We start from the raw sequence: 237,756 nt of genomic DNA on the forward strand, positions 1-237,756 counted from the left end.
GATCCTGTGACCTATAGCACACATTTTCTTGGCCGAAAATAGGTTTAGAGGTCATTTTCACGTTTTTGGTCCATCCCCACGTTTTCAACCCCGGCGGCCAGTGTGGATGTTTTTAGGCTCCCATGACTTATAGCACACGTTTTCTTGGACGAAAACGGGTCTGGAGGCCATTTTCACGTCATCAGTCCATCCCACACGTTTTGTTGGTCGAAAACTTGTCAGAAGGCCATTTTCACGTCTTCCGTCCATCCCCTATGTTTTCGACCCTGGTGGCAGGTATTGTTGTTTTTGGGCTCCCGTGACCTATAGCACACGTTTTCATGGCCGAAAACGGGTCTGGAGGCTGTTTTCACGTCTTCGGACCATCCCCATATTTTCGATCCCGGTGGCTGGTGTGATCGGTTTCGAGATCCCCTGACTTATAGCACACGTTTTTATGGCCGAAAACGGGTCTGGAGGCCATTTTCACGTCTTCGGACCATCCCCACGTTTTCGACCCCGGTGGCCGATGTGGACGTTCTCGGGCTCCCGTGTCCTATAGCACACGTTTTCATGGCTGAAAACGAGTCGGGAGGCTATTTTCATGTCTTCGGACCATCCCCCACGTTTTCAACCCCAGTGGCCGGTGTGACAGTTTTCAGGATCCCATGACCTATAGCACACATTTTCTTGTCCGAAAACGGGTCCGGAGGCCATTTTCACGTCTTCGGTCCATCCCTCACATTTTCAACCCCGGTGGCCGGTGTGGCCGTTTTCGAGCTCCCGTGACCTATAGCACAAGTTTTCTTGGCCGAAAATGGGTCCGGAGGCCATTTTCACGACTTGGGACCATCCCCACATTTTCGACCCCGGTGGCCAGTGTGGCTATTTTCAGGCTCCCGTGACCTATAACACACGTTTTCATGGCCATAAACGGGTCCAGAGGCCATTTTCACGACTTTGTACAATGCCCCACGTTTTCGACCCCGGTGGTCGGTGTGGCCGTTTTCGGGCTCCTATGCACACGTTTTCATCGTCGAAAACGCGTCCGAAAGCCATTTTCACGTATTCGGACCATCCCCACGTTTTCAACCTGGGCGGCCGGTGTGGGCGTTTTCGGGCTCCAATGACCTATAGCACACGTTTTCATGGCCGAAAACGGTTCTGGAGGCCATTTTCACGGCTTCAGACCATCCCCACGTTTTCGACCCCAGTGGCCGGTGTGACCATTTTAGGGCTCCAATAACCTACACACGTTTTTATGGCGGAAAACGGGTCCGGTGACCATTTTCACATTTTCGGACCATCCCCCACGTTTTCAACCCTGGTGGCCGGTATTGTTGTTTTCAGAGTCCCGTGACCTATAGCACACGTTTTCATGGCCGAAAACTGGTCCGAAGGCCATTTTCACATCTTCAGACCATCCCCACATTTTTGACCCCGGTGGCCGATGTGGACATTTTCGGGCTCCCGTGACCTATAGCACACGTTTTCTTGGCCGAAAACGGGTCCGAAAGCCATTTTCACGGCTTCGGACCATCCCCACGTTTTCGACCCTGGTGGCCGGTGTGGCCGTTTTCGTGCTCCCGTGACGTTTTCATGGCCGAAAACGGATCCAGAGGCCATTTTCACATCGTCGGATCATCCCCCACGTTTTTCACTCCCGCGGCCGGTGTGGCCGTTTTCGAGTTCACGTGACTTATAGCACACGTTTTATTGGCTGAAAATGAGTCAGGAGGCCGTTTTCACGGTTTCGAACCATCCCCACGTTTTCAACTCCAGTGGCCGGTGTGACCATTTTCGGGATCCCGTGACCTATAGCACACGTTTTCGTGGCTGAAAACGGGTCCGGTGGCCATTTTCACATTTTCGGACCATCCCTCACGTTTTCGACCCTGGTAGCCGGTATCCCTATTTTCGGAGTTCCGTGACCTATAGCACACGTTTTCATGGCTGAAAACGGGTCCGAAGGCCATTTTCATGTCTTCGAACCATCACCACATTTTCGACCCCGGTGGCCGATGTGGACATTTTCGGGCTCCCGTGACCTATAGCATATGTTTTCATGGCCGAAAACGTGTTCGGAGGCCATTTTCACGGCTTCGGACCATCCCCCACGTTTTCGACCCCGGTGGCCGGCGTGGTCATTTTTGGGCTCCCGTGACCTATAGCACATGTTTTCTTGGCCGAAAACAGGTCCGGAAGCCATTTTCACGTCTTCGGTCCATCCCCACGTTTTCGATCCCGGTGGTCGGTGTGACTGTTTTCGGGCTCCCGTGACCTATAGCACACGTTTTCATGGCCGAAAACATGTCGGGAGGCCATTTTCACGTCTTCGGACCATACCCATGTTTTCGACCCCGATGGCCGGTGTGGCCTTTTTCGGGCTCCCATGACTTATAGCACACGTTTTCTCGGACGAAAACGGGTCTGGAGGTCATTTTCACGTCATCGGTCCATCCCCACGTTTTCGACCTCGGTAGCCGGTGTGGCCGTTTTCGGGTTCCCGTGACCTATAGCACACGTTTCCATGGCCGAAAACACGTCAGGGGCCATTTTCACGTGTTCGGTCCATCCCACACGTTTTTGACCCCGGTGGTCGGTATCGCTCTTTTTCAGGCTCCCGTGACCTATAGCACACATTTTCTTGGCCGAAAACTTGTCCGGAGGCCATTTTCACGGCTTCGGACCATCCTCACGTTTTCGACCCCGATGGCTGTTGTGATCGTTTCCGGGCTCCCGTGACTTATAGCACACGTTTTGATGATCGAAAACTCATCAGAAGGCCATTTTCACATCTTCGGTCCATCCTCACGTTTTCGACCCTGATTGCCGGTATCGCTGTTTTCGGGCTCCCATGACTATAGCATACGTTTTCTTAGCCAAAAATGGGTTCGGAGGCCATTTTCACGTCTTCAATTCGTCCCCCATGTTTTCGACCCCGGTGACCGGTGTGGCCGTTTTCTGGCTCCCGTGAATTATAGCACACGTTTTCATCGTCGAAAACACGTCCGGAGGCCATATTCACGTCTTCGGACTATCCCCACGCTTTCGACCCCGGTGGCCGGTGTCGATGTTTTCGGACTCCTGTGATCTATAGCACACGTTTTCATGGTCGAAAACTCGTCCGAAGGCCATTTTCACATCTTCGGCCCATCCCCACGTTTTCGACCCTAGTGGCCGGTATTGTTGTTTTCGGGCTCCCGTGACCTTTAGCCATTTTCACGGAACCCATTCACCACCATCACCAACAACAACAACGCCAAAGTCCCAAGCAAGCTGGTTAGGCTATCGTTGAACCATGCAAATCCATGATATTATACATGTCCACAACGAAAGTTTTGGTGGAGCAAAAGAGTGAATAGAAAATCACTTACCTTCTTGTCGAGTTCAAGCTTTTTCTTGGCTATATTCTTCTCGCACAATGTCATTTTCTTCAGAAAACCACTTTGCTCCTTTTTTGCAGTTAGTTCATTTTCAGCAGCTTGATTCTCTTCCTGCACTTGCTGAAGGGACTCTCTGCCTCTGCAAGCTCAGCCTCCATTTTCTGTCTTTTTCGATGGTATAGAGTTGCCACAGGGAATGCTCTGCCTTCAACAGTTTCTGGGGGAAGGAATCAAGGAGTGAGCATAATTAATTATATAAACTGCAGGCAAAGCTCGCGCAAAGACTAACAAACCAGGTCCTGGTGGAGGCGTAGATGCTTCTCTGCCTCTTCTTTTTGCGCCTTCTTCTGCTTCCGCTCCATGACAATGGTCCTTTTCTCTTGATATGCAAGCGCAGAGTTCTCTTCGGCCCTTGCTTTCTGCTCCTCGAGCTCGTCGTACTCCCTCCTAAGCTCATCGGAGCCTGAGATCTGCTCCAGAAGCACGGTGAGCTCCTTGGGGTTCTTGGAGGCGATGGATTCCACATCACCCTGCAGTGCCCATCGTCAGTGGCCACAAATAAACCCTAGGTTAAAAACCGCAAATTATCAGGGAGATACAATGACGAAGGGAATAAATGGAGAGACCTGGAAGACAAGGAACTTGCGGGCCTTTACGAGAGGATGCCGAGGGATCTGAGCTTGGCGTTGTAGTCGTCCCAGGAGACAAGGCGGCCGTCGATGCGGTACTCACTGCCGCCGGCGCCGGTGATGGTGCGGGTGAAGTGGAGCTCCTCCTGGTTGGGTTGGCGGTAGACGTCCTGGCGGTAGACGAGGCGGACGGAAGCCCTGCGACCCTTGGCCTCCTTGTCGCGGTCATCGAGGGCGTAGATGAGGTCCTTGAGCTGCGCGCCGCGGAGGTGCGCTGAGCGCACGCCGAGCATGAAGCTGATGGCATCCATCAGGTTCGACTTGCCGGTGCAATTGGGGCCGATGATGGCCGTGAAATCGAAGAAGGGCCCAATCGTCTGCGTACCCTTGTACGACTTGAAGTTCTCCACCTCCAGCCGGTGGATCCGACCGCCGCCACCGTCGGGATGTCGCTGGTGCGCCCATTCTCCTCCTCCGCCGCCGCCTCCGCCGTCTTCTTCCCTCCACCTTCAAGCTAGGATTTCGGTCGGACCGGAGGCATTCGAAAACAGACAGACGGGAGGAAGGGGATGAAGACGGGTTCACCCTGGCCCCCCGGGTGCCTCCCTTGGATGCAGAAGCAACGGTCCAGATGCACCGTATTTTTGGACGGCGCAACATAAACGGTTGATGCAAATATAGCTTAGCAAAATAGGCCCGCCCGGCCCGATGCTCATTTAGGGCCGGGCATAGCGCTGATTTTCCCGGTGCGTGGGCCCAAGCTCAGCGTAAATAATTAAATGAATTACATTTTAAAAAGGATGGAAGGCTCAGTCCAAGCCCGGTCCAAATTAGACCTGATTTTGTTAGCCCGGTGGAGTTAGTGGCTTGGCAGAGATTTTTGAGCCTGAAAGAAACTAAGGGCATGTTCGCTTCAGCTTATAAGCCGACTGAAAAGCTGAAACGGCTGATTTGTTATGAGAGAAAAACACTGTTTGGTGGCTAATAAGCCGACTGAATAAGCTGAAGTGAACAGGCCGCAAGCTTTTTGCCGATTCAGCCCTAGTTTTCCTCAAGCCTAGACGCAGCATACGCAGTTCAAATGGATGCAAAACTTATCACACACGGGGCAACGTGTGTGAGGTAGGGGAGGTCAAAGTAATACCTGCTCTCCATGCAACGTCGAACTATTGAACTGAGGAGTCTTATTCATATGATGTCTGCCTGCAATCCCTTTCCAACTATTGAACTGAGGAGTCTGATTATCCTTTTTATTAATTACTTACACAAGGTTTTGACATAAATTCTTTACACGACTAAAGTTTATTGCAGCGTAGTTGCCAAATTGGCACAAAACAACCACAATCATTTGATTTCAGAGATCCAGACCTAAGACACTTATCCAAATATATAAAATGGCTATGCACAAAATCTGATTAGCAAACAGCTAGAGCTCCACCGGAGATGGCTTCCAGGTGCCACTGGACATGGATAAGAGCTGGCGAACGTCGAGTTGCCGAGGTACATCAAATTCAAATAGCCTGGACAAATTGGCACATATCATGAACAAAAACATACATATTTCAACTTTACCATGCCTGATTTATTCCTGGTGAGCATTACAAAACAAGAGACAACCCTAACATTTGTAGTCCAAAAATCGCCTCGTGCAGGAGAAGTCCAAGTCTACCAAGCTCACTCAAACCTTACATTACCATCCCTCCGTCAATGGTAAGCACCTGCGTGTAACATGGGTTAGTTGAAATGCTACGAAATAGAACTCTGAAAGTTTGAGGGCAAATGTAGTCACAGTGTCATGCACCTGTCCGGTGATGTAGCTAGCTGCAGGATTAAGGGCCAAAAACTCGACTAAACCCGCAACTTCCTCAGGTTGGCCGTATCTCCCTGGGAGTTGTATGACAACATGTATAGTTAGTGGTGACAGCTGTCGTTTGAATGCAGAGGAAAAACAAGAACCAAGCAATATGAAATATCTCAATATGATGTGTTTTCATATTCTACTAAAACTATAATGGGTTATGGTTCTATAAAATCCAGCCCGTGCCACTCTGCATCAATGAGCAACTGTAAAAGAATATGCTTGGGTTTTATAGAAGATAGAGTAAATACAGCTTTTAGTTTACTGTTTTCCTTTCTAGCCTCTACAAATTAGTACTCTGCTCTTGCAGTCTATCTAAATATCAAAGGCTGTTTTAACTCTAGCTGTCCCACGCTGCTATCTATAGTAATAAATACCAGAATGATCTTCCTCTTACAAACATTAAATGGTGCATCACTAATGAATACCAGCTAGTAACTTTCGTTTGGAGCATCACTAAAGAACCATAAAACAAAGCAAGTTAACAATGCTACTTGTCCAATGGTGCAGCTTAAGATGCTAATACAAAGGTGTTGTACACAGGAACAGCTAAGCTGCATACAGCTTACCTAATGGAATGGTTGACAAAATTTTCTTCTCAAGCTCTTCCCCAAGCTCGGCAGTCATATCAGATGCAATGAACCCTGGTGCAATAGCATTCACCTGCATGTATATTCAGAACAGTTTCAGAATGCTTAGCCTAACCTCACAGGTGAGTTAATAGTGAAAGATAAAGATCATACATTGATATTTCTGCTTGCATATTCCCTGGCAACTGTTTTTGTGAAGCCAATAACCCCAGCTTTGGCTGCACTATAATTAGCTTGGCCAACATTACCAGTAAGCCCAACAACAGATGCTATGTTGATAATTCTCCCCTGCATTTTGCAATAAAAATACACACATTACTAACCATGAAAAAATAGCAAACAAGGCAACTTTTGACAGCAACTTCTTGAAAGTCAGAGACTCGAAGAGTACAAGACAAATACAAATATAAGTAGTGGTAACAAACTATCAGTCCATGACCTTCTGTGTGTATTTGCCTACCTTCTAAGGCACAACACAATAATAATGTATTATCAATGTGGGGTATGGATTAATATTAGTTCTTTTGCTTCACACCACCTCAAAGAGAACAAAACATATACAAGTAATATAAAAAACTATCAGCCCATGACCTTCCATGTGTATTTGCCTAACTACTGAGGCACAACACAACAATAATGAATTATGAATGTGGGTTATGCTTTAATATTTCTTTTGCTTCACACCACTTTCAGTTATATAATATTTTACAAACACAAAGTAAGAAAATCATGCAAGGAGGCACTCATTTTGTTGTGCTTCTCCAAGTAAATTAAGTGTAATATGAAGAGCAGAGAAATATAACCTTTTTCTTCTTCATCATTACTTTAGTAGCAGCCTGCAAAGAATATGTTGCTGTAAGATGCATCTAACAATTCAAGTAATTTCAAAATAAAGAAATATTATAAACTCACCTGTGTGCACAGGAAGACACCAGTAAGATTCAGATCAATTACATCTTGCCACTGAGATTTCTTCATCCTCATCAATAATGTGTCTCGTGTAATCCCTAATAAAAAATGTTTTATTTGACTAAACAAATCAACTGAATAGGTAGCAGAAAGAAGTGCAATGTGCCACGGGAACATACCTGCATTGTTTACCAGCACATCTATTGTTCCCCATTTATCCATAGCCTAATTGATTTAAGAACTAATCATAACCATGTCCAAATAAAGATTGATGTAAAAGTGAAAAGGAACATTTTCTTTCTGTAAACAAACTACACTTACTGCTTTCATCATAGATTCTACATCAGCTTCTTTTGAAACATCTCCTCCGAAGGTGATAGCCTCACCACCAGACGCTTCAATCTGCAATAATAGCACTCTTCAAGTAGGAAAGGGGACAAAGAAAGTAAAATGAAAAGTATAGCCAAATGTTGGTCTCTGCATATTTGTAGGCAGAAAACTATCGCAGAATTGATAGTGGTGAATTTTAATCAACCACATTCAAGAATCACCATTCTATTTCTGTATAGTTCTTGCACTATTGTTACTATCTACTGATCTCTATATTTGCCATTACAATGGTTGAAACCATGAAACATAATTCAAGGTGATTGTTTAACTGTTTTGCAATTGCAGTGTCTCTATAGTGGCAGTGAAAATTAGGAATAACGACACTGTCACTTCTCCAGATAGATGAATAAAACATGATAATAGTTCTATGTACTCCTTTGTAAGGCCAAACATGAAAGAAGAATTCAGAATGAGATAAATAACTTTGCAACACTGAGAATCAAGGAGAGGGATAGCAATAATAATGTTCTGCAAGGAATAAATCTGATCACTTTTAGTGAAGTCCAAATCAATTAATCAGTAACTATTGAAGATTCTTTGTGTTAGCCGAGCCCTCTAATATAAACTGACAGATAAACAAATAATAGACAACAAAGTAATTTGTGAATCCACATGCTCACCTCTTTGGAGACATCTTCAGCTTCTTTTGATGAGCGGGCATAGTTCACCAGAACCTAAAAGTCAAGCCAGATCAAGACCCTAAGGTTAGTGCTAACTTGCTATTCCACGGGAAAGAAGACATTTACATTTGCAAGAGGTGAGTACAATCATACAGATACAGCCACATGTTTATTTTTCTAGCAATGCCAACTGCCATTAGATTAAAGGAATGTAAATGCTAGAACTTTTCATTTATAGAACAGAAGTAAAATATAAAATAAACAGCATGCAGCCGCAGATGTATTGTGTACTAGTACTTGCATTAACACAAAAGTAAAAAATAAAATAAACAGCATGCAGCCGCATATGTATTGTGTACAAGTACTTGCATTAACACAAGAGTCCCACTGACTGTTGAATAAATTGTTGACCCTCTCTGTGTTTATAAAACATCCTCCCAATCTAGAATGACTCTTTTAAACAGCCAAGCAGCTAACCTTGCACCCCGCTTTTCCAAGGGCCAAAGCAGTGGCTTTTCCAATCCCTCTGGAGGCACCTGTAATGATAACAACTGGTGCTTCCAGCTTGGTAGCATCTTTTGCAACTGCTTGTTCAACAGCTGCAACATGGGTTCGCACACCTGCAGGTAGAAGTTTGCTTAGTACTGAATGCAAATAAGTTGTTTCCATTAGAGACGTTTTAAAAGATACTACATTCCTTCGAAACGTGGATCCTAGGCAGCACAGGCCGCCAAGCAAGCGTTCCGCCACACGAATCTTCGAAACGCGTCACCACGCTAACCGACGAGCTAGATCTCAGAACTCTAGCCCAGCAGGGGGACGCTGAACCTTTACCACCTCACTAACACGCAGAGATCAGACTAGGGAAAGGGGCCCTTACCGGAGAGTCCGCGGCCGGACCGCAGCGCGGGCGAGGAGCGGGCGGCGCCTCCGCCGAACGTGACGAACCCCCGGCGGGAGGTGGCCGCAGCAGCCCCGGCGACCGGGGCGGCCGGGGAGGAGACTGCTGCTGCAGCGGCTGCGGTGGCCATGAGGGAGCGGCGGGACGCGGAGCAGGCGAGGAGGCGGGAAGCCAGAGGGAGCAGCGTGCTTTGGGAATGGGGGCGGAGTATTTGAAGCCGCGACGGAGCACGGGAGAGGGGGGGTGGGGGGGCTTTGGAAGCTCAGCGGGGACGATGCGCCGGGCGGAGCGCACGAGGCGAGCGAGGAAGAGGACGGAAGCGGGACCGGAAGCCGCGTTTAGACGGACGCATTGTGGTTGAGCTGGGCCATTTTTGGGTTTGGGCCCACGAAGCAGCCCGGCCCAAGACGGCGGCTTCTTCCTCGCGACGCCGCCGGCTTCATCCTTTCCTTGCAACGCTTCCTCGTGCTCGCACCCAAGGCCGGTGGCGGCGGCGGGCAGCGTCGCACGAAGCTCTGGTCCGTGAAGATTCGGCTCCTGTAGGGCGGCGGAAACGCTGGGGCGCCGGAGCTGGGGGCGTGGGAAGGCATGACGCTGGTCCAAAGGCAGTGCCCAGGACCAAGTGGCGGCGAGCAGGCGTTGGTGGTTGGGTTCTCGACTGGTGCTGTGGGGAAGTCCTGGAATTTTTAACAATTAGAAACTTCTGCCTTAAGGTATTTCTCTTTGCTACCTGTTCCTCTTTGCAATTAGAATTTTTTTTTCCCGTCCAGACTACTGAATCAGTTTGAGTTGGACAATGCGTACCCATATTAACGTTTGATGGTTTGATTGTATATACGTAAGTAGAAGAGAAGACTTATGGTGTCATTTCCAGTCTCAACTTTTCAGGAAAGGAAAACATGCAAATATGTTAGTAGATTTGCGAAAGAAGATAGAGAAGGTGGAACTTCGGAGATCAACTATACTACTCACGTCCATTTCACTCATTTGGTAGGATACTGTTTCTAATATTCATGCCAAGTCAGATACATATTGGATCAGTTGGGTGTTATCCACACCTGTTAAACTACCTCATGAATATTGTGCCTTGGCACCCAAATCATACCTGAACGCTGATGGTGCTGATACTATGCTTCATCGCTGTTTAAGTGTTGGCAGATGGTACCCTTGATAGCACTTCTAGAGGTCAGGTCATTGTGCGTCTCAAAAGAAAAGGGGGAATCACGATACTTCTGGCACATGCTCAAAGAGGCAGTAGTAGCAAGAGGGCACATGCTTACAGCTTCTTGTTGGTGGTTAGGAATCTGGGAAACAAGGGAAAGCTCAAACTGTTTGTGTCTTCGATGTATTTGTGCCCAATTATTGGTTAAAATTGACATGATCCACGGAAGTTATGCTAATGTATATTTTAAAATATGTGTTCTTATCAATGGCAAAAACATGTAGCTTTCTCTAACCAACCGGAGGAAATAATCGTATTAGTCAACGTTTGGTCTCACATTTACTCCGTGTTCTATGTATACCTCTCTTCATCTACAACTATAATGATTGGGTTGTTTCCTAGCCTTTTGTAATTTCTGACATCCTAGTTTCATCTCTTCAATTGCCTCTATTTAATTTTCCTTGCTATCAAATACAAAATTACAAAGTACATATGGTCATAAGAAAAAAAAATACAAAAAACTACACAGTAATATCTATAGTAGAGTGAGCACTACAGAACATCAAAGAAAACTTGTAAAATTCACATATTAGGAGCTTCTGCTGGTCTGGACACGTGCCGTGCATAGGATGAGGCTTGGGATTCAAATGGGAAGAATGCTGGTTCTTATGCTACATTGATGTTTGCTTTCTTTCTTTCTTTATTTTTTTCAAATTGTGTGGCAATCCTTAATACTAGTGGTCACTTTGTTTGGGTTTTTATGGGGTACAGCCATACCCTCAGGCCTTGGTACACCTATATTGTAGGGCTGTAAAGCTGTTATCTTTCTACTAAATTGGTAAGTATACATGGGCATACCATATCAACTACTTATTCTCTTAACCACTTAATTGTTCAACTATAGGCGTGGTTGCTTTTAAAATTCGATTGTTAGTTTATTTTTGAAAATTAAAACTGAATATTCATCTGTATTCAATTATGTTTTGTTTTGCACGGCATGTGTGCAGAACTGAGATATGGAGGGCGAAGAAAACGTTGAGGATGAACTGTTTCTTGTGGGGTCACAACTCCAGGACATTCAAGGTATGATCACACTAAACACTTCCCAGTTGATAGACAATTAGACATGAATTATTAATATATGCATCCTTTTCCCTGACTATTCATCTGTACCAGGTACTTATTGAATTGTTAATACGTGTTTAAGTTTTAATGATAATGGACATGAAAGTTCCTTCACTTTTATCTCCCCTTTCTTTGGTCCTGAAGTCAATAAACACTCTTATCTCCCTTTATCTCCTCCTTGATTGCTGGAGACTCCCAGGCTTCCGAGTACTGCTGTTGTTGTTCTTTTTAAAAAAAATCTTGATCACATGGGGAGACTCCTCCCCCTGAGCTAAGGTGCCATGCTTCAAACCCAGGTTCAAAGAGGAGTTTCAACGACTCCTAGAGTTCAATGCTCTAACCGGTCCACACACGAGAAGCTTGGCAGTAGTTTTGTAGGGTTAGTTATTGTGTTCATAACAGGTTTTCTCAATTCAGAATCACGATAAGAAAAGAGATACGGAAATAGCCTTAGTCAACAGCAAAGCAGTGAATCCACAAGCGATGGGCTACTATACATACAGAGAAACAAACAGATAGATAAACGAATAAAAGACACATAAGAGCACACATCTCTCCAAACATACATGTGCATGATAATATGATATAGGCACGACTCGCCATGCTTGATGAACTTCTCAGCAATTTAACCTTTACAAGGTACAAAGCTCAGAATGAGTCAATGTCTCGAGCAGCCCCTTCTAAAACGTTTTTCTAAATAGCTTTAATAAAACGGCAGACATCAGGCCACATTAAATGAAACCGAATTGAACCACATAGGCAGCTAACAGATTCCAGCAAGTTAGCATGAGGGGTAGGGCTAGTGAACTTGTACTGTACTTCGATACAGAATCATCACCATTCTGTGTTGTATGAAGAACCTACTCTCAGAGCTGTTGCTGCTATCTCCTCTCACAGGTGCTGAATCCACTGCAGGCTTCTTGAGCAGGTTCAGCTGTTACCACCTTGTCGCTAAGCTGCTAGCTCGTTTGACACCTCTGCCTACAACCCCGAGGTCAGTTACAGTACTTCTGGTTGTTGCTGCCGTAGACATGACTGAGCCAGAGACATTGCTCAAAGTGGCCATCTGAGAAGAAGTAAAAGATGCAGCTCTTTGCCCATCAGCAACTTTCTACCCAACAGCTGCCCTGGATGCAATCATCTTCATGATCTCATCTATTGCAGGGCTGGCAAATCCAGGAACCCCGGCCAGCTCGGTTATTCCTCCTTTCGACATTGCTTGCTCCAGTTCTTCAAGCTGAGCACAGAACCATTCAGAGATGGCATTATTCCTCAGAAGCAAGACAAATCATCTTCATTGCTGATACAGTATAAGGCTCATGAAGCAAAACAAAACGCAACTCTAATTGTTTTACCTTCTTCTCAAGTTCAGTCAATATGACGTACAGTAGGCTGTTCTATGTCAGCTTCAGGAGCAGATTTTTCTGAGTCTCCTTCAGCAGCAAGTGCATAACCAGTTCACCGTACCACTTTTACCTGCAAACAAAGCATTCTTGGAATTTCAACAAGTTGAAGCAAATTAGTACTGGAGTAAAATTGCAGCATTTTAAATTTCATATGCATACTTTTATAAGGAATCAATATCAGTATCATGCTATGATTGCAAACTCTATTTAGAGCTAAAAGAGACTAGTAACTAGTACTCCTGACACCAACGATCCATAAAGCATATCCTTATGCACACCACACAACCAAATGGCAGGTTTGTTCTCGTTCCACACGCCAATCTCCGACGAGTAGATGTGGACGAGCATACCCTTGCTTCGGTGTCCACTACCACCATCAGGGCCATGTTTAGTTTCCCTCAAATTCCAAATTTTGACACTATGCAAAAAGAAGATTCCCCATCACATCAAACTTACGGTACATGCATGGAGTACTAAATGTAGATAAAATTAAAAACTAATTGTACAGTTTTGTTGTACTTTGCGAGACGAATCTTTTGAGCCTAATTAGTCAATGTTTGGACAATAATTCACAAATACAAACAAAATGCTACAGTTGCGTATTTATGACAAACTCCCAACTTTGATACTCCCAAATTGGAAACTAAACAAGGCGCAGGAAGGGTCCAGCTGCCTGTCTAGGAACAGGTACCATCCGCTCCTCGCCCGTCATGGGGTCCCAGACGGCGAGCTCATCATTCACGAGATCGTCCTCATCCCAGACCATACCATACCGCGCACAAGGACGCGGCAGTGGTGGTAGAAAGGCGGGGGAACGAGGCGGTAGGGACGAAGCGGAAGACGTTCGCCTTCTCGTCGTAGAGGTGCTCGAGGAGGCCCAGCACGGGGGCCCTGCGGCGGAAGCCCTCGCCGGAGAATGTGGAACCACAGCTTGCAGACGAGCGCTAGCGGGAAGCGGAAGAGAATCAGCTCGCCCATCAGCGGCGGCGGCCGGCGATCTCGCTGCTGGGTGGGGTTGGGCGATGTGCGGGGAATTGGGACGACGCGGCGTTAGGAACGGGGAGGCTGAGAGGTGGGCCAGATATCTTCTTTGAGAGGAGAGGCCTCTTTCTCTTTGGGCTTGCCTGTCTCAACTTTCTTGTCCGTCTCTGGAGCTGGGGTTAACTGGGTTTTCTTTTCTGGTCAATGGGCTGTACAGGTCTTTGACTCCGGCCCAGTCAAACGAAGGCTTCTGTAGCTCTAGGAACACACGATTCTACTCCTATGAAATAAGGGGGTGTTTGGGAGCACGCCACTCCACAAAAAATTGCTCCACTCCACCAACTCCGAAAATTTCGCAGCCAAACGCGTCTAGCTCCAGCAACTCCGGCTCCAAGAAAAAGGTGGAGCAGGGGGGTAGATCCACGTTTTTTTGGAGTACCTCAAGAGGTGCTCCAAAAACCCCCTGTACAAACCTCCTCGTGGAGTTGGTGGGTATTTACCCACCATTGCCACTCGTTACACAGTACCGGTTCGCGAAACATAAAACTCCCGTCGCCCGTTCCACCCACGCGCCGGCCGCCGCCCGACGCGCCGCCCCACCCTCGCGCCGCCCGCGCGCCGCCCGCCGCCCGCCGCGCCCCGACGCGCCGCCCCGTCCCGCTCGCGCGCCGCCTGGACTGCTGGAGCTGCTGCTCCCCTCACGCACCGGCGCGCAGGTGGCCAGAGCTTCTGGGACCTCAATCGATTCTGTAGTTCACGCGAGGCGGAACGGATGCCGGAGCTGCTGCTTGCCTCCCTTGGTAATGTGTAACGGGCGACGGGAGTTTTCTGGTAGGTGCCCGTAGAAGAGAAGAGGAGAGGAGAGAGAGGAAGAAGAGAGGAGAAAATAGAAGAGTATGACATGTGGGTCCGTTAACAAAGGGTAAAATAGACCATTCACAACAAGTGTTCACGTTTTTGGAGCTGGAGCACTGCCATCAGCCAAACACGTGCAGGAGCTCCATATTTTTTTTGGAGTCGGTGGAGTGGAGCTAGGAAAATGTGGAGCTGGTGGAGTGGAGCTGGTTTTTCTGAAGTGGAGTGCTCCCAAACAGGCCCTAAATAAGAACACGACGACTGCGCCGGCGACATCTCCCTCCCAGCTTCCGCGCCCTCCGTCGATCGCTTTCGCCCATGGCGGGCAGGGGCAGCGCTCCGGATCGAAAGCCGAATTGCTAGAGGCGGCGGCAGCGAGCCAGAACAGGTTTCTGCCTCGGCAACCCTCTTCTTCAGTTTCCCTTACCATTCGCATCTGGCTGGCCTGTTGGCATCCTCGAAACGCGATTCTCTCCCAGTTAGTACTGTTTGGCGTTAAACTTGGGGTCCTGATTTTGGGTATCTGTCCTCTTCGAATGATGTTGTGGTGCAGACCGCCATGGAACGGAAGTTTCATCACGCATGCAAGGGGTTTCACGAATTGCGTTTTAAAACTGGCGCATTGGATTGTAACTGTAGCAGTTTGTTAGCAAACTAATATCTACTCATAAAAAAATTTATCCACTACTCAACTAATAATGAGTACTTAATTGGTGTGAACTCAACCACATTACTGCTCTGATTTTTGCTTTACACCTCCTGCAATTACCTCAAGCAGTTAACTCCTAAAGTACATCTTTCACTTTTGGCAGCATCGGATTTTACAAGGGTTGATTGCTTAGAGCTAGTAATAGGTCCAGAGTAAACAAAAGGGAATCCGCCAATGGCATTTTAAGTCCAAGTGCTTGCTTTCTTCATCTGTTGCACATTATCATCCAGTGCAAAGTCCATGTGCTAAGAATAGCATTATCGTCTATTGTTTGATGTTTGATCAGTCTGAAGTTGGCTTTTACTTTTAAAATAGCAATGTCCAACTTTTTAACCATTGTTGTTGCAGGATATATCGTGACATATACTTTCCCTTCTGCCACTACCAGATGCTGCCCATGCTGCCTGTGTCTCATAGATGTCTACGCTCTTGGAGATGCTTCCCTAATCTCACATTTAATCGGAAAACTTTTGGCTTGAAATTGAATGAGGGTACATCATATGCAAGGGCGAAGAAACTAGTTGACAGAATTGACCACATTATTCAAAACCACTCTGGCATTGGGATGAAGACACTTAAGCTTGACGTTCGCTGTTGCGCCGAAGTCATCACGGCTGGCCATCTTGACATTTGGCTCCAAGCTACCATTAGATCTGGAATTTTAGATATTTTTGTGGAGCTTCCTCAACATCTCATGCTAAACTACAACCTCCCATGTTCACTTTTATCTTGTGCTGGAAGCTCACTTCAGTCTATCTCTCTCTTCTCTTGTGCTTTTCACCCGATATTAAGAATTGGTTGTTTGAAAAGCTTGAAAAGCGTGTGTCTGAACCTTGTCCACACTACTGGGGAGGAAATAGGATGCCTTTTCTCCAGTACAATTTCATTGGAATATATTGAACTTTCCAATTGCAATGAGACCACTTTCTTGATCATACCTTCTCATCTGCAGGAGCTTAGTACTCTAAAGGTGTATATGTGCACAAGGCTACAAACTATAGAAATTTATGCTCCAAATCTTACCACTTTCTTGTTCAGTGGCCCACCCATGGAAATATTAATCAGCAACTCATCACAACTGAAATACATGACTATGCATGGTGTATATTACTCTGGCATGATCCAATATGCTCGGACCAAACTCCAGTCCATTGCGGTGAAACTTCAAACCCTTACCTTATCATCATCAGAAGAGGTCTCTAAATCTAAATTGTTAACTTATTCCATGTATACAATACAACTTGGAATATTTATTGTTTTCTTGAACAACTTGGAACATTTATTAACCTTGGCATATCTTTCTTCAGACTTTCAATACACCAGTGTTGCCTGGCAAATTCCTCCACCTCAAGCGCTTGAAGATTTATTTTTGTGGCACTAGATTCAAAAGCTACGATTATTTTTCTCTGGTTTCTTTTCTTGAAGCTTGTCCAGCCTTGGAAACTTTCTTCTTATCGGTAAGTACGTTAATTTCTCAGATATGTACATGCTAAAAAATTAACTTTGAGTATCTCAGTACATCTTCTACATAATCATTTGGCTAAGTTTGTCTTTCATATGATACTTACTTGGCCATGACATAGGCTTATATTTCTCATGAGTTGAGAACTACTCATGCTTAGTATTCTGTAGACATTATTATTTATTAGGCGCCACGGATGATATTCATTACCATGCCAAACACACAACCTTTTACTTGTTCTGTGCAGGGCAACTTGTTGGTGACATTTTCATTCTGTAATTCTTTTATTCTGCTAGCTAACAGATCTGCAATGAATATTTATCGTAATGTCCGTGTACTTTAAAGCATTTGGTCATTGGAGGATAGTGGCATCAACATTGATTTTGTGCAGACAGGAGCATATGATTTTGCAAGGCAGGACACAATACCTCAAGATTTCAATGCAGATTCATTACATATTAGGCGGATTCCAGAATTCCACCATGCCAACCTCAAGAAAGTATCAATCAATCAATTCTTCTCCTCAAAGAGCTTGATTGAGCTAACATGTCAAATTGTTGAGAATACATCATCACTACGATACCTTGTGCTTGATACAACCAGCGGTTTTTACCCTAGATGCACATTTAAAGGATTGTATATGCATGCTATCAGAAAAGCCCGCTGTGCTGTTGAGGCTGTCGAAAGATATATTGTGGGGAAAGTTCCCTCAAGTGTTCAATTTAAGGTTTTGGAGCCCTGCAGCCAGTGCCATGTTGCCGATCTTTAGGTTCTTCTAGCTACGTTGTGCATGCTGTGTTCGATGTTAAATTTTGAGGGATTGTTTGTGGACCCTATCTATTCGATTTGTTTGAATTTATTAGTTTGATGTATTTTTTTTTCTACACCAGCTTGTCAATCTACTGCTATCTGTGGTGTTATAAAATTATAATCTGGTCTCCCTCATGATTCTGTCATCTGTCATTTTTAAATTTGAAATTGGTGGAACTGAACTCTGCAAACAGAAGCTAGACATCCTTAATACAATCTGAAATTTAATGACAGAATAAGGATGTCTTAAATTAACTTGAGTCATCTTGCAATTAACTTAGGCTGCTACGTACTTAATGAATAAAATGTGGTTAAGTCTGCTAGTATATTAGTACTACTTGTCATTTTGGATAGCTTAACATTTCGTTTTGGATAGCTGATACTGTGTATACCTTGGTTGGTCATCCGGAGGCGTTAAGTGGTGTCAGATCGGACGGCTGAGCTGGGCGGCGGCCTCCACCGACCTACCTGTATCAACGCTGCACTCATTTCACTGATCTCTCTCCCCACACAGCCAAGTCACGTGTCGGTCACAAAGTCACTGATGTCTCTCCCTACACAACCAACGCTGCACAGTGCTAGAGCCCACATGTCGGTCACAAAGTCACTGTTGCCTTGCTTGACTGAAAAGGATCTCAGTCCAGGCCCAGCTGCACAGGTACTGTAGCAACTAGCAACGGGCTCTCTTCGCACAAACTATCTGGACAAGATGTAGTCGTAAACTCGTACCCTTCATTTTCTGGTCTGATGATGAGTTCCATTTAGTTCTGAGCCCCCAGTTGGCGCATGGGCTTAGCCTTTGTAAGAAAACAAGCAAAAAAACAAAAAATAACATGCCAACCTTGCTGAACAGAAACAGAAATGTGCATTCGGCTTTTCGGTCGCATGCATGAACACTACTCTACTACGTAGTTGGTAGTACTCTAACCATCCCAAATTATAAGTTATTTGGTTTTTCTAAGTTTATAAATAGGTATTTGTATGCATCTAGACATACATTATATTTAGATGCATACAAACACCTATAAACCTAGAAAAGCCTAAACGACCTGTAATTTGAAATGGAGAAAGTAGTAAATAAAGAGGGGGGATGGGAAGGAAATGAGTGAATGATTGGTTGGATATCTTAAACTCCTTGTAAAAACAAAATTACTCTATCTCACCATACCCAACAAAACAAATTGAGGAAGCTCGCTCAAGCTCGGCTACATTGACAGCCCTACTAGCAAATCATGCTTCTATATAACACTCTTTAGAAAATAAAACGCGCCCATGAGGCAGAGCGCGAGGCCCAATCCATATGTCGCTAGTGCATGGCGCCACCATCACCGAATGAGTGTGTGCATGCGTTGCTCTACCAACAACAAGATGTAACAAATTTGTTTGTGCAGCACGCCCTTTGACCTAGTTATGTGTAGTTGCCTATGAGAGCACAATGCAAATTAGGAGGCTCAGCATGGCCTGCTTCAGGTGAGCTTGTGATGGTTAGCCTCACATTTTATTTTTCTCAAAGAGAGCGCTAGCAGAGAGCGTAACAAACTTTAGATCTTACATTTTCCAACTTGTTACTTGGGTGTAGTGGAATGACATAATATGGGGTCTTGCGGTAACAAAGCACTAGCTAGATAGCTATACTTGCCACTGAATCTAAAAAACCCCAAATGCTAGCGTTAACCAATTCCAACCCAATCGAAAAAAACCACATGCGGTAAATCCCTAGAATCGGGGTTAATTGGTTGACAACAAATACACCGCAAAGACGAGTGATATGTTGTCGTGCCCAGTAGTGCCATGGACTATGCCATTTGGGCCAGGGGCTGTGGAGTCCATCTAGCGAGCTTAAGCCCAACAAGCAAGCAAGGTTTAGAGTACAAAGAGAGAGTAATACCATTGGATACATACACAAAAGAAAAGAAAAGAAGAAACAAAAGAGGAACGGAAGGTTCTTCCTTCAATCCTCCTCCAGATCGAGATCTTTATCCTCCGATTAGCTTGTGATTGCTCACATTGTCGGGCATGGTATCAGAAACACGGATCCTCAGCATGGGTCTAGTCAAGTTTAAGTTCGAGGCGGCCAACACCACGATGGCGCAGTCCAATAGGTAGAGGTGGTGGTTACACAAAGGCTGGGATCAACAACAACAATGGGAAGAGGCGCATACCATTTGGACAAAGTAAGCACGGATCAATGATATGCTCAAAAATTCCACGCGATTCACACACTCTTTAGCCCAAAGGGGCATATGCCCCCTTCCTCTCTCATAATAATTTGGAAAAAAGAGTTGATGCACAAATATTACCAGATATATCTCCTTTTAAGCATAACGCAGTAGTTCCTGCTTGATGATAAACACATGCTGAATTGACATTCTACTCTTACAATGGGAGTATGATTAATAAAAATCTCTCGCGACCTGATTCAAAAAAAAGTAGAAAAATACCTCAATTATCTTGTTCATTTCTTTTTTGTCAACAGTCAACACTATGGCCTATATTTTGAAATGTACAGTTTACCCAACCCAGTGAATCTAATGTACAAATGCACGGTACACTCACAACCCTGTACAAGGCAGTAACCCGTAGTTAGCACTTAGCAGCTGCATGATCTCGCCATCCAAACTGCACACGTGATCAAGTCCAAAAGTCTAAATCAAACTGCACACGAAACATTTCCACGAGCGCGGCCGCGCAGACGGACATCATTGATTCAATTCCCTTCGGCGTCGCGCCGCAGGAGCCCGAGCACCTCGTCGGGCGGCACGTCGCGCCACACCCGCGGCCGCGCCGCGCCGTGCCCGAGCTTGGCGAAGCCGTGCGCCACCCGGTTGCCCTGCCGGCGCACGTGCGAGACGCTCACGTCATCGATCATCGGCAGCAGCGCCTCGATCTCCCCGCACAGCCGCCGGTCCTCCTCGGCGCGCACCCGCGCGCGGCTCCGCACGGCGTCGACCACCGTCTTGGCGTCTCCCTCGATCCAGACGCTGCGCCAGCCGTTGGCCACGGCCAGCTCGAGCCCGCGCCGGAGCGCCGCGAGCTCGGCCACGGAGCTCGTCGCCGTCCCGATCCGCTCAGCGTAGCCCAGCACGAAGCCGCCCTCGTGGTCGCGGTACACGCCGCCGATGCTCGCCCGCCGGGACGCGTGCTTCGACGACCCGTCGAAGTTGAGCTTCAGACGCCCCGTCTCCGGCTTCCTCCACGCGCTCGCCGACGACGGCTCGCCCGGCACTATGACACCGCCGTGCAGGCCCCGCCGCACGCCGTCGACGAGGCAGGCCGAGAAAGGGTTGCAGAGCAGCATTCTGCCGAGAAGCGGACGGTGCACACGCAGCATTGTCTTCGTTCACCGGAGAATGGCGAGGCGTGCGGAAGAGATCGATCGATCGATCGAGGGAGAGAGATGATGGCACGGGACGGAGGAAGCAACCGATATGATCGAGACTCGAGAGGCTTGTGCTTGAAATGGCTGGAGGCGCGGGCAAAGCATCTGCCGCCGGGCCCGGGCGGAAGGGAGGTTGCCGTCTTGCCGAGGGTTTGAAATGTGCTCGCCTTGCCGTTCCCCAGCCGAATTGTTGCCAGCGCGGGAAGCAACCGTCCGTTGCTTGCTGCCTCGGAATTGGAGAGCGGTTGCTTTGGGGCTCCTGAAAACCGAAGCTGACCCCTCATGATCCATGCTCGGGGCGTGGTTGAATTTGGAATTTCAGGACGCGCACGTGGCTTGTGTTAACTGTTAACCGCCTGGGGAATATTCCGCGGCCCAAATAAGAGTTCTTGCCGTGACGGCACGTGCCAATGTGCCTTTGTGCCATGAGCCCATGAGCATGTTTGGTATTCAATTTGTTTCGTGTGGAGGGAGAGCAGCTCTTCTATGTTACGGCAATAGGCATGGATAGAAACCACCATTTTTGTAGCCAATCTACACTTCTGCAGAAGTAAGAAAAGATTAAGAAAACAAAAGGGGAAAAGGAAAAGAAAATAAAAGAGCAGTAAACTGCAGAAACACGCCCTGAAGCGAGAATGGGCCAGCTCACTTTGAGCCCGTCTGATCATCGGCAGAACATTGCAGATTTTGAAGGCTATTGCATCTGGTCCAGCCCAACTAAAATCCGGATCCAGGCCGCGCTCGGGATCATGAGGCCCACAGCGCCGGTTCTTCTTCTTCTTGACTCTGCAGCATTACCGCCATAATTATGCGAAATTTCTAATTATGCGCATAGGGCGAGGTAAAAAAGTACTGCCTCCATATTAAAATATTTATCACTGCGTTTGACCATCATAGGTATTTTAAGCATAACTTATATTTTCGTACATTTGCAATAAATTTTTGAATAAAACGAATGGTCAAATGTTGCAAGAAAAAGTCAACAATGACAAATATTTTGATATGGAGAGAGTACAAATTACTCCCTCCGTCCCAAATTGTCGTTTTAGCTAGGTGCATAATTTTTGCTATGCACTTAGATATAATATATGTCTAAATGCATAATAATATATATAAATTTAGAAAAAATAAAATAACCTACAATTTAAAATGGAGGAAGTATAGCTGTAGACATGCGTGGATCGTACGTTATGTTTTTCTAAAGCCAGCATGAGCTAGGAAAAAGGAAATAATAGATCCTAATCAACAGAGTGCTAGACGAGAGCACTAGAAGCTGGAAAGATGTGTGAACTAGGCTTTTTCATGCTCATGACCATGGTGTTGAAGGAAATCTGAGAATCAAATCTCCATGGAAATCACAGCCTCGCAGGTGACCTTGTGGCCTGCAGCTACATGATTCCGAGAAAGGCACGTTGGCATCAAGCAAGAAACATGCAATGCAAGAAGATCTCGAACGAGTTTTGGTCACTGCCGGTGGTGCCGGTGTGGGAAAAGGTGAGGGTTTTTGACGGGAAGCTGATTCACGACGGACTTAGGCCCCGTTTCGTAGGGCTTCTCAAAGTGCTTCTCCATCGGTTTTTGGTGAAGCCCTACCAAATGATCAATTTCAAAATGGCTTCACCACCAAAGCCGAGAAGAAGCCGCAAAACGGCTTACACTAGAGAGGAGAATCCGAAAAAAGTGGCTTCACCGGCTTCTCCTCTCTCTCCAAGCATTAAGTGATCATAAAATTACATATATTGTCATTGAGAAGCCGTTTTACCAAACGTTTTGCAAAACGGCTTCAGCTTCACTAAAAAAGCCACTCCACCGAAGAAGCCGAAGCCGAAACCATTTTATGAGAAGCCGAAGCTCTACCAAACGGAACCTTACTATAGTCCAGGGAAAACGTATGCCATCATGCACCATTCCGTTTTCTATATTTATGCCACTCTTCTTTTTTGTATTTTTGGGAACTATGAAAATGGGACGAAAATGGAACTCTGTGAGTAGGTTTCAGACTATGAACTACCAAATTGTGTCTATGTTGTGTGTTTAACTATTTCGGACTTGCTTTGTGAGTCATGAGCGGTGGTCGTCATTACTTGACCAATTGGGTTGTCACCTGCTGTCGGGTCAGTGTTTCCCTTTTGTAAATCGGTTCATATTAGTTTGTTTATAACATCACAGGAACTCGTGTTAGTTCCCATTTCTAGTCTTCATTCCTGTTTTGAATTTCGTTCCCTTGACAAAATGAAAATAAGAGATGTCTTTTCTTGTCCGTTCCGGTTCTTTCCATCCCTAGACCCTAGCTACGAGAGCCAATAAACCAAGCCCATGCGGCGCCAATGTAGTCAAGTCCAGTATTCTAGTGGAGGAAGCACTTGCTAGCACCGGGACCTTTTTAGGTTACCGAATGCTATCATGGACGATTCGTGGACCGTCAAATGCTCCAACATGTTCCAGTAGATGTGATTGATGGTCATGCCGTTCAGACTTCGTAGCCATCGACGCGTTGATAACGATTCACAAACCATTATTTCTCTAGTTGCGATTTGTTAGTAACGCATCACTTCCCGATCAATTTACTTCCCGCGCTCCGCTCCATCATTTTTCACCAATGGCTCCGACGACAGCGCTACTGCTTCTCATGGCCGTGGGCGTGGCCATCCACGGCGGCGGTGCCCGGTGCTTCGCATCGGACACCATCTCCGCTAACTCCGGCATCTCTGGCAGCCGGACCGTCGTGTCCAAAGGCGGCAACTTCGAGCTGGGCTTCTTCAGCCCGGCAGGTGACGGCAGCACGACGAGATCCTCCCCTCGCAGCTACTACGTGGGCATCTGGTACAAGAAGGCCGTGTCGCAGCGCACGCCCGTGTGGGTCGCCAATAGAGCCGTGCCGGTCTCCGACCCCGCGTCCTCCCAGCTCGCCGTAGCGGCGGACGGCAACCTCGTGCTCATCAACGAAGCCGGCAAGCTCGTCTGGTCCTCGAACGTCAGCTCCGCCGCCGGCAGCTCGAACGGCACCGTCGAGGCGGTCATCTTGGACACCGGGAATCTCGTCCTCCGGCGCGAGAAAGGCGAGGTCCTGTGGCAGAGCATAGAGCACCCCACCGACACGTGGCTCCCGGGCGTCCATCTCGGCTTGAACAAGATCACCGGCGACGTGCGGGCTCTGGTCTCCTGGAAGAGCTCCGGCGACCCGGCTCCCGGCATGTTCACCTTGGGGATCGACCCGAACGGGAGCAGCCAGTTCTTCCTCAGCTGGAACAGGACCGTGAGTTTCTGGAGCAGTGGGGAGTGGAACGGCGACATATTTGCCGGGATCCCGGAGATGACGTCGCACGACAAGTACGACTTCGAGTTCGTGTCCGACGCCAACGCCAGCTACTTCACCTACTCCCTGCAGGACCCCACGGTGATCTCCAGGCTCGTCCTGGACGTTTCCGGCCAGGCGAGGCAGATCATGTGGGTGCCGTCCGCCGGCGAGTGGATGGTCATCTGGATGGAGCCGCACCAGCTCTGCGACGTCTACGCTGTCTGCGGCGCGTTCGGCGTCTGCAGCGAGAAGAGCGAGCCCTTCTGCACCTGCCCCGCCGGCTTCCGCCCCGCCTCCGTGGGGGACTGGGAGCTAGGAGATCACTCGCATGGCTGCCGCCGGAACCATCCCTTGCAGTGTGATCGTCGTAACGCGAACAGCTCGGTGCACGGCGAGGACGACGGTGACGCCTTCTTGCTGGCGCCAGGCATTTCTCTGCCGAGAAATCCATCGCCTGCACAGGCATCAAGCGCTCAAGACTGCAGGTTGGCGTGCTTGAGGAGCTGCGATTGCACCGCTTACTCTTACGGCAGCCGCTGCGCTCTGTGGTACGGTGGCTTGCTAAACCTGCAGCGGCGCGTCGACGACACGGCCGGCGTGGATGACCTTTACCTCCGGTTGTCCGCCATGGACGTGCCATCGGAAGGTCGAAAGAGAAGGATCGTCTTTGCTCGAGTTGCCACAGTTGTGACCTTGGTCCTTGGCTTGTCTGTCATCGTGTTCGTGGCGGTTAGGACGTTTAGGAGAAAGCAGAGGAGCATAACATTCATGCAGGCAGCATCGGAAGGTGGCAACCTCGTGGCGTTCAAGTACAGCGACGTGAGGAGGGCGACCAGGAACTTCTCGGAGAAGCTCGGCGGCGGCGGCTTCGGGTCGGTGTACAAGGGGACGCTGCCCGGCGGCGGCCGGGCAGCCATCGCGGTGAAGAAGCTCGAAGGCCGCCTCTGCGTGGGGGAGAAGCAGTTCTGGAACGAGGTGCGCACCATCGGCGTTATCCAGCACGTCAACCTCGTCCGCCTCCGCGGCTTCTGCTCCCACGGCGGCGAGCGGCTGCTCGTCTACGACCACATGCCCAACGGCTCCCTGGACAAGGCGCTCTTCGGGGGAGCGGCGCCGGCGTTGAGCTGGCCGGCGAGGTTCCGGATCGCGCTCGGCACGGCGCGGGGCCTTCTGTACCTCCACGAGGGTTGCCGGGACCGCATCATCCACTGCGACGTCAAGCCGGAGAACATCCTCCTCGACGGGGTCCTCGTTCCCAAGGTCGCCGACTTCGGCATGGCGAAGCTGGTGGGGAGGGAGTTCAGCCGCGTCCTGACCACGGCGCGGGGCACCGTCGGGTACCTCGCGCCGGAGTGGATCTCCGGCGTGCCGGTTACCGCCAAGGCCGACGTGTACAGCTACGGGATGGTCCTGCTGGAGATCGTCTCCGGGCGGCGGAACGCGTGGGGCTCGGAGGACACGGAGCAGGGCCCGTCGTTCTCGGGGTACTTCCCGCTGGTGGCGGCGAGGATGGTGAGCGGAGGGGAGGTGCTCGCCGGGCTGCTGGACGAGCGCCTGCGCGGCGACGCGGACGTAGACGCCGGGGAGGTGGAGCGCGTGTGCAGGGTGGCCTGCTGGTGCGTGCAGGACGACGAGGCGCACCGGCCGTCGATGGAGCTGGTGGTACAGGCGCTGGAGGGGGTCGTCGCCGTGGACGTGCCGCCGGTTCCGAGGTCGCTGCAAGCCTTGGTCGAGGGTTCCGGCTCTGTTATGAGTGCGCTTACCGGTGCGTGCTTTGATGGAATCTCACGATCCCATCTAGGAAACAGTTTGGATGTCATCGCGATTGGTGGCAGCTATTAAAGCAAGCGCTGATTATTGAGTTGCATAAACCTAACCTATAAAAGCTTAAGCTAGAGCAAGCGCATGAGTGAGCTAAACGATCCAGGAAAGCTTTTCTTCTAAGATTGTTGGCTGAACAGCTGTGGAATTTAGCTGAGCATTGATATTTGATAAGGTGTCAACTATTGAACGGTGCACGAACTGAGCATAGCTGGTAAAGGTTTATCTGGGTTTGAGTTTTCAACTCATCTGTGCTCTTATTTTCCTAGATTTATTTTAGGATTTAATCAGCATTATTCTTTTCGATGGTAGGCAGTGTGCCTGTCGATAACGATGTGTCAATGGTGACTTCATCAATCTCTAGGATCTATCGGCTCAGTCTCATAGATGCGCTAATAGGGGTAGATTTGCGTGCGCATATTTATAGGAGTGAGTGTGCGTGCTTGTACGTGAGCATGTAAGTCCGTGTTAAAAAAAAATTGAACGGTGCTTTTCTCTGGCATTTTTAAAAGGATTCAAGTTTTTTCTCGGGGAAGGAGGAGGATTCAAATTACGAAGAAGCAGGCTGCCACCACAACTATATTTTGTTTTTGTTGGCACACGGCCTGTGGATCAAGATGTTGGTTGGGCCAAGCCAACGCAATATGTTTCCAGTAACTGAACGGAGGAGAAAATGATGCAGCCCGCGACAAAACTTACAAGGAAATCATGAGGCCCATAGTAAATGGGTTAACAGGTATATTCAGGCCCAATCAGTAAAACTCCACCCAGTCAGGCAGGGCCGGCACGGCCGTTCTATCCGAAGCGAATCGGTCCGCTTCTTCTTCCGCGGAAACTAGCGCGGTCGTCCGAGTCAGAAACCGATCGGGCCGCACGGGACGAGGACGAGGCCACCGGCCACTGGCGTCTAGCGTCTTCAACCCGGCAGCGCTCTCCGTCCCCTCTGCGCACAGCTCCCGACTGCGCAGACATGGAGGGAAGCCTCCGGGTCTCCCGTCGCCCAAAGGGAAGGCTCTGTTTGTTTCGTCCGTCTTCTTTCCTGAAATAAATGGAACCGCCCTGTGATCGGTAGCTTGCCTGCGAGCAAGTGTGTAACAGAGCAGATCATCAGGTCGTCGATTATCGCCTTGAGGATAAGAGCACTGAACACGTACTACGCAGATCCCCACCGGATTCCGTTTCTCCAGGCACGCAACGCGCGCTGCTGACCTTGCTAATCTCGAAGCGAATGCACGCCGCTGTCTACTGTCTTTCCCCGCCGCTACAAAGCATCTGCACGGCACTGAGCCACTGACAGCAGCGTCATCGGTCAGGAACGACACGCAGAGCAAGCTGCGCAGCATCAGCTGCTACTGTTCAGGAGACATTTTGACAGAGACTGAGACGTCACCCGTTCCCAAAGTCTCAACTGGGCGTTTTGCTGTTTGATGCGCATGCATGCCTCGACAGCAGCAGTCTCGGTACTGGGCACGTTCTGAGCTAGTGATCCGGATTCAGAGGCACAACACCAAGAACACCAAGAACATGGAGAGGTCATAAGTGATCCAGTTGTTGTGACATATAGCACGCGCGCAGTTGAAACTTGAAGCCCTGTGACCGTGACGCTCGCGATCCAGATGAATTAAGCAGTACAGGCAGCTCGATTAAACAACGGCAGCAAGGCCACACCACCACCACACATGGTGACGACGGACGGCACGCCGAGGAAGAAGAAGAATCCGAGAAGCCGGCGCGCATCCAGAATAATTGCTGCCGCCGCTTGCACAGCTGTGCCCGTGCCCCCCCCCCCCCCCCCCCCCCCCCCCCCGGGCACCCGCACGGTGGGTGTGGCCGTGTGGGAGGTGGACAGCTCAGCAGCTCATCGCGATCTAGAACTGTCGCGGACTCGCGGTCATACCACCGGCTCCCGATCTAACTCTCGCTGCCAATTTGCAGCAAAAACTGTTAAGGTCAGATCGGGGAGGGTATCAGGCAGCGGAGCCATCGAGCCTCACGTGTGGTCGTGTGGGTCGCGTGGATAGAGCTCGAGATCGGCAGGGCAGCGATCGAGAAAGACCGGCGTGCGATCGATTTGACCGGCCGGGTTTTATTCAGGCCGTGTGTCAGAGCGACACCCCCTCCTCAACGCACAGGGGAATCATCCGGTTCGGTGACGGTGAGAAGAGATGCGTGCCCCTGCGCCCCGTTGCGGGGCCTCCGCCGAAGCCGGCGGGATGCCGCTGCGGCGGCCGGCAGGGGAACAGCATGTCGAGAATCCCTGGCGCAGCACGGGGCACCGCGCGGTTTCGTTTTCGCGGGAAGCTGGCTGCGCTGCGCGGCCTGCGGGTGGGTTGCCTTGCCGTTGCCGATCAGAGATTTGGTAGGCGCGGGCAGACTTCCTTGTGCGTGTTTGGGTGTACAGCTCGCTGGGTGCCAATCACCCGATTTGTTAATTCTGCTCCATCGTCTGGTGGTGGCATGGGCAGCCGGAGGCGTGGCAGGGGCAGATCAACGTGTTGCAAATGGCAGCGCATAAAAGAAGCTAGAGAAGCTACGAGAGGCAGGCGGAGAAGGTTACAGCTCAGCTCGGTCCGTGACCTGGCTACAGTTCACGCCCTGCGCATCTACTAGCATAGCAGAAGCATCTACGCAAGAATCTTAAACTTTTTTTTCTCTCTCCGGAAACCAAGAATCTCACGTTCGATGTACCAGCAATTAGGAGAGATCAATCATGCGTTGGAGTTGACAGATCCGAGGAGGGACCCCAAAAATCCCCAATGATATGTTTTATGGGGGCCAAGGCCAAGCAACCAACGCGCTGCGCCCATCGCGCGTGCATTGAACAGGGAAAGAGAAATGGCGGAACCGATCGCTCGCCGGTTCATCAATTCATGCATGCACGCGTCTCTGTCATGGCGCCTTCCCCCCCCCCCCCCCCCCCCCCCCCCCCCCCCCCCCCGCCTGACCTGATGACCCCGCGGCCGGCCGGTCCCCCGTCGGCGTCAGGCCGTGACGTGCCCTCCCATCAGCCGGGACAGAGAACCCGTACGGCGAGGAGGAGGAGAGGAGAGACGGTAGGAGTCAACCGGGAAATTGGGCGGGAAGCTCCGGAGCGGCGCCAGGCAAGTTGGATAGGATAAGCAATCGCCCAATCGGGCACGGCAGTGGACCATCGCTCGCGCCGACGCCGACGCCGGCGGCGGCGCCACGTTCCAGACGGAGCAAGGCGGTGTGTGTCGAACTGTGGATCGGGTGGATCGCGGTGTGATGTGAAGGGTTCAGAGCCTGACACCGGCCTGTACGCGTTCTGGAATCGGAGAGGCGAACGGAGCCGTCAGCGGTTGAGCAGCAGCAGCCAGAAGCTGAGAAACGCCTCCCGTGTTTTATTTTTTGGTTTTTTTTCCTTCCGTTCGCTATTTGCTTCATTTATTCGGTGTGTTTTCTTTCATTCTTTTTTCTTTTCATAATTTTTTTTTCATATTTTCTTTCCTTTCCCTTTTCTCTCACGGGGGATTTTCTTTTTTACTTGTTTCTTTTCTTTGCACGGCAACCTAGCAGGCTAATTTATATTACAATCTGTTTCACGAGCTCACACAACTCTATTATGACCAATTTTTTCTTCTTTTTCTACATTTATTTCCTTTACCTTTTCAATTCATTTCACTTCATTTTTATTTTTCTACTATCTTTAACCCTCCTTTCTCTGATTTGTACTTGTATGTATTATTCATTCATACATTCCTTTCCACGCAGGACTAAGATCTTTTTCTATTTTTTCGTTTTCTAAACTAGACTAGAAAACGTATGCATATTTTTTTTATTTTATTTCCCTTCTTCTTCCTTTAATCATCCATTTCGCTTGCATTTCCTTACTATCAAACACTTCTTTTCAATTTTCATTCTATTTTTTATTCCATTATTTATTTATTTTATTATTTATCTGCTTATTTCATCTTTTGTGTAGTTTCCGATCTACCCTTTCTTCCTTTATTAAAACTAATATTTTACTTTCTCATGTATTATAATAACATGTCGCTTATACTATTTTTAATCTTGATAAGTGGTTTCTTTTGAGTTTCTACTATAGCATACACCAACTTATTTGGAACAAAAAGGTTTTGAGGTTGCACATGTGCATGATGTATATTTTTCAAGTACAAATTTTTTTGTTACATGAGTTAATTTTTGTTGTGCGAGTCCGTACAATTTCTCGCTGTGTATAAATTTTATATTTGTAAGTTCGTATAATTTATTCCAGGTATAATATTTTGTTCCATAAATTTATGCCACTTGTTCCAGTTTTATTCAAATTTATATCGTTTGTTCGATGCATACAATTATTTTGTTCAATGACTCGTATAATTTATTCTGTACATACATATATTTATTGTTTCAGGAGTATATGTTTTTGTTCTGTGAATTTATATAATTTGTTCGATATGTACAATTATTTTTTTTCCGTGGGTTTAGTTAGTTTGTTCGATGCATACAATTGTTTTGTTCGATGACTCGTATAATTTATTCTGTATATACATATATTTGTTCTGTGAGTTTGCATAACTTGTTCTAGGAGTATATGTTTTGGTTCTGTGAATTTATATAATTTGTTCTAGGTGTATAAATACTTGTTCCGTGGGTTCTGCAATTTTTTCGAGGTACATCAAGGAGGGTTCGAACTCAAGACCTGTCACGAGTTGAACCACCACAACACCACTCAATGAGTTGTGATTAGCGTGATTTAGAAAAATATTTAAATACTTTCTCCCTGTCGATAATACTAACTCCTTTTTATATTTTTTTAATTTTCCTCCTCTATCCCTCCTACGCTTTACTACGTAATTATTCTTTTTTATTTCTCTCTCCCCTTAAGTTTTCTTGTTTTTATCCTTTATTTATTCTTTTCCTAGACAATCAAATGTTCTATTCGTGATACTCAATCTTTTTTTCGCATTATACTATTTTTTGTCTGTCATGTTTAATTTTTTATTCGTAGAAAATAGTCATTTATCCGCATAGTCAGAACTAATTATTCTGCCACCAATAATAATTATTTTATCCTGTGAGTTTATAAAATTTGTTCTAGATATATATATTTGAGAAAAATTTCCAACTTGCTAAAAAGTTAATAAAAATATTTATCCAAATATACTAAGTGGGTCTTGTTTTGAAAATCTTATTGTAAGAAACTTATTGGTAGAATCGGAATTTAATTTAGATGTAGGATTCTATAGATTTTTTAATTCAAACTTTCTTTGCACATGGGGTGATGTCACAATTTCGTCCTCTATTGCATTCCAAGCATGCATCGGTTATATTTGTTTTTGAGTTTGTATAATTTCTTTTAAGGGTATACGTTTTTATTTTTTAAGTTCATATATTTTGTTCAATGTGTATGATTGTTTTGTTCCGTGAGTTTGTAGAATTTGTTCTACGTGTATATGTCTCACATAAAATAACAACCTTGATTAAAAAATATGAATAAAAAAGTTAGTCCAATTATAGTCAAGTGGGATCTTGTTGTGAAGTTTTTATTGTCAGAAATTCAATGATACAATCATAATTTAATTTTGTTGCTTGTGCAAGACTTATATTTTTTTAAGTTTCAAACGGTTCTGCATGTGGAATGACATGAGTAGTTTTGGGCCCGTTTGGTTCATTTGCTTATTTTTAAGCAAGTGTCACATCAATGTTTAGATACTAATTAGGAGTATTAAACGTAGACTATTTACAAAACTTATTACATAAGTGGAGGCTAAACAACGAGACGAATCTATTAAGCCTAATTAATCCATCATTAGTAAATGTTTACTGTAGCAACACATTGTCAAATCATGAACTAATTAGGCTTAATAGATTCGTCTCGCTGTTTAGCCTCCACTTATATAATGGATTTTGTAAATAGTCTACGTTTAATACTCCTAATTAGTATCTAAACATTGATGTGACACTTGCTTAAATTTAAGCAAATGGAACCAAACCAGGCCATGTCTTTTATGACACCTGCTCAGCGACAATCAACCGTACTGAAAACAGGATGGGGAAGCACCAAACTGCATTGAAGCAACCTAATTAATTAAGCCGACACGCAGGACACTTATTGGTGATGGTACGTTTATTGAGGTGACGGTTGCAGATTTGTCACCTTAGCGACAGGTAGCGGCGCCCGTTGAGCAGAGCAGCGTGCTGCTGAGAAACGCCTCGAGATGGCGTCGCTTTCGGGCGGCTGCTTTTCTCGGGGGCCCGTGCCCGTACGACACCCCCTTCGCCGCTTTTGAAGCTTCCGGCCACCTTTCCGGAAGCTCCCGCTCCAGCTTACTCGCCTCGTCAGCCCAAGAAGAACACAGACCAAAAGAAAAAAAAATAAACAAAGGGAAAAAAAAAGGCAGACGAAAAGCGCCTCCGACGCGGGGAAGTTTCTGTCAAACGAAACGAAAGGGGTGAGTGATCCAGCCATCCAGGCCGGCTTTTCAATTCGTTTCCGTAGCCTGGACGTTCAGACCGAGTAAACTCCATAGACGAGCTCGGCGTCCGTCCCCTGCTTTTGCCGTGTTGAATTGGGAATTGGGCTGCTTCTCCGTCGCTATGGCTGCTGACCCCCTGTGCGCACTCGGCTGCTTTGCTTTGCTTTTCGCTCGCTGACGGCTGACTAACCTCCGGCAGCTCAGGCTGCTAACGCTTGACTAATGCACCTTCCTTTCACTCTCTCGTCTCGATTTTCTTTCTTACGATCCTGTGCATCAGGACATCATCAGGTCAACCGAAACTTGGGGGTAATACTGTTGAAGATGACCTCGGAGTCGCATCTGCCAAATGCCCAAATCACACTGATGATCTCGGTCCAATCCAACACTTTATCTTGGAGTAATTCGTAAAGGAAAACTGCATTTTATTTTCCTCTTCTTCTTTTTTTTTTTGGCTGAGTGGCGTTGCCAGAAGGTGGGAAGAGTTCCCCTCTTTACTTCAAAAAAGAAAAGAAAAGAATTCCCTCTTTCGCGAGTAGCAGAGCTCCAAGAGAAGCAGCAGAGGAGGCAATGTAAGTTTGGTGGTCAAAAGAGGAAGAAGCATGTTGATTAATTCAGACTCCACTGATCGGAAAGGAACAGGAGAGTACACCATCGACAAACCAGCTGCAGTCCCTTCCTGATTCATTCATTCAGCTATGAACAGACAACGAAAAAGAAAAGCTCAACAATTCCTATGCATCCCGAAACAATCTAGGCTCCTCCTCCTCCGTGTCTCTAGCTGGTGAAGAGGAACTGGGACGCCTGCGCGACGGCGTCGTCGAGCCACCTTCGCGGCTCGTCCATGAGCTCCGGGCTGAGCCGCACCATGAGGACGCAGAACTCCATCTCGCTGAGCGCGCCGTCGCCGTCGAAGTCGCCCTCGGCGAGCATCCCGCGGAGGTCGTCGTCGGACATGGGTCCCAGGCCCAGCAGCGGCGCGTTGCGGCGGAGGCTGTCGAAGGTGATGAGCCCCCGGGACGGGTCCATGAGCAGGCGGAACCCGCTCGCCAGCTCCCGCATCAGGCCGTCCTCCCCCAGCCGCTCCGCCATCACCGGCAGGTAGTCCTCGAACCCCACCGCCGGCGCCGACGCCGCCTGCTGCTGCTGATGCATCTGCCTCTGCTGAGACGCCATTGCGTACTTGCGGTTGCGGCTGTAGAAGAAGATGGAGGATCGGGAGTCGGTGGTCTCTGTGCTAGTGCCGCTGATTGGGAGCTCCGGTGGATGGCTGGATGCTGGTTGGAGAGGAAGATGACGAGGGGAAGCGATGGATGGTGGAGCAGGATGGGGAGGGGGAGGAATAAATAGGCGGGGAGACGGGACGGGAAGGGGAAGGAGACTGGGGTTTCAGGGAAGGTGCGGAGGCCACGCGGGAAGGCAGCTGGATGGGGGTTCACGTGTGCGCTGCGGATCGAGCGATTGATTCGGGATCGAGTTGGGTCGGGTTGGCTTGGCTGACGAGAGGGAGGGGCAGACACCGACCGACCGGGACAGGTTGGCTGGTGGTTGGCGCGGGGCTGGATGGGGCGCCTTCCTGCGCGCTTCGGCTCCGCGGGGGAGGGAGGGTGGCCGGCGCGGGTCGCCTCGCCTCGCCGTGTGATGGATGGATGGATGCACGGTGCGTGTCATGGCGTGCGTAGCCACAGACGGTGACCGGCCGGTGGGGACGGTTTCCTTGGGGCCCGCAGGAAAGCTCTGTTCGTGACATCGCGCAGAGGAAAATATTCGACATGTTGGTTTGATGGCTCCAAGAAGAAGCTGGATCAGATCGACTGGTAAGTGAACAGGAAGCTCGCTAACCCCGATCCCCAACGACGTGTTATCCTAACATCTCGTGAACCGTACCTGCAGTCCTGCTTATACTATCCATAAGAAGTTTCCTGCCCGACTTTTGCTGGCGCGCGCGTGGCAGTCGTGTGTCGACTGTCGAGGAGTAAGCAAGCAGCACTGCAGCAGCATCTGATCTACCGCTCGCCGACTTTCAGACACAAATTTCCATCGAAGCTTCAGTCAGAACTCCGAACCTGTGGGAAACCCGCCCCGGCCGGCAGCAGCAGCGTCTGAAACTGTGAGCCGCTTTGTTCCAGTCAGCCCAGCTCGCTACCCTTTCGGCCTTCCTCCCCGCACGAGGATCTCGTACGGTTCCGTCCCCCCAAAATGGCTTTGGAGCTTCGAAGCTTGGGCGCCCCTTTTTGGGTGTTTCCACCTGTTTTGCTCACACACAGGCACACAGCAATACAGCATGGTCCATGGGGACGGAGAGTCAGCTTCCATCGTCCGCGGCTGCCTTTTTCCCCGTCTGCTCTGCTCGGTCTCCACATTTTCCATGCCGTCTTCCTGTGCAGTTGCCTCTTCTGCCGGGTGATTGGCCGGGAGATCAGCGCGGAGGCATGGCGAAATGGTCATCCTGGTAGCGACGTCAACGTCCACCCATTTGGCTTGCAGGCAAGCGTGTGGTGTGTGACTGTGTGAGCAGACTGGCGCTGGAAAAGCAGAGGAGACGCAATGCCATACTGCCATGCTGGGGAAAAAAAAAGGGGGTGTTCGGCAACGGCGAGTCATGTCTCGCAGTCCTGGAGTGAAATTGCAGCGGATCTTACGTCGCCTCGAGCCGCCCCGGCATTTTACTTGCGCGCACAAAGACGGTTGTCACATGTTACCATAGTTGGTGCAGGGAATTTCAGGGGAGGACGGAAGGGGACCATTTCTGTCCGCCTGGAAACTGCAAGCCCAACCCTGCGCCAGGCTTGGTGCCCTGAAAACCAAGCTGTTCAACTGAAGGGTCTTATTACAGAATTTCGCTGTAGTCTCAGCATTTGCACAGAGAGAATGGAGAAATGGTAGCACTAGCAGGCTGCATGAACATAGAGGATGCAGTGTTTGGGCACTGCAATTCACATTCTTGTTGATCTGTGTAGTACATATCAATGCAGAACAAGCAGAGCGGTACATTCAACAGCGTTCGTTGAAGGTCGCGCAAATGGTAGTTACATACATCGAGAAATAATCACAACCTACACCTAAGGCATGTATGTACGCATGTACAAATGGCAGTTGTGCTATGTACACCTAACTAATGGCAATCGTAGAATCTCACTGTTAGTCAGGCTTCAGCTTACTCCAGATTATCTAAATTATAGCCGTCTCCTGGGCTAAGAACCGGCTGAACCACTCGACAGATGCCTTGGGAATCCTCGTCAGGTTGTTGTTGTAGTCGATGTAGTAGAGACCAAACCTCACCGTGTACCCAGAGTTCCACTCCCAGTTATCGAGCAGCGACCATACGAAGTAGCCATGGACGTTGCAGCCTTCCTTCCTGCAGCGATTCAGATCCAGCAGTTGTTGAGTGCCGATGGTCATGTAGACAGGACAGTGTGCTGGCTGTTACAGTCAGATGTAAGCGCATAGAAGTGGAACTTCACCTTATAGCATCTAGGAGGTTAGACATGTAGTCGTTGTGGTACCGTATCCTTTTATCATCCTGCAGAACATCCTCTAATCTCGAAAATGGGAGGTTTGCGTCATCCATGCCTGACATATAAACACCTGTTATGTTAGGGAATTTCTCCGAGGCAGAAACTCTTATCAGCTGTTGGTATAATCTTTTCAGCTACTTACCGTTTTCAGTGACGATCACAGGTGGATTTCCATACTTTTCTTTGATGTGCTTCATCAGTTTGAACATACCCCAGGGAACTATGTGCAGCCATCTTGATGCTGCCTGGAAGTTGATAAACACAGTTGCCAATCAAACATTTGATGATTAGAAGATGAAAACTAGAAGCATAACAAGTCTGAAGAAACTGCTGAGGAAATCCTACCGTTTCTCCTATTCTCTTTCCATGCCTGTACGCTGTCATAGTGAACACAAAGATGAATTCAGTAGTACTGAAAATAGGCAAAAAAAAAAGGTATCGAATCACTTCGTTTAACAGACTAACCAGTTGGTATGGTCGCAGAATCAGTTGAAGCATCATTCATTACAAGTTTTCTGATTTGCATTCTGTCGTTCCTAACATACAATGTGGTATAGTGGTTTATGCCCACAAAATCTAGCGAACCCGATACTAACTTCGAAGCCTGAGTTGAAAACTGAGGCAGCCTATCGCCTGCAAGTTTCTGCATAGAAGGAGGATAGTGGCCAAACATTAAGGGATCCAGGAACCTGTATTCACACTTGCAAAAAATCATAATTAATATTATGAACAACAACTATGTACTGCAATTACATAGGAATTGAATGGATGTGGTTATATCAAGATGGTGGTAGATCAGATGTATCACCATCCAAGCTCAAAGTCCATTGCTCGTGCTGCTGCCTGTGTGTCCTCATCGACATCTGTCCATGGTTCATACCATTTTGAATCAAGCGCGATTCCAATGAGACCTCCTTGTTCATTCTGCAATACATACGAAGTCATCCATGTTTTTTTACTACTAGATACATCTCTTGGATATGTGTTATACTGTTATAGTAAATTACCTTGAAATGCTGCTTGTAAGTATGAAAAGCACCAGCATGTGCTAAGAGGATGTTGTGAGCTACAACGTATGGTTCAGTTGATGATTTACCATCCCTACAGAACATGTGAGACAGAATGGAACATCTCCCAGGCGCTTGAATACCAAGGTCATAGCCTTCAATCGCAAAATTATGGGGCTCGTTAAAAGTGATCCAGTGTTTCACTCTATCTCCAAATTCCTTGAAGCAAGTAGAGGCATAGTGAACAAAATCATCCCTGCATAATTTAGCTGCCGAACATCAACAAGGCCACTTTTCCTGAATTTAGTTTGACGCTATATATATGGTGTAAGCAATGGTTTCCTTAAAAAGAAGATATAATAGTATTGCTTACACGATTTGGGAGTTTAACCATCCACCATATCTGTCTTCTAGTGCTTGCGGAAGGTCCCAGTGAAAGAGTGTTACATATGGTTGCATACCTGATCCACAAATATAGAGAAAGCCAAAGAAGTACAGTCACAAACTGATGGTTGGCACCGATTCACATTTAACGTACTGGAATTTAGAAGAATTATTACCTTTGTCTAATACAGCATCTATGAGGCCGTTATAGTAATTCAATCCTTCTTCATTAGGTTCACCAGTCCCATCTAGCGAGAAAAAACTACTTAGTACTTGGTGGAAACAGAAAAATAACATGTTTTCAAAGAACTTACTTATTACATACTTGGAAAGATACGTGACCATGAGATAGAGAACCGGTACGCATCCATGCCAATGTCCTTCATCAAGTCCACATCTTCCTGCCAGTCAGTGTTAGGTTTGTCATTTCTGGATATTTTTTCAATGTAACCGATATTCTTGTTCAGTTAACAACCTAGCCATAGAAGTTAACCTAATTTGAGAAAAAATAGTAAAAATCTTGATCTCTGAAAACATTCTTGTTGATACAAATGGCACCTCATATTCAGGAAAACATCTTCTCACTATTCTATTTTTGGCAGCAGCATGCCAGAGAAGTGGACTAGCAGTTATTATATTTTGTGTGTTTGGTAAACTAATGCCAACACACTAGAAAGAGGAGCAATTACTGGAGGAAGATGAAGCAAGGATAATTATGTCAAATAATTCTTAAATAGAATGATTCTTACAGACACGAAAGGAACAAGAAAATGCATACACGATTTCGATTTTTCCAAATTAAAATTGCCAGAAGATGGCCAGATGAAAGGCAGGCAAGTTTTCATACAAATGCCAAGAATCATGTATGAAGGGATTTGTTATGCTTTGAAAAACAGAAATTTCCAGCTTTCATGGAACAATTGAATGAATTAAACTAAACAGAATCAAATAACAAAGAAATATCCCAATCATTGCCACCTTACCTTGTAACGATGGTAGTGATCAACAGCAACATCTGCATTGCTGAAATCTATCACCCGTCCTGCAAAAAATATGCTCTGGAGTCACAACACTGGACAGAGTTAGCACCTCATTACTGCACTTTTTGTAACAAATCCTCATTATCACACCAGGTCGTCTTGTGAGAGTATCCCATATTGTAGGTCCACGTTGACCCTCGTTGACAGCGCCTTCATACTGGTAACATATTGACCAGAATCAGACATCAAACTAAGAGTACATCGGTTGAAACCAAAGAGATCGCAGCTATGAACCTGGTAAGCTGAAGAAGCAGTGCCAAAGACAAAACCTGGAGGGAAGTCTGCTCTCCGTAGAGCTTCAGCACAAGTAGTGAAGCTGATAAGGATATGAACCAGTGTCAGAACACCCATGGCGTTTCCCCCAGTTTGTTGCACTAACTAATAGTGTCCTTACTCTAAGAGAGGTACTAGATATATATATATAAACCTTGTTCAGTTGGTGAAGCGTGGGAAGCAACTGAAGGCTGAGCTTCACTTGTCTTGGAAGCCCTTTCAAGTTTCAACGTGCGTCTCTACTAAGTAACTCTTGTGGAGGACACAGGGTGCAAAATCTCTATCACATTGGAAATTTAATCAACAAGTGAAGGGATGACATGTCCAGCTCCGAAAACCTGCAAAAAGGGTCCACATCTGAAGTGCCGCAAGCAGGTAGAGCTTTGCTTGGGTGCAAGAATTTCAGACAGATTGGGGATTGCACAGCACTCCAGCATTCATGGTCATGCATAATATCTGTACCCGTAGTATCTTAAAAAGTTACAGTTAGAGAGGATAACTAAGCCCTTATCATTCAGTCAAATGAATTGAAGGCCTTATTATCAGATGGACATTTTCTTTTCTTACAAAAAGATCATCACAGGGCAAAGTATCAATCATAATTCTTATTATGGGCATGAGGAACAGATATCTACGACAATGAAACTATGGCAATTATCCTGAAAATATACCCCTTTCCTTATCCATTTCGTTTGGTAGTGCCACATAAAAACAAAACCCTGTGTCATGATTTGCATCGTGACCTCAACATGTGTGGTGAATAGAAAAGGAGAAAGAGAAAAGAAATACAAGATTCTTAACCAGATAAGCGACAATCTGTGCCGAGAGATTTGCATAGTCACACGCTTTATCCCATGGGGGAACACTAATGGTTTGCTTGCACGGCAGGACCATTTCTGGACTCAATTTAATATCCCGATGGTAGTTAGATGAAAGGGATAGGACTATAGGAGCGATTTGGTGATAGTGATCCAGAAGGCAGCTTGGACAGGCCCAACTGCCCAGATATGTATATTGCACGTGTTGTCTAAGCGATCTGTCACGGATATACTATGATTCAATCATTTAGGACAAGCACATATCTCGGAGAAATGAGAAGTCAAAGGAACAGGTAATTGACCTTGAGTGGTCAAACCTAGGTTAGTTTGCAAAATATACCCAATAATGTCTCCAACGTTGGATAAAGCATCCAACTTGCACCATGAATCGCACTAGAGAAATCCGACTGACATCATCTCAAAAAGAAGGAATTCGATTGACATCATCTCAAAAAGAAGGAATTCCATTGACATTTCACCCTCCCCTCGGTGTCGAATGGGTCCTGGAGCTGCAAAAAGTGCAAAGCATTGATGTCACCGCCATCCACCCACAGTCCCACACCCACCCTACCCTCCACCGCCCAAAACTATCGCTGTAACTAGAACGCCCTTCCTATTTTTTACACAGCAAAAATGTGAAAAATCATGCGGGATTGCAACGTCCCCATCTTCCCCACCCGGCGCCTCATGCTTAGGCGCAGCAGCGGCATCGGCAGCTCATCAGTTTCAAAGATTCAGGTGGAGTGGAGTAGACACTAGACAATAGAGTGGAGTAGGGGGTTCGCTTGCCTCGGCAACCGTCGCGTGGTTTGCGCGCCTCGGCGCTCGCATGGAGGATCTGGAGGCGGACACGCCTCTCCTGGGTAAGCATCTTGCGTGGGCTCGCGTGGCGTGCGAGGAGAGGAGACCGCCGCCGACCCCGTCCTATGCAGTGATGCTGACGGCTGACGCGGATGCGTGTGCGGCGTGGCGGAGTGCGTAGCTCGATGGAGACGACGACTTCTCTCACGCCGAGGGGAGATGGTGGCGACCCTTCCGGAACATGTTTAAGCAGATGAACTATAAAGCCCAATACGAGTACAGTAAGCCCACGTATGTATGCTGAGCGCCTGCTTTAGCCATATAATTATATTCCGTTCCATTACATTGCGGGATGTTAGACTGCATCGCGAGAAGAGGGAAGGACGAAGGATGTCTTTATACCCATCAACCTACCAAAGGCTATCCGAAACTAGTGGATTGGTTGGTGGGGATCGTCGAACATGAAACTTGATGGTAAAAGTGAGGACACAAGACATGGATTTATACAGGTTCGGGCCACCAGAGTAGTGTAATACCTTACATCCTATTTGGGGTTTGTATATCGTGCCCTGCGCTTGGTGTTGTGTAGCTTGTTGGCTATTGATGATGATTCTTCCGATCTAGATATCCTTGCCCTACTTTATATACTTCAGGGGTGGAATTAATAGTAGGTTACAAGGTAGAAGTTCTAGTATGATTACAGGATATGAGTTCTAGTAAGATTACAGTAGAATCTTAGTAGAAGTTTGGCTTCTTCCTTCCTTGCGAGTATTAGGGATCTATCCCCGATGAGCCCCCGAGCGCTTCATAGTCGAATGTGCAGCCTTCGAGTACTTTTCAGATCCTCGCCGAGTAGTTTGGTGCTCCTTGAGTACTTTGTCTAGCTGAATCTTCGAAGTTCCTCAAAACTGCCATGAGGCTATAGTGTGATCGAGTCCTGGATTGTATTGATTTTGTAATATTCATCTTTGAAATGTGATATGGAGGACAGCGAAAGTCGCACTCCATATAGAGTAGCCCTGAACCTTAGGTTGAATCGAAGAATCAGGCTGAGGGTATCTTGAATCATCTTTCTTCGTCTTAAAAAAAATAACTGTTGGGTGTAGCTTATCAACCCCCGAGCCTTGGAATGATTAAATAATCAATCCAAGGGTCTTAGCGAGCTTGGTCTTCACGCAAGTCATCATCCGAGTAGTTTTGCGGCGTAGAGCTCCTGAGCTTATAAGCCAGGTGAGCCGTAGGAGCCTCATCGAGTAGTTATTTGGCGCTTAGTCCCCCCTTCCCCCCAGCTTGGAAGCTAGCTGAGCCATTGGAGATATATTCCGAGTAGTAATTGACGCTTAGCCCTCGAGACTGGGAGCTAGCAGAGCCATTGGAGGTACGCGGAGCGTCCTGGTGAGTCGTCGCCGAAACTTGACCTGCAAAAAGATATGCATACATTATGTATCATATTGGGAGAATTTTAAAGATACTACCAAAATTTATTCAGTGATGAATGTAAATGTTGTGCGTCATGCTCTTGTTTCGACCATATTTCTCCCGAGTAGTTAGCCTGTTACGTTTAGACTCTCAGTCCTTGTTTAGCTATTTCCACTGCGTGTGAGATCTTTATCTTGTGTACGCGTATTGGCACTGCTGCTATGCGTCTGAGATCTTTGTCTCGTCTACGCGTCCTAGCGTTTAGGCATGACAGAAAATTCGAGACTTTCACGGATTAAGGCGTGTTCTGCTCAAAGATATTAGCAACCATTAAGAGAAAGACATTAAAAATAAGTAGTCGATATTGCGACAAAAAGAGAGCACGATTGCACTTAAACTAGTCATTGAGACTTTTCTGCCTTTTGGCAAGAAGAGCGTGTGTTACCGCCCAAAGAATTGGTGCGTCCATAGGTTGTAGCCACTGTGAGCCTCCAGCACTCAGTGCATCAAACCTATGGTCATAGCCTCCGTAATTCGATGTACCAAGCCCGTAGCGGAGTCTCCGAAACTCAGTGCGCCAAACCCGTGGCTATAGCCTCTGTAATTCATTGTGCCAAGCTCGTGGCTGTCGGTCAACATACCCCAGGAGTAGTCGGCGATGTGTAGCTCTGGAGGGTAATTCCATTGAGAGGCGTACACAAATAAGTAGTCGGCGCATTGGCCAACCATGCTGAAAACAAGCCAAAGAAAAAATTAATTATTAAAAAAGTGACTTAGCTTGATTCGTGTATAATTATCAATGAAGCTGTGGCGGTCGTCGATGAAGCCGCGATGGTTGTTGATGAAGCTAACTAGTCGGAGTTGATTCCGACTAGTTGTCGATGGTGTGAGGTCCGCCCCCGACTAGTTTTATAGTTGAGATGAGTAGTTGAGGTAGTTGTCGGGGGGTCGCCGAGCGCCCTTGCGAAGTTGAAGTAGTCGTCGGCGAGTTGTTGCGATCGGACATTGGTGCAGTAAAGCTCATGTACATCTTTTGTGTATGTTGAGTGAATATCTTGGAATCTTGCGGTGGTCTTCCATGTGCGTGTAGCACAAACCAAATTGAATTTTGTACGTCTTCCATGTGCGTGTAGCACAAACCAAATTGAATTTTGTGCCATACGAACAGGAGCACCAGCTGGATGCTCTATTCCATCTCGGTGTACATGCTGACACTCAATTCCGCTTCCTGTATTTGGACGTTAGCAGTGTGCGGTGCCGCAACTTTTGAAGATGGATGGATTCGTTGCGAAGTGCTGCTATTCTGCGATGGACTTCGATTCGGAATCAACGAGTCCCGGATTGCCTCGTTGCCGTGCCTCAGCCTTAATCTGGAACAACACGTAGAGACTTCTTTTCGAATTCGATGAGTCCCGGTGATACCAATGACGTGTGCCAACTTGCTCTCGCACTCGACGACTTCCGGAGGCAACAACGACTTTTGGCTTTGATGATGAGGTCGTTCAAGCTCGTTCGATGATCACAATGATCACCCCTACCTGACACGCCAAATGTCAGTGTTTCATACCCGGCAATCTACCAAGTGGTATCTCGAGGTAGTAGATTGGTTGGTGGGGATTGTCGGACCTGAAACTTGATGGTAAAAGCGAGGACACAAGACACGAATTTATACAGGTTCGGGCTGCTAGAGTAGCGTAATACCCTACGTCCTGTTTGGGGTTTGTATATTGCGCCCTGCGCTTGGATGTTGTGTAGCCTGATTGTTAGCTATTGATGATGGTTCTTCCGATCTAGATACCCCTGTCCTCCTTTATATACCCCAGGGGCGGGATTACTAGTCGGTTACAAGGTAGAAGTTCTAGTAGGATTACAGGGTATGAGTCCTAATAGGATTATAGTGGAATCCTAGTAGGAGTCCGATTTCTTCCTTGCGGGTACTGGGGGTCTATCCCCGATAAAGGGCTAAGTGACTTTGACTTTTTTTTTTCCAGCAACACAGATAGTTCGGAAGTTTAATATTAACCGGAAAACAATATATTCTAATATTTACTTTTTATTTATCATTCGTATGATTCATATGGATGACAATAACTGGGAAATAATATTTGGTAGGAGTAAGGAAAAAAACGAAAAAGGTAGAAGAAGGGGAAGGGTGTCCGGAAGTATGATTTGCACAACCTAGAAAATGTGAATCTAAATTGTTGGTGAGTAAGAAATGTTGGACAAAAAAGTTGATTTAATTTTAAAATTGTTGGCGAGCCAAGAAATGTTGATTTATGTTAACAATGGTTTGCAAATATCAAAAAGTGCTGATGAGTGTCTAAAATAAATTAAAGAAAAATGTTTGGAAAAATGTTGGTCACTCCTAAGAAAAATGTTGGTTAGTCGTCATCCTCCGGAAAAAATGTTGGTGATACTGTAAAAATAGTTTGAAAACATGTTGGTGTTTGGAGAAAAATGTTGGACGAACATCAATAAATGTTGTATGCTTGTCAAAAAAAATGTTGGTCATCATTGGGAAAATGTTGGAGAGTGTGAAAAATGTTGGCCAAACATTTTAAGAATATATTGGTATATGTTAAAAGATGTTGGCAACCATCAATAAATGTTGAACTATGTAAATGAAATGTTAGTCTATCAAGAAAAAAATGTTGGTTAAGGTAAATAAATTGTTGGTCAATACCATGAAATGGTACTATATGTCCGCAATAAGTTAGTCTATGTCAATGAAATGAAACAATGGTGAATATCTAAAAATTAAGTTAAAAAACTTTTGCAACTTTTTTACACGCACCAAATTTTTTTACATTCACCAATATTTTTTAGCTCAATTTTTTTTTGACATTCACCAACATTTTTAAGTAAAAAAAATATTGAGACAGTTCATCTAAAATGTTGATTTTTAAAAATACAACAAAATATGGTGATATTGGATCTCATTTTGTAGTATTAATTCTAACAAATACCATGGTTCAAATGGATTTTAAATTGGAGGCACGGCCCACCCACCTCCTCCTCCCACGTAGTGACGTATAGCTGGCCACCTGCTGGCGCACATGCAGCTACGCATACGCTCCGTCTCCTCCTCGGTTCCAAATTAATCTGAGTCATCCAAATAACGTTGCACGAATTTCAAGTAGTAGAAGATACGTAGACTAAATTCTTCAGGAAGATGGATAGGATTCCCGGGAGATGGCGAGAAAATTCATGGGCCTTACTGGATGGATAAAAAGGCTTCTTTTAGGCCCATCTTCGCCTTATCTAAGGCCTAGCCCGTTTAGTGTCGAGGCCCATGTATAAAGCAACCCACCAGCAGCGTCGGAAGATAGAACAGCGTGTGTTATCCTGTCCGGGGGAACTCGAAGAAGGCGTTCGTTATCCTCTGCGGTTTGGGGGTGGGCGAGTCCAGTGAGAGAGGAGGACGGCGAGGATGGCTGGGATGGCGGCGCTGCAGGGCGCCATGGCGTCGCTCTCCGTCTCCGCGCCCGGCGCGGCGAGCACCAGCAGCTTCTGGGGCAACCGGCTCGCCACCCATTCCGCACCGCAGCCTGGGGTTTGTTGCTGCCTCCTAATTCCGTTCCGTTCTTCTGCCCTAGCGTTTTGTTAAATCCGTAGCCGTGTAGCAATGCAAAGCGCAATTGGAGAAATTTGTTCTTGGGATGTTCCAAGCATACAGTGTGATTTGGAGGTTTAGAGCTCGTCTATTGCATTGAAATGTAAAGTTAGCAGTATTTATTTTGTTCATTGTGCATTTCAAGGTTGGCAAACCAAGCTTACCACTTTACCAGTATATTTAAATTTAGACCACGGGCCTTATTGAATTTTACTTTTGCTTCCTTTTTTATGTATGTATATGCTGAAATGGTAAAGTTTGAATAGACCAAACAGATTAAACGATTGAGATTAATTTAAATAAGAAAAAAATTTCCTTTGTTGCTGGTACTCAGGCACTGTCCTTCTTTTTTCATATACAACTGTATGTGCGTTTTTACTGCTAATATAGAGTATGCTATGTTGGATGGGGTAAAGATTATTTGAACACCCTGGATTTAGCATGTCAACTGTGGAAATTATTATTTTTAAACACCTCAACTGAGGAAACTATATTGTCTTCGATGGGCCATTGTTTCAGTTGATATATTTATTGCCTGAATTGTTTTGTTGTGCTGAAATATACTTAGGATTGAGGGCAGTACTTTTCATGTTTGCTTCTTGTATTTTCTTGTAAGCGATGTGACATTGATTGGCTTTCTTTCTCACATCATGCCCCGCATCACATATGACTGACCAGAAACTAATTGGGCACCAAACAGTGTGTGATGAGCATAGTGCTGATTGAGTGATTGTATTTGTGCCTTCTTTTCTAAATTATCTTCAGTATGTCTTACCTATTGAAATCTGCTTGCACCCGGGAAATTCCCAACTGATAAAAAATGGACGAGGATAAACCTTTCTCTTTACTAGGAAAAGCAAACGAAGATTAATTATATAATGATGCTAGGTAATCACTGTTGAAGGAAGTGATAGAACTACTGTATTTTAAGTGGTAGCTCATACTGAAATTTACTCAAAGAAATATGCATAAAGAGCAGCCCAGAATCATGAAGCACGACCACTATGTTTGATTCATGCCATGTCTGAAAAGCATCTGATCAGTATCTCCTTTATTTGAAATGAAATATTATGTTATTTTACTCTGAAGTTCTGACAAGCTGTTTAATATGTTCAATATGCAGATAAGGTTTATGGTCAAGATATGCCCGATTGAAATGAGAGTGAGTAAAAAAAATAGTCCAAGTATCTGATGTTTTTTGTCCATTGTTAAATGCCTAAAATTTTGCTTTCGGCTGCAGCTTAAGAGATGGGAGCGAAAGAAATGTAAACCGAACAGCCTTCCTGTGCTGCACAAGATGCATGTTAGGATTGGGGATACAGTACAAGTCATTGCAGGCCGTGAGAAAGGTAAGGTTGGAGAAGTTACACGCCTTTTCAAGCACAACAGCACTGTGATAGTGAAGGACCTGAACTTGAAGTCAAAGCACAAGAAAGGCACAGAGGATGAACCGGGTGAAATCGTCATGGTCAGCAAATATTTCTATCGAGCGTCTTTTGGGCCTCCTGTTATGTGTTGCATAGTTGCATATGTTTATTTCAAGACTATAGTTTTAGGTGCCTGATAGCTATCTCCTGATTAGACTTAAATTTCTTTTGACCAGATTGAGGGCCCCATTCATAGCTCAAATGTGATGCTCTACTCGAAGGAGAAGAATGTGACAAGCAGGGTTGGCCACAAATTCCTCGAGGACGGGACCAAGGTCCGGTACCTGGTCAAGACTGGGGAAGTAATCGATAGCGTCGAAAAATGGGTAAAGGTGTTTAAGGAAGGAAATTCGGAGTAACCATGTTGGCATGAAAAGCCTGCACATGCTCTGAACCTTGCATGCCGAAATGAGTCTACTTATTCCTCTGTGTTGTTGCTCCCATCCTTTAGCTCCAGGTTGTTTTGTTTGTAAATTATACAGTTGTCACAAATTTTTGTAACACAATACATGCTCACCTTGTTTCACCAGCCAGAACTGCTCTCTCTCGTGTACCATCATTTTCTTGTGCGTAAGATATTATAATGCAATTGTTCGAAGTTCAGTGTTGTCAGTTGCCATCATCAGTAGCAGCGACACAAACACTAGCAATCAAGATCACATTTTCTGACGATGAGTATACAGAGCTTCTCCGGAGGAGATCGTCAATGAGAATATGAGATACCAGGAAGAGCCACTACTGTAAACTGGTAGGCGTCACCGCATTGTACAACAACATAGTTGATTAAATCGATCTGAACACATACTTTCGAGAAGTTTTGCTGAAATGTCGAACATTGAAAAAAAATAGAAGTTTTCCCAAACGAGTTGAACAACAAAAAGAAGCTTACTTGTACAAGCTGTCCGTAAAAGTTATCTAAAAAACTGTCCGTAAAAGCTTATAGAAATAGAAGTTTGCGTCCGCATGCCCATTCATAAAGAATTGCTTATATCAATTGAGTCGCCCGTCCAAGATGTTTCCATCGTTCTTGAAGGCTCGATGCCTTCGTTCTAAAAGTCTGGTGAAATCGACGACGCGGCGTCGCGGGCAGAGTAGTGGGCCGCCGAGTAAGCCCGCAAACTTGTTTTCACGGGCTTTAACCCCGCCGTGTCCGTTTACAGGCCTAATCTGGGTCCAACACTCCCCATCTCCTCTTCTTCCACGAATACTCCCCCGCTTTTCCCGTCGTTGCAGGCCTGTAGACTTGTGGTTCGTAAGAGCATCTCTTGCGGTTTGTGGACTCTTTGGTTCGTTTGAGCGTTCCCTAATTCTCAATCCAACTATCGTATATCGTATTGATTGGTTAAAAACTAGTACTCCAGTAGAATCCTTTTATTTTTATTTTTTCCAATAATTATTGGAGATAATCCAACAATTTACTCCAACCCTCCCTGAATAAAGGAGGAGTTGTGACTCTCCCAATACAGAAGTGGATGAGATAAGAATTGGGAGACTGCAAAAATAACTCTCCAATCCCTCGCACACATGGTTGCACTCTCTCTTCCGAGTCTGACCTTGTCCACAGTGGCAGAATCTGCCCCATTTGCAATCTCTGGTTCTTGAATAGTTTCATCTTTCTTGTACGAGTAAATCATCATTCTCTGATAAAATTCCGCTCAATTTGCTATATCTTGTTCTTTTGAGGCTTTTTCACCATTTATTAACCGCGTCATCTTTATTCAGATATGCAGGCATTTTGCTATATATCCAGATGGTATAGATATAAATAGGATGATCCTCCAACATCCAATTCCTTGAGATCAAGGAAGCCATGTCCTTGATTGAACAAACAAGTTTATAGTGGATTAGTTCATGTGCTTTCATTGTCATCAAATATGTAAAAATTCATAAAATCATGGCTACTTCGTTTTTACATGCATCTGGAGTAGACAGTAACGCTTCCAGTCTCCAACCCTGACTGAAGAAAAAATGGTTTCAGTCTCCAATCCGTGATTCAACCAAGGCAACATGGTTTTTGCGTGTATCTGAAATCAGCACATGGTTTCATTGTCACTAAAGATAATTCATTTTCTTTCCTTTTGCCCTCCAGAAAGTTTTCAGTTTGCAAATACCCATCCTAATGTGAAATTTGTTGCATTGGCGGGATGCATTCTTTGAGTAGGTTCAGGCACAAAGCATTTAACTAAGTGTTTGTTGTTGATGTAATGCTGAATGCGGATTCTTCTTCAAAGGCTAGCGACTGAATGGAACTTACAACTTAGCAAATATTGTTTTGGTTCTGGAACACTAGGTGAATGGAACTGCAACTTAGCAAAGATTCCAACGAAAAGGAAGCAAGCAGAACTCCAATTCTAGTAGTCCTGAACTTAACAGAGCTCCTTTTCAGAATCGGAATTCCTTAACTCTTGTTTAAAAGTGCAATTCAGTAAATATTTCAATTAAATTGGAAACCAGCACAGTGCAGTGATGTACATACAGTGCAACTTACAAGATCCAGTAGGTACCTGTCAGTTAGCGACTGAAGTGGGCCAAATAATGTGGTTGGGATCAAGATGCCGTCCTGATAGCTAGCAAGTGAGGCCCATTTGCACAGCATGCTGAAAGGAAGAAATACATACAGTAAGTAAAAAAACAAGCTAATTGCTGGTAAGGTAATCTTCTACTCTTCATGATGAGCAATTTAAACATGGGTTATTAGCAAACCGGCCTGACTCAGCAGCATCAGAAAATGAAATGGATATCAGGAAATGTCACCTTCACGAAAAGGCCTTTCTGTCTCCTCTTTGCTTAGTCCACCTTCCTCTTTTTTGATGCATTAGATGGAAGAGACTCGCCGCTTCAGCAAAGTGTACGAACACCAACTGGGCCGTTATTGGGCGCAAAATTCAGCTAAGAGACGCACAAATCGATCCAGAACAGCCCAAACGTGCCTAGAAACGTTGTCGTCTCGTTTTTCCCCGGAGACACGCCGGCGACCGTGGAATCCAAGCAGACGTAAAAGCGTATCTGCGCGCCGCGGCGCCGGCTCACCCGGTCTCGTGCATCGCAAACGCGTCGTCGCCTCGCTCGGGCATATACCCTCTGGGCGCAGCGTCTGCCCATGCCGTGCCGGGCCGAGCGGCACTGTGCCGTGGCGTACGCACCATGGCGTTGGGTCTCGGACAGACGACGGCCACAACGAGGCCGCACGCGGACACGTACGGCGACGTCTCTGGTGCGCGCCGAGAGACTTCGCGTCCGGCCGCGCCTCTCCGGCGAGGTTGGTGCGGTTGCGGTCGCGGTCGGCGTGCTCGTGAGTGGGAGAGGGCAACATCGACAGAGGCTGATCGATCCGGCCACCCGCAAGTGAGGCGGAAGGCGGTCGCCGACGAGTCCTGCCTGAGGGGGGCCCTCGACACCTGATCACGCGCACCTAGCCTTCTTCTTCAGAAAGAGGCACCACTGACACCTGTAGGCATCAGTGCATCACTCTCCCGCCCAGCGCCGCGGACTCCGGGCAGTGTTCCGCCGGCTGCAGTGTACAAACGAGTGCGCGCGTGCCGAGAAACGTCGTTTTCTCCCGGAGACACGCCGGCGACCGCCGAATCCAAGCACACACAAAGCGTATAGTACCCGCGCCGCGCGGCGCCACCAGGTCTCGTGCAGTGCGAACGCCTCGTCGCCTCGCGCGCCGGCGCCCCCACCCCCCCACCCCCCCCCCAGGACACACGAGTCTGTTCTAGCGCGTCAGCCCGGCCGTACCGGGCGCGGGCGGCAGGCACTGTGCCGTGCCGTAGCGCACGCACCATGCTGGTTGGGTTGGCGGAGACCACACCACCACAGCGAGACGGCCACGTCCCGGCCGGGAGCGCTCTCGGGAGGCTTCGCGTCGGCCTCGCCAGGCGCCGGCCACTCGCGCGGCTCCCGGCTTGCCCTGCCGGCGAGGGTTGGTTGGTTGGTTGTTGCTGCGTGCGTGGTGTCACTGCTGGTGTGCGGTCGCCGCCGTGCCCGTGAGTGGGGAGGGCAATATCGTGAGCGGCGGATCCGGCCGCCGGGCACGTGGATTTGCACTCAAATCCAGGTGCCATCTATCGACCTGCGCCTGTTGGACTCACGTTAGAAAAAAAAACAGAGAGAGGCTGTGCCTGTCGTCTTCGATGCGTGTGTGAAGATAAACTCTTGTTGCAGTGATCGACTCATCAAATTAAAGGCAGTTTAATCCTTTCTTATCCAGGTTATTCTCCAGGATGTAGCTGGCATCGTGTGTCTCTGGACTCGTGTTACTGATCGATCCATCTGGTTGTGCTTCTCAGCTAGCAGAGCCCGGAGTGATGAACTGGAGTGGAGATTACCAGTGACGGCTGATGTCCACATACATGACCCCCTGAAAGAACATATATAGAATGGTCACAGACGATCAGCCGTGTGCCCCACTCATACTCGTAAACCTTTGCACAAACAAAAGCTTTATGAAACTTCGAGGGGCATCAGTGCCATCGACCATCGTTAGTTCACCGCTCAGCACAGCCCACAAGAGCCAGCAGCCGAGAGAGAGAGAGAGAGAGAGAGAGAGAGAGAGAGAGAGAGAGAGAGAGAGAGAGAGAGAGAGAGAGAGAGAGAGGATCCGATGGGCAGCGTCGGCGGCGGCTCGCCGGAGGAGCAGCAGGCCGCCGGCGCCGGGGGTGATGGTCCTCCGGCGGTGTGCGTGACGGGGTCCACCGGCTACGTCGGCTCCTGGCTCGTCCGCACGCTGCTGCGCCGAGGCTACCGCGTCCACGCCACCGCTAGGGACACAGGTACGCGCGCCGCGTGAGGTTGGTTGCTATCTCTCTCTACCGGCCTTGTGTTGAGAGCTGACCATGGCCGAGGTGCCTCGCCGGCCGGTGTTCGTTTCATCAGGCAAGGCGTGGCGGGTGTTCGCCGCCGTGGAAGGGGGTGACCGGCTCAGGGTGTTCCGGGCGGACATGGGCGAGGACGGGAGCTTCGACGCCGCCGTCACGGGATGCGTGGCGCTCTTCCATGTCGCCGCTTCCATGGAGCTCCACGTTTCACCGGGCCACGACAATGTTGGTGAGTTGTGATGTAAACGCTGACTCCTTTCCGTCCTGCGTGATCCTGGATACCGTGCGATATTTATAAATGAAAAAAACATTTTACTTCCCTCGCCAACCATTTTGTCCACTTAAATTAAATGTTTAATCCACGAATAAAATTTAGGTTCAATTATTGAACTTGATCCAATATAACTACTTAATAGTTGCTAATTGGTGGTTAAATTGCATTAGTAGTAATATTGGTCCATAATCGCACTTAGGACTAAACTTTAGTCCATTTCTAGATCCAAACATGGCCTTAAGCACCTTTTTCATAGCACGGTTAAAATAGAAATGCACCGAGTATGAAATTACTTTTCCTTAGCACGCACTTCTTTGATTTTAACTGGCATCCTGGCACTCACACCTCTACCATCCCTGACGCTGAAGATAAGTGCGTGAGGTCAAATGTGCTGGAGCCGGCGACGAGGGGCACCATCAACGTGCTGCAGTCCTGCGTCCACGCGGGGACCGTGCGCCGTGTCGTCTTCACTTCCTCCATCAGCACGCTGACGGCGGTGGACACGGAGGGCCGGCGGAAGGCGGCCGTCGACGAGTCCTGCCTGAGGGACCTCGGCGACGTTTGGCGCACCAAGCCCGTCGGCTGGGTGAGTGCATAAACTTCAGTTCAGCTCTTGCAGCTTGCAGCACATGTGTTTGTTAACACAGTTCTCTGAAGTATAGCTTCTGAGTTCTGACCTGTCCGGTTTCTAGCAGATCTACATCCTGTCCAAGCGACTGACTGAGGAGGCGGCGTTCAGGTTTGCACGGGAGAACGGCGTCCATCTCGTGTCAGTCATCCTACCGACGGTCGCAGGCCCGTTCCTGACACCAAGTGTTCCGACGAGCATCCAGCTTCTGCTGTCACCCATTACAGGCAATCACAAACATCTCGTTGACAAGTTCATCGATCTCTCAAGAATGGCAATTTTTCTTTTCTGAAAATTCGATCTGCCTGCCACTACGTTGTTGCAGGTGACCCGAAGCTCTACTCGCTGCTGGCCTCCGTGCACTCGAGGTTCGGGTGCGTCCCGCTGGCGCACGTCCAGGACGCGTGCGACGCGCACGTCTTCCTCATGGAGTCGCCGCGCGCCGAGGGGCGCTACCTGTGCGCCGCCGGCGGCCACCGGATGGCCGAGGTCGCGCGGCTCCTCGCCTCGCGCTACCCTCCTTTCAAACCCTCGGAGAGGCACGTCGTCCGCGAACCGTCTCAGCCTCGATCGCTGGATTTCTTCAGGTTTCTGATCGGGATGCTGCGTCGCGTGATCTGATCTTTGGCAACTTGTGATGATCGATGCAGGTTGAGCAGAGATTTCGACGCCTCGTCCTCGTCCGTGGTCTCGTCCAAGAGGCTGACGGACCTGGGTTTCAGGTTCGAGCATGGCGTCGCGGACATCGTGAAGGACTGTGTTGCGCAGTGTCTTGACCATGGATTCCTGGAGCATCCTGATACCTGAAGGAGAACTGCAGGTTGGTTGGTTTTACTATTTTAGCAGATAGGAATACTGTGTCGCTTGGAGAAGCCAGAGCCAGGATGGATGGTTGGGCTGGGGCATGGGGTGCTACTTGGGCCTAAAGGCACTTCTTTTGTGAGTGCGGGCTTGTTATAGCCCAAGTAACATGTCAAATATGTTTGAAGAGCGTGAATTTCGCGGGGGGAAATATCATTTGATCTTAGGGTTTTTTTTTGTGCCTTTCAATTTATGGGAACTTCCTGTGTTTAAAACGGTTAAAGCAATAGCTACAAAAAATAAAGAGAACATGTCCTTTTGTTTTCGTGTGTGTCGAAGAGCGTGAATTTCGCTTGAAAGCGTTCGTCTAATGATGGGGTTCTTTTGCGCTTTTCAATTCATGGGAACTTCCCACGTATTAAACCGTTAAAAATAGCTAAAAGAACAAACAGAACGTTGTTTGTGCGTGTGGACTCGTTATAGGTCAAACTAAGAACTCATCAAATTTGCCTGAAAGCGCATAAGTTTTGCGAGAAAACATTCATCCGACATCCGTTTGTTGACGGGTTGAAGTTTTCTGGTGGATGCCTTTGATGGGAAAATAGCTGGCTACAGTCTTAGAGATATCACTGATCTAGCACACAAGCATGACATTTAGGTGGGGTTATTCGGAGCATTAATTTGTTGCGTCAAAGACCCTCTTCTTTCAAGCAATACTAGAGGTATATCGGTCTTACAGTTTTGTAAATTTAAACAATTTACACGATCATGAGTATTCCATTCCGGGATCGTATAATCGACCTGAATGCTGGATCTATGAAACTCCCTCAAGAAGCTCTGCTGACACTAGTCTGCTTCATTCATCAAGAGCAGTTGTTTGAGGGCAAAGCCACTGTTTTTATTGAAGCTTGACCAAGTCTTCTATCATATTAAATGATGTTCGCATGAAGCCACAACTCTTAAAGCCAGCCTGTTTGGTAGAGCTCCACTTGCTCCTAATTCTCTGTGGGAGTTGATTCTTGGATAGAAGTGATTCTCATATGATTAATTTTAGGGAGAAAGGTTTTGTGTAGGAGAAGCTACTTTTTTCCAGCTTCCAACCTCTTAGTTCATTTCAAAGAATCACTTCATAGAATATTGTTTGGCAGAGCTCCCAGAGCAACTTGCTGAATATAGGAGGAGCTCTCAGAGCAACTTGTTGAATATAGGAGGAGCTCTGCCAAACAAGAACTGGTCAGCTAGGTGATTCTTTTAACTCATCGCTTATGATTCATTTTTTCATTCAACATGGATCTAGCTAGCTAATTCCCTTATGCTTTATGTCTTTGTATTTGGCAACCACCTTAATTCGTTCCTAGGCGTGCTTCACGGGGTAGGACGCATCCATGAGGATGCCGCAGAGCCCCTCCCTAGCGGTTACATCACGCTTCATGCGGATGAACCCGTTCTCGCCCCAGCTATCACCCCACGAGTTCTTGACAATCCAATAGTTTTCGCCGGAGTCGGTGGTTCCATACCCCACCAATGTCATCGCGTGTCCTAGGTTCGTCCCGCATGGGCCCCAGAAGACACCACCTCCGTAGCGCTTGAAGGGTACCTCGTCGGCCTGGACTGTCACGACCACGGGCTGGCCCGCCACCGCCTTCATCAGCGCGATCACGTCGTACGACGGCACCTGCTCGTAACCGTCGATGGTTACGACGGGGGACGTAGTAACCTTGGCACAGGAGCTCTGCTTGCCTTTGTACGGGTAGGCTCTCTCGGACGCGATGCCGCCGTTCTTGATGATGTAGTCGAAGGCCTTGGTCGCCAGGCCACCATTGCAACCGTTGTTGCTGGTGTCGCAGTCGACCACCTGTTGCTCCGACAGCGACACCAGGTTCTTCGTCCTGATGGCGTTGATGCTCTCCACCGCCGCGGTCGCCGCGAAGGCCCAGCAGCACCCGCAATCCTGCCCTTGGTCCTTGGCGTCCGTCACGTACACCGGACGGCGGCCATGTCCCTTCTCGCTCCAGTCCACTGCCGCCGGGAGGTCATCATGCCCGGTGACGGCGGCGGCACCGTGCGCGAACCCGCCCAGGCAGCGCCTCCCGCTACCCAACGTGCTGCGGTGGGGCGCCATGATTCTGGAGCACGCGTAGGCGCTGCGGGTCTCGTCGTCGGTCATGTCGCCGAAGCGGTTGAGGCTCAGCTTGTAGGGCTTGTCGTCGCCTTGGTTGAACTGGTGGATGACGCGCGCGTTCTCTTTGAACACGTTAAACCGCCAGGTCTTCTCACCGACGACGTCCCGCGCCACATTGTAGTGCGCGCACCAGCGCTCGTACAACGCCCACATGGACGCCTCTGACGCTAGGTCATCCTCGGTGAAGTGCACGGCACGCGTTGCAATAAGCGTAGTGGCTAGCACAATGGCCACGACTAACGCGGCCATGGTCGTTGCATGCACAAGCAGTGTGGCTCTCAACATTGTGAGTTTGTAGCCTTGCAATGGTAGTTGTTTTGAGTGTCCTAGGAATATTATTGACTTGAGGTGTGGTAGCTATGGTCTTTATTATATAGGCTGCAACTGGAAAGGTCACCAGACCGTGAAGATGGGAGTCGAATCTATCCTTAAGATCAATAGTAATTGTAGTCCTCTAAAAACTCAGTGGGAAAAAATATAAAGAAAATATTTCTAGATATGCTATTATAAAACTGCTAAAAGATATAGTGCGATAAAATAAGGAGAAATGATATGCATTATAAATTCGTATGTTTAAAGGAGAAAACCCATAAATGAGTTTACCAACATGTTTCTTTGGTACTACGTATGCTCTTAAATACTCCATGGCCCAGGAAGAGTATATTTCTAGCATTTAAAATTTGTCCCATAAAAAAATACAATTGTACCCTTTGGATTAGCTAGATTTAATTGCATACACATTTAATTGCCAAAAACATTCCTTTACCAAGGTCCATGCACAATTTTTTTCCATTTCAAAGTTACATATACTTTTAATTGTTTGCCTTTCCCCCATCTCAAGGTTTGGTTCATCAAGATTTAGTCGATTAATTATTTTAATTGGGGGCATTCATGTCATTTCTCATGACTACTAATTGATTAAAAAAAATCCTAGAAATCCACTCCTTTTAGGATGGATGGGTACATGACATTTAGGACAAGCAAAAGAGGGAATATTTCCTTTTAAAAGGTCTTACTACCTGAATTTAATATTTCCTCTTTGATAGTCACTTAGGCCATTCTAAATGGCAGGATTTATGGAACGGTTTCCAAAACTACTACATCATCTAATTTGGTTTTTGTTGATGAATGAAACTATACCTCTAATGCATAGTTCCATATCACAATTTCATAGATAAGGTATTGACTTTAATTGCGTGCACCGCATTGGCCAAAATTAGTTGAAATGAAACTTTGTAGCCATCAATGGCAGTTCCAATATATTTCATAGTCTTGAAAAAAGTATACACCCAGTTTTATCCCATGAAACCAATCTCTTCCTCATTAATAATACCCTGGATGCCATCGTTTTTGGTGATGTGTATCATTTATTGAGGATGAATCCCCACTGAGAATGGTCTTAAGCTATTCTTAGTGGTCAGTTTCATGTCACCGTTTCCAAAACTGCCACGTCATTTTCAGTAGGATGAAATAATGAATGAAACAACCCGTACACTATAAGGTTTCATTTCACCGTTTCCAACGCTAGCCATAGCATTAAATCATGAATGATGTGGAAACTTTTAATTGGATGAAGGATGGGATGAAATGAAACTCTAGCTCTCAATGGACATGTGGAAGAGTTTCATCAGTTGGTAACTGTGTAAATAGAGTTTCATCATCATGAAACTCATTTCTTCTCTCTCTTCATAACTCTAATGCCATGTCACCACAATTGCTTATGTCGCACATCATTTATGGAGAATGAAACTCCCACTAAGAATGACTTTATTTATACATTTATCATCTATCCGCGGTTTCTAACAGATCTACACCCTGTCCAAGCGACTGATAGAGGAGGCCGTGTTCAGGTTTGCACGGGAGAATCCTACCGAAAGTCGTAGTCGTTTGAGGGCAAAGCCACTGTTTTCAGTGAAGTTTGACAGTTATGATATTCCTGCATCTGGTGATATATAGGGCATTTTTGCCACCGTTGTAGTTTGTACATTGTCACTGTTCACTGACATGCACGCTATCCTATGCCTGTATGTATTTTCTTTTACAGCACGGGTGTTCTAGCTAAACCCCTTACATATGCTTATCTACTTAATTGGCAACCACCTTTCTTCCCTAGGCGTGCTTCACGGGGTAGGACGCATGCATGAGGATGCCACAGAGCCCCTCTCGGGCGGCGACGTCGCGCCGCATGCGGATGAACCCGTGCTCGCCCCAGTCATGGCCCCACGAGTTCTTGACGATCCAATAGTTTTCACCGGACTCGGTAGTGCCGTACCCCACCAACGTCATCGCATGCCCCACCCTCATCCCACACGGCCCCTGAAAGATGCCACCCCCATAGCGCTTGAAGGGTTCCTGATCGGCCTGCACCATCACGACCACGGGCTGCACTGCCACCGCCTTCATCAACGCGACCACATCGTTCGGCGGTACGACCTGCTCGTACCCGTCGATGGTGACGACGGGGGACGCAACCCTAGCGCACCAGCTCTGCCTGCCCCTGTACGGGTAGGCGCTCTCGTGCGCGATGCCGCCGTTCCTGGCGATGTAGTCGAAGGCCTTGACCGTCACGCCGCCATTGCAGCCGTTGTTGCTCGTGTCGCAGTCGACCACCTGCTGCGCCGACAGCGGCACCATGTTCCTCGTCCTGATGGCGTTGATGCCCTCCACCGCCGCCGTCACCGCGAAGGCCCAGCAGGACCCGCAATCCACGCCCTGGTCCTTGGCGCTCGTCACCGCCGCCGGGCGGCCACCGTACCCCATCTCGCGCCAGTCCACTGCTGGTGGGAGGTCGCGCGCTGGAACGACGGCGCCGCCGTGCGTGGACCCGCCCTCGCCGTCGAACGTGCGGTGGTGCGGCGTGACCCCGGCCGACGAGCACCTGTAGGCGCGGCGTGTCTCGTTGCCGGTCATGTCGCCGAAGCGGTTGGGGCTGAGCTTGTAGGGCGCGTCGCCTTGGTTGAACTGGTGGATGAGGCGCGCGTTCTCCTTGAACACGTCGAACCGTCGGTCCTTCTCGCCGAGGTCGTGCACCACCTTGTAGTGCACGGACCAGCGCTCATACAGCGCCCACATGGACTCCTCCGACGCCAGGTCGTCCTCGGTGAAGTCCATGGCGCTCGCTACCGCCGCAGTGGCCAGCGCGATTGCCAGGACTAGCGCGGCCATGGTTGTTGAATGCACAGGTGCGGGTGTCGCCATTGTAACCTTGCAAATAGCAGTTGCTTCGAGTGTCCTAGGAATATTTGCGTGATGCTGTTAGAGATAAACGTGTTTCCAGGTTGTTACAATTGGGACTCTTACGGATAGAATAGATTCAGTTCAGGTTCAATGTAATATCTACACAGGAGTCCTAGTTTAAACAACCTATATCTGTAACTATTGTTTCTATATAAACATGCACCCTATGATGAGCCAAGATAGGCAACCATAGTTACCATCCAATCTATTATGATAATCAGAGCCGCCTCTTCCTAACACATAAAAAAACCCCGAGAGATAGAAGCCTCGCGGCAGGATCTCGACGCCCCGACATTCGGCCTGTGCGAAGAAGAAGCCTCGATGTTCCCATGGCGTCCTCCTCCTCTGCGCCCCTCTCGACACCACTAGGACCGCCGGTTTCTGACAAGCTTATGCGGGACAATTTCATCCTGTGGAAAGCTCAGTTTCTCCCAGCAGTCCGCGGCGCCAAAGTACTTGTCATCTTGGATGGATCAATCCCTGAGCCGCCACAAGTACTAGAAGTCGAAGTCGACGGCAAGAAGAAAGAAGTCCCTAACCTAGAGCATGACTCATGGGTAGGCAAAGATCAACAGCTTCTCAGCTACCTGGTGAACTCAGTCTCCAAGGAGGTTCTCACCGGGATCGCGACTGCAACGACCTCCACTCAAGCATGGAAGGCACTAGCGGTCATGTTTGCAGCACAATCAAGAGTGCATGTCACAAACCTGCACATGCAACTAGCCACTGCCAAGAAGGGAAGTCTCTCAACGGTGGCCTATTTCAACAAGATGCAAAATATCAAGGATGAACTCGCTTCAGCTGGCGTCATCGTCAATGACGATGAGGTTGTTGCTCATATACTCAATGGTCTAGATTTTGATTATCACCCCTTTGTCTCTTCCATGATGGGCCGATCAGGAGATCTTTCGCTCTCTGAATTATATTCACTTCTCATGGAATATGACCTCCGGCTTGAGATGTTTCAAGGAGTTGGACAGTACCAATCAGCAAATATAGCATCCCGAGGCCGTGGAAATCGCGGACGCCCTGGTGGTTGTCGTGGTGGTGGCCGATCTGGTGGTGGCCGATTAAATCCAGGGTGTATGGGACAAAGCAACAACAATCAGAACTACACCAGCAATCAAGGCAATAGCTCACAAGGAAACAAGATGACGCCATGTCAAATCTGCAAGAAGACCAATCATGAAGCGAAACAGTGTTACTTCCGCTATGACGAAGATGATCAGTACCGTGGAAGATCCACAGAAGCCTACGGCGTCGACACCAACTGGTATGCTGATAGTGGCGCCACAAATCATGTCACCGGCGAACTTGAGAAGCTGACTGTTCATGACAAGTATAGAGGACATGAGCAAGTTCACATCGCCAATGGCACAGGTATGCACATCAATAATATTGGACATGCAACTTTTCATACCCCTTCTAGTAAACTTCTTCTTAAGAATATCCTTCATGTGTCTACTGCTTCCAAAAGTCTTGCTTCCGTTCACAAACTCGCCAAAGACAACAATGCCTTTCTTGAATTTTATCCTGATTTCTTCTTTATTAAGGATCAGGACACAAAGAAGATTTTACACCGCGGTAGATGCAAGGGAGGCTTGTACCCTCTCGTTCCAAGATCAACAGGAGGAGAGAGAGGGCCGAAACATGAAGTGTTTGGGGTCCATGTGCTGTCTACTTCCTTATGGCATAATCGTCTAGGTCATCCAGCTATTCCTAGAGTTCTCAGTTCCAATAAATTACTGTGTGATAGCACTAAGAGTGTGGAGTCAGTTTGTGATTCATGTCAAAGGGCCAAGAGTCATCAACTTCCGTATTCTTGATCAAATAAAATTTCGAGTGCTCCTCTTGATTTGATCTATTCTGATATCTGGGGACCTACTCCTATCTTTGTTGGGCGCTACAGCTACTATGTTAGCTTTATTGACGACTATAGCAAATATACATGGATCTACCTCTTGAAACATAAATCCGATGTTTTCTAGGTTTTCCAAGATTTTCAAAACCTCGTTGAAAGAAAATTCTCAAAGAAAATTCTTTGTGTCCAGTCAGATTGAGGAGGCGAGTACGAGAAATTGAATTCCTTCTTTCAGCACGTTGGGATCACACATCGTGTGTCTTGTCCCCATGCTCATCAGCAAAACGGTGCTGCTGAACGCAAACATAGGCATATTGTTGAGGTAGGCCTGGCGCTCCTTGCTCACGCTTCCATGCCCCTAAAATTTTGGGATCAAGCTTTCCTCACCGCCACCTACCTGATTAATATTCTCCCCAGCAAGGTTATCAATTTTGACGTCCCTAGCACTCGCCTCTTGCATGAAACACCTGAATATAGCAATCTTCGCACCTTTAGTTGTGCATGTTGGCCCAATTTGAGACCTTACAACTCTAGAAAATTATCTTTTCGATCCACCCAGTGTGCATTTCTTGGCTATAGTTCCATGCATAAAGGGGTCAAATGTCTCGACATATCCACTGGTCGCATCTATATCTCCCGCGATGTTGTGTTTGATGAAGCTATGTTTCCGTTCTCTAAACTTCATCCTAATGCCGGTGCATCTCTTAGGAAAGAAATTTAAATGCTTCCTTCCTCCCTTCGTAATCCTGGGGATGATCATTGCACTGTTCCTGATATTACTGATAATACTTATGTGCCTGGTGCTTGTGCTGGCTCTCAGGAACAATCTGCAGGGAATTCTAACGAATATGCAGCCGACATGCCCATCCTTTCTCCCGCTTCGGCACGTTCTGGTGCAGAAGATCATGACACCGGACGATCATGACACCGGACCCATGCGGATCCGCTGTCGCCTCTCGGCGCGGCTCCTGCGGCCAATTCGCCTGGCTCACCTGCCCCGGTACGCGCAGTCTCTCCGGCACCTGCGGCTGTGTTGGACGGTGCAGCTTTGCCTGCGCCACCTGTTAACAGCCCGATGCATGCGACGACATCTCCCTCGACGAGCACACCGTGACCTTCTACAACGTCCAATCCATTGCCAGCAGCACCTGATCCTCCACGTCGACAAACACGCCTGCAGAGCGGCATTACAAAGCCAAAGAAGATGTACGATGGTATGATCCGGTACAGTTTGTTCATTGCAGCTGGTGAACCTAATTCTGTTGAAGAAGCACTCGCAGATCCAAAGTGGCGTCAGGCGATGGAAGTGGAATTTCAGGCTCTCGCCAAGAACTGCACGTGGCATCTTGTTCCAGGAAAATCAGGACAGAATATAATAGATTGCAAATAGGTATTTAAAATCAAGCGGAAAGCTGATAGAAGCATTGACAAATACAAAGCTCGATTGGTAGCAAAGGGGTTTAAACAGCAATATGGCATTGATTACGAAGACACTTTCAGTCCGGTTGTTAAGATAGCTACAGTTAGGCTTGTACTTTTTGTTGCAGTTTCCAAAGGATGGTGCCTTAAACAACTTGATGTGCAGAATGCGTTCTTGCATGGCGTTCTGGAAGAGGAAGTTCATATGAAACAGCCACCAGGTTTTCAAAATGCTGAGACTCCGGGATATATATGTAAACTGGACAAGGAGATTTATGGTCTGAAGCAGGCGCCTAGAGCATGGTACTCCAGGTTAAGCTCCAAGTTAATTGCATTAGGCTTTGTGCCGTCCAAGTCAGACATGTCTTTGTTTATTTACAATAAGCATGATATAGTTATTTATATGCTCATCTATGTGGATGGTATCATTATTACAAGCTCATCAGCTAAAGCAGTCACGGCGCTTCTTGATGATTTGAAAGAAGACTTTGCGCTTAAAGATCTTGGCAAGTTGCACTATTTTTTGGGCATAGAAGTCAAAGAAGAATCAGATGGTATAACTCTTTCTCAAGGTAAATATGCACAAGACCTATTGACACGAGCAGGCATGCTTGGGTGTAAGCCATGCACGACTCCGTTACCTGTGTCAGAAAAATTGTCAAGGTACGAAGGTGATCTGCTCAGCTCTGAAGATAGTACTCGCTACAGGAGTGTTGTTGGTGCTCTCCAATATCTAACAATTACACGCCCTGATCTGTCCTTTGCGGTAAATAAAGTTCGCTAATTCTTGCATGCGCCCACTTCAGCTCATTGGACTGCAGTCAAAAGGATACTGAGATATATACAACATACAATTGGGCTAGGACTGCATATTGAGAAAGTTGTGTCCCCGTTTATCATGCTTTCTCTGATGCAGATTGGGCTGGTGATGTAGATGACAGGAGATCCACAGGTGGTTTTGCGGTGTTCTTTGGAAGTAATCTTATATCGTGGAGTGCTCGAAAACAGCCCACTGTTTCAAGATCTAGTAATGAGGTAGAGTACAAAGCTATGGCAAATGCCACGGCAGAAATAATCTGGCTAGAGCAGCTACTAGCCAAGCTTGGTGTTAAGGTATGTCGCACTTCAATTCTTTGGTGTGATAACCTTGATGCAACATACTTGTCAGCAAATCCTATGTTTCATGTCAGAGCAAAACATATAGAAATCGATTTTCATTTTGTTCGTGAGAGAGTCATGAAAAAGCAGTTGCAAGTTCGGTTTATATCGTCTGGAGATCAGTTGGCAGATGGATTCACAAAAGCTTTACCGGTTGCAAAGATGAATGACTTTGTTCACAATCTAAATCTTCAAGGTGGCTAGGATGTTTAGATTGAGTAGGGGTGTTAGAGATAAACATGTTTCCAGGTTGTTACAATTGGGACTCTTATAGATAAAATAGATTCAGTTCAGGTTCCATGTAATATCTACACAAGAGTCCTATATAAACACCCCTATATCTGTAACTGTTGTTTCTATATAAACATGCACCCCATAGGCAACCATAGTTACCATCCAATCTATCAGACGCTTGTGGTGTGCTAGCTGCTAATAGCTTAGGGGTGAGCTTGTCCTTGTATAAACTGCAACGGCAAGATCGCCGGCCGGTCTTTGAAGATGTAGTGGAACAGCATACGAGATAATAGAATGGGCTCTCGATCTAGCCTTCAGATCAATATAATAATGATTGTGATAGAATGGAAATCTAGCCTTGAGATCAATAGTGATTGTGATAGAATGGCTTTCGAATCTAGCCTTGAGATTAATAGTGACTTAGTGATTGTAGTCCTCCAAAAATCCATGGGAAAACATCTAGAAAAAATATGTCCAGATATGTTATTATATTACTTCTAAAAGAAATGGTATGAAAAACAACGAGAAATGAAACACATATTATGGATAATTTATTGCATTGTAAATTCATATGAGAAAACATTTATAGGGAAAAAAATCATATGTTAGTTTTTAGAACTGTCTTTTGTGTTTCCCTTAAAAACACCTCATGAGGGAAAATAGGAAAAATATGACAAATACATATATTTAATATTACCTCATTGAGAAACATTTATGATATATAATAAAACCCCATTAAAAGGACAAAGGTATAGAATGAAGCTAAAGCAGGTCATGATTTAGGGGAATCTCATCTAGATCCTTGCAAATCTCAAAGTCGTTGCATACCAATACCATAATCACATTTTTGGAACCTAGTTTAATTAGGTAAGGTCTTTGTAAATAAATTCAGATATTACAAAAATGATATGTTTTGCCAAATGTTTATTTCCCCACTTTGTTGTAATTTTATGGGGGCCAAAACAATTTAGGAAAATGTGAGTGGTTATATGTTGCTCTTTATGTAACTAGCGTGGATCTGTGTTGCACAAACAACATTATCTTCGTATATAATTGTTGGTGATGCTATGGAACCAATACCGATTTACGTGTGTGATTGATCATTCTGAAGCCACATGGATTCTCTTATGCTTCATATATTAGTCTATTTAGAAGACTTCCATGAGATGGTTGTCTCTCCACGTCAAACACAAAACATGTTGGAGCTCATTATGCACACCCTTTTAGCCCCCATACTCTTTTAATATCATCACATATTTTTTAAAGGAAAAGTAGGGGTAGGACTGGTAGAGGTGGGCCTAGGATGGATGGTTGGCCTGAAGCCCTCAAGCATGGTGTGCTACCTGGGCCTACAACCCTATTTGGTGTGTTTGAGTTTGTTATATATAGTCGAAATTAAGAACATGTTTGAGGTCGTTATCCGCACATAAAATTCACTAGAACCATTTATTTAATATTTGGATTTTCTCGTGCTTCCAATTTAACTTACTTCCCATGTTCTAGACCGTTAGAGGGTGGCGGGGGCGGGGGGGAGGGCAGCGGCCGGGCAAGGAGCGGCGGTGGGGGCCGGGCGGGAGGGGGTGGCGGGTGGCAGGGCCGGGCGGGAGGGCAGCGGGGGCCGGGCTCGAGCGGGTGATTTCTTTATTTATTTATTTTTTAATACCCCTTTAGTACCGTTTATTTCACCCGGTACTAAAGGACCTCCCTACCGAAGTAGCAATACTGGTTGCACAACCGGTACTAAAGGGGGGTTAGAAACCGGTACTGAACGGACTTTCCCCAGTAGTGGATGTTACCTGGGCTTAACAGACCTATTTCGTGTATGTGGGCTTGTTATAGTCAAATTTAAGAAGAGTTCATTCGAAGCGCATGAAATTTGCAGGAAATGTTCATTTAATGTTGGGTGTCTGTCGTGCTTTTCAATTTATGAGAACTCGTGTTTCAAACCATTAGAAAAATAGCCACAAAATAAAAAGACCACGTCTTCACGGAAACCGTCCATATAATGTTAGGGTTCTTTTAGAAAAGAAACTAGATGGACCCCCCCTCCCGGCCTGTCTTTGATTAAAGAAGAGGAGATCCTCGATTAGGGTTCTTTGTGCTTTTCAATTTATGGGTACTTCCCACGTTCTAAACCGTTAAAGAGCAAAGAAAACATATCTCTTGTTTGTACATGCAGGCTCAACATATCCAAATTAAAAACTCATCACATTTTTTTTGAAGCGCATAAATTTCGCGGGAAACGTTCATCCGATTTAATTCAAGGGAAATTCCCGCATTTCAAACTGAGAAAGAAAGAGCGGGGACAAGAAAATTATATAAGGAGAATATGCTTAATAGTGATCTCCAACTTCAGAAACTGGCCTGGTGCTACCACTGGTTCACTGCTGGAAGGTACAAACAAGAATGTACACTAGATGGAACGATGAACTAATGAACTAAACTTGTGAGGAAAACATGGTGCCTAGTGTTCTCCATCAAGTGATGAACTAAACTATAACTTTAATCGACGATGAAATTAAAATATAGGATGGAGCTAAATCTTATGCGATGCTTCTATACGATGGCGACACACAGCCGCAAGAATAAGATCTAAGCTTTACATATGACCACAAAGCACGGGAGCAGAGCGCTCGGGTTGAGCAGGTAGAGCTCCTCAATGCTGGAGTCGGCGCCGACCTGGCCGGCAACCGAGTCGAACCCCGGCTGCCCGGCGACGTCCCGCAGGTTCTCCAGCGGGCGGTGGATCCTCCCCGCGATCGCCCTGCACACGATCAGCGCGTGCCTCGCGCCGCCCGTTCCGGTTCCGGCCTCTTCGCCGCCGCCCGTTATTCCTCCGATGCACTCCAGCGCACGCTTGCTCATGGACGTGGTGAACACGCCGACGCCGTCCTTGTTGGACTCCCTCGTCGCCGAGAAGCCGTGGCGGATGATGCGGCAGACGTTGCAGGTCCCCGACGCGCAGATGCTGTGCGAGCCGCCGGCGCCGAGGGAGCAGGAGACGGTGGTGCCGTGGAACTGGAGCAGCTCGTTGCCGTCGGCGATGCAGCGGGGGTGCTTGTTGGGCAGCCTCGCCGCCCTGGCCTTCACCTCCTCCATGTACGCCTTGAACCTGTCCACCGACTTGTCCATGCTGTGGACCTTGACGACCCTCTCGATCCGATCCAGCGCCGCCTCGGGATCGGGCCACCCCACCCTATATATGAGCTCCACCACCTTGCTCGCCGTGTCGCCGTCCACCAGCTCGGTGACTGCAAGAACGGGAGCCATGAAATGTAGCACAGCTTCGCTTGATTATTCCTGGTGCGTGGATCAGAGAAATATGGAGCACGCGGCGGCGCTTACCGGCGTGGTAGGCGAGGTGATGCGATTCCAGGGCGTCGTCGCTGGAGAAGCGGCCGCCGCAGCGGTCGCACCGGACGCCGACGCCGGAGGAGACCCAGGCGGGAGCGGCGCCTGCTGAGCGGCGGAGCGGCGACACCTCGCGCTGGGAGAGACGGGCGGTGCTGCACCGCGTCAGTAGCGGGCTCAGCGCCGCCGCGCCGCCGATGGACCAAGCGGCGAGCCCCGGGGCGAAGCCGGCGCCGGCCCGGAGGTCGACGCGCCCGGAGGCGGCCGGCGGGCCCCCGGCGGCGGCGAGCAGCACGTCGTGCGTCGCCGCGTTGAGGACGTCGCTGCTCTCGATCGACCTCGGGCTGTCGCAGTGCCGGGGACGCCGGCCGCCGCCGTACTGGCTGTGGATCACGTCACGCAGGTTGGAGATGGAGCGCGAGCACCCGGACCTCGGCAGCATCGACGGCGGCGGCAGGAACGACTTCTTGAGGCCCCTGGCGCTGGCGCCGCGGGAGTCCTCCCGCTTGATCACGTCGTCGCAGGAGTCCCGCGACTTGCAGCTCAGGGACTTCTTCAGCGCCGTCCACCACAACATGGCCATCTTCTTCTCCAACCTCCTCCTCCTCCGCTTCCACTCCCTTCTCGCCGGTGGATGACCAGATCCGAGAGCGCCGTGACCTCGGTGGATGGCCGGATTGCTGCCGAGAGGCCTCGCTATTTAATGACCAAAACATAGCATGCATTCAATGCAAATCAAATCTGAGGCTCCCAGAACAATTAATGGTTTTGCGTCCGCCAAAGATTCACCAGCAAAGATCAAGAGAGGAGATCGACGGACCTGAGGAAGAAGCCAACCATGAGTTCAAACAGAGAGGGTCGTCACACCTGCACATGCAGATGCAGCCAGAGGCAATGGTAACTGACTGGAGTAATGGAGTGAGGAGGGAGCGTCGCCGGCGCCGGAGATTTCCTTCGCTGCCAAGCATGGAGCGTGTTCTTGCCAGGGACCAGAAGGCAGAAGCGGCCGAACTACACAGATCACCAACAAACGGGCTGCAGCAGACAAGAATCTTTGGCGCTCGGTACAATGCACAGTGGTTAGTCTTTGAACAGAAAATTTTTTAAAAAATATATCACACTGGTCAGTCCTGTAACGGCTGATCTATAAAAATTTAGGAGTATACTCTAGACTGCAGGGTAGAAGAATGCAGAGATGTGAACTGTCAAGATGATATCCTGCGCTGTCGCCGACCGAAGCATATCCCTAGGATACCGATGAAGGAGTGAGTGACGTGATGCTTCCGCTGTGGTCTGTCTCCAGGTTCATGCTTCCTTGGCATACTAGCAAGGCCATGTGAGCATGACAGGGGATGGCTTCATCAGCCTATATTGTTCTAGCTACACTCTTCTTGGGCAAATTTAGGGTGAAAACTGCAGTGGGACTAAGGGTGAGTTAAGTTTGTTACCAACACAAAACATCCAAAAATGGTGGCCTAGCTAATGAAAGTCGGCTCTTGTTATTTGTTGCCAATACACGCCGTAATGGAAAATCGGTTCCTATGTTGTCTACTTTTAATTTTTGTCGTAATGTATGTCGGTTCGGTTCCTATTGTCCCTTGCCGACACATGTCGCGACAAAAGTCGGATTCTATATTACCCATTTTCAATATTCATCAAGGCTATTTTTATCTATTTATGACGTTGTCATGACGGAAGTCGGTTCCTATGTTGTCGTATCTCCATTACTAACTGAGGGCGGTTCCTATTTTTGTATATTTATAATATCTATCATAATAGAATCTGTGCCACCACCTATTTCCGGTGCATGTCGTAATTCCAATTTGCAATTTCAATATCTATTACAATTTACAACCCTTATTAGAGGAATCTTCTGCCACGAGCAAGCAATCAGAGCAATGTACAAAATAGCGGGCTACGAGATTTAGCGTAGAGCTGTGCTCAACCGCTATAGCTCCATTATAGCCCGCTAATTAGTACAATATTGTTGTAGCGGCAGTTAGCATCAAACGCTATAGCGCCGCTATAGCCTCGCTATAGTCCGCTATTTCGTACATTGAATCAGAGTATTATGAGGCGTCTAAAACAAAAAAAGCATGTTCTTGTGTTCCAATTAGAACGGTTTGGGCGTATGGCTTATATAGGACACAAAAATGGATACATGCTTGAAGGTTGAACCAATAAAAGTTCAACCTGAAACAAGGCAGAAATGCAAGAAGGTGCAATGCTTGGTGCTTGTGTTCTAGCCGGATAGGTGCTCAATTACTCAAATGTACTAGGCTTCATATCTGTTCTTGGTCACAATGCAAACATGGAGTTTGCTTGAGGAGGTTTGGCAGTGTTGTTGTTGCAGCCTTTCGCCCCAGAATTGAAGCAAGGTGATTCCATTCCCATCTAGCTTTCCTCTTGTGTCACTACACCCCTTCTGAGGGAGAGGGCCGAGGGACCATGTGGTGTCCTCAATAATGCGACTAGTAGTTTCACCATTTATTTCTCGGAAGGGGACTTTACCCAATTGGTGATTGCGACCATTCCTCCATTTTAATCTCTCCATTGAGTACCTAACCAAGAGACATTGCAATAATAACATAATTGCCAACGATTATGGAAGCGTGAAGTGTGGCTTTCAGTGATCCAGCATTGAACTTGCAAAAGGGATGGAGCAACGCTATAGAATGTTCTAACATTTGACGCCACGTCAACAACATGAAGAGTGTTTGTGCCTGGGCCTGTGATAATGGTTCTGGCCTAATAAAGCCCAGTTTATCCCATCGAAACAGGCCTGTGATAATGATTCTGGCCCAATAAAGCCCAGTCAGACTGGATAAAAAGAGTCTCGACACTTGTCGGTCTCGGTGGTCCCCACTCACAGGCCACACGTCATCGCCGTGGCCCAGCGGCCAGCGCTCGTTTCCAGAAGCAGCCGCGAGCTTCCACCGCCTTCCTCCCTTGCTTTTTCTCGAGGGATCAGACCATCACAGCGAGATAGCGAGCGAGCGAGAGGTGACGGCGAGAGACGATGAGGGGGTGGCGAGAGGAGGTGGTGGCGCTGTCGCTGCGCGGGTACGGCTACGGCAATGAGGAGGACGACCGGCCGGAGAAGCCGCGCCGGTACGGGGTGACGGAGATGCGGAGCCCCTTCTACTCCTTGCGCCCCGCCAACCAGGCGCTCCAGGTGCGCAGCCTATTCACGCTAACACCTCGTTTCGCGGCGATCTGAGCACCGCTCTATTCGTCGCGCCGGCCTGTGTGTTTAGTTTGAAATGCGATTCGGTTTCGGCCGTACTGCCGGATGCGAATACGCGCGACATGTGCGAGTTTGCTTTCGTTTGAAACCCCGTTTGGTGATTAATTCGTCAGGGGATTCTATTCCTAGTGTTTAGATGAAGCCGTACGAGTAATTTCAGGTTTTCAGTATGTGAGCATCGTGGGTGTTAAGAAAATTTCGAACTGAATTAGCCAATTCATGCTGATTGGTAAACTGAAATTATCTAGGCTCTAGGACATCTATGTTTTCGTTGTGTGATGAAGGTACAATAAAGGGTGTTTAGTCCTTGGGATTTTAGCAAGGCAGAATTTAGTCCCCAGCCGTTAACTTCAAGATAAAGGGGAAAAAATCAGGCAGGGGACTGAAGTGGATAAGAAACTTGAAAAAGGTCATTAATCATTCTTGGAAAGAAGATCCCTCATCCTGGCCTCCTGGGTTCTTGCTTGCACTGAGAGGTTCTGTTGCTTGAATAACTGGTGATGTGCTTTACTTTTGTTTTCACCGTTCTAACTAACCATTTCTGACAGCACATTTTCAAGCCTAACTTGTTTCTAATTTCAGGAAATATTGGATTCTCTTGGTCCTTTTGTTGATGGTCTGAAGTTCTCTGGTGGATGCCATAGTTTGATGGGGAAAGAATTGGTTAGAGAGATCACTGATTTAGCACACAAGCATGACATATACGTGAGCACAGGTGATTGGGCAGAGCATCTACTGCGTCAAGGCCCCTCTTCTTTCAAGCAATATGTAGAGGTATGTGGATCTGTTATGCTGTTACATTTTTTAAATTCGTATAAACAATGTGCACGAGCATGCCTGAAACCACATGGAGCAGCACATGACATGAGGTATTCCATTTCAGGAATGCAAGGCCTTAGGATTTGACACAATTGAGCTGAATGCTGGATCTCTCAAGCTCCCCGAAGAAGCTCTCCTGAGATTGGTCCGCCTCATAAAGAGTAGCGGTCTGAGGGCAAAGCCCCTGTTCTCAGTGAATTTTGACAGTTCTGATATTCCTGCATCCGGTGATAGGGCGTTTGGGGCGTATATAGCTCCAGTCAAGGAGCAGAGCTCAGGTAAATTACAGTACTAGTTTCCTATCATGATGGAATACCGAACGATGTTTGCGCAGAGCTACAATTCTGTCAAGAGCCATTTTCTTGCTAACTGCTTTGCATTGGTCACTGAATACTGGTCATTTGTAACTTGTAACTGAGACATTTGCCATTGCTGTATTTTGTTATCACCGCCCTGCACGCTATGCCTGCATTTTCTTCACTAGCATGTCTAAATCACACTCCTATATTGACAAAACCGGTGTTTGTGGCCCCCGTTTTGCAGAAAGAGTTGAAGATGTTGACCTGCTGATTAGGAGGGCGGAGAGATGCTTGGAAGCAGGCGCAGATATGATCATGATCGACGCCGATGACATTTGCCAGCGTGCCGACTCCCTGAGAGCAGACATCGTTGCAAAGATTGTGGGCCGGCTTGGGCTCGAGAAGACCATGTTCGAAGCTTCCAACGCCAGCACCTCCGAGTGGTTCGTCAAACGATACGGCCCAAGGGTATAATGACTGAATCTCTCCCCCCTAAAAACCTGAATCTCTGAATCTGCGCAATGCTGATGAGACCATGGCTTGTCATTTGTCAATGCTCTTTGTTCAATTGCTCATTCACCACTTGATTCCAAATGCAGGTGAATCTCTTCGTAGATCACTCCGACGTGATGAATCTGGAGCGCCTGCGGGGGTTCAACATGCGCAGAAGCAACCCGGCCTCCCGTTTAACCTCACCGTTCTTCCTGATGTAAGGAACTTTTCCTGAACCCGGAGTTGAGACGGTTTCCAGTGCCCATGGAGATCTAGCTCTGCTTCTTCAGTCGCCAGCTTGTTATGGCCTCAATATAACTACCAGCGAGGTTTATCAAAAAAAAAAAAAACTACCGGCGAGCAATGCGACAGTATCTGTTGCGTTATCAACAACTGCTGTAATAATAGGTTCTGTCATTCTGTGTAGACTGTAGAGTGCTGTATGGATGTTTGTGTCTATACCGTCGTTGCACCAGATTTGTGTTCGGCTTTGCCATGCTAGTCTGTGCGTGTCAGTGTGTGCAGTTGCACGCGTGCGAGACACCGGAATTTTTGAGGATCTGAACGGTTCTCTGGGAGCGGAGATTCTGCGTCTTCTGTAATTTCCACAAAAGCTTTGGAAAATTCATGGTTTCAGGTGTCACGGTGACAGGGGGATAATAATTGGTAAAATTCTCTAGAGCAGTTGGTCAGCGTCACGAGTCTAGTTCACCTTGGTATCACCCATCTAGACAATTCTCATGCTCTTCATGAGTTCATGTTCTTAGTTTGTCTGTTTACTTAATAAGATCCACAAGCCCTCAAATGCGGCATCTTTGTGTAACTCACTATTCAAGAGGTTGTCTCTTCTTTACTTGCCCCAACACAACAAAGTTTTCTAGGCATATTATAATGCGACGTACTAGTGAGCCCTCTAATTGTTGATTTCCTTTTAGTTTACCTGATCTCCTTTTAGTTTACCAGCAGATCCGAAACTTTGTCTCTACTGGGAACTGGAAAAAAAAATGACGAACGTAGATCAATTGGAGATCAATTGGTAAGGTTCCCATCAGGATGGAGTTCTCACTGAGTCCTCAGCTCGGCACTGGTACTCGTATTTTTCAGGATTTATTAAAGGATTTAACCGACGCTATTCTCTCAGTGATAGATAACGTGACCTTCCACAGTGAGGCACCAGTGGTGACTTCGTGGCTAAATTTTTCGGAGGTGCTCATAGGAGGTTGCGTGCATGTTCGTAGAGGTGAATGTGTGTGTATGTGAGCATATGTACTGTCTGATTCGCAAAAAGAAAAAAAAAGAATCTAAAGCATATGTACTCAGATTCTTCCGCATCAATCAAAAATCAAAAAAAAAGAAAAAAAAAAGAAGGGGAAAAAACAGATTTTGTAAGAATCTCCTCAGTTCAGGTCTCCAAATTGTTCTTCCACATTGTAACTTCAGAAGAACGAAAGTATTTTTACATCATCGGAGAACTGTCTATCCACCATAGCAAGCAAATCCAAAACCAAGCCAATGCTGAACAAAGAGACATAACATGATAAAAAAAAAGTTGTCTGTAGCAGAATGAAATAGCCTGAATTTTGTCTTATGGGGATGGTAGGCCAATAAGATGCATAGTTTAGGAGAAACATTACAATCTAAAGCAACAAAGGGGTGTGAAAAACGTGAGACCAATACCAACTTTATCTGGTACGAATTCTCAGAAGCAAAACTGCATTTTAAGCTGAAAGGTCGTATCATCACTGCCAACTCAATCACACAGAAGCCAACCTGGCTAGTTGCTTGATTAGCATCCAAGATTGCTGAACGTGAAAAGAGAGAAACAGCAAAGAAAAAAGGGGGATGGAGACCCCTGGTTGCTCAGTGATGGCAATAAGGTTAATTGGTTCGATTCTGCCAGCAAGCATCCTCAAATGTCTTCAGAAGAGGGAGCTTGTTTGTCCTCATGGCAACAACACCATCCAATGTAAAAACAAATGTAAACAAAAGAAACAAAAAAAAAACATTTGAAGAGAGTGACCAAGATTGAAAGAGAATTCAGAATTCATATGGCTCAGTCCAGTAATCAGGAGGATAGCCGGCATATGGATCAATCTCAATATTTAGAGAGAGATGACTATGACTATAGCCCTTGGTAAATTTACCGAGTTGTCTGAGTCAAATCTGATCCAATTGGCCATCATGAACATGCAAATGGGCAGCAAAAAGTTAAGTTGTGATGGGCCTCCTATTCCACAACCATGGTGATATCAAATGCCATGATCCAACAACACCACAGGAATATAATAATCTGTAAATGTTGCTCCTACAAAAAGAAAATGGACTAGAAAAACAATCATTTACATTGAACATGCATGTGTGTCAGATTAAAGTATTATCAGCACCCTTATGAAGGAGTCAGACAGGGATAACTGTATTTTACTTGTGTTATCATCATCCACATCAACAGATCAATGGCATAAAAAGTGCAAGTTCATGGACTATATCAGATCTTCCTATTCAATATGAAAGAACTATCATGGTAAACCGTAATAATCAAGATTGGGCACTTTCACCTTAAAAGTTTCACATCATTTAGATCCCACAAAACACATGGGGATATGATCAATTTTACATGAGAATGTACGTAGCCTTTCCAGGATTGGATTGGCACCAACAACACCACCAATCAGGATATAACCACACATCAGGAGAATTGCATGTTGCGTTCAAGCCATTATACCGAGAGGAACGAAATCATCCTCCAGAATTGGTAATGGACGCATCTTACAAAAGGAATAAATACAAACCTTACTAAAGATGATAAAGTTATAAAGGCATTAGTGGACTCTGAGATTTGAGTTCAGACAGCCAAGGGTTTGGTCTTCAACTACTACCACAAAGTAGCCGTATCAGAAACTATCCAAAACACAATTGTTCATCACCACTCAAAATATCAGGTCAACTATTGCATCAGGAAGTAAAAAACGACATAAATTAAATAAACTAAAGGTTGAGTTGAGATTTCAGAGCTCAGACAGCCAAGGATTTGGTCGTCAAATACTAAAAGGCAGTATCAGAAACTCTAGTCCACAAAGTGCTCATCACTGCTCCAATCTCAAATCAACAAATGTAACCACAGAATTAAAAAAATATGAATATAATTCGTGATGCAACTCAGAGAGAATAACACAAGGGCTAGTAGCCTCAGGTTTTCAGAGACACATTATGGATGGGGCATGTATTTTGCACTGAAACCTGGAAACCTAGGGAATTTAGTCCAACAAATAGCACAGGCTAACTTGGTGAATAAGCCTGTGCTATTTGTTGGACTAAATTCCCTAGGTTTCCAGGTTTCAGAAAGCCGAAATGTTGATTTTTGTTGCAAAGAAAACTAGGTCCACAGTTTTCACTGAAGTAGACAATATCATGCTGTTATTTAACTCCCATCTCACAGTAAAAAAGAGACGAAGCTGATGACAACACACACTTTCCGAGTTTTTCAGCCTCTGCGCAAATCAGAAATCACTTGCGCGAGGATAGTTAAACTCGGCACAAAACTCAGCATCATTGTTGCAACAGAAGATCAATGAAACTATGAAATTATACTAACAAATGCATTTAGACATAGAAAGATGAAACTAAACTATAGTAGCGTACAGGTGAAGATTCTTTTGCCACCGTATATTCCGGATCAATTTCCAGCTTGTCCCAAAAGGTCATGCTGGTCGGCGTGCCGCTCTACAAATGCGGCTAAAAGAAATCAAAATCATCAATGCCATTGTAGGCTCCTGCACCATCAGCATCGTAGTTGTAACCATGATCGAATGTTTCGCCATCCGCATTGTCCTGCTCATACTGTGCGTCGAAGTCCATCTCGTCTTTCTTATTTGCATCGCCATCTTCATATTTAGTCTGCTTGCAAAATCGATCACCATCGAGTCACAAAAATGTAGCATAATATGCAAGACAGTATGAGCAGTTAAGTTAGATTCTCAAAATAAAAGCAGCAGCACAGCCAAGAATTATAATTCATTCAACTCGCAAATACTTTATTAATTCTACATGACAATAGTATCTTATAATATAATATAAATATGAATAAACAGAAATACCTTGTATAGTTCGCCAACAGCTCCCTCACTAACCTTTGAACCAAGTCCCTGTGGAAGGGACATTAAATATTAAATTTCAGCTGGTTTACAAACGAAGTTCAAAAAGCAATTACAGTGCCCATAGGACAATTATTTCAGGTGTATGTGACAGCACAAGTAATCTACCTTTCGTTTCAGCATGTTGAATGTTGCTTCTGCTGGTGTTTCAGCAGGTGTTGAGCTCTTGATGTCCTCATTACGCTTTCGTTTCTATGTTTGAAACATCCACGAATAATCATACCACCCAACATAAAATGGTAAACAAATGTGTAATGAACACATGAAGTTTGATTGCACAAAATCATTTCTTACTTTCTTCTTCCCCTCTTCCACAACAACACCTCTAGCTGCCAATTCAGCTGCCAAAGCTTCCTTTGCTGCTTGTTCCTGTAAAACCAAACGGCAGGCAGTAGCATCCTCAGTCAAGATGAGATACTGTGTTACATTGATGGGGTCATCGCTACCTCAAGGTACTCTTTGTTCATTTCCTCCCAGATAATCTTTTTATATTGCGTTTCTTCCTCATTGTGAAGGTACCAATCAACCTACAAAACTCGTAGCATTACAGCAAATTACAAAAGCTTGCTTGGTCATCACCCCACATCTAACTACTGGTGCCATAGAATAAATCCTCAAAAAAAATATGATAAAATTCACTGTGAAAGTACCTCTACATCGTCAATATCAGAAAGGCTTTCCGGATCAGCATCGCCTTCACAATTTTCACCTAAGTATGCAAGATAGCATTCAGCTTTCCGAAACAATCAACATAACATGGAACTGAAACAGGAAAACTGAAAGTATCGATAAGTATGATGGTTCAGGAAGTAAAAAAACCTCCCCCTTCAGGATCCTTGGACACCTCGGAGTCATTTGTGAGTTCCCCGGATGCAACTGTTGAAGATTTATCTTCTCTTACACCCTGTTCGAAGTGAGCTCCCAGAGCACAGAAAAAGGGGGGGAAATAAGGACACGAGTTCCAACACAAAAAATGTGATGGAAGAAATAGCATGTAACAATTACCTTTCTTGGGTTCTCAACATCAGAATTCTGTGTGTCACAAAGAGATTCTTCCAATGCTGCCTCCTTAACTGCAACAGCTTCTTCAGCCCTTTTAGCAGCTTCAAGTCTTTGCTTTTCAGCTCGTTGGAATGCTGGAGGGTTAGCACCACCTTCTAGTCCACCCGACAGTTTAGTGAACTGGGAAATAATACGAAATGTCAAAAGCAAATGAAATCTGCAAGTCAATGAGCTATGCGCATAGTAGATGTGATTTACCTTATTGTAGCATTTTTCACAAAGTCCATGAGCAAAATGCTCAAAACCTTCTTTACCCTTGTGCTTGCAAAGAATTTCTCCAGACTTGAGTGAACGTTTTGAAACAGGCTCTTGATTATATTCATCAGCTGTTGCCAGAAATTCTTCAATCTAACAAAGGGGCATGAAGATATAGGCATACTCACATCTTAAGAGAACTGTTTAAGAACATGTTGCTTAACATGCATTAAGAATGACAAAATCAAGCAATGTATTTTGATAGGGGATGTCTTAATATTGCTTGCTAAGGTTCATACTTGTTTATTACACCATGATGCGGGTTGCAAATCAATAAGTGAACAGTTTTCTCTAGAAGGTAGCAGGACAACGAATACCGATCCAAGAGCATTGCAATGCAATTGCATTTGTTTTAGTTCAAACTGATAAAAAGTGTTTCTGAAAGTGAACTAGCTAGGTACTGCTAACTTTGTGCGAACAGGACTAGAATCGCCAAACTAAAGTTATGAATTAACCTTTCTTAAAATATAAATTTATACGAACAAACTAAAACCACATGACAAATTTAGGTTGCTTGCAGTTACTGGCATAGAAAGGACTGGTATCACCTTTTTCTGGGTCCGAGCTTTTTTTCCAAAAATGGAATTTTAAACCATTATCATGAGCTGACAGTTCCTTATGCTATAGAAAAGCAGCTTACAAACAAATGACTCTTTTTATATGAGAACATCACCACATGAGTTACTGTCAGCCATTCACATGCGCACTGTGCCAATAATAAATTGTATAACCAAAAAGGAATTTCAACTGAATGTTATAAACTATTGGTTCATCAAATTTGGAAATTTCATGGAAGAAAGAAGCATACCGTTAAGCTGCCAGAATCTGTACTTTCGAACTCTATCAATCGCTTAGTTAGAGTGGCTTCACAGACATGCACAACAGCAACCTGAGAAACATACAATAGAATTGACACCGTCACTACAATGTTCAGCCATATGCCTATGTCCTACACACAGAAATATGCACAGGCATACATAAAAAAAACAAATGTAAGTTGGCAAAGGATAACACTAGTATAAATTATCAAATAAGTTCAAGATATTTCATGAGCATCAGGACATACAACATCTGCCTTGGTGTAATTGTACCCATGAGACAGTGCAGCAATGTATAATGCTGCACCACATAATCCACTTGGCTTCCTCCCAGTCTGCAAGAGAGGGTAAAGGTGGTAAGCTTATTCAGCCTTGTGAAAGAAGATAAGAGAAACATAGGAAGGAACGCCTGCCTGCATCCAGTCTCGCTTCATGCTAGCTACAATGCGTAAAGCTGTGTCTGAGACAGCATTATCCCTCCTCCCCAACAAACCTAAAATAAACCAATATATTGTAACAAAACCTGAATAATCAGACCCAAGAACATAAATAAAGGAACTAATTCTGGTCAATCCTAGAAGCAAGACCCACAAGGACCTCGTCAATTGCAGCATACATGTCGAATACCATAGACATAACCCATATGGCATGTAATTTGCAACATTTGCACAAAAAACAAAACCACTCTACAAATTTTTCCATGGCGCAATTTTCGGTTAGCCATGAGGTGAGGTTAGTTCAGTCTCAAATTGCACTGAATGGATTAGCCAAACAAATAGAGGCAATATTTTAATTTGCATACAACCTCTCCAGTGCCAATTTGATAGTCCACCGGGTGATCCAACAGTTCACTTTAAAAAAAAGTGTGAACCCACAAAGCAATGATTTCTTTTTTATTTTGGTACCAATAGCGTTCTACTATTATTTAGTATAAAAATAGACCCAGGTTGGAATCTTGACGGGTTACTTGCACTAAATAACCAAATAAAGCCTAGAACGCACAAGAAAGATTATCAACATTGAGTAATATTATATACATATTAATGGCAAATGTAGCTTTTGTGAGTATTGGAGCTGAAATACATGCTATGTGACAATCTTCTGCAGAGTTTCAAGATTAAAATACTTTAATGGGAAAGCCATGATTGACCAGGCAAAATGAGGCTGCTCCCAAGTCCCAACCATCAACAAACCTGGACACTGACAGTATCTTAGAATATTTGTGCATACCTCAACCCTTTGAACAATTGCTCATACTACATACACAAGAGCAAATGAACGAAATATACAATGCAACAGAATATGTCATCAGCTTACGTTCTGTAAAACGATGGATGAAAAGGCTGGGATCTATAAGCTTTTGAACAACTGGATGATCTGCAAGTAGCAAAACTTGGCAGAGCTGGAGAAAAACAGCACCTAGGACATAACTGAAACAAACAAAATACAGGTGAGCCCCTTCATTGATTCATACTAGATAAAGGATCAAATAGTTGGGATACTAACACACTGATTTGCAGATAGTCAGAGAAATCGATAAGAAGATAAGCTTTCTTACTTTGCCTGGCAAGAAAAGTAGGTAAACTGAACATTAGTACTATAATAGAGCTTGCTGAAACAAAAATAAAAGGAACCAGAATATACTTTGCAAAACATACCACTAAAAGCATGATTAATCATGAGCGCGGTATTTTCATATTTTGATGATTAAGAAAGAAATATATACCTATTATTAAAGTAAGCAACACTTCTGCCCACTTCTTTGGTTTGGTCCAACTTAATCTCATTGATAGGTGGGCCTAATGCTTAATTTGTTACTATAATCGTCATTGACAGGTGGGGTCCAAAATTTACTCCGTTTACTTCATGAGCGAACCGTCCGCACGGGACTCCACCTGTCAATGAGATCCGCGAGACTAAACGCCACCCTCGCCAGCCGGACAGGGGCGCGACGGTGTTGCCCGGCCAGATCTGCTCGGGCGGCAGAGGCGCCGACACTATGGCCGCATGCCGCCGCTGCAGCAGCCACAGGGGGCGAGCCGCCTCCAGCGTGGCCTTGGCGGCGGCGGCGGGGGCTGCGGGGCAGAGGTCCGTGCCCACCTCGGAAACTTCTAGAAGCCAAGCCAAGCCACCACCTTTCTTCCTTCCGTTGTTTCTCTCAATCCTTCTCTCCCTCCGTGCCAGCCGGACAGGGGCGCGACGGTGGCGGACCCCGCTGCTGCCTACCCGCCATAGCCCCAACTACTTCTCCTTTGCCGCCTCCCCCATCTTTCTCACCCTATCCCCGCCGCAATCCGGCTACCCCGGCCGTTGCCGCCCACTCGGCATCCGGCGTGCAACCCACCCCCGCAGCTGCCTACCCGCCAGAGCCGCATCTCTTTCTCCTTTGCCGCCTCCTCCATCTTTCTCACCCTATCCCCGCCGCACTCCGGCTGCCCCCGCCGACCGAAAGAACTACGGTTTGAAAAATTTGGGTGAACTAGCGGCTGTTTTGGTTCTGCAGCTGCTCTGTTCAACACAAGGCGCAAGTAGCGGACTGCGGCTCTGAATAGTATCTTCTGGTGCCACATATTTTTCTGTCAGCAAAAGCTCCCTCATCGAATTTCTCGCTTTCCACTATTTAGATTTCTAGTTCTGCTCTTGGAGCTTGATCTGGCAGCTCTGCTCTGTGCCTTTGCTCGATAGCTCTTGAAGCTTCACTTCTGAACGCAGGCCATCAGCAGTGCGACGGCTTTAGTGTTGTTTCTGTCAGTTGGCACTAGCTGCAGCTCGGCTTGGTTTTGCTAGAGCTCTATTTCTCTGCCCAACAGGTAATACGGTGCAGTGACAGGAGGAGCATCAGCGCCTGCAGTTTTTGCTCTTGGGCACAGGTATTGTTTTGGTGCAGTGCAGGCACGCAGCAGCAGCTCAAGCCTCTGTTTCTTCTCTCAGGTGAACAGCGACAGCAGCATTTCAATCAGGTTTGCACTATGCTTTTGGTGGGTTTCATTGCTTTCAGTGGGTTTCAGTGTTAAAGTCACGTGCTTTCTTAGGTCTATTTACATTTTTTACTAACTCATTGCTTTAGTTCAGTAACATGAAGTTTCATTTCAAGTTACTTCATGTGTTCAATTCAGGTCTACAGAAATTAGCTCATCTCAACCTGGAGGGCTATGCAGTCACTGCAGTTTGTTTGGAGGTTATATCAGGTTTTGTGTCTTCTGGGCCTACTGTGCCATCAATTGTCACTTCTGCAAAAAAATATCTTATATTTAATCTCTTTGCCCGTGGAAATAGTGCCCATTGCCACTAATTATCTACAATTGTCGTAACATATGTTATGATAAGAGAATGATTTAGGATCTGATTAAGAGTTCTTGTTTTAATACACAACACGAATGTTCCCAAGTGTCAGACAAAGATAACCTGATAATACTTTTCAGCTACTATATAGTATATACAGCATGAAAGGAACAAAAAAAATTTATTTCTTTTGTTGCTGAGGTGTGGTGAACACAATATCATTCTATTCTTAATTTCAAAAGAAAATAGTTGACTGGAGGCAGCATTTTTTTGACCAAGTTTTACTTCTTTATGAATTTATTTAGTCCCGTTTCTCTTCCCTATGTGTACACATCTAGCTATGGACTCTACAGTAGTATTCATTTAGATTGTTGCATGAACCACTTCAAGTCAACCACTTGGATACTAAAACTTCACTAACAGACTAAAAAATCATTCTATTGCAGGACTGGCCTTTATTGGTCTTGCTGAATTTAAGTCGGTGTGGCACATGCAACAACAGCTGTGAGAACTTGGAAGGTAAACACGATGCAGATTACAAAACTTTTGGCAAACTCAATTATCTGTTTTGTTTTTCTTGACCGTATTCATAATTAAAATTGTAACGAGCTAGACTACTAAGCACGCCCATAGATGATGATATTACTCATGCTTCATGGAGCCTTTATTAGGCAATAGAAACAAAAAAGTAAAAAAGGTCTAACAAATCCTGGCTGCTAAGAACTCAGCAGTAGAAAATTTAGTAAATCGTAACCTTAGGTTCCAATGATAGGGCATTCTTTAAAAACTGTACAATAAATATGCAGGGAACATGTACATTTTGCTTACTTGGAGGAATGCATCACATATTAACAAAGCCTCTTGAATGGGTTTGAGATGCATTTATGTGGCCTGGAAAAGCTTACTTTGTGTTATAATTTGGGCATTTAAAATGTTGTAATCCTTATGGACCGCTGAGATGAAGCTTCTGAAGGTTAAGTGTTTATTTTTCTAATGGATATAATTGAAGTAAAACCTGTATTAGCTTTTTGAAAAACAGAAGGGGAGATAATATAACATTAACTACTAGTAGTCCCATCAAAAGTAGCCAGGGTGGAAACAAATTGCAGAACAAATGGCCATATTTGATCAGAAGTTAGCAGACTACACAAAAATATTTCTGAAGTTTCATTAAGTAACTGGCCAGTGGTAGCATACCGGCAGGCAATGTAAAGGCAAGCAGCTGCAACATGGGTTGTTCTACGCCCCCTTGTAAAATTACGGTCAATAGCTAGCTGCACTTCAAAAAGAAGCAGCATCAAAATCATGATGGTGCATTCCATTTAAACAACATGACTATTGACTTATAATAGAAATATAGACCAATATAGACCTTATAGAAGCAATAAGCCTTGCTAATGATAGTTTCTCCACCGCTGACATGTAAGTTATTGACGATCTGACTAATCTCATCCTTCCCTGTAAAATAAAGTATAAAAATTAGTTCACAGAGTAGAAAGAAAAGTAAAATAAATAAAAGCCCAAAGATTAATACCTTTCTCTAAGGTTCTTTCACGGGACATTGAATAGTGAGAACCAATGCTTGCCAGAATACTTCCAGCCAAGCGGCTCTGTATAGCCCCCAAAACATTTTAATCTGAGCAATGGGTAAATGGAAAAGAAAAGCCCAAATATTACAAAGCATGGAGGCAAAACCCACCGTCCCTGAGGGATCTTTAACAAAAGTAGGCTCGTCAGTGTATATTTCCTCATCAAGAACCTTTCCACATGTACCGCAGCATCTGATCATCAAACATGTCAGTTAACGTATCAACAAACAAGCACAAGAGCACCAATTGCTTTGTGAAAATCTAATGGTTAACCATTAACAGAGCAGTAAATAAGGCCATGTTCATAAGAATCATACTGACTGGTTTTGCATCACATCCCACTAGAATAATATAGAAAGAACAGGGAGATCTCACATGTATCCTTTGTCGGGGTCCTTTATTGAGGGGCAGTAATCAGCACAGTGAGTACAATAAACCATTGCTGAAGGAACTAGCCTTGGATGATCAGGTCATATCAACCTGTGAAATTTTGAACGAAATTCCCGTTCAGTTCCAAGCCTAAATGAAAACTCCTTCATATTCATTCTAAATATATGCAGGTTGGAAAAAATGTTGTTGGAGAAGAAACGGTCATAGCAAAATGTTTTATTTTTACAGTTTACTCATTGCATTTCTTCCTTCCTAATAGAAAGACCCTTGTGCGCTCAAATTCTCGACAGCACTCACAAATCAAACGCCGCAAGAAGCACTTACAGAAGCACATCTTACCTTGATGACCAAACTGGGGAGCAGAGCAGGCGCAGGAGACGCGGCCTGGCCCCTCCTCTCTGCGCCTTTGTGCAGACCACAATCCTCGCGGATAGCGCACGAGGAGCGCCGTCCGCCTGTCGAAGCGGATTAGCCGCAAGCGAGCAACCGGGAGAGGAGACAAGCACCGGCGTCGACTTCAAGGAGGAAGAGGGTGGCGGCTGGTGGTGATTACGGTAACCGCCGGGAGGTCGCGCGGCCGCGACGCATCACGCCGTCGAACGTCGCCGCGGCGGACCGGCACTCGGGTGTTGTGCCGGCGCGCCTGGAGGCTGGAGCTGTAGCTGTCGAGTTGGAGGACGGCTGCGGCGCGGCTGGAGCCTGGAGGGCGTCGGGAGGATGCGGAGGTTTTGGATCTTTTCCCCCCAAAACCTAGTAGTCCCGCACGCGATTTGAAGAGGGGGAGATCCCAATGGTGTTGAACGCGTGAGTCCCGTAGAGAGGGATCCAAGAAGAGAGAGGAGGATATGCAATGCGGCGATGGGGATAGGGCGACTCACCGAAGCGCGGTGGCGCCGCCTGTGCTGTGTGTTGGAGGCGGGTCGAGTAGGGTGGCCAGCAGTGGACGGAGAAGGCCGGCAAAGAGTCGCCAGAGGCTGGCGGCGGCGTGCGAGCGATCGGTGAAGGCAGTGGGCAGTGAAGACGGCTAAAACCGTTCACTACCCACTGCCTTCACCGATCGCTCGCACGCCGTCGCCGCCAGCCTCCGACGACTCTTTGTCGGCCTTCTCCATCCACTGTTGGCCACCCCACTCGACCCGCCTCCAACACAGCACAGGCAGCGCCATCGCTCTTTGGTGAGTCGCCCTATCCCGACCTCGTCGCCGCATTGCATATCCTCCTTTCTTCTCGGATCTCTCTCTACGAGACTCGCGCGCTCAACACCATTGGGTTCTCCCCCTCTTCAAATCGCGTGCAGGACAACTAGGTTTTGGGGGAAAAAGGTCCAAAACCTCCGCATCCTCCCGACCCCGACCGTCCCGACGCCCTCCAGGCTCCAGCCGCGCTGCAGCCGTCCTCCAGCTTGAGCTCTAGCCTCCAGACGTGCCGGCACAGCACCTGAGTGCCGGTCCGCCACCGCTCGACCTGGACGCGGCGAGCCGGCGACGTCCGACGCCGTGACGCGTCACGGCCGTGCGACCCCCCGGCGGTTACCGTAACGGGATCACCACCAGCCACCACCCTCTTCCTCCATGAAATCGTCACCGTCGCCAGTGCTTGTCTCCTCTCCCAGTTGCCCGCTTGCGGCTAATCCGCTTCAACAGGCGGACGGCGCTCCTCGTCCGCTACCCACGAGGATTGTGGTCCGCACGAAGGCGCAGAGGTAAGATGTGCTTCAGTAAGTGCAGCGTCTGATTTGTGAGTGCTGCCGAGAATTTGAGCGCACAAGGATCTTTCTACTAGGAAGGAAAAAATGCAATGAGTAAACTGAAAAAAAAAACAATTTGCTATGACCGTTTCTTCTCCAACGATATATTTTTCCAACCTGCATATATTTAGCATGAATATGAAGGATTTTCATTTAGGCTTTGGAACGGAAAATTCATTCAGAAGTTTACCTTAGCACCAGATCGGGAAGGGGAAAGTGGCCGGCGTGCAGAGGAGGTGGAGGAGGGGCGCCGCCGGCTTGATTTCGTGGCCGCCGGCTCGAGGGGAGGCGGAGGAGGGGTGTCGCCGCCGGCTTCAGGGGCGCCGCAGCCAGCTTCAGGGGAGGTGGACGAGGGGCGCCGCTGCTCGATTCGGTGGGTGGAGCGCCGCCGCCGGCTTGAGGGAGGCAGAGGAGGGGCGCCGCCGCCGGAGGACGGGTGCGGCGGAACCCTAGCGGCAGGCGTCGGCCGGGGAGCGAGACGAGGCGTCGGGCGGGAAGCGAGAGGAGGCGGGCGGAAGAAAAGAACAACCGGCACGCGCATAAGCGGTGGCAACGCGGGTAACAGGGCCTGATTGGTAGAGCACCAATCTTACCCTAGTGGTGCTTACCCTACCAAAATTAGGGTAGGCAAAACATGGGCATGCCAAAACCTGGGCAAATTTTTTTTTATCCAAAATGTGACAGCAAAAATTTTGACCCCCAATTGGTTTGATGCCAAAATACAAATGTCAATGTCCATAATTCATACCACATATATTTTTAGAACATGCAACTTGCATAACAAAAGTTCACTGATGATAATATATCTACATATGATGTAAAATGATAATATATCTACATATGATGTAAAGGAGTTCATCAAATCGAGGCATCTTCATCTAAGATCAACACAAAATAATGAACCTTGTGCTACAGTACTAGTGTACTATTCTAACACTATTTCCCTAACTACCTAAAACAGTTCTACGTAGCACAGGTTACAGCAGCATGCTCATGACAATCTACTACACTTCCAAAATAGCACAAGCAAGTGCATCAATATGTGTCCACCTAGAGGAAAGAGCACATCCAAAATACCATAAGCTTCAGCATCCAAATTTACACAGGGCTGCCATACTGCTAAAATTCCACAAGCTTCAGCATCCGTATTCACATAGCTGAGTCCAAAATACCATAACCTTCAGTATCCTTATTCACACGGAGCTACCATGCAGTCCAAATTACCACAAGCTTCGGCATCCAGATTCACACAGAGCTACCATATTCACCTTCATACACCACTGGTACTATACTTGGCACCTAAGTAATCAGTGACCCAAGTTCCAAATGACTGATCAGATGCAGCATTCAAGTAGTTGCGCAAGTACACCTGCTTCGGCTTGGAAAGGAAGGATGCAATATCAACCTTATCACGTGGTGGGAAAGGTATATCCTTAGTACGCTTCCAAAGATTGGCATAAGGATCTGAAGGTGCAGCAATGGATTTGGCAAGCATGACAATACTTCCTGCAATTGGATCATTCTCTAAAGCTTTAGCATGTTTTGGTTTGTCCTTTCGATGCTTCTTCATAGGCGATTTCATGTTTTTGCGCTTCATACCAGAACTGAAGCCTACAGCTTCTGGACTGCTGTGGGCAATAGTGTCTTCGACCGGTGGACTGCTATGAGCAATAGTTTCTACGACTACTGGACTACTACGAGCAATAGTGTCAGAATCATTCTCAATATGTTCAGCACCTGATTCAGACTTATCATCTTCGACATCCAAAGTGTTCTGGTCAACAGCTAAGGATCCATTAGCTTGTGCAGATTCTCCAAACAGCTCTTCCATGTGATGGAAGAGTTTGATAGGCTGAGTAAGATAGTTGTATTTTCCTGTTTGCAACAAATGTTAAGTAGTGAGTCCAACAGTGCCTTCAAGAACTATATTAATCATGTACATAGTTTTTCACTGAAGATAATATATACTAACATCTAACTAATTAGTGCACAAGCTAGAGACTTATGTACATGATATAGTGCTTATTCGTCAGCATAAGGTATGCAATGGATAAACTTACCCCAAGCTTAGAAGGTGATTTCTCTGAGTAGGGAAGATTGAACTTTCTTGATGCTGCATCAAAACCATTGCCACTGTTAGCCATAGCATGGCTTATCCAATTCCATTTCTCCTTGAATGCCCTGAAGTGACGATAAACTTGGTGTCTGGTAGCTCCGATTTCAAATCTAACATTTAACGCTTCTGCACACAGACGGTGGTGGTGTTGCTTCCACCTAAAGGTAGCAGGTTTGTCCTTTTGGTAGTCAACATACCACTGAAGCATGAACTCAGTGGTGTCATCAGTCCATGTTATGTACTTCTCACAATATATAACGTCAGTACTCCCAATTTTGTTTTGCTTACCCATGCTATAAACGAAGGATAACAATAAGTAACCATTATTTAAATATAAAACATACGATATACTAGTTGCAGAGAAAGAAAGTTACTGCATTTAGCAAAGTAATCATATTGTTTACTTACAGAAGCACAAGTGCATTACTACAGTACACAAAATGAGTACACAGCTACAAAAGTACACATACAGACCCAATATTAATAGTCCAAACCAACCCAAAAGACACCAGCTGCACCTAGCACTAACATTGTCAACGGTAATATTACTATTAAGTCTATCACTCCACATCTGCTGGGAAATTGAATCACACTTGGCAGCCCACTCACGTACATCAGCCTCTTGATCAGAGATACAATTCTCACTCCTCGGTAGATGGTCATACCAAGTTGGCTCATCATATATGAACTCATCAGTGTCGTCATCCAGCATCCAATTATGAAGGGCGCAACAGGCAATGACCACCTTGGGCTGTGACTTTAGGGGTATGAATGGCTTGTTACTAAGAATCTTGAAGCGATTCTTGAGAGCGCCAAATGCCTGCTCAACTGTTGTCCTAAGTTGGGAATGGCGATGATTGAAAAGCTCTTTTGGACATTTCGAGTCATGGGCTATACGAATTTTAAAAATCCATTAATACCTTCAGGGATTTTGATTCCATTTGGACGAGATAGGGCATCATGCAACACGAGAGAGTCATGAGCAAACCCCTCCCACCCTGCTAGGACATAAGTGAAGTGCAGATCAAAGTCGACAACTGCTAGGACATTTTGTGTGGGATATGACTTGCGGCCCCTAAACCTATCCACAAATTTAGCAGGCACACATGCCCTGATGTGAGTGCCATCTAGTGCCCCTATACATCCCTATGTGAAAAGACAAAAACATATGTCAAGCATTTTTATATATAAGTGCTTAAAAATATGTCAATGCACTACTGACAGTTACCTCAAAATATGGATAAAATCTGTTCGGGCTGTTGGTGATCTTAGGATGTGTGGATGTTGATCTAACATAAATTAGTTCAGGAGCTAACTTCACCAAGGCACGCAAGACGACATTAAAGTACCTACTCACTGTCCATCCAGATCTCCACAATGCAATTGCAGTAGAGGAGTGTGTGTGATATTGCCCAACAATCTTCAAAAACATTGCCACTTGCTCCTCTACTGAAACATGAAATGTATCAAGTAATAGGCCCCTCTCCCTTAGCCGAAAATAAAGGTTGTAGAACATAGGGCGGGACATCCTCAGTTCACGTATACATATTCTGTCAGAGGTGTCAATCAACCTAATTAGTTCACTACTACGCCAGATATCCCTTTGCACAAGCGGAGCATACTTCACACTCTTGGCTCTACTCCTCTTATCATTTTGGTTCCTCCACCACAAGAACAACAGTAGAACAAGAAAAGCTAGGGCCTTTTGCCTCCGCATACAGTTATTAAAGAATTGATGCTGATTATTGTCCATCTATGTGTAGGCCTATATCCAACATGCACAAGCAAGAAGAAAAAAAAAGATGCAAATCATATATCAATAGCCAAATAAAACAATGTTGATATGATAAATGACACATAAAGAACTACTGCACTGCATAGCGTAAATCAACAGCCAATAATTAATCATGTTTGGTAAAATAAATAACTGAAATACTATAAAGTACATCTCGCTATGTTAACCAAAGGCTTTGGGTGGTGAATTTGTTACCTAGAATGCTATGTCAAGTGGTCAGATTTTAGATAAGTAAATCAGAACTAAAATCTTGCAAAAATTGGAAATTAACTCTAGATAAAGGGCTCAAGAAGTGCTATCAATACACAGATTCAGACTGCATGACGGAATTCGTGGAGCAACAAAAAGAAACGAGTAGGTCTGAGAAAAATTAACAAATCATCAGTTGAGGCCGAAACTGCAGGCCACCGAGTTGCTCAAGTTGACGACAAACAAAAGCCCCACCCACGGCACTCCCGCCGGCGGCGGCGACGCATGACGCATAGCGCAGCGGCGCCATGTCTATTTGACCAAGGACCAATTACGAGGTTGCAGAACAGCAGAATCAAGCAATTTTCCTTTTGTTTCGATCTGAAGTTTGAACGATGCAAGTATCCAAACAAATGCCGAATGCCCATGTTTAGAAAACGTACAGATTGGTGGAGGTATGCACAAAGAGATCAAAGGAGCAGGATTTCATGATTAAAATATCTTAATTTTTTGTGACCAACGCATCTAGGAGATGGCTACTATGCTCTCACACGCTTTGCGTCAGCACGTCGATACAACAGATCTATAAACAAAAGATAAATTAGAAATTTATACCTACAAAATTGATGGAGGTTTGTAGTGGAGGAACACATGCTAGTTGGAATAGATGGATTGATTGGAGAGGATCAGAGAACCCACCAAATCAACGCGGCAATCGATGAAAGGAGTCTCCTACCCCATGTGTAATTGAGGTACGGCCCCTTTAATCTGCAACAGGAACGGGTGAATGGGTGATGGTGGAACTCCGGTGTTGATGATGGTCGAGAACATGGGAACTCGGAGAGTAGCTGATGGCGGGCTGGCCGGTGGTTGCGTGAAGAGAGAAGACGGAGAGGCGGAGTCGCGAAGAGGACGAGAGCTCAAATTAGGAAGGGGAATAGGGAGCGTGGCAGGAACAGTCAAAACGCGGGTCAGTTGAATGCTGCCGATGTGCCTAGAAATATCAGCACGCCGATTTTTTGGATTTGAACCAATCAAGTGTCAAAAAAATTTAGCCCTGCCCTGGCAGACTTTGGTGCCCAACCAATCAGGCCCAAAATTTCCTATTATTGTGTCCCAACAGACAAATCAAGAGCTGTTAGACAATTTGGCACACTTCACGTCCGCAATTACTCCCTCCATCCTAAAAACAAGTCATTTTATAATTCAAAATTTATCAAAAAATAAGTCATTATACTCAATTTGGCATGTGTGCATGTGCGTGCGGCAGTCAATTAGCACCAAATATAGCTAATAAATAGGGGCAATCAAGGTCATTTTATTTCCTTGTTAATCTATTCTAGAATTCCTTGGGTGACTTGTTTTTCCAGGACGGAGGGAGTTGTAACAACCCTAGTTTTAATTAACCTTGCTGAGAGTTTAGAAGTTAATCTAGCACTTAAATGGACTAAAATGCCCTTTAAAAGCTTAATTTGGAGGTAATTCATAAAATTCAAATTTTATATAACAACTTTAATTTTTGCCAATATAAGAGTTGTAAAATTTTAAAGACAAACAACTTTTATTATTTGAACTTTTTCTAACTTGAAGAGGAAGATGTTCAAAAATAGGGTTGAAATTCAATAGTAATTCAAGTCCCTATCAAAATCAGGGCCTGTTTGGCTTCATAGTGTTAAAGTTTAACACCCGTCACATCGGATATTTGGATGCTAATTAGGAGTATTAAATATAGACTAATTATAAAACTAATTGCACAGATGGAGTGTAATTCGTGAGACGAATCTATTAAGCCTAATTAGTCCATGATTTGACAATGTGGTGCTACAGTAACCATTTGCTAATGATGGATTAATTAGGCTTAATAGATTCGTCACGCGAATTAGCACAGGGTTCTGCAATTAGTTTTATAATTAGCTCATATTTAGTTCTTCTAATTAGCATCCGAACATCCGATGTGACACTGTTAAAGTTTAGCACCTCGTATCCAAACACCCCCTCAGAGTCATGAAAGGCATAGCTGATAGAGAAGATTGAGTTCTGCTGTCAAATTCTAGACCTGGTTTAAAGTTGAAGATTTTATAAAAGTTGTAGAATAAACCTTAGAGAGAAACTTTGTTAATTTGAGCTTGGACCAGTTCAAATTGGAACCTTTTCAAATTTGAGACCAAAAACAGCACCAGCTTAAATTTCAGCACAAAGCTCTAAGTCCAAGAACAGTGAATGTCGTCCATTTTGGCATGTAAATTACTACCAAATCCAAAACTAACCTGGACCTGAGCCTTTTCTAAGAGTTAGAGTGTGAAGTGTGTACTACAATACTGTCCATTTTACCTTGGTATAAATCAGAGTAGAACCATTTTAAAACTTGAGCCAAAGTTCAGCTAAACTCTCAAATACAGCTTCAATTCAAAATCTGCCAAGTCCCAGTAAACAGCGTTCCACCAAAGTTCACGTTTCTTTTTCTCTAAATCCAGCCAAGTTTTGATCCTAAAGTCTTTCTAGGAGTTGTAGGGTATAGTTCAAACTAAAATTTTTGTATTGGAAATTTTCAAAGTTTGAATTTAAACCTTGGCGCAAAATCAACCCGAATCTGCACATGTGCACATGTGCTCCCTCGCGCTGCACATGTGCCCGATCTGGCGATCACGCCTGGCGCGTCGCGCCGCCGCACCGGCGCAGTGCCGCCGGCCAACCGCCGCCGCGACATGACCAGACGAGCGCTGCAACTGCCCAATCGCGCCGCAAGCTCGTATCCGCCCTCCGCTCCGCATCTCGCCCACCCTATCGCGCGTCGTTCCTTCGCCGCCTCCGCCTACCGGCTCCCGCGCTCCACCCAACTGCCGGCGAGACAAGACGAGTCGGGCTCCCTCCGCTGGCCTATGCGCGCGCGAGGCAAAACGATCCTTCACGCTCCCAATCTCGCCCGGCCATGGCCTCGCCCGCAGCTCCACATCGCCACTCGTTAATCCGCGCAGCCGGCCAAAGGCGTTCCGCCCTGCTTTCCTACCCCACTCGCTGCCCGGCTACGTCTCTACGCCCAGCAGCTTCGCCCCACCTCCCTCCAGCTTCCTGCGGCTTTAAAAGCCTTCATTGCCCCGCCGGAGAGCCCCTCCCCTAGCTTCCCCCTTCCGCCGCCACTGAGCAGAGCCGCCTCACCGTGGAGACCCCACTCTCGCGCAGCGCCGCTGCCTCTCGAGCCGCCAGTGATTCACCCACATCCCACTGCTGCTCCCCGAGCCCTCGCCGCGGCCTTCCCACCGACGAGTTCGCCGGAACGCGCAAGCCCGCCGCTGGTCTTCGTCCTCACCACCGGCAGACCGCTCCGCCGCTCCTTTCTTCACCAAATCCGCTCGAGGTGAGCTACCAGTCACGCCCAGCCCCTTATCTTTCACCGCCGCACCGCCGTTTCGCCGGAATTGGCCGGACCCGCCGCCAGCCACCGCGAGGGCCACATTGCGAGACTTGAGTTTCTTCCAGGGGCCTTCGTGTTAGATTCCAGGGGCCTATTCGTGAATGTTTGAAAACATGTAGGGTCCCTTCGTAAAACTACTTCGACTTTTCTGATTTTAATTTGAAATAAATGGTCTGAACTTTGAAAATGCATAATTAAATTTAGAAAAACTATAAAAATGCCAAACCACTTTTTTTAGAATCAGTGAGTTGTTTAGTTTCACATAAAAATACTTTTGTACATGTCACTGATGTATTTATTTTTCTAGATTTTATTTAGTGTCTAGACCTTTAAATGCTTGGTAAATCACACAAAAATGTTAAAATAGTAAAACCACCTCTGTTAGCTTTTTTACATTGAGCTTGTGCTTGTAAAAGTGTTTCTGACCCTAGTTTAGATGTTTTGTACACTATTTTAGATGGTGAAATCTTACTTTTTGCATAATAAATAGAATATGTCACTGAAAAATGTGAAACCACTTTTTTTCATCACATATGGAACATTCTCACTAGGAAAAATAAGGGTCGCTATATGAAACTAGGTGAAACATGCTTGTATTTTTTACAAGACTAAATCATAAAAAAATATGGAAAATAGATGTGCTTCACCAAAAATCATGGAAACGATAACGAAAGACAAGCATAAGAAAATACAAAGCTTAAAGATGAGGTTAGAGGCAGTAAAAACTTCTCTGGTCTTTTAAGTTCAATTTTCCATTAGGCTAGTATTAATATGTGTGCTTTCATAGGCAGACCAGAAGAAGATGATCAATGAGCTAAGGCTAGTCCCAGTGTAAGGTTTCATTGCACTGTTTCCAAGGATGCCACATCATCCCGTGAGGTGTATTCTCATGAATAAAACAGGGAGTCCCAGTGCACAGTTTCATTTCACGATTTCATAGGATGCTCATGACATTTAATTGTGAGGCATGTGATTAGATATGGTTAGATGAAATGAAACTATATAGCCCACAATGCAAGTTTCAATAGGTTTCATAGTCTTGGAAATAGTGTATACACAGTTTCATCCTGATGAAACTCCTTCCCTCTCTCACTTCATAAGGCTAGTCCCAGTGCAAGGTTTCATTGCATTATTTCCAAAGATGCTACATCATCCCATGAGGTGTATTCTCATGAATAAAACAGGGAGTCCAAGTGCACAGTTTCATTTCACGATTTTATAGGATGCCCATGACATTTAATTGTGAGGCATGTGATTGGATATGGTTAGATGAAATGAAACTCTATAGCCCCCAATGCAAGTTTCACTAGGTTTCATAGTCTTGGAAACAGTGTATATACAGTTTCATCCTGATGAAACTCCTTCCCTCTCTCACTTCATAACTACCATGCCATGTCATCATATATGCTGATATGTCACTGTATTTAATGTGCATGAAACCTCTATGAAACTTCCACTGGGATTAGCCTAACTACCATACCATGTCATCACATATGCTGATGTGTCACCGTATTTAATGTGCATGAAACCTCTATGAAACTCCTACTGGGATTAGCCTAAGGAAGCGAGTCAACCCAGTGGTCTTTGGTTCAAAAATGCGCAGAGGTAAACCGCCTCAAAGAAGAGGCTGCAGGGCTCATGAAAGACAACGAAGAGCTGCAATCATTCGTCGAACTTGTCGAGTCCATGATGACTTGATGAGTGCTTTGTGCCAGGGAAAGGGTGGGTGCCCCTCCTGACTTTGTGCCAGCGTTTGGAGGTAGATAAGGTTGGACTCTTGGAACGTTTGAATAGCATCAAGTGTATGGGGGAACTTTGTGGTAGATCTGTAACTCCTGGGTGCTGTTTGGTTCACCCGCTTTAGGCTGTAATCGGTTCACAGGGCTATCTGTTACCGTTGTTTCTAGTTTGGTTGGACTGCTCCGCAACTAATTGCAGCGTGAATGGAAACAGGCCCGTAGAAACTTGATACCGCTCCGCACCCGGTGTTATCCGATCCCATTATTTTTCTCGCCTTCGCTCGACTGCTCTCCCGCGAGACGCGTCCCACTCGCTCGAACGTGTCTTTGATTCAGTAACAGGCGGTCTGCGACCGTGTGACGACTCAGCGGATAATTTCGCACGTAATCCTAAGACGACTCAGCAGATAACCCGTATAATGGGTTTATTGTCATCTAATAGGCAGTCTGACACATAATCTTGAGAATTGTTGTTATCTAATCGACGGTCTGACATGTAATCTTGAGACGACTCAACATAACCCGTACAATGAGTTGTCATCTAATAGGCGATCTGACATGTAATCTTGATACAACTTAATGGATTTAAATGACTCAACAAATAACCTGTACAATAGGTTGTCTTATAAGTTGTCTGGTCAAGCTATATAATTCCTTAATTTGTGCATATGAAAAAAGAAAAATTATGAGTTACATGGTAACAACAACTCGTACAATTATTGTTGAGTTGTCTCATAGTTCTAAAATTTAGTTCATGAGATGGTTGTTTAACCCTTTTCTCTCTCCTCGCTCTGTCTCCTCCACATCGTCGAAAATTCTACGAGGCATTGCATGAGACGGCCCATAAAATTGTTGACGTGTAGCAACATACTCGCAAAGAGCGTAACCCTCGTGTTTAGTTGCCACTATGAGTTTGAAACCCTGGACAGACCGCCGGTGTTAAGCTGGAGGAAGGAGAGGATGAGGCCAAGTCATGGAAGGAGAGGATGAGGCCAAATCATCATGCCCTTATGCCCTGGGCGACACACGTGCTACAATAGGCGGGATAAAGGGTCACGATCTCGCGAGGGTGAGCTAACTCAAAAAAAACCGTCCTCAGTTCGGATTGCAGTCTCTGCATGAAGCAGGAATCGCTGGATAGGGACCAGATTCAACGCGCTACGACTCCGGATTTACGAGCAATCAGGCGTCAACCGCCCAACTTTTTTTTGTTATAGACAGAGCAACCAACCGTCCCTCGCCGCAACGCAAATGGCAGCGCTCAAGCTCCTCGCCGTCTCCGCCGTCGTGGCTGCTCAGTCCACCGCAGGTGTGCTGAGGAGGGCAGTGAAGGCACCGCCATCGCCGCGACCGAACACGCAGGGGAGCCCGCGCGTGTCATGGCCCCCGCCGATACACCGACGTCTTCTCGCCGTACTGTCGCCGCGGGCGCCGGCCACCGTGTCCTCAGCGCGACGTCCGTCGTGCTTTGAGCCTCCGTCCGACGCAGCCGCTGCCGGCACGACGGCGTCGTCGTCACCGGCACAGCGAGCGGACACCACGTCGGACGCCGCCATCGTGGTATCGTCGGCGTGGCGGGCAGCCATTGCGTCCTCCGGCACCGTCAGCGCCAGACCACAACCACGTCTCTAACGTTACATACTTGGCAGTTCATCCCGCTCCAAGTCGCTAGTGTGCACTTGTCTTCACGCACAATGCTGTTGCCACGTTCATTAGTTCCAATTTCTTTTGTTAGCCCAGAATGTAAACAATGCACCGGACTTATCGTTGTTCAAATAAATCTTTTTTTTCATTTGCTGTTAACTGTGAAGATTTGGCTAGAGAAAAAAAAACAAACACAGGCGTTCATGTTCTTCTCGTCGTAAGGTTTTTTTATCTGGTTTCTCCTAAGAACATGGACCAACGGTTTGTTTTTGTTTTCTTCTAATAAAACTCGCAGAAAAGATTTTACCGTCCTTAAAATAGTACAGATGTTCTTAAGACTACTACACCAGCATCAGGGAACTTGTAGTTCTACGGCTCTACGGATTCAATATAGGCCAATATTTGTGAATCAATTTTTGCTAGCTGAATCGTCAGTAGATCTTTACTCCTTGATCCAAATGGACAAAACTAACACATCATATGATTGTGTATCAGCAAAATGAACTAGGACCTGTCTCAGTCTGAGGACATGTACCATCAGGCATCAGCAGCAACTTCTGCCAATACACCTTACCTGCTTACCATCTCTCTGCCATTCCATTATTCTATCATGCCATCATGTGGTCGCTCGGATCTCAAGAGGCCCCTCCATGCCATCACCTGAGTCAGACGCTCAAGTTCAGTATAAAATTTAGCTCAGCAGATCACCGGGAGTAAACCTAAAGCCACGATGAGACTGCTGGAGCTCCTCGCCGGCCTCACCATACTGGCTGCTCTGTTCACCGGGAGGGCATGGCCGGTTGCTGTGCTGGGGAGGACGGCGAGGGCACCGCCAGCGCCGAAAGCTGGCCCGATAAGGCACCGTCGTCGACCACCGCAGACGCCGCCGCCGCCCCCACCCCCACTGTCACATCGGCATGTCGTCCGGCCGCGGCCACCATCCAATCATTAGATCTTGCTGTTACCAAAAATTCTCACAGTTATATTCGATTGTAAAATCGGATATTATTTCTGTACTGCGTTCACAATTTCAGTTTTTGATTTGCTTCGGTGTACCATGCAGGGCATCTCTCTCGCTCTGATGTTCAAAGAAACTTTTGCACTTCTTTTCTTACTTTCTTTGCACTTCTACTGAATCAGATTCAGAGTTATTTGCACTTAATTTTTCCAAATCATTTCAAAAGGCAAACAAACGAAGAGATGTTCTTATGACTTACTAGACCAGCCTCAACGAGAGAAGGTGACCTCCCCTCTCAGCTGATCTGAAGATCAGAAGATTTATTCTCCGAGAAACGCAACACCTCCATTGCCGTTGAGTTTGGACAAAGGGGCTGCCTGAATCATTTCTCGTTGATGTTGTAATTTGACGACGCCATTTCCACCGTGATCCAGAAAGAATGTTCAATCTTTTTATCCAGTTACCGAGCGTTCACAATTTATATTTGGACAAGAACGAAACTGACATGTTAATCAAAAGGTTCTCGTTTGAATTCTTTACTGAGGTGAACCTGTGAAACTTTCCTGAAGAGCAAATGAATTAAATTTAAACCGCAAATAGAAAGAAAATAATTGAAGAGGGAAAAAAAGGATCAAGAGGCAGAGAAACAGATGGTTCTTAAGACTACTAGACCAGCCTCAATGAGGGGAAACGAACTCCCCCCTCAGCCGATCTGAAGAGCAGAAGATTTGTTCTCCGAGCAACGCAACACCTCCATTGCCATTTTAATCGGACAAAGGGGCTGCCTGAATCATTGCTCGTTGCCGTTCTCAGCTCCTTCCGAGATGAGATCGATTTGACACAACTACGAGAGGTAAGGAGTGGGGGGTTGCGGAAAACGCGAATAAACGAATTTCATCGTCGTCGACGAAGAACTTCACGATCGGACAGACTACGGTTGACGCGACGAGCTGCGGGGACGCTCCGATTCCGGGCTGCCTGACGGCGGCGCGGTGTCCTACAGATTTTACAAGGAGAGGAACGGAAGGGAGGAACCCTAGTTAGGTGTTAACTCTGTACAGAGAGAAACTACGTGAGCACCCTTGATTATACCTCGCAGGCTCGCGCACTCTCTAACCCAACAGAATAGCCCATTTTGAACCCAGCAGAGGACCGCTAGAAAGTTTGCATGCAAGAATGCTAGGCCCAACAAGACGATCCTTCTGTTAGTTACGAAACCTGGGTGCCTCAACCTCAAATCTACGCCCTTGGTAGTGCTTTTCTCAGAGAGGAAGCGCCGGCAGACATGGTTGTGATGTGGATTTCAGAGCCCTCATACATCCATGACCATTTTGCCTTCCCAAGTACATCTAACTCTTGGCAATGAGAGCAAAACCTTGTACACTAGCAAGCCACAGTCACCAAAATCACCATCATCAAAATAATTAGGACATAAAAATTACCTACGGAGTTACTTTTGCATTGAGCATGGACATATTTTACAATATCATAAAAGCTTTGGAATTAAATCATGATCATTATCAGCCCAGACGTTAGGTCAATGCGAAAAGCTCTGTTAGCTCATATCTAAGCTATTATTCTGCATAATTCAGATCTACCGTGAGTTAGCATTCAATTGGTAAAATCATTTTTTACGTTTTGGGTTGTGCCAGGAGACAGGTAACACGGATGCAGAGAAGGAAGCATCGTGCTGTTTAATTCTGGCTTCTTGTTCAATCTATGCTTCCCTCTACAGAGTGACCAGACAATAGAAAACCAGGCCATTCTTCCAGTGGTGAAGCAACAAAGCAAAAAACAGAAAAATTGTTAAGCTAAGCTTACTTATTGTCTAAAACTCAAGATGCAATAGTAAGCTTACTTCTTCAGTTCAGGTCTAAAGAATTCCACATCGCACCATGAGAAAAGCACTTCAGAAAAAGTATGCATTTTGATAAACACCAGAGACTAAATCCAATTGACAGATTAATATAAATTATCATCATATTAATCAATGTAGGAAAGCAACAATGAGAACCCTCAGACATGGATATGAAGAGTATCAACAGATGATTAGTTTTTCAGACAAGGCTAAAACTTAAAACATGTTCATTCAACTGGTGCATAAGGAAGAAAGAAGAATTTTTAAAAAAAATTGAAAAATAAAACTGCCGTGGAGCAAGATGTGGAAGGCCATTCAGATCCCTCTGTGATAATAATATGGCTCATCAACGATGTAAATCAGGCCACTACTTCATCACAAATCTTCACAGGGACCTCCAAGAACTCAGATTCTTCCACATCAATCAAAAATCAAAAAAAAAGAAAAAAAAGAAGGGAAAAAACAGATTGAGTAAGAGTCTCCTCAGTTCAGGTCTCCAAATTGTTCTTCCACATTGCAACTTCAGAAGAACGAAAGTATTTTTTATCATCATCGGAGAACTGTCTATCTATCAAAGCAAGCAAATCCAAAACCAAGCCAATGCTGAACAAAGAGACATAACATGATAAAAAAAAGTTGTCTGTAGCAGAATGAAATAGCCTGAATTGTCTTATGGGGATGGTAGGCCAATAAGATGCATAGTTTAGGAGAAACATTACAATCTAAAGCAACCAAGGGGTGCGAAAAACATGAGACCAATACCAGCTTTATCTGGTACGAATTCTCAGAAGCAAAACTGCATTTTAAGCTGAAAGGTTGGATCATCACTACCAACTCAATCACATAGAAGAAGCCAACCTGGCTAGTTGCTTGATTAGCATCCAAGATTGCTGAACGTGAAAAGAGAGAAACAGCAAAGAAAAAGGGGGGATGGAGACCCTTGGTTGCTCAGTGATGGCAATAAGGTTAATTGGTTCGATTCTGCCAGCAAGCATCCTCAAATGTCTTCAGAAGAGGGAGCGTGTTTGTCCTCATGGCAACAACACCATCCAATGTAAAAATAAATGTAAACAAAAGAAACAAAAAAACACAGTTGAAGAGAGTGACCAGAATTGAAAGAGAATTCAGAATTCATATGGCTCAGTCCAGTAATCAGGAGGATAGTCAACATATGGATCATTCGGAATTCATATGGCTCAGTCCAGTAATCAGGAGGATAGTCAACATATGGATCAATCTCAATATTTAGTATTTAGAGAGAGATGTAGATTGGTCCGTTGAGCTTGAAATTTACCGAGTTGTCTGAGTCAAATCTGATCAAATTGGCCATCATGTACATGCAAATGGGCAGCAAAAAGTTAAGGTGTGATGGGCCTCCTATTCCACAACCATGGTGATATCAAATGCCATGATCCAACAACACCACAGTAATATAATAATCTGTAAATGTTGCTCCTACAAAAAGAAAATGGACTAGAAAAACAATCATTTACATTGAACATGCATGTGTGTCAGATTAAAGTATTATCAGCACCCTTATGAAGGAGTCAGACAGGGATAACTGTATTTTACTTGTGTTATCATCATCCACATCAACAGATCAATGGCACAAAAAGTGCAAGTTCATGGACTATATCAGATCTTCCTATTCAATATGAAAGAACTATCATGGTAAACCGTAATAATCAAGATTGGGCACTTTCACCTTCAAAGTTTCACATCATTTAGATCCCACAAAACACATGGGGATATGATCAATCTTACATGAGAATGTACGTAGCCTTTCCAGGATTGGATTGGCACCAACAACACCACCAATCAGGATATAACCACACATCAGGAGAATTGCATGTTGCGTTCAAGCCATTATACCGAGAGGAACGAAATCATCCTCCAGAATTGGTAATGGACGCATCTTACAAAAGGAATAAATAGAAACCTTACTAAAGATGATAAAGTTATAAAGGCATTAGTGGACTGTGAGATTTGAGTTCAGACAGCCAAGGGTTTGGTCTTCAACGACTACCACAAAGAAGCCGTATCAGAAACTATCCAAAACACAATTGTTCATCACCACTCAAAATATCAGGTCAACTATTGCATCAGGAAGTAAAAAACGACATAAATTAAATAAACTAAAGGTTGAGTTGAGATTTCAGAGCTCAGACAGCCAAGGGTTTGGTCGTCAAATACTAAAAGGCAGTATCAGAAACTCTAGTCCACAAGAAGTGCTCATCACTGCTCCAATCTCAAATCAACAAATGTAACCACAGAATTAAAAAAAATACAAATCTAGTCCGTGATGCAACTCAGAGAGAATAACACAAGGGCTAGTAGCCTCAGGCTTTCAGAGACACATTATGGATGGGGCATGTATTTTGCACTTTGGCTAACTTGGTGAATAGACCTGTGCTATTTGTAGGACTAAATTCCCTAGGTTTCCAGGTTTCAGAAAGCTGAAATGTTGATTTTTGTTGCAAAGAAAACTAGGTCCACAGTTTTCACTGAAGTAGACTATGTCGTGCTGTTATTTAACTCCCATCTCACAGTAACAAAGAGACGAAGCTGATGACAACACACACTTTCCGAGTTTTTCAGCCTCTGCGCAAATCAGAAATAACTTGCGCGAGGATAGTTAAACTCGGCACAAAACTCAGCATCATTGTTGCAACAGAAGATCAATGAAACTATGCGATTACACTAACAAATGCATTTAGACATAGCATCAAAGACCTCAGGATCGCCCAGTGTTGTCATGCGAGTGCACCAGCCCCAAGTAGGTTCTTCCTGACAAGCAGGAACTTGGGGCCAATTGCAGCCTCCAAACATTGGGCGATTTCATCAATGGCCAATGGTATGCAAGGTATGGCTAAAGCATAAATGAGTCCTAAAGCAGAGTATGAATGTGCACAAACATGCAAGAGATCAAGGCTCAGATATGAATCAGCTTTATCTATCATGAATTCTCAGAAGCAGAACTGGCGTTGTAAGCTGAAGGTTTGTATCATCACTGCCAAATCAATCACATGAGCAAAATGATGACGATGCAGAAATAACTAATACAATGGGATGATTTCTAGATGGCTCATATTAAGAAATTCAACCATTATTTTTCCCTTTGCTTCACGTATTGCATCAGAAGCGCGGGTAGTGTCAAATCACTGCCATCAAACATAAGAAACAGTGAATAAAAATCATAAAGATCTGAACATGAACTGTATGGACAACTGTATCCATTGCTTTGACACAGACCAATCACAAGATTTGTCATAGCCTGCAACACTGAATGGCATAGTGGATCTAGCACAGGCATTGGGGCTTCCTTCTTCAAGAAGTATTAATCCGACAAGCCCGGGGTTAGCACCGTGCAGAAACAGATCTAGGACCTTAAATCGCAAGCGAGATTAAAACAAATAACAGAGGCGAACTAAATGAGGACAAAACTGTGGTCAAGCAACAATCATATTGCCTACTGGAGTCATGGCAACTGAAACGATTTCTTGACGCGTTGATCTATCCCCTCCTCGCGTGGGCAGCGCGCACGAAGAGTTCGTGCCGCCGCCGGAATGAACGAGAGAGGACCACAGCGAGTAACAAATCGAGACGATGCTAAACAACTGCGAGAAAGATAAAAAAGGCAGACTGCGGGGCGGACAATGAGTGCGAGCTTCAACGAAGCGGCGATGATGATGGAGGCGGGCAGGCGGCGGTGGCTGCGGCAGCGGTGGCTGCGGCGGCGGCGGCGGCGGCGGCGGCCTGGTTCTGGGAACCCTAGGAGGGCTGGCTGGAGGGGAAAGAGTGGATGGGTTGGGTGTTTATAGCCTCCGCATCGGCGAAGGGAGTAGTGCGAGCCGAGCTCGAACGGAGCCTGTCACCTCAAGCTCGAGCTGAGCCAGATATTCGGCCGACGGGCCGAGCCGACAGCCAGGCTCGAGCTCAGTTCTGCAGAAGCTCGCCAAGGCTGCAGCTCGTATTGGATGGGCTCGTTTACTAGAGATGCTTTTAGATGACTCGGGTACTTTTTTTGGAACATCACGAGTTGAATACTTCAATTCCAGCAAACAAATATGACGCGAAATTCAATTTACACAAAGAAAGGAAGGCTTTGAGAGAATGAGAGGTGAGTAAAACGTGTTATCCTTGTTAACTCTAATGAAACAGTAGTAGAGAATTGGCTTTCGATCCGCCCCCTTTTGTCCCGGTTTAAAGTTGGTCCGGGACAAAAGGGGGTGCGTCACGGTAGGCAAAAATGGAGGGGAGATTTACTCCCGGTTGATAATTGCAACCGGGACTAAAGGTGTTCTAGTGGGGTGGTGTCGGTGGCGGCACCCTTTTATCCCGGTTGGAGGCACCAACCGGGATAAAAAGTTTAGTCCCGGTTGGAGGCTCCAACCGGGATAAAAGGGACACGAAATATGACGCGAAATTCAATCTACACAAAGAAAGGAAGGCTTTGAGAGAATGAGAGGTGAGTAAAACGTGTTATCCTTGTTAACTCCAATGAAACAATAGTAGAGAATTGGCTTTCGATCCGCCCCCTTTTGTCCTGGTTTAAAGTTGGCCCGGGACAAAAGGGGGTGTGCCACGGTAGGCAAAAATGGAGGGAAGATTTACTCCCGGTTGGTAATTGCAACCGGGACTAAAGGTGTTCTAGTGGGGTGGTGTCGGTGGCGACACCCTTTTATCCCGGTTGGAGCCTTCAACCGGGACTAAACTTTCAACCGGGACAAAAGGTGTTCCTTTTTGTCTCGATTGGAGTTTTTAACCGGGATAAAAACTCATCCCCATTATATACGGCCAAGACAGAGGACTTTCTTCCTCCTCCAGCCCGAGCCAGTCCAGCACATTGACAGAGAGAGCTGAGCTTCACCTACTCTCCGGTGGTGCCGAAGCAAGCAAGGGAGGTGCTGCCCGAAGTTTTTTCCCTCATTTTCATGGAAATTTCACTCGGCCAATACAAGTATTGCGAAGGTTTGCTACTTCATCCTCGTGTTATGCTTTGATTTATGCTTTGGAGATGGAAATATTATTTGCTAGAATGTGATGATGAAGTAGAAAAATGGAGAGGTATTTTGAGCTAGAATGTGAGGAGATTGATGTGTCATATATAGTATGCATTATTGCAGTGGTTTAAAAATGATGCTACCTTGTCTAGACGGTTTATCTTATCAAATTCAATATGGTTTTTTAAATCCATACTTGTTGAACTTGCATACCGTGTTCATTTCTGCTACGATGTTCTCCGCCGAGCAGCAACGTATGTCAAGAAGGAGGTTCGATTCTACGAGAAAGAGTGGATACGGACATCGTGACCGTGTCCCCTTTTCCGTAGCATCTAACCTCTTTCATGACGAAGTGCGGTGCCGCCCAGTTGAGGACATCCTCGCGAAATGATCACGGTCTTCAAGTTCAACAACTTCTGTAGTGGTAAGGAAACAATTTTTGTACATAGATGACTTCTGCTACTTGTTGAACTTATCAAATTCAATAAGGTTTTTCAAATCCATACTTGTTGAACTTGCATACCGTGGTCATCTCGCGAAGGATGTTCTCCGCCGAGCAGCAACGTATGTCACGAAGGAGGGTCGATTCTACGAGAAAGAGTGGATACGGACATCGTGACCGTGTCCCCTTTTCCGTAGCATCTAACCTCTTTCATGACGAAGTGCGGTGCCGCCCAGTTGAGGACATCCTCGCAAGATGATCACGGTCTTCAAGTTCAACAACTTATGCAGTGTTAAGGTAATAATTTTTGTACATAGATAGCTTCTGCTACTGGAGGAAGTGGCGATGGTGGGGGCGATCGTGGTTCCTATTTCGGCAAGGTTCCAATCATAGTTGGCCCTCAACATAAGCCGAAGAAAAAGAGCGCGCTGGAAAAAGCAATGCTTCGTTATTTGCAGCAACATCATGAAGAAGCTGTTGCCGCGGGTCAGGAACCTCCTTTTGGTGGTCGTTATGCTCCACCCTGAGTCCCGGGTGTTTCACATCCACTTAGTACTACCGTTTCAGGCGGCACAAATAAACCTAAGGATGAGGTTGGGTCAGCGGAACCTTCGTCTTCACCGTCCAAGGATGCTTAAAGTCCTCCTTGATAATAACCAGTCGATGGCTTGTTGTATTGTATCATGTTATTTGAGACTTTAATTTAAATATGTGTATTTGGATCTTCATGTTGTTGTATTGTACCATGTTGTTTGTATCTTTAATCGATTTTCACGCGTAATCCATTATCAAGTGTAATCCATTTTCATGCGTAATACGATGCAGATGGACCGGCAATGGATGTATAATGCAGACAGGCGGAGCAAGATGTTTATTGATGGCTTGCATTAATTTCTCGAAGTGGCAAAAACGAACAAGCCAGAGAATGGGTTCGTATGTTGTCCATGCTTCCAATGCAATAATAAGAAGGAGTATTCAAAGGATTCCTGGGGTACTATTCACAGCCACTTGTTTAAATACGGTTTCATGCATAACTATTTGGTTTGGACCAAGCACGATGAACTAGGGGTTGTAATGGAAGATGGCGAGTAGGAGGAGGAAGATGACACCATTCCGGACTAGGTTGCAGGCCAAGCTTTTGCAGGTACTACAATGGGCGAGGCTGATGAAGATGAGTTTGCAGAAAATGGCCCTACTGATGACCTTGGTCAGGTGATACGAGATGCATACAGAGATTGTGAAACTGAGAAGGAAGCAGCAAAGTTGCAGCGCATGATAGATGATCGCCAAAAATTGTTGTACCCAGGTTGCCAGCAGGGCCATAAAAAACTAGGTACGACACTAGAATGTGTGCAATGGAAGGCAAAAAATGGTGTGTCCGATAAGACATTTCAGGGGATGTTGAACATTGTTAAGAAGATTCTCCCCGAGAATAATGAATTACCGTCCACAACATATGAAGCTAAACAGATTATTTGCCCTCTCGGATTGGATGTTCAGAAGATACACGCATGCCCTAATGACTGTATCCTCTATCGTGGTGATGAATACGAGAAATTGGATGCTTGTCCCGTCTGCGAAGCCCTGCGGTATAAGATCAGGCGAGATGATCCTGGTGATGTCGAGGGGCAGTCTCCCAAGAAGAGAGGTCCTGCGAAGGTGATGTGGTATTTCGCTATAATACCACGCTTGAAGCGCTTGTTCAGGAACAAGGCGAATGCTAAGTTGATGCGATGGCACAAAGAAGACCGTAAGGAAGATGAGATGCTGAGACACCCCGCAGATGGGGCACAGTGGAGATCAATTGATAGAACATTCCCAGACTTTGAAAGTGAAGCAAGGAACATAAGGTTTGGGTTAAGCACTGATGGATTCAATCCATTCGGTGAGTTGAGTAGTGGTCATAGTACTTGGCCTGTGACCCTTTATATGTTTAACCTTCCTCCTTAACTGTGCATGAAGCGGAAGTTCATTATGATGCCGGCGCTTATCCAAGGCCCAAAACAACCCGGCAACAACATTGACGTGTAACTAAGGCCGTTGGTTGATAACCTTTTACAGCTCTGGAAGGAAGAAGGTGTACGTGTGTGGGATGAGGATAGACAAGAGATCTTTAATCTACAAGCATTGTTGTTCGTAACCATCAACGATTGGCCTGCATTGAGTAACCTTTCAGGATAGACAAATAAGGAATATCGGGCATGCACCCACTGTTTAGACGACACGGACAGCATGTACTTGAAGCACTGTAAGAAGGTCGTCTATATGGGTCATCGTCGATTTCTCCCTGCTCACCACCAGCTGAGAAAGAGCGGGATACATTTCAAAGGGGTGCTAGACAATCGTAAAAACCTGCACACCGTAATGGAAAGCGTGTGTTCGAGATGATGAAGGATGTAAATTTAGTCTTTGGAAAGGGACTTGGTAGCCAACCTGTTCCGAACGACGATAACCGACATGCACCCATGTGGAAGAAAAAGTCAATATTTTGGGAGCTACCTTATTGGGAAATCCTAGAGGTTCGCAACACAATAGACGTGATGCACCTGACGAAGAATCTTTGCGTGAACATGCTAGGCTTCATGGGTGTTTATGGAACCTCAAAAGATACATTGGAAGCACGACAGGACCTGAAAGCCATGGGGCAACGAGATGACCTACATCCAGAAAAGAGAGATAATGGACAGCACTACTCACGTCCTGCCAGTTACACTCTCAGCAAGGAAGAGAAGGATAGCATGTTTGAATGCTTGAATAGTATGAAGGTCCCGTCTGGATACTCCTCGAATATAAAGGGAATAATAAATATGAAACAAAATAAGTTTACAAATCTCAAGGCTCGTGACTGCCACATGTTGATGACCCAGTTGCTTCCGGTTGCACTGAGGGGTGTTCTACCAGAAAATGTCCGGTTGCCGCTCGTAAAGCTATGCGCGTTTCTCAATGCGATTTTGCAGAAGGCAATCGATCCATCCAAGCTATCAAAGCTATAGAACGATATGGTGCAATTTCTTGTCAGTTTTGAGTTGTTATTTCCACCATCCTTCTTCAATATTATGACACACTTACTGGTTCACCTAGTAAAAGAGATTGGTATTCTCGGACCTGTATACCTGCACAATATGTGGCCTTTCGAGAGGTTCATGGCAATCCTAAAAAACTATGTTTTTAATCGTGCCCATCCAGAAGGAAGCATCGCCAAGGGATATGGAACAGAGGAGGTGATCGAGTTTTGTGTTGATTTTATTGATTCAATTGACTCGATTGGGGTTCCAACATGACGCCACGAGGGGAGGCTCCGAGGATTGGGCACCCTTGGAAGGAAATTAAGTTTGAGCAATGATACTGATTTGTTCGACAAGGCACACTACACTGTTCTACAACAGTCATCCTTTGTGTCTCCGTATATCGAGCAGCACAGGCAGATGGTAGCTTCCAAAACCCGACCAAATCCGATGCTTGGCTTACCCGTCATCACATGTAAACTTTTCCCTCCTGGTTGCGCCAACAACTTATGGGTAACTCTGAGATTCACCCACAGCTTGCCTGGTTAGCTAGGGCACCTACTAGCACAATCGTCAAATTCCAAGGCTATGAGATAAATGGTTACACATTTTACACGAGAGCCCAGGACCAGAAAAGCACGAACCAGAATAGTGGTGTCCGCATAGATGCCATGGACAGAAATAATAGCAAGGAGTCGTATTATGGTTTCATACAGGAGATATGGGAACTCGAATACGGACCGCTGTACATCCCTCTATTTGTTTGCAATTGGGTGAAGCTAACTGCCGTCACCAAAGATCAGTACGGAATGACAATAGTAGATCTGAGCAAGACTGGATACAGTGATGATCCATTCGTACTTGCCAATGATGTGCATCAGGTGTTCTATGTGAAGGACATGTGTAGCAAACCCAAGAGGAATCCAGAAGAGACATTGGAGCCAAAGTGCCACATAGTTATTCCAGGTAAAAAAAAATCGTGGGAGTCGAGGATAAAACAGACCAATCAGATGATTATGATCAGTTTGATGACATGCCTCCATTCGCCGTTGAAGTTGATCCAAGCATCCTGCTATCCAAAGAAGAGGCTCCGTACTTACGCCGCGATCATGATCAAGGAACTTTTGTGAAGAAGAAATTTTACAACGTTGTATTGTAATGCGTTAAATGTACATGACCTTTGTGTATTAATTGATACAATTTGTAATTTACCCTATGTATGATTTCATATGTTCTTAAATTTGTTAGGTGAAGATTTTTTAGATAAACATGAACAATGTTAACCACATACAAACATGGATTTTTCTGCGCATTGAAATTATTTAATTGAATAATTTTCTTGATCACAGCAATGCAGTAAAATAAATATTTTAGAGGCTAAATGAACTGGTATTGAATTAATGATTAATTCATAGTTATTGTAAATTTACTCGTTAATTAAATATATTTTTGCATATACAAAATCTGTGAAGGTTTTGTTTTTCATCCTGAAATGCAGTGAAAAGATAAAATAAAATCAATTTCCCAAAAACAGGCGGGAGAAGAAAAATAGGAAAAAAGACCTTTTGTCTCGGGTGCTAACAGCAACCAGGACAAAAGGCCCCCCTTTTATCCCGGTTGCAAACGGCAACCGGGATAAAAGGGTACGTTTCGTCTCCCGCCCGAACGTACCCTTTTATCCCGGTTGCAACGGACGCACCCTTTTGTTCCGGGTCCCGTCACCAACCGGGATAAAAGGGGGGGTTAAAAGGCACTGTACTCCCCTTCTACCCCCGCCAGTTACACTTAGCAAAATTTTCGCCAAGTCCCGCGCGTTCTGCTCCGCGCCCATTGCGCCGGTTGTCGTCATCCCGCCGCCGACCGCGCCCAGACATCGTCGTCCTCCATCGCCCCGACCAGCCCGCCTCGATCCTCCTCGTCCGTCGCGCCCGGCCCCCACCTCGTCGCCTCCGGCCACCGGCTCCATTCTCGTCGCCGTCTCGTCGCCGCCTCGTCGCTGTCCCGCCTACGCCGTCCCGCGCTCCTTGGTGGCTCGTCGTCGTCGCCTCGGCCGCCGTCCTCGCCGCACCGGCCGCCGCCGTCCCGCCGACCCGGCCACCTTGTCGCCCCGGCCACCGTCGACGACCGCGCGCGAGAGGTCCGCCGCCGCGCCGGCCGGCACTGGCACCGGGAGGGCCTTTTTTTTTAAGTTAGAAAATTAAGTTATATTTTTATGATAGATTTTTAAGTATGATTGTTAAGTTAGAAAATTAAGTTATATTTTTAAGTTAGATTTTTTAGTTAGATTGTTAAGTTAGATTTTTAAGTTATATTTTTAAGTTAGATTTTTTTAAAGTTAGATTTTTGTATATGTGTCCCCTCCGCCGTCCCGCCGCCGTGACCGCCACCGTCACAACCTAGTAGGCACCGCCTGTGGTTCCGGGGAACCGTCCCCGCCTACGCCGTACCGCCGCCCTGACCGCCACCGTCACAACCTAGGCACCGCCCGTGGTTCCAGGGAACCGTCCCCGCCTCCGCCGCCCTCACCGCCGCCGTCACAACCTAGGCACCGCATGTGGTTATTGCTAGAAATTCGTAGAAATTCGTATAAATTCGTAGAAATTTGTATAAATATTCCGGACTTTGTAGGATTCATGTTATTTTATGATTTCATTATATACATGTATGACTATCATGTATGATTCCATGTATGTTTCAATCAATAGTTGAAATGGCAGACGATGAGACCGCAAGGTATATCATGGAGCAGATAATCGCTGGTGATGGTAGTGGCGACAACGTTCCACTATCATACACCGATGGGAATGAAGAGCAACAACCGCAGCAACAACTTGCCGTGGCGGAAGGTTCCGGCGAGGTATATATAACCATTCTTGTATTGTTTCATGCCACCGTTACTACTACGTACTAATTAACAAATCTTGAACTGTTAGCCCTCCGGATCGACGCAAGGGCAGAAGACCCGAGGTCGTACAAAGGTGATGGAAGGGAGGCTTGTCATCACGGAAGTGACAGAAGAGGGCAGGCCGGTTGCTTCCAAGAAAGTAGCAAAGAAGTACATGAGTCAGATCGGGGCAATCGTCCGGGACAACGTGCCTATCAGCATCAGAGAATGGAAGGGCAGAAGCACTAATCCGTACGCCCTCCCGGAGACAGAAAAGAATATGCTGTGGGAAGACGTGAAGAGACATTTCACATTCCCCGAAGGATATAGTGAGAAGGATGTCAAAGCGTGGACGCTTAAGAAGATGGCTACTAAATTCCAGACATTCGAAAATATGCTGGATACCCACTACATTAAGAAGGGTCGAACTCCAGACTTCAACGCGTGGTCAAAGTTGAGGGACCACTGGGATGCATTTGTTGAATATAAGAGGAGTGAAGACAGTGTGAAAAAGATCACGACCAACACAACAAATGCTAGTCAGAAGGGCTACCACCATCATTTGGGCGAGGTGGGTATGGCTCAGCAATTCCCAAGTGGAGGAAGATGGAACAAGATCTGATCGAACGGGGAATCGTACCTGCAACTATTAAATGGCCCGAACGATCAAAAAATTGGTACTACGCTCATGGAGGCTCCCTAAGCCAAGAGGATGGGATGTTGATTTTTAATGACACAATACGTGAGAAGGCCGAACATCTTGTGAAGAACATTGAAGATTCTAAGGCTGGGAGGTTGAAGGTGGACTGAGAAAATGATGAGCTCACATTGGCCTCGGTAATCCAGAGCACCTAGGACGTTGCCGAGGGTTCGGGGTGGTTCCGTGGAAGTTTGCTTTCCGAGGCGACAGCGCCTCGTACAGAAGCCGGAAGCGAAGAAAGGAACAGATCGAGGAGAGCTGGCAGCAGATGCTAGAATCTAAAGTGCAGACACAAGAACAAAGAATGATGGATGAAATCAATCGGCGGGTGGCCCACGCAGTTGCGGAGTTGACCCAATCTGGAGCATTGCCGGTTACTAACACCGCCAGCCCTTCTCAACGCCTCTTGAGCAGTTGTGCTTCTACAGGGGTCCTCGATGCGCAGACGCCCAGGTTACCCGTGGAGGAGCAACGGTTCCCCGTGGATGCCATCACACAACGGACCTCATGTGAGCTGCATGCACTGGTCGGCAACCTCACTATTAAGGTATACTTATACATAATATTTATGCAATCTTGTCAATTGATCCAGGCCTCGAGATCGGAGTTCAACTTGTTTACTTTTTCTATATGTACAGGTAGCGTACGGGAGTGCGTTAGCAACCCTGGCGGGGCAGAGCAGTCATGGCATGGAAATTCCACCAGGCTACGCCAGCGTCTGCGTAGAGCAAATAGTTGATAGCCAGTATGAAGGTCTAGAGCTCGACTTCCCAGGAGGCGACGGGGAAAAGACATTGGCAGATGCGTTTCATGGGATCATTCTATGGCGAAAACGCTACATCATTATTCCCGGCACGGAGCCATCTCCTCAGAGCTCAAGACCGCTCCCCGTAGATCCCCAGCAGCGACCTTCTCCTCATACCTCGAGACCGTCATCTCCTGCTCCAGGACCGTCCCTTCCATCTATATCAAAGTCTCCATCTCCACCACATCCTGGTGCTGGGAGCGACGACGACAATAACAACACCCCTCCCCGATCACCGTCGCCGGCACCAAGAGCGGCCCCCTTGAAGGAACCTGCACCACCACTAAAGAAGCCACGAGCACCGCCTCCCAAGCAAAGACAGAGAAAGAAGAAAATAAAGGAGCCTGAAGTGACTCGTAAGGAACGCTGGGAGGCAATGTCTCATGCGAAACAGTGGGCAGAAATCCAACGAGAGGCCAGTGAGTGGTTCAAGAAACAAGCCGAAGAAAAAAAAGCAAGGGAGATGGAGCCACCGCCAGTAAGTCGGCGAGATTTAAATTTTTTTATCAGGATGGAAGAAGGAGCCAAGAAAAGGATACCACTCTTGTCAAACTATGAACGTGCTTTAGTAAAGGCTGATGAAAAGGATAAAAGGAAAGAAAAGTAATCTTCCAGCGGTCCTGTCCCCTACCTCAGCCATTTATCAAAAAAAGATGTTCAACGGGTAAAAGCAATGCCCTTGGATGAACAAGCAAATGTATTGAAGTTCATGGAAGAAACAGGTCTAGGACTACTAAAGCCTTCATTGGTACGGAAGCTATCAACAAAGATGTACGCATTCCATCAATGGTACATGATGGCATCCGCCGACTCGAGGGAGATGATCGGCATGAAGGTAAAATCGATAGATTTTCACGGTGAAGGAGAGAAAGTGCTGTGGCTAGACTTCAAGGATATATACGAAGTGTACCATCATGATGCTCTGGATGTCTCTCTGATCAGCGCTTGGGTTCTGTAAGTGTTCGTTTATCTCTACATGTAAATTTTGGCGTGCGTCACCGTACTAACTTCATCTTCCATTTCATGTAGGATGCTAATTCAGGCATGCCGCCGAGAGGCGTACCTACATGTAGGCTTCATGGATCCATCTGTAGTTAACCAACAACGGATACAATTAGCGCCGAAAAAAACCTTTGCGGAAGTATACAATTTCCTAGACAAACAAACATTCAAGGATTTCATACTACTTCCATACAACTTCAAGTAAGTGTGTGTATACCGTCTACTTTCGATGTCTTTTTCCTTATCTCTATATGTTAGTTAGCTCTAATATGCATGAACATTTTACGCACGCAGCTTCCACTGGATCCTTATTATAATTGAGCCTGAAAGAAGCCACGTCACTGTCTTCGTTTCGTTAAGTAAAGATCCGGTGGACTACCAAGAAGTGCAAGACATGCTAGGCTTGTAATAATTCTGGACCTTTATCTCTATGCAAAAGTTTATTTCCTAAATTTTATCCCCGTTACACTATATCATTCATTATTCTAATCCGCAGCGCATGGAAATAATTCATAAGGACACACAAAGGTCTATTCAAAGAAAAACTTACATGGAACACAGACTTCCCGGTACGTATGAAGTCTGCACATTTATTACATTGTATAACACGAATATTTCATAACTTATTTTTTTCGCACTGAAGTGCTTAAGACAGGAACCCGAGAATAATCTATGTGGCTACTACATCTGTGAGCACATGCACAGTTTTATGGGACCCAAGGGACCGAAGATGACGCCGCACAACTTTAAAGTACGTAAAATAAAACTATTACTAGTTAATTATTTTCTAGCTCCTTATATGTATTTGTTCGTGTAACATTCACAAATTTCCAAATTATAGAAGTTAAATATTCAACAAGGACTCTTGAAGGAAGAAAGAGTAGCGGCAATATGTGAAGGTCTAATTGGATTCATAATGGACGAGGTGGTAAATCCAAAAGGAGAATTTTATTACGATGGACGACAATTAGACACTCCGATCAGCAACACCACGACGGGAAGATTGTAGACAGATACTTTAATTTATTTGTATATATAATACGCGCTAATTATGATCGATTTGTACTAAGCTAGTTGAATTGTGTATATGAATTGTGTATAAGGATTGTGTATATATATAGTAATTGTATAATTACAAATCCCATTCGTTTAAATACTAGTTGATTTCGTTCTAAAAAAATCTCAACTACTAAAGGTTAACAAATTAAAAGGGCCGCGGTACTACGTATACGTGATGCATGCATGAAAAATTCAGGTGCCACAGTGCCATGCAGGCGCCATTTAGTCCCGATTGGAATCCAGCCGGGACTAAAGGGTAACCCTTTAGTCCCGGTTGGGATTTCCCAACCGGGACTAAAGACCCCCCTTTTGTCCCGGTTGGTTTATCCTGGATGGATATCCGAGAGATATGCACCCTACCAACCGGGACTAAAGGCCAATTCTCTACCAGTGAAATCTAATGTAGTGTCACTGCTATCGTCTGCCTAACGAAGGGACGGTGAGGAGAGGCATGGTCATGGGTAGTAGGAATGATCGACAATGTGGAGGCACGGTGAAGTTGACGGTGACAAAGGCATTGACATGGTGTTTGGCGGCGGAGGGGGTGGTGACAGCGACACGAGGAAGCAAAATGAAACAATGAAATGTTTGAGTTATGGTCCCATAAGGAGAGAAAACATTCACTGAAACGCTCTCATCGACGACAGGTAGTATCTGGTAGGGATGTGCGTATGACTATGAAGATTCCACAACCGATTTGTACTATAAATAAAGCGGTCATTTCATGAACCCAACGAAGCCACCTTCTTCTGCACACTAAGTGGGTTCCAATGTCGGCAACTAGTGGTGCCATACCACTTTCTAATGGGATCAATGGCTAAAACTCATCCAAAAGTTTAACATTTGATGGGAGCTCTCAAGAAGGTAGTGACAAATGAGAAGACAATGCACCACAATAAGGGAAGAACTTAAGAAGGATGACTTACACCGGGCTGTTAGTTTTAAACTAGCACGAATCTCTGCAGCTACCGATATTGTGCTACGATACGAGTCAAACGACCTACGAGTATCTTGGTATAGACATATTTGAAAAGATTATAGTGAGAAAACCAACCCTCATTATTTGTTTTTAAAAAATCCAACCTAATGGTACTTAAGGCTCTTTCCGTGGGATCCTGAATTGCCCTGTGATACGAGACTATTTTGCAATGCTCAGATGGATCACCATTTGATACACGCCTTGACATATGATGCGAACATTGATGAGTATTTCTGACACGAGGATTGCAAGAGCGTCTATTTGCTTCCGCGTTAGCAGAAGCAACCTTTCCTTTTTCCTCTTGTCTTGCCTCAAGCCCTCAACTGTCTTCCTCACGTAGCGACATTTTCATGAATAGTCGAGGCAGGGTGCATATCATGTGAAAAAAGACAAAAGTTGTCCAAAACAATGTACTTTCAAGTATTGAAAGAGACTGAAACTTTGGCACATACATAGTTCATGTCATAATAGACATGTACGCCATCATAAGAGTTGAGATTCAATTTCCTTTTTTTGAGAAATTTAACGAAAATAACAAATCTTGGGCGCATATGCACATGACACATGTGCTTGACGTTAGTTTGTCACAATATTCAAACATGACGGATTAAACTCTATTGAATTACTGAGAATCAAGAATAGAGAAAATGATTAGGCTACATGCAAGTTTGTCACAATATGCAAGCAAAGAAGATGTGCCTGTGCACCTGCCAATCGGAAGCCAAAGCCAGCTATCGTGGAGAACGTGGCTTCCCACGGCCCTGCCGGGACATCCCAAGACCTGAGACTACTCCACCTCGACGACCAAGCTACCACGGCACCGATCAGTCCAGCTACACGCGACCATGCATCCTCGACCAACTACTACCACGACTACACTGCCGTTCATGATCGACGAGGCCGGACGGCCCGAGCAGGCTCCAGCTGCGCTACACCGTCTCATGGACACCGACAAGGTCATGGATGACGCCGACGTTCACATCTACACCAACACTACACATGCATGGAGAACGTGAAGCGAAGATTGAAGACGACGACCACAACAGTGGAATCAGAGATGCTCTGCAAGCTAGACTTGCAGAGGTAATTAACTGGGAGCCTTTCGAGGCTTCGGGAACCAGAAGATCACATCGTCCAAGTCGGATTTGCCCAACAACATGCTATGGAGCGCACATATGTATTAGGGAACCAGTGTTTGTATTTTATTAAATATGAATAAAGTTTTTGTTCCCTAACCTTTGCCTATTTATTTTGTGTACTCAGTACACTGCCACGCCTGCACTATTCCCAAGGTTAGAAAAATCTTTGTGTGATTTTTTTCCTCAAACAATATGCACGGAAAGTTTGAATCTCAAATTTTATGACAGAAGCATATCTCTGGATGAACCAGGTAAGTTTCAAAAATTTTCAAGTCAAGATTTTAAAGTACTTTTTTGGATGAGTTTTCAACCTTTGTTAGTTTTTTCACATGATAAGCACTCTCAGTTATATGTTCATGTTCATTGATGTCGCCATTTTTTTTGTTCTATGCTTGTTTTGTTCATTTTTGTGCATTTGGATGCGTAAGTAATGCCCATTTGGTTCTGCATGCTTGTTTTGTTCATTTTTTGCATTTGGACGCGTAAGTAATGCCCACTTGGGACGTACTCTACCCGTTTCAAATTGTAGGTTATTTTAACTTTTCAAGGGTTTATAGATATTATTATAAATGTAGACATACACTATATCGAGATGCATAATTAATTATGCACCTAAAAAATATTCATAGATATTATTATAAATCTAGACATACACTGGTGCATAGTAAAAATTATGCACCTAGAAAGTCAAAACGATCTATAATTTGAGATGGAGGGAGTGGTTTTTTTCAGATCTTGAATAGCGTCTTGTACTACCCTGGTTTCAAACAAAGTCGATATGGGGTGCATATAGCCATGTAGTAGGCCAATGGGCTGATTAGAGATGAGATGACCCTTAGCGTCTTTCTTGTTGGGAATATTCTCTCGTTGGGCTCAGCTGGGCCGTTTCCTGTCCCAGGTCCCATCATGGGCCTAGGCCTATATGGCTCCCCTCCTCGTCGTCGTCCTCGTCGTCCTCGCCCTCCCCTTTCTCTCTTCTTCGCATTCGTCTTCGGTTCGTCTCCTCGGCCGCCGTCTCGCCGTCTCGCGGGGTTGCAGGTTGCTGTCCGCGGCGGGGAACCATGCGGGAGGGGATGAGGGAGAGGGATAGAGGTGGGGGCGCGGATGCGCTGGACGCTCCTCCCTTCCGCGGCCCGGCGTACAAGACGAAGCTGTGCGCGCTGTGGAGGGGCAGGGGCGGCTGCTCCCGCCCCAACTGCGGCTTCGCCCACGGCGAGGCTGAGCTCCGGAGGCCGCCTCCCCGTGCCTCGTTCCAGCCTCGCCCTCGGCCTGGTATACACCACGCGCTCCTCCCTCCCTACCAGACTACCACTCCCTTATTCTCGATCCGTGCTTAGTTGGTCGTTTTAAGGCTTTGCAGCGCCTTATTGTCTGCCTAGTGATTTCGCCATAGCCAAAATATTGTGGATTTCCTGCGAATCTGTGGTATCTAGGTTTATATGGATGTGGATGGCTTCAATCCAAGAGAGATTAGTGTGCTCTTCTTGAAAGATGCGCCTTCTGCTCTTCTTGAAAGATGCGCCTTCTGCATGTTCATTGAATCGAGTTACGTATTGGGATGATTGGTTGTTGACTGGAAACATAGCCCATTGTTTGAATGCTGGTTGCGCCGCAATGAATGACAAATAGAAATGGAATCTGAATCATATGGTCTCACGAGCAGAGCTGTTGGAAGAATTGTATAATTGTAAACAACTTGCAAGAGCATCTGTGGAGGATGCACAAATGGGTGGAAAATGTTAGTAGCTGATTGTACTCGGAGAGTTCGTAGTTTCTTCTTGTGGCCAAGAGACTCTGCACTTCAATTGCGTAATATTATGATGGTTTGGCACCCGAATCTTTTTTCACTTCGTCTTGTATCTTCTTGTCTTATGGTGCATGTATACTATTTTTTCTAAGTAGTATTTGAACTGAATGCTGGCTGTTTCAGAACGCAAAAATCTTCAGCAAGCCTGATTTCATTGCAGAAAAACTTGGCATTCTTGCTGGTTATTATTTTGGTTACTACCGTTCAAGATAGCTGTCTCTTTGGCAGATTTGTTGAGATTGACTGCTTCTAGAGGATGTCAGTCCTATTTTCTTGCTGGCCTGTTTTTCAGTTGGCAATCAGTCATTTATGACCCCTCGAATGCTTATACTGTCTCAGAAGAACTTAATATGGAAGATATCACACACTTTATCTTCAGTGAGATTCATGTTATGGTCAATGTGCTTTAACAATGTTTTTAGAAGCTTTTACAGCTCATTGAAACACGCCCTTTGAATATGCTGTGTCAAGTTATATTGTGTGGCTCTGTTCTTGCCTGTCCTTCAGTATTATCTCAGAACAAGGCAGTCATATGGACAATGTATGAACAGTGAAATTAAATTTATTTGGTGATATTGAAGTTATGGAAGATTTTTCGACATGATGATCAGAACATGATATCAAATTTTAAGTGGTGTATTGGTATTGCAAGTGCTAATTTGGCGATTGGTATTCTAAGTGCTAATCAGGCGATTGGTATTACAAGTGCTAATCAGGTGATTGGTATTACAAGTACTGGTTCTATTCCAATGGAGAATGATGATTCATAATCATGTATTGCTATATCCTCTTTCATTAGTTGTCTTGGCTCTTCTGTTTTTTATGGCATACATGGCTATCCTCCATATGGCTCATTGAATATCCTCTGATACTTATAATAGCTCATTGAATAATCATATGGCTCAAGGTTGTGGTAAGCTCAATGGGCTTCTGTGTTGCCTTGTGTCTATGTAGCTCCATCCAACTTTTGTTCTTTGGTAGCATAATCTTTCTCTCCATAAATCTTCTTGCCTACCAACTTGTAGGGAGGCGAGATTACAGAGACCAAGACTTTGGAGTCAGGCCTGAGAGAAGACACTCACCTCGTGGGAGGTATTCCCCTGAAAGAGATAACAGGGGTCGTTCAGTTCGTGATAGGAAACCAAGTTCTCAAGATAGGGGTAATCACTTTCTCTGTGCACAGCCAATAAAAATAATCATTCACCACAGTCCGTTGTGTCTTCTAACTCTTCCCTAATTTTACTTGCAGAATCTAGCCGTTCAAGATCACCTATCAGGAAGAGGTATATAGGAATAATCCTCAGAGATTTGTTTCAGCATATCCCTTTGTTCAATTTATTGTGCATTCAGTAAACACTGTATATTGCATAAATTTATTCATTACATTGGGCTAGTCTGTCTGACATCATTATGTAATTCCTGCTAATTTTCTGTTCTGTCTCCGTATGACATCATGATTTTGTTCCTGCTAATTTTCTGATTTCCTTTAGTTTTCATCTGTGCGAACTGCAATGTACATTTGTGGTTTCCATCAGTTAATTCTATCGTTTAACCACAACCTACCATGGAGGGTCCAATCTATTACCCATTTGAAACTGTGATGGGGAAGAAGGTGTGGGTGGGTTGGGGGGGGGGGTGTTATTACCAAGGAGGTCTTGCTGCTATGTTACACATACTAGTTCTGCAATTCAGTACCTTGTGAAATTGCTTGTTTTTATGTTTCTGACCTGTGGACCTTGCAGCGAGAGAAAGCATAGCAAAAGTCCTGATGGTGGAAAAACCAATTCTTCCGAAAGTTTCAGAACTTCTGATAATGAAGACAGAGAAAAGGATGAAAAATACTTTACAAGTGATGAGAAAAATGGTTGTGAAGCACAGGTAAGTTTAAACTATGCAGTCCATTTCATTGGCACAACGTGCAAGTGGATCTATCTCACCCATTTTATATATTTACATACACCCTGCAGCTGAAGCAAATGCATCTCGATATGGAAGTGTTACGTGAAGATAAATCTAAGCTGGAGGTCAGTTATGATTTTTGGCGCATGTGGTACATATTAAATACATATAAGCTTCTGAGTTTTCACTATGTTCAGAGGAATTGAAATGCTGATGCATAGATTTCATCAGTTCAATTTCCTTTTCATTTTGGTGATCTGTTCTGGCTTAACTGTAATGATTGTATTGAAACTTTACTGTTGGGGAATTTCAAAAGTTTCTAATTTACAAGACATTTGAATTAATCCATTAAGACAAATGCATTTCTGTGGATGAGGACTAAGCAATGACGCTAATCATCAAGTTGCAATTTTTAACTGGTTCATTGTATCACAGACGATATTGGAGAAGAAGACTGATGAAGAGCGCAAACTTTGTACCAGAGTAGAAGATCTTGAATTGCAATTGAACAAAGAGAAAGAAGATTGCCAAAGGTCTTCTATTTCTACAAAATACTTTTTATTTTTCACATCAGTTGGTGTGCATCTTTAGCAGAAGAGAGGATCCCAAGTATTGGTTTCTTCATAATGCTTCCTTTTTAATTTAGGATGACCTCCAAAACAAAGAAGCTCATCAAAGCACATGGGCGTTATATAAAAGCAAAGGAGGATTTAAAGAGGCAAGTTTCTGTTAATCATATGTCAAATCTACCTTAACTTGTGTTTTGTCTGAAAGATTACTGCAATGCTGTTTACTAATTTGAGGTCTGCAGGTCTCAAGCTCGCTTTGAGAGGTTTGCAGATTTGCTTGCTTCAGATATTTTGAAGCCTTCTACCAAGGAACAAGGTTCAACTGGTATTACTGCCAATGAAGATCCATATGAAATGAGCCCACCAAGTGATCAAAGACAAAATCATGTTTCAGCATCGAGGAAAAGACCTATTGCCCTATCAGCAAGTGAAGAAGCAAAAACTGGTAAAACCTAATGAAATCTTTGGAGACATTAGTTTGATGCTGGAATAAAATTATTTATCCATATCTATCTTAACCCTGTCACATAGTTATTAATTACTGTCTATTTTCCCTTCTTATTGGTAAAATGTTTGGCATCATTGTAGTTGTTTATGTCTGCATGGAAGCTATTAGGGCCTATATCAAACAACATGACATATCTCCTGTTCGTGCCCACAGGCATTGCTATCTCATATATGTGCACAGGTTTTGTTAGGACCCTATGCCTTTTCATGCTCAAACTGCTTTTATTTTCAGGGAAGCGACAGAGAGACAATGATGATGATATGATCCCAGCATCAGAGAACTATAGACCAGAGGATGCTCTAGAACATGTCCAAGATAGCAAGGGAACTGATATACCAAAACCATTTACAGCGAAGAAGAAATTAGGGGAGGGTGACTACCGCGAGGAAGGAAACATTGTTTCTTCAACCAATATTTTTGCAGACAGGGTGAGATATCTTTTCATATTACAATATTGTTTATAAAACATTTGTTCAGTATGTTATGAACTGTTGTTTCATTATGTTGTTATACGATTCTCTTTAATGCCCTGTATTATCCTACAGTTACTGTAGTCTTTAAAGGTGGCTGCTCTTGGTTAAACCTTGATAAAAGTTGGGCAGCACGGGATTCAAAATTTATTTTCCATTTATTCATGAAGTTGGGTAGCTCATCTTTGTTTAGTTATCATGGTTACTCTGGTGAGAATAATCAACTCTGATTCCAAATTGCTTCACACTTCAATAGAAGTAATCTTTTACCCTCCTTAAATACACAGCAATTAATTTAGCACACATGCCAACAACCAATCTACCATAACTGATACTAGGGTTAATGGGCAACAGGGCAAGTGCTTCTACCACCCACTTTAATCCTTGTGCACAGGTCTGGTCCTATATTTGGAATTGGAGGGAATACACATCAGCAGGGACATTGAACAACCTTGTCATTTGGCAGGCCACTAGTATAGCTGCTCATCCTCAGGGTGATTTTTGCCCCTTGAACATGGTGGAGAACTGCTTGCCATCCTTTCAGTGATCTTACTTTGCTGTTGAATAATTGTGAAGGAGCAGATGTCTATTTTGTTCAAGATGATGTAATTGTAGGACTTAATCTTCGTACAGGTGGCTGGGTGTTTTAGGATTTGTTTGAAAGTTGTCACTGCTCCTATTTCTGTTTCTAATATGTCAATCCGTTATGAAAGTTAACTAATTTATTATCCTTCACCAGTTCTTGAAACATAATCTTGACATTATCTGCCTTCTATTTTAACTTCAGTACAAGGGCGATGATGAGGAAGTTGATGTTGATTAACAAGCTGGTGATGTTAGTGGTTCACAAAGATTTATCCATATGGAGCAATTTCAACCGTTGACATTGATGTCCAACAGCTTCGGAAACTTCTGCGCAGTTTGCTTCAGGCAATAGGCGCCCAGCATATCAGTAGCTATTCTTGTGAAAAGACCGAATTGTGATGCTTCTAAACATTAGTACATGGTGGTAGAATTTGTGTAAGCATGATGGTAGAATTTGTGTTTTTATGTTCCCTGAGACCTCAAGAGGCTACTATCCTACTCAAATACCATGTCTTCAATTTAAAAGAAAAGAAAAATCTGATGTTGTCTTAACCAGTTTCAGCCTCTGGTTACAAAGCATGCATCCATGATTCCTCTATAAAAAACAAAAATAAAAACGCTGCATGGATGCTGGTTACATATAATCATATAATAGTCCATATTGTGCACAGTGGTTTAACTTAGCATGGTGAACACGTTCAGAAGAGATTATATTCCTTCAAGATTTCAAATAAAATATAAATTTACTATGTCTGAATGTTTCATGCATCATTTCATCCCTGTCCCAAGTTTCCAAGAAAAGAAAACTATCAAGAACAGTGTTCCTCAGTGGGCCTGGAGGATCGCATCTTTGGTCTTTTAACGGGCCTGGCGTATCGTTATCCAATTCCTTCCTTTTGCGGCGCAATGCAGTTTTTTAATGGGCCGAATGAGTCTGGGTCGGGACCGCCAGGTCCATCATCGGCCTTCACGAGTCCACAAGCTGCTCGGCTTCGGCTCGGCATCTCGCGAACTCTCTCGGGCCTCTTCTCCTCTCCTCCCGTCTCCCCCGCCGCCATCACCGGCTCTCCGAGCCCTACCCGTCTCCTCGCCGGAGCCCCCACATGGACCGGCAACCCCAGGACTACGCGGCGGCGGCGGCCATGGCGTACGCGCAGGCGCAGCAGCCACCGCCGCCGCAGTACGGCGGCTACCATCCGCAGGCGCCGCCGCCGCAGTACCCACCCCACCCTTACGGCGCTCCGCTCCCGCAGTACCCGCCTGCGCCCTACGCGCGTCCCATGCCGCCGGCCTACTCGCACCTAGCGCCGCACCAGCAGCCGCCTCCCCCTTACGGGGGGCACCCGCCGCCGCACGTCATGTCGACGCACTCCCCGCCGCCGCACCACCACTACATGCACCCGCCGCCGTTCGAATCCGCTCCTCCGCCGCCGGCCGCTCCCCCTGCTGATCCGGAGCTCCAGAAGCGCATCGACAAGCTCGTCGAGTACATCGGCAAGAACGGGCCGGAATTCGAGGCCATGATCCGCGACAAGCAGCACGACAACCCTGACTACGCCTTCGTCTTCGGCGGGGAAGGCCACGCCTACTACAGGTACATGCTCTGGCTCTTGCCGCGCCCACCGGCACCGGGGCCGTACCCGCCGGGGTCAATGCATATGATGCCGCCCATGGGTCCTATGATGAGGGGGCCGCCGATTCACCAGCCGGGCTACCCGACATTCTACGACCAGCACCAGCAGTTTGCTGCTGCTCACGGCCATGGGGATTATGAGGCTGCGGCGCAACCGTTCAAGGGACTACCCGGGCCACTGCCCACTGATGTTGCTGCTGAGCTGCAAGATGTGCTTAACAGTCTTAATGGCACCAAGGAATCAATAAAGGGAGCAAAAACATGGTTTATGCAAAGGTTACCATTTGTCCCTGCCCTGGCTGAAGCTCTTAGGGAGAGAGTATTTGCCTTGGAGGATTCGGAGCGCCAGCTGCACATAATTTTCCTGGTGAACGATATTCTTTTTGAAAGGTATGGCTCGATTTGACCTCTACTTTTTAAATACAACTGCTTATGCTATGCCTTGTCTTTTAAGTGTAGCACTTTAATTCATTGATTGTCCTTGTATTAATTTTGATGAGTATGAGCGATACAGTCCTTGCGGTTATGTGACTGACAAAGTGCATGAAGTGTTTGCTAATTAACAGAAATTTTTTTGATATCCTGTCAACAGTAGTACAGCAACATAGAGAATGGCTTTTTCATATTTCTAGCATTTACTATATTTGTCATCTTAATCATTCACCAAATTAGGGGTCTTTGGTGCTACATAGTTCACCTTAATTCATTTCAAAGACTTGTACTTTGCAAAACAGCTATTCATGTGCCTGAACCCTGATTTGTGGCTCTTGTTGGGTTTCAACTCTAGCCTACCCCAACTTGCTTGGGACCGAAAGGCTATGTTGTTGTTGTACTTTGCAAAGACAAGCATTTGAACAATGGAGGCATTGTTTCTTGGCAAATACTTTTTTTTTTGCCTTTTGACTGATTACAGATTCATTGTGAATAAAAAAAAAGTCACGTGCTCTGTACATAGAGGTAAGAAAGATCATATGCCTATTTATTTGGGATATTTTTCTCATAGAAAAAATTGGCTCTACGGTACTGAAATAACATCGTCTTAGCCCACCCGGTACACTTTAATACCATCAAAAGATTGGGCCATCTGGAAATTTACCACTCTGTTACCCTTTCCATCCATATCCTGTCTTATCTCCTTCATCCTACCTTCATCGGTGAGTCGCAGCATCACAGGCGTGGAGGCACCCCTTCCTCATTTGGATTTCCTTCCCTTTTCCTAAATCATGAATTCGTTTTGGATGGGAGTTCAATTCCACGCAGATCCGTGACAAGACAAGTTGATTTGGGCAAGTTAGAGCTCGATTTGGGGTAGTTGATTTAAGGCGGCACAATTTGAGCAAGAGGAACGGAAATATCTGGTGGAGGCGAGCAGGTGCGCAGCGGCTTGCGCTAGAGACGGAGGTGTCTGCAAGGGAGAAGATGGACGAGCACGGCATCGAAGGCTCGAAACTTCTCCCAGACGGTGCCCCGCTGAAGCCCTGCCTGTCGTAGCAGCTAGCGCAACTGCTGCTGACCATCCACCAGAATCCAAATGCAAAAGACGATGCATAATAAATCAATTGATTTATTCTAAGTAATTCTTCTCCTTACCGTTGTATGCTGATATGAGTATTGGACGAATAAGTTGAGAGCAAGCCAACCACACCAGCAGCAAGCTTCATGGAGTGAGCTGAGGAGGTGGCAAACAAATCAGGTCCACGGCTTGGAGCAAAGGGCCGGAGGGGGAAGTCCATGATGAGGGGCAAAGAGTGAGGGAGACGTGTTGCAGTGGAGGGGAAGGCAGCAGATCTGCAGCTATGAGGATGAGTGCTGCACGGAGAGCATGTTCCATAGATGGAAAACGTTTTTTGTGGATGCAACATGTCATGATGTAGTAAATTTCCAAAGACCATGATCTTCCCATGTTATTAAAGTGTACTACCTGGGTTTGATGGCATATTTCTAAAACGGTATTCTTTTGGTCATAGACCAATTTTTCCTTTTGCATATGAAGATGAAAGGATACTGCAGTTCTTTACGCAATGTTATAAACTGTGCAGTGTTATAAACATGACAAATAGCATCTTGTGATAGTGCTTTTCTAAACGGTAATCTGTTTGATCTTTCGAATACATCTATTTGTTAGGAGTAATCAGATCTAAGTCTCGTAATAACATGAGGAAACACTGAAGGGTCCATATGGGGAAATAAGAAAAATCATGGATATATAAATATGAACTTATGCTATATAAGTCCACTAATGTATCATGATATTGAATATGGATCAAACTAAGTAGATTGGAAATCACTTGAGATTCTTTTTGGTTAGGATTTTTTAACACTTGCTCTGGAGAACTTGCTGATGCATGATCCTTGAGAGGTCTAATCTAGCTTCTGAGAATTCCATAGTGCACGGCATTATTTAATGTATTTCTCTACATGCTACAGCTTACAGAGACGAACTAATATTCGGGACCTTGACAACGAGGCTGTTGCTTTTAAATCTGTGCTGGGTTCCATGCTTGCAAGGATTTACAATAATCCACAGAGCAAAGATGACAGCCAGACTCGTGTTGAGAAAATCCTTCAGTTTTGGGATTCAAAGGAAGTTTACGACCAGGAAACCATCGCTAACTTTGAAAGAGAGATGAAAGGTGGTTTGGCATATCCTTCGGCACCACGGCATGTTTCACCAGACCCCTCGACCTTTGCAGGTAACTCCTCTCTGCCTCCTCAACTACCTCTATTTTTTCCATTCTATCTAGGCACTTAACCTTTTTTTTTTTTTGGGGGGGGGGGGGGGGGGGTTGTATCTGAGGGTTGTAGCTTTGATATAAGGATTTTTTTTTTGTATTCTTTTTACCAGTGAGTTTCCAACTGAGTACCATTTTTCTTGTTTTGATTCAGTAACTCCTAGCTTTTGATCATGATATGTTGATTACAGAAAGTTTTTGGGCAAGTTCTGAACTTTACTAGCTGCTATATGTTGTGGCCACTACTTAGAGGATTTGTAATTTTCTGGATTTCATTCCCTGAAAATATTCGGGCCACCATCATTTCTATGTTCAATCCAACTAGAAAACTTTCTTGAGTTGATTATTTATCTTCTCAGTTAAATCATTTTATTGGTTAATTCTATGCCGTTACATCTCTTTGCAATATCTTTTATGATGTAATTGCGTGGACATTTTGCTCGTTTGCAGCAATCCTAAATGATTGTAGATGTTTTTGCAGGATCAGCAGTGGTGCCCTCAAAATGGTCATCGGAACCTCCAGAGAAGGAAAAAACAATCCATCCTATTTCTGGTCCACCCCAATCTGCGCCTTCTGCACAATTTTCAGCCGGTGTTTATCCTCCCGTAGGTCAAACCACTTTTACAGGATCTTTGCCAGTGCAACCATCTTTGATTCCATCTATGATTCCTCAAAGCACCGCTGCTCCAACAAGTGATTCCAATCCACCTCCTTATCCACTCTTCCCACCTGGCCTCATTCCCGGAATGGTTCGGAAGATGCAGATAGGTAGTGGAGTACCATACTCTCCCTTGAGCCCGCTTGACATCCCCACAGTCATCCCTCCGTCGACCGTCCCAGAGTCTGAGATCCTTGAGCGTGTATCAAAGTTCTTCAGCGAGATTGGGGAGGTAAACCCATCAGAAGGTCCGATGAGGCAGATCGAGCGTGACGATTATGATGACTATGAGAGGGAACTTCCTGCTCGAAAGGGAGGGGCGTGCATTCCTCCCCCGCCTAACCTGCTTGTAAACCCTGAGACAGGGATGCGTGCTGATGGTAGCATTGAAAGCAAACCAGGGTCCAGCAGCCGCTTGGGTCTGGGAGCTTCTGCCGATCCGAATGAGGTGAGCCAGTACGATGATGTCTATTCCTCCTACCGCAAGCAGAGGAGCACCACATACCATTCTTCCATCACTGCTCGCTCAACATCAAGGTGAAAGGGGCAACCTTTCCCGACGTTTTCTTTTGCCTCGCAATGTAGTTGACGATGTGATGCTGTATGGCTATCTTATTATGTGAACTTTGTGCTATCACTGCAAATGTGTACTACAGCCCCATATAAATCAAAACGTAGTTTGCCAGTTGCAAATTATGCATGTTCCAGAGATCAGCAGTTTTCCTTTCCTGCTGTTGGACGTTGTTTTTCGAGAAATCGGCTCCATGGTTGACGAAGAGTTATGATATTTTACGTTGGTTATTACTGTTTCTAGTTTTCACAGTTTGTTTGGAACAAAATACTCTTCGCCAGCAGACCCAATCTCACGGGCGACTGGAGTCAGATCCATACTAGCAGAATGTGCCTTTGATTGTGGCCTTGTATAGAAAGATTGACAAGACCCACAATTTAGCGAAGGAGGCAAGCACAATGCTGCTAATATTACTAATTCGGTTCTAATCATCTAGGCCCTGTACGGGGTTTAAAGAATAAAATCTTCTGCCTATAAAAACAATTAAGAAAAACATGAGTGAACAGTAATATTTTAGAAACATTTAGCAAGCAGTAACACGAAAAAACTGAAGGGAAAAAGAAGTCCCACGACAAAACTCTCCTTCCGTCCTCGTAGGATATGCATGGTTTCAACTCCAAAACCTGCCTCAAACTACCCACGTTTCAAAGAGACATTCCGTCCTCGTAGGATAAGCATGGTTTCAAAATCTCAATTTCATTTGATACAAAAAAATTTATTACATTTTCTACAATTTGATAGTCATAACCTTAGTCAAGCCTTGCGACGTCGTTAAGAAAACTGCCAGAAGTAAAAATAAGAGACAATTTGACAAATGCTTGTTTCAAGTTGCTAATACATTTCAACAAATTACATCAATATAAACTCGTGAAACATACATACTGGATCCATGAACAGGATAAAACCACCCAACAATATATACTAGCCATCAAACTTGATCTATCTTTTCCATTGTCCAGCCCTTCTGCTCTCCGGTTCCCAGCTTTGCATAATCTTATGATATCTTCAGCAGTAGATACGCTACATTGGACTAATTATTAGTTATATGATAATTATTAGTTGCTAAAAAAGAACAAAGAGAAGGAAAACTAACAGATACAGCATATTCAACAATGAGTGTATTATGCCCTCAGACATCCAAGGAAGGATTTAGCAGCATTAGCTCTCAAGCCTGGCAGGGCGAAAGCTCTTAGGCGGCAACTGCGAATGTAGAGAAACAAGCCTTGATTCGATCATCATAGGGCACAGATTACTCACAAAACAATAAGAAATGAAACAATTGTAGGAAATTATTTTGACTACATGAGACAGTATTGAATTTGTATGATTGCATCAGACATCCAAGGAAGGATTTAGCAGCACTAGCTCTCAAGCCTGGCAAGGCGAAAGCTCTTAGGCGGCAACTGCGAATGTAGAGAAACAAGCCTTGATTCTTTCATCATTTGCAATGCTCAAATACCAAATATAAACTGATTTAAATACAAAATTTAGAGCATATTTTAAAGAATGAAGGTGGACAAAAAAACTAAGTGTATATTTGTAAGAGTAGATGTAATCACAGAAACCGGCTCTGTGGACAGATAGAGGTGCAGTCCCCAGGTTCCTATCAACATGTGAAACGTTGAAACGACTCTTTTTTGGCCTAATCATAGCATCTCCGGTCAATGCTCATAGCTACCGGAGACGTGGCATCAGGCCCAAAAGAATGGCAAACAATGCAGAAAGTACAATATATAACATCATAGTAGAAAATTAATACAATCAAGCAATGGCAGATGGGAGCCCCACCCCCAGACCAAACCACAAAGGTTATGGTCTAAGGATGAACACCTGCAGCTGAGAGAAGCAGCTGCTGCTAACAGTGTCAAACGGCACTTCCTATCGGTAGGTCTTGAGATCTTCACTGGGACTAGAACTGTACAGATATAGCAAAAATCACTAGAACTAGAGCAGGATTGACAGGTACAGTTATCTGGGAAAAATAGAATGTATAGTCTCAGTTGAGCCTCAGGAAGCCAGGCAATTGTCGTCACAAGTAAATCTGACGGTAATTCCAGATATATAGCTAATCTTCATAGGCTTCTGTTGGAGTATTGCCATCTAATATGTAAAGGTTAAAAGCATAACAGACCGGAGTCTAAACTTGCAAAATGATGAAACATGTTGAAAAGAGAACTCTGAAAGAAATTTCTAGAAGATACATCAAATTAAACATTTAGTATCATCAGAATATAATTGCCTTCTCATTCACAGTGCAAGCACTGTGTCAGAAGGTGTCCTAAGATTGTTTCAAGGTTTCATCCTTTGATACAAGATACGAGACACAAACATCACCAATCGAACAGCAGAGTGCGCCTCAGATCAAGAGTTAGGCTATCCTAATCCTCACTACCTAAAATTTATGAAATAGAGAAACTGCAAACAATAAACTATTGGAAACAATAAGTAGCTCAGTGGTGGCAATAGGTTTATTGGTTCGATTCTGCCAGCAAGCGTCCTCAATGTCTTCAGAAGAGGGAGCTTATTTGTCCTCATTGCATACAGATCTCCAATAATAATTAAAAAAATCTGGCAAAAGATCTCAGATGGCTCAGTTCAGCGGGATAATCGGCATACAGATTAATCTCAATTTTGAGATAAACATGTGATTTGGTCTGTTGAGCTTGAATATTACTGAGTCGTCACAGCCATCTCATTCAAATCTGTTAATCAAACAACAGAAGCAACTATATAGATATCAACAAGCTATTACTTAAGTTCATGTGGAATCGACCTCAGACCGTCCTAGTTCATGAGAAATATCAACAGATATCAGGCAAATATTCACCTGTTCTGCAATCATAAGGTCATCAAAGGCCAATATCCAACAAAAAGAACTTTATAATAACTAGCAGAATGAACGGAAAAACACAATGTGTCAGTTTAAAAGTATTCTCAGCACCCTTGTGAAGGAATCAGACAGGGATAACTGTATTTTACTTTTATTATCATCATCCACATCTTTGATCAGACAATAGAAACAGAAAAACAAAGAAACAAGATAAATGTTTGAGGGATCTATCAGATCTTCCTATTCAATATGAAAGAATTGTCATGGTACGCCACAATCAAACTGATAAGGCGCTGTCCCTTTCAAAGTTTCACATCATATAGATCCCTCGATCTCAAGAAGACATAAAAAATCAAATACACATGTAATTGAATTTATGTGGCCTTTCCAGGATTGGATTGGCACAAAAAAGCCACCAATCAGGATATAACCACAAGAATAGCATGTCGCGTCCGAGCCATTATACCGAGAGAAACGAAATAATCCTCCAGAATTGGTAATGGACGCATCTAAGAAAAAGTATTAGAAAGACGAACCTAATCTCAACTCTAAATACGACAAAGCTATTGCTGATTTGCGAGATTTGAGTTCAGACAGCCAAGGGTTTGGTCTTCAACTACCACGAATTAGCAGTATCAGAAACTCTAGTCCAAAACACAGTTGTTCATCACAACTCGAAATCTCGTACAAACCTCTGCAACAGGAAGTAAAACTACCTAAACAAAACAATAAAACGATAGATGTAAGAGATTTGGGAGCTCAGACAGCCAAGGGTTTGGTCGTCAAATACTACCGAGGTAATATCAGAAACTCTAGTCCACGAAAATTGCTCATCACCGCTCCAACCTCAAATCAACCGTTGCGGCCACAAAAAATGGGGAAAAAATCTAACCCACGATACGCTTGAACCGAAGAAGAGGCATATTGCGGATCTGACGCAAAGCGGTAGCTGCGACGAGGCGGCGGCGGCGGCGGCGGCGGCTCGTGCTGGCAACCCTAGGGTGAGGTATGGAGGTTGTGCTTGCGATAATTTATAGCCAGCATGGCGGCGACGGGACCTGGGAGTGTGGAAAGGAGGAAAACCTAGAAACCGTGGGCTTTCTGGGCCTTATTTTGGACATGGGCTTCGTTTGGTGGATAAGGACCTGGGCTAGCGAACTTTTTTAGACTTGGGCTTTGCTTGGTGGATGAGGACCTGGGCTAGCGAACTTTTCTCTACATTCAAATCCTAAGGCTTGTGTAAAAATTCTAACTGCACAAGGCATATGTTTAGTTTGTTGCAAGGAATAAAGTAAATATATGATGTAAATTAAAACCTAGAGAACAAAATAGTTTATTTTTCAGTTGACATTGCCGTAACAAATAACATCACTTCACCATGTGCAGCAGATCTTACAGAGGGGTTTTATGTCCCCGTGTGAGACCCAATTCGACAGATGTAAAGAATTACAGATAAATACAAAGCGCAAAACACTTTTCGCTCAAGGTTCAATCCGAACAAACTAGGTAGGCTACTCTTCTGTTCTGGTGTCACGGCTCAAAGGGGGGAAATTATAGGCATTGCTTGATAATTACAGCATCCTAAGAACTATGAATAAACCAGCCAGGAAGCTACTATGAGATAGCATCAGTAGCATTCCTACTGGTGGGCAAATGAAGCGGGTCATCAACCATGCTAGCAATTGGAGTTTCCTGCTCTTGCTGAGCAGCCTGTGGAGACTCTCCAACTGGGATGTTGATCCCAGCAAAACCAACCAGTACAGCAGCAGCTCCGACGTAGTTCAGCAGATGCGGAGCATGACCAGTGAGCGTGTCGACAACTGCAGCAATTGGGACTTGAATTGTGAGGCCAGCTGTAGCGACTGTAGTTGTTGTGAGAAGGACCGCTTTCGCCCACAGGTAGTCGCTCAAAACATTGTCTAACAAGCCTGCAAAGAATGCCACAGATCATAAGTTAGCAGCAATTCATTTCACAATCTACAGATCACTTTCCTTTAGCCATTCCCATATATTGTTGAAACAGCATGCCAACATGATGCACTATTGTTACTCATGTTATCATTGAGCAACTGATGCATCTGACAGGGAAAAAGAAAGTACGTGAATAAAGGGCAAACCTACCTTTTCCAACAATAAGACCAACTTGCTCCCATGTCAGCCTGTGGAATGGCTCCAGCTTGGCAAAATTCAACACCAATGCAACAGGAAGAAAAAACAACAGATTAAACAGTCCAAGGAATCCCAGGAACTGAGCCATACTCACTTGGCCTTCACCTTCCTTTTCATCAGGCAACTTTTTCCGTATCAAGGTGATATATATTGCATAACAACCAGCAGAAACAATAGAAAGGAAATCTCCGAGAAGAGGATTTGTGGCAATAGCATTAACTGAGCTACTTGAATCTGCCAGGCTAACAATTATTGTTCCTCCCATGCAGAGAAGCACACTGACTAGCTTCAGCCATGTGAATGTTTCTCCAAGAAATACTAATGCAACCAAGAAAGTGAAGAGGCTTGACGTGCTGCTCAGGATCGTGTTTGACTGCAAATTCAGAGAAATAGGATCATATTATAGACCTACAAGTGACAGGACAAAAGTAGGGGTATGACTTGGAGCCACTAAGGGTATCCACCAACCCTCTATAGTTGAACTATAGAGGGTCGGTGGATACACTTAGCCCTTAAGGGCACCAATTAGCACCCTAGACTCAAAGTAAATGTCAATATGGAACTATGGAAGTAGCATGCAATTATTCCCAGAAGCACTTACCGTAACAGTGGTGTATCTTAGGGACAGGTTGAACGTTAGCTGGGCAAGGAACCAAAAAGGGCAGACTATCATGCTGACTTTGGCTACACGAGCACGTGTCCAGCGCCCTTTTGCATCCAATCCTTTGCTGCAATCTGCAACGTTAAGCTCTGTCTGGGCAGGGAACCTTGCATCTGGAGTCAAAGTGCCTTCAGGCGACCTTGTTGGCGATTGATCCAAGGCAGCATTGATCTCATGTCCACCACTTTGGAGAAGATTCACACTCTCCAGATCAGCAGACTGCTGCAGGCTTTCAGCATCCTTGCATTTCAACTTTGTCCAAAAGTTGCTGACAGAACCCTCAAAGTACCGGGCAACCTCGATTATGGGAATGTAGACAACAAACAGAGAATTGCATATGTAGGTGATCAAGAACGGGGAAACACCACCATCAACAACAGACTGCACAACGTAGCTAGCGGCAATCCATATACTCGCAACAGCAACAATGTAAATCAACCCAAGGCACCATCTCCATGAGTCTGTGCTGGTCATTTTTGTCCACTTGTTGATGCTGCTTCTGCTTCCATCAACACCCTCCAAACTTCCTGTTAACATGAGGAACGATAAGTTTAACACTAAGAGTATGTACAATGCAAGAATGCTTAGATAGGCACTTAAAGGAAGAGCTATTGTCTCTTAACCATTAACCCACAATGGGATTCACTAATTTTACACGCTAATCTTCAGTTATCCAGAATCAAACAATCAATTTTCATGCCAAATGGCCTCTAGGCTTTAGGCATCAGCCGCTTAAGCAGGCAGCGACACGGATGTCATGGCAAGCACTTCTGCAGCCTTCCACCGTGGCACAAAAAACCTAGAACCTCCCGCAAACGACCAGCCAACCATCCGGGTCATGGCCTTAGGCAAGTGACTGCAAAAACTAATCTGATAAGAGCTTAGGACTTCTGTCGTATAGAGTATACCGACACTTGGAGGAAGAATGAACATATATTTTTTTATCGTAAAATTAAGCACGAACAAACGATAATTGGTCCACAGCCTGCGCATTCCCGCTTATGTCCCACTACCAGTAACAGTTGGCTTTTTTTCTTAAATAACTTTTGAGGGTAGTAACAGTTTGCTTGGTTTGCGCAAGTGGGGTGCCCAATTCACCCATTGCAAACCAAGGAACGGTTCCTAACTAGGAAACCCAACCTTTAGTCTCTAGAACCCCACGAGCTTAGCACGATTGTCATCCGAGACGAGAGAAGCACGCAACACCCCATTCTGGCATGGCAAATCAGCAGATTCCTTGGACATAATCCACCACACCCTTTATGACGAACCCGCTGGGAATAAAAGGAACGCGAAATTTGCCAGAAAACAGAAAAGGGTATGACGAGAGCCGAGTCACCTGGCGCAGAGGTTGAATCATGCTGGGAGGAGTCCATGGATCCCATCTCTATGGACACCGCCACCTCGCCCACCACTCCGGATCCAGGCTTCTCCCGCCCGCCCTCTTGGTCGCCTCAGCTAGCCACGCGCCGCGACATCCGCGTGACAACGACGGGGGGCGCACGCACGCGCCAAACAACTGCCCCCCTGCGGTCGGGCGCACAACGCCGGCGTGGCGACGGGGGGCCTTAGCTAGCCGCTGGCCGACGGGGCGCGCGCGTGAAGGAGGGACGACCCCACGCGCGCTTCCACGGGGACGGCGCAGTGCGCCGGGGAGGCTGGGGGTCCTGTCGTTGACGGGGAGGAGCCGGGAGCGGCGGCGGTGGCCGGCGAGTTCGGGGATACTCGCGCTCCGGCACTCGCACGCGGATTCGGAGCTGCGGAGGGGTGCGGCCGTGCTGGTGGCCGTGGGCGTCCGCCCCCGGTCGGTTGGTGGTGCTGGCTCGGTCGCTTCTTCTTCGTGATGTGGGTCCCGGTGTCAGCTCAGCCAAATGGCCTAACTAGTACTTTTTTTTCGTTTTTGAAAATCTTTTAATTGCCGGATACTTGGACTCTCGTGGAACACGTGACAGCGAACCTTCCCTCTTGTGCTGCATGATGGCGACGGGAAATACACTTGGGTGTTTGGGAGGCATGTGCTAAATTTTAGCACCTGTCACATCGGATGTTTGGACATTAATTAGGAGTATTAAATATAGTCTAATTACAAAACTAATTGCACAACCCCTAGGCTAAATCGCGAGACGAATCTATTAAGCCTAATTAGTCCATGATTTGACAATGTGGTGCTACAGTAACCATTCGCTAATGATGGATTAATTAGGCTTAATAGATTCGTCTCGCATTAGCCTAGGGGTTGTGCAATTAGTTTTGTAATTAGGCTATGTTTAATACTCCTAATTAGTGTCCAAACATCCGATGTGACAGGTGCTAAAATTTAGCACCTGCTATCCAAACACCCAGTTGCGTCAAGATTAGTGCCCCTAAAAGATAGAAAATGTCAGAGATATAAAGTATGAAGCTGCTAGCGCCGGAACGTCCAATCCAGATGCTAGCCATTGGACGATGCATCCATACTAATTAATACCCTGTAGCTACCTACCCACCTAAACGTCCCATATTGTTTCTGCACTGCAAGGCTCCGCGTTACTACCGTGCTTGCTGGAGTGCCAATCTACAACCATACTCCCACTGCCTGCACAAGAGAGAAAAAAAGATATATTATCGGTCAAAAGGGATAATATGAACAATAAACTATACAATACAAAAATATTACATATATAACATGGAAAACAATATATACAATATTAGAATAAAAAATCAACTTTTGCAGATTCGAACAAGCTCGTTGATGCAACATCAAGGATATCGCAACAACAACAAAAAAATCTCTCAACATCAATACAAGACCACGACAGCTTTAAAACTGACACCTCCTTCTTTGCCTATCCAACTGACTTGAACAGGGGAACAAAACCAAATCCACTTCAGAAAATCACCAATCATGATAAATGGAAAATATTTTGCTACAACATTCAGAACAAGTAATCGGAAACATTTCAAATCACCAAGTGCAACCAAAAAACTACAGCTGCACCTGCGACATTTAAAACAAGCTGCCTGAAAAATTATTGCTGCAAAATTTAGAACAAGTAGTCTGAAACATTTCAAATCACCAATCGCAACAAACAAAAATTACTGATGCGACATTTAGACCAAGCGGCCTGAAAAATTATTGCTGCAACATTAAGAATAAGTAGTCTGAAACATTTCAAATCACCAATCGCAACAAACAAAAATTACTGTTGTGATATTTGTAACAAGTGACCTGAAAAATTCAAATTGCCAAATCAATGCTTCAACATTCAGAAAAAAAATATCCCAACATCACAAATCACCAGTTGTAACAAACAAAACCTACTGCATCAACATTCAAAGCAAAGTAGCCTATTGTAACATTGAAATCAAGTAGTACTAAGATTTCGAGTCACCATCCGAAATAAGTAGCCCCAACATTGCAAATAAGAAATTGCAACAAATATAGTACTGCAACCAACACCAATTTATCCTAACCATGATCGAGAAGATAAGAGAGGCAGTGCAGGTTGATGAAGGCATGAAGCTATCTCCATCTTAGCAGGGTTGGATGGGAGATCCTCCAGAAGGGCGGCACAAGGCGACGGCGGCGGTGTGAGGATTAGTGTGTTGCAGTTCCCGAGGCTGGTGGACGGAGATCCTCAAGATGGGGGGGGGGGGGGCAAGGCGACGGCACGAGGACCTGCAACTTTCAGGGCCGTGGCTAGAGATCCTCCAGATGGGCAACGCAAGGCCCCTTTATGTGGAGAGAAAGAGACGTGGGTAGGGGATATTAGGACTCGTTTGGCAGGGCTGCGGCTGTGGCTTGTTCGGTGAAGCAGTTTTTTTTGCTTCAGCTTATTTGGATAGAAAAATGTTTGGCAAGCTTCTCGTAGCTGTGTAACATGGATAAAAATGAGAAATGTCTATAATACCCTTATCCTTTTTATTTTTATTTTTCAGTTTTCTCTTTTCTTCCTATTTTTTCTCCTCTCTTTATTTCCCCTTCTCTCCCTTTTCTCTTTTTTTCTCCTCTCTTCCCCACCCACGCCGACCGCCGGCCACCTCTCCTCTCCGTCCCCGCCTCCCTACAACAGGGTCAAGCTTGGAATTTTGTCTTCGCGGACTGGGTGGAGCTGCGGGGAGCCGCATTTTTAGGCTCCGGCTTCGTCCATAAGCACCAGACAACAGGAAATCCGGAGCTTCTTCGGCGGAGCCATTTTTGCTCGATGGAGAAGCCGCAGCCAAAGCCTTGCTAAAGGGGACCTTAGTCAGTCAAATGAGGATAGGAACCGGAGCTCCCCTAGCACATGTCCTCAACCTGCCCCATGGCTGTAGATCTTGATTGCGCCATGGATCTGTAACCAAGCCTACATCAAGCATGGGGGCGTGCACAAGGGGCTAGCGGGGGTGGGGGTGGGGGCGGCCGTCGGGGCGCAAACGCTCGGTGGTGGAAGGCTGCGAGGCGCTCCGTGCGGAGATGAGAGAGATATTTTTCCTTTTTAACTTTTAGTGAGGAACACAACTCTTCAACAATAATATATGGATAGGAATGTGGTCGTGGTCGTCCGGAAAGAGTATGCGCGTCCGGACATCCGCGTTGTAGCATTATCGTATAAAGTTTCCTCTAAGGCATTCAGCACAGAGACCACATTTGGTCTGGAAATCATGAGCCCCTTTAAAGGTGAAGTTCTTCGTATGGTTGGCTTTCCGCTGTCGCCTCTGGACTGTAGATCCTCATTCATGGTTGATCTGTTATCTTTGTAATAGCCTCTCATACATATTGGATTCCTGAGATCCTCGTTCATGGTCTGATATATTATCTTTGTAATAGCCTCTCATACATATTGGATGGTCATTCAGCGAGCCCACCAGTGGTTCATATTGTGTGCTTAAACCTTTTTTCCTTTTTAATACAGAGATACGTATTTCGATAAAAAAATATAAACGCTTCTCGTTTTTGGTGTTTATTCCATCACTAAAGTATAGTGGATGCGGAATAAGAAAAAGGACTACATGCTTCATCAAACCTATAGTCGTACAAACTTATTTCCATGATGTCAAATTAGAAACTAAGAATGGTTTCTTATGCACTTTATTGAGACTAAGGGTCAGTGGTTGAGCTCCCACCAGTTCCGGCCGGTGGAGCCACAAATTGTGGCTCCTTTGGTTCCGGCTCCTCTGATGCAACAGTGCGCGTGTCAGGAGGAGCCGGAGCCAGCTAGAGCTACTCCAAACGCGCCCTAAAAGCAGCCACAATGTAGTGTAAAAAACGATGCTTGGATAGATTCTGATAAGCAAATTACAACATTTGATTGAAGTCTGGGTACGAACAAGCGACGATATTCTGAAGTTTGAGTGAAGGCTGTGGAGTTTTAGATTTTGTCAAGGTCGGTCAATCCTGTCCTAGAAGTGTGGGAAATTATCAAAAGACGAAACGGAATAACAGAACGTTTCCCCTTCTTTATTCTCACCTCCATGGGTACCAATCACTGAAATAACTTACAGTTGCAGGAATAACAAGAACAAAAAGGCGTACATGACATAGTTACAGCTCAAACAGAAACTGCAAAAAACACCTCAATGAACATCACAAAGGAAACAAAAGAATGAACACCCCATAATCAACTGAACATTCAAACAGCACGATCCATGCACCACCACCGAATGCGCCTGCAAATGCAGACCATGCATGTAGCCATGTATCCACCGGTATCCCAATGAGATGGATTCCCGCCTAGTGCTTGTTGACGACGGCGCAGTGCTTCCTGATCTCGCCCTCGGACCCGGTCTTGACCTCGATGGCGCCCATCTTCACCATGGAGCGCGCGAACACCTGGGAGAAAAACTCGGGCGGCGAGTTCACCGCGGTGAGGATGTCGGCCTTGGCCGCCGCGTCGGTGATGAGCGCGGCGTCGGACTGGAACAGGCCCCGGCGCTTGAGCACGCCACGGTAGTAGCTGAGGTCGAAGGTCCGGAAGCTCCCCGGGTCCATCTCGACGATGGTGGTGTTGTCCGTCGGCGTCTTGCACTTGGTCCGGCGGAGGTTCGCCGCGTACAGCGGGTCCAGCGACGGGTCCGCGTCGCCGGGGCCACCGCGCCCGGTGAAGTTGTAGAGCCGCTCCGTGAAGGAGTTGCAGTGCGCGATGCCGATGGTGTGAGCCCCTGCATGAACAGCATAGGTGATCGGTCATCAGCAGACAGCAGGTGAGTTGCAGCCACAATGTTCAGCTAGCAAATTACCACGGATTAGCACATAACAGTAGTCAGTAGTAATTCAGTGACTGTTGCAGGATGGCTAAGAATTTGGAGGAAATTATTCAGCTTAGAGTTTTCGAAACCATTCGGTGCACTGATACAAATACGATAGGTTCATAACTCTATCTGCAGTTGTCACCTAGCTTGGAATGTCGTGTGCACATGATGGTATCAATGCAGCATCAACCTACTTCTCGTTCAGGAGTTTCTGTCCATAATGTGGTAGAGAAGTAGTTATTCCATTCGGCCTCCTAGTATTATTGTGCAAGTAGTCCATATGAAAAGAATAAAAAAAGTCACCCATAGTACGATAGGGTATGGACTGCCCATATTATACTTGTATGCGGCAGAGATGGATATAGATGATTTTTTACTACTCTGATAGTAATATTGTAGTACTCGTTCAGGACCTCACTCATATGGACTGCTTTGCCCAAAAAATATTGTGGTTGCCCTTAGAAGTTAGAATAATCAGAACAGACTGATTTTATGGCAGTTAGCAGCAGCGTGCATGTCGGCATCAGGATAGGTTGTCCACGTATAAAAGATGCGATGCCCGTCAGTGACACAACAAACCAGTCAAGTGACTGCAGTCCAAGACGTCCTTATCACATTATGACGTGCATACAAGTACTCAGATTCCAACTTTCACTCAAGTCATCGATCCTGTTCTAGCAAGATAACATGCTCTGGACAATGCTACTACATCCAAGGTGGTTAGTTACATCTCTTCCCGTTACTACCCCAATGCTAACTTTTTAGACATTGTTCTCCTTGTAGTTTAGTACTAGCAAGCTAGTATCACAGAGCTTTCAGTCTGGGGAGTTGTCTGTATGCGTTCCATGCCCTATTGTGATATGGAATCATTTTCCAGCTACCAAACTCTGGCTACATAGACAGGACAAAACCATCATTTAGATGTTAACTACCATACTGCGTCTCTTCCCAAGGACTAAGTGCATATGTGCTATACACGGCACTGATCCGAAGACTGGGGATGAACAGACTGGTAGTTGTCCAATTTAAAAGCCTCCTTTGTTGTTGGCTAGATTCATTCTAGAATGACAAGGTTAAGTAAGTTCCCTAACATTTGGTTTGCCCATGATGCAACGCCACTAAACGCCACTCATGCATCATGCTGAACTCTGGCCTTTTATGTGCAGATTTGACTGACAGAACTTTGGTCTTTTTTGGGTACATAGATCTGGCTGATGATAAATGTGCCATTCAGTAATGTAATACTAATACTAGTAGTCGGTAATCAAGACACGCTGTCTGTGGCTCTCTGCATGTTCAGGTCTGTCCAATCTGGCCATGACATGGAGTGGAACTCACTGCTGCTAAAATGTTCTAGGCTCCTACTGTTTTGTTCTGCTGTACAATGCACATGGCAAGCTAAAGAAGTTTACCTTGGAGCCATCTAGCTCAGGGACATTCTTCGCAAAAGAAAAAGAAAATCTAGCTCAGGGACATTTAGACTGGTCCTGCTGAGAGAGAGTGGGTGGGTAGGAGCGTGTCTACGTGTGCTGACTGCCGGCTCAACACATAAACAATTTGCCAAAGCTACTACCAGTACTGTTTCTAGTGACCAAGTACAATCTCACAGCTTATGCCAGCCAGCCTGAGCAAACGTATTCTCCGAACAAATGATGGATGATTCACTCAGCAAACGTAACATCACTCTGTGTCGGTGCCGTGTTAGGATCACCACGTTTAAACAGATAGCTAAAACCATTCTAATCCGAGGACTAGTAACTAATAACCATCCCTGTCACTGTTGATTTGTTTCCTTGTGTAAAATTAGCTAGGTTGATTGGCATGTGGAAAGAATCTTCTTGTTTGCTTGCTTGTTTTTTTTTACCAAAGATTTGTTGAAGTTGTCGTCAGGTGAAAGCAGTGAAGTAGTAACTGATGAGCTCTGAATGGCGGTGGCAATGGAGGGAGGAGGGAGAGAGGTTTTGAGTTACCTGAGAGCCAGACGAGGTCGGCGAGGTCGAGGCTCTTGTTCTGGAACGACTGGAGGAGCTCGGTGAAGTTCATGGTGGGCGCGGGGATCTGGTCCAGCGCCTCCTGCTTGATGGACACCGTGCCGTCGCGCCGCCCCGTCGGCACGCTCCAGGACGGCCCGCCCTGCACTCACTCTCAGCGTGTCAGCGACGACGAGCTAGCTGCCGCGCGTCGGCGCGGCAATGTCGCCGGCGGTGCTTCGGCGGGGGGAGCGGGTGGAAGGGTGCTCACGGTGGCGACGACGGAGTCGCGGGCGGTGAGGGCGAGGATGTCGGCGCAGGAGACGACGCCGGGGCACTCCTTCTCGACGAGCGCCTTGACGCGGTCGATGAAGCCGTTGCCGCGCAGCGTCTGGTTGGGCGCCGCGTCCCTCTCCGCCTCGTTCCCGCCCGTCGCGTTCAGCAGCACCGACGCGTCGCAGCCCTGCAGGGAAGAAGGAGGCGGCATTGGCCGCCGTCAGCGTCCGTCGCCACGTACCCTGCCGCGCCGGCAGGAAGAAGAAGAAGAAGAACAGAGCACGCCGGCACACACTAGACACTGGCACGTACCCTGACGAAGCAGTCGTGGAAGTGCGTGCGGAGGAGGGTGGCGGCGATGGATGGCACGTGGGGGATGTGCTCCATCACGTAGTCCTTGATGATCTTCTCCGCCTGCGGGCAGCTGTGCTCGTAGAACCCCTCCCTCAGCTGCGCCCGCGCGCCGCCGGCGAGCACGGCTGCCACCACCACCACCACCGCCACCACCGCCATTCTCGCCATCTCGCTCCGATCACTCGCCGGCGCTACCTGTCCTCTGCTCCCGAGTCTCTACTAGTTAGCTCGTGTGTGTCTGCCGAGTGGTACCGGTACAAGATTCCGAGCCGGGCTCCGGGCTATATATACACACGGTAACAGCAAGGCACGCTGCGGGCGGCGGCACAAGACCACGAGTGGTTAGTGGGGTTTGGTTGCCGCGCGCATTTGATATCCCCGGCGAGTCGGTAGCGAGGAGGACGACGACGCGGTCGCCGGACAGCGCCGGGTCCAACTACCGGCGTGCTGGCCGGTAGAGCCCCGGCCGGGTGTACTTGTACGCAGTCGGCGTGTACGTGCTCGCGTACGTGGCGGCTACCGGTGGTCGAGGCGGAGCGCACGCTGCTGCACAAATGGAGGACCGGGGGCACGTCAGCGTCATCGCCAGCGCGGCGGCGGTCTCCGTCTCCGGGGGTGGCGCGCTCCAACTCCATGTGTCACCCGTCAAGCGTCGTAGGTGATGTACGCGTCGTCAGACTACCGACCATAGTGGATGGTTTTCGCTTGCCGCGGCTGCCGTCCCCTATTCCCCAACGGCTGCCTACGTGGTACTCTACGGTCTACGCCAACTCTGTACTCGTCGTCAGGAAAATTCAGACATTCAGTGGACTGTTGTCGGAGTTTTGTCTGAATTCAGAACAGCGAAGGTTTGAGATACATTTTGCTTTTAGTGTAGGCTGGCTGGCTGATTGATTGGTCAAGAGAATCACGCGGCGGCAGCTGGTAGAGGCGTAGAGCCCATCGTCACAAGCTGATCAGTTCCTTTATGCTTTCGAGCTCCTCCTCTCTCTGCATCCAAAGATTCCAAACAGTGCGAGGAGACAGTGCGGGGGGGGGGGGGGGGGGGGGGGGGGGGGGGGCGGCAGTACACGCACACAGACGCCCCCACATGAACGCGCGACAAATAAAGCTGTGTCAGGCTATCAGCATAGCCCAGCCGTGCGGGAAATCTGTGAGCAACTTCAACTGAACATCCCCTGCTGCTCTGCATCTTCTGGTGCCCTATCCACATACCTTCAGACGGCCGCATCACGTACTACGGCGTGCCCGCTGATGCTACAACACGTTCTTCGTCAGATGTAGGAGGAACATCAGGTTCGCAGAGGACGAGAAAATGTCACAAAGATGGTAGTAGCAGCCTAGTAGCAGTAGGGCGTGCGTGGCTACTGAAACGAATGGGATCGATAAGATTGCTGTTCCTGTCCAAGAAGCTTCCTTTAGCTTTTGTTTTTCTGTTATTACTGACGGCACTGTTCGTGCCCATGCTACCGAACTACTGATCGAACCATCCCCATCGGCGGCAAAAGGTGCAGGGTGGTTAGTGCGTGTCACCGCTCACCCAACCCCCATGTTTCTAGCGCTTGTGTCTTGGCGCCCCCCCCTTCAGCTCCTGATCCTTGGCTCTCTCTTCGCGTTCGTGGTCACCGACAGCACCGGCTGATGGCCGGTGCCAGTCGTCCTGATCATTAGCCGGGTGCCGGCCAGTTCTTATCAGAATGGCTGGCTCACCAACATCATGTCATGTCATATGCTGCATCAACTATTTTGACTGATATTTCTGGCGACAAAATGGATAAATGCAGAGAAGCACACTACTCTGATTATGTCTGATCTCTCGATTTGTTTTTTTTTTTCCTTTTGAAAATCCCTCTCCATTTTTTTCCATCCAAAATTCGGCATCACATTGCAGGTTTTCACGGGCTCCTTGGCTGCTGGTAAGAGGAGGTTGGTGAACTGAGGCTTTATACGGAGGGGAAAAAAGAGTGAATCCCATCAAAAGCATGCAATGGTCTCTCCCTGCAAGCAAGCATTCCTCTTGCTCCCCCACTTCATGTCTTTTGCTACCTCCCTGCTAGCACCTAGCCTACGGATTTACTTCTTTCAGCCTTGCTCGATCGTATGAAGATCTTTTGGAATAACTTGCGACCAGGATCATCAAATCGGGTCACTGTTGTGGGAGACAAGCAATGCCAACCTAGGAAATACTTTGTTTTCCCCTGATGAGTAGCCCACAAGCTGCAAATTGTATTTTGCAATGGCTGTCAGCAGCTCTGATCATGTAGTTCAGGACCAGTCTAGAAATTACTGGTTGCTCTCAAGATCGAACAGAACCAGCTGATTAGTACTCCAGATGGACCATGATGTGGAATAACGTGGATGCATGCTCATCACTCATACTAGCTAGCGCAACACTTTTTTAGGCAGTGGCTGATCATACAATGATACAACCATGAGGCCATGACAGTCTGTCATGACTCATGAGAGAGTCATAATCAGGACTAACAATGCAGTATTTTTGCTCAGAGAGCAGAGAATTCTTCGTGTTACCAGATTCCAGCTCAAGTAGTTGGCAGACAATGGTCCTGAAGGAGAGAATTAGTGAGGAGCATAGGATACACCAATCATGCCTAGAAATGTGCGCTAATCGATCTGTTTTCTTTCTTCGTTCTTACATTTATCATGCTTACGTTTTTTTCCCCATCCAGTTGCAGTTGACATGTATATACATGCCTGTACTTTGTGGCGAATAAAATGGCAGTGTCTCTTCAGAAACATCTTAGGGCCTGTTTGGCTCCGAAATGTTAAAGTTTAACACCCGTCATATCAGATATTTGGATGCTAATTAGGAGTATTAAATATAGGCTAATTACAAAACTAATTGCACAGATGGAGTGTAATTCGCGAGACGAATCTATTAAGCCTAATTAGTCCATGATTTGACAATATGGTGCTACAGTAACCATTTGCTAATGATGGATTAATTAGGCTTAATAGATTCATCACGCGAATTAACACAAGATTATGTAATTAGTTTTATAATTAGCTCATGTTTAGTTCTCCTAATTAGCGTCCAAACATCCGATGTGACACTATTAAAGTTTAGCACCTCGTATCCAAACGCATCCTTAGTCTTCCTTTACTTGGACCAACACGCCAATGCTTGCTTGCCGGACACCAGTTAAATAATGTGATCATCCACGAACAACTCCTAAAAGAATTGGAACTTGCTTGGAAGTACAAAGCGAGTTGGGGTTTTGAATGCAGAAATTGCAGTGTCCGTCTCGGTCATGCTTCCCCAACTCCCGTGAAAGCACCACACTCCATTCAATGCATTCAGCACACACACAGTTCATACATACTGAACATTGTCATGTATTGGGTATCTTCTACAGATCCAACTGACTTCATACCGTAAGTTCGTTGCGCCGTCTAGTCGGAGAGGTTAAGCACAAGTTCAATTTGGCTCTGTCAGCCACATCATTTTAATTGTAAAAAGTATCTTGGCTTATGATATGAGCACATGACTAGAACCAGTTACCTAACTGACCTCATCAGCACAATGCATCTCCCAGCTCTTAGTGACAGCTAATCGACAAGCTCAAGACACTTTTCAGGCTGTGAACCTCTTAAACATTTTGTAGATGCAATCACCGTCTCTTGCTTGACCAGTACTTGATTCCACCGAGGATCACTTGCAAGGGCAAACAAGCTCAGGCTCAAGGGAGGTCAAGGACAGGCACATCTAGCAGCTTCAGAGTGACTGTTCTGCAAAGATGGCCAGGAAGGGTTAGCATACAAGACACATGCCCTTTTCATGGGCAAATCATGTCCTCGGAAATGACCTAGACCTTTGCATCTCTGTCAGTGGTAGGTTGTCAACTACACCTCTCGCTTTCAGGTTGTGTGGGGGGCCCAACCGTAATGATAGGTGGTAATAGAGCCATGTTCAGCAAATCAGCATTCAGCAGTTTGTTAATCTCGTAGTAGCTGTGGATACTCAGTTTTTTTTTTCAAATTTAGCCTCCCAATTGATTCAGAGATCCTCTTTGCTTTTTTTGTTTTACGAGTTCAGTGATTCTTTGTGAAGGTAAAGCGATTGGTGAAGAGATTTTCTACTCTCCATCTGTAACAACTAGCTTCACCGAGAAACTGAAATGAAGAAGCGAACAAAAACGGATAAAAAGCAAGCGATAATTCCATTCAAAGTGGCTGATGATGACAGCCAAGCCAAGCCAAGCCTTTGTAGTGCTTGCCAGCCGTTAGACGATGATGGATGGGTGTTCTTGAACTCTAGCACATGCAGCTCTAGCCATTGTCGCCCCCCGATCCACCATCCCTTCCTGAAGATGATTCCTTCGCTGATAGCGTCGCTACAGTAGCTGCCGTCACACACATTGTTATAATCTTTGTCATCACATGGGGGGTAAGTGGTGGATTGGTTACACATGTGACGACGCCCATGAACTGCTACTCTGCTAGCACTGTTTAGTTTTGCTGCGAGGTGTGGCGTACGTCTGAGCAGTAGACGACAGTGACGATGCATGCGCTGATGGCGGGCAGGGCCGGGGCAGCCTGAGGTTTTTTCGAGACACGCTTCGCCGATCAGTCGGTTGCGGCGTCGCTGTCCGTCGCCGCCGTCACTGTCGTGGAGCCACCGTGCATGCCGTGCGTGCGCGCAGGGCAGCGGGCAGGAGGCAGCTGGCTGTTGGATGCAAACATGGCATTGGAGAGGAAAGATGCTGCAAGAAAGTCGCCGGAGGCAGGCGTGTGGTTCGCTTCCGGGTTGGCGCGCATTCAAGGCGGGCGTACGCATGGGCAAGGCGCCGGCGGCCGGCCTCGGCTACGTACTTCAGGTCTGCAACCGACGAGATTGTCCGGCCACTCGTGGTCATGTGTGCACCTTCGCTACAGGAATATGCATCGGCCATCGGCCATTGCAAGTGCTGCAATTGCGCACGTGTCTGTGGGATTTTCTGTGCAGGAACAACTGTCTCTGCGATGTTGCGGGGAAATGTAAATTCCACGTGTACTCGTGGACGCATGAGTTATCTCATGCCGTCCATTCCTCTCGCAAGATATCCATTCAATCGTTGAATTTACACTCTGTAACAGGGTAGAGCTTCAGATCCTCGGTCGAGTGAAGATGAGAGGCAACACGAGCGCACGCACCGGGTGCTGAGATGAGATCGTGTGCCGGCGGCGATGGACTGACGCGGCGCCGGCGCGTCGGCACCAGTCACGCCTGACTTTACACGGCCACGCAAACTAAAAGGTACTGGGCTCAGCCTTTGACACCGTTTTAAATGGACCCAGCCCAATAGCTACCAAAACTCGACTGCACGGCCCAAGGAAGAGCTCAGCTGGGCGGCCCACCGGTGTGCAGCGGTTTGTTCGACGTCGCCGAAACAGAGAGATTTTGCCTGCGATCCAGTAAGTCTCCAGCCGCGCGCGCGCGCTGACCGCCACGCGGCCACGCCTGGCGCCCCGCTGGATCGGCGGGCGCCTCGCCCGTCGCGACCGTTTCGCTCGTGCGCCCTCGCCCACCGCCGCCGCCGCGATCTCGTCCGCGCGCACAGCTCACCGCCACCCCATCCCTCGCTGCCTCGCTCGGGGGCGGCCGTCAAGACCCCCCCAACCCTCTCCCGCATTGCGGCTGCGCGCGCGCCCCCGCCGCCCCGTGGGGACCGCCACGACACGAGACGCCACGATCGGCGGAAGGCGCCGCGGTGCTGGGAGGAAATGGACGTGACGTTCGCGACGCCGCGGGGCCGGGAGTTCACCCTCGAGGTGTGGTACTTCGCGACGGTGCGGGAGGTGAAGGAGGCGGTGCGCGCGCGCGAGGGCGTCCCGGCGGCCTCCCAGCGCCTCTTCCTCGGCGGCCGGGAGCTCGACGACGACGCGCGCGACGCCGCGCACTACGGCGTCCTCCAGGGATCCCGCATCCTCCTCCTCCTCCCCGACGACGACGACGCGCCCACCTCCTCCCCCTCCCCCGCCTCCGCCAACCCCGCGGCCGACGTCGTCCGCGTCGCCGTCTCGGCCCCCGCGATCGGCCACACCGTCGCGCTCGACGTCCGCGCGGCCGACACCGTGGCGCGCGTCAAGGAACTCCTCCAGGACCGCACGGAGGGCGCGCTGCCCGCGTCGAGGTCGGCACTTTTCGTCGGCAAGGCGGAGATGGACGACGGCAGGGCGCTGGCGGACTACGACCCTCCGGCGGACGGTGTGATGGAGCTGTGCGTCGTCGTGCGCCAGCCGCCCACCTCGGATGCGGCGGCGGCGGCGGCGGCGGGCGGCGGCAACGGGGTCGGGGCCAGGAACCAGCAGAGGATCGCGGTGAAGGTGATGTTCGGCGCGAGGGCGGTGGCGCTGGAGGTGGGCGCTATGGACGTGGTCCGCGACCTGCGCAAGGAGGTGGAGAGGCTGCACCTCCCCGTGCACGACGGCAGCGGCGGCTACTTCTTCGTGTACAAGCAGAACGTCATGGACGAGGACCGCACCCTGCGGTGGCACGAGGTCAAGAACGGCGACACCATCGAGATCTTCAACGGCACCGTCACCGGCGGCGCCTGACAGGATACGATCAGATCAGATCGTGGGGTTTAGCAAAGGGTTTAGGGTTTTTTTCATCTTCAATCTTTGCATTGAGATTTCAGAGTTGCATTGCTTCAAAGTAATCAGCATACAGTCGTATTGTGGTCTGTATCATGGGGGTTTATGATAATTAATAACAATAAAAAGGTTTTTTTTGGTGTTCGATCTGCAATCCAGCATTGGAATTTCTGGAGTTATGTCCTTGAGTTTCGTTTTGGCTAGTATTCAGGCCTTCAGGGCATGCCTGCCTGACAGTGATGGAACGATGGTACTTATGATACAGTGGTGTTGTCTCAGAGACGAATGTAGGCAGTTGACTGCGTAGCCATGCAGTTGTACGTTCTATGCCACCAAATGCAAAGAAATTGGAATTTTTTGGCAAACCACAATCCCCATCTCTCACTGATAATGCGCATATCAGAGGGTTTTGACATTCTGTCAACAAGTTTGTCAGGTCCAGTGGTTCTGATCATCCCTCGAGAAATGCACCATTGCTTACCAATTTGGAATTTTCCGGCCTGTTAACGCTGCAATTTCCTGAGCATCAGTAGTAGTAGTGTAGTGGTTGCAGTAACGTACTATTGCGCCACCACTTCGATTTTGATGCAGTGCACTCTACATCTGCAAATTGGTCACAGAATTTGGAGCACATATCGTTTTGGGAACCATAGCTGGAATGGATTCATAGCTGCAACCAATCTACTCTCTTCCATATAATCTGAGATAGTAACGATCAAAAGGGGAAAAATCCGTAGGCGCCTATCAGTCAGCACAACTGCACAAATAGCTTGGCATCGGGTGCTTGGCAACCGCCGGCGACGCCACTAACGAGCGTCCTGATCCCTACCGCCGCCGAGCGCGTCGAGCGTCCTCGAATCCTCCTCGTCTCGCCCTGCTCCACGGCAGGAGCTTACGGCTGCCGGCTGTGACTGTACGATCCTGGTTGACTATGCCCTTCGCGCCATCTCGGTGCGCCGCCGCTGCATGGCCCCGCGAGCGGCGGCGGAGGCGTGAGCGGGGCCGGAAGCAGCTCTAGTCCGCGTGAATTTGACGGAGGCTGGCGCGGGAGGTACGGCGACGGAGATAGGGGAGCTCGCCGGCCGCCATGGCGCCCGCCCGAAATCGATCCAGAATCTTGCAAAGAGCCCCCTCATTTTGGATTAGTAATTTACATAAACCCCCCTAATTTGGATCGCGACTGTTGATCGCGATCCAATATTGTTTCACAAAACCTCCTGGTTTGTATCGCGATTATTAATCGAGATCCAATTATTTTCAGAAAGAACCCTGGTTTGGGCCACCGGCTCTCTTCCCATCTCTCGTCGGCTCCACCGCCCGCCCGTTCGCCTTGACGCCGTCCTTCTCGCCCTCGTCCCTGCTGGCTCCTGGAAGCGCCGTTCATTTAGGGCAGCGCTCTAGTGCAGCAGCAGCAAGGATCGTATGTGATTCGATTCGGCGTCACTGACTCATCCGAGCGGAGCGAGCAGCCGCGCAGTTGATGAGATCGCACCGGCAGCAATGGCGGCCTGACCCGCAGCTCAGTCGCCTTCGCGTCATCCCCAAGAAGCGGGGAGGTCTCTGCGCCTGCAGTCTGGGCTGTGGACCGGCGGCTCTTGACGGGATGCGATCAGACCATGGGGACAAAAAGGATTTAGGTTTTTTTTTTCTTCTGCAGTCCTGCACTCCTGCATTGAGGTTTCAGAGTTGCATTACTTCATAGCAATCAGCATGCAATCGTTTTGTGTTCTGTATCATGGGGGTTTATAACAAACAAAAAGGGTTTTTTGGTGTTCGATCTGTAAAGAATTCAGGATTTCAGGAGTTCTGCGTTTTGGCTAGTATTCACTATTCAGGGCATGCCTGCCTGACAAGTGACAATGATGGAACGATTGCATAATATAGTGGTGTTGTCTCAGAGAAGAATGTATGCAGTTTTCTGAGCACGCATGCAGTTGCCACCGAAAGCAAAGAAATTTGAATTTTTGGCAAACCGCAATCTCCATCTCTTACTGATAATGTGTATATAAGAGAGTTTGGAATTTCTGTCAACAACTTTGGCACCAGCTTCAGGTTAGGGGATCTTCTGCCATGGCTGTGCAGACAGCAGACATATGTTTGTCAGCTCCAGTGGTTCTGCGATTTCCTGAGCTTCAGTCCAGTTTCATTTTGATGCAGTACTGTATAATATGAAAACGTGCTGCTACCTCTGCAAATTGGCTACAGAATTTGGAGCGCATAGCATTTTGGGCACCATAGCTGCGACCAATCTGGGTTCCAAATTGTAGGTTATTATGCATCTAGACATAGTGTCCATATGCATAATAATATTTATAAAAAAAAACCGATGTGGAAGAGTACATGTTTAAGAAACTCTCGTCCAAACAGTCGAGATAGTAACGATCAAAAGGTACTGAAATTATACAACTGCAGAAAGCGTAAGATTTAGGGATAACGATATTTGCAATCACTCCATAGGTGGCTATCAATCAGCACAAATGACACCTGGGAAATCTGAAATGATATATCCTATAAACATTTCATCAATATGAAATATATGATGAACCTAAAACCAGAGCACCAGCATGAACTGAAAAATGACCCAAAATGAAACTGCGATTGAGGAAGCAGCATAATTGCAATACCGACTATCATCATCACAACATATACAGAACTGTTGAAGCAACGCACCAGGAAAAGTTTAGTGCTTCCACTTCATAAACATGAATAAACCGTATAATAGCAACGAAACATCCAGAACGGCAGAAACCATTAACAGACAGATAGACACAGCAATTTCAGGGTTCACTTATTCATCACATAGTTCAACCAAACTGCTGCACAGCAGCAAGTGTTCACAAAACACCACCAGACAACATAAGACGCACATCAGACGGGCACGACTCGACCATGACACAACAACAGGACACGCAGACAATCTCCATTTGAGAGACAAGGCAGGCACCAGACTTGTGAACCCAGGAATGACAGCAGCTCGACAGCCCCAAGACTTACTGGCCACCACGGAGACGGAGCACCAGGTGGAGGGTGGACTCCTTCTGTATGTTGTAATCCGCCAAGGTGCGGCCATCCTCCAGCTGCTTGCCGGCGAAGATGAGACGCTGCTGGTCTGGGGGGATGCCCTCCTTATCCTGGATCTTCGCCTTCACGTTGTCGATGGTGTCAGAAGACTCCACCTCCAAGGTGATGGTCTTGCCAGTAAGAGTCTTGACAAAGATCTGCATACCACCACGCAGGCGGAGCACAAGGTGAAGGGTCGACTCCTTTTGGATATTGTAGTCGGCAAGGGTACGGCCATCCTCAAGCTGCTTGCCAGCGAAGATGAGACGCTGCTGGTCTGGGGGAATGCCCTCCTTGTCCTGGATCTTGGCCTTCACGTTGTCGATGGTGTCAGAAGACTCCACCTCCAAGGTGATGGTCTTGCCAGTAAGGGTCTTGACAAAGATCTGCATACCACCACGCAGGCGGAGCACCAGGTGGAGAGTGGACTCCTTCTGTATGTTGTAGTCAGCCAGGGTGCGGCCATCCTCAAGCTGCTTGCCGGCAAAGATGAGACGCTGCTGGTCCGGGGGGATGCCCTCCTTGTCCTGGATCTTGGCCTTCACGTTGTCGATGGTGTCTGAAGACTCCACCTCCAAGGTGATGGTCTTGCCAGTAAGAGTCTTGACAAAGATCTGCATACCACCACGCAGGCGGAGCACAAGGTGAAGGGTCGACTCCTTTTGGATATTGTAGTCGGCAAGGGTACGGCCATCCTCAAGCTGCTTGCCAGCGAAGATGAGACGCTGCTGGTCCGGGGGAATGCCCTCCTTGTCCTGGATCTTGGCCTTCACGTTGTCGATGGTGTCAGAAGACTCCACCTCCAAGGTGATGGTCTTGCCAGTAAGAGTCTTGACAAAGATCTGCATACCACCACGCAGGCGGAGCACAAGGTGGAGAGTGGACTCCTTCTGTATGTTGTAGTCAGCAAGGGTACGGCCATCCTCAAGCTGCTTGCCAGCGAAGATGAGACGCTGCTGGTCCGGAGGAATGCCCTCCTTGTCCTGGATCTTGGCCTTCACGTTGTCAATGGTGTCAGACGACTCAACCTCCAGAGTGATGGTCTTGCCGGTGAGGGTCTTCACAAATATCTGCATACCACCCCTGAGCCTCAGCACCAGGTGAAGGGTGGACTCCTTCTGGATATTGTAGTCGGCAAGGGTCCGGCCATCCTCAAGCTGCTTGCCGGCAAAGATGAGACGCTGCTGGTCCGGGGGGATGCCCTCCTTGTCCTGGATCTTGGCCTTCACGTTGTCGATCGTGTCAGAGGACTCAACCTCAAGCGTGATGGTCTTGCCAGTGAGGGTCTTCACAAAGATCTGCATCTGCAAACATTAAGGGACAGAAACAAAGAGTTAAACCACCTTAAACATGCAGCCATACAAGACACAGAACAATGCGATACTGAAACTGATCAACTCTTGAAAAGAAAATGAACATCTCAAGGCAGAGTAGGCTAACTAAATTTGACAAAAACCTTGCTAACAAACATTATAGGACACAGGACACTGCAATATTGGAACCAGCCAATTCTGAACTCATCAATGAACATCTCATTAAGTACATATTAACAGCTCTGCATTCTATGTTCAACAGAATACAAAACTAAACTTGAAGCAAATCAATAATGGTGAGAATCTGAATAATAGCATTTTAAAATTAACTGCCATGTAAAACTTTGACAACACGTGATGTGGCCTTACTTGATACAACAATCCATCACAAACAGAGACAGATAAGCAGTAACACAGTTTATTCTGAGCTAGATAGTGAGGAACCAATTAAGAAATTGTGCAGCAACATCTAAATGAGCCATACTATCAATAATGAAATAACTAATTGCACATCTAGATCAACAGAATTGATTAATTCCACACCAATCAACGTTTCGGCTATTATAAAAAAGTCAATGGTCTAGGTAAAGCTACCAAGATTAAACAGCAATCGAGCTGTACTCCTCTGCATACTACCACCAAGATGAATCGAACCAACAATCTATCGGCAAACATGAACCATCATGGCATCATGCGATCCAACATAAAGTAAGCCTGATCCATCAAAGTCCAGCCGCTCGGTCACGAGCATGCCAACAGCAGGTTAGCAAACCAACCCTAGCGTATCATATGGAACACGAACACAAGCCAAGCACGAATCTACAACCTCATCACGACCCGCAGATCCACGCCTCTATCCAGAGGATCGACTACAAATCGAACGCGAGCAGGGAAAAGGCATCGATTCGCAGCCTAATCAAAACCTAAACGAGATCTACGACGAACACGAACAGGGAACGCGTACGGTGCCAAGAACTTGACACGGGACAGATCAGAAGGGGATCGAGAACTCGCATACCTTGAGAGGATTGGGAGAGGCTTCTTCGCTTCGCTTCGATTGCTCGGGAGAGTTTCTTCGAGGGATTGGGGGATCGGATGAGGAAGAGGCGAGGGGAGGGTGGAATTTATACACGGGGGGGGGGGGGGGGGGGGGGGGGGGGGTGGTGCGGCGCGTCCCGTGAGGCTACGCCACGGTGTGGGGCCCAGCGGCGAGAGGCTCTCGTGGAGTCCGTTCCCACCGCACAATTTCTCCGGGAAAAAGCCAGAAGAACCGGTCACGGACTCACGGTGTTTGCTTCCTGCGGTTGGTGACCGTTAATGGTTAGACGGAAAGATTAACGCCGTTAATGGTGATGTTTCAATCATGCATGAGCATGACCTTTTCTAGAGAAAGCTATTCGTGTCTAAATTAATATGTCCTGCTTCCATTACTTTAATTTAATGTATTTGATTATTAAAAAATTAATATATCTAGGTTTAAAAAGTTAGTTTGTTTTCTAAAATACTGCTTGTTGAATTATGGAGTTCAAATTATGTTTGGAAGTTTGTGATAGAGGAAGGGTGAAAATGATCAAGAGACCTCCAAGTTCCATCATTTTCAGTGTAACGTTTTTCTCAGAATCAAAACGATAATCCCTCAAATGGATATGGCAGTGGAAGTATTGAGAAAATAAGAAATAGCCACTCATGCTCAAAACATATTGATATGATGATATCAATCACGAACTGGTTCATGCAACATAAAGGCAAGTTTGAATTGGCAAATGGTAGACACATTTTGTATACTCTCTCCATCCTAAATTACTATCTATTTTGGCTATCTATTTTGACTTTTCTAAGTAGATAGTTTTTTATACACACCTAGATTATACAATGTCTAGATATATACAAAAGTAACGTATCTAAGAAACCGAAATGAATAGTATTTTGGGACGGAGGAAGTATATCGCAAAATCTGATTAACTCGACAACAATTTAAATCTCATAATACAACCCAAATAGTAAGGATGTCCGGGCGCATATCATAACATAAAGAATGTACAAGGTAGAGTAACCTGTAAAAATGAGACGTTAATGTCCAAAGCAAATTTGGCAGTCCTCTTATCTTAGCCCTCCTTTGCCTTCAAATTACTTTCCCACTAAATTTTACTAAGTTTTGGCTACAGGTATTACTCCCTCTATTTAAAAGCAATTTGCTTATCCTAAACATCCATATTAAGAGTGATGGTAGTATGGAAGGTTACTTGACAATAAATTTTGGCTACATGTGTTACTAAGTTTTGGCTACAGGTATTATTCCCTTTATTTATCTAAAAAAATATTCGCTTATCCTAAAGGTCCATATATATTAAGAATGATGTGTTAGCACGAATTAAAAAGTAATGGAAGTTAAGTTGACCATAAATTTTTGACATGCTTAACCACTCGATCATTACGGAGCTACTAGTACTCCAAACCCGACCGAAAGATCTTAACAAAATCAACATGTCGGCATCCCTCCGCGTCTGCTAGAGCCCCGGCGTGTCCTCGCCGGCAATCGCCCGCTTGGACGACGTGATCTGCACGGCGAGTAAACGGAGGAGACGCTGCAACTTCCTGCTGGCAAAAAAAATCCATCCTTTCCGTTCTTGTGGTCCTCCGTCTTTGCGGTGCTTGCGGACGTTGCTTTCGTTCATGGGATATTTTTGTTTATTTTTTGTGATGATGGAAAGGCGCATGATTGGACCTTGAACGTTCGCACCGGGGCCATTTTCCAGTGACACGAATAATGAATAAAAATAGAATAGAGAAAAGGGCGTCGCTTTCTTCTCATAGGAGGCAACGCGCATTTCTTTATCAGAGAAGATGCTCTGGTTTTGCAAAAGCGGTTTCCTTCTTATCCGCTGCCTGTTTTCTTTCAGCTCGTCCGCAGCCACGAGGAAAGAATCTTTAATTGTCAGGCACCGGCAGCATCTCTCCCTTCGTCGTCTTGCTTGCTTGTGTTTAGAGGAGAAACACGGCTCGCTTTGCACTTCAGCGTTACCTTCGTGCGCTGGGTTTCCTTGGTTCATCGGCCGGGCTCCCGTGGATGGAGTTCTTGCAGGACGGTGATGTCTGAACCGACACGCCTTGAACTGTCATCCATGGTGACAAGGAATTCCTTGGTGGTTGTCCAACGTCGACTGAAAGAAGAAAAGAATAAATCATGGTTCCATGGCAGCATACAGAAGTTCCATGCTCATGGTTGATGGCAGCCAGCCTACGGATGACCAGTTTGCAAAAATTTCGGCTGGGAACAAAGCAGGCAAACGGAACCCGGCCCTTTTCTTGTGTGTGCGTGGACTCTGAACTTCTGAAGGTGTTTGCTCCAGCTCCCAGTGCCAAGTACTCCACGATGATTCTAGTAGTCAAATAATGTACCCAACCAGCCAGCGACAACTTTGATTCTGCAGGATCGGAGTTCTTCAGGCCAGAGCTGCACAAAGATGCACCGTTTTAAGCAACGAAAATTATCGCAATATCCGCCAAAGAAAAAGACTTGTTCGAAGCAATCACTCTGTTCCAAAATCCAACAGGCTTGCCCCAGCGGCCCATCTCAAGCCCCAAGCTAACTTACTTAGTGGGCCTAATGCCACAAGCAGGCTTTCAGGACTAAACCAGCCCAACCATTTTAGTGGTTATTCTTTGTTGGATATATTCTGTTTTTATCAGGTTTGCTAGTTGGATTTACACCCAAGAACGAAATTTACAGCGGCGTGAAGTTGCTAGGTGTGGTCTTTATGAGGTCGATTTGGCATCACCTACTGATTTTAAGAGGGGATAAACCGACAGAGGCCATCATCATTGGCATTTTTCTTAAACCTGAAGCTATCAGGAAAAAGCATGAATTTGAAGATAATAAAGTAAATACCCCTAGTCCGTGTCTCCTTGAAGAACAACAACGGAGATCTGAAGTTTTTTTTTTAGTATCTTGCCTTTATACAAGAGCCGACAAGAAGTCATTTCCACAAGTTCATAGGCAAAAATTTAGAGGAGTGAAACCAAAGGAATACGTTGCTGATGTTGAACTTACAGCTAGAGATGATACTTGGTACGGAAATGACCACAAGAATTAAATTCTAAAAATATTTTGACAGCAAATCCGCTTAAAGATGGAAACCTTTTTATGGGATCAATTAAAAAAAGTGTATTTTATGGGCAAAAATTTTGTGGAGTGAAACCCAAGGAACTGGTCACTGACGCTGAACTTTCAGCTAAAACTTGTACCCCCGACCAAAGGAATCAAATTCTGTACTTACATATTTAGCAGCTACTAATCTACATAAAGGTGGAAAGCTCCATTGCACTAGATGCTACACAAATAATTGTACCTGACCAAGTACGCGCAGCTTGTTCTTATCATCCTTTACTGTTCCAGATTTACGCTCTCCAGTACAGCCACCAAACGTTTGCATGCCGCTGTAAATCGTGCTGCTTAAAGATCAATAGGAGTACAGGACCATGGAGACAGTTGACCCCATGACCATGCATTGATACATCCAGCCTTGAAAGCTCATCTCTATCAAGTGATCGAGCTGGTGCAATGCAATCTACATCAAGAAAACCAAAACCGGTGGGCAATACAATGCATTGCTTTGGATAATTTCCTGTATGAGATATTACTGATTTACTGGAGGGCATGAGGTAGATCCAGAGATTCTGCATGTAACAAAATGTAAATATTTACCAGATTGATGTACAGGTTCAGGTCAGCACTCGATTTCAGTGATTTGGTGGAGTGTCCTGGCTCAGAAAACTTTTTTGAATAATGTGCTCTGAAAACTTTTTGAAAATTGGGCTCAGAAACCTTTTGAGAAAATTGTTCTCGGAAAAGTTTTGGACGTTAGGTTAAATGTGTAAAGGGACAAGCGTACCCTTGAAACTTACTTAAGTTCACTTATGTGAGAGAAAGTGACTGTGCAACCGATGTTTTGCACTGGCGACACACAACACAAGCATCTGGATCTTGGAACAGACACGCAAACAGCTACCTCCTTTTCAAAAAAGATCGTTGTGCAGAACACTAGTTACTATTTACTAACAAGAAGAAATTAAGAGGGACAGTGACGCAAGAAGCTCGAGGTACACTGCAACAGCATGGCGTGCGTCGACTAGACACCTGTCTCAAGAGATGGCCGGAGGGAGTGGAAGAGGAAACACCACCTAATTTGCGATCACCTTTATTTAAGGAGGCCTGTGCTGTCCATACAGAAGGTTCAGATCTCTTTCCACCTGATTCCCATCACCTTTCTCTTCTCTGCTCTCGCTTCAGTTCTGAACCGAAATTTCTGCAGAGATAATGAGCTCTGGTTCCCCTCTCTCTGCAGTATTTTTTTCTCCAGAATTTCAGGTGTAGCAGGCATTTTGTGGCAGAACGAAGAGGATAGCCGACGAGTTCTGCTTGTTCGTAACAAAGAAAGCTTGCTGCTTGCAGCATAGGGCATAGGTACAGGTAAACTTCAAGGTACAGCTACCTTTCTCTGTTCTGAATTATAATCAGTGTTCATGTACAGATTCATGCGTACTGTAATTTTGATCTCCTTTGCATGATTCTGAAAATGTCACGGCTTTAGGTTTGATGTGTGTGAGCGTTACCTTCAGCATTCCAACCTTTCTTGCGGTTACCTTCAGCATTCCAACCTCTGTTTCGTTGGGAAGGCCTCGCCAATGGCGATATCGATGAAGGGCATATTCAGAGGGTTGAAGATCATCGCTCAGATATTCAGTAAGAGCCATTCTTCCATCTTATAAATCTCAGTCCTTTGGTTATCTGAATATGTAGAAATGCTAGTTGGTATGCAGTAAGCTGTGGATCTGTGCAGCTCTTATCGACGACTGATGTGAGTCTGAAACTCTGTGGTTTCCAGCAGTGCAGAGGGAGCACGAGATCGAGATCGGGTACCCTACAGACGTGAGGCATGTGTCGCACGTAGGGTTCGGCGCTAGCGGCTCCTGCCCAAGCTGGGTAAGAAAAAGGAAACATCTTCTTGGCAATCACCTGCCGATTTTGATTTCTGCATGATTTTCTGCCTGTTCTATCTGAAGCAGATGAATGAATTCAGAGGAGCAGAGGAGGTAGCAGCGGCAGGTGGAGGAGGAGGAGGAGCATCCATAAGCTCTGCTGTCCAGTCGAGGCAGACCTCCTGGGCTTCCCTAGGCAAGTAGCTCGCCCTCATTTTATTACCTTTGGTCTCCATGAATCTTGAGGTCAGTCCATACAACGAACTAGAGGAAGATGGGGTGATCGATTCCTTGTGTCAGGAGTAGCGTACGACTGTACTCTCTGCTCTTGCCACGTAGAACTATCTGTCTTCATTTTTGCAATGTCAGGCTAGAGTCTCCTCGTATGGTTTCAGTTCGAAAAAAATTAGGACTCAATGATTCATGCGTGTGGTGTTGCTTCCATGGCCGTGATTCTGTGCAGCAGGCGATGCGCGCTTCGGCCCAGGTCCGTCTTCCGTGTGCTGTATTCGGCCCAAAACAAATGCGACTACCCGTGCAGTAGCGTCTTCCTTTGTTTTTTTTTTCGTCGCACGCACGCGTTCGTTGGTGCGGCTACTGACTCGCACACTGTTGCGTCTGCTACAGACTTCGAGCAACCGGTAGGCGCCGGCGTGCCGCCGCCGGCAGAGGCCAGCACCGCCGACATCTCCGCAGCGCACGACGCCGGTGCCGGTGCCGCCACCCCAAGAGGCGCACCGCCCCCGAAGAAGCCGGCGACGAAGCCGAAGAAAGCCCGGGCGTCGTCGCCGGGCTCGTCGGCGAGGTCGTCCTCGTGGCGCTCCACGGCGTCATCCGCCACCGCGCGCACGGACTCCGACGAGCCGCGTCCCGCCGGCGTACGAGCCGCCTGATCGATAGCAGAGGAGAACGCCTCCGCGACCACCGTACAAGTGTACATGTTCACGCGTGACACGGTTAAATTTGCTTTGTTACGTTTTCCGTTTGGTGTGCTTGGTTCGTGGCGTGCTGTTAAGACGGGTCGAGTTCAGTTTCGTCAGAGAAAACGACAGGAGCCGAGTGAAGAAGAAAGAGCAATTGGCTGACGTGGCAGGGGTACGCTGCATTATTGTGGGTGTTTCCCGTCGCTTGCTGAACGATTTTTCTGAACGCTGCTCCTGAATAGCACTGTCGGTAGGCAAGTGAAGAACACGTCAAGCCGGCCACTCCGTCGATCCTGTTCGGACTGACAAGTGACAAAATTGAACTGCGAGCATCACAATTCGCAAGAGGCTGAAGACAAATCACCAGCCTCTTCAATATTCATGGATTTTGACCTGAACAAACTCTTGGGGCATACTGTGCTTGTTTGAATTGCTCTGCACTTCGTTGTCTGATGCCCCAAGAGTCTTGTTTTCCATGGACAGTCGCATGTGGCAACTGGCGAGAAAGATCCTTGTCGAGCTTGACTGCCTGAGCCACCACCACCCGTCTCGTGGCTCCGCGTGCAGTTCGATTTCCTCGCAGCCAGGTCAAGTCACGAATAACTTCGCCAACACGGTCATAAACTCTGCTGCTGTGCTAAAAAGAAAGACAAGAAACTTCAGAACTTGTTCCAAAAAAAAGAAGAAGAAAGAAAGTTCAGAACTGTTTTTCTGATAAAGATTGTTATCGACTCGCACTGTATGTATGATCTGTCGACTGACTAATGAGCTCAAGAAATTCCTTTTCCCCTTCGTTCGTTTCCCTGGATCGATCCGATTGGACCGATCAATCGAAGCATCACGCCGGCCAGGAACTTTCCAGGGCCGCCGCTGACCGGGGGAGCGGCGTCAGGTGCTGGAGCCTCGCCATGTGTGCATGGGATAGCACCAGATAGGCACGGATCGCACACGCCGCTCTGAGTCTGAAAGCGACGCTGGCCGGCTACGCATCGAGGCCGCGGCACGGAGGAAGGAACCGTCGTCCCCGTCGACACCCGTCGGAGCATCCGCGATGCACGGTGGCCCGACGAGATGCCTTAGCGATGTGATTACGCGAAGCGCGCACCGACAGTTTGGGGCAACTTGATCCTGTGACCGGTGCAACGCGAGGGCCGGCGAGGAGGAGCCGTCGCCGCCGCCGTGGGTCCTGTGGAGACTCGTCGTCGTCGGGGCATCCGGTGCGCACGGTGGCGCACACTGCGAGGCGAGATGCGGCGTGAAGCACAAGCCGCCGCGGATCACGTGGAGCGGCGCGGTGACTGACCGATCAGAGAGGTGCGTGTTGGCATGGCCGCGTGGGCACAGCGCAGGGTTGCGAGGTAAACTTGGCTCCAGCCTTCCAGGTGGTTAACGGGTGAAAGCAACGAACCTGACACCGTGTAAAGCCCGCGGCGTGCAGACCGGAACCCGGGTTACAAATAGCGGTCGTCCCCTGCACCCGGATGGTCAGGTCACCCCTCCACACATCTCCAGAGTCCAAGTGCACAGGCTCTCGATCAACGAACACTGCAAGTGGCGTTCCAGGCTTCCAGCCTCCAGCCATGGCGAGATCGTTGGGCCTGGGGTTCGCCTGCTTCGCGCTGGTGATCGCGGCGGCCAGCGCGACGCAATTCCGGGTCGGCGGCCAGAAAGGCTGGAGCGTGCCGGACGCCGGCTTCGAGCCCTACAACACCTGGGCGGGGAAGCTCCGCTTCCAGATCGGCGACCAGCTCCGTAAGCCATTCTTCTTCTTCTTCTCCCGCGAGATCACATGCCATGACGCTTGAAACATCATCTCGTCATGCGCCGGTCTTGATCATGTACATGTACGTGCAGTGTTCGTGTACCCGAAGGAGACGGACTCGGTGCTCCTGGTGGAGCCGGCGGCGTACAACTCGTGCAACACCTCCTCGTACCTCCAGAAGTTCGACGACGGCAACACGGTGGTGAAGCTCGACCGCTCGGGCCCCTTCTTCTTCATCAGCGGCAACGAGGCCAGCTGCCGGGCCAATGAGAAGCTCATCGTCGTCGTCCTCGCCGACCGCACGCCGCCGGGGTCCCGCACCCCGCCAGGGGCTCCGCCCACCATGTCTCCGCCGTCTCCTTCTCCTATGCCGAGCCCGTCCTCGCCGCCTCCTGCTGCCGCGCCTGCGTTGAGCCCGTCGTCACCGCCACCCTCAGGCGCTGCTCCTCTGCCGGCTCCCGCCGCCACCCCGACCTCGCCGCCGTCCCCGGCAGCATCGGCTCCGGCGCCTGGTCCCACGGCCACCCCGGGCTCGCCACCGGCACCCATGGCCCCGTCGCCGTCCACGACTCCAGGAACTCCAGGAGGCGCGTCGCAGCCACCGTCTGCTTCCGCCAACGCGCCCGGCGCCGGGGGCAACTCGACGCCGCCGCCACCTTCCGCCAGCAACAGGGGCGCCGCAGCTGCTCCGGCGGTCGCGGGCTTCGTCGCCTTCATCGGCTACGCCATTCTTGCGGCCTGAGGCTAAGACGATCTCTGCCACGACACGTTCTTTTGTGCAGTAGTGTAACTTGAGTGAGATAATGTGAAGAGGGATCATTTGTATTTGAATTTGTTCTCATATTTGTGGAATAATAAATACACGCGCGATCGTGTTTGTTTGTATTCTTCAAATGCTCGATATTTGTATTCTTCAAATGCTCGATATGAACAGGTGCCGAGATGCGTGGTAGATGGTAGGCAGGCAAGCATCCACGTCTTCAGAATCTAATTCTCGAGACAGATTAACAACCATCACGGCATCTCCTCGATCAGAGTCAGCACACGTCCAGAAAAAAGAAGATTGTACTCGCATTCAGAAAGCAGTTTCTGATCAGCACCAAGCAAAATCACGCAAAGCAGGGCATGCCACTGAACAAGTACATTACTAACAGTCTAACACACGGTTCCATAGAGTGAAAACGCACGTCGTCTTAGCATAAATATGACAAGTCAATTCCTCAACCAAAATATTATCCATGCAACATCATAGACTCAGACTAACGGTAAATGATCCTCAACATAGAGCAAAATTAAAGCTCCTCTCGACAAGCATACATACGGCAGTTCTACCCACAGAGGACCAGTTTCTTGATGGCCTGCGCCAAGAGATGGCAAATAGCCGGGAGAAGACGCCTACAGCCTCCTTCCCCTCCTACCACCCTTTCTGCGAGTGCTGTCAGTGGGCACCGGGGTAACATCCTCTGCACATAACATGAATGTTGCCATCAATATACAGAAATAACAAAATTATGCCAAGTCAATTGATCCAACTGTATCGAAACAGAAACTAAGCTTGCAAGATCAAAATCCTCACCAATGCGCCCGATTTTCATGCCAGAACGAGCAAGAGCCCTGAGAGCAGACTGAGCACCAGGTCCAGGAGTTTTGGTCTTGTTGCCTCCAGTGGCACGAAGCTTAATGTGCAGCGCAGTGATTCCAAGCTCCTGCAGACAGAAGGCCCAACACACAAATTACTTATCTGGATACAGTAACCAAAACAGAAGCCTTACATTATCCTCATTAATTAAGCTGACACCATCTTTTGATAAACATATGAATATCAATGAGATGGAGATTAATGAATCGAAGATTGCTTGTAGTAAAATCTCTTATGAAATTCTTGACCTCATTACACATACCTTGCAACGCTGTGCAACATCTTGAGCTGCAAGCATAGCAGCGTAAGGTGATGATTCATCACGATCAGCCTTGACCTTCATGCCACCTACATGATTATTTGGCACATCATGGTTACAGGTAAATACCATTACCATCCTTGACGACAATGGAGTAAGGAGAAAGGATGGTACCAGTGATCCGAACCAGAGTTTCCCTCCCAGACAAATCAGTGACATGCTGCATATTAGAGCAACACGGAATTAAACTTGGGAAACAACTGAAAGATCCATGCACAGGTAAACATACAACACTTACAATGAAGGTGTCATTGAAGGATGCAAAGATGTGAGCAACACCAAAGACAAACTCTCCTTCACGGACAGTGGGGCCAAGGGTGACATTCTCCTCCTTGGGCTCCCTGGTCTTCCTCTTCGACTGCAAACATATACTACTATCAGATGACATTTAACAATCATACTTGTGTTACAACCACCAGACACAATTCCACAGTACACAGCTACACAACGAGTTAACCTGAGTTGAAATATTATAATCCATGTTGGGGCTGCAAGACATCAAAGTACCATCCTAATTGGGCACAGGACAGTAGCATAAGTAGCTTGCTAACGGATTGATACTGAGAAAAAATCACTGGAGTTGCATTTAGCATAACCTGCTATAATCCGTTCAACAGCAAATTGGTCCTAAGTACTAATCAAACCAACAATTTCAACTCAAACAAGTCTAACATCATGGCATATACTGTGAACAATTATCCTGCAGAACATATCGACTATCCAACTTAGAAAACAATTGAAAACCCAAGCAGAACCCGACCCAATCAGCATCGCTTGCTCTCAGTCTCAGAACATCGCATTTGGCAGCTAAACAAACATCTTCATCTAGAACACTGATACAGTATGATTAGATTCGCAAAAATGTTGCCCCAGAACATCACTTCAGCCTTCAGCTCAGGAGTACGAATTACAGTCAACTAATTCAGCGAAAGTCTAATCTCGATTGTGATGAACCAGCACGCAAACCAGAGCTCCAATCAACAAAAAATTCCAGTGATTCTATGCTCTTAGGAACCCACCTCCAAACACAAGTATCACCCCCAACTACTACCATGCTTGCATCTAGATCCGGGTACGAGCCTCATACGAGAAGACGGTCGCTTACCATGGTTGCGTGGAACGACGGGTGACCGGAGCCGAGCGCGCCTGGTGCGGGAGATCACGAGCACGCCGCCGCTGCCTACGCCGCCGCCGAAACTTCAGAGGGGCGAAGAATGAGGGGTGCGCGCTTATATACGGGGCCGCATCCCACTAGGGTTTAGTCCCACCCTTGCTCAACGCAAATTCCCCTTTTGCCCTCGCGCTTCTGTCACTGCAGGTGGACCCCACTTCTTACACTAGGCCAGGGCCGGTAATTTTGTGGCTTTCACTCCTAACGGGCCGAACTTATTTGGGCCAAGTGGGCTGGATAAGAATGCAGCCCATTTGATTTCGTCGGCTTCCATCGCCTCTGCGACTCGAGCAGTGGGGGAAGAAGGGAAGCAGCCGTCGTCTCTTCCCGGGACCGGACGCACGCAGCGCGCAGCGGGGTAGGAGGCGAGGTCGATCGGTGAGCGCGTCTACTCCGTTCCCTCTCCTGCGTTGCCTTGATCTGAGAATTTGTCGGCGGCTGTGTCTTGCTCAGTGATTTGGCGAATCTGACTCATTTTTCTGTTCTTTGAAGCGAGGAGGAGAGAGGGGGCGAAGAGAAGAGCGGGACGAGGGGGAAGATGAGTGAGGAGAGGCCGGTGCCGCGGAGGGAGAGCCCGTGGGGTTTGCCGGAGGGCGACACGCGGCAGCCCAAGGCGCATCGCTGCAACGACCGCGCCGAGGACGTCGTCCAGGTGTCCGCTCGCTCTCTGATATGTTTGCTTCTTGCGGTTTGCACATTGTGCTGATGAATGAGGATTGTCGCAGCTCATAGGTCGTAGCTATTACAAATTTTAGCCGGCTTAGTGATGTATATCCCCAATATCTGCTTGCTGCCATCTACCAATTTTGGTTGTGCCCAGCTTAGTGTCACTCGATACTGCATCAGGCTGGCATCGTAATGTTTCAGTGAATGCTTCACGGCCAGAACGGCTTAAAACTCCAATTTAACCCCGTACTCTAAGCATAATGTTGTCTCATAATGCTGAACATGTCTTCATAATGCTGACATGTCTTCGTGGAATGTTTGTCGCACATTATTGCCTCCTACATAGATCCCAGAAGAAACCATGATTCAACAACCTTTAATCAGGATTATTTCTACTTTTCGCAGCTGCTACTATTAAGCGTAAGCACACATTTGGGAATGGTGTAGAAGCCATCCTGACACTTTCCTGTTTCTGTTGAAACACTGAAAAAAAGTATGTACTGATGAATCACGCAATAAGTATAGTGTTTTGAAAAGAACAGAATAAACACTATTACCAATCAGTTGGAATTGCCCACTGTCATGACATGGTGCTGTGCTACCTGCTAACACCGAGCCTTCCAGCATCCACGATCCTACCCCATTTGGGATTATTTGTAGTGAACACTTATCATTCATAGCCACTTACTGCATGTTTTCCATATACCACTGAAACCTTGGATTTGTTTTTCATGCTTTCGACAATATTAGGTCAAAAGCTGCACTATTAAGTATTTTCTTCCCTATACATATGCTGAATATACATTTGTCAATTATTTTTGCAGGCTGTCTTTGAAGGGAATCCATTTAAGACAGTTCCAGGTCCATTCAAGCTCTTCTTGCAATGCATGCGATCGAAACCTGGGTATGTGTACCTTCTCATCATTTATGTGTTTGATGCTTTTGGCATATCTTATCTGGTCTGCAAATCTGTGATACAATGTGAAGGCCTGTTGGATAGTTCTAATGCATTAAAGCTCTAAATTGATTGATAATACTAATAGAATTAGAAATAGGCAAGCTCTGATTGAGGGGAATCTAAACTAGCATTTACAGACTACAGTGTACTTAATGGTAAGGCGGGCCACTTTATCTTGTTTATATCCTTGCTATTTATTTATTGAGGAGGATATCAACTAGTAACTGCAGAGATCCGCAGGAGTTGGTGTGAAACATGTTTATGTAGCAGCAATATTCTACGCATGGCTTTGTCTCAATTCTGTCATGCAGTTACTGAGTAGTATGAATCAGGTTAGGTGTTTTGTAGCATTCTTGTTGAACTTTTATAAGCCTGTTCTCTATTGTTGTGAATCACCAAAGTTTGTTGAGTGACCTGCCTGGATACTTCTTGGACTGGCTGTGCCATCATCCATCAGCATGTTTCTTTCAGAGAACGACTTGCTTCCACATGTGATGTTCCATCTTTTTGTATGGTATTCCTGTTAGTTGCTTAGGTTGCTTGGATCGGGCATGCCCATTTATGCACTGGGTAGCTGTGAAATCTGGCACAGGATTAGTCAACAACATATGCATAATGCGTGGACACATCTCAGCCTGGTTAGTCATTTGGCAGTTGGTGCACTGAGGCTACCTGGCTGGGAGCAAGAGCAACCAAGCCAAGGCTCACAACTTAAGCGATTAAATACAACTGAAATGACAATAAGTAATTACTATGCCATGATTTGAAAAAAGGTGTGAAAAACCCTAATACCATAACATATTTAACTTAAAGTTTTTCCCTAGAAAAAAAATTAAAGTACTTGAGAAAGCTGTTATGCCGAAAACACGAACTTGCTTGAGAACTTCATTTCGAGCATGCAGCTCATGATAATCCACCCAGGAGAACTAGTAACTAACTGTTTGACTCAAAGGCAAACGTTGGTTCACAGCTTAGGCGTGCCAAACCTTTTTTGAGCTAGGTCCCACACGTACGCTTATGGAGTTGTGGCAAGATGCCTTAACAATTCAAACTTTGTTACCTGAGAGGTTTATCAAAGTTATGGTGCGTTTTTCTTCACCACAAGCTAGGCAGAAAAGTGTGGTAACGCCAGACAATCTTTGGCCATGATACAAAAGGCCCTACATTCTTCCACAAATCTTTTTCAACACTGAAAAAATTGCAATGAGTATTCTGACCTAAAGATTGTCCTTTTCATTAGCATCAGCAGTTGTTCACATATGAACCTGCGGTTTTGCAGGGAGGAACCAACCGAGCCCTATACTTACCTGCAGTTGGATCCTCCGAGAAGAGTGGAAGTCAATGTGGAGCAAACGGCATCTGAATCTTGAAGAAGCGTGTGCCTAGTTTATCTCATAGATATTTCCCTTCACCTTTCAAGCAGCATTTTCCTCCTTGGGATCATACCATACGAGCAAAAAGCAGCTTTCTATTTGGATGTGTTTTACAATCTAATAAAATCTGATCTCCAGAGCTGCCTTTCCAGGCGGCGAACTCCTTGAAATCGCTGTTTGTTATGTAAGAACGGTGCTTTCTGGTATACTGAAATGTGACGTGTAGCACTTCAAGTCACAGTTGCCTTCGGCATTCAGAGTAGAAGGCATTGCTCAGTTCTCATGTTCTCACTTCGATCGAGCCCACAAAACATGCCCTCCGAAGCAGAATTCCGTATGGTGTCTGTCTCTGTTTGTTCGTACTTTACACTGGTATATAATGTGTGCAGCAGTGTGTAAATGGTGATTGCTATGATTCCTGTACACTTATATTGGTACACCTCCAGATAGGTGAGAGTTTCAGACAATGCGTAGACGTACTCATGAACTGTTCCTTGGCACTATCTCCCTGTGCTGCTGGGGTCTGCCGATCATTTTGGTTTCTGCAGTTTTTTTTACCAGGACCAGTGAAACTGTTGGAGATTGCCAGATTGGTGTGGACAAGCTGAAGCCACACCCTCCGTCTCCCTTGCCACTGCAGCAAGTTGTCGTGATGCATCCCCGGTGAGCCGCTGCTCACCCTGCTTTTGTCGTCGTTTCTCACCTCAATGCAGGCGGCATATGCTTGCAGCACCTGCACGGCTGCACCCCCACCACGCCGCTGCATTCATCGCGAGCTGCGGATCCGAAGCCGCTGCTGCTCTTAACTGACACTGTTTTTTCTGCTCGAGCTGAGACATCGTTGCAGATCGCTAGCACGCATCGACCTCGGATCTATGTGCCAGTGAATCCCGTTGGCACGGTCATAGCTGGCAGGACACAGTTGCTCCATGGAGCCAACTACACATGCATCATTTCTCTTCACAGCTTTTGGGATGCGTGCAGTGATGAACATTCATGTACTGTGGCTATCTGCTGTTTTCATAGGAGTACTTGCACGCTGTGGGGCATGTGTCCCATTGTGTATGAATCATGGAACATGGATTTTCACGTTTTCACATTTTCCATGTACATGTACATGTGGTTTTCACGTTTCCCATGAATCGTGAATGATTCTGGATTCCTACACTGGTCAGTGCAGTATGTTGTCTGATGAGTGAAAGGGTTTCAGAAGGTGTGCCAGACAGCGAACGAACGCGGCGTGCAAGCAGCCACATCGTCCATGTCATGTGGTCCGCCTCCGCCGGAATATTCAGGCAACGACAACAGCTGTAGCTGCCGCCTGCCGCCCGATTCCTCTCCCAGCCCTGACGGCATGCATGTCTCCTCGGCCGCGCCCATCCCGCCACCGTTGACGACCGCCTGAGACGCTCTGCCGCCCATCCACCATTCACTCTCCCCCGGCGTCGTCGCCGCCATCCATCCGCTCCCGCTCGGTGGACTCGCGACGCAAGAGGTGTCAAAGTTAACTACCACACGCGTTTACGTTGCAGGCCGAGTGAGAGCAGCGCGTGACACGATCGCGCAGTGCACGCGCGCGGAAGCTCCCGGCCGGCGGCGCCGCCGTGTACCGCATCGACCGCGGGCATTAACACGCCTTCCTCGGCGACGTTACCAGCCAACGGCCGGGATACATTGATGAACCGACGGCACATCGGCGGATCGCTCACGGGCGACCGACCGACCGATCGATCGGCCGTCTACCTGACTGACACGATGTCGGCGGCGGCGCTTGCTTGACCCATCCATCCATCAGTGCTTGGGGTAGCCTCCTGCAGGTTGGTGGCTTGGTGCGACGCGCTCGTCACGGGCACGGGGCATCCGGCGCCCGGCGGCGACACGACCGATCGATCGGCCGTCTACCTGACACGTTGCTGCCTGTGAATTCCGTTAGGATGGTCGATCGTCATGGCTGTCAAGAACATCTGTTCCTGCCGTGCCATCAGCCATTACCATCTGGCTCCTCCCAGCTCTGACGACGCCATGTCGCCTTGTCGTCGTCGTCGCAGCCGCGGCCTTCGCCGTGCCCATCAGTCAGTCCATCACCCACGTCAGCCATCCGCGCACGGCGCACTACTATACTGCTCGGGAACCCGCGAGCCATGATGTCAACTACACAAGGGTCATGGGTGCACGGTCGGTCGTCTCAACAATTTTTTTGTGATCCTTTCAGCGATGAACATGTATATGGTATATCTTATCTGTTCGTTCATATATACTTTACTTCACACTGGTATGCCGTATACGTGTCCCGTTGCGTATAAATGATGTTTGATTGCTTCACTGGTCAGTATACATCTTTGGCCCTCTTTTCCAGGCCATTTTGCGGGAACTAGCTCATGGAGAGAGATGTAAAAAAATTGCAAATCAAGATCCAATCTGCTGAACAACTGAAAAAAAAAAGAAACTGGCCTGGAGAGGTCGAATGCAAACTATGCGGTCAGCTAGAAAGCACAGACCACATCATCTTCTGTTGTGTGATCGCTCAGTTTGTGTGGTGTGTCCGTAGAGATGTGTTAGAGTGGAGTTCTGTACCAGTAACTGCAAATGACTTTCAAGAGAGAGTAATTGAGGAGTCTAATAAACAAATCATGAATTTAATTTTTCTTTTTGGATGTGTTGCCCGGCGTCTTTGGCTCATTAGGAATAACTTAGCTTTCAATAATGTAGTAATTTCTTCACCTGATGTAGGATTGTATCGTGTAATATCTTTTATGCAGAAATGGAAGATCCTGAGCAAAGAGAAGGGGCAACAATGGATCGAGGCAATGATTCAGCGGCTGAACACCAACTGTCATCGTTAAGATCTGAAGGACATCAGAGTGCTTGAAGAGAAGTGAAAAGATGAATGTTATATAGCTTCAGTGCGTCTTTTTGTTAACTGTCATGGAGTCGGAAAACAACTGTCTTTGTTTTTGTTTTCTGTCATGTATGTCTTTTCGCTTAGAGGGTGCTTTAGAGAGTGCTGGCATGCTCTTTTTGTTAGAAGCTTCATTGTAACAGCATGCTATCTCTTTAAACTCTCGAACAATGTAAGCTGGTAATCCCAGCATAAACCTCTTGCTTTCTTAATAAAGCAGGGCTAGAGATGGTCTTTTATCTAAAAGAAAATTGGTCAAACGGACCTGATCTCTGCACTGTTGAGTGCTTGTTTCCACAGACCTTGGCCACGACAGGACCAGTCAAGCAGCTGTAACACACTAGGTGTGTTGGGTTGAAGAAGCTACGGGTGTGTTTGGTAGCCTGGACTGCCTCAGCCGGGTGAGCTAGGCCCGAGTCAGACGGGTTAGGCCCATGGAGTGCAGAGATATTAATTGGCAAATCTGCACCCCATGGTGCTGGTTGGACTGGGAGGGTGTTTGTTAGGGTGGGCCGGCAGTGGGTCCCCCATAACTAACCCAAACTACCATATAAAGATGACGTTTGGTAGCCTGCACAGGGGGAGTTACTCTCACCATGCGCTGGCGCTGGTGAAGGTTACCTCCATTGCCAGGTGCCCAGAAATGCACAGATCACAGGAAGAACAGTTAAACTGAATAAAAATATAGATAATTAGGGAGATCAAGAGTACAATTGTGATCCAAATTTACAGAGGAACAAAATTACATCAAGTTCACAAGGTAATTAGCAACCTAGTTAATATAATTAGGACCTTGCTTGCATGACAGTTAAAGTAAAACGCAGCAGGAACATGGCGCAGAGGCAATAAGAACTTGCAAATGCCAACATGGATGAAGAGAGCACGGAGAACCACAATGACACCAAATTTGAGATCAAAGAATGTCCACCAAGCCATCAATCTACGATGTGAACAACTAATGGGTCAAGGTCGAGAAAAAAATAGCAACCAATTTATCAGAATTGCATGAAACCAAGTCATCATCACTTAAAAATAGCTTATGATACGAATAGGCAGGGGAACCTTGAGAAAGGTTCCCATGTGTCTTAGCAGCGGGCAACATCTCCAAGTCTCATTGCCACCAAGTAAAAGCATCAACATGGGCAACACAAACAAATTCAAGTTAGAAAAACCAGATAAAAGTGAAAAAAAAAACCCTCACACATAACCCATTTTGTCAGTCATCATCAGCAAATAAATGATGCATGACTCAGATGAAGTGTAGTACTTGCCTAACAAATAGGATAGAGGCAGAAGTTGCCTCCTAGTGAGGCAGTCAAAGGAACCCTTGACCGCATCAATAGGAGCTAACACCTACTACGGTCCAAAGTGGTGCGTTTGGTAGCCGGTGTGAGCATCATCATCATCATTATCGTCGCCATCCACAGAAAGAACACCACTATAAAGGAAATCAAGAAGGTAGCAGCAAAAGAGATTAAGTGGGTTCTCACTAAGGCTCAGCACAGGTGCAGATGCGTGTGCCAAGGAGTTGCCTAATAGTGAGGCAATCAAGGCATGGCATGCCTTGTTTGCCTCAGTATGTAGGCAACATCTTGAGGCATGCACACTACCACCTTTATATCATCGGCACCCGAAATCACATAAGGCGTCAGAGAGGGTTGCTTCTGTCCATCTGCTAGATCATACTCACCAAGCTTGAGTGGATGTTCATCAAGTCACCATACAACAACTTAACCAAGCTCCACATCGAGCTTGAGGAATACAACCTAAGCTCAGAACTCGCAACCCTTTCATCATCCGCATACACAATTGATACATGGAAATCAGAAGAGAACCAAAATAGAGGTCTCACCACATGGACATCAGATGCATCACCTTTCTCTCATCGTGCCTTAAACACTTGAATTGTAAGAACTGCATTTGGATCAGAAAAACCAACAGGTTAGAAGAGGAATGTGATGGGTCTGAGCATCCCCTAAGCTCATCATCCCCGAATATGCAAACACAAATTCACAGCACCCAACATGAATGCCTCAGTACAGATGCATCACATGCATGAAAAAAAATGCATGTTGAGCCTCAGATTACAATTGAAATTTCCAACTGCCATACAGACAGGTGGACTCAAAAGTGGCAGCAGAAGAGCAGAAAGGAAGAGTAGAACAGAGGCAATAAAGTTGAAAAGACACCAAACAAAGAATAGGATGTTCTACCACAAGACAGGAGCCACTTTATCATTATCCTACCCAAGGGTAATCATCACCGGCCAAAAGATAGGAAACCAATAGAACCAACAAGGTAACAAGTCATGTAGATAAAAAAACTGCATGCAAATGGTAACAAGTGAAATACCCAACACATGAACAACAACAACATGGTAACAAGGTATATAGCAAAATAAATAGCACATATTACCAAGTTAACTAGCAACCTAAAAAACAGAAGGAACATGCCAACAAGGCAATTAAAATAGGTAAACAACAATAGCAGAATGGAAACCAATAGGTAAAGAACAGCAAAATGGTAACAAGTTAAATATTCAAAATATGAACAATAGCAACATGGTAACAAGGTATATAGCAAAATAAAGAGAACATGTTACCAAGTCAAATAGCAACCTAAAGAACAGGAGGAACATATCAACAAGGCAACTAAAATAGGTAAACAACAGCAGCAGAATGCAAACTAATAAAATTGCAGCAAAGCAGAACAACAACATATTCACATGGCAAAATACTTAAGTAAAGCTAACAGGAGTGTAATGTAAACAGGCATACATGGCATCACATCACAAGCATCACAGGCATATATCAGTACTAGATCCATCATATTACAACACTTACCATGCAATTCCTCAGCAAATAGTTAGTACCAAAGTTCTTAACCTTGCCATGCTGCCATGAAACATGATTAGTAATTAGCCACCCCTCATGTGAATCTAAAAACCACCACAAAAGACCAGGTACACCCTAACAGGTCAGACCTACGTATATAGAGATATGTGCAAAAGAAGGGAGTGATCAGAGATGGAGACTTGCTCAACTATTTTTCGTGAGCTAGAAGGCAGCAGCAGCTACCACATAACTAGTAGTAGTGCTTGCCTAGCCAGGTCCTGAGCTAAAGGGTGCGGTGGCTATCGCCCATCTTGACAAATGCATTGCCCTGTGACTTGTTGTCCAGGAGGTGGCTAAAAGCAACGATCAAGGCCTCCTCAGAGAAGCTTGGGGTCAGCATCACATCATTGTAGAGGTCAGGGTGCACCTGCTCAGGCCCAATCTCCCTTCGTGCTGCTGCCACGTTGTTCACAACATCTATCATGTTGGTGAGGAAAAGTACCTCCTCCTCGGACATGGAAGCCCTCTTCCTCTTGCTCCCAGCGCAGCATGCAGGGGCCTTAGAACCCTCCCCAAAGGCAACAGGCTTCATGACCATCTTTTGGTACACCTGCTGCTCAGTCGAAGTTAGGTCAACCAACTGCTGCTTGTCTACCTTCTTCTCCGCTGTCTCCCCGAACCCAGAGAACACACCTAGCGCCTCTCCAAAACCCATAGCCCAGCGACCTGTTGCCATGCCCCCTCCAAAGATGACCTCCATCTGCACATAGTGCTCAATGGGCTTGTTCAGCAGCTCAGCATCTTTAGGGTGATCCTGCAAAATAGACAACACAAATAGATAGAAAAGAACTAAGGAACATGACGCATGTACATTTGCAATTAATGAACCGGAACAGATCCAAGAACAGTACGAACAAATCGAAAAGAAGTTCAAGTAACAACAAAGCATGACAGATCTACAAGTACACATGCATATCCGGCGAGGATACCCAACTAATCGTGCAAGAAAACCCTAGTACGTAACCAACCCCTTCCCTGGAACTCAATAGATCGAAGAACAGTACCAAAGATCCATCGTAGGAGCCCAAATCCCATCGCCAAAAGCTCAGAAACGACAACTTAAGGACATGAGGGGAGCAGATCGGGGACATACCTCCGCAAAGACGAAGATGACCGTCGTGGGGAAAAGAAGGTAGACGTGCATGCCGACAGAGGACCCGAGTGACAACTCGAACAACAAGTAGACGAGGCAGATCCGCTCGGTGAAGCGGAAGAAGTAGGTCACGACCGGGACGAAGATGTTGGTGATGAAGAGGAAGCAGATCTGCTCGGTGACGAAGACGAAGCACGGATCCAGGGTTGGTTGGTGACAGAGACGCCGATGTCGCTGGTGAAGAAGATCCCACGCTCGCCGAGGAAGAAGAACCCATAGCCGCCAGTGAAGGTGACCAGGGACGCCTCTGGAACAATTGCCCCGCCACTAGCCGCGCCGTCGCCTTCGGCTAACTCGCCGGGTTGAGAGGAGAGGAGGAGTCGAGTGGGAACAAGAGAGAGGAAAGGAGGAGTTGAGTGGGAACGAGAGAGAGGAGAGCGGAGGAGTTGTGAGTGGAGGCGGCACGTCTGGGGGAGGAGAGGGCACGTGGCCGGGAAACCTCCGCTATATACCGTCGGGAGGTAACCCTAGCCGGCCAAAAAACTGGCACCAAGGCCCGCGAGGTCTCCCACCTTTCCCTCCGCGTACGCGAGAGGCGCCCGCTCGAACGTGCACCGCGTGAAACGGCCGGAATTAGTGTTCCACGTGGTGCAGCCTAGCAGGCCGTTTTTGCACTGCACGGGCCTAGCCTGTGACCCCCTCCAGCCTAACGAACAGGACCCTACAAGCCTACAAGCATACGAGGCATTCTTCTGTTACTGCCGCATTGCCATGGGCCAGCCACGCATCGAAGTTTTGTATCGATCATGCCGTCCTGATCCTCCTTATCTTGATACATTATAGTCTCTGCAAATCCACATGGCGTGGCATCTGCCATGCACTCCAGTACTCCACCTCGCCACACATCTCCCGCATCCATAGCTTCTGCCGCAGATAACCTCGTGGCTGGCGCAGCAGCCTGCGCGCAGGCTAGCACGCATCGGCCTCGGACCGCGAGCGAACGAACGCGGCACGCACGCACGGGCACGGCTCATCCTGTCATCCATGCATGTGTTGTCCTGAACATTCAGGCTGCCAACAGCATCCGCAGCCGCCCGATTCTTCCCGCAGAACAAGCTCTGACGGCATGTCCACATGTCTCCTTGTGGTGTGGTCGTTTCCACTCTCCACGGCCCTCGCCGAGTCGCCGTGCCTATCCAGTATCCACCACCGTTGACCCACGGCCAATCCGCTCCCGCTCGTGACACGAGCACGTACGGCACGCGCGGGGCCTCCCGGGTCCCCGGCTTCCCCGCGCGCCCGCGACGCCGACGCGCAACGGCCAACGGCACGGCGGGCGCACGAGCCCCGGGCACCTCAGCGTGCACGAGCGCACGTCGCGATCCTACTACCTGCTATACCTACGAAAAATCTCCGACCGGTGCTCCGCCTCGACCAAGCATTAACAAGCCTTCCTCGGCGACGCTAACATCCAACGGGATACATTGATGAACCGCCGCCGTCTCCTCGTCGGATCGGTCACGGGGCCGGCGGCGACCGACCGATCGAACGGCCGTCTAGTCTACCTGACACGACGTCCCTCCGCGGCGCTCGTTGGCGCATCCATCCATCGGTGCTCGTGTATCCTCGTGCAGGGTTGGTGCGCCGCGCTCGCTCGTCACGGGCACGGCGGCCGGCGGCTACTATATATCTCACCGGCACGCACGACGTGTCACCCTAGCTAGCTACATTGGCTGGCTCATAACTAGAGCGCGACTGGTGAGCAGTGATCCATGGATCCTCGGCTTCTAGACGGTCTCGACTTTGCTCCTGCCGTACCAAAAGCGCGCCGGCCGCCGTGTGTACCAGCCCACGGCGCTGCGTCGCGTGCATGAGTGATGCCGAGTACTGTAGCGGCGTTCCAGATTTGATGGCCGTGTGAGTGATGCCGTATACTGTAGCGTTTTTAAATCCCATGAACACGTTCGGGACTCATGACTCAGGACCAGAGCTGGCTGATCCGATCGAGCCGGTAGCTACCAGCCTAGCAAGAGTCGTAGCCTCGTCCCCTGCCGTAACGCTCGCGACTTTTGCACTGTAGCAGTGAAGAGTGTAAAACTTCGGTACCCCGTGCCGGCCGCTGATCGGTCGCTTAGCGGCGGCGCCAATGGGGCGAACGAGATGAGGAGTTGAGGACTCGCGGCGGTGTGGCGTTCGGCTACGACGTCCCTGTCGTCGCCCATCGACGTGCGTGCTCGACCGACAGACATGCTGGGCAGCTAGCGGAGTTGGACAGCATGGCCCAGAGCAAACCTGCATCGACGTCGACCGATGCTGAGAGGGAGAGCTTGGTTCCGTACGAGCGTTGACGGTCTTGGCACTGCCGCCGCTGGTGGTTGTCGTCAGCGCCGCCCGGGCGCGGGCGACCGTGCCGCCGTTGTTCGCGCGCGTCCATATGCCAACGCCGCTTCCGGCAGGAACCGGCCGGCGCGCGGTCAACAACTTAACGTGTCCGGTCTCGCGCTGCGCCTGGGTCCGATGCCGCGTGCCCGAGCTCTTGAAGCTCAACTACCGACACGGCGACGCTCGCCGGCCGGGCCTGGCCTACACGCGTGGCAACGCCACTGTAATTGCCATGCCCAGCCTACCACCAGCAAAGGCTCAAGCTGTAGCTCGGTCCATTGTGACAGTGAGCAGTCAGCACGCGTGGTGACTATGCGCTGCGGGCATGCCGTCTTCGTCACTGCCGTGGTACTGGCAGTAAGAAACTTAACACCTCGACCAGATCGATCCCGCGGCGAGCCCGTCAAGATCGGCCGGCGACATTAACCACTGCGCTGCGCCCCAGCCGGCCGGGAGGAGCACCGGAGTTACTCCGGTGGCCCAGAGGTAGCTCAACCCTGACCTATTTTACGTACACCGTGCAGTGCCCCCTGCGCACTGGCGCGCTGCATTGGGTGCCTGCCATGGCCATGCGCCCATGCCGTGTTGCGCTGCTAGCTGGACAAAAAAAAATCCAGCCATCCAGGTCGTATCTGTCGGATCGATCGATCGATCTGCACATGTTCTAGAACGATAACAGCATGCGTGATGACCAGCCAGTAGATCAAGAACGAACACAACACGTACAAGCGAGATCTGATGCGAGATGGTGGCTGCCACTGCGAGCCTCTCTCTCCCGAAGTGAAAAAAAAGGAAATCGGATACAGGAGGGAGGGGTTGGATCCATTTATTGGGGCAGGGTTACTGTTGGTATTTTTGGAGAGGAGCCGAGCTTGGGCCTTCTTGGCCGGGGTTATTGAATGTGGGCATGTGAGGCCGGCCGGCCAGGTCACGGCCGGGCAAAAGCTCAGCCATAGCAACCCGATTCTTCTTGGCCGCGCGCACTGCCGATCGCAGTAAAGAAGGTTGGTTGGTTTGCCATGGCGCGCTGGCGTTGCAGCAGCAGCGGTCAAGTTTTCAAACCGGCCTGACACACCGCCCGGCCGCTCTTTCATTACCAAGTCTCGCTCACGGGCGCACGGCGGCCCACAGGTTGAAGAAGGGTCGCCCCCAGCTACTGTTCCACGCGCCCTTTTTGCGTTAACCCCTCTGAAAGGGGAGTCGTTTCTAGTCTCTACAGCTGCGTTTCTGACTTCCAGTGTCTATCCTGAGAGACAGTGTACCTTGTAGCACACTAGCACTATACTGTTTGTTTCCGTATTCACTTAGAACCTCAAACAGAGAGTCAGATAGGGAATTTTACAACCATTCTCTGCAGATCGAGTACGTTCAGAAGTAGAAGCCATTTTACAGTAAAAATGACTGTTTGCAAATTTTACTTTTTTGTTTTTAAGGAATCAGAAGTAGAAGCCATTTTTACTTCATGGGAAAATAGAACTAGAAACGTTGAAAACACAGTGTGTACCGCAGTGCTGAGCTCACGAACAGGAGCTGGCGTCAGTGTTCACCAACTAGATAAGTTATATACCATGCTTGTTTGAGGCACCTCCCTCCTTTTTTTTATAATGTATTGCACGTTTTTCATTAAGCCGAGCGAAACTAAAAACATTACAAAGCTCTAGCAAGCCTAGGCTTGCTTTGAGTTGGGGCACCCTGACTTGATTAGGTTCCTATCACATAGAACACTTTGCGACTTAAAGAGCTCCAAGTATGGCGACATAATTATTCATGCTTAGTACAAAAGGATATATAAAAAATCCTACTAGTAATACTAAGCATAAGTATGTGAAATATACATTTTCACTATTAATTTCTAAGAAAATATATCAATTCAGACTGAGAGAGGTATTTCATATAATTGTAAATGTAGGTCATTTCAGTTTTGTGCATAAGGATTCAAAAAAAGTATGTCAAATGGCATTGTTGCCCTCTTTTTGTTTAACATTTAAAAATCCTGGTCGTTTGTTTGTACAAAGTGATAGCACTTATTAAACAAGGGCAAAGAAGGCAGGCAGTAAGAAAACATGTCTTAAACTCTAGGACAACTTACATTTGTAGAGTACTTCCTCCATTTGTTTTTTTTTAACAAACTACTTCCTCCATTTGTAAGTATAAGTCGTTTTAGCATGGGCCACACAGATTAAGGTGATGGTGGATTGATCACTAGATCTACTGGTTACCCTTAGCTGTACTTGTAAGTTGTACCACTCTAGTACGTCAAATGGTTCACTTACTGGCCATACAATTTCAAAATGGTAAAACAAGAGAGTGCTTGAAAAGTACCTAAAAACATTGAAAATTTATATTTGTGCTAAAAGCGAATATGACGAGAACAACTTATACCTAGGATCGAAGGGAGGGAGCATCATATTATAATGCTAATGCTAAAGCGACACACATTTGAAGTAGAGAATATTCCTCATAGTAAATCTAATATCAATTGTCAATCAACACGATTTTTTTCATATTGATGGTGGTGAAAGTTAAAAGGATTTGTGCAACAGCAGTACTTCCTCCGTTTTTATTTATAAAGCGCACACGCATATCAAGATTCAAACTTTGTAATCTTTGACCAATGATTGAACTATTAACTTTTTATTTTTATAATGTAAACTTTATACGGTTGGATTCGTAATCAAATATACTCTACAGTAATGGTGAGTTTATAACCATAAATAATATAATATAAGATAAATGAATGGTCAAAGTGTTATTTGGAAGATTGTGCCAAGTTATATGATGCTTTATAAACATAGATGGAAGGAGTAAAATTTTACCATTGACGCATAGGAATTACTGTCTCAAAACTAAAAAATCACGTATTTTAAGCAGATAATACTCTGGCGGGAGAATGGAGGGAGTATTTCAAAGCACACAAGGAGGCGAATCCACTGGCGGCAGCGCGACAAATCAACTGGCGGCGCCGTGGATCAGGGAGGCGAGACAACCCGCGGCGGCGCGGAGTGGCAAACCGGCCAGCTTAGCTGAGCGCGAACGGCGGCGGCGGCTGTGGCCATGCCGCCAAGCAGTCGTTGGGAGCTGAACAAACAAGCGAAACGGGAGAAACAGGCCGGTCCCATGATAGAGAGTGTCCGGAACCAAATGCCAAGGTCCCAATTGGGGCACTACTTGTGCATTCATCTGACGTGACACGACGGCGCACTGCGGACGGATGTCCTTTGCCTCTGCCCTGAACATTAGCACCTGTGTACCATCAGCACCCACTGCTGCTATCAAAAGAGCATTCATAATGCATCAGGACAGTGACCAGCCAACACACACACCCACCCACCCCAAATTGCCATTGCGATCGAAGAAAAACACCAGCGTTTGATGTGTTCCTAGACCGGCAGATCAGAAGTGGCCCAAATGGGATAGAACACATTACTGTTCTTTTCTTGCTGCATTATCAGACTATGCTTCAGATTAACAATGTTCTCACGTAGGACTAGACTCTAGAGCACTGCTCAGATCAGGAGAGGAAATTAATGGACATATCTTTTTTTTTTAAAAAAGAAATCAATGGTTATTTTTGACAAGTTGACAACCAATATATATGAGCAGATCGAGCATCGGTAGTAGGTAGTACGTACATTTTTGGATCATCAAATCAAGAGAAGAAAAGAGAACGCTAGAAGAAAGAATTTATGATAGCATCGTGCTTGCACATCCCATCCGTCCGTCCGTCAACCAACCAACAGCTACGATCGATCCACCGATCACCGTGGAGTAGTAGTAGTATTTATACCGCGGCCGCACCAAATTAACCCCCGCCATAATTACCATCCCGTACACGTACGTGGCAATCTGAGACAACCGGCCGGCGTTACGCCGCCCGCTCGACGATGGCGGCGCGGAGCGAGTTCTTCATGACGACGGTGAAGGCGAATGTCTCGGTGGGGTCGGGCGGGCCCTCGCCGGCGGGGGGCACCCACCGGAACTCGCGCACCATGTTGGCGAGCATGAGCTGGATGTGGAGCACGCCGAGCGTCGCCGCGGGGCAGATGCGGCGGCCGGCGCCGAAGGGCATCATGCGGAGCGCGCGGGTGCCGGTGATGTCGGTGTCGAAGCCCTCGCCGCCCTCGAGGAACCGCTCGGGGCGCCACGCCTCCGGGTCCGGCCACGTCGCCGGGTTCTCCGTCACCCACGCCGTGTAGAACTCCACGCTCGCGTCCGCCGGCACCCGGTACCCGCCCAGCTCCGTGTCCCGCGTCGCCGCGTGCGACAGCACGAAGTGGCTCGGCGGGTGACGCCGGAACGTCTCCTTCACCACCGCCTGCAATGCAATCCACGCACAGGTTGCGATGCCAGCCAAGGAAAAGACATGCGTGTGAACCATCGCTTTCAGTTTCGGTTAGACTGAAGAAGAATCTTAACGACTCGACCCTAACGCGATACAGTGATCAACCTCAAGCACGTCGCTTTCATGACAGAGATTAACGTTATCCCTTTTCTAGAAGCATTAATTGTTTGGAGGGCAGCAAGTTTAGCGCCACCTCAACGTCTTAATTCCAGCGTGAACTGTCTGAAATTAGTAGCCGCACATTTGTTCGCAAGTCAGGATCAGGTATAAAAGGAAATCATGGGAGACATCAAATTCAAGATACTCCCATGCACCTCACTGATTTTAGTTGCTGATGGATGAACCAATAAAATAATGTAACCAGCTACCATTGAACTCTCCTCTGCGTGTCTGTCCTCCAGATGAAGGCAAAGTGAAGTATCCTGGTACCAAGCCAATGTTGGCACCAAGAATTTCATGTGCAGTTCAATAATCCTTTAGCCTGTCAAAATGGGTTTAATCCTTCGAATTCGTGTGCAGTAGTGTTTATCAATATGCAATTACTATAGCTAGAGTTCAAGTGAAGTCTTTTCTTGAAACAAAAAGATGAAATGATTTCCTATTTATGATGCGCCGCGCTTATCGAACACCTCTATTGTGAAATTTGTGCAAACTCCTCTTTTTAGTTGAATCGACGCATTCCAATTTCTAAATTGGGCCAAGCTGGATGAAGGGGAGAAATTTGGAAAGGTGCTGCTTATCGAAAGCTGGAGAGTAGCAAAGCAGAGTGTAGTGGCGTTTACCTGCAGGTAGGGCATGGCCTCGACGTCGGCCTCTGTGATCCGGGCGGTCTTGCCGACCTTGCCGACGACCTCGTCGTAGAGGCGTTCCTGCGCGGCGGGGTCGAGGACGAGGTGCATCATGGCCCACTCGAGCGCGGTGGCGCTGGTGTCCGTGCCGGCGCTCATGACCTCGGAGCAGAGCGTGACGAGCTCGTCCTCGCCGAGGCGCTTCCCGCGGCCGGGCGGCTCGAGGTCGAAGAGCGAGTCCACGTACGCCTCGCCGGGCCCGCTCATCATCTCGACGCCGCCGTCCACCGCCTTCTTGTTGCCGTCCCGGAGGAACTCCCGGCGCGCGCGCACGAGAGGCACGAGGCAGGCAAGCTGGCGGCGGCGCAGGTTGCGCGCCTCGGTGAGCTGCTTCCTGAAGAGCGGCGTGAGGAGGGGCAGGAAGTCCGGGAGCTTGGGCATGGTCATCATCATGACGTCCTTGAGCACCTCCTCGATCTCCCTGATGAGGTCGTCGGGGATCTTGGCGCCGAAGCAGATGCAGATGAGGATGCTGCAGATGGTGAGGCGGCAGCTGGCCATGACGCGGACGGCGCCGGCGGCGGCGTGCTCGGCGCGGAGGCGGCGGAGGTGGGCGGTGACGGCCCACTCCCGGATCCAGGAGAAGGCCTTGACCCGGTGCGGCGACACGATCTCGGCGACGAAGTTGCGGCGGAGCGCGCGCCAGAGCGGGCCGTAGGGGGCGGAGTTGACGGTGCACTTGCCGACGCTGAAGAGGAGGCGGGTCGGGCTGTCCTCGGGGCGGCTGGCGAACATGGGGCCCTGCTTGACGAGCGCCTCGTGGATGAGGTCGGCGGAGGTGACGACGATGAGGGTGCGCTGGCCCATCCGCATGGTGAAGATGGGCCCGTACTTCTCCCGGAGGTCGCGCACCACGTACATGAAGGGTCGCCGCTGCAGGATCACCTGGAAGAGGTTCCCGACCACCGGCCACCCCGGCGGCCCCGGCGGGAGGCCGTCCACGCCGCCGGTCTTGGAGCACCGCCGCCACCACATCGCCGCCAGCGCCGCCGCCAGCACCACCAGCAGCACGTCATTCACGTCCATCTCCCTTCTTGGTTGCTGCCGCCGCCGCTGCTACCACCAGCAGCCAGAGATGAACCAGCTGTCAGTGTGGGTGTAGGTGCTGAGCTGAGGAAATGAGAGCAATGGTAGTGAGGGGTAGTGGGTGGCGGAGCGCTATATAGCGGGGGAGCGAGGGGGAGAGCTCGGCTCTTGGCTCGTACCGTGGCAGCGTAAATGCTCGCCATCTACCATCAGAAAGGGGGCCATGAATGCTCCAGCGTGTTATTGAATGCGGGCTTGGGAGGAAAAACCAGCAGCAGCACCAGGCTAGCTAGCCTGGCCACCATGGCCGGCCGCGCGCTCCTTGGCGTGCATCTACTAGAAGCAGAGGCCGGGCTCCTTTAATGGCGCGCGCGGTTGGGGAGACGACGACGAGGACGCAAGCAGTAGCAGCAGGCCACTGAGCCAGTACTGACCGCGGTTGGGTTGGGTCGGGTCGCGGTTGCACCGGCCGGGGAGGTCGCGCGGGCACGAGGTTTTGGGCTCGTTTTTATGTTGGAGGGGGACGCAGGGACGGAACGGCTTCCCACCATTTCGGTTTCGGCATTAGAGGCGGCAGGCCAAATCGGTTAGCGAGCACACGGCGCCACGGCGATAGCGATGAGGAGTCGTCGCCGGGCGAAGCGTCGTGGTCGGGAGCAGAGGAAGAGGCCCCTGGTGGACATTCGGTTATGATCCGATGGAGACGGGGGATTTGATGGCGAAAGCTCAGTTTTGTTTGGATCCGAGCGTGCTTCACCTTTCTCTGTTTGGTGATTGCGAGCCCGAAAGCTTCTTTTTGTTTGGCGTTTTAGAGATTCTACTAGAACAAACATGCATGAATACAGATGCCATATGACCGCCTTGTCTAGCGTTTGCTACGTTTTGCGATGCCCAACGTCTTGGAGTTGCGGGTACATCTGGCAATCGCCGTTGAAGAATGTAGGTAACGTTGGAGGAACTTGGGCATTGGGCATTGAACTTTTCCATCAAACAAGCGAGAAATAAGGTAAAGGGGACAAACTACCGTTGTCCTCAAGTAGGAGGGGACCTTTAGTCACCTAAAACAAAAGGGGAGGTGCTAAAGTACAGTTGCTTGAAAACACCTTTCCCTTTTTCTTGGCATTACAACATTTCCTCCTGCTTCCAGCTCTAAGTACGTTGCATACACTAGAGTCTTAAATACACACATATACATACTCCCACCTGTATGAACACCAAATTGCCAAATGAGATACTGAACCAACGTATCCTAAGATTTATAAGATCACCGTACCCATATGCACTTGCACCTGAATTCCTATGAGAAACTGAGCTAGATCTTAAGATTGTTTAAATCACCATATACATTTGATCTATGTATGCCTAGGTTGATTGAGCCTGCAGTTTTAAAATTAACTAAGTCATCGCAAACGTCTCTCTATGGAGGGTTCATCATCTACTGCTAAATGAATAGCAGTACCATTTTTACGCCATTACCTTTGGATCCATTATGCCATTGCATTTGAATCCATTAGTCATGTAATTAAAACAAACGCGAGGTGCTAAACTACATGCTTCCAGGCTCAGCGCATTGTGTACGTACACGCACATACTTATGAACACAAAACCACTATTGGGATAACGGGCCAGCAAATCCTAAAATCGATCCAGTCATCCATATGCACCTGCACCTATAAATTCCTATGAGAAAATAGGTTAATACATCTTAGTATTCATTAAATCACTACAGAAACTTGATCTATGGGCTTGCAGTTTTTGAGATTGACTAAAATAATCGCATGCATCTCTGTGTTGAGGGTTCATCGTCTACTAGTACCGTGCTAATTCTGAGATCCGAACTTAATTCTTGGACTGGTTGCATAAAAACAAGGGTATCTTTTCAGAGGCAGTAAATAAAACCTCAAAATCGCGGTTGCTAGAAAGAGCTAGTGCTAGTGTAAGTGTGCGGCTGCTGGGCGGTTGAGCGCAGGGGAACCGAAATAACTTGCCTGTCCATGGGCCATCGTGTCTCGACTAGTCGAGCTGAACAAGAGCAACTGCGCAGCTCCATTCCCCCCGTGTGCGTCTGGGAGTGGGATTGTCTGCTAACCAACGCCGCGTTTCGGTCCGCTGCGCTGCGCAGGACCAGCAAGGCGACTGGATCATTATGGTTTTCTTGCGCCCACGCGAGGCTGACCAGATCTGGATAATAGCCCAACGGCCGATCTGTTCCCACTTGAAAGCTCAGTTCAGGCTTCAGGGTTTCAGAATTCAAGAGTGCCAACCAGCAAATAGCTCAAGCCACTTCGGTAATTCGCCCATCAACAGATGTGCATTGGTTAAACAACGTATAGCACAATAAATCAGCCAGAGGAAAGCTAGAAAAAAAATGCCTGTTAGAAAGGCAATTGAAAGAAAGGAACCACTTTGCACAAGCTTGAAGCAGTGTCGATTGCCGAAAACAGTTGCGGCATACAAACCGTGTATATCAGAGATTGCTAATGATCCTAAGGGAAAAAGGGATACTCGTATCAAAATGTAAGACCACTATCTACATGGATCTGTTCGATATGTTGTCTTGGTAATGTACTTCCCTGCTTTGCCATCTGAAGAACTGGAGCCTGAAAGAGCGTCAGTATGGTGAAGACACTGACAGCGGACCAGAGGAACCTGCAGCTTGGTTATCTTTGTTGCTTGATCTTCGTTTCCTCGATCTCCGGATTTCTTCCTCTTTCTTGTCGACAAACTGTAAGATCTCTTTGAAGCTGCCTAGGCCTGATGGCTTCCGCTGGATAGCATCAGCATCAGCTGCACTGGGCTCACCGGCAGCTCCAGAATTGGAGTACTTGTTATACTGCCAGCAGAGGCGTATGAAGAACACCAACAGTGCGAAGAGACATATCAGGGCGCACATAAGGAAAAGGCCCGAAAAGCTTCCGATGCCAAGCCTAGTTGCTCCCACTTGGGTCTCGTCATCGTAGGCGCAACTAGGCCGTTTGAACCAGTCGTCGTGAATTCTCTGAAGCTGGCCACTCTCTGAAAGTTGAAGGATGGCTGTTGACATGTCTGCAGCAATGGGGGAGTCTCTCCGGAATGACTGTAAAGAAAAACAATGGAGCAGAATAAATCATTTCCTTTACAGTACCAGACATGTATTATGCTTCTCTGGGATGCAATGGAAGGAATGCCAAAATGAAGGCGAATGAATGAACAGAACAAGTTAAAGGACGATGAACGTACAAAGCCCCATCCTTCCCTTGTGAATTGCTGTCCCACTATTCTGAAGTTGCAGTAGTGTGACAGGAAGATATCAATATATGGCTTCTCATCGACAATCGCAGCAACACCGCCATTTTTTGGTCCGCGGTTGAGGGCATCAGCATAGTCCTGGATCGTATTTAGTGCTACCAATCGAGACTCTGGAATATTGAGTTCCAGAATGAGGTACTTTTTGGTAAACTTTCCATTCTGGTATCCAATAGGTAAAGAACTTGAAATCAAACTATCAAGCCCTGTAATTCCTGTGTCGAGCTGTTGGACTGTGAGGATTGACGTCAAGCTAGCAGTATAACTTGAAGTGATGATCAGCACAACGAACAACCATATTATCAACACGAACCGCCCAAGCGCGCTTACAGTGTTTTCTCCTACAGTTTGTTTCTTGTCAAGACATTCCCACCCGTACAGGGAAATAATCATGGAAGAGTTAATATCATGTGATGCATCTAGTGGACTTACTGTGTGAGTAGAACATTGTTGAGAAGCTGAACCTGAAAGAGAAGCAAGTAATATCTGTCAATTGTTAAAGTTTAGCAAGTTAATGATTTCGAAAAACCACCAACAAAATAGCAGTGAATTATAAACCTAGAAACATTTTGACCCCACGATTGTATTCTGTCTGAACTTTGACTCAAGCCATGTATGGTAAACTATGATAAAACACTTCCTTAAAGTAGAAACAGAAATGTACCAGAATATTGTTACAACTTGTCGCCGTGGAGAGCCTCGAAATTCCTCATTAATCCGATGTTCCAGAATCCAAACTACTACCCCCACCAAAATAAAAAGAGCACCTGTGACACACCACATCTCCAATGTGAAAGGTTGAAGGAAAGTCCAGGCACTTGGAGTTACTTGTTTCACTGGCGCTACTATCACAAGCCCTGCCTCAACATAAGGCTGTGTGTATTCTGAAATCGCCGTTCCATTTCTCACTATAGCAAAGTCGCCTACAGCTGCATCAAGGGACTAAATGAAAATGAAAAAAAATTAGAGGATTGACAGCAAAATTGTGAAATAAACTGGAACAAAGAACGAGGGCATACATTGTTAGCAACCATTCTAACGATGCCAATATAGCTTGGGTTTTTTGTGCCATCCCCAATAGTTACAAATTCTAAAGGAACTGGGTAAGGAAGCAGTTTGATTGCTGCGCTGAATACATCAATGCAATAACCCGTCACATTACCAGGGCCTCCACTTGACACCAATTCCTTAAAGCTTGCTTTATTCGGGATCCCAACTCTCAGAGGCTGGCCATTGTTTGGGAATACCCAACCCCTAGGCGTACTAGTGGATTCACCTGGCCACACCACATCGTACAGCTGCTGGGCACTTGTATTTGGTGGCTTCTGATACAAAATATCAGGAGCAGCAACAGAAAGGCCTGAATAGTTAGACCAATAGCCAATCAAGCGGGAGCCAGAACCACCAACATTAAGGATCTCATATGCTGGGCGTACTAAACTGCGGTCTGAACCAAACTGGACTGGACCTGTCACACCTGTAAAGTTTGTGAGTAGAAGTTGCTGCAGCATCTGGTCACCACCCTCAAATATCTTGAGAGTTGACAGACGCAAAGTGCTGCCATTTGAATCGTGCAACCTGGGATCTGTTGAGAAGTTGATCTGTTGCCCACTATTGAGGAATTGATCGATGGCACGAGCAACAGTCCAAACAGTGTCATAAGCATAAAAACTATATGAGTTCAAGCCAGAAGTAACACTTCTGTTACGAGCCACAGCATTCCATTTAGATATGAACTTATTCTTGGCATCAGATTCAGGAGTATGCTGACGAAGAACAATTAGTCCCTGAATATGTCTCAGATCTTTAAGATCTCTAGACGTGGAGGAATCAAGGACAGCAGCTAGCCAATCAGTTACTATCCAGACATAGCCACTGGCCATCATCTGGAGGTTGTTAGCAATAGAAAATATTCTCATCCCCGTGTCAGGATTGACATGCACAACCATGATCCTTGATTCCATCATATTTGCTCTAGATAGTACATCACTGATCACGTCTGAATCTGAGTTTGGAGGAATAGCTGCTTTATACGAAATCTTTGCTCTTTTTGCTGCAAGTGCATCACCAAGGGCGAACACACCACCTCGGCCATAATCATCATCAACGAATATAGCAGTCACCCTTTTCCATTGATAGTAATCAACAATGCTAGCAACGGCATTCATTTGGAAGTAGTCACTTATGGTTGTTCTTAAGAAGTAAGGATACTCTAATGCAGAAAGACTTGGATCTGTGGCCGCAAATGACAGAAGAGGAACTTGTAGCTCATTAGCAACATGAGAGATGACATGGCCTATCCCTGAGGATTGTGGCCCGATCACAGCAACTACATTTTCCTCCATTAGCTGCAATGCTGCAATCAAGTAAGGTTGTAATGAATCAGTTCACGCACCATCAATGTGAGTAGCAGTGACAGTACGAACTGAAGCTAAATTCTGACGTTTTGCAAGCCAAGAAAAGATGACAGCTTATTCTACTCAAGGCTATAAGATCCTACCAGCTTTGCCCTAAAACTTTATGCATGTCAAGCAAACTTTATTTTCTGACAAAAACAGGAAAACTATCTGCGATTCAAACAAATAAGCAGTCTGCAATGAACCTATTTACTTTACTTTATTATTGTGCTCAAACACTACACTGAGAGAAAGGAATCCTGCATGAGCAGAAAGTGAAGAATTGGATGTTCCATAGCAGCTGATACATGCTTGGTGCAAGATGCACCCTGCAGAATACCTTAACCAATTTCATAAGTTATGCCAGATTCCACTCCATCAGCAAAAGCATTCTTTTTGTCAGTTTCTCTTCTATTGCCAGGACAATCAGGTTAGCAGAATTGCCTAGATAGACCAATACGGATACGGATACATGAATACACATATAACGAGGGGAAGTAGTGGAAGTGACCTAGAGAGTGGGATCTCATAAGAAGAATGCAAAAAATATCCATGCATCAAGGGCAATGTCATCATAAGATTTTTTTTAACTAGAATGCCATCGTAAGATTAACAAAATACTGTTTAACATTAACAAATCATCTCATGAAACACGAGCCCAGCAATTATTGCACTAAAACGAAAGCGACGAATATAAAATTGGACCAATAGTGGGGGTACATGGACCAAGTTTGATTAAGACACTAAACCAATACTAACACACTGGAACTGAATATTTAGTGGTCGTCAACAATTAGGTCTAAATATAGGCTACATACGCCATGAGGGGGAATATCAAATTCTCCATAGAAAGGCAACGACAATAAACTACAGTAGTAGTACGAAACAATACTAAACGAAATATCAGGAATAAAAAAGAACGAATATGCATTTTCTAATCCTTGCATCGACGACTCATGTCGCTTGAATCGAGTGCTCTGTCGCCACATGCGCCACCATTTAGGTTCCCTCCCTTTTGCGTCCTATGTCTTCTCCGGCAGTGAGATTACGGAGTTGGAGAGCATTCAAAGAGGCCTCAATATTTCTTCACGGCTGTGAAAAAGCTCTGCATTCAAAGAGGCCTCAACGCTGCTAACGGCTGCGGCATTCTGATTCTCGAGTCTCGACGCGGTAATTCTAATTCTTGACACGGTAATTCTGATTCTTGGCGCATGGACGTGAATAACTGAAGAGGAAAGAAAGGAAGCGGATAAAAAGCACCAACCTTCGACGGTCCCAATAAAGGCGCTGCAGTTGGTGTCGTGGGTCTTCAGACTGAGCTTCGTCCCCGCGAGCACCGTGCCGTCCGCGTTGACGTCGTCGACGGCGAGCTCGACGGCGAGTCGCGCCGCGCGGCCAATCGTGGAGTCGTACGCGAAGAGGGCGCCCACGGCCACCTCGCTCGGCCGCGCCCCCGCCGCCGACACCGCCCTCCCGGCGGCGGTGGCGGCGAGCGCCAAGAACAAGGCCACCAGCTGAGCCGCGCCCATTGGCCCGAATCCAAGCGGCGCTAGAGCACGGGGGGCGCCGGAAGGCGGGACCTTGGATTGGGGGTGGAGGCCTGGAGCTATAGCGTCATATCATCGTACAGCAAGATTCTGGTTTTGAGGTGAGCAAGCAAGGAGGAGAGTGAAGAGGACAACTGGTGAGGAGCTCCGTCCCTCTCCTTCCCCCCGGGAGGCCGGGAAGAAGAAGCTTGGGAGGCCGGGAGGAAGCTTGAGGATTGAGGAAAGTATCGGAGCTCAGGATTGACAGCTAGTCCAAGAATCGGAACTCTGAATGCGAATGCGCAGGTGTGTGTGAATCACGGATGACGCGCGAGCACAGAAGAGACAGCGAACGCGATGGAGAGGTGAACGGTGACGCAAGGAGAGATTTTTTTTTTCTGGGAGCAAGGCGAGAATTTTGTTGCCACGGACGCTAGGCGAAAAGGATATTTTCCCGTCACATTAGACAGCTCCATCGACTTGTCGACCCATGGTCCCATGCGTCTGCTGCTACTGACCAGTAATTTTGAGAAGGTAAAATTTGCTAGTGGACACGCAAAATGGTGCTCATTTGGTGGCAGACATCTAAAGTGGAGCTTTTTGCTGGAAGACATTTTCATTGGTGTCAATTTTACTGGAAGACACTTTGAGGAGAGAGAATCTTTTTTTTACATTCGGTGCCCCTGGTTCCTTCTTCTTCCCCATCTCCTACCTGCTTGTTCGGGCATCCTACTTCGCCGCGTCGGCCTCCCATGTCCACCGCCGCCGCTGCCATGCTCCCGTCCCCCGGCCCGGCCAGACAGTTGCCCGCCGGCGGCCAGCATGCCGCCGCCCTCATGGTGGACCGCACGGCGGCGCTGCTCGCGGGGTGCGTGTCCACGCGTCGCGCATCCAAGCTCCACGCCGCGGCGGCGCGCGCCGGCGTTGACCACGACAAGGCCGTCGACTTCCGCCTCTAGCACGCGTACGCCGCATCCGGCCGCCTCGACCTCGTCGTGGCGCTCCTCCAGCACGCGCCTGACCCGACCGCTGTCTTCTACACCTCCTGCGGCCTCCACCTCCCCGCGCTCGCGCTCCTCTCCGACATGTTGTCCCGGGACCTCCTTCCCACCGCGCACACCCTCTCCGCTTCCCTCCCCGCCTGCTACAGCAACGGCCTCGCGCTGCACGGCTACGCCGTGGAGCTGGTGCGCTCCAGCGACCCGAACGTCGCCACGGCTCTCCTCGGCATGTACACGCGGTCCGGGGACGCAGCGACAACGTGCGCGCTGTTCGACGGGATGTAGCCGGAGCCGCACGTGGTGTCCGTGACAGCCATTCTCACCTGCTACGCCAAGATGGGCACGCTGGACGACGCGCGCAGCCTGTTCGACGGGTTGCCCAGGAAGGACTTCATCTGCTGGAACGCCATGATCGATGGCTACACGTAGCACGGGCGGCCCAACGAGGTGCTCTGGCTGTTCCGGCGGATTCTGAGGTCGGACGTCGAGCCCGACGAGGTCTCGGTCGTGCTGGCACTCTCCGCGGTGGCGCAGCTCGACATGACAGAGTCCGGGAGGTGGCTCGCCTTTTGGCTGGAGGGGAGCGGAGCTGGCGGTGGAGGGTAGGTGAGGCGGAGCGGTGGCGGTGGCGGAGGGGAGGAGAGCTGGAGCAGTGGCGGTGGCGGTGGCATAGGGAAGGAGAGCTGGAGCAGGTAGGAGATGGGGAAGAAGAAGGAACCAGGGGCACCGAATGTAAAAAAAAAGATTCTCTCTCCTCAAAGTGTCTTCCAGCGAAATTGGCACCAACGAAAGTATCTTCCAGCAAAAGACTCCACTTTGAATGTCCGCCAGCAAATGAGCACCACTTTGCGTATCCACTAGCAAATTTTGCCTTTTGAGAATAGTCTCTTTCTCTCTGATCTTAAAATCCCGATGAAATGCAAACCCAACTTTAACGATACATGGCGGTCGTTTGGCTAGACGCCTAAAATTTGACAAGATTCCGTCACACGTGGTTTTCCAAATTTCTCCAGCAACTTCAAGATGGGTAGGGTGCAAACTGGAGTCCACAAGAGTCACGATCGGCGCTTTTTAGTTCAATTATTTGTACTAGGTTTTTATAAAATATACCTATTTAAAAAACTAGTGTCAATAATTAAATTAAAGGGTTAATAGAGACTCTCCTGGACACACTGATTCAAGGTGAATTTGTGCATAAGTGGTAGAAAAACGCTGAATTTTTTTTTGCCTAAGTGGTAGAAAAAGGCTGAATTTTTTAGATGAGATACAAGGTGAATTTGGTATATACGGTTAGGATTGTTGTAGTCTAAATGCTATGCTGCCACTGCCTGCATGTTTTTCCAGAGATGAATGCATTCTCTTGCTCAACCACACAAATTGCATTCTCTAGCTACACCACACAAATTGCATTCTCTACATCATAAGGAATGATGGTTGGGTTGAATTTTTTGTTCCTGGACCACACAAATCAGTGCGATGCCAGGTGAATCAACTTGCTTTTATTTTTAGGGGGTGTTTGGGAGGAGGGGGCTAAATTTTAGCCCCCGTCACATCGAATGTTTGGACACTAATTAGGAGTATTAAACCTAGACTAATTACAAAACTAATTACACAACCTCTAGGCTAAATCACGAGACGAATCTATTAAGCCTAATTAGTCCATGATTTGACAATGTGGTGCTACAGTAACCATTCACTAATGATGGATTAATTAGGCTTAATAGATTCGTCTCGTGATTTAGCTTAGGGGTTCTGCAGTTAGTTTTGTAATTAGCTTATATTTAGTCCTCCTAATTAGTATCCGAACATCCGATGTGACAGGGCTAAAGTTTAGCCCCTGGTATCCAAATGCCCCCTTAATAATGGATAGATATCTGGCTTCACCTTCCTCCTTCGAGGGGGATCATCCCACAATTATTACAAAACGTAGCTTGTTGCTACATCCACACTATAGTTTCGACTAATCAAACCGACTCAGAAATGAATTCTCAAAGACCATCCATTTGAACTAAAGAAACGAAGTACTGCCATCTCAAAGGACCGACATGCTGAAATAAAGAAGTCCCTATCACTCTCACTTTGCTGCAACCTGGCCCAATATCGGAGCCAATAGTACCTACAAATTTTTTTTGATTGGCTCTTGTTTAAAAACCACCTCATTTCTAGACATCCAAATTGCCCAACAAAAAGCTGCGGCCTCCATTAGGAAGTATAAATTTGGTTTGTGCCCCCTTGCCTAGCCCAACCGTGAAACAAATCACACGTATCAGAAGGTGGGGAGATACCAAATACTATATAAACAACACGCCATAGAAATTTGGCATAGATGCATCCAAAGAAAAGATGGTTAATGGATTCTATAGAGCTACAGAAGCTACAATATTTATTACCATTCCAATTTCTTCTAACAAGATTAACTTTTGTTAAGATTACCCCTTTCTTCAAGTACCACATGAAGATCTTAATCTTTAATGGTAGTCTCAACTGCCAAATTTCTTGTGTAACTTTAATACCAGTACTGACGAGATGATTATACATGGATTTAACAGAAAATACACCATTCTTGTGAAGAGACCACACAAACATATTTCTTCCTTCATGAAGATTTACATGCACAATTCTAGTCACTAGATCATGCCACTCGAAAAGCTTAGCCCCCACTAAAGATCTTCTAAAAGATATATTAAGTGGTGATGTACTAAAGACGTCAGCCACAGTGGCATGCTTCTTTCGAACTATGTTATACAAGTTTGGATATTGAGACTTTAATGTCCGATTTCCAAACCATGTATCTTCCCAGAATCTAGTTTGTGGTGATTCAAGTTGCTATCGCGAGGGTGGAATCTGCTTTTGAGCTAGATGACGAAATGTTCTGAAAAAAAGATCCTCTGATTTTGTTGATGATTTTTTTGAAACGAACCAAATAGGAGAGCTGCTGATCGTATTAAATTCTATTAATGATTTTGGCCATTCTTTTTACTTCTGGATCATGGAAAGTAGTTTTTACAAACTTAAGTGGTAGGAGTAGTAATTATACAACTTTTGTAGCTTTCACAATTAAACCCTAGAGTGTAACATCTCTCACATGGTAGCACACAACCTATCTCATCATATCACTACAAGCATAATGATCTGCTTCTTTCCCCTCATCTTCCTCCTAGCCTCCTAGTATCCATGATGTCCAGCCATAGCTACCTTCTGTACGTGAGGAGAAAGAGGGGAGGTGAGGGAAGAAGATAGCATACATGTAAGTGTGCAAGAGAACTGGGGCATGAGTTAGAATCCATGTTTCCAAATAGCTACGGTCTATAGCTTTTTTACAATTTACAAATTTCATGCAATAAGTAGATCCAATGAGCCAAATAAGCCAAATCAGCTTGTGTGAGAGGGAAATAAGGAGAGAAATAACTCGTTGCTTGCAGTTGAGCCGAGCGAAGCGCTCTCTGCGCTCAATTGCTACGAAGGCTACTGCTTATTCTAGCCCGAATGTGAAAAATATTGCTGCTGATAAAACGGGGATGAAAGAGGCTCCTCTAACATCAAATCAAAGGGCATTAGCTCAATGAGATGGACAAGGGTGAGCAAGTGAGCAAGCTCTATGCGCGACCCTGATTCTTACTCCATCCGTTCCGAATTGTAGGTCGTTTTGGTTTTTCTAGGTGCATAGATATTATTATACGTCTAGATATACGTATAATAATATCTATGCACCTAGAAAAATCAGAATAACCTACAATTTAGAATGGAGGAAGTACATCTTTGGGTTGATATGCCCTCCGATTAGCTTTGGAGGTCCCATGATTGTGTTTAACAAAAAAATGATTTAGCGCGTGTGAAGAGACTGAATTGTTATAGGTACAAGCTTCATTGCTAAATGAGGTAATCTTGGCTATAACCATGTTTAGTTGGTAGGATGAACTATGATGTACGGTATAATGGGATAAGCATATTTTAAGGAGTTTGCTTCGGGATAGGTGGGTAGGTCTCAAGTCTCATCCTAACGAAGAATATTCTCTCTAAATACGGGATGAAATCATCTCAAACCGATTAGACACTTCCATCCCACATGGGTGTTTACACACGGGCATTGACTGATTGACGCAAGTGCGGGGATGCATGTGCACAAAGCGAGCAACTACGCACATGCAACACGGGAGGAAGAGGAGCACGGGAAAAGGATAGGAAGGAAGAATAGATAATGACATGTATGTCTTAGTTGTTAGTTGTCTTTTTTATCTCCAACCAAATAAAACTCAAAATGAACCCATAGCCTCAACCAAACTTCCATCCTAAAAAAATAAAAATAGGTACAAGGACCAGCCCGATACACATGGCAAGACAACGCCTTATTAACAGGAAGATTGCCCGAGCGTCAGTATCATTTCACTGCATGCTTACAGACTTTTAGGGTAAGGCTCTGCTCAGAGTCAATTCGGTATTTAAGACGTGTGAGGTGGTCGCTCGTCAAATAATACTGACCGTGAGTGTCAGTATGCAGGTTATCCGACCACACTCCAGTTCCAGCGAAGTTACGTTGGTCTCAAAGGAATTCGACACCAACATATATGTAAATAGAAAGAGATAGTAGAAGTTTTCAAAAAACAATAGGTCTCCCCTTACAATGAGGTATGGCTTCCCTTTTATAGTGACCCATGAGTCACTTTACATTTTGAAAATATCCTTTCTCAACCACTACAATCCTAGGATATGCCGTACATAATGGTCATTGGGGTAATGTGTACAAATTGAATTCCTTCATGTAATCACGCTTCTCACGCTTTCATGTAGTCACGCATCTCACGCCTTTATGTAGTCACGCTTCTCACACCTTCATCCTTTCAACCTCGGGACTTCACCTTTGTGCTAGAAAACCTCCAGCCTCGTGCCTTCAACCTTAGCCCGAGAAAAACGCCCAACCTCATGGCATTCGGTCCGTCATGCTGCTCCAAAAGCTTGTAACCTCGCGACGTCTCCCTTCAGGTTCCGTTCCTGAGTAAAGAGTAAAAGAGTTGAAAGCTCGGTGTTCAAAACTGACTTCAAACACTCGAGGGTTAGCACAATTGGAGTTTAGTTATCAGCCAATAGTTGTCAGCTTCGAGTCCCCAAAGTAACAAAGAAGATGCGAGAGTACGAGTTTTATTACCAGAATAGCTTTCATAAGAAGTTGTAAGGTTAACCAAGTTTTGTTCCTTGGTCCAGAACTTGGGAGGTTAGATAGTTTTTACCTACGAATGGCGTTCGAGGTTGTTTAGTTTTTGGGCGATCCCCAACATACGTTTTGATCTTTTGTGTAGAAAGTTTGGCATCAGTGTTTACCTCGTCTTGGATACACATAGCTGGTGAAGCTTTTCTTACCAAACATTATGGATAAAACTTGTCTTAACGAATGCGTACTGGCTGAACCCCATGTAGAGTAGCATCATAAATCATAGGTCAGTGAAAAGGTTGATTGCTAGAGAAGCAATTGAAAGGAATCACTTTGCACAGCTTGAAAAGGAACTCAATTGCCGGAAGCAATTGTTAAATACAAATCGTGTACATGTATCCGAGACGCAAATTGTAATGACCCAGATGAAAAATGTATTCTTTGATCTCCCTACAGTAACAGAGCATTTTCATCCCAAGCAAGTTAGATCATCCTACTTTATATATAATTTTTTTGGGCCGTGAGGGGGCCACCTTCCAGCAGCAGCTGAACGAGTTGATGGGCGACTATGTGCGCAAGACATCGGTGCTGGCCGACAAGCTGCAGGTGGCCTGCGCGCCGCTCTCGGCGTTGGTCAGCGGGAATGAAGCCTTGTCCGCTAACGGCTTGTTCTCCCGGTTCAACAACCGCACTCCAACAGCTTTTGCTCCTGACATCCCTGTTTGAGCGACTGAAGCAGTCTCTACAGGCCGAGGTGGTTGCCCACGATCCCGTGCCATCTATTGAGATGGTGGAGGCAGTCGGCAGTCGGCGCTGCTAGGGATACCTTGCTGCAGGAAGCAGAGCGGGCTGGAGGCCCAGATGACGGAGGCCAGGATGCTGAAGCTGGCGACGGAGGCCTGGACGCTCAGGTGCCTTGCGAAGGAGTTCACGCACTGGGCACGCCGGGTGCGCCGGTTGTGCAGGCGCTGAACGTATTCTTCACCACACCTACCCGGCCAACCCTGCTACTGCAACCGGAGCCAGAGCCGGAGTCGTAGCCGCAGCCGGAGCAGAGGCGGGCGGCGGCCAGGCCCCGGCGCACCTACAACATGACCAATGTGCGGCGTAGCGCCCGGTGCTGCCAGCGGTCCAGCAAGCGCAGGTGAACATGTGCCGCAAGTTGGGGCTGTCGATAGAGGAGCAAGCCCCGGTGGAGCGTATCCTGGCAGAATAGGAGATCAAAGCACAACAAATGAAGAAATAGCCACTCGTAAGGTTTCAAGACAGCCCCCGCGTCGTCTCTCTGGAAGCGACTCGGGCGGCACCCCCCACTCCGCCGTCACCACCCCCCTCCGGGCCTTCTCCCCACCTCGCCGCCGCCGGAGCAGTGCATCGGAAGTCTGAGTGCCTGCTAGGAAGGCGGCGGCGGTTCCTTTCTCACCGACCGGAGGGCACGCACTGGCATTTGGTGCAGCGCCACCAGGCCATGGAGGTGGCAGCGGCGTCTTGGGCCCGGCAGATCCGGCGCCCCCGGGGCCGGGTCTGCGCGGGGCGGCAGCCGGCGTGTGCGTGGCCCGTGTCGGCGTGACGGCGGGCTAGTGGCCGCCCAGGCCTTCCGCCGGCTGGCGGCGGCGATAACGGGTAGGGTGCGCATGGGGCGCGGTGGCGCTTCCCCTCAGACGGCTGGAGGCAGTGTGGTAGGACGTGGTGTGTGCGGCGGCGGTGCGCTGGACCGGCGACGGGCGCACACGGCGGTCGAGCGGCGCGGCTCGCGGAGGCCGACCCTGGGCGCGGAGCTGAGGTGGTGCCGCGCGGGGGAAGGAGTGGATTGGCCAGCGGTGGTGGACGGAGGGTGGCTGGTCCGGCGAATGGCTGCACGATGACACTCAAGTGGGGTGAGCGATAGGCCGGGGTACGGCAGCTTCTGTGCCTCAACGGCGGCAGCGTGGTGCCGCGGCCGGGGTGGCCTGTGTAAGGTGTGCCAGCGGTGCCATGGAGGCGCAGCAAGGACACCTGGCGCAGTGGCGTGCTGGCGGCACCGAGGTGGGGTTGCAGGCGTTGTTGGGCCACCTCTCCTCAGTTGAGGAGTTGCGGAGGTGGCGATGGGAGAGGAAGGCGGCTGAGCATTGGTGGGGGCTCGCGCGGCGTGGAGGAGGCTGCGAGGAGTGGGGGTCCGGTGTGTTGCGTGGAGACGCGGCGGTGAGCAAGCGGAGGTGGAGGTACGGCGGCGTAGTACGTGGATGTGCGGCAGCGATGCTGCCCCAGATGGGCTACCGTGACTGTGTTTCAAAGTGTCGAGCTGTGAGCGTGCAGTGAGGGGTTGGGATGCTCCAGGCGAAAGCCTTCGCCGACGTTTGCTGGTGGAGTTGACGGCAGCGTCCTAGGGCGTCGTTCTCCTCGTGGGGGGCGTCATGTCTGAGCTACAACCCTGCTGCACGGGGTCCTCTGGGTAAAAACCCTGTCCAGACCTTGGACGAGCGACAGCGCTACCATTGGCGTCGTGCCATCCTTGGAGGCGTCATCTCTAGAGACCCATCTCGGTTCGTGGCATTGCTGGTCCATTGATCATGGGTGGCTGCAGCTGGTGGCGGCATTTCCGTCGCATGGAAAGCTGGACGGGTGTTGCCGAGGCCATGTGGAGGCGATCGGAGGTATGGCGGCAGCCAGGGGTTGTTGCATGGTTGCCGGTTTTGGCTGCTTGCAGCGGATCGTGGCGGCTGGCGTTGCTTGGCAACGGTCGGAGCGGCGTAGGACTACGTCGAAGGACGACGCTTGCGGCAACGGCATCATGGGACAACTAGGCCTGAAGCGGACCACGGCGGGTTGATTAGCTTGGCTGGGCTACCCGGTGCGGTACATCATCGAAAGGCGGCGGAAGCGACTTCTCTGGTTTGCTAACTTGACGGCAGAGGCTTTTGCGTGGGTGAAGCAACGGGACGAAATTGACCTATGGCAGCAGCTTGGTTGATCGATGGAGATCTGGTGGAGTGGGGTAGCATTGCTCACCACTCTAACGGCGACAAAAGAAACGAATCCATGGCGGGCGAGGCAAGGCCCCCGCGTGCGGTGTTTATTCGAGGCGATGAGAGCGAGGTGGAGTCCAACAGTGGATGTGGCGAGACCCCCGCGCATTGTGTTATCATGGTGGTGACTGCGAGTCAGCCTACGAGATGTTCAGATTTGGTGGTATCACTCTATCAGGTGGAGTGTGGTGTTGCAGCGGCCCTACGGCGGAGGGCCCCGCATGGCGGTGGCCTTCTCGGTATGGTGCAGTCCGCTTCTATCGGTTCCCTATCGACACAAGACCACGCCTGGAGGTTTCAGCAAATAGATGAGTGTGAGTTGGTGGGTGCCGCCGTGGTGAGTGGAGTGAGGAGTCCGCGTTGACGTCCCAATCCAATCAATCGGGTGTGGCGGTTTTGAATTGAGTGGTGACCCGCGTTTATGTCCCAATCCAACGGGTGAGTCTTTTTTATTTTCCTTTTCTTTTACTTCTCCTACCTATGGCCTCCTAGAACTGTAGTCTTTTTCTGCTATATCAATGAAACACGCTCTATCTTGTGCATCATTCTTTCAAAAAGTATCCTGGCAGAATATGTGGCCATGTACAACGGCCCGCTGCCGGCACAGGTGCTGGCAGCCCTCACCACTTTGTTCGGCCTCGATGATGACATGATAACCCAGCTTGATGATGCCATGATGGAGTTAGCAGAGGAAGGGGTGGATGAACTCCTGGCCGGGGAGGGTGTGGCAGCTTAGCTCCAACAAAGCTATCCAACGAGTGCTTATCCGTGACTCATGTATCACAACTTCATATGTCGTCGCGTCTTTGTGTGTCTTCGAGTTGATCTGCCACGAAATCGCCGGGCAGCTGTGTTGATTCAATGTCACCAAGAGACTTCAGGCTGCACTTCAGATGCAAGGGCGCCTGCCATTTCACTTCAATTATGTATCATTCAGCCGTGTGCTACAATGCTTTGTCTACTTGAGCTCCTGTCGTTGACAAATGATTGTGCCTGACTTCAATGCGATTTGCTGGAATGTGAGAGGATTGAACTCAACAGCCAGGTGCTTGGCTGTGCATGAACTAATAGCTGGGACTCATTGCCATCTGGTGTGTTTACAGGAAACCAAATTACAGAACATAGACGGTGCACTTGCAAGTTTTCTTGGGGGTCACCGGCACAATGCTTTTGCTTACAAGCCGGCCAGGGGAACTAAGCGAGGGATTTTGTTACTATGGAATGATGCGGCCGTCAACATTGAGAACATCGTCATCAGACACTTTTCGATCACAGCCACCATGACTCTTCGCGACTGTCTCACTGACTTCCTTCTCACTGCGGTCTACGACCTATCACGAGACAACCGTAAAGGTGAATTCCTATAGGAACTGCGCCAGTGTACACCCACTGATGCCAAAAATGGATTGTGATGGGAGACTTCAACCTCATCTACCGCGCACAAGATAAGAACAGCAGAAACTTAAACTTACGTTGTATGAGACAGTTCCGGGCGACGTTAAATCATTGCCGTCTGAAGGAAATTCACCTACAGAATCGAAAGTATACATGGAGCAACGAAAGGCACCGCCCCATCATGTCTGTCTGGACAGGGTATTCTGTAATGAAGAGTGGGACATTCAATTCGACCAACACGGCCTCCACGCCCTATCCACCTCCTGTTCAGACCATTGTCTGCTGCTCCTGTCTAGCATTCTAGGGCCACGGCAACCACGGCCGTTCCGGTTTGAGAACTTTTGGGTCAAATACCCGGCTTTAAAGATGAGGTTAAGCGAGTTTGGAGCCAATCGACTCCCTACACCTAGCCGTTCCGCATCCTCCGACACAGGATGACAACAACGGTGAGACACTTGAAGAAATGGAGCAGAACATCATCTCAGATGCTAAGCTAAAGCTCCATATGGCAACTGATGTTATTCATCAGCTAGACATCACCCAAGAATGAAGAGAGTTGACCGATGCTGAATTCAATTTGAGGCATAAGCTTAAGAGAAGAGTAATGGGGCTCGCGGTTATTGAACGGGCTAGGAAAAGACAGGTCTCGCGTATTGTTAACCTCAGAGAGGGGGATGCCAACACAAGGTTCTTCCACCTAAAGGCTAACGCGAGGAGGAGGAAAAATCACATTCAATGCCTACAGCAAGGAAGAGGATGGGCAATTTCACATGAGGATAAAGCAACGCTGGTGCAGGATCACTTTGGGTTGATGATGGATCGTCCACCGCCGCGGCAAAAAGACTTCGACTGGTCGGCTTTGAACCTACAACAACATAACCTTGACTTCCTTGTAGACCCTTTCACGGAGAAGGAAATTCATGACGCGATCATGCAAACTCCTACGGACAAGGCACCGGGGCCAAACGGGTTCACAGGGATCTTTCTCCGAACTTGCTGGGACATCATGAAGTCATACCTTGTAGCAGTTATGAACTCCATTCAAGTGTTGAGATGCATTAATTTTGATCTCTTAAATTCGGCAAATATCATACTACTCCCAAAAAAGAAGGTGCAAACAAGATAGCAGACTACAAACCAATAAGCCTGATCCACGGTGTAGGGAAGCTGCTGACTGGTGCTGGCACTCCGCTTAGCTCCAGTAATGAAGTAAATTGTCTCAAGTAGTTAGAGTGCATTTATTTGGGGCCGCAGTACCCATGATAACTTCTAGTACGTGCGAAGCTCTCTACGACGCTTCCATCACAATAATGCTAGCGCTCCGCTTAGCTTTAGTAATGAAGGACATTGTCTCAAGCAGTCAGAGTGCGTTTATTTTGGGCCGCATTACCCAAGATAACTTCCTACGTGCGAAGCTTTATACGATGCTTCCATCGCAATAAAACATCGATGCTCCTCCTCAAGCTCGACATCTCAAAGGCCTTTGATTCGCTCCGTTGGGACTACTTAAAATGGAGGGATTGGATTGCGGCAATCCTTGTTACATCTTCACGAGTCCTCCTAAATGGCATTCCTGGACAACCTATATCTTATGGCAGAGGGCTACGCTAAGGGGATCCGCTCTCACCCTTGCTCTTCATCCTCGCCATTGACCCACTACGACATCTGCTAAATCTTGTGACGGACGTTGGTGTTGGTCTCAAAAAAATTCGACACCAACAGATGTAGTCTGAAAGGGAAAACACTTGCAATATCTTAAAACACAATGAGCCTCCCTTTACAACGGGGTATGACTCCCCTTTTATAGTGACTCGTGAACTACTTTACTTTCCAAAAATATCCCTTCTCACCTACTACATTCCTCTGTACATAAAGGTAATTGGGGTAACGTGTACAAATTGAGTTCATCTGCGTTGTCACGCTTCTGACGCCCTCGTGTAGTCATGCTTCTCACGTCTTCATGTAGTCACGCTTATCACACCTACATGTAGTCACATTTCTCTTGCCTTCATCTTCTTAACCTTGGGAATTCACCTTCGTGCCAGATCAAACTTCCAGCCTCGCATCGTTACCCTCAAGCCGGGTAAAACCTCCAACCTCGTGGTGCTTGGAAACTTCGCGATGTCTTCCTTCAAGTTCCTTTCCTGAGTAAAGAGTAGATGAAAACTCAGTGTTTGAGACCAACTTCGAACACTCAATAGTTAGCTCAGCTGGAGTTTAGTTATCAACCAATAGTCGCTAGCTTCGGAACCTCAAAGTGGTAAAGAAGATGCGAGGTTAGGTGAGTTTAGTTTGTTGATCCAGAATTAGCAAGGTTAAAGAGTTTTGTATCCTGATCCAGGACTTGCGAGGTTAAGTTGTTTTTGCCTACTAACGGCGCTTGAGGTTGTGCGGTTTTTGGGCGATCACAACAGTCGGCATACTACGTCCTTTAGGCAGGAACCGCGCAAGGCTGCGGACAGCGATGTATGCCGATGACGCAATAATTTTTATTTGCCCGGACAAAGAGGAGATCACGGCGCTAAAACACTTACTGAGCCTATTCGAAGAAGTAATCGGCTTGAGGACGAACATAGACAAGTCATCGGTGGCGCCAATCCGCTGTGAGAACATTGACCTCCTGGACATCCTGAATGACTTCACTGCACGCCAGGTCTCTTTCCCAATCAAATATCCAGGATTACCTCTGGCCATTGGACGATTGTGCCGCGTCCACTATTAGCCTATGCTTGATCGAGCTATAGGGATATTGCGAGCGTGGTGGGGCCGCCATCTCACACAGGTTGGGTGAGTGGCTTTGACTAAGGTCGTGCTATCCTCACAACTGGTATACTTGCTCACAGTGCTTCGGGCGCCTAAGGAAGTCCTGGAATATTTTGACAAAATTAGTAAACGATTCCTTTCGGCTGGAGATGAACCCTCACGGGAGGCAAATACAAGGTCAGTTGGCCAAATAGTGAACATACCCAAAGACTTGGGGCGGGCTGGGCATCCTTGATCCAGATAAATTCGCGATGGCCTTAAGATTAAGATGGCTTTGGCAGGAATGGTGTGATCCTTCCCAAGCCATGGGTTGGCCTCGGCACGGCTTGCACAAATTTTTTTATTTTTTTATTTTACGATTTTGCAGAAATAAATAGTCAAACGAAAAAATTGCAGAAATAGACCTATGCTGCCATACGAAATGGCGGTAGGTCCGCTTCCGCCGGTTGGATTCGCGGTAAGAGGCCCGGAGCGGTGCCCATGCGTATTTCGCCATATGAAATGGCGGTAGCCTGCTTTAGCTGTTTCGTACAGCGGTAGGTGGCTTTCCGCCGTTTCAAGTGGTGGTAGGATCCTCCTACCTAGTTTAGCCAGGTTTAGCCGGCCGTAGCGGGGTGTAGGATGCTATAGCCGTTTGAACCGGCTATAACTCTGTTTTAATTTTGATTAGTTATTTTTTTGTGTAATTTTGTATGATATTTTTAGAAGTGAAATATGCAGTTTCATTGCAATATGTAACTTTGTAATTTAAGAGGGGTAGAGTGATTGAACGAAATAATTGGAAATGATTTAACTCCCGGCCATTAGAGACATAACTGTTTCCAGCGAGATTACAACGGATCCAAACAAAATTCCTAAACCAAGTGGCATGTTGCTAAACCTAGCATGCCTTAGGTAATTGAAATATTCGGGGAAAGAGCCATGTCTACTTCCTAGTAGAACTGGCTCTGTGAGGGCTTCGACGGCCCAGCTCCATAGTAGCCAGCACCCCTAGAGGATGGCGGAGACAGGGGACGATCCTTATTGTGGTGGTAGGGGCACTTGCACCATGGATCGGTGCAAATCAAGGTACCTGCGATGTCAACTGCCCAAGGATTCATGGCAAATTCGGACTGAAGATCCTCGACCTTACGCTCCAGGTCAAAGATCTTGCACTTCAGGTAGTGTATGTACTCTTGAGTTGGCTCAGGAAGTGGTGGATCAACCCACTTGGTGTAGCGGTAATTTCCTTCATCGAGATAGGTCTGAACGTGATGTTAATTTGAAGCATGAGAAGCTTAGAAAGAGTAATGAAGTAATAACTTTACTCACCAACCCATATGGGTATTGAAAGAAATGGCGACTTCCATCACCGTAGCCATCATAGAGCTGGACGACACAAGGCACGCCATGGTGACACATTGGCCACGCATCCTGACGGTCGTCATAAAGCCTAAGGGAGTTTGGAGGGGCGTAGTTAGCCCTGTCCTCCAGAGGGAACTCATTGAGGGGTGCCTCATACTCTGTTAGGCCAGAAGAACCTGGTCAAGTGATGGTTGGAATAGGAGCACCCCCTCCTCACATGACCTCTCCCTCTTGCGGATGCCATAGTTCTTACTCATGTTTCGTGGGAGGATATGGGAGTCTTTCCTGTTGCTCAGTGGCGTGGAAAGATTTGGGAGAGGGGGGGTTCAATATAAGGAGTGCTGAGATGAAGACGCGCTGCACCCCCATGTGCTCAGTACGTTGTCATGTTCAATCATTCTGAGAAATGGTACATATAGCCTTTGCAGATGCAGGGATGTAGGTGTAAGTATAGAGTCCGATCCGCCTGAGAAAGCATCACGTTCAGGGTCCTTGCAGTCTATAGTGTAGCCTTTTCAGTGAGGGTTCACATCAACAGTATATAGTGTAGGCTATTCAGTGAGGGTTGACATCAACAGTGCATAGTGTATGCTTTTCAGTGAGGATTCATGTTAACAGTGGAAACCACTGTTTGAGTACTGTACTTGCCGCAGAGTAGTGTAATTGGAATAGTGTGCAATCTCAGTACTCGATGAAAGGAGATGAAATGTTATAACAGTAGAAGCAATGGTACAAGCATCAGTACAATGGCATCCAAGGCGCCCAACATGACAAACCTAAAAGAGCACCTTCGCTAGGATAGAATGCCTTAGGTAATGTAAATTGGTGGAGGACAAGTAATGTTCTATTGGCTGAACTAGGGAAGTTTTCCCTTCCTCGCTATTTTAGAGGAAGATTCTGCCTCCTGCTGCTCCATCTTCTTCTGTCGTTCTCTTCCTGGAGGAGCTGCACCTGATGAGCTTCGAATTCTTCCTCCCACCATTTGAGTGCTACCTCTCGAGCACCTAACTCCTCATGCCGTCTCTGTAGTTGATCCTCCTTGCTCTTCAAATGGATTTGTTGTTGGCGGACGCGTCGTTCTTCCTCAAGCCGAGCAGCACGTGCCGCGTCTCGAGCTGCTTCCATCCTTCCATAGTATTGGACTTTGGTCTCCAGCTACACTGGCCAAAGGGGCACCCCCCCTATAGGTCTAGCGTCAATCCATTCCATGAATGTGCATGCCTGCATGTTCACTCGTTATTAGTTAAAGGAACCGGTACATGTAGAAAACATATGTAAAATATTTATGAATGGATGTACTGACCACAAAACCATCATCAATGCCGGAACACTTGAAGTACCTACACCCCTTCTTCCCCCTGGGTTTGTCATTCTCGCATACCTGCAACCACGCACGAAAGCCGCAGTGGCATTGGGGGTGCTCATTCCATGGTGGAACCCCATTTCTCTCTTCCCTCCACGACGACAATTCTTAGAGGGAGACGCAACCTCACTGCAAATGGTGGATTCGGGTTGAGTATTGTTAGTAGTGCGTTTGAACGTTGGCTGAACGTCTCATATATAGAACGCTACTGAGATGGTCCATGGACCATGTCCATAATGGCAAATGGAAAACGACATGCATGGACATCATAGCCTGCACCGGCCTATCTATCAGTGTCTCTGCACCAGCCTACTTGGGAGAGACGGGGCCTGAGCTGGGTGAAGTGATGTCTCAACCAGATGAGCTTTGCCGAGAGGACCAAGGAGAGGGCGAGCACTTCCACTTTTGTATTAAATAGCCTATGGAGTACTATACACTCTAGCGATTCAGGAGCCTAGGCATCGTGGATGATTTTTTTGTAGCAAGCATCGAAACGTACACAGCACACATTGGATAACATCATAGCCTGCACCGGCCTTCATAAGATAAAGGAGGTCCTATGCATTAAATGTGTTCTCTCTTGAAATGAGACTCACCGCGATCACGACCACGCCTCACTGCCCGCTGTGCTGCTTTGGTCTGGTACTGGTTGTACGTGAAGGGCTCCGGAGGGGCAACATCGCGAGGCGGACGTCCTGGTACGGCCGCAGGTGGTGTCACGAAGTCCTAGGTGGCACCCTGTGTAGTAGGCACGGGGGCGTCCCCAACTGCGAAGGACCAAGCTCGAATCTGAAAAGATTGTCCACCCATGCCGAGCTCGACCTATGTCCCTCCTCCTCGACGGAGTCCTCCGAAGCCCCTCTGCGGTCTGTGAACCCTGTTATGGAACCAAGAAAATGTTATTGTAACTTTTTTTGTATTTAAAATGGAATAGAAAACATGTATTCACGATGCACCGAGGTGGTGTAGCTCTGTACCTAGTGGAGCTAAAGACGGCCATGCTCCACTGTAAGCTTAGTACATCTGCGGGACTGTGTTACAAAATTAAAAGTTAGTACGAGGAATTGGACAACATTTTGTCAATGAAAAATGAGAAAGTAACGAACACGTACCTGTCGGGGTCACGTACTGCGGAACAGTCAACGTGCCCAGGGGGGCATACCAAGATGGTGCTGGTGGGACAGTTGACGACGCACGAATGGGTGGCTGAGAAGATGTACCGGGCTGGTGAGTAGGAGCTAGAGAGGACGAATGAGGGTAGGCAGCCCGTGGTGGAAGCACGACGTCTGCGCGACCACCACGGCAGCTGACGGCCCTTAAGAACCTACTACAGACGCCCAATGCCCTCCTGTACAGCATCTCGTGATCCCTCGTAGTCATGTCGTAAACGTGCTCGACGCCGTACCTCAATGCTGTCTCGACCTCTGCAATAACGTCGTACTTCAAGCAAGGACAGAGTTCAAGTTAGGCGCACACATGATGCAGTTTGAGTAAGAAATGATGCAGAAGCTTACCGCGATGTTGAAGTTCACGTTCCTCTAATGCGGGTACGTCTGCATCATAGGCACGGTCTCCGTCAGTGGCTGCCTCGGAATGTACGTGACCTGCGCCCTGGTCCTCGGCAAGAACCACCGCAGGTACGCTGTGAAAGCATCATCGTCGTGTGAACGGTCCTCGTGCACCACCTCCTCTGAAGCGGCCACCCACATCTTGATCCACGGAACCATCCTCGGACCCCATAGGGTCGCAGGCCCACCACCACCCTGACGGGTGCACCTAACATAACCATCGTGCAACGGGTTAAAGCAACGAAAAATGTTTATTACAAGGAGAATGATTGGGTAGGGTGTACCTTTGAACAGTGGTCGGGATGACGTGAGTAAAAGGGACCGGGGAGTGCTAGTACCAACTGAACTACCTCATCACACGGTGCACCGCGTACTCCTCGACGTGGATGTCGTAGACCAGTGGCCTCATCGTCATCCAGTAGTCCACGTCCCGAAGGCACAACGAAGAGAGCCCATGGGGGGCACGAGCATGCACCTCCGCTGCGGTATAAGGTCTCCAGCTCACGTCGGTGTCGACAAGAGCGTTGACCTGACCGACGAAGTCAGGGTACGACTTCTTCGTCTGCACCCCAACCCACGATCCCTACAAAAAAATTACGAAAAGGTTCACTAATCGAAACATGAAAGCATGCATCATATGAATTAAGTAATTATAGGTGTAGTACCGTACCTTCCTCAAGCACCACAAGGACCCCATTGTGGGTCTGTCGACGTCATCGTGGTCGAAAGGTAGCTCCGGGTAGGGGCCATCTCAATCCGTGGCTGTCCTATTGGGAAGCGCTCGTACGACCACAGCTAAAGCAGCAACAAGCAGCCAACAAAGATGGGCTCCATCGAGTCTACCTTGCAGCAGCCCGTGCAAAGGCCCCTGTAGGTCCTCACCAATATAGTTGAACCCCAGCTGTACTGCGGAGCCTCGTCGAGCGGGGCCTCCGCAATGACCCTCGCGTAAGGAAGTAGGTGCTTAGGCACCGAGTTCCCCAGTGACATGCAGAACATGATCCACCCAAAGGGCCATAGCAGGTACGCCTCCAAGTGCCATGCAATTGTAGCGTCGTTGGCATCATCTCTTATATACTCAGCCTGCACAACAATAAAAGTTAGTTGATAAATTGAAAAAAGTTAGAGAAAATGATATGGAAAGTCAGGTAACTAAGCACTTACACTGAACTACATGAGCCACTTCTTTGGGGGCCCGTGTGTCATGCTGAAGGTCCAGTACGGCTCGGCCCGATCGTTCTGTTGAACGTGGGCAAACCGGGCCAACAGCTCCTCTCGCTAGCTAACTAGCACGTCCACCGTAGCAACGGCCCGCTTGGCACAAGGAAGCCCAAGTAGGAGGGAGACATCCTCAAGTGTCAGGGCCATCACACCCACTGTGAGGTGGAAAGTGTGCGTCTCGGGCCGCCAACGGTCTGGAAGAGCTGCTAGCAGTGACATGTTGATGTGGAATTGTGTCGACTTCTCCACCCCCCATGCATCGACGTCTCCCTCAACCAACCTCACTAGAGGGAGGAGGCCCGTAGCGCATAACCTGTAGCATGCATACCATTTATTAGTTCAAACAAGCAATGTTAGAACTTTCCATTTATTTAACTAAGTACGACATACCTTGAAATCCAACGGGCGTCGATCGGTATCGTCGAAAGCGGGACAAATGCCTGAAGCGTGCCCAGCCTCGCACCCCATACGGTTGACATGAATGACCTGTGAAGGCCGTCCAAGGTAGGGTCGAGCAACTTAGGGGTCTGATACCCCTCTGGAACCTGCTGCGCCCTACCTGGAACACGAAAAATATAAGTACACGCCAAAAATAACAATAGAGGCAAAACATAAATGAAACGAAATGCATGAGACATGAGATATTGCAAAGGCAGTGTAAATGAAATAGTACACGATATGCAAATATTACAATATTTTACTACTACAACTTAGGTTACATTCCACAATCTAATAAATACAGGAGTCTCTCAACATACAACAAACATCACGAATGACATTACATATGACAGGGTTCACCTAAGTTACGAGTTCACAAACATACAACACCATGACTTCACAAACATAAAACACAACGAGTTCACAAACATCCAAGACATGAATCATAGAAGCCCGTCATTGTTGCTACGTGCACGATGACCCTGACCACGCGCTGCAGCATTTGCATCACCGCTTGAAGGCCCAGCTTGACTACTCCCACCTCCATATGTCGTTGCAAGGCAGTTCTTGTAGGTGTGAGCGACTTCATGGCACTTGGAACAGAGGCGAACATCAGAACTGGCTTCAGATTGATCCATGTTGTTCCGGATGTGTCTTTTGTTGCGTCGCCTGACCCCTTGGAATATTTCCAGATCAGAGTCAGGAATGTAGCGCGCGGCATTACCACGATTGTTTACGAAGTTTCCTAATAAACGAAATCCATAAATCTTGTTCCTCCAAGTGTACCATATAGTTTCCTTCAGGAAGTAATGTAGCACGAACCAACGAGGCTGAAATCCCCCTGCCTCGATGCATGCAGCAATGACATGGTGGAAGGCCTGTGCAGCAACCTTAGCTTTTGGCAAGAGCAAACACACCGTTTATTGCTGATGATGCACTCCTGTGTGTGCTTCTTGCACCTTCCTCCCAATCGACCTTTGTCCCTGCAAACAACCTCGAACCGTCGTTCCACGGCTCCAACTTTATTGACACGATGCTTATGAGCCTTCTTAATAGCCTTCTCCATGTACTATGTCATCTTATACCCATAAATTTTATGTGCGCATTGAGTTATCAGCGACATGGTACCTTTCCTTGAAGTACTTCATGGTGTGGTACAGAAAGAATTCCACGATACCAACAAGGAGCAGTCCCTGAACACCACGCAGGACCCAATTGTAAACCTCAGCTAGGTTTGTAGTCATTATTCCCCACCAAGCACCTCTCTCGTTATAGAGTAATGCCCACCTTTCCTTCGGCTCATGCTCAATCCACTATAAGAAGCTCTTGATGGACCTTCTCCATCTTCACCTGACATTCGGACCATCGAGTCCGATGTCCTCCAAAGACACAAGGAGGCCAGCCTTGCTGTTTATCAGTCTCTTGACTAGATCTTCGGACTGTTTCTTTGTAAGCTCATCAAGTTTCTTCCACAGCAGGTTGAATTTCCTCTCCTGATTTTGGCTGCATAACCGCTTGAACATTTTCATAAGGGACTTGTTCTTGAATGGACTATGGAAGTTTGCACCCATATGCCTCATGCACCACCTACTCTTCAAGTCCAGCCATATTGGCACCCTGAAATGTTGCACACTTCCATTCTGTAGGTCTTCGATTGCTTGTAGAATGCCTTTGTGCCGATCATGAATTAGATAGACACCCTCCATGTCCTTCACAATCATCTGCTTTACCCTCTCCAGGAACTAATACCAACTATCTCCAGACTCCTTCTCCACAAAGGCGATCGCCAGCGCAACACCTAATTGTTACCGTCGGACCCAATAGCTATCAAGATTGTGCCTTTATACCTTCCAGTTAGAAATGTGCCATCAATGCAAATGACTGGGCGACATCGCTGAAAAGCCTCAATGCAAGGACCTAAGGCAAGGAATGACCGCTGCAGGACTTGTTTGCCTGAAAACTGAGCACATGGATATGCTTTCAGGTCGTAATAGCTTCCTGGGTTCCTCTGGCATATGGTGTGAAATAGGAGAGGAATATTGTCATATGATGCTTCGTACGTACCCCACTTCATCTCCGGCGCCTTCTGTTTGGCTCGGTAGGCTTTGTTGTAGCTAATCTTATATTTGAACTTCTCCTCTATGGCACAAACAATCAACTGGGGCTTGAAGCTGGGATTCTCCACTATCTGAGGATACATGTATTGAGCAACAAAATCAGCAGTGAGGTTGTGGTGTGTTCCTTCCAATTCATCTAGCAAGCATTGGTGCTCAACCACTCAAGTCACCTCCCAGTAATCCTTCCACTTCCCCTTGTATGCGTGCACCCTAAATGGGCAATTGCTTCTCACATAGCAAACATCATACATCGTCGGTTTACTCTCACCACCCTGAACTGACGTTGCAAATATAAAGTGGACCATCGCTTCACAGATGCCTTCACCTCATCCCCACTGGGGTACATAGCACCCACGCAAATCTCATTCTCCATGTACTCCCAAGGGATATTTTCCCCTACATTGACCAGTAGGGCGGAATGATCATAAGTTGACCAGTTCCGTGGGACAGGGTAAGCATCTTCGTCATCCAACGAGTCATCATCCATGGCACCATTGGCCTCTTCTCCTTCCCTCTCCACCTGCTCAACTAACTCAGGCATGTCTTCCCCCTCGTCAGCCTCCCCATTTGGCTCACGGGTTGCAACATCATCCTCTGCATCTCCCTCTTCTACCCCCTCTTCATAAACTTCTTCATTTTGCTCATCAGTACTTTCCACACTTCCTTGGCTTCCTCCACACCTTCCTCAGCTTCAACTTCAGCACCTCCCACGTCTTCTTCCATCTGACTGCTAGACCCAGCCTTCGTGAACACTTGAACATACCATATGAGCGGTAAACCGCGCTTCGTGCAACCTTTTACATAAACCCGGTAGTTTTGGGTTTCTTCAAGCGGGATCAGCTCCCAAAAGTTTATGTCAGGCCGTCTCCTCACTACAGTCCTAATAGACACATCCACTTGATCTCTATCAAGATTGAAATTCTTACAAAGCCACCTGCATATGCCTCCCCAAGTCCTCTCTCTTGCTCTTGGTAAATACTTGTAGAAAGACTGAAATCCACTCAAATCTACCTCTTCTGGACCATATCTAACCTCCCACAGACCATAGAACACTTGAAAATATAAACTTTCCGACATGCCTGCCAATACACACAACACGAACAATGCAAGTTACTCTCAATAACTTAAATCAGTTAACTCGAACGACACCTACATTTCAATATACAGTCCAACCTAACGAACTAATTCATTTCATTTTACCAGGTCAATATACATGATACTATCATAGGTACAAAATATTACTACATTAATGTAACCCTAAACAGCGGGTCAATATACGCGACAAGAACAAAAGTTCTAACTAAATCTAATAATTTCAACTATCCTTGAAACAACTACATCCGGAACATCTATATATAATATAACCCTAGCATTGCAAATAATATTCATCTAAAATTAATCTACATAAATCAACAAACTAACTTTACTGTCAATTAAATACCTAAGCTAAATCCACTAATCTGACTTAGCTACATTTTTCTATGTCTAAAATCGACTAGACTAACTAACCTACATTTTTCTATGTCTCATGTCCACTAAACTAACTACTAGATCTATCCACTACACTAACTAAACTAAGGGATTACAAAAAATACCTCTAATGAAGCGACGAGCGGACCTTCAATCTTCACTCCCCTCCCTCCCTTTCTTTCTTTCCTTCCCTTCTCCTCCCTCCCTTCCTTCCTTCTCCTCTCCCTCCCTCCCCTCCCTTCCTCTTCTCTCTAGCTCTCGGTCTGTCTCTGGCGGTGGGCGCAAAAGAAAGGGGCGAGCGCGCCCTGAGCGGGCGCGTGCGCGCTTTTATAAGGGCTGGCCCTGTCAGCTCATTTGGCGGAAGAGCCTCACTTCCGTTGTTTGAAACGGCGGCCTGCTAGTTCCGCCAACTGAAGCGGTGAAAGAGTCTCGAACCCCACGCCATGTCATCCCATGGGCGGTCCACCTGACGCGGAGGGGGGGGAGGGGGGCAGTAAGCTGTATGCCGGGTGGTACCGCTATTTCACCCGACAACAGGTCCCCTTACCGCCGTTTCAACCGGCGATGCTCCTTTACCGTCGTTTCGTACGGCGGCATAGGTTTATTTTTGCAAATTTTCATTCGACTATTTATTTCTGCAAAATTGTAAAGAAAAAATATAAAAATAAAAAAGACAAGCTCCTTTTTGCGGCGGCCACGACGATCCAGATTGGCGACAGGGCAAAAACATCCTTCTGGAATTCGGCATGGGCGCAAGGGAGAAGGCCCAAGGATATCGCCCCAGCGGTGTTTGCGATTTCCAGGAAAAAGAACAGAACCTTCAATGGGTACACGATCCCAATATAGCAACAAATCTCTCCGTTGTGCACATCCACCAGTTCGTTGAACTATGGGCCATCGTCCAAGCGACACCTACCTCGCCCGAAAATGAGGATCAAATAACCTGGAAGTTCACTCAATCTGGCACGTACACAGCCTCTTCTGCGTACCGCCTAAATGCAAATTTTTTGCTTGACTGATTATACGAAATTGGGTGTGGACCTCCGACCGCCTGGCCCCGCGCGGTTGGCCGCGGGCTGACTTCTGCCCACTATGTAGACCCGGAGACGGCGCACCACCTGATTGCTGGCTGTCGCTACTCACAGAAAATTTGGAAAATGGTGGCTGACTGGACAGGATACAGACCGGAGGAGTGGGGTCATACCCTCGTGGTAACCGATTGGTGGAGCATGGTGGGAGCAAGGCCTGGTGTGCCAAAGAAGGGATGGCGTTCGATCGTACTCTTGGTGGTATGGGAGCTATGGAACCAGAGGAACGCGCGGATTTTCCAGCACAAGGAGAAATCGACTCTGACTCTAATGGGCACGATCAGAGAAGAGGCTCGTGCCTGGGGCTAGCCGGGGCTAGGCACATGGCTGCGCTTATTGGCGGCGTTTGAGATCGTTTTGATGATATGTAAATTTTATTTTATTATCTTTTCTGCAGGCGATCTGCAAACTCCTTTACTTAATGAAATAGCGCCCAATCTCGTGCTGTTCGTTCAAAAAAATATAGCACCATAAATCAGCCAGAGGAAAGCTAGAAAAAAATGCCTGTTAGAAAGGCAATTGAAAGAAAGGAACCACTTTACACAAGCTTTAAACAGTGTCGATTGCCGAAAACAGTTGTGGCATACAAACCGTGTGTATCAGAGATTGCTAATGATCCTAAGGGAAAAAGGGATACTCGTATCAAAATGTAAGACCACTATCTACATGGATCTGTACGATATGTTGTCTTGGTAATGTACTTCCCTGCTTTGCCATCTGAAGGACTGGAGCCTGAAAGAGCGTCAGTATGGTGAAGACACTGACAGCGGACCAGAGGAACCTGCAGCTTGGTTATCTTCGTCGCTTGATCTTCGTTTCCTCGATCTCCGGATTTCTTCCTCTTTCTTGTCGACAAACTGTAAGATCTCTTTGAAGCTGCCTAGGCCTGATGGCTTCCGCTGGATAGCATCAGCATCAGCTGCACTGGGCTCACCGGCAGCTCCAGAATTGGAGTACTTGTTATACTGCCAGCAGAGACGTATGAAGAACACCAACAGTGCGAAGAGACATATCAGGGCGCACATAAGGAAAAGGCCCGAAAAGCTTCCGATGCCAAGCCTAGTTGCTCCCACTTGGCTCTCGTCATCGTAGGCGCAACTAGGCCCTTTGAACCAGTCGTCGTGAATTCTCTGAAGCTGGCCACTCTCTGAAAGTTGAAGGATGGCTGTTGACATGTCTGCAGCAATGGGGGAGTCTCTCTGGAACGTCTGTAAAGAAAAACAAGGGAGCAGAATAAATCATTTCCTTTACAGTACCAGACATGTATTATGCTTCTCTGGGATGCAATGGGAGGAATGCCAAAATGAAGGCGAATGAATGAACAGAACAAGTTAAAGGACGATGAACGTACAAAGCCCCATCCTTCCCTTGTGAATTGCTGTCCCACTATTCTGAAGTTGCAGTAGTGTGACAGGAAGATATCAATATATGGCTTCTCATCGACAATCGCAGCAACACCGCCATTTTTTGGTCCACGGTTGAGGGCATCAGCATAGTCCTGGATCGTATTTAGTGCTACCAATCGAGACTCTGGAATATTGAGTTCCAGAATGAGGTACTTTTTGGTAAACTTTCCATTCTGGTATCCAATAGGTAAAGAACTTGAAATCAAACTATCAAGCCCTGTAATTCCTGTGTCGAGCTGTTGGACTGTGAGGATTGACGTCAAGCTAGCAGTATAACTTGAAGTGATGATCAGCACAACGAACAACCATATTATCAATACGAACCGCCCAAGCGCGCTTACAGTGTTTTCTCCTGCAGTTTGTTTTTTGTCAAGACATTTCCACCCGTACAGGGAAATAATCATGGAAGAGTTAATATCATGTGACACATCTAGTGGACTTACTGTGTGAGTGGAACATTGTTGAGAAGCTGAACCTGAAAGAGAAGCAAGTAATATCTGTCAATTGTTAAAGTTTAGCAAGTTGATCATTTCGAAAAACCACCAACAAAATAGCAGTGAATTATAAACCTAGAAACATTTTGACCCCACGATTGTATTCTGTCTGAACTTTGACTCAAGCCATGTATGGTAAACTATGATAAAACACTTCCTTAAAGTAGAAACAGAAATGTACCAGAATATTGTTACAACTTGTCGCCGTGGAGAGCCTCGAAATTCCTCATTAATCCGATGTTCAAGAAGCCATACTACTACCCCCACCAAAATAAAAAGAGCACCTGTGACACACCACATCTCCAATGTGAAAGGTTGAAGGAAAGTCCAGGCACTTGGAGTTACTTGTTTCACTGGCGCTACTATCACAAGCCCTGCCTCAACATAAGGCTGTGTGTATTCTGAAATCGCCGTTCCATTTCTCACTATAGCAAAGTCGCCTACAGCTGCATCAAGGGACTAAATGAAAATGAAAAAAAATTAGAGGATTGACAGCAAAATTGTGAAATAAACTGGAACAAAGAACGAGGGCATACATTGTTAGCAACCATTCTAACGATGCCAATATAGCTTGGGTTTTTTGTGCCATCCCCAATAGTTACAAATTCTAAAGGAACTGGGTAAGGAAGCAGTTTGATTGCTGCGCTGAATACATCAATGCAATAACCCGTCACATTACCAGGGCCTCCACTTGACACCAATTCCTTAAAGCTTGCTTTATTCGGGATGCCAACTCTCAGAGGCTGGCCATTGTTTGGGAATACCCAACCCCTAGGCGTACTAGTGGATTCACCTGGCCACAGCACATCGTACAGCTGCTGGGCACTTGTTTGTGGTGGCTTCTGATACAAAATATCAGGAGCAGCAACAGAAAGGCCTGAATAGTTAGACCAATAGCCAATCAAGCGGGAGCCAGAACCACCAACATTAAGAATCTCATATGCTGGGCGTACTAAACTGCGGTCTGAACCAAACTGGACTGGACCTGTCACACCTGTAAAGTTTGTGAGTAGAAGTTGCTGCAGCATCTGGTCACCACCCTCAAATATCTTGAGAGTTGACAGACGCAAAGTGCTGCCATTTGAATCGTGCAACCTGGGATCTGTTGAGAAGTTGATCTGTTGCCCACTATTGAGGAATTGATCGATGGCACGAGCAACAGTCCAAACAGTGTCATAAGCATAAAAACCATATGAGTTCAAGCCAGAAGTAACACTTCTGTTACGAGCCATAGCATTCCATTTAGATATGAACTTATTCTTGGCATCAGATTCAGGAGTGTGCTGACGAAGAACAATTAGCCCCTGAATATGACTCAGATCTTTAAGATCTCTAGACGTGGAGGAATCAAGGACAGCAGCTAGCCAATCAGTTACTATCCAGACATAGCCACTGGTCATCATCTGGAGGTTGTTAGCAATAGAAAATATTCTCATCCCCGTGTCAGGATTGACATGCACAACCATGATCCTTGACTCCATCATATTTGCTCTAGATAGTACATCACTGATCACGTCTGAATCTGAGTTTGGAGGAATAGCTGCTTTATATGAAATCTTTGCTCTTTTCGCTGCAAGTGCATCACCAAGGGCGAACACACCACCTCGGCCATAATCATCATCAACGAATATAGCAGTCACCCTTTTCCATTGATAGTAATCAACAATGCTAGCAACGGCATTCATTTGGAAGTAGTCACTTATGGTTGTTCTTAAGAAGTACGGATACTCTAATGCAGAAAGACTTGGATCTGTGGCCGCAAATGACAGAAGAGGAACTTGTAGCTCATTAGCAACATGAGAGATGACATGGCCTATCCCTGAGGATTGTGGCCCGATCACAGCAACTACATTTTCCTCCATTAGCTGCAATGCTGCAATCAAGTAAGGTTGTAATGAATCAGTTCATGCACCATCAATGTGAGTAGCAGTGACAGTTGACGAACTGAAGCTAAATTCTGATGTTTTGCAAGCCAAGAAAAGATGACAGCTTATTCTACTCAAGGCTATAAGATCCTACCAGCTTTGCCCTAAAACTTTATGCATGTCAAGCAAACTTCATTTTCTGACAAAAACAGGAAAACTATCTGCGATTCAAACAAATTAGCAGTCTGCAATGAACCTATTTACTTTACTTTATTATTGTGCTCAAACACTACTGAGAGAAAGGAATCCTGCAAGAGCACAAACTGAAGAATTGGATGTTCCATAGCAGCTGACACATGCTTGGTGCAAGATGCACCCTGCAGAATACCTTAACCAATTTCATAAGTTATGCCATTTGTAGTTCCACTCCATCAGCAAAAGCATTCTTTTTGTCAGTTTCTCTTCTATTGCCAGGACAATCAGGTTAGCAGAATTGCCTAGATAGACCAATACGGATACGGATACATGAATACACATATAACGAGGGGAAGTAGTGGAAGTGACCTAGAGAGTGGGATCTCATAAGAAGAATGCAAAAAATATCCATGCATCAAGGGCAATGTCATCATAAGATTTTTTTTAACTAGAATGCCATCGTAAGATTAACAAAATACTGTTTAACATTAACAAATCATCTCATGAAACACGAGCCCAGCAATTATTGCACTAAAACGAAAGCGACGAATATAAAATTGGACCAATAGTGGGGGAAAGAAAGGAAGCGGATAAAAAACCCCAACCTCTGACGGTCCCAATAAAGGCGCTGCAGTTGGTGTCGTGGGTCTTCAGACTGAGCTTCGTCCCCGCGAGCACCGTGCCGTCCGCGTTGACGTCGTCGACGGCGAGCTCGACGGCGAGCCGCGCCGCGCGGCCAATCGTGGAGTCGTACGTGAAGAGGGCGCCCACGGCCACCTCGCTCGGCCGCGCCCCCGCCGCCGACACCGCCCTCCCGGCGGCGGTGGCGGCGAGCGCCAAGAACAAGGCCACCAGCTGAGCCGCGCCCATTGGCCCGAATCCAAGCGGCACTAGAGCACGGGGGGCGCCGGAAGGCGCGACCTTGGAATTGGGGTGGAGGCCTGGAGCTATAGCGTCATATCATCGTACAGCAAGATTCTGGTTTTGAGGTGGGCAAGCAAGGAGGAGAGTGAAGAGGACAACTGGTGAGGAGCTCTGTCCCTCTCCCTCCCCCGGGAGGCCGGGAAGAAGAAGCTTGGGAGGCCGGGAGGAAGCTTGAGGATTGAGGACAGTATCGGAGCTCAGGATTGACAGCTAGCTAGTCCAAGAATCGGAACTTTGAATGCGAATGCGCAGGTGTGTGTGAATCACGGATGACACGCGAGCACAGAAGAGACAGCGAGCGCGAGGGAGAGGTGAACGGTGACGCAAGGAGAGAATTTTTTTTTTCTGGGAGCAAGGCGAGAATTTTGTTGCCACGGACGCTAGGCGAAAAGGATGTTTTCCCCTGCCACATTACACAGCTCCATCGAGTTGTCGACCCATGGTCCCTGCTGATAAAACGGGGATGAAAGAGGCTCCTCTAACATCAAATCAAAGGGCATTAGCTCAATGAGATGGCCAAGGGTGAGCAAGCGAGCAAGCACTATGCGCGACACTGATTCATGCTTCCTCCATTCTAAATTGAAGTTTATTTTTGAATTGATATCCCTCGATTAGCTTGGAGGTCCCACGATTTTTTTTTAAAAAAATTATTTAGCATGTGTGAAGAGATTGAATTGTTATAGTTACAAGCTTCATCGCTAAGTGATGTAAGCTTGGCTATAACCATGTGTTTAGTTGGTAGGATGAACTATGACGTAGGATATGATGGGATAAACATATTTTAAGGAGTTTGCTTCGGGATAGGTGGGATAGGTCTCAAGTCTCATCCTAACCAAGAATATTCTCTCTAAATGCGGTATGAAATCGTCTCAAACCGATTAGACACTCCCATCCCATATGGATGTTTACACACGGGCATTGACTGATTGACGCAAGTGTGGGGATGCAGGTGCAATAGGGGAGGAAGAGGAGCATGGGAAAAGGATAGGAAGGAAGAATAGATAATGACACGTATGTCTAATTTGTTAGTTGTCTTTTTGATCTCCAACCAAGTAAAATCAAAATGAACCCATAGCCTGAACCAAACTTCCATCCTAAAAAAATAAAAATAGGTACAAGGACCAGCCCGATACACATGGCAAGACAACGCCTTATTAACAGGAAGATTGCCCGAGCGTCAGTATCGTTTCACTGCATGCTTACAGGCTTTTAGGGTGAGGCTCTGCTCAGAGTCAATTTGGTATTTAAGACGTGTGAGGTGGTCGCTCGTCAAATAATACTGACTGTGAGTGTCAGTATCCAGGTTATCCGATCACACTCCAGTTACAGCAAAGCGTACGTTTTGATCTTTTGTGTAGAAACTTTGGCATCAGTGTTTACCTCGTCTTGGATACACATAGCTGGCGAAGCTTTTCTTACCAAACATTATGGATAAAACTTGTCTTAACGGATGCGTACTGGCTGAACCCCATGTAGAGTAGCACAGTCAAAAGGTTGATTGCTAGAGAAGCAATTGAAAGGAATCACTTTGCACAGCTTGAAAAGGAACTCAATTGCCGGAAGCAATTGTTAATACAAATCGTGTACATGTATCCGAGACGCAAATTGTAATGACCCAGATGAAAAATGTATTCTTTGATCTCCCTACAGTAACAGAGCCTTTTCATCCCAAGCAAGTTAGATCATCCTACTTTATATATAATTTTTTTTGGGCGAGAACCTAATTCAATAATCTATTGGTATTGTGTCTCCCTGCTTTGCCTTCTGAAGTACTGAAGTCAGAAATAATGTTTATGCTGCAGCCATTGACTGAGCATCTGATGATCCTGCAGCTTGGTTATCTTTCTCGCTTGATCTTCGTTTCATTGTTCTCCTAACTTCTTCCTCCTTCTTGTCGACAAACTGCATCAGCTCTTTGAAGCTGCCCAGGCGTGATGGCCTCCGCTGTCTTTCGGCAGCATCAGCGGCAGCGTCAGTGGCAGCAGCAGCATCAGCATCAGCTGCACTGGGCTCACCAGCAGCTTCAGAATTGGAGTATTTGCTATACTGCCAGCAGATCCGTATGAAGAACACCAGCAGAGCGAAGAGACATATCAGGGCACACACGAGGAAAAGGCCCCAAAAGCTTCCGAGGCCAAGCCTGGTTGCTCCCACTTCACTGTCATCAGAGGAGCAACTAGGCCGTGTGAACCACTCATCATGAATTCTCTGAAGCTGGCCACTCTCTGAAAGTTGAAGGATGGCTGTTGATAAGTCTGCGGCAAGGGGGGAGTCTCTCTGGAATGCCTGCAATGAAGAACAATAGATTATTTCTGTACCAGACATGGATTTATACTTCCCTGAGATGCAATGGGAGGAGTGACCAAAAAAGTCGAATGAATACACAAGTATTAGAAAAAGGTAGATGAACGTACAAAGCCCCATCCTTCCTTCGTGAACTCCTGTCCCACTATTCTGAAATTGCAGTGGTATGACAAGAAGATCTGAACATATGGCGTCTCATCAACAATTGCACCAACACCGCCATCTTTTGGTCCACGTTTAAGGGCATCAGCATATTCCTGGATCGTATTAAGTGGTACTAGTCGAGACTCTGGAATATTGAGCTCTTCAATCAGGTAATTTCTGGTAAACTTTCCAGCCTGATATCCAATAGGTAAAGCACTTGAAATCAAATCGTCGATCCCAGTTATTCCTGTTGCGAGCTGTTGGACTGTGAGGATTGACGTCAAGCTAGCAGTATAACTTGAATTGATGATCAGCACGACAAACAACCATATGATCAACACGAACCGCCCAAGTGCGCTTACAGTGTTCTGTCCTGAAGCGTTAAGATGTTTCCATTCAGACAGGAAAAGCATGATGGATGAGTTGAACATAATATCATGTGATGGATCTAGTGCACTTACTGTGTGAAAAGAACATTGTTGAGAAGCTAAACCTGAAATATAAGAATGAAACGTCAATCAATTCCTAAAACATTTAACATTTAGAAAACCACCAATAAAATAAAGTAAATCATGAGGCCAGCATGAATTATATAAAGCTACACGCTCTGCCTCATGAATGTCAACTCAAGCCAGATTTGGTAACCTAGGATAAAATTCATCCCTAAGTAGCAACAGAAGCGTACCAAAATATTGTTATAACTTGTCGTCGTGGAGAGCCTCGAAACTCCTCATTAGTCCGATGTTCAAGAATCCAAACAACTATCCCCACGAAAATAAAAAGAGCACCTGTTACACACCACATCTCCAATGTGAAAGGTTTAAGGAAGGCCCAGGCACTTGAAGTTGCTTGTTTCACCGGCGCCACTATCACAAGTCCTGATTCAATATAAGGCTGCGTGAATTCTGCAATCTTTGTTCTATTTCTCACAATAGCAAAGTCGCCTACAGCTGCATCAAGGGACTAAATGAAATGAAATAAATCAGAGGACTCACAATAAAATGATTAAATACACAGGAACAAAGAATGAGAGCATACATTGGCAGCAATCATCTTAATGATGTCGTCATAGTTAGGGTTCTTTGTACCATCCCCAATTGTTATGAATTGGCAAGGAACTGGGTAGGGAAGCAGTTTAATTGCTGCATTGAATATATCAATGCAATAACCGGTCACATTATCAGGGCCCCTGCCACCTGACACTAATTCCTTAAAGCTTGCTTTGATTGGAACACCAACTCGCAGAGGCTGGCCATTGTTCGGGAAAACCCACCCCTTTGGTGTAGTAGTGGAATCACCTGGCCAGACCACATTGTGGAGCCGCTGGGCATTTGAAGAAGTATTTGGTGGCTTCTGATACAAAATTTCAGGAGCAGTAACAGAGAGACCCGAGTAATTGGACCAGTAGCCAATCAACTGGGAGCCAGAACCACCAATATTAAGGATATCATATGCTGGGTGTACCAAATTGCGGTCTGAATTAAATTGGACTGGACCAGTTAGGCCTGTAAAATTTGTGAGCAGAAGTTGCTGTAGCATCTGCTCACCACCATCAAATATCTTGAGAGTTGACAGACGCAAAGTGCTGCCATTTGAATCGTGCAACCTGGGATCTGTTGAGAAGTTGATCTGTTGCCCACCATTGAGGAATTGATCGATGGCATGAGCAACAGTCCAAACAGTGTCATAAGCATAAAAACCATATGAGTTCAAGCCAGAAGTAACACTTCTGTTACGAGCCACAACATTCCATTTAGATATGAACTTATTCTTGGCATCAGATTCAGGAGTGTGCTGACGAAGAACAATTAGTCCCTGAATATGGCTATATTTAAGGTCTCTAGGCGCTGAGGAATCTAGGACAGCAGCTAGCCAGTCAGTTACTATCCAGACATAGCCACTGGCCATCATCTGGAGCTTGTTAGCAATAGAAAATATTCTCATCCCTGTGTCAGGATTGACATGCACAACCATGACCCTTGATTCCATCATATTTGCTCTAAACAGTACATCGCTGATCACGTCTGAATTTGAATTTGGAGGAATAGCTGCTTTATATGAAATCCTTGCCCTCTTTTCTGCAAGTGCATCACCAAGGGCTGTCACACCACCTCGCCCATAATCATCATCAACGAATATAGCAGTCACCTCTTTCCACTGATAGTAATCAACAATGCTAGCAACGGCATTCATTTGGAAGTAGTCACTTATGGTTGTCCTTATGAAGTAAGGATACTCTGATGCAGAAAGTGTTGGGTCTGTGGCCGCAAATGATAGAAGAGGAACGTGTAGCTCATTAACAACATGGGAGATGACATGGCCTATCCCGGAGGATTGTGGGCCAATAACAGTAACAACATTTTTTTCCATTAGCTGCAATGCTGCAACCAAGTAAAATTTTTGTGAATCAGTTCATGGACCATCCAAGTGAGCAGCAGCTACAGCCGATAAATCGAAGATAAATTTTGACATCTGTAAGCTTTCATTGTGCTCAAGCTGTCTATAGGATCTAGCTTCCTAAAACTTGATGCATGTTAAGCAAACTTTATTGTCTGACAACAACAGGAAAACTAGTGTTGCTTCTAACATAAAAAGGAGCAGTCTCCAAAAAATCTGTTTATTCTGATGCTCACATAATGACATAAAAAGCAAAAAGGAATCTTGCAAGAGAAGAAAGTGAAGAACTGGATGCTCCCTAATAGTCGAGACATGTTTCTTGCATCGTACGGAATACTATAAGGAATTTCATAAGTTGTGCCATTTGTGGTACCACTGTACCGGTATGCTTTTTGTCTGTTGCTCCTCTATTACCAAGACAGTCTGGTTAGCAAAACTCTTAAGAAAAGACAATGTCATCATAAGTTCAAGCAAACAGTTGCTTTCTCCATTTCCAGTTTATTCATTAACAAATCATCTCATGAGACATGAGGCAGGCAATCATTGCATTAAACTAATAAGGGCAGATTATAAATAACGGGCAAGAGGGCACGTTGACCTTAGTTCAGTCAAATAAAGACAGTTAACCAATAATACACTGGAGATGAATAATCTTGATAGTCAACATTTAGGTCCTATAATTTGGGTTACCTAATCCACGAGGGGAATCTCAAATAAAAAGGAAACATTGTTAACTCGATGAAACTGTACAAAGCAACTATCGAATGAATTTCCGGCAATGAAAAAGGATCAAGGGAACATGCTTTCTTTCTACATGTGCCAAAAGATACGTACCGTAAAAAAGGATAGGAAAGCAAACAAGTAATGGTACTAACTACCATTGTAATTACTAATTACTAACACTCAACGTGCATTCTGAATCAAGTAGTGGCACCCACTTTCTTTGTTTTAAAGGGATTGCAGATTGCAGATGAATAAATTACAAGGCCATCCACACCAAGAACAGATGTACAAGTCAGATTGCGCTGGCGTCTTCTCCACCAGTCCACCACTATCATCTAGACATCTACCAATGAGGCTTATGCTTAAGTTGTCATAGGGTAATGGTCTTAAACATTTAAAAAGAAGTCCAGAAGAGGCAGCAGCCACTTGACACGTTACTCTCTTTGGTCACTTGCTCTCCTTTTTCACATTGGTAATGCTAAAGCTAGAATTTTTCTTCCTCGACTAGTTGGAACAGAAAGCCAGATGAATCCAATGAAAAGAACAACAACTAGAGCTAGTTTAGCAGTCACTGATCACTCGTATTAGCAAAGATTTAGTCCGCACGAGCTGACCTCCAGTCAAAACTTTTCTTGCAAAATTGAAATCGCTATTCTAATTTCAATCTTTCTACCAGAAATTACTCCAATTCTAGCTCTTGAGAAGTAATTAAGGAAAGAGGCTAACCTTCGATGGTCCCGAGAAAGCCGCTGCAGTTGGTGTCCTGGGTGATCAACTTGAGCTGTGTCCCCGCGAGCACCGTGCGGTCGGCGTTGACGTCGTCGACGGCGAGCTCGATGGCGAGCCGCGCCGCGCGGCCAATGGTGGAGTCGTAGGTGAAGAGCGCGCCCACGGCCACCTCGCTCGGCCGCGCCCCCGCCGCTGCGACCGCCCTCGCCGCGGCGGCGAGCAGCGACAAGAGAAGAAGCATCAGCCGAAGCGCCTCCATTGGCCGCCAAACCCGCGAGCTCCAGCCTTCAGGCTTCCATCTCCTCCCCGGAATCGGCGCTAGAGCAGTAGAGCACCGGCGCCGCCGCAAGCCGGAATCTTGGGGGCGAATTGCATCGGCTTCTCGGAGCAATGGGCGGCGGAACCGGGGGCGGAAGGGCCGCGCGGCAGGGAGAGGCTCCTCACTGCCGGTTCTTGGACGCTGGTACGGCCAGGTGGAGCTCTAATACCATCGGAAAAGCAAGATGCTGGTTTTGAGGTGGCGTCCCCCAGGTGGGCACGACGTGGGAGGAGACAGAAGAGGATGAGGAGCTCTCTCTCTCTCCTTGGGAGAGCTTGATGACTGCTGTATCAGGAATCAGAATGGACAACTAGGAGCAGCAGTCCAAGCCTCCAATGCCCCCGTAGTCTTGTCCCGCGACAGCAGCGCAGGCAGTTGGCGCCACACATGTGCAGGCGTGCCTCACGCCACGCACGATAGCACAGGGGAGAGAGAGGCCGAGAGGTGCTAACAGCCGGGGGAGGCGACGGTTACAGCGACGGAGACGGGGAGTGAGGAGGAAGAATGTAATTCTTGAGTGGCATTCCCAGTCATGGATTCGGCATCGGAGGAAGGCGAAAGGAGGAGAGATATTTTTGGTGCGCCATCCGCAGCTGCAGTTGCAGGTTGCAGCCATGGATGACGATGATGGATGGGCGCTCGGATTCGAGTGGTACATGGCAAGAAAAGGCGAAAGGGAGCGATTCAATTATGAGTGGAGTGAGAAGGGTTGTCACGAGGGGAAATTTTCGCCCTTTATTCCGTTTTCAGCACTGCTCAACATTTTTGTCACCTCCACCGATGCACACACTGGCACAGTCCTACTCCCACTGCTGCAGTGCATTGTGTTGGAAGGAATCCCATCCCAGTGATGTAAAGAGAGAAGTGGACTGTGGAGACTTTGATCTACTGCCAGATCTGCAGATCAGCAGGATTCATTGCTCCAACTCCAAGTGACTAGCTTTTGAAAAAAGAAAAAGAAAAGGGGAAAAAAGAAATAACTGCTCTTTTTTCCTTTCAAATGATGGTGTTCGTTTTCCATCAAATTGGCTGTACTTTGATCACCAAGCACGTGTGTTTCTAAATCTAGCACGATAGAATATGACGAAAATATCTTATAACAGATTAAAGGAAAATGTAGACATTTATATATGCGAGTAATATCATGCGTGGTTCTCGGAGAACAAACAAGAGCAAAGGCCCCACCACTTTCGGAATAGCATCAACCCATCTCTCTCAACTCTAAATAGATCGTCGCAAGTTGCAATTAACAGAAATGGAATTTCCAAGGTGTTAAAATCGACATATTTGTTACAGACCTGCACACAAAAGCGTGCGTTTGGATGCAAGGATGATACGGGAAGGGATGGGATGATCCCATTTTTAAAGGTGTTTAGTTTGGGGACGAGTGGGATGGAGTCATCCCACGTAACAAATATTCCACCCAGATGCGGGAGGATCCCGTCCGACCAAATCCAGCGGACGGGCTCGTCCCCGATCAACACTGTCTGCGCGCGTGAGTGAGCAGGAGGGCGGCATTGGCGAGGCCTCGGCCATGGCTGTTGGTCGGGGAGCCCGTCCTAGGGGGCGGCGCGAGTGAGGTCGTCCCAAGGGTGGCTTAGGCGAGGCCGCGGCCATGGTCGTCGCCCGGGGAGCCCATCTTGGGGGCGGCACGGGGAGCTTCAATCCCATCCCGGCCGAACAGCTCCATGGTGGGCGGCGGGGCAGAGCGGTTGCCGATTGGAGCAGAGCGGGGTCAACCCTGGCTCGGGCGGTCAACCTCACAGCGGAGGCAAGCTCTGTCGCAGCCGGTGACTTGGGCGGGCTGCGGATGGAGGGAGTGAGGAGGAGAAGACCAAGTGATGGCATGTGAGCAGAGGAGAAGATAGGCTCTGTGAAACAAATGAAAAATAGGCATAGAAGATGACATATGGGGTCTACCATCCATCCCATACTCATCATCCCTTGCACCAAACAAAGAATTAGGATATACCTATTCCTCTTAACCAAACACAAAATAGGATGATTCCGTCCAACAAAATAAGGACAATACTATCCCATATTATCTCCAACCCAAACACATCCAAATTCTGCGGTTAGCCTTGGGCGTCCGACGTAGCTGGGAAGCTGACAAATGCTCGCGTCCAGATCACCACGCACGCATGCATGGACACGATCATGACATGTAAACTTTAGCCCTGTCATATCGGATGTTCGAATGCTAATTAGGATGACTAAACATGAGCTAATTACAAAACTAATAGCAGAAACTCTAGGCTAAATCGCGAGACGAATCTATTAAGCCTAATTAATCCATCATTAGCGAATGGTTACTGTAGCACCACATTGTCAAATCATGAACTAAGTAGGCTTAATAGATTCGTCTTGCAATTTAATCTAGGGGTTGTGCAATTAGTTTTATAATTAACCTATATTTAATACTTATAATTAGTGGTCAAATATCTGATGTGACTCCCAACCACCCTCTAAACTGACAAAAAGACGAAAGGAAATCAGACGCCTGAATCTTTTCCATAGGCGTTGTTTTATTTGGCCACGTGAACGCCATTGATCTCCGAATCAGATCACTGGCCTGGAATTTCTGACCTGTTCAGACGCCCCCGTCCTATTTTTTCGTTGTTTTTCATCCGGAATTTCTTTTCTTTTAGCAGCAGTTTCTCCGGAATTTCTAAATAAAGAGAGAGACACGACGGCTGGCTGCTTCTCACTGAATTTTGTAAGAAGTTTAGAAGCTCATCCCATCCATTTCGCGACCATGAAAAAGGCCCAAACAGCGGGCTTCAATAATTTCCTGCGTCAGTCAATTCAGCCCAAGCCAGTCGGTTAAGTGCTTAAACACCTGGCCCAGCTGCCTTCCCTCCTCTCTCTCTCTCTCGTCGAGGATCTAATCCAAATTACTGTCCTCAAGTTTAACCAAAGTCCAGATAACCCCCTAAACTACATTTTGATTCAGTTTACCCCCTAAACTATACTATTTGATTCATTTACCCCTTAACACAATTTGTCTTTTTTTCTCTCCATGCAAATTCTACAAGATGATAGTATACATCATAAGAATCATTAAAAAAATATATCATAAATTTTTTATCATTATTTTGATAGGTAGGATATTTAATAATAAAATTTATCCTTGAGATACAAAATTATATAAAAATAATGATAAAAAATTTATAAAATATTTTTTAATATAGGTTATGATTTCCACTACCATCCTGCAAAGTCTCAAATTAAAATTTAACTTGTGCATTGAGAAATAAAAATAACAAATTGCATTGTGAGATAAGTTGATCTAGATAACATAGTTTGGGGATTATCTGGACTTTCGCTAAACTTTCCCCCTTATTTATACCTTCCCCTCCTCCATGGATGGAGAGTATCTCGCTGCAAACTGCAATAGACTTGGACCAACAGCAACCGGGCAAGAGAACCAGCAGAGTTTGAGATCGGCATCGTTGTCTGGGCGAGGGAGACACCGGGACATCCCATGATGCCGCCGAGGTGATTGCAAGGAGTTAGCGAGATCAGAAAAGTGTATAGTCTACGAATTTCTGCCACACTCTGGTCTACGAATATTGATTCTGCATCAGTTAGCGTCCAAAACAACATCATGTAAAGCCAAATCATTTCCTCAACTCTCAATTATCATTAAAAAAAAGTTGCAACCGCTGGAAACTTCAATATAATTCTTGTGGGAAACGGAAGCAATTCCAAAACATTGGCTGACACACACATGCCCTCCAAATTGTAGCAATACATGTACTGCTACACTTTGGTCTAAAGGAGCTGAGAGGAAGCTGACAGGCTTAGGATCATGGTCCATATCACTTCGCATGGACAAAGATGTATATAATGGAACATTTACAAAAATTAGAAGTGATCATTAAAGGTTGTGCTAGACAGTTCTATAACACTGAATTCTTGTATAGGATAAGAATAAGAGGCCGGCTCCTAAAAGATCCAGTAGAGTTGTGCGATAAACAATCACTCGTACACCTTGTCGAGAGTTGTGTTTAAATAATTTGTGGTCGGTTCCGCCAAAATCAAACTCTCTTTGTCATGGTTGCTCTAACACTATCATTAAAGTCAGGCATGTACATTACACGGCGCAAGCAGCACGACTGCACCGTGCCTTCAATTTTTAGGAGCCACTCTAAGCAACAGTTAACCTACTAAGCATGTTACAATCTAGCCAGCCTTTTCCCCGCCTAGGTGATGCAATCAGGCAATCATGAAGCTGGAGAGTCTGCAGCCACGACGCTATATATAACTTCGTCTCTTCTCACCTCCTCAACTAGTTTTCCTCCCCATAACAGACAAATTCCGGAGTTTCATCACAAGCTACAGTTGAGAAGCAAACCCCCGGCCCTTTGCTGCATGCAGGATTCAGAGGTTGATTCCCCTCGTGATGAGGATCGGAGCTTGCTTCCTCTCCATGCCCTCGTTGCACTGGATCTTCGCTAGTGCATTTCCAAGATCAGCATCGTTGTATGGGCGAGGGAGGCACCGGGACATCCCATGGTGTGGCAACGGTGATTGCAGGGAGTGGCCGGAGAGGTGTATGGTCTACAAATTCATCTCCTTCCTTGATCCGGCATGTCTCAGCTAGCCACCGTTAATTTTCTATACGCAGTTAATTAGCGTCGCAAACAACTCGTTTAATTTCCTAAGTAGACTATTTATACTAGTATGAAAGGAAAATTGAGTCGTATACAAAAGACATCTTGAGGTTCGAAGCAGGGAAAATGATATCTTGTGGGCTTCGTCGTCCTTCCTGGACAAACAAATTGAACAGGCAAGAAGCAAGCCACTACCGCCTTACAGTCCCGTTTTCTAAAAAAGCCAATCAGTTTAGCCTTGCTAAACTGATTTTTGATGCATGCCGTCACATTTTGTTTTACCTTTTAATCGCCTTTTCTTCTAGTTAAGTTGCTTCAAACATGCAGTGAACTTAGCCTGCCTTGCTTTGTTCACCCCTTGAGAAAAGAAGAAAACGAGATTGTATTTGCATAGGCTCTTTACATCAACATTATTATACTTTCTCATCTCATGTGTTGGCGTGTCGCTGACCGCGATGCATCTGATTCCCATCGCATCCGGATCAAGGACTCTGAGAAATAGAACTTTAACTCCATACAATACACCTAGGCCTGCTTGGTTCCCTGCCACTGTCTGTCACGCCGAGGGTGTGGCGCCGCCGCAGCTATCCTATTTGAACTCTTTTTTTTTTTCTGCAAACGTCTACTAATGAACCAAACAACGGCGACGACTGTAGCGTGGCAAATGATGGTCGGGAACCAAAACAATGATCCACGCCTATATCTACCACAAATATTTTTTTTTTGGCTTGAATTACATACTCCAGTACAACTACTGTACCTTTTAAAGGAGAGCTATTACTACTGTACTCTGTTTTATTGCTTATTGTTGTTGGATGATTTATTTGCTGTTATTGCTCCCTATGAACAAGCCAAATCTTCCCTCGAGAATCCATATATACCCTCTATGGCTATACATGATAACTTCGTCTCCTCGTCACCTCCTCAACCTAGCTCCTTTCACCCCAAGGCACGCAAACATATAGAGGCATGGGAGGTATTAGGAAATAGGGTGATGCTACATTGTCTCAAGACAGTGTCAAATGAAGGCCACACTCGTGACAATTGGATACCACTGATGACCTTGCATTGGCCTTCACCTGACCCGAACTGTTGATAGCAAACTTAGCTTGAGGGTTCTCTTGGTCATACAAACATATTACTAATTCGCATGCTACATCGACTTCTCGTTTGAGGAAATAAAATGGGCCCAAAGTATACCCACCCTGAAGGGATCGCTCCCGGACGAGTATTTGTTGGTTTTCATGGCAAACACGTGAAAACCAAAGCAAACCCGATGGTCTGGTTTTTGCAAAGATGTTGCTAGGTGCACACTCCATACTCAGGTGTTTATCACGATTCTACATCAACACAATTTGTTTTGACTCCACGGGAAACACGACAAGTTGGCTACTACAGCCGATCCATTCCGGCAATATAGGATCTCTCATCGATATTGTGTAACACCCTAATTTTCAACTTTTACAACTTAATAAAATTTGTTAGAATTTTCTAGAAATTAATTGCTTGTGAGGATTTAAGGTTTCCTAAAGTTGCATTTAATTTATTAGGCATTTAAATCCTTTCTAAAATAAGTTAATGAATCATAGGAGTTCATTGTTGCATTCATGCTGGTGCATTGATTTTAATTGGTTGAATTTAAATTTGTATTTAAATTCATTTGTTTGAATCCCTTTTAAAACAATAGTAAAATCTTTCTTTTTCTTTCCCTTTCTCTTTCTCTCTCTCTTTTGGCACGTTTCTTCTTTCAGTCCAGCCCACAGCAGCAGCAAGCCAGCGCCAGCCAGCAACGTTGGGCCGTTGGCCCGGTTTGCTCGCCAGCCAGCAGGCCGGCCCAGTAGCAGCCCGCTTCTAGCGACAGCCTTCTCCCGCACCTGCCTTCCACCTCACTTGATGACAGGAAGGGCCCGCCTGTCATCCACCACCTCTGGCCACCCGCGCCCGAGTCGAACTCAAGTCCAAGCCAAACCGTGCAACCCCTGCGTCGTGGTGCGCACGCCTAGGCCACCTCCCCGGACCTATTAAACCCGCCGCCGCCCTCGAATCCCCTCACCAAACCCTAGCGCCCTGCCGCCTTGAGCTCCTGCACCGTCGCCCGAGCTTGAGCCCTAGTCGCTAGCCGCCACCCTCGATCTCCTCCATCGCCGCCTTCACATCGACAAGATCATCGTCTGAAGCACCGCGAGGAGGTGAGGAAGCTTCCCGTGAAGATCCCGTGCACTCCCATGCCTTCTTTTGCGCGCACGGGCTCGCCGGAGTTGTCACCACCGCGCCGAGCCACCTCTTCAAGCCGTGCCGCCGTCGCCATCTAAACCACCGCAAGGACACCCTAATCACGCTCGCCATCTCCCTAGCTCGCTCCAGAGCCAAACCCAATTGTGAACGGTGGCCAGACGCTCATTTTCGAGCGAATTTTGGCGAGATTGCCACCCACCGCCGTGCGTGCCGCTGTCTCCACCGCGCGCCCTCTTCTAGCCTGCCGCAGCCGTCCGATCCGAGCCGAGCGGCTTAGATCTAATTTGACCCAAGTCAGATACCGGTCAACCCAGGTCAATCCCGGTCAGCCGCGCTGCGTTTGCTTAAGAGCCTCTGCCTTTTCTAGTTTTTGCATCTAAATCCTGCGCAGTTCAAAAGTAATTAGATTTTGGTTCTTTTCTTTCTATTTTAGCCCCTGTTTTTTATAGTTTTTATGCTCGCCATCCTGTTTTAGCCCTTTTGTGTGGTAGACCTTTTGTTTATATGTTTAATTAGATTTCAGCCCTTAGTTTCTTTAAGTTTAGCCCCTGGAAGTTTAGTTTTCTCGCAGTTAAGCCCCTGAACCTTATTTAACTCATATCTTTAGCGTTTTAAATCCATTTTAAGCGATTAGCTCGTGTTGACGCATAGATTAGTTTTATGATCCTGTTTTGCTTTGTTGCTATTGTTTGATGTAATATTTTTTTAGTTTAGTTTTTTTGTTTGCTTGTATGTACTTGTTTGATGCGCATAGAAGGATTGCAGTTCGAGGGATTCAAAGAGTAAGGCTTTGAAGACTTTGAGCAACAAGAGCAAGTTTAGGAAGGCAAGTTGTGCCCTTGATTACAATTTGATCCTATGCCACCTTTATTTTTATGTTCAATACACATATACTACGCATTTGAAGTATATAAACATGATGGATTCTATTTAAGGTGTGCCTAGTTTTATCCCTACACCTTGATCAACCTAGGTTTACTTTACTGCTGGGTAGTTCTTGCTTAGTTGCTCTAACTTGGTATGGTGGTATTAATGAACCAATATTTAAACTTATTTTATTTATGCTATACCTTCCATTAATACAATATCATCATGCTTAATTGGAACATGGAGTGACCACCCAGGAAAACAGTACAACCATTAGAACTACATGGCTCTGGTCTTGGCTAATTAGTTAGAAACTCTAGTTTGTGGTAGTTTTACCCGAAAGGGGCAAGAGGGGGAGACAGTAGTTGGTGTATAGCTTGGCCCTCAAACTGATCTGCTCTATGGTAGCTTCATAGTTTGAGAGAGATTTATGCATTGCGCTTATCATGAAATTTTAGCGAGCTATCCTTACTAGGGAATCTTTGTAAAGGTCTCGTAGCGTCCCGATACAATCACACCTCGGAAGTGTGGTATTGTGCCTGGCCCGCACAGCATGGTTGATTCTAAAGTTCTTTTGAACTTTTACGCGACTTGTGGGTAAAGATGTACAACCTCTGCATAGTGTAAAATTGTTATAATAGCCATGCTCACGGTCAAGAGCGGCCTGGACCCTCACATGATTAATTTATCGGAAGTTGAATTAAATTGATGTTATTTATTGCTATTATCTTTATTTATGTTCATGCTTAAAATGGGTGGTATAAACTTATACTTAGTAATTGCTAATAAAATCTGACCAACCAATAAAAATGCTGAAATGCTGTTAAACCTTAGCCTATCCTTGCATAGCCTTACACTACACATCTCCACGCTTGCTGACTACCAACCATAAGTGTACCCACCCTTGCTAAAACTGCTACTCAGATCAAGTCAACTTTGAGAAGGTTCTTGAAGACTTTAAAGAGTTCTAGGCGTACGTGTGCCACCAGTCAACTACCTGTGGAGTTGTCGTCATCGCTGAAGTTCCGCTGCTAGAATAAAGACTCATTTTGTTATTCAAATTAAAAGACTCATTTTGTTATTCGAATTAAAAACTTTCGGTCATGTAATAAATTTAATACTCTCTTTTTATATTTTGGCACTGTCTATGGTATTTACTGAAATTGTTGCATGTGTGAAACTTGATCCTGATGCATACGTAATTTATTTATTTGGTTTTACCTTTAAAACCAGGTGTAACATACTGTGGATAATATTATTGTCCCTAAATTCGAAGAGCTTTCCGAGGAGGAAGGAGAGTTGCACGAGAAAATTGATGCTTTGAAAAAGAGGGTGCCAGAAGCCAGAAGTACCAAAAGACAAGGCCCTGTCATCTAGTAGATAGCAGAATCTGCACAACCTAATGGAACTCTGTTAATATGATCGGGCAATATTTTGGAACTACTCCTATTTTGCTTTTCATGCTTTGCCTTTTTTTCTGGGCTGTGGTAGCTTTTATTACAAATTTGTAACAATTTTGGTCTTATGCCTCTTCCATTAGTAGGTTGAAGCTGGATCCTTTTCCATTCTATTAAAAATATATATTTTGTTTTTTCGTTTGTCCTTGCTCATGTGAGGGCTGTGGCCTGTGGGCAAAATAGGGCCACGCGACACGAAAGTTTCAACTCCACAGAATTTTATCAGGTGTTTAAAGGTTGTCCACAGCTCACGACCAAAAAAAAAAATGAAAAAAAGCCCAAAAGTAAAACTAGCAGCACATTGGTAGTTTGTGAAGGCCGCCTGTCCTACCCGGCCCTCTTGTGTCTTCTCGATCCTTATTTGTACTCCTCGCCTCCTCCGTGCATCTCGCTGCAATAGAAGACCACCCCAATAGACATGTAGATTGTAGAACAGTGAACGGCGAATCGGCTAGAAAGCCATCAGTGTTTGAGATGAGCTCATGCTCCTTCCTCCTCGTCTTCCCCAGTTCACATGCATGCTCTCGTTGGATTATTGCCACGTTTCCAGATCGATCGTTGCCTGGGCAAGGGAGGCACCGGGATATCCGATGGTGCGATTGCGATGGTTTCAAGGACTAGCAGCAAGGGTGTTTGTTTGTTCAACGCATTTTTCTTGCACTGGCAGCTAGTAATGGTACGTCTCGGCCATCGAATCAGCGACTAGAATTTCCCCAAGTTTTCAAGTCGATGGCAACTTGCAACTAGCAGGAACTCTAACAGCAGTAGCTGACACACATTTATTTCCTCCGATTCGGAGTAATCGGCATACTTATTGTATGTTACCTGTCCAAAGATTCTGGGACGAAGCTGACAGATGATCTTGCTCAGGTCCTTATCAATTCGCCAGACTCCTCCTTATGTTATTGTTTTATTTAGATGACCACATGAACATCATCGATCTCTGAATCAGATCGCTGGTGTGTAAGTAACTTTATGATCTCTCCACACAATCGCACTCTCACCGTCCTTATACTCTTATTTCTTCTTTAAACTAAAGAGAGAAGGTGAAGACCCTCACCAATTCGCTTTCCTGCAGGACTTCCGGACTTTCATCATACAAATGGGAATTAACTCGCACGTCCTCCTCACTCCATATATCCTCTTGCACGACCATCAGCAAAGCTTCGTGCATAGCAGATTTCATTCCGTGCGTGGATGATCTGTCGCTGTGTGATGACATGAGGATTCCTCTTAAATGGGGATTAACTTGTTTGTCAGAGAGATCATTACTAGTAGTGTTTAGGCAATGGGAGGCACCGGGACTAGGAGCAATGCTTGATCGCCCTTGAGGTGCGCTATAGTACCGAAGAAGAAGGGACTAGAATCCTTAATCCTATTCCTACTTGTGGTTTGGGAGATCTGGAAGGAACTGAACTAAAGAGACTTCCGGCACAAGAGCTACCCGCGCTTTCACACTATACATGCAAAGATCAAGAGCTGGGTTCAGATTTGGGTTAGGTGGGGGCAAAGCACTTCACAGTGCTTCAAGCAAAAAGTAATTACTTCCCTGTAATTGGTAATTGGTTAATATAAACGCCTTGCAAATTTCTTCCCCTTTATTTTTATATTTATTAATATAATCAGTAGGAGTTACCCCTCCTGTTCTTTCCAAAAAAGTACAATCTATATTTTTTTTCTTGTTTAGCCCTTAAGGGTTTGTACACTCCTCGTCTCATGAAATTAGCAGTGTCACATTCCGGGTTTCATTAAAAAAAGCTTCAAATATGCAGCAAGATTAGCTCGTGTCTAGATGAAAATGACATTACATGTACTTGGGATCCTCACATCATGTGTCCAACAACGTACAGTAACACTGTTTTACTTTCCTCACGCAGTGCATCCTGATATTGCTCGATTCTGAGAACAAGAAGTTTTACTCCACACACACACACACACACACACCTAATTATCTCAACCGTGACCCACACATATCTGACACTCTGTTTAATTTGTAAAAAAAAAATTATATATTTTGCATGAATTATATATGCTCCAGGTCAAGTGTGCACACCTACTGTACTTTGGTTTATTGTTGTTGGAAAGTTGTTTGACATTGTTACTCTCTATGAATGCAAATACGCCGTCGAGTAATCCAGATATCCCCTCTATGTCTATATATAACTTTGCCTCTTCTCACCTCCTCATCTTTTTTGTTTTCCCACACCTCGACAGGCAAACTAAGTGCAACATTTATGCATTCTTGACAGGCAAACCACGGGACACTGGTTTATTTAATCTCCCATCATTTTAGGATGCGGTTGGTTGCTCGAACTAAGAACATTTATGCATATATATTATTTTAGCGCTGCCTGTGTTATGAACAAACTAAGTACCACACGGATGGGCCTTTGGTACCGGCGTGCTTTGGGCTGGCGTAGATGAGCTGGCACCAATGAGATGCCTTCTGCAGTAGTGAAATTTGCAAGATGTTTAACCCAGATCATTTGCCCAACATGTTTTGAAAGGAGCTTCTGAGAATCACACTACCAATTTGGACTCATCCTTTAAACTCTTAGAGCAAAAATTAATCTCCCTCGTCCGAAACAGCAAAGGGGCAGTGCACGTCTCACATTAGAGATCAAAGAAGAGGGATTTTAGAATATGGGGTTCCAATGTGTAAGTAATTCATTAGATGTTTAAACTCTTAGGACATGGAACATAAAGCTAGCATAGTTTTTTCTTGATGAGTCGAACATTTTTTTTCCTTGATCGAAATATTCACAAATTTAATCAGAGTTTTTTTCAAGCGAATATATTTTCTCAAGTATATCATTCACAAATTTGACTGGAGAAATATTTTTTTTTTACTTGAAGAGAATATTCACAAATTCACGAATCCCATTGATCTTCAAATCATATCGCTGACTTGGAAGTTCTTATCTGTATACGCGTTCGCCATCATATTCCGTTGTTC

General features: G+C 46.7%; 26 protein-coding genes, 1 long non-coding RNA gene, 38 other non-coding genes and 4 pseudogenes across 81 annotated transcripts; 15 read left to right on the top strand and 54 right to left on the bottom strand.

The window, feature by feature from the left end:
• Nucleotides 1-3,244: 3,244 nt before the first annotated feature.
• Nucleotides 3,245-5,149, bottom strand: LOC117853700 (structural maintenance of chromosomes protein 1-like; annotated as a pseudogene).
• Nucleotides 5,150-5,217: 68 nt separating this feature from the next.
• Nucleotides 5,218-9,495, bottom strand: LOC117853221 (3-oxoacyl-[acyl-carrier-protein] reductase 4). Its single transcript, XM_034735600.2, has 11 exons — nucleotides 9,242-9,495; nucleotides 8,839-8,981; nucleotides 8,362-8,415; nucleotides 7,673-7,753; nucleotides 7,531-7,576; nucleotides 7,355-7,449; nucleotides 7,246-7,278; nucleotides 6,596-6,730; nucleotides 6,422-6,515; nucleotides 5,796-5,878; nucleotides 5,218-5,712 (listed from the first exon to the last, which is right to left on the bottom strand). The coding sequence occupies exons 1-11, from the start codon at nucleotides 9,390-9,392 to the stop codon at nucleotides 5,680-5,682; spliced, it is 948 nt and encodes a 315-aa protein (XP_034591491.1). The 5' UTR covers nucleotides 9,393-9,495; the 3' UTR covers nucleotides 5,218-5,679.
• A 98-nt stretch (nucleotides 9,496-9,593) lies between these two features.
• Nucleotides 9,594-13,138, top strand: LOC117853222 (uncharacterized). The gene is made up of 4 exons (XR_004640063.2): nucleotides 9,594-9,975; nucleotides 10,137-10,252; nucleotides 11,432-11,507; nucleotides 12,447-13,138. It is a non-coding gene; the product is annotated as an uncharacterized lncRNA (long non-coding RNA).
• Nucleotides 13,139-15,863: 2,725 nt separating this feature from the next.
• LOC140222670 (putative FBD-associated F-box protein At1g61330) lies at nucleotides 15,864-17,731 on the top strand (annotated as a pseudogene).
• Nucleotides 17,732-23,706: 5,975 nt separating this feature from the next.
• On the top strand, nucleotides 23,707-26,636 carry LOC117853701 (G-type lectin S-receptor-like serine/threonine-protein kinase At2g19130). The gene has a single exon (XM_034735991.2). The coding sequence runs from the start codon at nucleotides 23,751-23,753 to the stop codon at nucleotides 26,289-26,291; it is 2,541 nt and encodes an 846-aa protein (XP_034591882.1). The 5' UTR covers nucleotides 23,707-23,750; the 3' UTR covers nucleotides 26,292-26,636.
• A 6,651-nt stretch (nucleotides 26,637-33,287) lies between these two features.
• On the bottom strand, nucleotides 33,288-34,039 carry LOC117852823 (calcium-binding protein PBP1). Its single transcript, XM_034735100.2, has one exon. It carries the CDS (start codon nucleotides 33,884-33,886, stop codon nucleotides 33,488-33,490), a length of 399 nt encoding a protein of 132 aa, XP_034590991.1. The 5' UTR covers nucleotides 33,887-34,039; the 3' UTR covers nucleotides 33,288-33,487.
• Nucleotides 34,040-35,607: 1,568 nt separating this feature from the next.
• LOC117852822 (beta-glucosidase 25) lies at nucleotides 35,608-40,775 on the bottom strand. 5 transcript variants are annotated; one of them, XM_072293318.1, is made up of 15 exons: nucleotides 40,540-40,775; nucleotides 39,087-39,270; nucleotides 38,894-38,975; nucleotides 38,750-38,816; nucleotides 38,603-38,661; nucleotides 37,934-38,020; nucleotides 37,796-37,867; nucleotides 37,609-37,696; nucleotides 37,236-37,491; nucleotides 37,037-37,152; nucleotides 36,694-36,917; nucleotides 36,574-36,605; nucleotides 36,371-36,473; nucleotides 36,175-36,283; nucleotides 35,608-36,068 (listed from the first exon to the last, which is right to left on the bottom strand). In XM_072293318.1, the coding sequence occupies exons 6-15, from the start codon at nucleotides 37,962-37,964 to the stop codon at nucleotides 35,882-35,884; spliced, it is 1,218 nt and encodes a 405-aa protein (XP_072149419.1). In that variant the 5' UTR covers nucleotides 37,965-38,020; nucleotides 38,603-38,661; nucleotides 38,750-38,816; nucleotides 38,894-38,975; nucleotides 39,087-39,270; nucleotides 40,540-40,775; the 3' UTR covers nucleotides 35,608-35,881. The 5 variants fall into 5 exon arrangements, with proteins under 5 accessions (XP_072149419.1, XP_034590990.1, XP_072149420.1 ...); XM_034735099.2 differs by lacking the exon at nucleotides 40,540-40,775 and having other exon boundaries at nucleotides 39,087-40,266; XM_072293319.1 differs by lacking the exons at nucleotides 39,087-39,270; nucleotides 40,540-40,775 and having other exon boundaries at nucleotides 38,929-39,066.
• A 4,522-nt stretch (nucleotides 40,776-45,297) lies between these two features.
• On the top strand, nucleotides 45,298-47,613 carry LOC117854164 (large ribosomal subunit protein uL24c). Its single transcript, XM_034736464.2, has 4 exons — nucleotides 45,298-45,523; nucleotides 46,707-46,745; nucleotides 46,824-47,051; nucleotides 47,187-47,613. Exons 1-4 carry the CDS (start codon nucleotides 45,401-45,403, stop codon nucleotides 47,367-47,369), a joined length of 573 nt encoding a protein of 190 aa, XP_034592355.1. The 5' UTR covers nucleotides 45,298-45,400; the 3' UTR covers nucleotides 47,370-47,613.
• Nucleotides 47,614-51,136: 3,523 nt separating this feature from the next.
• LOC117852024 (putative anthocyanidin reductase) lies at nucleotides 51,137-53,858 on the top strand. The gene is made up of 6 exons (XM_034733941.2): nucleotides 51,137-51,785; nucleotides 51,889-52,059; nucleotides 52,473-52,690; nucleotides 52,800-52,959; nucleotides 53,058-53,271; nucleotides 53,383-53,858. Exons 1-6 carry the CDS (start codon nucleotides 51,617-51,619, stop codon nucleotides 53,537-53,539), a joined length of 1,089 nt encoding a protein of 362 aa, XP_034589832.1. The 5' UTR covers nucleotides 51,137-51,616; the 3' UTR covers nucleotides 53,540-53,858.
• A 639-nt stretch (nucleotides 53,859-54,497) lies between these two features.
• Nucleotides 54,498-55,914, bottom strand: LOC117853702 (thiol protease SEN102). Its single transcript, XM_034735992.2, has one exon. The coding sequence runs from the start codon at nucleotides 55,866-55,868 to the stop codon at nucleotides 54,888-54,890; it is 981 nt and encodes a 326-aa protein (XP_034591883.2). The 5' UTR covers nucleotides 55,869-55,914; the 3' UTR covers nucleotides 54,498-54,887.
• A 1,910-nt stretch (nucleotides 55,915-57,824) lies between these two features.
• LOC117854028 (thiol protease SEN102) lies at nucleotides 57,825-58,976 on the bottom strand. Its single transcript, XM_034736308.2, has one exon. The coding sequence runs from the start codon at nucleotides 58,911-58,913 to the stop codon at nucleotides 57,825-57,827; it is 1,089 nt and encodes a 362-aa protein (XP_034592199.2). The 5' UTR covers nucleotides 58,914-58,976.
• A 305-nt stretch (nucleotides 58,977-59,281) lies between these two features.
• On the top strand, nucleotides 59,282-63,594 carry LOC140222671 (uncharacterized). The gene is made up of 4 exons (XM_072293492.1): nucleotides 59,282-60,332; nucleotides 62,361-62,804; nucleotides 63,149-63,345; nucleotides 63,481-63,594. Exons 1-4 carry the CDS (start codon nucleotides 59,282-59,284, stop codon nucleotides 63,592-63,594), a joined length of 1,806 nt encoding a protein of 601 aa, XP_072149593.1.
• On the top strand, nucleotides 59,762-59,900 carry LOC117854366 (small nucleolar RNA Z247). The gene has a single exon (XR_004640291.1). It is a non-coding gene; the product is annotated as a small nucleolar RNA Z247 (small nucleolar RNA).
• A 2,363-nt stretch (nucleotides 63,595-65,957) lies between the features above and the next one.
• Nucleotides 65,958-68,265, bottom strand: LOC117852090 (uncharacterized). Its single transcript, XM_034734024.2, has 3 exons — nucleotides 67,796-68,265; nucleotides 66,970-67,671; nucleotides 65,958-66,875 (listed from the first exon to the last, which is right to left on the bottom strand). The coding sequence occupies exons 1-3, from the start codon at nucleotides 67,941-67,943 to the stop codon at nucleotides 66,217-66,219; spliced, it is 1,509 nt and encodes a 502-aa protein (XP_034589915.1). The 5' UTR covers nucleotides 67,944-68,265; the 3' UTR covers nucleotides 65,958-66,216.
• Nucleotides 68,266-69,867: 1,602 nt separating this feature from the next.
• LOC117852315 (protein HEAT-STRESS-ASSOCIATED 32) lies at nucleotides 69,868-72,333 on the top strand. The gene is made up of 5 exons (XM_034734347.2): nucleotides 69,868-70,150; nucleotides 70,805-70,996; nucleotides 71,106-71,319; nucleotides 71,585-71,808; nucleotides 71,940-72,333. Exons 1-5 carry the CDS (start codon nucleotides 69,995-69,997, stop codon nucleotides 72,051-72,053), a joined length of 900 nt encoding a protein of 299 aa, XP_034590238.1. The 5' UTR covers nucleotides 69,868-69,994; the 3' UTR covers nucleotides 72,054-72,333.
• An 890-nt stretch (nucleotides 72,334-73,223) lies between these two features.
• Nucleotides 73,224-73,304, bottom strand: LOC117854353 (small nucleolar RNA Z159/U59). The gene has a single exon (XR_004640280.1). It is a non-coding gene; the product is annotated as a small nucleolar RNA Z159/U59 (small nucleolar RNA).
• Nucleotides 73,305-73,492: 188 nt separating this feature from the next.
• Nucleotides 73,493-73,583, bottom strand: LOC117854351 (small nucleolar RNA Z223). Its single transcript, XR_004640278.1, has one exon. It is a non-coding gene; the product is annotated as a small nucleolar RNA Z223 (small nucleolar RNA).
• A 105-nt stretch (nucleotides 73,584-73,688) lies between these two features.
• LOC117854337 (small nucleolar RNA R30/Z108) lies at nucleotides 73,689-73,789 on the bottom strand. The gene has a single exon (XR_004640265.1). It is a non-coding gene; the product is annotated as a small nucleolar RNA R30/Z108 (small nucleolar RNA).
• Nucleotides 73,790-74,186: 397 nt separating this feature from the next.
• LOC117854357 (small nucleolar RNA R38) lies at nucleotides 74,187-74,277 on the bottom strand. The gene has a single exon (XR_004640284.1). It is a non-coding gene; the product is annotated as a small nucleolar RNA R38 (small nucleolar RNA).
• Nucleotides 74,278-74,450: 173 nt separating this feature from the next.
• LOC117854315 (small nucleolar RNA snoR80) lies at nucleotides 74,451-74,586 on the bottom strand. The gene has a single exon (XR_004640244.1). It is a non-coding gene; the product is annotated as a small nucleolar RNA snoR80 (small nucleolar RNA).
• Nucleotides 74,587-74,666: 80 nt separating this feature from the next.
• Nucleotides 74,667-74,765, bottom strand: LOC117854290 (small nucleolar RNA Z157/R69/R10). Its single transcript, XR_004640221.1, has one exon. It is a non-coding gene; the product is annotated as a small nucleolar RNA Z157/R69/R10 (small nucleolar RNA).
• A 71-nt stretch (nucleotides 74,766-74,836) lies between these two features.
• LOC117854293 (small nucleolar RNA Z157/R69/R10) lies at nucleotides 74,837-74,928 on the bottom strand. Its single transcript, XR_004640224.1, has one exon. It is a non-coding gene; the product is annotated as a small nucleolar RNA Z157/R69/R10 (small nucleolar RNA).
• Nucleotides 74,929-75,233: 305 nt separating this feature from the next.
• Nucleotides 75,234-75,338, bottom strand: LOC117854311 (small nucleolar RNA snoR97). Its single transcript, XR_004640241.1, has one exon. It is a non-coding gene; the product is annotated as a small nucleolar RNA snoR97 (small nucleolar RNA).
• A 59-nt stretch (nucleotides 75,339-75,397) lies between these two features.
• On the bottom strand, nucleotides 75,398-85,647 carry LOC117852314 (transcription factor IIIB 60 kDa subunit). 2 transcript variants are annotated; one of them, XM_034734345.2, is made up of 20 exons: nucleotides 85,317-85,647; nucleotides 83,365-83,469; nucleotides 83,100-83,181; nucleotides 82,935-83,010; nucleotides 82,773-82,858; nucleotides 82,598-82,674; nucleotides 79,625-79,681; nucleotides 79,436-79,548; nucleotides 78,532-78,611; nucleotides 78,367-78,453; nucleotides 78,109-78,189; nucleotides 77,244-77,393; nucleotides 76,989-77,165; nucleotides 76,803-76,887; nucleotides 76,634-76,692; nucleotides 76,430-76,510; nucleotides 76,278-76,352; nucleotides 76,092-76,175; nucleotides 75,927-75,974; nucleotides 75,398-75,726 (listed from the first exon to the last, which is right to left on the bottom strand). In XM_034734345.2, the coding sequence occupies exons 2-20, from the start codon at nucleotides 83,427-83,429 to the stop codon at nucleotides 75,565-75,567; spliced, it is 1,725 nt and encodes a 574-aa protein (XP_034590236.1). In that variant the 5' UTR covers nucleotides 83,430-83,469; nucleotides 85,317-85,647; the 3' UTR covers nucleotides 75,398-75,564. The 2 variants fall into 2 exon arrangements, with proteins under 2 accessions (XP_034590236.1, XP_072149422.1); XM_072293321.1 differs by lacking the exon at nucleotides 85,317-85,647 and adding an exon at nucleotides 83,719-83,743.
• A 749-nt stretch (nucleotides 85,648-86,396) lies between these two features.
• Nucleotides 86,397-88,959, bottom strand: LOC140222672 (uncharacterized; annotated as a pseudogene).
• Nucleotides 88,960-97,220: 8,261 nt separating this feature from the next.
• LOC117854322 (small nucleolar RNA snoR77) lies at nucleotides 97,221-97,358 on the bottom strand. The gene has a single exon (XR_004640251.1). It is a non-coding gene; the product is annotated as a small nucleolar RNA snoR77 (small nucleolar RNA).
• A 271-nt stretch (nucleotides 97,359-97,629) lies between these two features.
• On the bottom strand, nucleotides 97,630-97,766 carry LOC117854321 (small nucleolar RNA snoR77). Its single transcript, XR_004640250.1, has one exon. It is a non-coding gene; the product is annotated as a small nucleolar RNA snoR77 (small nucleolar RNA).
• An 854-nt stretch (nucleotides 97,767-98,620) lies between these two features.
• LOC117854328 (small nucleolar RNA snoR137) lies at nucleotides 98,621-98,763 on the bottom strand. Its single transcript, XR_004640257.1, has one exon. It is a non-coding gene; the product is annotated as a small nucleolar RNA snoR137 (small nucleolar RNA).
• A 551-nt stretch (nucleotides 98,764-99,314) lies between these two features.
• Nucleotides 99,315-99,397, bottom strand: LOC117854352 (small nucleolar RNA Z159/U59). Its single transcript, XR_004640279.1, has one exon. It is a non-coding gene; the product is annotated as a small nucleolar RNA Z159/U59 (small nucleolar RNA).
• A 183-nt stretch (nucleotides 99,398-99,580) lies between these two features.
• On the bottom strand, nucleotides 99,581-99,673 carry LOC117854348 (small nucleolar RNA Z223). Its single transcript, XR_004640276.1, has one exon. It is a non-coding gene; the product is annotated as a small nucleolar RNA Z223 (small nucleolar RNA).
• A 94-nt stretch (nucleotides 99,674-99,767) lies between these two features.
• On the top strand, nucleotides 99,768-100,143 carry LOC140222673 (uncharacterized; annotated as a pseudogene).
• Nucleotides 99,782-99,882, bottom strand: LOC117854339 (small nucleolar RNA R30/Z108). The gene has a single exon (XR_004640267.1). It is a non-coding gene; the product is annotated as a small nucleolar RNA R30/Z108 (small nucleolar RNA).
• Nucleotides 100,144-100,341: 198 nt separating the features above from the next.
• Nucleotides 100,342-100,432, bottom strand: LOC117854358 (small nucleolar RNA R38). The gene has a single exon (XR_004640285.1). It is a non-coding gene; the product is annotated as a small nucleolar RNA R38 (small nucleolar RNA).
• A 173-nt stretch (nucleotides 100,433-100,605) lies between these two features.
• LOC117854316 (small nucleolar RNA snoR80) lies at nucleotides 100,606-100,741 on the bottom strand. Its single transcript, XR_004640245.1, has one exon. It is a non-coding gene; the product is annotated as a small nucleolar RNA snoR80 (small nucleolar RNA).
• An 80-nt stretch (nucleotides 100,742-100,821) lies between these two features.
• LOC117854291 (small nucleolar RNA Z157/R69/R10) lies at nucleotides 100,822-100,920 on the bottom strand. The gene has a single exon (XR_004640222.1). It is a non-coding gene; the product is annotated as a small nucleolar RNA Z157/R69/R10 (small nucleolar RNA).
• Nucleotides 100,921-100,991: 71 nt separating this feature from the next.
• On the bottom strand, nucleotides 100,992-101,085 carry LOC117854292 (small nucleolar RNA Z157/R69/R10). The gene has a single exon (XR_004640223.1). It is a non-coding gene; the product is annotated as a small nucleolar RNA Z157/R69/R10 (small nucleolar RNA).
• A 266-nt stretch (nucleotides 101,086-101,351) lies between these two features.
• LOC117854310 (small nucleolar RNA snoR97) lies at nucleotides 101,352-101,456 on the bottom strand. The gene has a single exon (XR_004640240.1). It is a non-coding gene; the product is annotated as a small nucleolar RNA snoR97 (small nucleolar RNA).
• Nucleotides 101,457-101,568: 112 nt separating this feature from the next.
• Nucleotides 101,569-101,686, bottom strand: LOC117854354 (small nucleolar RNA Z278). Its single transcript, XR_004640281.1, has one exon. It is a non-coding gene; the product is annotated as a small nucleolar RNA Z278 (small nucleolar RNA).
• Nucleotides 101,687-101,762: 76 nt separating this feature from the next.
• On the bottom strand, nucleotides 101,763-101,856 carry LOC117854346 (small nucleolar RNA Z223). Its single transcript, XR_004640274.1, has one exon. It is a non-coding gene; the product is annotated as a small nucleolar RNA Z223 (small nucleolar RNA).
• A 62-nt stretch (nucleotides 101,857-101,918) lies between these two features.
• LOC117854325 (small nucleolar RNA U36a) lies at nucleotides 101,919-102,004 on the bottom strand. Its single transcript, XR_004640254.1, has one exon. It is a non-coding gene; the product is annotated as a small nucleolar RNA U36a (small nucleolar RNA).
• Nucleotides 102,005-102,062: 58 nt separating this feature from the next.
• LOC117854326 (small nucleolar RNA snoR134) lies at nucleotides 102,063-102,208 on the bottom strand. Its single transcript, XR_004640255.1, has one exon. It is a non-coding gene; the product is annotated as a small nucleolar RNA snoR134 (small nucleolar RNA).
• A 72-nt stretch (nucleotides 102,209-102,280) lies between these two features.
• Nucleotides 102,281-102,405, bottom strand: LOC117854319 (small nucleolar RNA snoR111). The gene has a single exon (XR_004640248.1). It is a non-coding gene; the product is annotated as a small nucleolar RNA snoR111 (small nucleolar RNA).
• A 14,419-nt stretch (nucleotides 102,406-116,824) lies between these two features.
• On the top strand, nucleotides 116,825-122,245 carry LOC117852533 (zinc finger CCCH domain-containing protein 13). Of its 3 annotated transcripts, none has more exons than XM_034734653.2 (10): nucleotides 116,825-117,127; nucleotides 118,688-118,822; nucleotides 118,912-118,945; nucleotides 119,405-119,540; nucleotides 119,630-119,686; nucleotides 119,997-120,094; nucleotides 120,208-120,279; nucleotides 120,373-120,575; nucleotides 120,870-121,066; nucleotides 121,896-122,245. In XM_034734653.2, exons 1-10 carry the CDS (start codon nucleotides 116,917-116,919, stop codon nucleotides 121,929-121,931), a joined length of 1,179 nt encoding a protein of 392 aa, XP_034590544.1. In that variant the 5' UTR covers nucleotides 116,825-116,916; the 3' UTR covers nucleotides 121,932-122,245. The 3 variants fall into 3 exon arrangements, with proteins under 3 accessions (XP_034590544.1, XP_034590546.1, XP_034590545.1); XM_034734655.2 differs by lacking the exon at nucleotides 116,825-117,127 and adding an exon at nucleotides 117,145-118,569; XM_034734654.2 differs by lacking the exon at nucleotides 116,825-117,127 and adding an exon at nucleotides 117,146-118,575.
• A 464-nt stretch (nucleotides 122,246-122,709) lies between these two features.
• On the top strand, nucleotides 122,710-127,410 carry LOC117852801 (uncharacterized). 2 transcript variants are annotated; one of them, XM_034735070.2, is made up of 3 exons: nucleotides 122,710-123,716; nucleotides 125,754-126,019; nucleotides 126,528-127,410. In XM_034735070.2, the coding sequence occupies exons 1-3, from the start codon at nucleotides 122,797-122,799 to the stop codon at nucleotides 127,256-127,258; spliced, it is 1,917 nt and encodes a 638-aa protein (XP_034590961.1). In that variant the 5' UTR covers nucleotides 122,710-122,796; the 3' UTR covers nucleotides 127,259-127,410. The 2 variants fall into 2 exon arrangements, with proteins under 2 accessions (XP_034590961.1, XP_034590962.1); XM_034735071.2 differs by having other exon boundaries at nucleotides 122,715-123,716; nucleotides 126,540-127,410.
• Nucleotides 127,411-128,413: 1,003 nt separating this feature from the next.
• On the bottom strand, nucleotides 128,414-128,532 carry LOC117854320 (small nucleolar RNA SNORD14). Its single transcript, XR_004640249.1, has one exon. It is a non-coding gene; the product is annotated as a small nucleolar RNA SNORD14 (small nucleolar RNA).
• Nucleotides 128,533-128,616: 84 nt separating this feature from the next.
• Nucleotides 128,617-128,735, bottom strand: LOC117854330 (small nucleolar RNA SNORD14). Its single transcript, XR_004640259.1, has one exon. It is a non-coding gene; the product is annotated as a small nucleolar RNA SNORD14 (small nucleolar RNA).
• A 100-nt stretch (nucleotides 128,736-128,835) lies between these two features.
• On the bottom strand, nucleotides 128,836-128,986 carry LOC117854323 (small nucleolar RNA snoR2/U65). Its single transcript, XR_004640252.1, has one exon. It is a non-coding gene; the product is annotated as a small nucleolar RNA snoR2/U65 (small nucleolar RNA).
• A 26-nt stretch (nucleotides 128,987-129,012) lies between these two features.
• On the bottom strand, nucleotides 129,013-129,198 carry LOC117854294 (small nucleolar RNA Z112). The gene has a single exon (XR_004640225.1). It is a non-coding gene; the product is annotated as a small nucleolar RNA Z112 (small nucleolar RNA).
• Nucleotides 129,199-129,287: 89 nt separating this feature from the next.
• LOC117854306 (small nucleolar RNA snoR77Y) lies at nucleotides 129,288-129,370 on the bottom strand. Its single transcript, XR_004640236.1, has one exon. It is a non-coding gene; the product is annotated as a small nucleolar RNA snoR77Y (small nucleolar RNA).
• A 135-nt stretch (nucleotides 129,371-129,505) lies between these two features.
• LOC117854299 (small nucleolar RNA snoR31/Z110/Z27) lies at nucleotides 129,506-129,600 on the bottom strand. The gene has a single exon (XR_004640230.1). It is a non-coding gene; the product is annotated as a small nucleolar RNA snoR31/Z110/Z27 (small nucleolar RNA).
• Nucleotides 129,601-129,734: 134 nt separating this feature from the next.
• LOC117854336 (small nucleolar RNA R30/Z108) lies at nucleotides 129,735-129,834 on the bottom strand. Its single transcript, XR_004640264.1, has one exon. It is a non-coding gene; the product is annotated as a small nucleolar RNA R30/Z108 (small nucleolar RNA).
• Nucleotides 129,835-129,872: 38 nt separating this feature from the next.
• On the bottom strand, nucleotides 129,873-129,980 carry LOC117854303 (small nucleolar RNA Z107/R87). Its single transcript, XR_004640233.1, has one exon. It is a non-coding gene; the product is annotated as a small nucleolar RNA Z107/R87 (small nucleolar RNA).
• Nucleotides 129,981-130,059: 79 nt separating this feature from the next.
• LOC117854309 (small nucleolar RNA snoR20a) lies at nucleotides 130,060-130,145 on the bottom strand. The gene has a single exon (XR_004640239.1). It is a non-coding gene; the product is annotated as a small nucleolar RNA snoR20a (small nucleolar RNA).
• A 53-nt stretch (nucleotides 130,146-130,198) lies between these two features.
• On the bottom strand, nucleotides 130,199-130,290 carry LOC117854356 (small nucleolar RNA R38). Its single transcript, XR_004640283.1, has one exon. It is a non-coding gene; the product is annotated as a small nucleolar RNA R38 (small nucleolar RNA).
• A 198-nt stretch (nucleotides 130,291-130,488) lies between these two features.
• On the bottom strand, nucleotides 130,489-130,616 carry LOC117854314 (small nucleolar RNA snoR80). Its single transcript, XR_004640243.1, has one exon. It is a non-coding gene; the product is annotated as a small nucleolar RNA snoR80 (small nucleolar RNA).
• Nucleotides 130,617-130,699: 83 nt separating this feature from the next.
• On the bottom strand, nucleotides 130,700-130,798 carry LOC117854288 (small nucleolar RNA Z157/R69/R10). The gene has a single exon (XR_004640219.1). It is a non-coding gene; the product is annotated as a small nucleolar RNA Z157/R69/R10 (small nucleolar RNA).
• Nucleotides 130,799-130,869: 71 nt separating this feature from the next.
• Nucleotides 130,870-130,964, bottom strand: LOC117854289 (small nucleolar RNA Z157/R69/R10). The gene has a single exon (XR_004640220.1). It is a non-coding gene; the product is annotated as a small nucleolar RNA Z157/R69/R10 (small nucleolar RNA).
• Nucleotides 130,965-131,435: 471 nt separating this feature from the next.
• LOC117852803 (uncharacterized vacuolar membrane protein YML018C) lies at nucleotides 131,436-134,761 on the bottom strand. Its single transcript, XM_034735072.2, has 4 exons — nucleotides 134,288-134,761; nucleotides 132,889-133,475; nucleotides 132,240-132,660; nucleotides 131,436-132,046 (listed from the first exon to the last, which is right to left on the bottom strand). Exons 1-4 carry the CDS (start codon nucleotides 134,331-134,333, stop codon nucleotides 131,733-131,735), a joined length of 1,368 nt encoding a protein of 455 aa, XP_034590963.1. The 5' UTR covers nucleotides 134,334-134,761; the 3' UTR covers nucleotides 131,436-131,732.
• Nucleotides 134,762-138,346: 3,585 nt separating this feature from the next.
• Nucleotides 138,347-142,178, bottom strand: LOC117851218 (peroxidase 3). The gene is made up of 4 exons (XM_034732988.2): nucleotides 141,717-142,178; nucleotides 141,400-141,591; nucleotides 141,129-141,291; nucleotides 138,347-139,068 (listed from the first exon to the last, which is right to left on the bottom strand). The coding sequence occupies exons 1-4, from the start codon at nucleotides 141,924-141,926 to the stop codon at nucleotides 138,641-138,643; spliced, it is 993 nt and encodes a 330-aa protein (XP_034588879.1). The 5' UTR covers nucleotides 141,927-142,178; the 3' UTR covers nucleotides 138,347-138,640.
• A 4,790-nt stretch (nucleotides 142,179-146,968) lies between these two features.
• On the top strand, nucleotides 146,969-148,513 carry LOC117854234 (polyubiquitin 11-like). The gene has a single exon (XM_034736535.2). It carries the CDS (start codon nucleotides 147,480-147,482, stop codon nucleotides 148,311-148,313), a length of 834 nt encoding a protein of 277 aa, XP_034592426.1. The 5' UTR covers nucleotides 146,969-147,479; the 3' UTR covers nucleotides 148,314-148,513.
• A 2,604-nt stretch (nucleotides 148,514-151,117) lies between these two features.
• On the bottom strand, nucleotides 151,118-153,852 carry LOC117852901 (polyubiquitin). Its single transcript, XM_034735197.2, has 2 exons — nucleotides 153,744-153,852; nucleotides 151,118-152,716 (listed from the first exon to the last, which is right to left on the bottom strand). The coding sequence occupies exon 2, from the start codon at nucleotides 152,714-152,716 to the stop codon at nucleotides 151,343-151,345; it is 1,374 nt and encodes a 457-aa protein (XP_034591088.1). The 5' UTR covers nucleotides 153,744-153,852; the 3' UTR covers nucleotides 151,118-151,342.
• Nucleotides 153,853-157,560: 3,708 nt separating this feature from the next.
• On the top strand, nucleotides 157,561-160,417 carry LOC117852904 (CRIB domain-containing protein RIC10). 8 transcript variants are annotated; one of them, XM_072293327.1, is made up of 5 exons: nucleotides 157,561-158,207; nucleotides 158,375-158,468; nucleotides 158,614-158,708; nucleotides 158,806-158,900; nucleotides 159,332-160,417. In XM_072293327.1, exons 2-5 carry the CDS (start codon nucleotides 158,411-158,413, stop codon nucleotides 159,654-159,656), a joined length of 573 nt encoding a protein of 190 aa, XP_072149428.1. In that variant the 5' UTR covers nucleotides 157,561-158,207; nucleotides 158,375-158,410; the 3' UTR covers nucleotides 159,657-160,417. The 8 variants fall into 8 exon arrangements, with proteins under 8 accessions (XP_072149428.1, XP_072149426.1, XP_072149425.1 ...); XM_072293325.1 differs by having other exon boundaries at nucleotides 157,573-158,207; nucleotides 158,611-158,708; XM_072293324.1 differs by having other exon boundaries at nucleotides 157,594-158,195; nucleotides 158,317-158,468; nucleotides 158,611-158,708.
• Nucleotides 160,418-161,078: 661 nt separating this feature from the next.
• Nucleotides 161,079-162,274, top strand: LOC117852903 (uncharacterized). The gene is made up of 2 exons (XM_034735198.2): nucleotides 161,079-161,379; nucleotides 161,482-162,274. The coding sequence occupies exons 1-2, from the start codon at nucleotides 161,109-161,111 to the stop codon at nucleotides 162,129-162,131; spliced, it is 921 nt and encodes a 306-aa protein (XP_034591089.1). The 5' UTR covers nucleotides 161,079-161,108; the 3' UTR covers nucleotides 162,132-162,274.
• Nucleotides 162,275-162,560: 286 nt separating this feature from the next.
• LOC117852905 (small ribosomal subunit protein uS11z) lies at nucleotides 162,561-164,609 on the bottom strand. The gene is made up of 6 exons (XM_034735212.2): nucleotides 164,453-164,609; nucleotides 163,586-163,705; nucleotides 163,462-163,507; nucleotides 163,291-163,376; nucleotides 162,966-163,095; nucleotides 162,561-162,852 (listed from the first exon to the last, which is right to left on the bottom strand). The coding sequence occupies exons 1-6, from the start codon at nucleotides 164,453-164,455 to the stop codon at nucleotides 162,785-162,787; spliced, it is 453 nt and encodes a 150-aa protein (XP_034591103.1). The 5' UTR covers nucleotides 164,456-164,609; the 3' UTR covers nucleotides 162,561-162,784.
• Nucleotides 164,610-164,745: 136 nt separating this feature from the next.
• LOC117851428 (uncharacterized) lies at nucleotides 164,746-167,753 on the top strand. Its single transcript, XM_034733247.2, has 4 exons — nucleotides 164,746-164,896; nucleotides 165,011-165,170; nucleotides 166,009-166,088; nucleotides 167,422-167,753. Exons 2-4 carry the CDS (start codon nucleotides 165,057-165,059, stop codon nucleotides 167,510-167,512), a joined length of 285 nt encoding a protein of 94 aa, XP_034589138.1. The 5' UTR covers nucleotides 164,746-164,896; nucleotides 165,011-165,056; the 3' UTR covers nucleotides 167,513-167,753.
• Nucleotides 167,754-180,307: 12,554 nt separating this feature from the next.
• LOC117853298 (cytochrome P450 77A3) lies at nucleotides 180,308-183,458 on the bottom strand. The gene is made up of 2 exons (XM_034735692.2): nucleotides 181,908-183,458; nucleotides 180,308-181,098 (listed from the first exon to the last, which is right to left on the bottom strand). The coding sequence occupies exons 1-2, from the start codon at nucleotides 182,997-182,999 to the stop codon at nucleotides 180,649-180,651; spliced, it is 1,542 nt and encodes a 513-aa protein (XP_034591583.1). The 5' UTR covers nucleotides 183,000-183,458; the 3' UTR covers nucleotides 180,308-180,648.
• A 1,928-nt stretch (nucleotides 183,459-185,386) lies between these two features.
• On the bottom strand, nucleotides 185,387-190,600 carry LOC117852442 (glutamate receptor 3.5). Its single transcript, XM_034734548.2, has 6 exons — nucleotides 189,945-190,600; nucleotides 187,304-188,640; nucleotides 186,949-187,226; nucleotides 186,717-186,748; nucleotides 186,219-186,625; nucleotides 185,387-186,075 (listed from the first exon to the last, which is right to left on the bottom strand). The coding sequence occupies exons 1-6, from the start codon at nucleotides 190,207-190,209 to the stop codon at nucleotides 185,611-185,613; spliced, it is 2,784 nt and encodes a 927-aa protein (XP_034590439.1). The 5' UTR covers nucleotides 190,210-190,600; the 3' UTR covers nucleotides 185,387-185,610.
• Nucleotides 190,601-214,644: 24,044 nt separating this feature from the next.
• On the bottom strand, nucleotides 214,645-219,407 carry LOC117854115 (glutamate receptor 3.5). Its single transcript, XM_034736409.2, has 6 exons — nucleotides 218,691-219,407; nucleotides 216,562-217,898; nucleotides 216,207-216,484; nucleotides 215,975-216,006; nucleotides 215,477-215,883; nucleotides 214,645-215,333 (listed from the first exon to the last, which is right to left on the bottom strand). Exons 1-6 carry the CDS (start codon nucleotides 218,953-218,955, stop codon nucleotides 214,869-214,871), a joined length of 2,784 nt encoding a protein of 927 aa, XP_034592300.1. The 5' UTR covers nucleotides 218,956-219,407; the 3' UTR covers nucleotides 214,645-214,868.
• A 1,115-nt stretch (nucleotides 219,408-220,522) lies between these two features.
• On the bottom strand, nucleotides 220,523-226,234 carry LOC117854114 (glutamate receptor 3.5). 2 transcript variants are annotated; one of them, XM_034736407.2, is made up of 6 exons: nucleotides 225,304-226,224; nucleotides 222,496-223,838; nucleotides 222,143-222,420; nucleotides 221,919-221,950; nucleotides 221,424-221,830; nucleotides 220,523-221,295 (listed from the first exon to the last, which is right to left on the bottom strand). In XM_034736407.2, the coding sequence occupies exons 1-6, from the start codon at nucleotides 225,563-225,565 to the stop codon at nucleotides 220,801-220,803; spliced, it is 2,817 nt and encodes a 938-aa protein (XP_034592298.1). In that variant the 5' UTR covers nucleotides 225,566-226,224; the 3' UTR covers nucleotides 220,523-220,800. The 2 variants fall into 2 exon arrangements, with proteins under 2 accessions (XP_034592298.1, XP_072149430.1); XM_072293329.1 differs by lacking the exon at nucleotides 220,523-221,295 and having other exon boundaries at nucleotides 221,600-221,825; nucleotides 225,304-226,234.
• Nucleotides 226,235-237,756: the final 11,522 nt, after the last annotated feature.

This window comes from Setaria viridis, chromosome 4 (genome assembly GCF_005286985.2).
Source record: "Setaria viridis chromosome 4, Setaria_viridis_v4.0, whole genome shotgun sequence".
Taxonomy (NCBI): Eukaryota; Viridiplantae; Streptophyta; class Magnoliopsida; order Poales; family Poaceae; genus Setaria; species Setaria viridis.

Excerpts from the sequence above, each read along its gene's own strand:
- LOC117853221 (XM_034735600.2), bottom strand. The coding sequence starts at position 9,392 with ATGGCCACCGCAGCCGCTGCAGCAGCAGTCTCCTCCCCGGCCGCCCCG. Across the intron at positions 7,754-8,361 it reads CTGAAGATGTCTCCAAAGAG|ATTGAAGCGTCTGGTGGTGA; the intron begins GTGAGCATGTGG and ends CTATTATTGCAG. Across the intron at positions 7,279-7,354 it reads GTGTCTTCCTGTGCACACAG|GCTGCTACTAAAGTAATGAT; the intron begins GTGAGTTTATAA and ends TATTCTTTGCAG.
- LOC117853701 (XM_034735991.2), top strand. The coding sequence starts at position 23,751 with ATGGCTCCGACGACAGCGCTACTGCTTCTCATGGCCGTGGGCGTGGCC.
- LOC117852823 (XM_034735100.2), bottom strand. The coding sequence starts at position 33,886 with ATGGCGTCTCAGCAGAGGCAGATGCATCAGCAGCAGCAGGCGGCGTCG.
- LOC117852822 (XM_034735098.1), bottom strand. The coding sequence starts at position 39,010 with ATGGGTGTTCTGACACTGGTTCATATCCTTATCAGCTTCACTACTTGT. Across the intron at positions 37,492-37,608 it reads TGGTTAAACTCCCAAATCGT|GGATGATTTTGTTCACTATG; the intron begins GTAAGCAATACT and ends TAAATTATGCAG. Across the intron at positions 36,474-36,573 it reads GAAAGAGAATAGGAGAAACG|GCAGCATCAAGATGGCTGCA; the intron begins GTAGGATTTCCT and ends ATCAACTTCCAG.
- LOC117854164 (XM_034736464.2), top strand. The coding sequence starts at position 45,401 with ATGGCTGGGATGGCGGCGCTGCAGGGCGCCATGGCGTCGCTCTCCGTC. Across the intron at positions 45,524-46,706 it reads ATTCCGCACCGCAGCCTGGG|ATAAGGTTTATGGTCAAGAT; the intron begins GTTTGTTGCTGC and ends TTCAATATGCAG. Across the intron at positions 46,746-46,823 it reads TATGCCCGATTGAAATGAGA|CTTAAGAGATGGGAGCGAAA; the intron begins GTGAGTAAAAAA and ends TTTCGGCTGCAG.
- LOC117852024 (XM_034733941.2), top strand. The coding sequence starts at position 51,617 with ATGGGCAGCGTCGGCGGCGGCTCGCCGGAGGAGCAGCAGGCCGCCGGC. Across the intron at positions 52,691-52,799 it reads GCACCAAGCCCGTCGGCTGG|ATCTACATCCTGTCCAAGCG; the intron begins GTGAGTGCATAA and ends GGTTTCTAGCAG. Across the intron at positions 53,272-53,382 it reads CCTTTCAAACCCTCGGAGAG|GTTGAGCAGAGATTTCGACG; the intron begins GCACGTCGTCCG and ends TGATCGATGCAG.
- LOC117853702 (XM_034735992.2), bottom strand. The coding sequence starts at position 55,868 with ATGTGGGCGTTGTACGAGCGCTGGTGCGCGCACTACAATGTGGCGCGG.
- LOC117854028 (XM_034736308.2), bottom strand. The coding sequence starts at position 58,913 with ATGGCGACACCCGCACCTGTGCATTCAACAACCATGGCCGCGCTAGTC.
- LOC140222671 (XM_072293492.1), top strand. The coding sequence starts at position 59,282 with ATGGCGTCCTCCTCCTCTGCGCCCCTCTCGACACCACTAGGACCGCCG. Across the intron at positions 60,333-62,360 it reads TCACATCGCCAATGGCACAG|TTTCCAAAGGATGGTGCCTT; the intron begins GTATGCACATCA and ends TTTTTGTTGCAG. Across the intron at positions 62,805-63,148 it reads TGGTATAACTCTTTCTCAAG|ATTGGGCTGGTGATGTAGAT; the intron begins GTAAATATGCAC and ends TCTCTGATGCAG.
- LOC117852090 (XM_034734024.2), bottom strand. The coding sequence starts at position 67,943 with ATGCTTGGCAGCGAAGGAAATCTCCGGCGCCGGCGACGCTCCCTCCTC. Across the intron at positions 67,672-67,795 it reads ATGGTTGGCTTCTTCCTCAG|CGAGGCCTCTCGGCAGCAAT; the intron begins GTCCGTCGATCT and ends GTCATTAAATAG. Across the intron at positions 66,876-66,969 it reads TCACCTCGCCTACCACGCCG|TCACCGAGCTGGTGGACGGC; the intron begins GTAAGCGCCGCC and ends CCGTTCTTGCAG.
- LOC117852315 (XM_034734347.2), top strand. The coding sequence starts at position 69,995 with ATGAGGGGGTGGCGAGAGGAGGTGGTGGCGCTGTCGCTGCGCGGGTAC. Across the intron at positions 71,320-71,584 it reads AGTCAAGGAGCAGAGCTCAG|AAAGAGTTGAAGATGTTGAC; the intron begins GTAAATTACAGT and ends CCCGTTTTGCAG. Across the intron at positions 71,809-71,939 it reads TCAAACGATACGGCCCAAGG|GTGAATCTCTTCGTAGATCA; the intron begins GTATAATGACTG and ends TTCCAAATGCAG.
- LOC117852314 (XM_034734345.2), bottom strand. The coding sequence starts at position 83,429 with ATGGTTTATTGTACTCACTGTGCTGATTACTGCCCCTCAATAAAGGAC. Across the intron at positions 78,190-78,366 it reads ATTACACCAAGGCAGATGTT|GTTGCTGTTGTGCATGTCTG; the intron begins GTATGTCCTGAT and ends TATGTTTCTCAG. Across the intron at positions 75,975-76,091 it reads TCAACATGCTGAAACGAAAG|GGACTTGGTTCAAAGGTTAG; the intron begins GTAGATTACTTG and ends TCCCTTCCACAG.
- LOC117852533 (XM_034734653.2), top strand. The coding sequence starts at position 116,917 with ATGCGGGAGGGGATGAGGGAGAGGGATAGAGGTGGGGGCGCGGATGCG. Across the intron at positions 120,280-120,372 it reads GCAAAGGAGGATTTAAAGAG|GTCTCAAGCTCGCTTTGAGA; the intron begins GCAAGTTTCTGT and ends TGAGGTCTGCAG. Across the intron at positions 120,576-120,869 it reads AAGTGAAGAAGCAAAAACTG|GGAAGCGACAGAGAGACAAT; the intron begins GTAAAACCTAAT and ends TTTTATTTTCAG.
- LOC117852801 (XM_034735070.2), top strand. The coding sequence starts at position 122,797 with ATGGACCGGCAACCCCAGGACTACGCGGCGGCGGCGGCCATGGCGTAC. Across the intron at positions 123,717-125,753 it reads AACGATATTCTTTTTGAAAG|CTTACAGAGACGAACTAATA; the intron begins GTATGGCTCGAT and ends TACATGCTACAG. Across the intron at positions 126,020-126,527 it reads AGACCCCTCGACCTTTGCAG|ATGTTTTTGCAGGATCAGCA; the intron begins GTAACTCCTCTC and ends AAATGATTGTAG.
- LOC117852803 (XM_034735072.2), bottom strand. The coding sequence starts at position 134,333 with ATGGGATCCATGGACTCCTCCCAGCATGATTCAACCTCTGCGCCAG. Across the intron at positions 133,476-134,287 it reads TGATTCAACCTCTGCGCCAG|GAAGTTTGGAGGGTGTTGAT; the intron begins GTGACTCGGCTC and ends TCATGTTAACAG. Across the intron at positions 132,047-132,239 it reads TGGTCTTATTGTTGGAAAAG|GCTTGTTAGACAATGTTTTG; the intron begins GTAGGTTTGCCC and ends CATTCTTTGCAG.
- LOC117851218 (XM_034732988.2), bottom strand. The coding sequence starts at position 141,926 with ATGGCGAGAATGGCGGTGGTGGCGGTGGTGGTGGTGGTGGCAGCCGTG. Across the intron at positions 141,592-141,716 it reads TCCACGACTGCTTCGTCAGG|GGCTGCGACGCGTCGGTGCT; the intron begins GTACGTGCCAGT and ends TCTTCCCTGCAG. Across the intron at positions 139,069-141,128 it reads CGACCTCGTCTGGCTCTCAG|GGGCTCACACCATCGGCATC; the intron begins GTAACTCAAAAC and ends CTGTTCATGCAG.
- LOC117854234 (XM_034736535.2), top strand. The coding sequence starts at position 147,480 with ATGGACGTGACGTTCGCGACGCCGCGGGGCCGGGAGTTCACCCTCGAG.
- LOC117852901 (XM_034735197.2), bottom strand. The coding sequence starts at position 152,716 with ATGCAGATCTTTGTGAAGACCCTCACTGGCAAGACCATCACGCTTGAG.
- LOC117852904 (XM_072293325.1), top strand. The coding sequence starts at position 158,411 with ATGGCGATATCGATGAAGGGCATATTCAGAGGGTTGAAGATCATCGCT. Across the intron at positions 158,469-158,610 it reads GATCATCGCTCAGATATTCA|CAGTGCAGAGGGAGCACGAG; the intron begins GTAAGAGCCATT and ends TGTGGTTTCCAG. Across the intron at positions 158,901-159,331 it reads GACCTCCTGGGCTTCCCTAG|ACTTCGAGCAACCGGTAGGC; the intron begins GCAAGTAGCTCG and ends CGTCTGCTACAG.
- LOC117852903 (XM_034735198.2), top strand. The coding sequence starts at position 161,109 with ATGGTCAGGTCACCCCTCCACACATCTCCAGAGTCCAAGTGCACAGGC. Across the intron at positions 161,380-161,481 it reads CCAGATCGGCGACCAGCTCC|TGTTCGTGTACCCGAAGGAG; the intron begins GTAAGCCATTCT and ends ATGTACGTGCAG.
- LOC117852905 (XM_034735212.2), bottom strand. Across the intron at positions 163,508-163,585 it reads CCTTCAATGACACCTTCATT|CATGTCACTGATTTGTCTGG; the intron begins GTAAGTGTTGTA and ends TCTAATATGCAG. Across the intron at positions 163,096-163,290 it reads ATGTTGCACAGCGTTGCAAG|GAGCTTGGAATCACTGCGCT; the intron begins GTATGTGTAATG and ends TTCTGTCTGCAG.
- LOC117851428 (XM_034733247.2), top strand. The coding sequence starts at position 165,057 with ATGAGTGAGGAGAGGCCGGTGCCGCGGAGGGAGAGCCCGTGGGGTTTG. Across the intron at positions 165,171-166,008 it reads GCGCCGAGGACGTCGTCCAG|GCTGTCTTTGAAGGGAATCC; the intron begins GTGTCCGCTCGC and ends TTATTTTTGCAG. Across the intron at positions 166,089-167,421 it reads TGCATGCGATCGAAACCTGG|GGAGGAACCAACCGAGCCCT; the intron begins GTATGTGTACCT and ends GCGGTTTTGCAG.
- LOC117853298 (XM_034735692.2), bottom strand. The coding sequence starts at position 182,999 with ATGGACGTGAATGACGTGCTGCTGGTGGTGCTGGCGGCGGCGCTGGCG. Across the intron at positions 181,099-181,907 it reads AGGCCATGCCCTACCTGCAG|GCGGTGGTGAAGGAGACGTT; the intron begins GTAAACGCCACT and ends ATTGCATTGCAG.
- LOC117852442 (XM_034734548.2), bottom strand. The coding sequence starts at position 190,209 with ATGGGCGCGGCTCAGCTGGTGGCCTTGTTCTTGGCGCTCGCCGCCACC. Across the intron at positions 188,641-189,944 it reads CTTTATTGGGACCGTCGAAG|CATTGCAGCTAATGGAGGAA; the intron begins GTTGGTGCTTTT and ends ACTTGATTGCAG. Across the intron at positions 187,227-187,303 it reads TTAGAATGGTTGCTAACAAT|TCCCTTGATGCAGCTGTAGG; the intron begins GTATGCCCTCGT and ends ATTTTCATTTAG.
- LOC117854115 (XM_034736409.2), bottom strand. The coding sequence starts at position 218,955 with ATGGGCGCGGCTCAGCTGGTGGCCTTGTTCTTGGCGCTCGCCGCCACC. Across the intron at positions 217,899-218,690 it reads CTTTATTGGGACCGTCAGAG|CATTGCAGCTAATGGAGGAA; the intron begins GTTGGGGTTTTT and ends ACTTGATTGCAG. Across the intron at positions 216,485-216,561 it reads TTAGAATGGTTGCTAACAAT|TCCCTTGATGCAGCTGTAGG; the intron begins GTATGCCCTCGT and ends ATTTTCATTTAG.
- LOC117854114 (XM_034736407.2), bottom strand. The coding sequence starts at position 225,565 with ATGGAGGCGCTTCGGCTGATGCTTCTTCTCTTGTCGCTGCTCGCCGCC. Across the intron at positions 222,421-222,495 it reads TTAAGATGATTGCTGCCAAT|TCCCTTGATGCAGCTGTAGG; the intron begins GTATGCTCTCAT and ends CATTTCATTTAG. Across the intron at positions 221,951-222,142 it reads CAAGTTATAACAATATTTTG|GTTTAGCTTCTCAACAATGT; the intron begins GTACGCTTCTGT and ends CTTATATTTCAG.